The sequence below is a fragment of the Eutrigla gurnardus genome (assembly GCF_963514095.1).
Source record: "Eutrigla gurnardus genome assembly, chromosome: 15".
Taxonomy (NCBI): domain Eukaryota; kingdom Metazoa; phylum Chordata; class Actinopteri; order Perciformes; family Triglidae; genus Eutrigla; species Eutrigla gurnardus.
The window spans coordinates 14,195,191-14,455,492 of record NC_139938.1 but is presented as its reverse complement, the minus strand read 5'-3'; the positions used below and the strand labels follow the sequence as shown (position 1 = coordinate 14,455,492).

General features: G+C 42.4%; 10 protein-coding genes across 16 annotated transcripts; 3 read left to right on the top strand and 7 right to left on the bottom strand.

The window, feature by feature from the left end:
* Positions 1 to 26,482: 26,482 nt before the first annotated feature.
* On the bottom strand, positions 26,483 to 50,795 carry mtnr1bb (melatonin receptor 1Bb). Its single transcript, XM_084029762.1, has 4 exons — positions 50,535 to 50,795; positions 27,910 to 28,028; positions 27,471 to 27,815; positions 26,483 to 26,968 (listed from the first exon to the last, which is right to left on the bottom strand). Exons 1-4 carry the CDS (start codon positions 50,740 to 50,742, stop codon positions 26,546 to 26,548), a joined length of 1,095 nt encoding a protein of 364 aa, XP_083885888.1. The 5' UTR covers positions 50,743 to 50,795; the 3' UTR covers positions 26,483 to 26,545.
* An 8,553-nt stretch (positions 50,796 to 59,348) lies between these two features.
* fat3b (FAT atypical cadherin 3b) lies at positions 59,349 to 114,865 on the bottom strand. The gene is made up of 51 exons (XM_084028595.1): positions 111,827 to 114,865; positions 111,590 to 111,724; positions 111,052 to 111,253; positions 106,104 to 106,222; positions 104,378 to 104,576; positions 99,438 to 99,499; positions 98,147 to 98,461; positions 96,653 to 96,863; positions 95,559 to 95,630; positions 94,109 to 94,245; positions 93,174 to 93,449; positions 92,788 to 92,998; positions 92,456 to 92,670; positions 91,841 to 91,999; positions 91,597 to 91,718; positions 91,274 to 91,456; positions 91,041 to 91,155; positions 90,670 to 90,951; positions 89,725 to 90,075; positions 89,464 to 89,637; positions 88,848 to 89,378; positions 87,561 to 87,925; positions 87,104 to 87,257; positions 86,410 to 86,517; positions 86,138 to 86,321; positions 85,698 to 85,918; positions 84,567 to 85,019; positions 84,012 to 84,146; positions 83,528 to 83,921; positions 82,482 to 82,678; positions 80,427 to 80,580; positions 80,105 to 80,338; positions 79,753 to 79,931; positions 77,954 to 78,167; positions 77,654 to 77,868; positions 77,419 to 77,556; positions 77,059 to 77,202; positions 76,783 to 76,980; positions 76,101 to 76,378; positions 75,421 to 75,983; positions 75,085 to 75,216; positions 74,843 to 75,000; positions 74,174 to 74,705; positions 73,313 to 73,466; positions 71,780 to 71,936; positions 70,448 to 70,864; positions 69,434 to 69,689; positions 65,211 to 65,300; positions 64,216 to 64,275; positions 63,909 to 63,947; positions 59,349 to 60,687 (listed from the first exon to the last, which is right to left on the bottom strand). Exons 1-51 carry the CDS (start codon positions 114,791 to 114,793, stop codon positions 59,927 to 59,929), a joined length of 14,322 nt encoding a protein of 4,773 aa, XP_083884721.1. The 5' UTR covers positions 114,794 to 114,865; the 3' UTR covers positions 59,349 to 59,926.
* A 1,595-nt stretch (positions 114,866 to 116,460) lies between these two features.
* On the top strand, positions 116,461 to 124,720 carry chordc1b (cysteine and histidine-rich domain (CHORD) containing 1b). The gene is made up of 11 exons (XM_084029457.1): positions 116,461 to 116,625; positions 118,597 to 118,646; positions 118,720 to 118,776; positions 118,938 to 119,077; positions 119,644 to 119,744; positions 120,035 to 120,093; positions 120,831 to 120,901; positions 121,097 to 121,202; positions 121,366 to 121,485; positions 121,585 to 121,647; positions 123,091 to 124,720. The coding sequence occupies exons 1-11, from the start codon at positions 116,562 to 116,564 to the stop codon at positions 123,259 to 123,261; spliced, it is 1,002 nt and encodes a 333-aa protein (XP_083885583.1). The 5' UTR covers positions 116,461 to 116,561; the 3' UTR covers positions 123,262 to 124,720.
* An 828-nt stretch (positions 124,721 to 125,548) lies between these two features.
* LOC311025848 (tyrosinase-like) lies at positions 125,549 to 128,642 on the bottom strand (the record flags this gene model as incomplete). Its single annotated transcript, XM_084028984.1, has 5 exons — positions 125,549 to 125,874; positions 126,109 to 126,290; positions 126,378 to 126,525; positions 127,187 to 127,403; positions 127,821 to 128,642. 5 exons carry the CDS (start codon positions 128,640 to 128,642, stop codon positions 125,609 to 125,611), a joined length of 1,635 nt encoding a protein of 544 aa, XP_083885110.1. The 3' UTR covers positions 125,549 to 125,608.
* Positions 128,643 to 131,150: 2,508 nt separating this feature from the next.
* Positions 131,151 to 150,849, top strand: grm5a (glutamate receptor, metabotropic 5a). The gene is made up of 19 exons (XM_084028584.1): positions 131,151 to 131,266; positions 131,567 to 131,857; positions 131,947 to 132,080; positions 133,243 to 133,504; positions 133,958 to 134,072; positions 136,166 to 136,415; positions 140,211 to 140,446; positions 140,545 to 140,666; positions 140,740 to 140,864; positions 140,972 to 141,140; positions 142,168 to 142,294; positions 142,756 to 142,873; positions 144,133 to 144,319; positions 144,894 to 145,052; positions 145,167 to 145,292; positions 145,390 to 145,572; positions 145,659 to 145,828; positions 146,711 to 150,627; positions 150,815 to 150,849. The coding sequence occupies exons 2-18, from the start codon at positions 131,651 to 131,653 to the stop codon at positions 147,591 to 147,593; spliced, it is 3,573 nt and encodes a 1,190-aa protein (XP_083884710.1). The 5' UTR covers positions 131,151 to 131,266; positions 131,567 to 131,650; the 3' UTR covers positions 147,594 to 150,627; positions 150,815 to 150,849.
* A 1,858-nt stretch (positions 150,850 to 152,707) lies between these two features.
* On the top strand, positions 152,708 to 160,824 carry rab38b (RAB38b, member of RAS oncogene family). The gene is made up of 3 exons (XM_084028591.1): positions 152,708 to 153,103; positions 154,886 to 155,163; positions 157,189 to 160,824. The coding sequence occupies exons 1-3, from the start codon at positions 152,875 to 152,877 to the stop codon at positions 157,336 to 157,338; spliced, it is 657 nt and encodes a 218-aa protein (XP_083884717.1). The 5' UTR covers positions 152,708 to 152,874; the 3' UTR covers positions 157,339 to 160,824.
* Positions 160,825 to 161,238: 414 nt separating this feature from the next.
* On the bottom strand, positions 161,239 to 167,539 carry bach1b (BTB and CNC homology 1, basic leucine zipper transcription factor 1 b). Its single transcript, XM_084028590.1, has 5 exons — positions 167,347 to 167,539; positions 166,977 to 167,225; positions 164,965 to 166,287; positions 163,632 to 163,838; positions 161,239 to 163,529 (listed from the first exon to the last, which is right to left on the bottom strand). The coding sequence occupies exons 2-5, from the start codon at positions 167,223 to 167,225 to the stop codon at positions 163,188 to 163,190; spliced, it is 2,121 nt and encodes a 706-aa protein (XP_083884716.1). The 5' UTR covers positions 167,347 to 167,539; the 3' UTR covers positions 161,239 to 163,187.
* Positions 167,540 to 168,364: 825 nt separating this feature from the next.
* Positions 168,365 to 178,308, bottom strand: map3k7cl (map3k7 C-terminal like). 3 transcript variants are annotated; one of them, XM_084028593.1, is made up of 5 exons: positions 178,278 to 178,308; positions 175,789 to 175,870; positions 173,875 to 173,936; positions 172,424 to 172,539; positions 168,365 to 169,280 (listed from the first exon to the last, which is right to left on the bottom strand). In XM_084028593.1, exons 2-5 carry the CDS (start codon positions 175,862 to 175,864, stop codon positions 169,100 to 169,102), a joined length of 435 nt encoding a protein of 144 aa, XP_083884719.1. In that variant the 5' UTR covers positions 175,865 to 175,870; positions 178,278 to 178,308; the 3' UTR covers positions 168,365 to 169,099. The 3 variants fall into 3 exon arrangements, with proteins under 3 accessions (XP_083884719.1, XP_083884720.1, XP_083884718.1); XM_084028594.1 differs by lacking the exon at positions 178,278 to 178,308 and adding an exon at positions 176,744 to 177,191 and having other exon boundaries at positions 173,875 to 173,933; XM_084028592.1 differs by lacking the exon at positions 178,278 to 178,308 and adding an exon at positions 176,744 to 177,190.
* A 3,164-nt stretch (positions 178,309 to 181,472) lies between these two features.
* grik1a (glutamate receptor, ionotropic, kainate 1a) lies at positions 181,473 to 207,327 on the bottom strand. Of its 5 annotated transcripts, none has more exons than XR_014598405.1 (18): positions 206,976 to 207,327; positions 200,264 to 200,431; positions 199,499 to 199,756; positions 198,430 to 198,611; positions 198,065 to 198,118; positions 197,625 to 197,795; positions 197,247 to 197,390; positions 196,056 to 196,163; positions 195,720 to 195,764; positions 192,889 to 193,005; positions 192,158 to 192,361; positions 190,580 to 190,803; positions 190,293 to 190,411; positions 189,061 to 189,278; positions 187,851 to 188,076; positions 185,403 to 185,657; positions 184,653 to 184,821; positions 182,619 to 182,757 (listed from the first exon to the last, which is right to left on the bottom strand). XR_014598405.1 is itself a non-coding variant. In XM_084028586.1 (18 exons), the coding sequence occupies exons 1-17, from the start codon at positions 207,055 to 207,057 to the stop codon at positions 184,696 to 184,698; spliced, it is 2,697 nt and encodes an 898-aa protein (XP_083884712.1). In that variant the 5' UTR covers positions 207,058 to 207,327; the 3' UTR covers positions 182,619 to 182,757; positions 184,653 to 184,695. The 5 variants fall into 5 exon arrangements, 4 of the variants coding, with proteins under 4 accessions (XP_083884711.1, XP_083884713.1, XP_083884712.1 ...); XM_084028586.1 differs by having other exon boundaries at positions 185,407 to 185,657; XM_084028585.1 differs by lacking the exon at positions 184,653 to 184,821 and having other exon boundaries at positions 181,473 to 182,757; positions 185,407 to 185,657.
* A 1,976-nt stretch (positions 207,328 to 209,303) lies between these two features.
* On the bottom strand, positions 209,304 to 257,837 carry tiam1a (TIAM Rac1 associated GEF 1a). Its single transcript, XM_084028583.1, has 29 exons — positions 257,632 to 257,837; positions 244,223 to 244,319; positions 242,359 to 242,999; positions 241,404 to 241,690; positions 240,215 to 240,487; positions 239,894 to 240,125; positions 238,983 to 239,155; positions 238,086 to 238,310; positions 236,493 to 236,678; positions 232,260 to 232,406; positions 232,090 to 232,164; positions 229,408 to 229,578; positions 228,188 to 228,292; positions 227,155 to 227,236; positions 226,800 to 226,886; positions 224,359 to 224,571; positions 223,558 to 223,676; positions 216,435 to 216,659; positions 216,142 to 216,210; positions 215,913 to 216,038; positions 215,509 to 215,617; positions 215,069 to 215,248; positions 214,797 to 214,915; positions 214,585 to 214,693; positions 213,541 to 213,599; positions 213,068 to 213,164; positions 212,035 to 212,122; positions 211,773 to 211,945; positions 209,304 to 211,669 (listed from the first exon to the last, which is right to left on the bottom strand). The coding sequence occupies exons 3-29, from the start codon at positions 242,990 to 242,992 to the stop codon at positions 211,035 to 211,037; spliced, it is 4,998 nt and encodes a 1,665-aa protein (XP_083884709.1). The 5' UTR covers positions 242,993 to 242,999; positions 244,223 to 244,319; positions 257,632 to 257,837; the 3' UTR covers positions 209,304 to 211,034.
* Between the last annotated feature and the right edge of the window lie 2,465 nt (positions 257,838 to 260,302).

Here is a 260,302-nt window from a genome sequence, read left to right as displayed (position 1 = left end):
CTGACACAATTGACTATGTAGCCTCATGTGGACCCGCAAAGAAGCTACCAACTTCCAACCTCTGCTGAGACTACTGTTAGGTTGTGTTTTTTATTTTGTCTCCTTGAAGCATCATGTGACAAGTCTTATTGTGACAGGGGCTTGCTGTTGTGCTGGAGTCCCAAATGCACTCAGTGCTGCTATTCCACAAGGGCATACTCTAGCTGTCCCTCTCAATGAATTACTGGGCTAACCGCGTGCAACAGAATAAGTCCTAATGAACTGTGTTGCTGGGATGATTGTTGTCTTCTCCCAGCTCTGTTTCTCCTACGACGGTTAGTGTTGCTGCTCAAGTCAGTTCTCGAACAGAAATCCCTTTCCAGCTCAGCGTACTTCACTTCTCGTGTCCTCATGATTTGATTATACCCTTACCTTGCCTCTCTTTTCCTGTCACTTTTTATTTACGTGAAAACACACACGCTTTAATACTTTAATTTGTGTTCACGGCCTTCTTCTGAGCATAAATACTGGAAGACACAAACTCTGCTCGACACTTGAGGAGGTCGTGTCTCCAAGTTAGACACATCCGATTCATTAAGTGATCCATGCCGTATCGTCCTAAAAATCTAGCAGCTGCCAACTGCAGATGCAGAGCACTACCTTGCAACGATGCTAGCCCCTTTCTCCCAGGCATCCCTGACATCTGCAAACCTTTCACTATTAATTTATGGACATTACAGGGATTGCAAAAGACACATAATGGCTCACCACTCATGGCAAGCTGTGATAGAGGCTGATAGGGAGACCAAACTGTGGTCAGCTGTATTTCCCACGTCTGAAAAGCTGCTCCCCTTACAACATCTGGTCTATTGACTAGGTGTGAAAGAAATATTAGTAACTGTTTCATACCTTGGACATAGAATACACTTTGTGATACAGATTCTTCATGCAAAGATGTAATCCTGAGCTGTAAATGATAGTTCCCTCACCGACTGCACAGTTTTAAACTATTTTGCTAGAAACAGAATGATCAACAGTCTTCCCTGAATTTGACAACCAGTCCAGTATCAACCTTGTTTATGTTGTTGTAAATCCACTCGGAGCCTTGGCACATTAGCAGATGTTAGGTGATGTTCAGTGTCACAGTGAGTGATGGCAACCTTAGATCAGTAGGGTGAGCTTTAATGCTTTGCTTTTTCTGTCAGTTCTAGCTGGAAATATGATCCTCATAAACGAACTGCTTTCACATGTAGAATCTGTTGTTAACAGGACAAGATTCTTGCATTGGAAGCATTATGGTTTCCATTTGAAAGCAGAAGAGGCAAAACACATTGACCAAAATGCAATCTCCTGGCTATCGACTGATGTGGATTTGTATTTTGATAGATTTCAAATTAGTCTGTAAACGAGCTACTTGTGAAACAATCTGGTCGTACACATCATCTCTCAACTCAATGAGCAGTGCACTGAAAAGGAAGTCTTAGCCCCAATATCGGCGGGACACAGCACCTTTCCTCCAGAGGCTTAACCGTTGTCAGACCGATGTGTTGCACCATTGAATCACTCTCACACTCACATGTCTTTGCCTCTCTCTTTTTTTGTATTTTTCAGGTGAAAGATTGTTTTCATCCCAATCCATTTCTCCTTCGTAAATTGCTTACTTAAATGTACCTGTCTATTCAGCTGAGAGGTTGTGAAATAGTTTTTCATCAACAAACTTTTAATGGAGCCATTTGTTAAGATTTTTCCTGAAGAAAGAAGATGTTTGCTGTCAGGTATAATTTTATTTTTAGACTGAATTGCATATGTGTCTGCGTGATTGAGGTGCGTTTACAGTGAAAGACTATTATACCAAAGTTTAGTGAGTGAAATACAAGGGAGCCAGACAGAGACGTAAACCAAGGGCTTTGATATGGTCCAACACACGCATCTTCTACTTGTTCAGAGACCCTTCTCTCTCTCCTTCACTTCATCCGCCCAATCTCCTCATCCTCTATTCCCATTATTGCCAATGCAGCATGACATGCAGTTGAACTTGAACCACAAGTCATTCATTCTAATTAGATTCCACAGTTAAACTGGCTAATGTTTCAGATGCTGTGTGTGTGGTATTTAGGAGGTGGCTAGAATTTAATCAGGGTTCTTAATTACAGACTTTTGTTTAACATAGACACAGACTGACATTTTCAAGTCTTGTCACTTTTAATTAAGTTACATGTGTTCTACCCTTTTATGTGACTGCCTTTCTGTAGCCCTCTTATCTTTTCTCTCTGAGAAATCCATCTTCCTTTTAGTCACTCCGATCACATCACAGTGATCAGCTAAGATACACTTGAATGAAAATCAGAAATGCTCACAGTGCTGTAGGATCCTCATTTATCACGTTATCAGACCTTGGCTGGATGGAGAGTTTCTACGTTATGCATTTTTTTGTTAATCATTGAAACCTTAAATTATTACTTAGACACCTTCAATTTGCGATGAAACGGCTACATGCATTCATTCGACTGTTATTATCGTAGTAGAGCAGAGAACCTAATGCACAGAATGAACAATAGAATAAAGAATGAGGTGGCCCGTGGTGAAGAAAAAAATGTCTACTTTTATTCGAGTGCTACACCTAATTATTTGTAATTTCAGGGAATACAATACTATTTTATGAAGAAAAAATATGGCTGATAACTGTTGTATGTCTGTTAATATCATCCACTTTTTTTGGCTCAATCTAGCAGTAGAGGAAGGCTCATTGGGGTCGTCAAATTCATTAGGATTGGGATTTTAATGATTATATTTTCATTTGAATACAGAGTCTATAAAGAAAATAATCCAGATGGGAGTCATGAGTGATCAAAAGCATTAGTCTTCATCTTCTGGTGACTATGAATGGCCATAATCAAATTTGGCCTATTGATGGTTTTGTTTCTGAACTAAAGCTTGAATGGACAACAAGACCATGTGTTTTTTTTAAATGTTATTTAGGTCAGCAATAATGGGGATGAAGTAATACTAGTAGTAATCTGATTTTGAATTAGTGTTGCTAGAGTTTACACAAATCGGCAATGTTAAAGAAGAAAGTAGTGTTCCAAGAGGATATTTTGCCTTTTTGAACAGAAGTAAAATATATTATTTCTTTGAAGATTATATAGTCAAGACTGAATTCGACCAGATTGACAGTGACACCATTACAATATGCGTACGTGTGACCCGGTTTGTCTCTTTGTGTGTTTATGTAAGCGGTATTATGTCATGCATTCACACATGTGTGAATTTCCCCCTGAGGCTGTCATGGACAGCTCCACAACTAATTCTGACTATAAAAGGCCTTATTTATGTTATTCACGTTACATTTAGGACATAATTCAATTCCCAGCAAAATAATATAATCAGTTATACTGCTTATGAAACCAATAATGGACAATACATTCAATTCCTAACTGAAGATTATTATCAGTTATACTGCTTATGAAACCAATAATGGACAATACATTCAATTCCTAACTGAAGATTATTATCAGTTATACTGCTTATGAAACCAATAATGGACATTTACAAAAGTGTCTTTTTGTGTTCTTCTCTTGGTGAAAGAAGAAAAAAAACACATGTTTAGAAAAGCAGTAATCACATGCTGATTACTGAGGGACCTATATAGTTTCACCAAGGTGAGTAGCAGATCTATCAAACTCCAGACAAACAAATCCTGTTTACCTGATATTCTGACCGCAAATCTGAGGATGGTCACTCAGTTCATCATCAACGCTACAAGTTTTTTCTTAGTAATATTAGTGGGGAAACGGTCAATTAAAAAACTGCGTAATATATATTTTTAAAAGTTGACCTTTAGTTCACTTAGTAGACTATCTTTTCAAACTGTGTGTAATTCCTGTATGATATTCCTATAGTGTAATATCTATGTCAGGACCATTTTTGCAGCCTAATTATAAAATGAAGCTTTTTAATACCACTCTGTCTTAATCATGAATGTATATTGCCCATTTGATACTGCAGTGATGGTTTTAATAAGGTAAAACATACCTATAAAATGAAAGTTATTATAAATGAAAGAACACTGTGATTATATGGACACTTTATGGGGAAAGGGGGGTCTTGGATGGCCACCAGTTATTCTCAGAAGATGATTCAGCAAAATATTGGTGAACCCCTGATGTTTGATTTACTGCTTGGACTAAATTAAAACGTACCAACTTTGGTCCGCGTTCTCCAAATAGTCAGATTTTGAATGCAATTAACTTTGTTTAGTCATGATTTTAAGCAACCTCCCAAAACATAAACAACACACAGAAAAAAATCTGCTAATTATCCAGAGCCCGAGGAAGTATTGCATTTCCATTTTCAGCTGCAGGTTGTCTCAAATACGAGACTGAAAGTTCAGTCAGATGCTCCATCATCAGAAAAATGAAGGGAAGAATAATTAGACACGATTGATTGTTTGAACATTGATGGCCGTGTGAGTTAAAAGAGTACAGATATGCCTCATAAATTTGGAAGACAATGTAGCAGAACAATAATTTTATCCAATGCAATGTTGGAAGCTGGGATCTCACATCCTGGCGTTCTAAAAGCAAACAGCAGAGTATTACTGTCGGAATCAGCCTCAAACAATGCTCAAGTTATGTTGGTTTTTTTGGGAAAATAAAAGGTAATTATGTCTCTCACATTCCACACTATTCTGTTTTTGCTCTGTAAAAAAGAAAGTATTCATTCCCACGTTTGTTTCAAGAATAAAACCCAGACAAAATGAAATGTAAATGAAAAAAAAATTTGAGAAAATGAGAGTGAGACATGGAGCTGATGGATAATGATGTAGAATTAATGAGTTTGATTATTTTCTGATGCAATCATTTCACAGGACATATTGTGTAGTTGGGGAGCTGAAAGTCAGTTTAATACTGATGGATATACCGAATGATTTACACACGCTAAGATTAATCACTGAGAAACCTTGCTTCAAAGCCTAATCTGGGATTAAGGTATGATGCCTGCTGCCAGTACCTGACAGCTACGAGTTTCTGAGGCAATTTGAGGTTCTAAGACATTTTCTAATCGCTGCAAGGAGAAATACTGCTCCCAAGAAGCTTATATTCAAGACTTTTTGGGTCTATTACAATAGCATAAATAAAGTATCAATGTATCCTCAAAAGGAAATTAAGAGTATATCGTTTGCCAGCGGCTCACAGTTGTCCAACAGTGCAAACAATAGAATAGAGCTGAAAGAAATAAGTGTTTATCTGGTCTCCTGTGATTGCCCACATTAAAATTATGTTTTAAAGGTCCCATATTATAATCCTGATTAACAAGTAAACATGATCTCAGATGTCTCCAAACAGTGTCTATCAAGTATTTTTGCAAAAAACATATCAGATCATGAATTCTAGCTTGTCTTGATACCCCTTAGTGTCAGCCTTGTTACAAACGTGCTGAATCTGGGTCTGTAGCTTTAAATGAAAATGAGCTGCTGCTAGCCACGCCCCTCAGCACTACTAGTTGTGGCCCTCCATCCCAGGCCATCGGCCTATAGCTCCTTGTCACTGTGGTTACAGTGTTTATCCCCAGGAAAAAACCATTTCTGAATGGTTATTTAACAATTTTGCGTAACTTTTTTTGATGTTAACTCACTCGATGTGTGTTTCGGCAAGGTGGCTTATGGTCGCTAGTTTGGTAATGGTACTTTCTCTGCTCTGTAAGTAAGAAATCTGTGAGCTATTTTGGGCAACAAGCAAGTAGTCAAGTATTGTATATAACCATAACAGTGGTAGGCCTACGTTATGTGTTTACGAATTAACCGCGTAACATGCTAAAGCTAACTTTACAAAGCAATTCGGCATGAAACCGTCAAGTGGTTTGTAGTGATCCATGTTGACAAAAATTTGTGAAAATGATTTGCACACAAGGGCTGCACGGTGGTGTAGTGGGTAGCACTGTCGCCTCACAGCAAGAGGGTCCCGGGTTCGATCCCCGGGTCGGCCCCGGGTTCCTTCTGTGTGGAGTTTGCATGTTCTCCCCGTGTAAGCGTGGGTTCTCTCCGGGTTCTCCGGCTTCCTCCCACAGTCCAAAGACATGCAGGATGGGGATAGGTAAATTGGTGACTCTAAATTGCCCGTAGGTGTGAATGTGAGCGTGAATGGTTGTTTGTCTCTACATGTTGGCCCTGTGATAGACTGGCGACCTGTCCAGGGTGAACCCTGCCTTCGCCCAATGACAGGTGGGATCGGCTCCAGCCCCCCCCCCCCCCCCCCCCCGTGACCCTGAATACAGGATAAGCGGTAGAAAATGGATGGATGGATGGATGGATTTGCACACACATACACACATTTTCCAATGTATTTTGGCACATTTCCATCAAAAATGGACATCCTCCAACAATGAAAGTATATGAAGGCTTTTGAAATAAAAGCAAGTAACATGTTTGGCTTTCACAATGGCAAACACCAAGGTTGATGAGGCTGTTCCGTGGGCAGGATCACTTAACTGGAGGGGGTTCTAGTGTTCCACACAGAAACCCATATATCACATAGAGCTCCACATGAATTCTTACTCAAGTTTCCTTTTCTGGTACTTTGGGGGTCTAGACACAGATTTATGTCTGAAAGTAAAAAAAAATAGATTTATTTGGGTTTATTAGACTTCTTCTAGGATTTACGGTGAATACAGACTATACTTCATTGATAACTTCCTTACACCCCTGTTTGTTTAGTTGTAGAGAAAGTCAGAGTTTTTAATGTTTTCATGCAGTTTGGTGACTGCCTAGTGTCGACCTGAGTAGAAGTCTAATCACCCAGAATAATGGAGAGAAAACACCAGAGTTGGATGACTTTTACATTTACATTCACCTGCATGTGTTCTCAACATTGTTGTACTCATGTCCATAGACAGAAAGTGCTATAAATTAATCTCTTCTAATAGAAAACCAATTACTTTCTCTATTTTTAAGAATACGTGCTTAGTGGTGCATTATTATAGGATAAAATCACAAAGGGAGGACATTTTCATAGATCAAAGCTGTTTTTACAGCTGAATGAAATCAATTTGCAAACATAAACTGGCTACCACGCTGAAAGCACCTGAGAAATTGCTGTTTGTCCTTAAGGGCAAGAAGTGAGGCTTCAGTGAATTACAAAGCAAAAACACACTGTGAATCTCCACAGGGGATATTAGAAGACACTTAGAACTCCTATTAATCTTACCAGCTCAGGAATGAGTTTTGCAATGTAAAGCAGCCAGGCCCCAGGAGATGCACACCTAAATGAATAACACTGTCCTTTCTATTTATCCTTCTCCTCTAATTTCTGGGTGGAATAAATCTCCATAAACAACCTGTTGATGGTTTTACTTTGCTCGAATAATGGAAGAAAACTTGTTTCCAAAATCAACATAAGATGATTTATGACAATGGAAAGCCCAAAAATGAACAATAAAATGCTATGAATATGTGGCATGTGGGACTTTAAGCCTGAAGTCTTCCTAATTTCCTTCTGCTTATTTGTTTATAGATTTTAAACCACTGATGATATTACATTCTGCCTCACTTTTGATTTCATATAAAAGGATTTACTGTAGGCCATGTCATCTTCCAGGAAAAAATAAACGAGCCATGCCGATGGCACAAATCCATGCCTCAGTGTTGTGAAAGGTTGTAAGGGTAGTGTCATACATTTTACATTTTCTGTGTTTATGTGTGAGCAGATCCATTCTTTTTTAGGGGGGACTGCGATTTGGGCAAAATACTATCTATTTATCTATCCATTTTCTATACCTGCTCATCATTTTCAGGGTCGCAGCATATTGCAGCATGCATTCGCCTCAGGGTGGATTATATAGTAAACAGGTTGCCAGGTTGTCTTTCTCAGTGCTAAAAATATGTACATGGTTTAAATAATGGAAACATATCATAATAGCCAAGAGGATGTCATGTTGCTTTGTTTACATTCGTTGAATGTGTGCTATTATTTGCAATGATATTACTCGGAAAGCATTTTCCTTGTTTACCACAAGCACAAATAAATGTCAAATAGTGTGTTTTGGTTGACTTTAGGTTTTAAAATGACACATGGACAGTGTGTCTCATAAATCAACCGAGTTCATTCTAATCTGAACCATATTACTCACTGCTTTAAATGATTGATTTGACAGATGAAACAGAGCAGTATTGTTAGGCTCGAGTCTGCATTGAGTGAATTATAACATTGAAAAGGCAATTTTGGGAATAAATTGTGTTTGTGACAGGCCTTTTTTATGCCACCGTTGTAAATTCTCCTCTACATATATATGTTTTTTTTAATTAAATGATACAATACTTACATCGCCAGGTTTTCATTTGGGTGTTATGTACATTGCATAAGAAAGGTTTTTGTCAATAGCTCCAGAGATAAACGTGTGTGTGTGTGTGTGTGTGTGTGTGTGTGTGTGTGTGTGTGTGTGTGTGTGTGTGTGTGGTCTTTATTGAGAATTGAACTTAGTTGGCCTGAAGGAAATTTGACTTCGTCAAATCTCACATGGGCCACATGTTAATGTTAGCTCGAGGTGGTAGAGCTGTTGATAAAGTATGACCTGGGGAAGTTCTGGTGCTTATGGGATTTGAATAACTTCATAAATAAAATAAAAAAACCTCAGTAAGCCCCAAGAGCACCCTCTGTGCTTGCACGCACATTCAGCCACTGATAGACACTTCCCAGCAGTCTTAACTGACACAAAACACACACACACACAGGCGTTTTTTTTAGATTTTTATTAAATTTGAATTCAGATTTAAAGTAAGTATGTTAGTCAGAGATGAGAGCATGAGTTACCTATTAAAAGTCAAGACTTTAATTTAAAACATGTCAAGCAGAGCATGACGATGACACAGCTCTGTACTACCAAGGAACTATAACTGATACATACTAGGTGTGACGAAATATTATTCCAAACCAGCAACTGTGCTGAATATCATTATGATTACATTTCCTCAAAGATGTAGGGTTGTAAAATGTACTTTCCAATCCTGACATGTGATTTACTAACACATGCATTTGTGCATATGTTAGTAATTCGGTGCATTTCCCAAATTGTCTTCACAGCATTTTTGACTTGAAGCCGGAATGGCATTGAAGTTCACGGTCAGCACCTTAGCCTCAAGGACACCAGGGTTGCCTCAGTTTCACTAGACTCTATCTTTGTTATTTCCATTATTTATTGACAATTACTGTAACTTGAATTCATTATTCAATATTAGATTAAATTAATATTTAATGATACATTATATTTGTTACCAACTTTGTTTCAATGCATACCGTATGTAAGAGAACTCTGTGTTTTTGTAGCTGTTTGGTTTGTGAGGACGTTTTCAGTGAGAGAAGGAGAATGAATAAAAGGGAGGGAGAGGGAGGAAGAAATAATTAAACCGAGTAAGTAAAAAAACATCAAAGCGTCACAAATGAAAATTGAAATGTGGTAACTGAAGAAGAATTTTCCTCTTTGGAAATGATGGAAATGTGAGAGAGCCATCGTACAACTGTGGGGGGGAAATGGGGGACAGCTGTGGGTGTCAAGTGAATTATCAGGTGGTCGCTGAGGGGGGAAGTACGACAGCGTATTAGGGCCAATGTCGGGGAAAAAAACACCCAACAGAGTCGACAGAAGTGGGCAATATTCTGAGAATCTCGCAGATTTGCTACTTTATTACAGTGCTAACAACAGGCATTTATGCTAGTTAAATCCCATGAATGCCACATTTATTTTCTAATTAATACATCACATTAATACATCACGACGGTGACAACGTCTTGTTAAGGTCCTTAGGGTGATGGCTGTTGATGGTTATTGTCGGTTAATTTTTTTATGGGCCAAATTGTCATTTTATTGTTTATTGATCAGGCAGTTGGGGTAAATGCTAGCGGTAGCTTTCACTTAGTGTCATAGCAACGGCAAACATCCGGATCAAAGCAACTTGTTTAGATCGGCTATAGGTACACGTGAATATATGCCAAAAGAAAACGGAGGCAGGAGAGGGGAGTGCTACTTTATAAAGTCGCAAACTTGCTAGTTTTAAAGTCGATCTGATGACAATTTGGTCTATATAAGATTAACCAACAATAACCATCAACAGCCATCACCCTAACGACCTTAGCAAGGCTTTGTCACACGTTGTGATGTTTTCATTTGAAAAATAAATGCGTCATTCATGGGATTTTAGCTAGCATAAATGCCGGTTATTAGCATTGTAATAGAGTAGCAAATTTGCAACTTTCTCTGAATATTACCCCCCTCTCTCAGCTCCATTTTCCCCCCTACAGTGCCCCTTCTACGACGTCGTAGGAAAGCTCTATTACCGACAGGTACCGACAAGTGTGCTTCTTGTATCGTTTTGCAACATATGTCGGTTTTTGGTTGTGCTTTCACTTAATGTTTTTCCTAAATTACCTTCAGTATTGAGTTAAAAAAATGTTTAGGCTTCAGTGTTATTTTAAGCCGTTTATTATGCCCAATTAAATGTGGGCTAATGACTCTAAGTGTATTATTCACACTTCACATGCATTTGCACAGCTGCAAGGCATAACTTGAACTGTGTGTGATTCCCCCACTTATACAAAATTCCCACACAATAGAAGCATTTTCTAGGCCGTTGTGTGAGACTTGTGTCGTGAAGTGTTTTAATGTGTGGGTACAGTGTGCATAATGTTCTTTATTATGAAACCTATCTTAAAATTGTAATCATCCTTATGATCTTCATTATAATCTAATTAAGTCTATTTTTTCTGCAAATGCAACCTTTTTGTTGTATCCCCATTACTTTTACCGCTTCATGTAATTGTGCACCACACAATTTGTGTCTAGTGCCAATATTAAGTGCCACTGCAGGACAGAGCATGCACTATATGTAGTAAGATGGAAAATGAAGGGGGAGGATGTTAGGGAGGTGGGTGAAATTTGGAGAAGCTGAAAGTGGACTTTTGGGTAGCCTCCTTCTGAACTATTCAAATGAAAAGGTGGAACATCCCTCTTGTTCTATGTAGGACTTGGGAAGCAAATTGTTGTTGAACAAGAAGAAAAAATATGTTAAGGAAAAAACCCTGGGCGAGTTGTTTTTCAGTCTGACTGGAATATAAGCATCATCAGTTATGTCTATTAGGTTTTACATCATAGTCAAGACCTCTATTAAGTCTGTCCACTGTCTTAGTCCAACCAGTACATTCTGTAAAATAAATTATAGAACAGTCTGACCTAATGTCCCTGCTAACAAATTTGGTCAATATCAAAGGTGTGATGAATTGATATTCATATTTTATGAAGTTGCCCTTATTTTCCTGCTTAGCATTGAAAGTTTAGAAGCAGAGAAGCAATCATAACTGTGAATATTTCCCATTTTCTGTTTATACTGCTGCTGGAGAAAGATCAAACTACTCACTTTTCATTCCTTGATGATGACTGTTCTGAAATGTAACTTCTGTTTGTTTGAACAAGAGGGCACTGGCATCAATTATATTCAAAAAAAAAATCTCTTTTCATATAGTTTTTCTATGCCCCCTGGTGCAAGTACTGTTCTTGAAGCTTTTAATGTCTATTTGACATGCTCTTCTCCAACTCCACACTGACTCTACTCCTTATGGACCCCCTGCTATCACCTGCTAGAGGCATTTTTCTATGATATTGCATTCATCACTTTTGAATGTCTGATGGAACTGCTGCTGTTTCTATATGTAGTCCTTAAATGTCCAGAGAGTCGCCATCACTGCTATGACAGAAGTCGATGTCCACCCTAAAATCAACTGGCCTATACTGCCAAAGTAAGATTTTAACTATTTACTTAATCTAATTTATATAGATTAAGTAAACCTTAATCTATATAACGTTATTGTTGTAAATGTAATTCTCAAAGGAAGTAGATATGTTTAAACGGTATGGCAATTTCCTTGATTCCAAGTGGCAATAAGTGTCATAGACATTAGCCTTAACCTAAGATCTAGACAGCTGAAACAACAAGACACAGCCAGGCAACAAAAAAAGACTAAATAAATTATCAAATGCCTTTAGCTGTCTATAGCCGATAGCATGCTTATAGCAAGTCTCACGTCTGATGTCTGTTGATGCATCTTTAATGTCTGAGAAGGTAGCAGGATACATAGAGTATAATTCTTTGTTACACACCTACACACAACCAGGCTAACGCACTAGCACACACACAAACAACACAATCAAAGGTGGTATAATTCTCCAGACATAAACAGTGGGTATAACAAAACTTGCTAACGAGAATTAGGCCTGCTGAAAGAACCCATAGCTTTTGACTTATTAAAAATGTTTGTTCACTCTGGACCATCTTCAGGCTTGGCCCCCAAGAGGTCCAGGCTGAGGAGGGCTGGACTGTCTGTACAGCTTGTGCAGACCATCCAGGCAGCAAGAGTGGGTTCCCCATTTCCCTGTTATATGGCAAAGTAGTCAGGATTTAATGTTGGTGCAGTTTCTGACCTCACACAGTGTTTTGTGGATAGAGGGCTGGCTCCAAAAACTGCCCAGAACATTATCATCTCGCCATCATCAATGAAATTGTGAAAAGATATGCCTGCGGAGAGCCCAAAGTATATTAAGATATAACACCCACCCCAGCGCAGTATGTTAACCTTGCTGCCGTCTGGCAAGAGATACAGAAGTATCAGCTGCTGTACCACCAGACCTCAGAGCAACTTCTTTCCTCAGGCTATGAGACTCTTAAATTCATCCTCCACCCATAATACACTTTTGTTTGTTAGGGATTGTTTTCTTGTGTAGCAAAAAATGGTATCACGTACTGCTTTTAATTGTCAAACCCTGTTGTATAACACCTGTTGCATTCTTCCCCTCTGAGCGTGATTGATTAATTTAATTAATTAATTCATATAGCGCTTTTCTGAACCCAAATTATACATCTGCATGTTTCAATGTTCCTTGATGATTGGGGGAATGGGCTCTCCAGGGTCCTGCTTGTCTGTAGACGCCTGCCTGGTTAGGCCGTGGCTCTAGCCATTTCAGTTGCATGCTGTCTGGGTTGGCTGGGAATCCCTACTTCGGCGCTATGGCGGCCTAAGTATAAAGAAGTAGGTGGGCTGTGCTCGTAGAATTAAGGTTACAATATTGTAACCTTGGTTACATCTGACAGTGATGAGCTACTAAACTCTAGTTTCGCACCAATTTGTAACCATATTTTTGTATACAATTTGGAAAAATATTCTTCAAATCCGCGACCTTGAATACAGGATAAGCGGTAGACAATGGATGGATGGATTTTTAAAATCAATCAAAAATGCCATTTTCAAGACGAGTTCAGTTAAATATGATATATTTATGTCCCCCGGCAACTACAGAAGAATAACTGTTTCCTAGTTTAGACCATAAGGATAGACAATATTATGAAGACCTAAATAATGAAACATAAATTGTTAAAGCTGCAGAAACTTGAGTGGTTACAATTAAGTTTAATTGAAACTGGTTCATGGTGGGAATAATAACACGTTTTTACAGCAATGGTTTAACACTGTATTAAGTATGAAATTGGCGAATCAACCACAGATTAATTACAAATCATTTATCTGTTTCGGCAACCGCTGCATCAAGTTACCTATAATGTTTAGGCTGAGAAGAGTGACTACATTGTACATTCTGTTTCAAATCAAAAGCACCATATAGTTTGTAATTATTCTTGTCATTTTATTTGTTATTTGTGATTTATTTTGAAAACAACTGGAAGTGTGTCCATTTCTTACCATGGTTAGCTTAAAAATACCTCTGACCCTCCCCGGTGGGGATCTGAGGCAGTGTAGAGGGGTGACTCTATTCAGCAAAACCCCAGACAAACCAAAACACAGACTGTTTGCTGGGTAAACACGGCCATATAATGAAAAGCCAACTGAGGACACAATGCCGGTGGTGCTTCCAGACATACCAGTTATATAAGGACACTCATGAACACAGATTCCTAGGACACTAATAAAAAGGCAACATCCGTGTATCTAGTAAATTTGTGCGCAGCTTTGTAAAGAGAAATATTCACAAAAGCATGCACATCCAGATAGTAAATACTAGGTGCTGGATATTAAAGCCTGTTAAAGGGGAAAGAAATAGACTCTGCACACTAAATTATGCTCCCATGAACATTTAATTGATTACCACCCGTGAAGCTTGTCTCATTTAATCAATTACATGTTGACTGGAGCATTATCTAGTGTGCAGACTATTTTTTTTCTGTCTTTCACAGCTTTGTGAAACCCTTCATGAGGGAAAACTGAACAATTGGGATTTTCATTATATTTATTTCAATTAATTTGGTAATTGGACTGCAGATCAGATCAGATTGTTCTCTGTTCTGCGGTTTTGTGGTGTATGGGTGCCAGGTCCAGACTCTGCTCAGGCAGTACTTGGGTGTAAAATGGCTGTAATCAGACAGCTGGCCGGTCCTCCTTTCTGAATCCGTTAAACGGTGAGATGAGTCTCTTCTCCAGCTAACCCTCCTCCTCATCCTCCTCCTCCTCCTCCTCTTTGAGCCAGTCAACCAAACGTGATGCCCAAACACGTTTCTGATAAAGTTGATGAAGGAATGGAGCACACATCGTTTTTTCTGTTGGAGCAAACCAGTAAGAAAAAAACTGAGTCAATGTGATTACTGAGCTGGAACTTTATCACATGCCCACCAGCTACTCTGAGAAATTACAGTCAACCATATGGCATATCAGAAAGCTCAGATTATTCCAGAAGCATATATTATATATATATGTATATATATTGCAGATCAAAACTCAGCAATCAACCCTATATGTGAAAGAGAGCATTTTCCACACAATCAACATAGATTCAACATCACACCCATTTTACAGTGTTTGGCTTTTCAGCCTGCACAACAACATGCTCACTCCAAACATTTCCTCTGTGCTCATCAACCATCAGAACATGCTGCGAAAATGCATATGAACCAGTTGACTCGACAAAGGTCAACCATTAGAGAAGTCAGTAAACTAATCCGGATCCTGATCCGTCACTCATTTTTGTTTGGATTCAGGAAAGACAAATGGAGAACACCTAACATTATTAATGTGCGCATGAAATTTGCATTACTCTTTTGATGATTTATGTTTTCTAAAGCCACACACCCAAGGACAACTTAAATCAATTGGCGAGAGGAGGCAGAAGATTGAGAGGAGCTGGAGCAAGAATGAAAAGACAAGGTGACAAATGTAATTTAGTGCTGGTGCTGCTGTTAAATGCATTGCATCCCAGACCCATGTGCACACACCACTACAATGATCTGACCAAGTTGGTGTCATTTATCTGCAGTGTAACATTCATTTTTCATGATTGATATCTACACATATGTACGATATTAAGTAAATGAATGACTTTAATTCATGCTTATAAAAACAAGGTCATACGTTATATAAAGAGACTAAACTTTTGATAAACACTCAGGCATTATAATGTGCTGAAGTGGAGGAAAGATGAGGTAACAGCAAATAAATCCTCTGCGAGGAATTAACCGCTTTTGTCATTACTGGGAATGGCTTTTTTTTTTACACTTTATGCACTAAAAACTAGTAATAAATTGTTTTGATGGGTAAGTTATATTATTATAAACTGTTAAGAGCTTTGTGTAATCAATAATTTAGCCACACTGTGTGAGTAAATATGATTGTTACTAAAGTTGTTTATGACTCTGTTTATTGCCAACTAAACTCTTTTAAGTAAATCAATGCAACTCAATGATTCTCATTGTGTCCGTGCCATTTAACTACCTCAATGGTCTTCAGACACTCTCCCCCTCTGTTCAGCTTGCATAACTCACATCCATATTTCCATTTTATCAGAGGAGCTGTAATGAACAGATCTCAGATTACTGTTTGATGCTGACTTTAATCCTTCCAGTCAGGCAACTGAGACACCTTCTGGACCGTCTCTGCTGAGCAGATTTGGATCAGGGGAGCTGGGACTGCCTGCCAATCAGCGCAGTGAATGCATTCAGGAAATAGCCGATTAACCAAACTACATTTATCTGTAAAGCACCATGAAATGCAGTTTTGTTACACTGAGACTGCATTGCCATTTGCAAACAGTCACATGAGACAGGGACACTGCAGGAACTTCAGAAATGTTTGAAAAGGAAAAACGTTTTGAAATGGATCAAGAGCCATTCATCTGTGATACAAACGGAATTGCGAAAACCCATTATCCTTTTTTTTTTCAGATGCTGGCCATGCAAATGTTAAGATTGTCTTATAGTGTAGATCTGCATACATCAAACTGGCACTCTGCATGCATACAGTACATGCAAATACAAAAACTAAAGAGTTTTCATTATTCTCTTTTTTCATACTTACTGGGATAAATAGTAAAGAGAAGCAGCAATCATTTAGATAATGTAATCTTTTACCCTATTCATTAATTTCACGTATAAAAACACACAAATGAAATGGTTATTTAACAGTTGCATTAGCTTTAGTTAACTATTACCCGTGGTGTACTACTATCAAAAATGTATGAAGGTTGTGATTAACATTAATGAGCTGTTGCGTGCTATAGAATAAGGGATTGACTGAAACATAACACATTTAAATTGAGTAGCCCGAATCAAATGTGATACATGCTAATATAGTTTTAACAGAAATTCAGAAGTATAAGCAAAACACTATATTTGTGCACATTATTAATGTCTTTGTATTTAAGGTATACAGTTTATGTGACGTTTAATATGATGAATATTTATTTTACTGCTTGTGTAAACTTAGTAGCAGAGTTCTGCCAGTTGATTTATTGGCCACTGCTGCAGGACAAATGCACTTACTAGCTAATTTATTCCACACTGCTCTGCTACAGTTCTCGTTCAGAAATGAGTCTTCTCTTTATGTCATTTTGAGGGAAGATACTGTTACAATGACAGGGTGGGTGGAGAGTGAGTGACTGGGGGGACACACACATCACATTCAAGGTCATTTCAGGCATCTCAGAAACAAAAATCTCCTAAACTGTAATATGACTCTTTATTGACATTTTGACAAAATGATGAATGAAAAAAAAAAAAAAAAAAACCTCAGACAAACTTGTGAACTTGAATGAGAATAGCTCTGTTGTACAACCCTTAGCTATATTTAGCAACTCACTCTAAACAGCCTTGTGGAAATCCTAAATGCCCTTCAGACTTACTACTTAAAAACTCGACGTTCAATCTGAAAGGGGCACATAGGACAAAAGGACGGGGTCTAATTTAAAGCCTGCTCAACCAATCAGGCGTAAACTGTCTATTTCTATTCAAGATAAAGTTCATATAAGCTTCAAATACCCAAACTCTCCTAATTGAGTTCACTATTACAAAACATCTACTTCATTCTAATCAAACTCAAAAATACATGATATGTATTGAACGTATCGGCACATTATCATTCACATGATAATGTGCCGATACACCACACTTACACCACAAAACCACAGAACAGAGTACAAACTATTTGTAGTTTGCTAATATAGGCGGTGGATGTGGATTTTATATTTTACCTTTTAGGGTAATAGAATTACTTTTCGCCACTAAAAGTCAATGCAACAAAGAATAGTTGAGTGGGAGCAGCCAGTCCAAATATTAGTAACCCACAATCACTACTTTCAGCTACACATTGAGTCAGTCTTGGCTTTTCCCCTGTAAAATGAATTCACATGCAAATGCAATACTAAAATTTGCTTGCATAAGTGCCAAGGTGCTAGATGACGATCGATGCAACGCAATATTCCCGTGACCTTGGAATGAATCATGTACAGTAAATGTTCAAATAGGGGATAAACACAGAAGAGTGATGTCTTCACTTTAGAAAAAGTAACTATTAGAAGTAGAAGTGCAGAATTTTAGTGAGTGGAGAGGTGGAGAGGGGTGTGAAGTGATTCTTGAAGAGACACGTTTTTCATCTTGCTGCGGTTCCAAAAGTGTAACGCCGAAGCTCCGACGCTGGAAATCCTCGAAAACAAAACTGCATGTGGGCAGAGAGGAAATTAATTTTGGGAACATTTTGTGGAGTGAGTCACTTAGTTGAATTGTTTTAACACTGATTACGTGATGCACTGGTGAAATTTGAATAACGATTTTACTCTTAACTCTTAAGTATTGTGCGAGAGGAACAAGAGCACATGTATGGTTGTGACGTGAATTTAAAAGCGTTTCCATGCACGACACCATGTTCAGGGCCACAGAGGTGAGATGGGGTCACCCACCTCTCCACCCATCGTGTTTGTCCGTGACGGACTGGGAAACCGTGCACACATTCACGCTCACGATCACACCTACGATTCCGAGCTCCCATTTCACCTGACCTGCATGTCAGTGGACAGAGGGAGGACGGGGAATGATGCACCTGCTTCACGGACAAGTGGGGACAACGTTCAGTCAGACACCAATGGTACGCATCCCTTTGCCACCATATCTATAACATAAGAAGTGATCAAGTGAGTGTTTCAGAAGTGTATTAAATGGATATTATTATGGGAACAATACTAAAAAGCAGCAGTTCAATAAGATCTACTGCCTTCTCTGTGAATGGCTCAGTGTCATTGGAAAAGGATATTTCAGTGACCTATGTTGTCAGCAGTGAGATCGTATTAAGAATGGTTCTGGATAGCAGCTGAAACCACTGACTTTGAGATTTATTGTTTGCGGCGCTGAAACAGACTGACAGACAGACTGCAAATAGGAATACCTAATCTTCATCGCTGAGCGCTCAGCCAGATGCAGAGGAACATGGCAGTTTGGCTGTTTTACAGTTTTTTTTTTTTTTTCGGAGAAGGGCTGGTGTCTGTGGCACCTGTTGCCATGACAACCACGGGGCAACACTAGAGAACTCAGCAGCTATCGTCTGTCTTCGGGGGCTCCTTTTGGTTGTAGTCAAAGAGCAGACAGTTGACTCCCGTAGCAGCCAGAGAGGGTGCTTCTACCAGCCCTACAGTAATTGAAAGTGTTTGAAGTGCAGCGGGGATGCCACCGTGATTGCTGTTCTTCAGCAGCAAGAGAGGGGCTTGTTGGCAGTGGAACAAAAGCTGCAGTCTGGATAAGGCAGTTCAGAGACAATAGTTTTGGACTTGTTTTTTTTCTGCTGCCAGTGCTCGCGAACCGAGTCTGACTCTTTGTAAGTCTCAACAGCCGGTGTTGAAATATTTTCCAAAGTCAACAGGCAAGAAGTGTCTGAAAGCCATGCTTTCACAAAGAACAAGTCAATTATCTCTCGAAAAAGGTTTTTACAGTAATTATAGTCATCTTTTGCCGGTTAAAAGAAAAGTTCATGCCTCTTGAACTGTATTTGAACTTTGCAGTCCACTTTTCATTGTTAATGCTCAGACCCATGTAACAGCAAACTCAAAATCCCGACTCACAGGCAGACACAAGTTTACTTCAACAGGGAAACAGCCAAGGATCAAAAGCGGTCAGAACAGGCAAAGTTATCCCAAAACATTGTTAGAGGCCTCTAAACTTTAATCCTAAACGCTAGTCGAGATCCCCAAAGGTTTCAACCGTATCAGACAAATTAGGGGAAAATTGATGGAATGAAGCCGCCACGGAAAACACGGAGGCTTGGGTTTAAATATGTCACTCCTTGTTTTCTCAACTCAAAGTAATAAAAGGGGAAATTGGATATTAAACATTAACAATTCTGATTTATTTATTCATCTCGATATTGTAAAAGATTTGCAAACATTTTGTTTGTAAATCATAATAGACAATACCGTTTTTAGACAAACTGCATCAGTTTACAAGATCACAAGATTCTCCTGTTTTCCATTTTACAATAATTATGTGAGTCAAAACAACAGTCTAAATTATTATTAGTAGTACTAGAAAAAACAAACATGTTCAGCTTCAGCCTGTTTAAATGTGCACCACTTCAGATGCTCTGTAAGACAACACCAGCACAAACTATTCAGTAGTTTTTTTCCCCCCAAATTATTATAAATAACAAAAGAGTCCCTTGAGCCATGCTGAGTCCAGCGCAACAGTCTCTGTCGTGTCTTAAATGTGAAAGGTGTCCACTTGTCAAAGGGACACAGGTTCAGGGCACATGCTTTCTAAATTTAAGAATCAGGGCATTTCTTTTTTTAGCTCACTGTGTGTACTGGCGTCTCTGACACAAATGAATTCCAATGAAAGCGTCTTTCATTAAAGTCATTCAAACTTTCTAAATAAGCCAGTACGATTTTTACTTCATAATATCTGTGACACATTAAGTTAATCCATGTAATTTTTATAAAAGTGTCCTCTAATCTCTGCTATAGAGAAATGAAATTGTATAATATTGTTTCTGGGTGAAATTAATACATGGATTAACAAAGTTAATCTAATGCATGGATTATTTTTGCTAATCCATGCATTAGGTGCAATTAAAGTCGCCTTTTACACATTAAATGTGAATCAGAATTATTACAGGCGCATGCACAACCAGTCGGTTAATCCCTGATATGAAAATTGCTTTGCTGCTGGGAGACAGACACATCAGCTCCAATTATGAGCGTAAACCATTTGTTGATCTTGTTGAACTTGAAATGTTTCCTTCCATGCACTGGGAACAGATAATGCAGCTGGAGTAGGCATCGTTTTTAGCTGGGGTGTAATTATAGTTTTGTCTCCAAGCAAAGAATGAGGTAGGCTATACTGGAAGAGAATGATTACCGGTAAACTCGAAAAAACTCCCTTTGATATCAGATGATCTCATCTGTGGCGGAATGTTTGCGTTTGGAGAAGCTGTCTTTCAATGAAAAGGCCATAATGGCTTAAGTGCAATGTACACATGCAAAAGGCTGTATTATATGATTTGTTGTCAACTTCCTACTAATTTGTTTTCTTGATGTGAGTGATTTCCTCTAACGTCTCATTACAGGGCTGATGTGTATTGAGTCTGATTATGGGGATGAGTCAAGACCACCATCTGGATCTCACCTCCTGCAATTATTTATCATGAGCAAGCAGTAATTCCTCCGAACCACACCCCCTTTTCTTAATCATAATCCTTGCCTCCGGTGCTGGAACACCACCAGCCACGTGTCCGTGTCCTTCTACAATCAAATCTGCATTTACTTTTGCGTAAATGAAGTTTTTTGGGATAAACACGAGTACAAAATTCATAATTAGTGATGTACAGTATCTTTCCACAAGTGTAGCAAGCATGTCTAATATGACCTTAATGTAAACTCTGCTTTTCCCATTCACATTGGCACATTTTCACCAAAGGGCAGCGATTTGCTCATCTATCCATCTCTCCTACACATAGAAGAAAAGAGACTGCAGTCTAAGGCAGCAGGGCCGGGTGGCATAAGGGAGTTCAAAGTATGCACCACTTGCTGGCGAATGCTTTCTTGCTCCAATTCAATCTAATGCTGAGCCTTAAGAGGGTACCTCAACGAGAAAACTTTCAGTTGAGACACCCTTTTAAAAGACCGGCATCCCGGTCTACAATGTGAAATGTGTTGGTTTTAGTCAAATGTGGGCTTTTAAAGAAACCTTTTAACCACCTACGAAGGGATGAAATATGAAGCGTTGGAAAGGAGAGGAACAGAGAAGTTGGAGCGAAAGCATTAATTAGCAAATATCAGTATGATATATTAGTTTTATTTTCCATAACATCTGGTTTCAGTAGAACTGTACACATAACATAATGCATATTTATTTTTTATTTTACACACAGTTCATTTTGACTTTGACTTTTTTTTTTGAGTGTTGAAATGTCAAATTCCATTACATTCCACAGATTTTCCTTTGGTTACCCAGACCATTGTCTGGGTTCACAGCCTGCACCTGTTAGTGAATTCTTACCGAGGAGCATCACCATCATAAATAACAACGGACAAGCATGCACATTCACACAGCCTCCGGGACAGAAGACACGAATAGTCGATTGGCTAAATGCCGTAAAGGTCACTCGCCAATTTCCAAACTCGCTCATGTTGTAAAAAAGGCATTTTTTAAATTGTCTTGTGCCTCTTTACACCAAAAAAAGAAAAAAAACAACAACAAAAAACATTAGAGCTTAAACAGGAGTTCTTGTGTAACATGCCTCAAAGAATTAAGGCTGCAGGCAAACAGAGATGCTACCTACCTGCTGCAGCCAAAGAAGTTGGCACTAAGTGTGAATATTTATCAGGGGGAAAGGATTTGTGCTGTTTTGTTCGTGTTTTCACACAGTTTTAAATACGTCGATTGGCTTCCTGTCTGCTAACCTTATAATGTATGCATTTCCAAGGTTTGTCATCACATTTCTTGTGACTCTATACTGTACTGTTTAATCATGTTCCAACGGCTTGTCATCTTATTTTTTTCATCCGGGTGAAGGTGCCTGGCGCATAATTTGATCAGTGTTGCATCCTTTTCTGCCTTTAGCTGTGAGCTGATGTTGTCATGCTGTTACATAACCCATTAAAGACACAATACGACGTGGCAAAATGGAGTATGTCCAGATGAAAATAAAGAGAACAGTGAGGCTTAAGGATACTTCTCATCTGAATTGTGCCATGCAGACATTTAGCTCCGAAGGGGGGGGGGGGGGGTCTACCAGAGGAGAATATTTAGATTATTTCTTAAACCTGCTTATAAGGTTGCTGGGGTTTCTGCATAGCAGACAGTAACTCTGATCAAAAAATGATGTTGTATTTCAAATCATCAAAGCTCGATGTGATCAAGTTTCTATGATTTGAGAATCTCTTCTGATCTATGGCCTGTAATTGCAAACTGGAACGCTAAAAATGATTCAAAGTAAGTGACTGTGTTTATAGCAGTACTGAATACAAGGCTTTTCAAATGCAAAGTGACGTGTTCACAAATGCTACTTCCTCTCCAAGAGATCAGAAAAGGCGAAATGTCGAACATATCTTGGAAAACGGCAACCCTGCATGTGCATGGGTGTTGGGGAGGGTGCAAGAGGGCCTCCGACAGTATAATGCAGGAATTCGAGAGTGTGTCGCCTCATTGAGTGCTCCACTCAAAAGGATTAGTAGCACACAGAAACCTTAGCTTTCATCTTCCAGAGAAAAACATGGCGATGACCTTCACACCTTCCTTTTTTTGTATTTTAATTTTGAAAACAGAATTTTATTTACACCATTAAAATACTCTATGCTGTTTCTTCACTCTGCTGCAGCGTTTTACCTGTTTTTTTATTTCAGTTAATAAAACTAAGTAAAAAAAAAGTTTTTGACCCTGTTTTTCAGAAAAGCTCTTCACACCGTGCCAGCTTTCTAATTTTGAAAATGAGATTCATCGTAGGATTTGGAAGACTAAATAATAATCTTATTATTCTCTGTTAATGCCCGGTGAAAAACTGCAGCAGAGTAGACAATTTAAAACCTAGCTGTGAGGTTGTCCTGCATGGTGACTCTATCCTTTAAGCCGGCGAGCGAGGTGTGATATTTGGTTGCATGGAGAACAAGGCCCCAAGTAAGGGGACCGACATCGAGCATAGGGAACGTGAATGAACATAGTAACACCATCTTGCTGTAGGGTATTATAGAAAGAAAACACAAAGGAGAAAAGGATAATATTAGTTCTTCTGTTTCGGCAATTGAGACTTCTGCCTGAGGCCTGCGTGTGAACTTCTGCACGATGCTGAAGACAGAACTTTCTATGGACTACTGTCCTGAATACGTTAAAAAGAAGCAGTATGGACGCGAACCAGGTTTGCTGAATGGGATCATCATTAGTAGAAAATATGGCACTTGCCATAATATTTCAAATTTGACACTATTGTATGAACTGTAAGGCAAAACTTTTTAATGGAGAAAAAAAAAACCTTAAGGACCCTCAGTGTTTGAAAGATTTCTGCCAGTGAAAGTATATAAGTGTATGTGCGCCTAACGCCCTCCAGCTATGCCCATTTCTTTGGTTTAAAGTGTTTACCTCCAAGTGCATCTAAAACACTCTCCAGGTGTTTGTGTACATTAGTTTTCTCTCCACCAACATAAACCTCTTTTTGTATAGATTTAGTTGCTGTTTAGTGCCTGCTTCCCTGCATCGACCAACACCTTCTCTCCTTTCTTTGTCAGGAAAGCATAGTTTATCTAAATCCCCAACCTTTAACACTTTTTACACCCTTGTTACCCTCAAATATCATTGTTTTGCTTCCTCCCTTGCTTGCAAAGCTCTCACATCTATCGTGGCCCATGAATATTTACCGTATGACTTTGCATCCGTTACCATTCTTGATCTATGGCTTTGCACATTTTTACCCTGTATAAGAACACGCAAATGTGCAATGAATTTAAATGAGTCAAAAGTTTTGCCACTCTATTTGATTTATGCAATTAGACGTTTCCATCTATCCATACTGTAAAAAAACAACTAATGTATTTGTAGTGTGCAATGTACATGCCACTTAAGCTCGAGGTTGTTTTAGATGCACTTTGCAATTGTAGTAGAGTTAATGGAAGGAGAGGTTAAACATGATCCGGTAATACACTGTTAAATGTGTTAATATATAAATATATATAAAACACATTTGAATACATCTCCAATAACAATATACCACTATGACAATACTTTACAAAAAATATCCCTTTGAAATGTCTTCAGACTCCAGCTGATGCACTGCGAATGTTTGGGACGAACTGCGTAGCATGACAGGAATGTTCAGTAGGCACCATGAGAAGGGGAATACAGATACGAGCTGTACTTTGTCAACAATCCACATCGTTCGACACACAACTCAATTTAGAGGCGATGAATGTCACTCTCCTGTCAGACAACCAAGTGACAGTTCCAACTCGGGAACATTAAATGTAACGCCCTAGTTAGCCTTTTTTGTTTTGTTCTTCCACAGTGAACACATCGAAATATGTCTCTGCTGAGTTAAGTTGCTTTTTTTTTTAATAAAAAAATAAATGAACACAAAAAAGATACATTACCTGTGAAATGAAAAGCACACATTTTGCATAAGTATTTCAGAATGAAGAACAAGAATCGTAAGACTACCACGTTTTGCATACGATGTGGGAGGCAGAGGACCCTTTGCACATTGCTGCACATTCAGTAAATGTATTTATCCGCTTCCTTTTTCCCAGCGGCTGGAGGCTTTCTAGCATAGAAGGCAGGAGAACATCCCCAACTTGCTGTGCATCCTGGTCCTTTTGTCGGCCTGCTGTGTTGGCCCGGGGAGCACCAGCGTTTTACAGTGAATCGGTAAGATATATGGACTAAGGTGAAGGACTATCTCAGCTAATTGGATATTATTTTTTTATGAGCTGGACTGATATTGGATCGTGATGACCAGTTTCCGATTGCATAGCAAAGTGTGAGAATGCATAAAGAGTCATTCACGCTGTTGCACTTTGCTATACTTATTGCATTTGGATTTTTTGTTAAAATATTGTGCTCTTGCTGTAACTGTCGTGCTGGGCTGCACTGTAGGTGTTCTCAGCAGTACAACAGTATCAGCATCAACATCCTCAAAATTGTACTTACTATTTACTGAGTTTTATATTTTTTGGTTACAAATGGTCTGTACTATTTCTCTATATAGTTTCTGCAATATGTATAAAACTCATGTGGCTCTCCGATAGCATAAAATTAGGAAAAACTAAGAGTGAACATGGAGAATTATTTAATGTTTTTGTTGGAGGGAAAAAACGTTTTGAGAATAACTTCTCTGGTGTAAAATCAAATTCACATTTGTTTTTAATTTATTTCCCTGAAATAGGCTGGTTATTTTTCCCCACAGTTTTTTTTTGCTCGTTGTCAAGAAAACATTTTTTTTATTAAAAAAATTATATCAAGGAATACTTAACATACAGCCTACAGTGAACTATAAATCGATATGGGGTCACATAATGGTCGAAGCGCAGCCGTGGGGAAGTATTACTAGTAGAGGATATGCAGAACGATGGATGCGGCAGCAATAGTAGATACAGGAGGTGTCCTCCACCTACAACATCACATGCAACTTTAGTTTGGGAAGCCATGTTAAACGCCTCATCTTACAAGCTGTGGTGCTAGTGACTTTATTTCCTGAATTCATATATTATGTTCATTACTAAGTTATTGTTTGTCGCTCTTTACAGTGCAAGAGGTTCACACCATTACTGTCACCATGGCAACCCCTATCAGACCGATCTCATACATTATAGACATTATCTCCTCTGTTACCAATGTCGTGTTCGGGTGAGGCGAGTTGAACTATTTGAGGCTTTTGAAGTTACTACAGAGAGGTGTTTACCAGCGGCTACACCATTGTGTGAAATATGCAGCGTCTACAGCAGCAGACATTAAAGGATATTACATCTTTTATGATATATTGATGTACCATTCAGATTGTTTTTTTTTTTTTTTTAAGAGTACAAGCAAAATGAAACTGCAATGCATGGCTCCATTCTCCCAGCACATAACAACGTCCATGTTAAATTATATTAATGATATCACTCTTTTTACAACGTTTAAATGTTTTAAGAAACGTATCCACAGAAGTAAACCTCTTCTGATCAATGCCGGCGAACAGAAAACCAAGCCATGTATTCCAGTTTCATCCGTTCTCGCACTCTTTAGCTGCACAACCGACTGGATGTCACACAAACAAGAATTACCATTAAACAAGGACTTTAGATGTCATTCATTGTTTGGACGATCTCTGACCGACTCGTTGTTGTTGAGCGGCGGAGGCGGCGATTGCTTGCTCCTCAGGCTCCTGCCTTCCGTGGCCGCTCGCGAAGTCTCTGTCACAAAAAGCCGAGTCACCCAGACGGAGGTGACAATGCGTTTGTACTCGTTCCTGAAATTCCTGTTGAGTAAGCCATAGATGATGGCATTCAGACAACTATTGAAGTAGGCCATGAAGTAGCTGACCACGAAAAGCCACTCGGGAATGCGGGGAGCCACGCGGGACGGATCAATGGCCACCGCCAAGCCGATCAGGTTTAGCGGCGCCCAGCAGATGGCAAACAGCACAAAGACCACGAACATGGTGATGAAATTCCGCAGGTCACTCGGTCTGAGGCGAGGGCTCTCCTCTGTCTTCACTTTGCGACGCACCTGGATGAAAACACAGAAGATGGGAATCATCGACTGTTAATGATGCCAAGGCTGCTTCTCCTCTGTGCCTCTCTATGTTACACACATCGAAACAAAACAAGACACCCACGCAGACATACAACACACTCCGAGGACCTCGTCCATCTATCTGCCTGTCAAACACGATATCCCAGCAGAAATCATGGCCATTAGCTTCTTGAAATCTTTGCTGTGTTTGTTTTAAATCTACTTAAAGATCAGATCAAAAATGCTAAGCTCAAATATAACATGGGGGAACTGATTTGAATGATGATATATGATGTATTTTGTCAGAATATTCTGGCGGATTAAAGGTCAAGATTTCTTTGAGTGACCATGTTTTCTACATTACAGGTCAAATTTGGATGAATCCTGGAATGCGGATGGATCGTATTATTGTTTTGCCCGAGGGGGACATGATGGCATGTTTACAGGTTAGCTGTAAATGCATTTAAAAAAACCAGTGGAGATGCAAGAGACTGACCTGAATCACAAGTATCCAGATGCGTAGATAACAGAAGGTCACCACTGCGATGGGAACCAGGAAGTGAACCACGACCACCGCCACGGTGTAAGAGCTGCTGACGTTCTGGGCGAAGGTGCAGGAGTAGACCCGCGGGTCGTAGCGCAGGGAGCCGACAAAGAAATTGGGGATGATGGCCACTACCGTGAGGACCCAGATTAAGGCAACAAACATCAGAGTGTTGCGATAGCTGTAGAGTCGACTGTAGGAGAACGAGTGGCAGATGTAGCAGTATCTGTTCACTGCGATCCCAGTGATGTTGAAAATGGAGCCGATGACACTCAGCCCCATAAGGAAACCGCTGACCTGAATGGAGGGGAAGAAAGAGTAAGGAAGTGTTTAGTGGTGTTCTCCAGCATTGGGAGTGAGCTGACACATGTAGTAACTGATGCGGTCTTACCATGCATTGTGTGTTTCCCAGTGCCCATCCGTCATGGAAAAGAGCATAGAGAACCAAGGGGTAGGGGTAGAAGGCTACCACAAGATCAGCAAAGGCCAAACTCACCACAAAAACATTACCTAGAGAGGAAGACACAGAGAGACACGATAGCAACTTGATATGGAGATGAGTCTTTATTATGCAGACGCCATAATTATGCCGTCCTGACACCGGATTCACCCTCTAATGCGACTCTGATGGTTTTCATCCGTCATCTTCTCATCTCAATGCAATGCCTGCTTTAACCCAGACAGTCAGAATAAATACATTCCATAGAAGGTGTAAAGCGTCTACCTTTGATGCTGTTACATTAAAAGTGCACACGTTTTGAATAAAAGAACTGCATGCATATTGTTATTGTCATGCTTTTTTAAGGCTGACATTATGTTAACTGTCAGAATTCCCCTCCGGTTTTTAACCTTATTACTTGTTTCAAGCTGGCAGGTAAAATTGCAACACATTCAATTATTCTGTCTCTGACAATAACCTGATGTGTCTAGTTTGGAAAGATTGTTGGCAGAGAGTGCATATCAAAGGTTAACCAATGCCACAGCCGGTTGCCTCGCCCTAGACCAAGTTTTATCAGGAATGGCAGAGTTGCTGTGTTTTTGACGGAGTAGAAAATCAAGCTGGTGGACACAGCACTTGAGCTTCAGGGACACTGGCAGGTCCTTTCTAATCTAGCTGATCCCTCCGCCTAATCCAAACAGCAGTCACACAAATGAAGCATTGCTTGAGTTCAGACAGAGCAAAGTAGTTGCGTTTGTTAATCGGCGACCAGCTGCTTCACCTAGGCTTCCATCCGACTAATAGCATCCAATCGGATTCCTATACAAGACAGCAACGCTAACCTTCTCGAGCTCGTAATTCGCTCACAGTAGTGCCATAACTCCCTCCACCAATGGAACCACCACCTTTTATGGTTTAAGCTGTTCGTATTTTAACTGACATGCATGTCATAACTAGTTATTAGAGCCAAACCAGGCCAATAGGTGCAGTACTTGTGGGATTCTGCCATATTCCAGACCTCCAGGTTTGTTAGAAACAATACAAGTGTTTTTTTTAAAGGTAGTTCCAGTGGGGCAGAGCATTGACATGTTTTACTATAAAACATTTATGGCTCAAACCTGTGGCTCGCCCAGTATTATTATTATTATTTTGTGGTGGTGTGGTTGAGGAGGGAGTAGGCTATTCCTGCATGTCATGTTCTCAAACATCTCTCAGCAGGATTGAGGATCGTTGTTGTGTCCTGGGTAACCCATCTGCTCGATCCATGTCAAAAGTGCACATGGCAAAGAGCACCACAGCCCTATTTATAGCTGCCATGCAGCTGCTACACTGCTACAGTTTGTGCACAAGCAGTTCTGGTTGGTTTGATTGTCACTGGCAACCTAAAACTGTAACCGTGCACCAATGAGCAATATTTCTAGATATTGTCTGTGCATATTTAAGGCGTATTTGATTGGAGATTGATTTTGCACCCTGTATAAAACTGAAGCTGCACTCCTATAGCTGAAATCAATCATTATTGAATTGGGAATGATTCCATATTTTGGAGGAGGGAAAATAAGTTAATATGAAATTAACATTCATGGTGCGTTCACATGAAGCAACTCTTGTGTGTGGTGCTATACAAAGTCATATTCACATGGTCAATGAGTGTTAGATACTGAGGAGCACTGACAAAACCGCAGTATTTGGCACGTTGGGAGTGAGAACGGCTGTACATTTTTACTTTCTTTAAGATAACCCTGGAGCGTGGCACTTCAATTAACTGTACTGATTCACATTAAAAAAAACTAGACCATATCAATACAGTTTACACCCCCGAGTTATGGGATATGTTCATCATTTACTATTTATAAGTTGGCTTCAAATAAAAAAAATTAAATTAAAACATGTACAAATGTCTAACATACATATTTATGTTGATCAGTGATTAAATACATTTCTCTTTGATCTAAAATCTGCAGCATGAGCAGCTTGACCTTCAGATTTGACTAAATTGTGTATATTCACTTATTTGTCTTATGAATACTAATTGAAAACAGGATTTAGAGTCTACATTCATGCTAGCTCTGCCAGGCTGTATTGAACCAGAGTGGTGGTTTGAACTAAATGCTGACATTAGCATGTTAACATGCTCACATTGACAATGCTAACATGCTGATGCTAAGTAGGTATAATATTGACCAGTTCACATTTATAGTTTCAAGTGTTAGCATGCTAGTCAAAGAAGCACTAAACACTCCGTACAGCAGAGGCTGGAGGAATGTTGTAAAGTTAGTAAAGTAATCGGTCATAAAGCACAAATATTGGACAAATTGAGACCTTTGATAATGGCTCTAGATAAGTGGTTACCAAAGTGTTTTTTATTATTACTATTCAACATGTGGGGGGCATGAATGTGTGGACTAAATTGCACAGCAATCCAATAGTTGATGAGACATTTAAAACAAAATGAATTTCATGGTGGCGTGAGCTGAGAAGTCAGGGGATCATCAAAGTCAGAGGGATTTGTCATTTAGGGACCACAATGATTGTGCCAAATTTCATGGCAATCCATCCACTACTATCCTGTCTGGATCAAAGTGGTGGAGCGACCAACTGGTTGACAGGGCAGCATTACCATTTCAAAAACACAAAAAATAAATCTGCTTCAAAGACAAAAGTCTCAATATATACAATTGCTTATGTGTGGGGTTTATGGCTAATGCACCATAGCATCTCCAGTTAGCCTGTTAAGACTTCACAATCCAATGCTTTTCATTCTTTGCAGTGTATTTGAATATAAATTGGACATGTGCATCGGGGAGAAAGAATAGCAATAAAAGGGGGTTGATGTTCTGTATCTGGAAGTGAAGCCAAAAAACCACACTGCCTTTGCTTTAACTTCACGTCACCTCGCCTAAACTTCAGCAGTCTTCACATGAAGAGTGTTGAATGTGATTCATTGCATGTGGAGTTTCAATCTGTACCTTCCATATGCAACAAAGCACTATTCTGCTGGTTATTTGAAAAGGCTCGACTTTATATTCTCCTTTCTTTCTTTTTTTTTTACTTGCTTTCATGCATTTTTTCCTCATAAAAATATCAATTTGAGCAAGTGCACGGATAATAGACATCGTTAAGGATAACCACTCAGATTTTGCATCATTAACCATAAACAGTTTATTGAGGACTTCATTTATGCTCCAACAAACCCTTTCATAATTGAGGCCTGCCAGGATAATTAGATCATTTTAATCGCATTGTTATGGCAATATAAGTTGAAATTAACTACATTTTTCAGGTGTTTGAGTCTCCAGAAAAAAAAAAAAGATTTTTCTATTTACATGTTTGACTGAGTCGCCTCCAACATAGCAAAGAGTGCACCGTATTTGGAACTGTGATAGTTCAGCTATGTGTACTCGAGCTGTAAAATATTCATACGATTATCACACAGCTGTCAGAGCCATGTTTTCTTCATCAAAGGCAATCATCGCCACTTCTAAACTGTGAAACGTCTGACCTAAATGACCTGCCGTTCCACTGCACTGCCACGGCGTCATGCTACATGAGGAATGACAAGTGGTACATGCATAGACTCCTGTGGAGCTGCACAGCTTGAAGGTTTAATGTTGTTTAGTTTGGGGTTGGCGAGGCAATGAGTGGAGAGACGTTAACATGACGTTAGATTTGTTGAGTCAACATCCTGAGACACGATGGTACCGCGGATTAAGAGGGAGGTGAAGGAGTGAACTCTTGTTTGTATTCACTCATACACAACAGATGGACACGTATCAGCTAGAAAAACAAGGCAGATGGTTGCAATTATCAACAAAAAAAAGAAAAAAGAAATCCTTTCTGCAATTGCTGTTTGTGACTTCTCTGACCACACAACGCTGTTAATGCATCAGGACTGGATAAGCAGCCAGTGCCACACTCTGCACTGCTCTGGCATGGACCACACGGTGTGTGTGTGTGTGTGTGTGTGTGTGTGTGATAGAGAGATAGAGAGAGAGAGAGAGCAGTTGCTGGCCGCTTCCTCCACCAACAGCCGATAAAGAGCAGCATGGATTTAATGAAGCAGAGTGTTTCACGTGTGGGGAGCTCACATAGACGCACACCTGTGAGGATTTATTTATTTTTTAACCATCTAAGACGGTTCAAAACTAAGATTCTGATGCCGATCACATTTCATGATTATTCACAGATGGGAGTCTAATCTTAAATGTGGCAATCTTGTTTCAGGGTTTGGAACAATGTCATCTATTTAGATTAGACTACGACTTAATTCACCCCACAGTCCCTGGGAACGGGATGCAATTTCGACAAGAAACTGCACAGAGACCTTGACTTATTTTTATTTTTTTTAATTTCCAGATGAAAGCATGTACACACTCTGAAGCGCTGAGTTCAATTTGCAGTAGAAACCTACTTTACTGCACCAATCAAAAAGGGAATGAACAAACATGCATAGTAAACAGCATAGTTTGTACTGCTGCTTGTTTTTTTATGCCTAATAGGTGGATTGGATTATTGAAGCTGGTACAGCTCTTTACAAGGTTATTCACGTGTACATAATTGCATATGGAAATGCTGACTGAAACTTAATCTCCTTCGTCAAAGGGCATGCATGAATGATTATTTTAATAAACAATATTAGAAGCAAAACATAATTTTGTTCATATTCCCCCCATGTCTGTACGCAATTCCCCAAGGGAAGAGATTGCAAAGATTTTCCTCTCATTTGCCAGGAATTCCATTCCTGTGGGAGGACATGCGAGGCAGATTTGCCTTGTTAGCATTTACATTTGTTTCCAGTGACGGAGCAGGGCCAAAAAAAAATAAAAGATGGTAAGGGAATGATGACAGGAATGGGGACTGAATCCAGAAAGAAATGATGTGGAGGGAAAAGTGTCCGGGCATGACAAAAGCTGCACTTTCATGTGGAAAAGGCTGTGTTAAACGTGGAGAGCCAATCTCATTTAAAGAGGGTAAATAATAGAATCTCCACGAGACATGATCTGGACAATTAACAGCCTTGTTATTTTATAATGAGTCTGTCACCTCCGGTCATTTCTGCAATCCGTTAAATGGAAGAACATGACACAAAGACAATAGGGAGGCAATGTCTGACTCAATCTGCAGGGGTGACTGAACAAGGCTGTCAACAGGAAATGGAAAATTAGGAAGATTGTGCAAAAATAAAGGAGGGGGTCAAAGGTCGACAGAGGATGGGATTGTCAGCAGCAACAGTGGAGGAAGAGACGGGAGGATAAGCTGATGACGGAAGACAAGATAAAAGAGTAATGCGTTTTCTCATAGTTTTGCAGGCGAGCCAATAAGCGATCTTGTCATCACCACTATACATCAGAGCCCGTTCCTCAGCATGCCAGCAGCTTCCTGACTCCACTGCCCCGCCGACTGCCTGGTCGTACACAGCTGACCCCACAAAGGAAGGAAAGACTAACCTTTCCATAGCACTTTCACCACGGTCTCTTCTTTATTTTCTCTACTCACTTCAGCTGCTCCTTAAATTTCACAACCAGCTAGTTTTATAAGATACGATCCGATAATCCTCGTTCCTCACTCCATCCTGCTTTTTCTTTTCTTTTAAAAAAAAAACACACACACTGATGCTGCAAATTGGACGATCATCCCACGTTAGCAGTCTGAAATGGATTGGGAGCATGTCCGACTGCTACGAAGGGGAGACATTGACCTTAAAAGTTGTGTTGTAGAACAAAGGTCAAATGGACGATATGCTGTACCTGACAAGTTGTTATTGGGAGTTAAACTTTACACTCTCCCTGTCTTTCTTACGCTTTTTGCAGGAGCGTGTTGAACTGTCTTTTGCTAACAAGCTGCAGGATCAGAGGTGGAAGGCCACAGATCACGTTTTTTAAAAAGTGTAACTTGAAGAGTCAGAAATCTCGTTACACACATCAGCAAACACACTGGCATCACTGCCATATTGATCTGTGACTTTTTAGGTTTACAATTTTAAGGGTCCCACTAATTGCCATCCACATAATACAAAGGTCTGAGAATTAAATTAAATTGTTTTCTTGAATTCTGGTTGAAGTAATCCCTCCCTGCCATCTGCCACCTAAACTAACACATTCACACACCGACGGGAGCAATTTGGGGTTCAGTATCTAACTGCTGATCTTCTGCCTCAAAGCCACAGCTGTCCCAAGTGTCTGCCCAGCCTTGTGGAAGACTCCGGTCAAGCACAAACAGCCCACTGGCAAAGTGCAAGCAGGTAGACAGGCAGGTAGACAGGCAGGCAGACAGGCAGGTAGGTCTTCCAATCTCATGGGGGCTGAATAAAAGGATTGGACAGCCACATATATCAGATTTTTGATTTAATGACTGCAAATGAGATCTAAACAGAATTTCCCAAAAACAACTGCCTACCCTTGCTTAAAGTTACTTTTTTTAACATGAGCTCCAGAGTCATAAAAACTCATTGGAGGGAAGTGTGTAGGAAGTGGTTGCTGAATATTTCAGTAAATATGATTCAGCCGCTGGTTGGCTGCTGCTTTGAAAGCAGCTTTGCAAAGCTGCTCTTCCTTTAGCTGCCTCCCTCAGGTCTCCTTCCCTGCCTCAGTCGCCTCTCTTCAGAGGGCACTGTCACAGATTGTTTACACTGTAAACAATATGCATCACCCGGTATGACACTTTATTTATGAATTGCATTAACCTGCCAATGATTTCAAGTGTGAGTGTTAAGCCACCATCTTCATGATAGCTAATGCAACACAATGAAATCGGTAATAAACAGTCGGAGAAAAACAAAATAGTCAAATATTGTTGCAAACAGGAAAATGAAGTATATTTGCTTATATTGTTGCAGTTGCTGTCGGGAAGCAATTCATGGGGAGAAAGAAAACACATTCAGTATAGTGGCACACCACTTTGCTGTTATGCTTGCAAAGGTTTAAGGCAAATTCAACACACTGAGTGCAAGAAACAAACACAGCCCTCATGCTCAACTGAGAACCGATTGAGCAGCCCCCATGCAGTTTCAGGCAATCGTGCAAATGGACCGTAACCATAACGATAAGGAACAACTTAAATCATGGTCAGTCAGGCACAAAGAAGGTGTAGAGGGAAAAATGCAGAGTTCCTCCTCGACTAAGGCGCAGGATCAAATTAATGGCAACAATAAAGATGTGCATTATCGCTCATTAACCTCAAGCTTTCTCAAGAATAACGGCAGCAGCAGCGGACTTGTTTTAATTCAGTCCAAGAGGATCTGTATTTTACAAAACAGATGCAAATATGTGTGTTTGGCCCTCTGCGCACACACGATTAACATATTAAACTACAATCATTTCTATTCATGGAGAAAAGGGTCACATTTCTGTGCTTGTGTGAATGGCTGCATGGTTATCAAAGACATTCATCTTGTGGTTTGTGTGTGCATCCCTATGTGCTGCTTGTGTTAATATTTATCTTCCTGATCCCACATTTATCTGAATTACCAGTTTTTGCTAAACATGCTGTCCCAGTGTGTTGCGTATCGGTGTGCGTTTGTGCAGCTGGCCTAAATTGCTTGTACGTATGTAAATTATGCCTCAAAGTGTAACTGCTCATACATTTAATGATTCAACTTGTTATCTGTTCTGTGTGGGATGGGGGAGGAAGCGACAGTCGTGGACTGGCATAGACAGTCATTTGTTTTGTACCACGGTCCTCTGAGATATCTCTCCAAATATGTCTGCATAAAATTGAGATTTACCATGCAGGAAGTCCGGAACAAATGGAAATGGCGGATGACCAAAGAATTTTTTTAAACCACAAATCTTGAGCTCAATTGTTGTGTCATTTACATAATTGCCAGTATACTTCTTAGCAAACAGACCTGACAGAACAACTTCAGAAGAATGTTCTGGGGTGAACATTAAACTAGGTAGCGCGTTGAGCAGACAGATGGTTCAGTATCACGTGATGAGGGGATAACGTGACTCCATTACCATATACATGAGGGCATGGCAGGCAGAGTTGGACTTACATCAAAGAAATGGTCTGAAAGTAAAATCTTCCAGTTTTTGGGGTCTGGACTGGGTTACATATATTAAAATCGAAATATGTCTTTTTGTGACTGCAGTTGGGAGAAAATGCTCCCTGGATTGAAGGCTACTTAGTTTCAAACACACAATGAGAAGAGCGTCTGGTGTGCATAATTAGCGCTGCCTGTACATATGGCTGTGTTGTGCTCAAGCACGTGCTATGGGGGGTTGTCTTGGTTCTGGCCAACTAGGCCTCTCGCTGCAAGAGAAAGTCAGCACATGGACAAAGCTGTTGGAATTGCAATACAGTTGTGATGTGATAAAAAGCCTGACAGGTGTAGGGATGAGTGAAGGATTTACTGCTGGTGGTTTTATAGCACAAACAGACACGTCCAAACCCTCAGGATCCAGTTGCTGTTCAAGGTTTTTTTTTTTTTCTTTCTCCCCTGTGTGTCACGGCCATGCTGCGTGATACTGAATGGGTTTGGAGCAAACAAACGATTAAACTTAGCCTTGTTGTTTTGATTATTTTCTGTTTATTTATGTGTTTCTGTAATATTTTGAGGGTCACCCAACTCTGCATACAATAGTTTCAAGCAAACTATATAACAGTTCATATATTAAACATACAGAGAATGTCTTACTTACACCTCGGCTTACTGCAACCTGTTTTCATTGAGTATGAATAGTGCTAGCATGTCCTCCAGGTTATCCAGTACCAAGGACACTGTTTGTGATAGAGAAGTCGGTGTTTCATCTAAAAAATTGGATTTTTCAAAAGTCTTTTCACTTTTGAGGTGGTATCATACCATGAAGGGAAACTGAGAAAATGTGTATCTTGGATCTGACTCGACTAATACACTATGATATACTGTAGAATCCTGATGTGGGATGGGAACTGTATAGTCCATCTTTTTATAGCGAGGGGGAGAAAGAGAGTGAGTGAGCACGGGAGCTCTGGGGATAATCAGAAAACATCTGTGAAATCCAGCAGTTAAGAGGCGGCAAGTTGCAGTGTGGTATCGATCAGGGCAATCGCCAAAAGACACATCAGAAGTTTCAAGGACTCGGCGTTTGAAGGTTAAAGTTGGTGCAACACACAGGCCAAACAGGAAGCTCAAGTTTATCTCCAGCCCTCTCCAACATGTGGGCACCGCTCATACCTCAGACACGGAGGACGGGGCTGTGATTATATCAAAGAGCTGGAGATTAAAGCAGGTCTCTGGGGCTCGCCGGGCAGGTGAAATGAGCAGATGGTGATACAAGGACGGCATTGTATTTAGCGGCGATTGAAAAAGTAATCCCATCTGCATATGACGAGTCCGTCAAAAGTCAATGCCGATCGTGTTCCGCGTCTTATCTTAGCATGTTGGGATGCTAAGTCGCTGATGATGAACACGAAGGTCCCGTCTTTGTTACAGAGTTCATCTTAAAGTTTCAAACTTTCTGTCGTCACGCGCGTCGGCACATTCCTCTGCGTGCCGGCGTCAGCAACATAGTCCAGTGAGAAATAGCAGGCCGTGGTGAAACCCACAGCGGCAGAGTCATTAACTGTACATTAAGCTGGCAAACGGTGGGCAACTGCTGTGCAAATACTGCCAGTCAGCTCTGCCTGTTGGTTCTCAGCAGTTCGATCCTCATCAATTTGGCTAAAGGTGATGACGTTGCTGCTGGAAAGGGAGGCAGCGCACCAGCCAGGCTAGCTGCTATCCGAATGTGGGCTACGGCACCATCAGCTGCACCCTTCTTCTTCTTCTTCTTCTTCTTCTTCTTCTTCTCTCGGCTCTCTGGCTCACAGAAAGCCTCTTTGACTCTGCAACATCAAATTTGAAGTACTCGCCAGGAAGAGGGGAGCAGACAGAACCCTGCCTGATGTTCTGCTGCCTTTCATTGGTGCCATAATACTTTGCAAGTGCAATATGCTAGACGCACGGAATAATAATAACTACATTTAATCATAAGAAGGAAAAATGTACCTGGTTAAAATATGTTTCCTCCTAATAAGTAAATGCAGGTGTTTAAATGTTAGAAATGCTTCTTTGGCTAAACTTTGCCTATTAAGCTATACATCAAAGCAGTTATAAGCATTTATTAAAAGCTGTTTTTAAACCACATTAAGAAGAGGAATTATATTTCTAAGAGGAGCAACTAGAGATTGTTAAAAGTCTAAGAAAAAAACAGAAGGCAGAATTGCATGGAAACTGAATATATTTTTGGAAGAAGTGGCTGGCAAGTAGTTAGGACAATATAAAATAATTGCTTTTTTCTTTCTTCTTCCCCTTTTCATGCTCCGCGTGGACGCCTTTGTTGCCATGGCGTCATAAGCGGCCGCTAAGTTCAGTTATGCCTCAGGCCGGCTGCGACTGTGACATTCTAAACACGTCACCCGTCGGACGAATACGGGAAGAAGGTGGAAAAGATTAAAGGTTTGTGTTTTGCTTAAATACATCCTGAATCACAATGATGGAATAACAACTCCGATGAATGCTTGATGGCCTGAAATGTGTAATGTTTTCCACCAAGTGTAATTGAAAGTATGATCACTGAATAATCACTCGCCCCTCCTCCTCGCTGCTCCAACTTCTTCAAGCATCAACATTTCAACAGGCACAATCATTTTCCGTGTCGTTTTTTTCCGGTCCATTGTCCGTGTGTCTCTTTAATGCATGCCACATTAGCGATGCGCTTGTTTTCTTGCCTGACCTCGGGTGCGCGGGAATCATCACGCCACGTAATGCTCAGGTCTGTGGGTACCTATTAGTGCCAGATTTCTGGGTACAGTGTTGTTTTTCCATCAGGCATAATTACACTCTCCGTCTCCACAACATGCAGCAGCGCCACATATAGTATGTGTGTGTGCCTGGCAGCAGCTGACTTCTAGTTGTCCTAATTGAAGTGTTTTCAAACAGAACAGCAGCCTTGTTGGCTGCGGCTCACTCTGGGTGGCGAGGCGAGGAGGATATTTGTAGGATGGATCACGACTTCCTAAACGGAGATAGGGAGGGCGAACCTGCTATAACTTACGACAAATTACACTTTGAATGGGCCAACTTGGACTGCCCATTGGCTCCATGGGAGAAGTTAACGCGATGGAAGTTACGTTAATGAAACAAAGTTACATTAAGTTAATGTTGTTATGGCTATTTCCTTTTGCCCGGAAACAGCCCGTCTCCGAGAAGCTTCCTCTACTGGACGAACAGTCCTAGAGCCCTTGCATCCACTGATGTCTGAAAGCCTGCGGGAAAGTAATGTTATTCAAAAGATGAAAAAAGTAAGAAGGCTGTTAGTTTCCCACGGAGAGTTGAGCAGGACAAGAAAATGTCTGCTCATTTGCTAAATAAGTGAGGCAAGTCGTTGACTTTAGAGGCGACGAGGAAAATAGAGATATTGCTGTCAACGGGTGAGCTTTCAGTCGGGCTTTTGATCCAGCTGAAGCTGCCTCTCCAACCAAATGAAATATTAGTGAATGTCATGTACGGAGAATAACATAAGTTCCAGCATTTGTGTGACAAATGACGCATGCGTTTGATGAAGTTCTCATCTAGCGGTAAGCTTTTGTTTGCAGCGGGATGAACTCAGGTCAGGGCAATTCACATTCAAAATGCACTCTTTGGACACTTTGCCTCAGGCAAGACAACCCCCCCCCCCCCCCCCCCCACACACACACACACACACCTCCCCACCTCCATGCACAACACCGACCCTTGTCCGTTTTCCCGTCTATTCCTTCACATTAAAATGCCATCCTGTTTGCCTGGCGGCGCATGCTGCCTGTGAGGTTTGAAGCAGATACACGTCTATCCATAAACTTCTGCAATAGCTCAAATTTCTAGTTGGGAAATCTAAGACAGGAGCTGATGCAAAATACTACAAATTCCTGTGCGGAAAAAGAGCAAGAGGGGTTACCATTCTGCACAAAAGATTTGCAGCAATGTGTTCTGCTATATCTGTGATTTCATATGATCCTGTGATGCTTTGGCTTCACTGGCTTTCCTACTGAGTGCAGCAGGCAGGCATTAAGTCTGGTTAGTCCTCGGAGATTGACCTTTGAAGTGCACACTGAACTGTAAAGCAAAGCAGATGATTAAATCACAAAGCTGTCTTAGCTCATCATTATAACAGTGAACATCGGCAAAACAAAAGTCTAGATTAAAGCCGCACTGCACTGAGGGAGAAACCACTTCCAACCCCAAAAATGTACCTTTTAGGCAAATAAATGTCTTCTACGTGAAAAATGTTTGGCTTTTCACACGATATCTGACGGAATGACACCCATCCGACTGACTGCAACCTTTTGAAGAGTTGGAATTTTTCCGGGAATTCTGTGTTGATCAGAAAACTTGGCATTTTGTTTGCACGGCATTTGAGTGTTCAAACTGTCTGCCCCGGCTGCCAAGTTACACCAGCGCTGCAAACACGCTCTTATCGGGAGTTGTGAAAGAGGCAAACAGAAACAAAAGGACATGTAGCCCCCAGGAGAGAGAAGCGACTTTGTTTGATTTGTGTTTTTTTTTTGTCTTTGTCTAGTCACAAAAACCCCATCCTGATGATTTAAAAGTAGGCTACTGTATGTAACAATACAGGCACATTTGGAAACGCAAGCAACAGGAGTAACATATAACTTAACGGCCTCATTAATAACAAGGGTTTTAATAAATAAGTCCTGAGAGTAGTGAGACTTTCCAAATACATTTTTACAATAGTTTTAATGCTATAATGGAGAAGTACCGTTGTCTAATTCAATGAACACATCCAATCTGTAAAATATTCAAATGTTTTTTAAAAAGAGGAAACCTTTCAATTAATGAAGGGGAAAAAAATGAATTTATGTAGCAAAAATATCCATTTTGACTCCGGAGCATTGAGCATCTCCAACTTGAATTTGAAAGACTTGACTCATGAGTGGAAATCAATAGGATGTGATTAAGTATTCAATGCAGGTTCATTTCAAATCAAAAAAACTGATGGTCCCTCGACACACAAACCTCTTTTTAATCCACGGTTTCTTTAGACTGATTATATGCCCGTCTCCGAAAATATTTATAGAAAAACGCTACACTGTATTTAACATGAGCTCAGTGTTTAGTCAATAGAAAACTAAACACTTTCCATCTTTTCATTTTCTTTGAACCGAAGCACTCTGTGTCATGAATACCACTGGATCGGCACATTTGAATTCTAACGGGGCGTAACACATCAAAGTGTAGCTCTCAATCTCAGATTCAGTCGGCTGCAGATTAGAACTTTTTGCGATATATTTGGCTTAATGATATGTGTGATAATTATATATATATGCTGATAGCATTATCAGTTCAACATCACCCCAACGCAGTTAAATGTTAAGTTGCAATTCAAACATCAATCCCTTTATAAATCCAATCATCCCAGGTGCATTTTCATACTGTTGACCTTTAAACCTTTATGTATATAGTTTAACCAACATCCCTGGAGGCTTCCATCCAAAAGTAGATAAGGCAGGAGCTTCCATCATGCTTCACTGTCTCTAGCTGCATCTGCCTGATACAAACATGCTGTCTCTCGTGTGTGCAGAGTCGTATAAAGTTCTGCACATCCCTGCGATACCTCCACCCCTCCCATGTCCTATTCTCATGTTCTCACCCTAGATTGCCCCTTAATTTCACACATCTTCTCCATTTCACCTTCCTACTTCCACATTCTCTCTTTCTCCTCCGTCTCATGCAGTAAAATCCCTCCTTCCACCTCTTCACCCACTGCTGCCTGAGGGTTTTTTTTAGAGAAAACGGTTACATAATGCACTTCAAATTATCACGACGCATATATTATGCATATGGGGAATGTACAGCAAGCATTACAGGATCGGATAAAAGAATGAAAGAATGAAATCGGCGAGCGGTTTGCTTTTGCACATGAAATGGGTCAACCTATCGCGTCCACGGTTATTAAGATTAAAGGAAACTGTTCTGTCAGTAGCTGCGTGTGCACTCATATGCGCAAACTTGTGCTATTGAGTCATTCCCCATCTCAGCGCCGACGTACTGATAACAACAGGGTGATCATGATGACACATGACAGGAGTTCCCGTACTGTCTTTTCTGTGCCTCTTCCTTTTTATAAAACACCATCGCTCTCCTACTTTTCATAGCGAAGGGATTTCAGTCCTTTTCCTCTCTTATCGAAATGTCGGACTGTCTCTTTCTATTTTACAGCCTGTGTCCTTGTAATTTTTCTGTTTCAGAGCTGTTTCCAAACGTTCCTTTTATCTCTCTCTCTCTCTCTCTCTCTCTCTCTCTCTCTCTCTCTCTCTCTCTCTCTCTCTCTCTCTCGCCTTGCTCATCTCCATCTAGCTGGTCTCAGCTCCTCCTGCTTCCTTTATCCAGCTGTCTGTGTTCAAGGGAATTACAGAAGTCATGCTTCACCAAAAGATACAGGACAGTGTCTGGGCACAGCTCAGGCTGAAGTAGACACTCGGAGCACTTAAAGCTGCTGAAAACATCCCCAGCAGTCATGCCCAACCATCACTTCTGCCTAAATACTCACCGAGTGAGACAAAAAAAAACAGTAAAACAAAATGATGAAAGAATTATATGGCAAAGCCTCAACACATACAGAAAATCCCCCAAAGCTCTGCAGACACTCTCCTCCCATGCATTATAGATCAGTGGCGGCTCGGCTCCCCTATGGATTCCACATGTAACTACATGATGAAACTAGACTGAGTGGCTAATATTTGTCACAATGGGATGTATAATGGGATGTCAAATGCAATTTTCATGCGCGATTCCAAATGATTCAATATCGAGTAAATGGATTAATTCAAATCAAACCAGCAACAGAGCCCCTGTGTCTAATCTCTTCCCCCTTTCTTCTTGAGCTACAGCTTAACACTCCTCTATTTCCATTTGCCTGCTCTGTGATCTCTGTCTCTCTGCATCCGTTTTCTCCATCTCCTCTGTTACGCACATAAAAAGGTTTCAAGAGGGTCGTTGGGTGGATGGTATGAGTCTGCCTTCGGCTGTCTGTTTTGGAGAATTTCTTCTTCTTTTTTTTCGTAACTGCAACAGAAAGCTGAGAGAGCTCCTCGGTACTATATAAAATCTCATCGATCTGACAACCTGTTCAGCTGTCTGATCTTCTGTTTTGATTCTAATGAATTAAAATCAAACACCCCTGTAGCAAAAAAACAAGAAAAAAAAAAAGCTTGGTTGGGAGCATGAATGATCGTAGAAACCTAAAAGAGCGAAGGATCTGACGGTTCTGACTGGGTCATCGTGGAAACGAGGAGCATGTTGTTAGAGTGATGAGCGGAATATTAAACAAAACACTGAAGGAATAACAAGATACGAGTATAGCAAGTAAGTAATTCAGCACCTTTTGAAACATTGAAACCAGGGTTACAAAGTGTTTCATATCAAAAAGAGCAACAAATATATAAAAGGAAGTTCCTACTACATACTTTATACACCCTGTGTCTCACAACTTGTTTTATCTCTCGTGATTTTTTCTCCTCCAGTATATTTCCTGTGGTTTTTCTGGTTTGTTGCTTGCATGACTCATAAAATAGCAAACGGATTATTGCTTAAGGAGCAGGAAATAAACATTAAACAGCAGCATTAAATAGATCGCTTATGATTCCTATATCTGCTTGCTCAACTTGTTTGTCAATTTCTCAATAAATATCATAAAATGGTACCATAAAGTCTCCAACCTACAGGCTGCAATCACAACTTAAGTGGGAAAAAAAATCCCACTTTTAATCATACATGCCACTTTGATATATATTTCCAACGTGAAAGTAATGTTATTCCTGCACCATAAAGCCAAGCAAGATGAAACTGCTGTAAGAAGACCATGATTTATGCACAAATGTATAGGAAGAAAGATAATTACCATTATCCATTATCTGTGACCCCCTCATCCTATTCAGGTCACCCACATACACACCTACGAGCAAATTAGAGTCATCAATGAACCCAACCTGCACGTCTATGTACTGTGGGAGGAAGAACACATATAACAGAGCAACCTTTTTTATCCACACACAAAGAACAGATCTTAATTCTTGCATGTCACGGCCATTATTAGCCCATTGCTTATCTGCAATTAATGAATGAACATCCCCTTACAATTGTCAGTATAGACAGGGAAGTAGGATTGTGTAAGCGTTCAGACTCCTGAGAGATCCCTCGCAATAGTCTGCAAGCAGCCGTGTGTCTTGTCAAGATGTCTCTGAGGCAGACACAGAAATCCCCCATACTTATTCATTGGGAGACACTCTGGATTAATGCTTCAGCAGAATGACTCAAACGCAAAGATGGGAAATGGAGACTTAGGGACCGTCCAATAAACTAACAACGCAAATTATCTCTCGGTGTCACCTTTCCCACATTTGCAACTTTCGAGGAAAACGCATCAACTTGCACTCATTCCTAGGCGCTAACACCTACAGTACATCATGCAACACACCTTCACAAACACCATTTGTAACCAACTCATCTGAATCAGGACAAAAAGCAGCCTTTTCAGCTGTCAGGACCAGCTGTCACTAACCACATGAGCATCAGGAGTACCTGGTGCTCTGGTGATTATGCTGCCCTTCAACACAACGGTGTAACTCTTCTGTGACAAAATAGCTCAAGTTAAAGCTTTGATAACAGTGTTTTGTGGAGCCATCATTGAATTTTAAGATGCAGAAGCTATCGTCACTCTTACGTTTATTAAGTGATGTGTTCTTTTTCTGTATATATATAGGGTCGCCCATGAAGTTGTAACAATTTACAAATGTCTTGTCTTTCAGACTGATCTCATGAATCAGCGTATGTATGACACGCCAACTCGTATTCCATTATGGCCTTTTTGCGTGTTTATTAATGCCGAACCCTAACCCTAACCCTAACCTTAAAGGGCGTTTACATACACGCGGATGTGATGGGTCTTTTCGCTAGAGGGCGCTGACAAACACACGGATGTGATGGGTCTTTTCGCTAGAGGGCGCTGACAAACACACGGATGTGATGGGTCTTTTCGCTAGAGGGTGCTGACAAACACACGGATGTGATGGGTCGTTTCGCTAGAGGGCGCTGACAAACACGTGGATGTGATGGGTCGTTTCGCTAGAGGGCGCTGACAAACACACGGATGTGATGGGTCGTTTCGCTAGAGGGCGCTGACAAACACACGGATGTGATGGGTCATTTCGCTAGAGGGCGCTGACAAACACACGGATGTGATGGGTCGTTTCGCTAGAGGGTGCTGACAAACACACGGATGTGATGGGTCTTTTCGCTAGAGGGCGCTGACAAACACACAGATGTGATGGGTCGTTTCGCTAGAGGGCGCTGACAAACACGCGGATGTGATGGGTCGTTTTGCTAGAGGGCGCTGACAAACACGCGGATGTGATGGGTCGTTTCGCTAGAGGGCGCTGACAAACACACGGATGTGATAGGTTGTTTCCCTCAGAACATACACTTACACGCGGACAGCTTGAATTGTGTACAGATAACATGCGACAGGCAGTGGCGTGTATATTTACAAAAAGTCATGATGCCACGTTGTGTCTTTTATAGCACCAAACAAATGTTATGCATGGGTAAATTTAATCACCTGGTTAATTGGGACACATAATGTAATCATTGCATCTGGTCAAAAGTGACCTAATGCTACTAATGCATTTAAATATGAATAAACAGAGGGTTGTGTCTCAAAAATGAAAACATTGCAACTTTATGGGCACCAGTGTGTGTGTGTGTATACAACCTAAACACAAAAGGCATTGTGCAATATTTCAGTGCAACACAAACTAAATTGGCATCAACATCAAAGTTGATATCATACATTCAGAAACCCCACAGAGACAGAGCTTCTCGAGATAAAACCGTTCTCACCTTGGATGACCGTGGACTTTAGCTGGTCGGCCACCTCGGGAGCTGGCTAGCTGCCTAGACGAGCGGACGGTCGCACCTGGTTGACGGGTCCTCAAATCTCCGAAAAAACACTGGAGCCAAAAATCTACAGCTCCTCCGTTAATTTGGATTGTACTTTGTAGGATGCAGGCTTTGAATAGGAACAGGAATCAGGCTGTGATGATGATGACCATGATGATGATGATGAAGTGCAGACCAGAAAGTCAATTGAGAGAGGTTTGACTGTTTCAGCACCATGGAGACAGACAGACGAAGAGACTAGTTTTCATTGTTGCAGCACCATGGATAAAGGCAGACTGAGCGACTGGATGTGAAAGGCTGCACTGGATAAAGAGTGTTTTTTTTTTTCTACTCAAACCTCAGTCTTAACTCAGGAATATGTTATGCATTATTTTTTTTTGTCGAGGCAGAAAGCTTTAGAGAAGAAGGAATGAGAAGGAGGTGGGGAACTACGATGTAAATAGTCTCTGTGAAGAGAGTCTCTGTAATGTGTGATCCTGTCTAACTGTCTTTGAAGGTTTGCAACACCTACGCTCCTTCAAAGACAAATCTCAGGGGACAAAAACCTCTGCCCCACACAACTGTACAAGACACCTTTCACATACACACACACACACACACACACACACACAATGCATCATAATAGGATGTGTACACTTACTGTGCTGCATTTTACTGAATATGCTTCATGTGTTTTTTGCATGCAAGTATCTTGGAGTCATTGTGTTTGAGTCAGCTTTTCTTTTTCAAGAGATTTCAAGACTTTTCAGATTTCAGGGGATGAATGGCTCGTGTGTGTGTGTGTGTGTGTGTGTGTCCATGGTGAGCTTGCTGATATAGAATAGCACATGATGAGTGAAAGTCACTTAAACATTGAGGTCAGTGAAAAACAAAAGAGAGGGCACAAACGTAACGTGGAATCCTTAATTGATTGGTTACATGACCAACATGCATCAGAGCTGTGACTCGCGTGAATAACATGGTTTGACGTCAATACTGTGTTGGAATAATAATACTTTTTTTTTTTTTGTGATTGGTGAAAGCTTAACTCAAAACCTGAACTTTTGTAACCCCGCCTAAACAAAGGCACCAAAAGTACAAACACATTTGCAATTCTGCAACCCAGCGCTTGCACTAACAAACCCACTGCTTCTTACATTTGACACAGGTGTTCAAGAATCAAATCTCCAGCAATTATCGGGGAAAACACTTCTATTCCAAACGTGGAACATACCTTAAATCGGCAACACCCACGCGCACGGATTGAACTCCAAATCAGTCCGTGCCTTAGCACTAGAAATAAACCTCATGTGAGCTTGCCTCAGGTAGAGGAGTAGAGGTGGACCACGAGGATGAGGACTAGAAGGGGACATGGGGAGACATTCATTGTGATGTGGATGAGGTGATGTTTGTTTTTGTTGTTGTTGTAAAAACTGCAATGGCAAAAAAAAGAAGTTGTATATTTTTTTCGGAAGAATTCTATTTTTTTCTGTGTGCCTGATATGTAGTACAACGGATTTTATTTGTTGGCGCCGCCACAGTGGAAACTCGTGCGAAGCCACAAGCACTGTTTGTGTGTAATGACAGGCTACCCTCTGCTCCCACTGTGGCTGTGTACATGCCGCTGTTAAGTCAGGTGTTTTCCCATCCAAACCGTCGAGTGGGTTGTTTCAATCTACAGGAGGCGTCCTTCAAGTTCATGACTGTGGGTTCAGCGTGGTTGTTTTCCAACTGCTGAGTGGGATGTTGGAGTCGAGAGCGATCAGCTTTAAGGCAGAAAATGCACCATAAAAGTGGCCAAACCCCCCCCTACAAATGTATTTTATAATAGCACTCTTTCTCACGAGGTAGGCTGTAGGAAAGCTAGAAATAGACAAAGAAAAGATAGCCCACAACATCCAATAATATCTCCAATAGAAACAGGTAATTTTAAATTAAGCTATGAACTGAAGATAGGTCGATGTCCTCCGTGCCGGGAATTGTGCTTGAAATTGCGAATGACATTGAGAGGTATAATATGTGTCCTGCAGCGCAATTTACTGATTTGCTCCTCGGTAGTGTTATGTTCCTAATTGAGCGAAAAATCAAAATAATCACCCCCTTTTCTCTAATATCCACCCAAAAAAAAAGTACAAGTGGCACTTGAATCAGACTCTGTGGACAGATAAGCGTGTTTCGCCAAAGGCTAAGTGTGATAACAGCGTAGAACATGATCTTATCCAATATGAGGGTTTTTATAGAATACCGTTGTGTGTGCTGTGTGAGATTTGCGTGGGACAAATACTCCCACAGTTGTTGTGTAAATCTGACTGTTTTTTGGGTGTTTTTTTTTTAATAAAAGGTACTCCCATGTCTCCCATGTCTTATAATTAAAATGTGTTATATCAACATAATGCAGCAGATGCATTTTTTTTTTTAAAGCAGCAGACATCTACAAACATCTTAACATCATCAACAACATCTGTTTAATAAGACATCGCTGTCTTATTCACTCAAGAGGTGGGAGGACTTTTATTTGATTACATTAAATCAGGAGCACCCGTGGGTGTTACAGGTACTGTGATTCAGAGTTGTTCAACTAATTAGTAATGTATGAAATTCTTTTGTAACTTTGTCTCGTTATACGACGTGTCGGCTGGCATTAGTCACTGAACATAAATTAAATATCCCCGTTGTTGTGGTAGTTAATGTGTTAGTTAATAAGTGGCGTTAGTTTATGGATATTTGATATCGCCTTATATGTGATATTTTCTAACCAACTGTTTTTCATCTTTGAATCTGATGAATGATGATGAATAAAGGATCTTGGGGTGACAAGATCGATGCAACAATTAACATTTTAAAGTCAATATTATTTGAACTTGCTGGTAAAGATAATACATGGTATTCATTTTTTAATTCTATGACGTTTAATACGAAGTTTAATCAGATAATGATTAAACCAACTTTGTGGGTTACACACAAATGGAATCGCACTTGACACGTTCCTCCTGATGTACAAATCTCGAGTTCCACTTCTAAAAAGACCTTCAAGCTATGAATACGCTTTCCTAAACCTTAGTTTAAAGAGAGAAATGCTCGAGTGCAGAACGTGGGAGTATTCCTCTGAAGACAGGGGTTGCATTCAAACACTCCTGTGACTTTAAAAAAATATCAGACTCTTTTTCACAATGGAACAGTAAACAAATCGTGCTATCACAATGGCAATCACTCAGACAGAGAGTGAAGGTTTACAGAATAGATGGATATTTGACAAGGACGGAAAAGAAAAACAAGTACGAGACGTACAAGACAAAGTGCTCAGCTGATAGTAATCAACCAGAAAACACACCGAGAGGAAAAGACGACAAAGCCTTTCTTGCTCTTTGCTTCAGTGGAAGAGACCGGTGTGTATTTTATGTCCCAAACGGACGCTCTGACCCCAACAAATTAAGCAGACACTTAGAAACATTACACCCCAGTCACGTTGGAGCAGTCCCTCATTGTTCGCTGTCATTTCCCTTTTTCCCCCAATTGTTTTCAGCTGAATGTCACATTTCCCCTCCGTTGATTGGAGGGTTGTTCAGATCACCTGTTGTGCAGGGAGTCGGGACCGGCTCCTAATTAAGAACTGAGAGCAGCTTGGTGCGTTTTCCCCTCCTGGCCAATCAGGGTGTAGCGATGCCCTTTCTTTGGGGCTTAAGAGAGGTGGGGAATTGCACGCCCAGGGCATTCTGATCCTTCCTTGACTTAATGCATACCTCATTTTAGCAGATTCAGCCAGAACAACGCTGCTCTTTGGGGCCTTTTGGGACTTCTTCGCCGTCTTGACTTTTGTGATTGAGGGCGATTTTGTGCATTCTGAACTCGAGCTCAGTGAATATTAAAGAACACGTTTCCACCAGGTTACCTCAGCCTAATGCCCTAATGCCTGCAGGCTTTATTTTTGTTTATTGGTTCATTTTCCTTGAAACCTTTTTTAAATGCATTTCCTTTTTCAAAGAGGCATTTGTTTATTATTCTGATCCGTTTCTTCCTCCGCATGGGGGAATGAGAGGAAAAGTTTGAGAGCCAGTGCATTAGGGTGAGTTTCATGATTCAGTAAAATTCTTAAAAGGGGTTCATCATCAACAGAAAGGAGTTGAATTACAACCTTGAGTGTGTGTTTTTTTTTTTTTTTTTTTTAATGCCCCCCCCACACCTGGCATGAGGGTTCAGTGAAAGCATACTTCCATACTTTGTGATTTAGCATTGTTCTTTGCTGTACAGTTGCATGAGACCTGGTAGTTTCACACACTCATCAGTATTGGTTTATCAACAGTATAGTCAGCTTTTTTAAAAGGAATTACCTGGGCTTATTAACCACCTCTCAAACAGTGAGACTACCTTGAACTGTACTGCTAAAGAGCAGATGGAGGGAAATCTATAGTTTAAAAAAAAAACATTTTTTTTTTTATTTACTTTTGGAATAGTTCACTGGTCTGTTGGTCGGGAAAAGAAGTGCATTGCATTTTCACTTAAAATCCGAGGCCTACAGACTGTCACACATAACCCACGTTATTAATCAAATGCATGCTGCCACAGTAATGAAAGTTTATGACAGGAGTGCGCGACGACTTCCCTTAATGTGTTGGTGGCTGATGACTTGGTCACCAACCTACATTTCTATGAAATCACTGCGAGAAACGAAATCTCTTACCCGAGTTCCTCAGTTTGCGGTTCCTGAACACCGAGATGATGACCAGCAGATTCCCCAGCACGTCCACCACCGTGGTGAAGATCAGCACGCTGGCCAGGATTGCTATGACCCAGGCGGGGCGTGCGCTCCCCTCCGTGGCCAGTGTGCGCTCCAGCTGCCCCAGCCGTGGCTCTGTCCGGTTCCTTATGAGCGCGAATGTGTCCGGCATCCCTGGCCCACAGCCCAACGCTGCTCTCAAGTCCCGGCTGTGCCTTAAGTCCCGCAGGTACCGCGGGTACCGGTGTGTCCTAAACCAAACATGGAGCGCACCTGGATGCCTTCCCCGCGTCAAGTGGAACGTCAAGTCCGTCTACTTCAAAGGCGACGTGAGTGACTTGATATCATGTGCTACTCACGTGTCACTTATATAAAGTTACATGGGAATCTTCGTTCTCTTTATCTTCGCACAAAAGTACATCCATCCACGTGCCACCGAGTCCACGCAGCGGCGCCACGCCTCCTCCCTGGTGGGGAAATGTAAATGATGCGCCGTTGGAATAAGATTTCACAAAAGAAGGTCCAGTCCAGTCATAATTCAAGTCTTCATCCCCTTCGAGTGCCGCGGGCTCGCCGCTTGGCATCTCTGACTGTCATCCGTATGCGTGCGCCCACGTTGAAGATGGGGGGGGGGGAGAAGAGAAGAAGGCTATTCCTTTTCTAAAATGTCAAAGCATTGTGGCGCCTCGGGAATCGTTGTGATTTAATTCGCTATTCTCTGAGCAAACGGAGGAGCAAATTGTCTTCCCTAACCATTTCGGTTGCCCTTGCCACGCGCCGAGCTGCGACGCAACCGGCGCTGTGCGTGGCGAGGAGGCACTGTGGCAAATCTGACGGAGGAGCCCCCCTCAGTCAGGGCGCACAGCGGGATGTGGAGACATCCAGAGTGAGGACCGACGGAGAGACACTGTTTCACAAACAGTTTTTTTTTTCTTTCCAGGCAACCGTTTTGTTTGCTTCCACCTTTCTTTCTCTCCTCTCACTGTCTTTGACTTTCTCGCTCCATCTCTACAAAACCGAGGTGTGCGTGCAAACAATGATTCGCCTCATTTCCCTCTGCCGATTCCCAGCATGACTTCCCAGAATCTGCCTTTGATCTCGGCACAATGCTCTGAGTCGCTCTAAGTGTACACGCAGCGGTGGGTCTGCACGCGGGAAGTCCAATCAGCCTGTGACTTACGTGGAGCATTTGTCACAGATGAGCGCGAGACAAATCTTTTTTTTTTTTCTTTGCTGTTGGTTTTAAGCTTTAGTTATATATGTAGGCTTCTTTTACACTTTGTACATTTTCAACACACAAGAAGAAACGAATCTTTAAAACAGCTGGAGCCATATGACAGTCTTTTTATTTCTAAACACAATGCAATATTGATTGAATTCATATCATTTAAGAGATGCATGCATGCACCAGGGTGCCATTTTTTTTTTTTTTTTGCACTCTGGACTGTGATGTCAGTTTGTGCACAGTGCAGCAGAGCGAGTGAAGGTGGCAGGCTAATCCCATCCATCGTAACTGGTGGTAACAGTGCAGTCAAACTCTTCATCTGATCCACCAGAGTCATATGTCATTGATATTGTCAGCGCCGGTGGTGACACATTGAGGCCAGCGCCATTGACTTGTTTAACTCCTCGCTACTGGGCGAATGGCTGCAGCGGATGCCCTCAAGCGCAGCAGCAGCAGGCACAGATTAGAGCGGCCCAGTGTCATCCTCAAAGCGTGGTGATGTGACGACCAGGCGGCAGACAGCTCTGGCTGTGAGGTCAGCCAGATTGGCGCGCACACACGTATGCACTTTGAATAGGCAAAGGCAATAGCACACACACCAAGAAACCAATGGCATGACGCACAAAGGATGTTTGCACATGTGTTGTATGTAGGTTGTGTCTGTCCATGTATGTACCATTTGTGTCTGTCGGGATTTTGTCCAAGACAAATCTCCCTTGGGGCAAATAAACAAATCTTGAAAACATAAAATGATAATGCTGTACTATGGTGGACATTTTTCAAAGACTAAACTGTGACTAGACTGTGTTCGCCTGCTTTTAAAGATCCTTCAGTAATCGTCAAACACACCAATGAAGTATATTGTTGAGGGTATACAAACAGGAACAGGGAATTGGATGAAGCATGATCAGACAAACTGGCCACAACAGGGCATCAACACTGTCTTCTACAAGAGCTACCTGCCTAATATGGCCACTTTCTACAGGGCAACATGATTTTATTAATATCGATGATCCTTTGTTGGCCAATTCTCAGAGCAATGGTTCGCCCAAAGAGTTTTGTGAAAATGACAAGATGGTGCCTCTAAAACAAATGTCTTCATATTAAGGCGGACCGGGGAAAACTAGCCTGCAGGTACACATTTCACTGTTGCCAGTATCTTTAGAAATGACGGAACAACTGTAACCATATCTGTATTTCAGTCATGCATAAAAAAGAAATTTGCAACACCACTTACTGAGATGACGACAGTTTGGAGGACAAAGATGTTGCAGCGTAGCATTCAGTATGGATGCTGTAAGAGTTTATTAGAATGAAACTCAAATGATTAAAACGGTGTAATAAATGTTTGTGGATGTGAGAGGAAAGTCTGATCACCATCTCGGTCAATCTTTGATATAAATTCCCTCGATGAGATACAGAAGATGATGTATGCTGCACTAAGGAGTGAGCTTGTTCTCTCTAACAAGGTTGCCCAATACTTTTGCCCAGGGTCAGACTCAGATATCTCATTAGCTATTGGATATCTTGTAATGGAATTTTCTAGAGACATTCGTGGCCCTCAGAGGATGAATCCTACTACAATTAATGGGTTGATTGCCATGACAGCTTTTCCTCTAGCGCCACTGACTGGTCACATTCAAACTGAAATTGACATCAACGTGATGGGTGGGCACACATTTTGTAAAGTCATTCATGGTCATCAGAGGATGAACCTTAATAACCGATGTTAGCTTTTTTGCCTAAAGCTCCGATGCGCCAAAGTACATCTTGTGGAGCGCCTCTGGCTGTGGATTACTGGAAGCTATTAGAATTAGCACTGAGGTAAAAGCAATGTTGGTGTCACCTTCTGATTAACTTTTCTAAATATGTATTATTTGAACAAATTGGGTGTTAATATTAATGAATATATAACTACAGGTCTGTTTTAACTGTTATTTTTCTCAGATTTTATATTTGCAGATGATATCACCCTTTCTGGATGATGATCTCTCAATATTTGCAGAAATGGGGTTTTGTTTGAAATATAAACCCTTTATACAGATTGATTTTAAGAATGTATATAAAAAGTGGTATTTGGTAAAGTGGTCCGTCACCTCTGCCTACTGCCAACAATCTCCACTAGTGTATGGAATGTGGTGCAAAATGGGTCCTAAACCAAGACATACGGTATTTAAAGAGATTATGGACACATTTTGATTTTTCTCACATCAGCTTATCATTTCATACCAACAACAAGGAAAGTGACAGTTTTAGAGTGCAGAGGTAGAAGCTTGTATTCCAGTAGTATCTCTGCAGTGACCAGGAATCATTTAAATTTGAAATGTTAGTGTCTTCAGATCTAAAGGCAACAATTCTTTAGGGTGGAGGTTTGTGGTCCCCAGATGGCCTTTTTTAAGTGTGTGTTTTGTTACGCAATTCCGTGCTTTTATGGTTGTTCTTACGTACAGGTCATCAGATGGACTGTAAAGGTTACTACCACAGGCAATTCATGATTGCACAGTTCGACAAAACCTTATAAAATAAACCTTACAGTCGTTGCAACTTCAGCAAATCTAGACACTTATTCTGCTGGCGAGCATGAAAAAAACCTGTGATGATCAAAGCACAATATAGAGCAGACCGCCTTCTTACCAAAATCAGATCTCAGCAATCTTGAGGGTGACGGCGTACCAATTCCTCAGAGCTAAAGCAGATAACAAGCTGAGCTCTGAGGCCCATGATGCAGCCAAATATCTCAGCATCATTTTTGATCCATCATCCTGCTCTACCTCCTGTTTAGGGCAACATTTCCTTGCAAGATCAGAACAAACTGGGAGTGTTGTGATAAAGGCCAACATCGAAGCCCCTAGTCGAATCAGCATATCAGAGCTCAAGTCGAGATATATGGAATGTAAAATAAACATATCCCTGATGATGGAATTCATTTTTTATTTTTTTTTCTCCTTGTGTTGTTTGTGAAGTTTGCAGAATGTGGACACGATGGAAAAACATCAATTGCTCTTAATTTCGTGTCAATGTGATAATATTCAACAGCTGTTGAGTTGTGTAAATAAAATAAAGCAAATGCTACACGCAGCCGAGCAGTTCACTTTCCTGTCATAGTCGTTTTGCAGGAATAGACACCGCCATGTTTTTTTTGGAGGGGAAACAAACAAACAAACAAACAACCATGGGGGGAGGGGGGGTGATGGAATAATGCTGGTACACAGCTTCCTCTACTCAGGCACACACGGCTGAGGGCAGCTTTCTCATGTGAATTCATATCATGACCCCTTTCCCATTCAATGTTCCCATCGCCCCCTCCCCCTTCCCCTTGTTTTAGCAGTGTAGGCATGTTGTGTCTGATTATACTCATAAGATTAGAGTATCCGTGAATAATACATGTGATGAAATTGCTTCAGACACAGACTGCATTTGTGACCATTACGGTCATGTGTGTTATGTGTGTGTGTGTGTGTGTGAGCCAGTGTCATCAGAAGCAGATGTTAGCCACATAGATTAGGTCCGGCTGTGTGTGTAATCCTGGTGTTACCGAGAACAGCATGGATTTATAATCACCCACACCCGCAGAAACTGGGGAATGGTAATCATACCCTTCTACCATTTCTATGCACGTCTCACGCCTTTTCTTACATGATCTATGCTGCATTCCCCTCCTCCTCCTTTATGTAACATCCATTCATCCTTCTGTCCATCCCTCGCCATCCCCGCTGTGTCCAGCCAGTTCTGGAGGAACGTCATTGTGAAAAAATAAGCACAGAAGAAGGAGGGGAAAAAAAAAAAAAGTGGGGTGTGGGGGTAGAAAGAGGTTTAAGTGGCTTAGCTGTGGTGTAAATGCCAGATGGGCCAATGAAAAGCCAGCAGAGCTAAAGGGACTGGCAGGTCCTCATCAGTTTCCTCTGATGCATGATGAATAAACACAACAGTCACTTTGTTTATTGCTTTCTCTCTCTCTCTCTCTCCCTCACACATCCTCGTATTTGCCTTTGGTTTGACCCTGTGGCTGTCACTGGGCGAGCCAGCCCGCTTGGAATACGTTTAAACAGGCGCGATGGTCTTCGAGAGTGTGCCAGAGAGTATGTAAATTATTGGCACGTGTTGCATAATCATTGTCAGAATAATTCAAAGCTGCGAAACGGGATGAATAAATTGCTCGTAGGTTTTTTCATCTCTCTGACCAGACAGCACGGCTATTTTCTACCTGTGGTGTGGTGTTTACAGCGTTGTTGTTGATTCTGTGTGAACCACATGGATGGCTGGAGGCAGAAGTAACGTTATGTAAGGTTTCTGCCCATAAGGATGGATGTGTTGTGGTTAACACACTTTTTTTTTCTCCCTCTAAAGAGTCGAAAATGAAGGCAGGATTACCACACACAGACACACACAAAAAAAAAAAAAAACATGAATTCTGAGAAAGTTGAAATGCCACCTGCAACTGTTATCATCCTAGACATCTTTAGCATTATGCTAATTGAGAATAATACAATTTTCTGTGTTATGTTGTTGTGACAGGCAGGAGTAGAAGATGAAATATAGAGTCTGGTGTTGTGATCACACTGGAGAGCACAGCAGGCTAATATTTTTAGGCTATAATGTGCATTTTGCAAAAAAAAAATGCATGGTTTCTGGTCCCGGGCTGAGGATTCATCTCCCTCAGGTTCTTCCTCGCACCTGCCTTGTTTGAGTCTTTTTGCAGGGAGAGGGAACAGAACTGGAACAAGCCAGCCAACATTTGACTATGAGCTATTTCCATCTATTGCACTGACACAAACTGGCATGCTCTAAAAGATATATGAAGTGTTTCACTCAAAAATGATATGCCCCGTTCAAAAAAAAAATGTAACTCTTACTCTAACAAAATGATTGCTGCCATGCTGGCTTTCCTTATAATGTCAGAATGCAAAAGGGTCATTTTAAAGGACGGAACGACAGATTCTGCAAATGTTTATGAATCATTTTAAGGTTATTTCTTTATTCTCAAACCTATACCGTGCATACCACTGAATCCTGACTTCTCTCAGTGCACGCACTCACAATACCGACACATATAACATCTTTAGGAGCAGGCGAGGGCTTATTCTTGTGTCAAACACCCTGCTCTCTCTCTCTCCCCATGTTGCACTGCATCAAAGGAACAGTATTGCAGAGACAAACATCTGTACTACGCATGAACACATGCACACACACACACACACACATACACCTCCTCGCCCTTTAATTGGCCAAAAAATAGTGTATGTCTGTCTGTGTGTGTGTGTGTGTTTGTGTGAGTGTATGACAGGGGAAATAAAACACAAACATGAACAGGGGAATGTCTGCTTGCCATTGGAATGTTTTCTGGCAGACAGTCAGTGTTAATAGGAGGAGGGTTGGCTGATAACAAGGACAAAGTTTGTGTGTCAACTCCACAGGGGCGGAACAATAAAAAAAAACAGAAAGGGGGGCCTCAGTGCGTTTCCTTAACTAGTTGCTTTAATTTGAATTATGTGCAGAAATGCACATAAATGCATACCAAGGCTGTGGAATGTGATTTGCATTTCCCATGCCAGGCTGATGGCTGATTTACAAAACTCAACAAATTTCTGCACATACAGCAAAAGTATTATATTCAGAGACAGGTGCTCTTTAGAGATGCACGGTCTGCATAATTTGACCACCGGGGGTCAATATGGAAATAAACTCACAGGAACAAAGAGTGCCACACATTAGACGAGATACATTTACTCAAGTCAGCAAAGAAATCAGTTCCCGAGGTGAGAAGATTACGCTGAAATCGACTCAACTCTTGACAGACAAAATCTATGATCAAGACACGCTTTTCAGATGATCTGAAATGATTTCAAAATAAAATTTATTGTACAGTTTATGAATTTGACATTCTCCTGCATTCACGTCTTCTCGGGACATCAACGACTTTAGGCTCTGCTAAATCTGCCAGATCCCGGTCGGGAAGGAAGGGAAACATATAAGAGGTGTGACAAGACGGAATTGATAGGATTAAATATTTTATGGGGATTATTTATCTCATGTAGTCTGAGTTGAGATGTAGCTCACCTGCTACGGCACACCAGGTGCATATCACCCTTAAGACGGATGTCATTTTCATTCCAGTTAAGTTCTGAATCTCTTTTGATTGGAGCATATTCTTCAAATCCCCTCAAATCCAATCAAACATCCACGCTGGCGCATAAACACTGTGCTTCGGCATATCAGCCACCTGCAACAACTGAACATCCAGCCAGCTAAAAAGGTCATTTTGCGAGATGATTCAGCTGCAACGGATGGCAATAAATGAGTAAAACATGATAGCGAAGGTTTCTCACTTTAGCAGTCGTGATTCACAGCATTGAGGTGGTAGGTTTTGCTTGCTCTGTGTCGAGTTTGCACATTCTCACAGTATTCCTGTGGGTTTCCTTCCGGTGCTCAGGCTTTTCTCCACAGTCCAGACATGCAGGCCAGGTGAACTGGAAACTGTAAAGTGCCCACAGGTGTGAATGTTTTTCTTTTTTTTCCCCCCTTCTTTTTTTTTTTTTTTAGTCTGACCTGTCCAGGATGTTTTTGTTTGTTGCCCGATGCAGGCTGAGACACGCTTCAGCAACCCACTTAGAGAGTAGACCTGAATAGGAATCGGGTAAAGAGCATGGAGGGATGCATGGACACCATACTGGCCATCCTCTTGATGGTATTTCTGTTCTTTTGAAACCTCTGACAGTGCGCCCCTTGAATGTTTAAGTGCTATCCATCTTCACAGTGTTACATCTCCATAAAGATACATACTGTCTGTATTTACACCCGCTTATATCTAATCTGTTCTTCAAGGGTCAAAAACAGTTTATGTATATTGTCAGCAGGTTTACATCATTGAGGTAAGACTGTTTTCACACGCAGAGCATTTTTATCTGAGGACGGACATCGAGTCCGGCTCATTCACAATCCACATCTGTCCTGAACTGCCATTATGAATATGTTAATCCTTAAATAGTCCTATTTACCCGTTCGTTCTGTCTGCATTGCTACGTTGTTTAACACAGAGTTTTTAATTCCACTCACATTCCCTGTGTGTGTGTGTGTGTGTGTGTGTGTGTGTGTGTGTGTGTGTGTGTGTGAACTGAGAACACAGCAGCATTTCCACTGTTATCAGTGAGGCGACCGTGTGTACATGTCTTGGGTGAGTGATTCTGTACTTCACGGATGCATTTCCACACACCACTCTGAGCCTTTCAGCACATAAAGACTGAAAATTCATCGCATGTTAATACAAGGTGGAAAGCGGGATTAATGCTATCTTCTGCAAAAGCTGAGCTTTGGTAATATATACAAGTTAAATAATGTATATCAGAATCAGTGCAGCCGCGTATTGCCACTCGCCGGCTTTTCATAACTAGCAGCTATTGTCTTGCAAAATATGTAGCATCAGCCAGAGTGCTGTATATGAGCATCCTTGATGCTTGTGTTCGTATGGAGGCTCACAAGCAACCAAACACAAACAGTGTATTTATTAAATAAATAATTATATCGTAATGAAATGATTAAATAAAGATATCCTGGTATCAGCGCCTGGTAATCTTAATAGCATCTCCGAGGCCATGTCTGGGATGTGGGCGAATAGTTCTCTTCAAAACAACCCCCGAGCATGTGCCAATAAAATAAGAGATCTGTTGCATGGTTGAGCTAACAAAATGTGTTTGTGTGTGATTCAAATACATAATAAAATATGTACATAGGTTGGTATCATCTTAAAACAGAGACAGACCGGGTTATTTCATAGTTTGATGTTGATAAATGCTGTGCCCCAGTGGTTCTATAAATAATAAATGCAATAGCATTGATTCACAGCCAATCTCGGCTAACTCTCATGCAGCACAGGTGAAGGCGTCGAGAGAACGCATATATTTCCTCTTATTCCTGCAGCTTATAACTGAGCCAGGAGATTGGTGGTGGATTAGCGTTTGTTTACAGCAGGTTAATATATATATATATGGTAATTTTCACCCTTTTTTAATTATTTTAAGGTGGAGGACCAACAGTGTAATAATATAAATGTCAAGTATAATCAGAGAGGGTCATTGCCTCTCTTTCAGCTATAAAGGAATTTTTAAATAGTTTTATTTGAAACCGTCTTGTGTGCTCATTTAAAGCCATCCCAGTCTGTCGTGGGCTCAGATTGGGTAGAGGCTCTGTGTATTCGTGTGGCTCGTCTGGCCCTGAGGGACACCAGGTTCAGAAGCCTCTCAAGCTCATCCCCAGAACCTGCCAGACTGCCGGAGCCGAGCCTGCCGCGATTCTCCTGCGATCCCCTCCACTCCCCTGTCTGTAAGTCCCATGCCCTGAGGGGGGGCAAAAGTTGAGCTGGATGCAGGTTGATGTCCGGGGGGCTTAGCGGGTAACCTTCGTAGGCTCGTCGGGTCGGGGGTAGAGTGTCATAAAGGCTCTCCGTGTCCTCGCTTTGCTCTGGGTCATGACTGGACTCCCGGTATTCCTCGTACACGGGCGAGGAGTTGTCTTCACAGCTGTCATGGTAACGCAGCTGCTGCTGGTCCCTGTGGTCCTGGCACGCCCTCGCGTCTCTGCTCAAGCTGCCCGTGTCCTTTCCTTCCCCGTCGTTCCTTCTCTTCTCTTCTCCGTCCTGGATGCGTTTCCTCTCCCACTCACCCGACTGATTCCTCTCCCACTGGAAGGCGCGCCTCTCCGCCTCCCGTCCCTGCTCTCGCCCGCCGTCACCGCCGGAGCCCGCCGCTTTGTAGTCCAGCTGGAGAGACCGCGTGCTGCCCCCTCGTCTGATGTTCTGCTGGGGGTCGCTGAGGTTGTAATGGGACCCCGCCTCTGGTGGACGCAGTCGTGAGGGTGACAACCAGCTTGACGTCTGACTGGAAGACTCCCAGCGGTAGGCTGGAAAAAAAAAAAGGGACAAAATACAGAAAGCTGAAATCGTTTTTGAATAGATTGAACAGTTTCAGTGAGGAATGATATGTTTTTAATGGAACAACGAGAAGAGAGATGACCTACTTAAGAGAGTTGAGAAAATAATTTGAGTTAACATACTGTTAGGAGCCGAAGGCTTTATTCCCTGGACAAACTACTGCTGCCAAATCACTGAAAGTATGCAGTTCTCTCTGTCTGTGTGTTACGTTTCAAACAGCCGTTCTGCAATGCAAGGAATGAGGGTATCTAATAGGATCAGTTGGTAAATGGTAAATGGTCTCATTTATATAGCGCTTTTGTCCAAAGCGCTTTACAACAATGACTGACATTCATTCACACATTCACACACTGACAGCGCAAGTCAACCACGCAGGGGCGACAACCACCTCGTCAGGAGCAATTAAGGGTGAGTTGTCTTGCTCAGGGACACCAGGCACTCAGCTAGGAGAAGCAGGGGATCGAACCGGCAATCTTGCGGTTGCCAGCCAACCCGCTCTACCTCCTGAGCTAAACCCCCCTTAGTTGGTGAAAGGTGCCACATCATAAATCCATCACAACTTCTAAAACAACAGTTTACTTTAATGACTGATCTGAAGATCACAACAACAATATCAGTTTTCTATGGCCAAATAAGAAATATGTCGATAACTTGCCCTCTACCTGTATCGTCCTATTTAGCTGTGTTTGGAAAGTTTCTGGACATACACAGCGACCAGGTGCTAAACAGTAAGCATGCATCCAAGAGGAAGCTGCAAAAATGGACACAGGGCTGGAAAAAATGCAAATATAGCATGACGACGTGCCAAGAGTACAACGCTCGTTCCAAAACTAGAGTAAATCTGGGGTTGGCTTCTCCCGCTGGCGAGCACCATAACCCTAACTGCAGTCTTAGCTGGACGGGGGGGGGGGGGGGGACAACAACAGACAAATCCTACTCATTCAGCTTTTAAAAGAAAAGAAAAATGTGAGCCAATGTTCACGTTTCAATGTGCATATTATCTGGCTTGTTCCGTTTCTCCTCATTTACTTGTCTTCTGCTCATTATCTACCATCTGATCTCTTTATGTTCAGAGAAATGTGTTGCTTGTTAGTTCTGTGTGTGTGTGTGTGTGTGTGATCATCTGAGAGAGCGCTGCACATTCTGAGCGGATGTACGTGCCTGTTTGTTTGTGTCTCTGATGAAACAGGAGGTGGGTGAATCTCTTTGCTTCTTGCCGTGTCACTAAGAAGTTTACTACGTGCTCTGTGGGCTTGCATGTTGTGTAATTGCTCCGCTTCTCATTCAGAACGCATTTATGTGCAAATAAAATCAGCCAACGATATCCATTTATTTTTAAGTTCATGCTGTTAAATGGACTGACACAGATCTGCTCACAAATCCACTACTTCCTACAAACTATAGCATGCAGGCTGCATAATTCATGGTTACGTTAATGAGCTGTGAGTGAGAAAAATGTCATATTGATGAAGAGAGAGGGAGAGAGGCCAGGGAGGTCATTCTCTGTGTGGGATGGAGAGTACACTTCATAAGCAGTGCCAGCTGCTGGTATATAATGCATGACATGTGTGGACGGAGATATCTAATAGGCCGCCATGCCAACACACCGCAAACCACGTGGGAGTTGGTCGAAATATGTTCAAATGATAAAAAAAAAAGGTAAAATAAAATGATCGTGAATATAAAATTAATTAGAATCCAAAATGTGCCGTTTGATGAACTCCTCGCAAAAAAAAATCTCATCGTTGCTCTGCAGGTGGCAACTTGCTGTCAGTGAAGCGGAAAACAAAACACACATCTCATGGGACGGGAAAGCCTTTGATGATGAAATGCTCCTCTCATAGAAACAACCCAATGCAGGAAGACACGGCGAATTATGACACGGGAGAAGAGACAACTGGATAATGGCAGAGAGGAGGCTGGCAGAGAGCCATTTAGCACAACGCAGATACATGTACACACACACACACACACACACACACACCAACAAAAGTCATGTCACACAAGATGCATGCATGCTGTAATTGTACACGCAAACATGTTATCTCATGGGATGAAATGAGATGACGTACATAAATAGATGTTTTTCCCTCTATTGGTATTTCTGTCTTTTTCATGTAATTGTTCTTGCACGCCGTTTGCCACGTACAGTATGATCACTGTCACTTTTCTTCACAAACCCATGTGAAACCCCACGTGAAATAAGAAACATGTGTTCCATTCACGAAAAACACCCTGAACCTAATGGGTTATTTGTCGTCACTGACTGGACGACAGTTCCATTCATCATTACAGTCTCTCCGTCTGAAATGAATGCTTCTTGTGCTCCAGTCAGCTGGCAGCAACAGAGAGCATGAGCGCAGCCTCGCTCTGGGTTGGTAACGCAATGCTTTGTGGACCCAGTTAATTCCATGCAAGCGAGAACAAACAGACTTGGTAACTATGAACCAGTTAACACTGGTTGTAAGACTGTAGCACAAGCATCTGACATCATTTAGGTGCGATGGGTTATGTTATTTCATTTGATCATAAAAAGCTGTTTTTTTTAAGAATGAAATGTGTTTCAGAATGTGAATCCAGTATCAAATACACTTACTAAATCCAAATCCTTTCAAATCCCTTATTAAACCCACAAGACATAAATAACTAAAGCTCTGAGATTCAACTGAGATCTTTAGCAGCTTTTGTTGGCAAGGAAAGCAGAAACACTCCAGTTTTTAGTGGACGCCTAATTAGTAAGCTAGCTGTAGCTACAAACTGGAGCTGACATGAGCAGCAAAGAACAACATGAAGCTTCTTAATACAAAATAGTGTGTTAAGGAGGTCCTGATTCTGAACAATTATGGTGACAATATTGATATATTATTTGGATGTTTAAATCTGCTAGTATTTTTACCGTGAAATCAAAACAGAGAGGGACATCCTCTATGAGGATCCTCTGATATTGAGTTATTTAACCAACCCTAGTGGGACGACAGTGGAACCTACATTTACATTCACAGTCTGGGAAGCAGAAGATGTGCATAAACAGAAATGGTAATCTGCGCTGCACAGGGTATGATAAAAGTATTCAGAGTAAATAATGTAAGGAACACAAAAGGCTGGGTTTGGGGATCAGCGCTTGAGAAAATAAGGCCAAGGGGATGGAAAGTTAATAAGATGTTTTTCAGTTGCTTCGCATCTCACTCACCAGGGCTGCTCCGCCGCTGTTCTTTGTCCATGTTTGACACTACAAAGGGGGAGAGAGAGCCAGAGAGTCAGAAAGACAAACAACACCAAAACCAAAAGGGGGGGGGACATTGGAAACACGGAGAGATCCAGTGTCAGAAACTGACAAAAAAACATAATTTATTCTGAATGAGGGGAGATTGAACAATAGCGACTAGGTTTCATTCAGCACACTGCATCATAGAGAGACACTACTGAACAGACACTTTGACATGACACAAAAGAGAGAGGAGCTAACAGCACACATATATATATATATATTTTCATACCTTCACTTTCAATATTATCAACCGCGTCATTGACTAGACGTATGACTGTCACTATGGAGGCTGGGCAGAAAACAGGAACAGAAGAAACATTGTCAGTGCACATGTGAATCGGGTCAAGTTTCATGTGCAGGTGAGATGTGGTGTGTGTGTGTGTGTGTGTGTGTGTGTGTGTGCACGTATTGAGAACAGAGGAGACATGTGTGTTGGATGCAGTGTGTGTGTGTGTGTGTGTGTCTAATAAGTGAGTGGGAGAGACATGAGGTCTTTGCAGTTACAGTAATTAGACAGAAAACAAAGCATCACCTTCCTTGTCTGAAAAACACCCACCCACACACATGATCATTAGGGTGTTCGGCTCCCCAACTTTAAAACCAAGGGACGATCGATGCTATTGAATTATCTGGGAACAAGACACATTTTCCTTTAACTAAAGACCTGTGCGTTTGATACATTGGTGCATATGGATGTGGTTGCATTCGCATTTCCCCCAGTTCTATTTCCAGCTTCTAGATAGATAGATAGATAGATAGATAGATAGATAGATAGATAGATATACTTTATTGATCCCAAGCTGGGAGATTAGAGTGTAGCAGCAGCATTACACACAGTGACAACACAGTAACTAAAGATAAATAACACAAAATGTAAAAAAAATCGCAATAGATTAAAGTGCAAATAAATAGTGAAATTTAAAAAAAAAAGAATTAAAATCAGGTGCAGTAAACAGATAAACAGGGGCTTGAGGGATGTGTTATTATTATGCACAGAGTTTTAGCTGTTATTTCAATATGTTAATACAGCTAATGCACTAGACTAGAAGTGCAAAGTGGAACATTTTTACATCACAATCACAGCAGTGTTTTTTTTTTGCATATGCATCCTACTTGAAGACTGATTTTCCCTTCTTTTGAATACATTTAGGAGGCCCCACAGTATGTGGTAAAGTATTAAAAAGTGCAAATGTGTCGGGGGTTGTTTCAGCCGTAGAGTCTTACCGTTGTCATCAAAGGACTCCGAAGTGTAGGAACTGAGCGAGTGTTCCTCGGAGGTGGAGTCTGAGAGACACGCCAGCTCGTCCACCAGCTCTGAATGGTTGAACGTAACACACACAAGAAACACACATTCATTTCCAAACCTCTTTATCTTAATAACCAACATGTCCCACTCCAAATTAAAAGAATGATTCCTAAACTGATTGGAATTCAACATTTGAAATCCACCTTAATACACAACTGATCTGCACATGAGTAATGTTTCTTCTGTCCATCATAGCCGTGGAGAGATCCCGTCCTGACTCCACTATGATGATTGAGTTAACCAAATGAAGTGCGTAGGCAATTGATTAGGAAAGCATTTTTTACAAGTGAGAACTGTGGATTTCTCCATCCCTTACACTGCAGAGATGTATTTATGGCCAGGATAAACAGGAGACATGATTACATTAACAAAAACCTATTTCAACATACATATTGGCCTTTTTTTTTTTTTCATCAGGGCGCCTCGGCTGAGGAACAACCTGCCTGACGAGATAAGGCTCGCAAAATCAATAATTTTCTTTTAAAGTTCTTCTTAAAACCCACTTTACAGACCGCCTTTTATGCCACGTCATCTCTTTTACTGCTTTTATTTTTTTATGTTATTGCATTTTCTTTTTTGTTTGTTTGCATTGCATTGATTTGTTTTTATTGTTTCATCTATTGTTATATCGCCTTACACCTTGCTTTGCTTTGTCTGTCAAAGCCCTTTAAGTTTTAAAGACGCTATATAAATAAAGTTGTTGTTGTTAGCGTTATGTGAGTCATTTTCACATAACGCTAATCCTACAGACTTCACACACAAACAAACAGTTCACAGCTGAAGTTGCAGTGCGGTCTGTTCTCAAAGGCCGCCTAAGTACAAGGCTTTCAACCAGCTGCTGTGCCATTGAGCGTAAGGACAACAGTGTTATTTGCTCTATCGTAGTACACCGCAGCAGATGTGAAACACGAACTCCTCCAAACAGCAGGGAAATTGGAAAGATGCGGCCCGGAGTACAAGCAATCGCATAAAAAAAAAAAAAAAAAAAGTTGGTCAGACCAGCCTGACATGTTGTCTGTGCGAACAAGGCAGATTCAATTTCATTTGGAGAGAGCTGCCAGCCCGTGGGTCTCCAGTTAGACTTAACCTGGATGACTTTAGAGGCAACATTTCACATAAATACAACTCAGCATGATTCCTGACAGTTTTCCTTTGCGGGGCTGTTATTTCGGGATCAGAATTGCCTCTGAGTGATTGTTTTTCAACCTGCCAGAGGGGCAGGGCAGGTACTTCAGTGTCACAATGGCTTCAGACAAAAGCATGTTAGTGGGAAGACTGTCTGTTCAGCCAAGTGATGCTTCGTGGTTCTACCAGGTGCTCTAATTCAGCAATGAATCGCCTGGTTTCACATTAGTGTTGGAATTGAGGGAAAGTGATACAGAAGACCAACGGAGTGGAAACCACTGGGCTTTAAAAACAAATCTATTTGGAATATAAAACTGCTTGGAAATGAGAGCTGACAGCTTTTCTGAAGTGATTAAAAGTAACTTTCGGTGCAAAAACTGAAAGTTTTTGCCCGAAAGTTCCACGATTCGACGAGGCGGGAATGACGAGGAGCAGGGGAGACAAGGGGATTGGATGGAGGGTACGAGCCAATGGGAGCCTTCCGGAGCAATGGCTCCCATTGGTCAATTTCTATGCAGGCCTACGGCTGATAGACTGAATGGATTTTTTTTTATTCCAATCACCATAGCTTTAAGAGGCTTTATGTTGGTAGGTGAAACAAATAGGAAAGAGCAGAAAGAGGTATTTCGCTGCTTCCTCTGCTGAAACTCTACACACTTAAAGGTACAGACCATGATTAATTAGTTATTTTCGATTATGTTCTTATATTAAGATAAATAGTGATGCATTGAGGCACATTTTATTAAATGGAAAAAAGAGACAAAAAGTCCAGTTCTTTAAACTAAGGTACTGAAAAAAATCGACCTCCTGTTATCAGTCATCACCGAATACTAAGATATCCCATTTAAAAAAGGATGTCCTGTGAAGATACGTGCGGGGCGATCTTGAACTGCCAGCTGGAGGTTTCGTGATTGGGTGCCTGCTTCTCATAACGCAGCATGTCTTTGTTGCTCCTGTCGGCAACATCTTCTTAAAAAAATAAAATAAATCCTTGTCTGTTTGGAAATCGTGCTCTATGGACAGTCGGATAGCGAGCAGTCAGGTCTTGGCCCGTCTTATAACCACAACTCTGCCCATGAGGGCCAGAATGTCTGGACATCAACTTTAGCTTTCTGAGGCCAAGCTCGGCGGTCACGGTCCGGCGCGTGTGGTACAAGTCAAGCGCTCCTGTGGGGATGTGAGCAGTAAAGCAGCACCATCAATCAAACCAAATAAGGAAGGCAGCGCCACGACTACTGCTTTAATGCAGGTGAGGGGACACAATATAATGACGATTTTCTTTGAAGTTTCTTTCTTTCCGTTTTTCGAAACATTTCCTCGCAGACACTCATTCATTATTGCACCAGTGTCTCCCCCCGCTATATGCCAACGTTGGCAGCCTGAGGTTACGGACCCGACCCCTGCTCTAATCCTCCCCGCTAGACTCAGCCAAACCATGTTCTCAAACTTTTCAAATCCCCTTCTGACATCGGGCTCACCTTTCTTCCATTACATTTTTCAAAATTGCCAGACCAGTTTACATTATGTTTAATTGGCAGTATTTATAATATGAATATAAAGCCAATTATAACAAACTCTGTCCAGCAACCAAAACAGCTTCACAAATCGCTTGTAATTTGTCCAGTAATTTGTAAAGTCTTCACAAAGGCCGTTTCCTCGATCTGCAATATTATAAGAACTGTTGTCATCGTGTTTCTGTGAGGCCAATCATGAATCTTTGTTTGTTTGTTTTTTTAAACTTAATTTCATAGTCAAATAAGATCAATATGATTATTTCGACACATACTTCAGAGTACAATTACCAAAAACTGAGCAATACCTGACCAGAAGTATTTTCCAGTTATTTCATTATTCATCACATGTTATTTATTCATGAGCAGCAGGTAGTGAACGACCAATATGTTTCCTCAGGTATTGACCTGTGCCCATCTATTGAAATATTAATTATTATTATTATTATACTTCTTTGTCATTGCTATGCTTATAAATATAAAATAAACAACCAAACTGTTTCCCATTGATTGCATGAACTGTTTCCGATTGATTACATAAACTGGAGTCATTAGCCTGATAATGAAAATATTAGTTTGCTCTATCACATTTTAATTACCAGACTGTGATGTAACTGTGACCCCGAGGGGCGCATGCTTTTCCCCTTCAATGTGCATACACTCAACGGGGGAGCAGAAAAAAATAAAATAACCTATTTCCCATTCCCACAGGAAGAAATCAATAATTAACAGGCAGGAAGTTTCCGCCTCGGGCTGTATTATTCAAACAACAGGTTGGACAGAGAATCGAAAATGTGTGATGTCTACCTTCGCCAAGCGATGCGATGGTTTACTTCACTGGAGAACAAACTGTCGTCTGTGCCCTTGCTGTTGACAGCGTTGGCAGCGAACTATCAGGCTGAAATTATCTGACATCTACTTCTGTGTACCACCTTGAGTTTGTCGTCCTCTCCGATGACAATGGTATACTTACATGAAAGACAACAGTCGAAAGAACTTGGCAGAAAAGTTTCTTTGACTGGCGGCGTTCCAACTACTTTGATTTTTGGCTCAACTTTTTTTTTTTGAGCAGAAGTAGGACAAGAACATAGGACATCAGTTCTGGCTGATTACCCTGACCATTCAAACAGAAGTGCACAGGAGATGTAAGGGAGTTATCCTGATACAAGAAGACACGACTGCCAATTTTCAGCCGCAGCATAACGGAAAAGTAATATTAGCACTTACGGCTCCCAGGGAGTAAATAGGAAAAAAACTAAAATGAAACTATGGCAAAATAAGGAAAATATTGCTTCTCAACCACTCTTGCTTACTCTGGGCTATTTCCTTTTGATGTGTGTGTGATCAAAAAGCATAGATCACTGTGAAATAAGCTCTCTCAGAGGAGATGATGGTATGGATGTTACACAATGAGCTCATGGTCTGTGTACTTTGCGATCAGAGGTCCAAAACTGGGGGTGCATGTGTGTGTGTGTGTGTGTGTGTGCACGTGGTCGCAGTCTTACCCTGTGGACTGTTATCTCTCTGCGTTCTCTCCAACTCAAAAGCTCTCTGGCCCCATTCCTCCTCTCTCTCATCTCTCACTCTCTCCAGCCCTTCCTCCCTCATTTCCTCCCCCTCCCACGACACTTTGTGGGCCGGGCTGTGCTCTGAGCGGCAGGCCGCTGCGGGAGGGAGGTTGGGGGCGACGCTGCAGACGGCGATGCCCCTCCTGTTGGCCACACTTCGGACGGTAGACATGTCTGAGAGGAAGCTGCTCATCTGGAGAGTATGATAAAAACATGTTGTAATGTTAACTAACACAGTGCAGGCTCAGTCCTACGTACATCGCTCTGTTCCCAGAAATTTGCTCCAGTACATAAATAGTCCCTCACAAATGCACTATTTATTCCTGTTTGAGTAATGTTTGCTAAAAACTACAGTGCCCATCTGTTTTAAGAAATTATTTAGCCTGTTTTATGAAAGTTGTAAGACATTTTTAAAGATTTAGTTCCTCCGTTGGAATGGATTAGTTCTTAAGATAGGGCTGGGACCCGATGACAGAGCCAGGAAGGCAGAGACTAATGTTTGTTGGTTTTGGTCTTTTTATGGGACTCGTTGAAAATAAAAAAATACAGAATATCAAGAGTTTTTATTCTCAAAAACATCTTATTTGTTGAAGAATGAGACAGAAGCTGTGAATAATGCCTTCATGGTTCCTCGTCTACCTGACCAGACATTTTTAAAAATCCTTGGCAGGTGATTGGATGAACCATCTGTCAATCAGATGCTTGCCGAAGAGTGAATACGTTTTTATTCCATCGGGAAAAGCCTTCAGTGTCGTTTTTTCCTCTTGTTTCAATGAAGAAATATTCCCCATTTCTGATTTAACTGATGCTCTTGCAGCATCCGCTAACCTCTTCAGGAGTCAACATTTTTGTTTAGAACAAAGAACAAAGTCTCCCGAGTCCTGTACCGTCATATTACAATACATAAGACGAGGCAATCAAGTCTAATAATTAACGCACTCGTCTTCATACCTGACTGCCCTCACTGGAAGTGGTCTTGTCACCATCTCCGCTCCTCATGGCCTGACTGCTGAGTCCTCCAGGTAAAGGGGAGTAGGTAGTTGGACGCACCATGACCTGAGGAGGGCCCCCAGTGCTGCCTCCCACCTCGCCATAGGTGCTCGTTGCCCCCGGCGATCCCGACACGCGCACAGCTTTGAACTCGATCCCCTCCGCCCCCATGCCAGTCTTGTGCAGCATGTAGCTGGTTTCTGTGGAAATAGCTGACACACCCATCACAGCCTGAGTCCCCGGTCCCGGGTCTGAGTCTTTCCGAAATTTGATTTTCTTCCTGAAGGCGATGAAGAGTATGAGGAGGAGAATGATGACAAAGATGAGGACCCCGATGCCAATTATCTCTCCAGGTCCGACGTACGACAGGGGCTCGGCCTGGGTGATGCAAAGAGAAATATGATAAAAAACATGGATGGAACTGTGACCTATCACTGTCTGGTGAAATCAAAGCAACCACAATTTATAGGAATTTCATGTTTAGAATGAATTTAGAACCCCACATATTTCCAGCTTGCTAAGAAAACCTGTTGCCATGCCAAAACATTTCCTAAAGATGTAAGTTATCTCCAACCCTCAGTCTGTGAAGTTGGTGCCAATTCTTTTAAAATTATCCAGGCAGCCATATGACAACTGTAATTGCACCCCCATATATTCTTAGGGAAGGAGACTAATGTACATGAACACATCACACACAAAAACACCACCAGCGTTACAAAAGTTTTATAAAACCCCAAACTTTTCTGAATTTTTTTTTTTTTTTTTTGGTGACATTAAGATTTTGTATTTTGCGATAGTGGATATAATTAAGTTTAGTTTAGTTTTTTTTATCTACACACTACTTCAAAGTACAAGCGTCACATTTTCACAGAATTGTGTTTTTAATAGGATACGTGATGAGTAAGCTCCAGGAAAGAAAAGGCTTTATTTCCAGCAGTGGGCCCTTTTTTAAATAAAAAACAAAACACACAAAAAAACTCCAAAGCGAACGTATCAATTGGTTTTTAAAGCAGTTTAATAGGTTTTGTCGACTGTGGTTACGTCTCTGCTAATTACGCTCTTTGACAGAATAATGAAAGCACCTCTATGTCTAACACTAATTGGGCTAACAGTCTCATTATGAAGGTATAAAGTCAAGAATGTGACAACTTCAAATGGAAACTGTGATTTCCCCATTACCACTCATTCATCCATCCACCGCTGCACACTCAAATCCTCAACCTGCTTCACAGTCTAATAAGAAGCAACCTGAATGTGCTGCACTTTTTAGATCATAGAGTATCCATACTATACCTGTGTGTCATCTTCCGGATCAACAGGTGTCTGACCATCGCAAAGCTGACCCTCGTAACCCTCTGAACAGTTACAGTAGAACGACCCGAACGTGTTCACACACTCCCCCGTGTCTCCGCACTCGTCCTGGTCGCACTCATTGACATCCTCGTCACATCTGGACAGGCAGATAGACACATGAATAACTATGCATGGGGGGTGGCTAAGATGTGGTGTACTAAAGTGAAAGACAAGAATCAAAGATGAAAGCATGACAGCGAATAAATACTTTGGCGAGCAACTGTTTAGCGGGCGTCCTCTTTTGCTAAATCAAGGGGATTTTCTTCACAGATTCCCTATTATCCTCATATATATGGTGGTGCCCACCCGCTACACACACACACACACACACACACACTCATACTCTTGGATAAAAGGCGTGAATTACAACCCAACGTCACAGATGTAATTTCAGTCCACACGCATAGATGCTCATCTTGTCATTTCAAACACGGCATCCTGCTGTGACGGAGATAGAAAAACACTGATTTTTCTTTTCAATTACGTTTTCTTGATGAGATTTTCAAAACGCTGTAAAGAGAGCACGCAAGAAGAAAAAGCATTGCTGAGTATTGCGGCAAACATCCTTGTACAACTATCCAAACTTGCTTCAAATGATACAAATTAAGGGAGTCATTAAGCATAATAGTTTGCTTAATGAGGTCTGGTTATCCACACATGAATACTGGATACTAAATCTATAACGTACAATACAATTCACCTTTTTTAAGGGTGTTTTCCAATTGAATACACTTTATTTTATTGTTATTCAAATGCAGATATTTCAGTTTGCAATTATTCATTATCAATCTCCCGGGAAAAAAACCCTATTTTGTAGCCAATTACACTCAGCAGATGTTTGCTTGTGGCACAAATGTGAATTTGCTTGGTTGTTTCAATCTGTGTTTATCATTAACTGATAATAATTTGAACAATCTGCTGCCTGAAGGAAACATCTGCATTTGTTTTAATCGTATTAATCAAGTAAATTTAATTTAATTCAACTTCATCAAAAACATTTACATCTTTGTCAAAATCATAATATGCCAGAATCATTTTCTCCATTAAGGGAAAACTGCTCTCTGGTGGTGGATCTGCTGAATAACCACGTGAGCGGGAGGTTATTTCAAAGGCAATTACTGCGCTGTAATTAAGAAGGCAGCTAGAGAATGATTAAAGGCTTTTCAACCAAAATTATACTGAATTAAATTAGAAACACTCATTTATCTCACACAATAACAACTCAAACAACACAGGGTGTGCTGGGGTGTTAATGTGCACTAATGCGTGTGTGTGTTTACTGAATAGCACGCATTATTTCGTGTTTTAAATGTATAGGAGAGGAGAGATACAGCTGTTTTTGTGTCCTAATCAACACTAACCTTGCTTTCATTGAGCACACACTGTGTAAACAGGGCATAACATTCATCAACAGTGTTTTTATAAATCAGTAATTGAAGTGTGTGAGTGTGATTGCAGACTATTTGATCTTACATAAGTCCTCCGAGTCCTCTAGGACAGCCACAGAGGAATGCACTGCCTACAGGCTTACAGTCTCCCCCATTCTGGCATGGGTTTGGCATACAGGATGTCAATTCAATTTCACAGCGCCCCCCAGTGAAGCCGGCGCTGCAACTGCACATGAAGCCTGTTGGAGAGAGATTCAAAATGTGTCAAATAATATATATATATATATAATCAGAAATATGAACACAGACAAAAACATTGTTTTTTTCATGAACTGGTGAATTTTGAGAGCTATGTTTTGTTTTCATAACAAAACACACAAATCACACATTAATGTGTTTTTTAACTACATGTTGTCTATTTGAGAATTCGAGAAAAGTTATCATTACGTAATGCCTCATTTAAACAAATATTGTAAAAATGAGTCTCATAATGATATCTTTTCATTGTTTTTAACTTATTCACCTGCAGTGTCTTGCAATATAATGCAATTTTACAATACGCATCTTTTAAAGTTTTTTTTTTGTGTCTTTTCTGGAAATATATGCAAATTTGCCCATATTTGATAAGATACTGCCTCATTTGCATATTCTAAAAGGTTAAAAGTTTTCAGAAACATTTTAATACAAAAAAAAAAAAGTCTCAATGTAAGAAATCAAGTGGAAAAGTTTCAGGCGATATTATAAGTATTTTGCCCTTCACCTGGAGTGTCTTCCCTCCTTTAATTTTTATGAGTAACTGACTTTTTAAATTTTTAAATACAATACAAGCTGATGATGAATACTGGAAAAACATGCCATCAAAAGAAAGTGAGGCAGAAATGCTGAAACTGACACTGTTTCGTAGACAACAAGACAACTAACACCCACACTCATCCTCTACACAGACCTCCAGAGGGCAGGCTGCTGCAGATGGCTCCGTTGAGGCACGGCTGGCTGACGCACGGATCTGGATAAAGCACGCAGCCCAACTTCACCTCGCTCAGCCCGGCTATCTCAGCGTAGCGGCTCCTCTTGTTCTGGAGTGGCAGCTCATTACCGTTCAGCATCAGCGAGCCCAGGCATCCCTGGAAGCCATCCTGGGCTCTTGGCGGGGCCCTTCCACCGCGGTCCCCGAGTTCTGGCCCTCCCTGGCTTCTACCTGGCCCCGAGCTTGGCCTCTCGCCCTGCCCTGTCGTTGGCCTCACTTGGGCCCCAAAGAAAAAGGATGAATCAAGGGCCAGGGGCCAAAGGTGAACAGAGGCTCGGGCTGCTCGCCGCCGCTCCACATAGCTGTCGTCCAAAGACAGCAGGGTGTAGTTCCTAGTCAGCTCCAGGACAACGGCGTGCCAGAGGCCGTCGTTTATTGGTCTGCCAGAGATACCCATAATGCCAAGGGTGTTGTCGCAGTCCAACTGGAACCAGAGTCGACCCCCTTCGATCTGTGGAAGGAGAAGGAGCATAGTTTTTTTTTTTTTTTACAAAATCATGCAGCCACTGAAATACAACACAACCTTTGCTGAGCACATCTGGCCCTCCGAAACAATAAAGTGTCGCATTAGGATAATAAAGTGTTCACCTTGAGCATGGTGCAGGGGTTAACGCGCGTGAACATAATGACTCCTCTCCTCTGAAGCGTCCTTATCCTCAGGCCGAGCCTCATCTCCCCACTCAGGCCGCTCTCTGTCACTCTGTACTTGATGTAACTGTTTCCAGAGAAACTCAGAGAGGTTTGGCCTAAACATTCACAAAACAGAAATAAATGTGACTGCAATGTGGCAATCTGCACATTCAAATATACATGGAAGGACCAAATCATACCTGCGCACTCGTCTAGTCTCTCAGGCTGACACTGGCAGACAGATGGCGCTGTAGGACCAGTACGGACACACTGCATGTCTGCTGGACAGGACTGACCTTCACAAAGCTCCACAGGAGTGGGGCATGCTCCTCCTGTTTGGAGCAGAAATATTGGATATTACCTTGCAGGATATATATATATAAATATTCCTTCAGGATGTCAAAATCTTCTTTGATATGACAGAAATCCTGTATGCATCTTTGTATGCACAACATCTGTCTCAGTGAGTGACAGATATACAGGACTCGATCAATAAGAGATGAGATTGCATGGACACACGTGAGTGCAGTGCTTACCAGGGCAGGTGCAGGTCTCTTTAGGGCTGAACCTCGGTGACACCAAGCTGACCCTCTCTGTGCTGTAAGTGATCGGCGATTCATGCTCAATCACCAGTCTCTGTTCACAAACCCGATCCCCGCACTCCAGCTCCCCAGAACAAGCGCTGCTCACCGCCACCGCCCCAGCAAAGACCCCCCGAATCTGGCCCCGCGCCGCCGCTTCCTCCAGCTTCGCGGACAACTCCTGCTGGGAGTAGATCCCGCCCATGCGTCTGCTGCCCGACGTCTCTGGCGTCTCCATGGCCAGGTGTAAGTCCACGTCGGACGTCCCCGTCACCGGCTGCACGCCGAGTATGTGGAGTGGGTCCTGTTGCCCCGGTGACCACTTCCAGCCGGCAAGTCCCCGCAACATTAGTTTGATCTGGCTCAGATAGCGACCAAGCAAGTCCTCTGGGGAGAGGGAACTGAACCGTAAGGTCAGGGCGTTACGCAGCAGCTCATCTGTCACCTGTTCGACCTGGACCGAGACATCAGCTATCACAGCGAAACGTCCGTCACTCACCGTGGCATTCATCTGGTATCTGAAAGAGGAAAAGGAAACGTGTTGTTCTGACAAAAAAAAATATAAATCAACCACTATTTAGCCTGTGTGTGTGTGTGTGTTGTGTGTGTGTGTGTGTGTGTGTGTGTGTGTGTACCTGCCAGGTTCCAGGCCCGGCAGAGCCACAACGCTGCCATCCTGTCTGTTTATCCTAAACATGCTCTTGGGCAGAGGCTTCTGGGTAAATGACAGCACGTCGTTGGGGTCGCGGTCAGTTGCATAGATCTGCCCAATCGGGCCTCCCTGGAAAGTATCGGTGACCATGACGATGAAGATTTCCAGGGGGGAGACGGCGGGTTTGTACTGACTGTTCCCGATGACTCTCATGAATATCCAGGAGGAGGAGGTGAGACTCGGTTTACCAGAATCCTTTGCCTAAGAAACCAAAACACTGTTCCAGTCAGATATTCAATAATTCACATCAAAAGAAACTGATGAAATATTGTAAACTAAATGTGCTGGTTGTATTTGAGGATAACTTATTCCTGGGGACGATGTGGAAAGATGGTTATGAGAATATCTTTTACACTTAGACAAAATGTGGTAGCCATGTAGCGAGAACATAAAAAATACATCGTCAATATTAAAGCACAGATCCCCCCCTTCAATGTCACCATATAAGTGGCATTAATAGCTTCTCCATTACGGAAATTAGTTCCACTTTAAAACCCAAGACCTTCATAGCCTGACTGATGAGAGACTGTGAGAGTACTGGGCAGCTTCTAATTCTGACCATGCAGACACTGTGCATTCATAGTAGTTAAATACAAAAAAAACACCTGGATTTCAAGAGTGAACTCTCTGGGGGCCTCAGGGCCAAACACACGGTTGGACCTCAAAGTCCCCGTCTGGTCCAAGGTGAAGAAATTCCTCTCGTTCCCCGACACGATGCGACACTCAAAGGGAGGGCCGTTTCTAGGGGAGTCTTTATCGCTGATTGACAGCGTCAGCAGGGTGGTGCCGGCAGCCTGGTTTAACTGGAAGCATGGAGAGAGAGAGAGGAGTGGGATGAACCCTGCACATAAACACGTGCGTATGAGCGTAAAGACTGTTACCTGAATGGCGGCGGTGGAGTTGGGAGGGGTGAAGGCGGGGGGGTTGTCGTTCACGTCGGATACGTCGACGTTGAGGGCGACGGTGGAGGACATGGCGGGGGAGCCGCTGTCGAACGCCTGCACCGACAAAGAGTATCTGGAGACCTAGATGCAGCCGGAGCGGGGGGGGGGGGGGGGGGGGGGGCAGAGCCGAACACACATTCGTATGCATCAGGCAATATGACACGCACTGTTATTCTTGCATAATACGAGACTTCATCGGGTGTTGTCCTTGAGCGGACTTGGTATTTTCTGTGCTCATGAACCAGAAAATGACTATTGATTGCTTATGAGATCTTGTACTTAAAGATGCATCCTTACGAGTTCTCTGTCGAGCCGCTTATTGACTTTGAGCAGTCCGGTCACGGGGTCGATCCAGAAGTGGTTGCTACGGTCACCTTTCAAGATGGAGTAGGTGATTCGCCCATTCACCTGGCTGTCCAAGTCTTCCGCCAATACCTAGAATACACACACACACACACACACACACACACGCACACACGGTGTAAAACAAGAGCTAAAGAAAAGAAAATACTTCCTGATTCGATGATTTTACCCTTGTGATTGTCTGGCCAACGGACGCATCCTCGCTGACCAGAACATTGTAGATGTCCTGGTTGAAGGCTGGCGCGTTGTCGTTGACATCCATGAGTTCAATGGTTACCATGGTAGCCGTGTTTAGAGGAGGATTCCCGCTGTCCCAGGCTTCAACGGTGAGGTAGTAGTCCTTACACACCTCAAAGTCCAAATCATCAGCCACAGAAATGGAGCCTAAAACACGCACGTATAATGCATAACATTCAGTTGAAGGCGTTTTTTCTGCTGTGAACGAGCACATTCAACGACCTCTGCTCACCCAGGTTTCGGTCCATGGTGAACTTTCTTAACTCGTTGCCCGACCGGATGTTGTAGGTGATCTCGGCGTTCGGACCGATGTCGACGCTCGTCGCCAACACTCGCAGCACCTCGGTTCCCACGGCTACGTCCTCAGGGACGGTAACGGCGTAGTCCCTCCTCTGGAAGACTGGAGCGTTGTCGTTCACGTCCAGCACCAAAATGGTCAAATCAACCTGAGAGAGAGACACCGATTGGTCTGTGCTGCTTCCAGCCCTCAGAGTTCAGTTTCAGAACCACAGACATTGAAATCAATGGGAGGAAAGATACTCAAAGCGACAAGATGGGGGGCTGAGACAAAAAAAAAGTCCACCAAAGCCCCAAAGAGAATTGATCGGCCGTAAGGTAAATGTTTGTAGCCTTACTGAGTGAGATAAAGGCTGTTTTTAGCTCGCTCCAGTAAACAGCTCACCTTCTCTGGGACATTTTTGTTTTTGCCTTTTTTGAAGGGAGGTTAAAAAACGTGAGGTTAAAGACACGAAGCTGTATTACCTTATTATTATGTCTATCAATACATTTAGAATGCTTCTAAATCATTTTATTTTGGGAGGATATATGGCAAACTACAAAATATCTCTATTCTGTGTGGGAAGAATTTGTGCCAAGTAAGTATTCAAAGAGGTCGTTAAATTTCTACATAAAATTGCTTTTATTTGTAAATGAGAATGTAAACTTTCTTCTTCTTCTTCTTATTTTATTAATCAAACATGTTGTTTGCACTGTTGATATATGTGATAGTTTTTGATGTGAGTCTGTATTGTTTTGATTGAGCAAAATTTTCTTGTTTAGTGTCATTTCAGTTTCTTTGTTGTCTTTTCATTTATGCGTGTATGTTGTCATCATTTTTACAGGCATTAGGTTAGAAATAGCTATAAGGTGCACGGTTAAATGGTTTTATATTAGTAAAGTTTAATAATTCAAGGTTAGAAATATAATATAGCTGCTATAAGGAAATGTGTATATGTAAATGTGCACAGATGGATATGAGGATTAGCATCGTTCTATCTCCATCAGTCTCTTCATCAGACCTTCATCAGATTTGTCCCACTAGTCTTTCCTGGCAAACACATGCAGCGTATGGTGGAGTCATGGAGGACACACAGCTGATCCCAGTTACAATCAATGCAAGTGGGATGCCACAGTATTACTGCTGTTCGATTAATGGGCCTAATACAAATACTGCTGCAACTCCTGGAATTACTACTCTTACCATCACTGCTATTACAGCTACTACTACTACTTGTATTAGCATATCAATGAGATGCATCTGTAACTGTCACCTTCCCCGTCGTTAGCGTCCCACCCACTCCACAACAGTGGGTGGCTGTTGTTATTGATTGACTTTTCTCACTCATGTGTATGGGAAAAAAGATAATGCAGAGATGGATAACTCCATGGCTGACTAATGCACCTATTATTGCATTTAATGTCAGTCATTAATTACAAAATCTAATTGTGTTTTTAGGAATAACTGGTGTACATTACTCAGCGGCTGTGATAATTAATCCTGCATATGATTTCATTACTCAGAAAACCATGATTGTTTCATCTAAAATATAAATGTTGTGAAAACTGTTGCAAATTTGAGTAATGTTCTAGAAAGTTTTTTCCCCAGCGAGCAATTCTTTCAGAGTCGGTGCCAGTTTTTTATTTTTTATTATTATTTTAGGATTGGGAATATCTTTTGTGATAATCCTCCCCACAGTCCCCCCACACACTCCCTACAACTGAGATTGAATGTGTGTCACTGGCACCACAAACCTGTGAGGATAGCGCCCCCTGCTGCCCAACTTGGTCAGTGGCCTGGACACGAACACGATAGGAGTCTCGGCTCTCTCTGTCCAGAGACTTCTCCAGAATGACCATCCCGGATACCGGGTCGATGGAAAATAATCCGTTGACTGAATTCACCAGAGAATAGACTACCGTACGGTTAAGACCTTGAGAGAACAGAAGACAAAGTCACTATTTGTATTCATGAAAAATGTTGTTTTTTTACTAGAGAGGAGGCATAATGTGTCCCTTTTCCTCATGGAAACATCTTTGTTTAGAATAAATAAATATGTTCTGATTATCTTCCACACATCCAGCCTATAATATCATCTTAGCTTACCTTCATCGGGGTCGCTGGCTTGCAGCCGGGTAAGCAAAGCCTTGGGGGCGGCGTTCTCATACACGCTAGCCCGGTAATGAGTAGAGGAGAAAGACGGGGCATTGTCATTCACATCCAACACTTTGAGAAAAATCTCCGAGCGGCAGAACAGCCCTCCTCCGTCAGTCGCCTGGGCAATGAGTTTGTAGGTGGGCGTCATTTCGCGGTCCATGAGCGTGGCCGTACGCAGCTCACCTTTGGACACAAATGGGGTATGAAAGTGTAGAAAGGACATTTTCCATCAAGCAAAAAACCCCTAAATTAAAGGAATAACTGAATGTACCTGTGTTTGCATCCATATAGAAATCTTCGACCCCGATGCCAAACAGTGAATATTGGATCTCAGCGCTGGAGCCTGAGTCGGCGTCTGTTGCACCCACTGTCAGGATGCCCTTGTTAGTGGGAATGTCCTCAGGAAAAGAGGCACTGTACACCGCCTGCAGCAACATACACAGATAGACAAGCACAAGGTGTAACTGTCTGAAAACAAAAAACAACAAAAGTTCTGTACAACACATTAAAAAAACAGAACAAAAAAAAACAAGAACTGCAGGGCACCGCATCCATTATCCCTGCTGGTAGCACAAGCACAGAGGGAAGTGACCTTTTCTGACCCTGCCTTCACATTTATCTTTGTGACCTTTCACCAAACACAGACCAACACCATGGGAAAACTGCTGCTGTAAACAACACCCTGCTTCAGATGTATCCTGTGAATGGTTTAATCATAGTTAGAGCTGAAATGATGATGAGTCAATTAAGTATTCTTGTTTTATTTATTTATTTTTTTATTTTTAATGCTTGTTTTAATAGGGTTTTTTTTAATGTAAAAATGTTTGAATTGCCCTGTTGTTGGAAGTTGCTATAGAAATAAAATTGCCTTGCCTTAACTGATTAGTCAATAGACTGTTACTGTAACTATGATTGATAATCATTCATACCGGAGAAAGTAAAAAAAAAAATGGATTAATTTATGATGAAAATAAATCACTAAGCTTAAGTTATCACTGCAACTGCTGATAATGCTGCTTGATATACTATACTTTATATGGCTAGAACTATTCAAACTACTATGGCTACTACCTATACTACTCCTATTACCAGTATAATATCTAATATTGGCAGTAGTGGCAGTACTACATGTACTTTTACTACCATTCCTGCTACAACGAGCACTGCTTCAAGCAGAAATGCTACTGCTTCTCTTGTTTCTACTAAAAAAGCTTAATAGTCCAATAAACATAGTAACGGTGTTAAAGTATAGCACAGTACAGTCTGTGAGTCTTTTGATACATCGGATGCTGCTGCTTGCCACAGTAACCTCTTTGTAGTTACGCAGGCCTAACTTGTCTATGAACAGAGAGCATATAAAAGGAGAACAGGGAGACCGGGACTGGTTCTCAAAGAGAACTAGTAAAAGTTTAGAGGGAGATGGAAATTTCTGTTTTTCAACTAAATATGTAAAACACTACTAAATGAAAAGCGATTCTCCCAGAAGAGTGCACAGGCCAATTAGCTTCCCTTTTTATGGTGATTTTCCAAGTCGCTGATCAGCTTTTGTCACAGCATAACTTATTTCAGGAAGAAGTCTTGAAGCTGAGGCAGTAATTAGCTTAACACTGAGCGGGAGTTTTATTTTTGTTTCGTTTTTTTTGGTTATCACTGATTCGTATCACTTGTACGCATCATTTGTGTGTCTCATCAGCTTCGACGGTGGTTAATTTAAAGTTAAGTTGAAGTAATTAAAAGCCAGTTTACACTTACATTACATTTCATTACATGTAATAAAAGACAATTTGTTTGAATTCATATCAATATTTTAACAGAACAAATCCTGTTCTGCTACAGCTCCATATTTTTGGTGTTTTACAAAGTCATACTTTTGGAGATTATGTAAATTTTAACACTATTTAACGGGTTTAAAAAAAATCTGCAGTTACTGCATGTTGCCCTCAGCCTTTGCATGAGATGATTAAACACAAAATAATGTCATTTATTTTAAATATAATTATCCTCAAACTCTTTCTCGTTGATAAATTATTTACTTTTTAACCAGAAACAAGAAGGAAGTTGTCTGCAGCCTCAATAACTTCTATCTACTATCTACACATTTACTGTATTATCATATGGTTTATTCAAAAGGAAGGTTTTCTTTCTATTTTTAGACAAAACACAAATTGGAATGTGATAAGCCTGGACACAAACAGTGGAAATGGGCAATTAGTCGACCATGAAAAATAAAAAAAAGCAAAATAATAGTTCACCGTCCTACATTGCTCTGTTTGTTGCATTTGCATATTTTTAATTTCAAACATCTCAATTTGTCTGTGTGCCTGACCTGGTTGCAGATGGGACTGTTGTCGTTGGAATCGATGACGGTGACTTCCACTGCGGTGCGAGCCACATAAAGGCCGTCGCTGGCCGTGATGTTGAGCAGATACCAGTCCTGCTGCTCGCGGTCCAGCAGACCGCTCACGTAAACCTTCCAGTCTCCCTGCACAAGAGCCAGACCGAACACGCCCCGCGGGTTCCCTCCTGGAGATTACACAGAAGAGGATTTAAAACCCAGACACTTCCCGGCAAAGAAAGAGGGTGAAGGTGCGTTGTAAAAATGCATGGAACAAACTGGAACTCCCATTCATTCATAGGTCGAATCAGCATCAACTCCTCACCAAAATCAATAAATCTCTAAAATATCCGTCATCGTAGCATAAACCAGACTGGTGGTGTAGAAGCAATGGCCTTTGAAAGTTCAAAAACGGAGAGACCTTTTTATTATAGCACTTCCATTAGGCCAATCAGTATTTAGAAATGCCAGAACACAAGGCCAAACTACATCATCCTCCGCTATCAGACAGTGGTGCCATGGTGGTAAACATCAAGCTCCGTGTCAAGGTGACAGTTTAGCTGGAGAGTCCTCACAAATTGTTTTTATTACGCCCATAAAAAAGGAATGATCACACAAAGTCATGTGTGAGTGTGTGTGAAAGACGACTTCCTATTTCTGAAATCCCACTGATGTACTAGATAGATAGATAGATAGATAGATAGATAGATAGATAGATAGATAGATAGATAGATAGATAGATAGATAGATAGATAGATAATGTGAATATTCAGGGTTTCTATGCCTTTGAAATGTGTTGTTGTATCAGGCATACCTTGTAATATTCAAAGGGAATAAGAAAAAAAACTAAAAGGTTAGTTGTGCTTGACATTTGAGTTGAAATTAATTTACAATTTGACCTTTTAATAATAGCAACCACATTAGGCCAATGAATATTTCTTTTATGCAACACCACCTCATCTCCCTGTATGAGGTACAACCACTGCAGCAGAATGTGTTGAACTGCATGATGATAGTGTTCTCCTTTATTTCCTCACCGGTTATGTAAAAGTTGACGAGGCGGTTTTGATCCGTGCCATCGCGATCTTTGGTTTTCAGAGCGGCCACCACCTCGCCGAGGGGGTCGCTCTCCTTCACCGCGCCCCGGTACAGCTCCCTCTCGAACCGCGGCGGGTTGTCGTTGACGTCCGACACGGTGATGGTCACCACCGTGGTGGAGGACAGGGACCGTGACTCCCCCAGATCGGAGGCGACTACTTCAAAGCTGTAGCTGGAGCAGGCCTCGTGGTCCATCTGACTCACGGTGGTGATCCAGCCTGTTTTACTGTCAATGGCGAAGACGGAGCCCGTAGTGACGGGGCCACTGGTGGAGCGAGCGTCTCTCATCATGTCCGAGTTGTAGGAGAGCACAGATCCGAGGCTGTATGTTACCTGCAAATTTAAAAAAAAAGGTACGTGCATATATAATTTTTAACTGAACTGAAAAGCCCCAAAAGAAAGTTGAACTTCTCCATCACACACCTGTCCGTTAGAGCCCCAGTCTGGATCAAGCGCTCGCACTTGGACCACTCGTGTCCCTACAGGCATCCCCTCCATCACTGTGGCTACGTAGGTGTTAGTCTCAAACACTGGCTTGTTGTCGTTCACGTCGAGGACCTGCAACATGACACATCGCTCTCTAATATGTACTGAAGAAATAAAGCAACAGTGGATTCAACTTCACTCTGAAATGTTCCAATTCATTCAGCATTTGAATTGCAGTAAACTGCATTTTAAACTAATTTTCAAATTAAACTTCACATTTTAAATTATCTAAATGTTTTCTAAAATTGTAAATTGTTTGTGGCTGCCTTCATGTTTTGGAAATGTGCATTGCTCTAATTGGTGTTAAAACATCCTTGATCATATATTCAGCCATGGGCGGTTATTTTCTGTTTCTGTTTCGACAGATTTTTTAAAATCTTGGGTACACGTAGTTTAATTAAATTCAATTTTACTGCATTCTAAGAAAATAAATGACACATGAATAATAGGAAACAACATTCTAACAGGCGCTATGTTTAAATGCTCACCAACCTTAACCTCCAGGTCTACAGTCGAGACGGACTCGATCAGGTCTCTTCTTGTTGTCGCGGCAACCTTAAAGCGGAAGATGCTGATGAGTTCGTAGTCTAGCGGCTTGATCAGGCGGATCAGACCTGATTCCCTCTCCACCAGGAAGGTCCCACCCTGGTTGCTGTCCAGCGTCTCTCCTCCAACTACAGTGAAGAACCCCGTTTGTCCAGGCGCCATGTACACAGACCCCAGAGCCGTCCCTACGGCCGTGTCCTCGGGGATGGTGAAAGAATACTGAGGCTGACTGAAGGAGGGAACAAACGCATCCGGTGGGACGACGTGGATGAAGGCGGACACCAGGGAGTGTTTCGCTGGAGAACCACAGTCAGTGGCTTTGACGAAGAAGGACAACACGGTCCCCTGGAGGTGGTCCACGGTGCTTTTGGTCATCATCCAGCCGCTGTCTGGCTCCACCTGGGCACCAGCAAAAACCACAGGGCCATTTAAATCAACTTTAGAGCCCGAATAGAGCTTTCTTTGACTCTCAGCCTGAACTCGGCTGTGTTCGAGCCAACAGGTTCTTATTGCTTTATCCTCTTATTTTATCGTCTTTAACTGGGTAGGATTTATTTTAATCATTTATATCCGCAAATCAGAGCATGGTAATTCATTTTTTTGAACTTCCACTTGGTATCAATTATGTATGCTACTAAACCTCCTTATATTAATTCATATCATATTAACCTTTTAGACTACAGATATAGATTTCTGTTTAATTCACACTCATGGTTGTTTATTGAATCGTGGGTTTCTCCTTTAGAGCAGCCAACACCGACCAAGCCATCAATCTTAGTCGAACATAATTTTGATTTATGTATAATTACAGAAACAGACGGCTGTTAAGCAAATGAAATGGGGAGCGTGTGTCAGAGATCACCTCTTGGTTGTAGCATAAATATGAGTTTAATTAGATTTACTCTCATTAAATACGTTTATAATTTTTTTTTATATCTGGTTAGACTTTGTGTGTTTTCCTTCAGTGAAGTGGAGAAGATGTGTGCAGCTCTATTAAAACTAAGCATACAGCTACGTAGTGCAAACATGTTTTTTATGAATCATAAAGTATAAAGTTAAAGAGTGAAACATACTGACCTCCAGCACGTCGACCAGTGAAAGGCGTGCCTCGCTGTAAAGGGAGTAGGTGATCCTCCCATTGGACCCAGCGTCGGCGTCGGTGGCCTGGATCTGTGTGACCAGGGAACCTTTGGCCACATTTGCTTTAATACTCATACGGTACTCCACAGCTCTGAACCGAGGGGCGTTATCGTTCTCATCGGCAAGGACCACTCGAACTGTGCAAAACGAAGCCCGGCCTGGGAAAAATAACATAACATATCACATGTATGTCATTTAAAAACAAGAGATCATTTACCTCAGTATACCGTTTCATTCACTGTCAGTATTTCTGGATGCAAATATTCACACATATTCACACGCTATCGGCCTGCAAGAGTAGAATTTCTGGAGCTGATCTGAGAGTAACTATTCTCAGGGAATCAGTTTTACAGCAAGGTCAGTGTTTAAAGTAATACCTCCACCATCAAGGGCCATAATGGTCAGCACCATATCCTTGTTTAGAGGATTTTCTCTGTCTAACTTCTGAACGGTGGTAATGACTCCATCTGCATCAATAGTGAACTGAGTTTTCCCGAGGTCATTGATGAAGGAGTAGGTGATCTGGCCAAAGAGCCCGGAATCCTCATCGGTGGCACGAACCTGGAGGGCCACACAGAGCGTTAGAGAGTAATGTCCTACAAGCTCCTACAACAGCATCCATTATTAAAACCCCCTGGGATGGACTTACTTGGATGACCTTTGACCCTGGAGGGGCATTTTCTTGGACTTCCGCCAGGTAGAACCTCTGGCTGAACACCGGGCTGTACAGGTTGGCCCCAAGGACGCGTACAATCACCTGTGGATGCCCATCATCATTAAAATGCTCATCCAATCATCATCCTCGCGTCTGCTGACATTGTGTTGACGCCACCGATCACCGTTGGTGGATTTGTCAAATGTGGGTCACATCATCATGGCATGCACAACAGCACGATCATCAGTCAGAGACCAAATGGTGCTAAATAAAGACTTCCTGTGGAGGTGTGCTGCGTTCATATCATGTCAAAAAAAGCAAAACAATGGGGGTGACGAGTTATTGCTACAACATATGATGCAGACTAGCAGAGTGGTGGAATATCACCTCACTCGTAATTACCACTACAAGACAGATGTGAAAGTTTTTTTTTTTCCAGTTGGCAGCTCAGCCTCACAGTAAATCTGTTATGACATGAACACACATTAACCTCCGACTGCAGAGCCGCTCAGCAGCCAGCAGTAAATGGCGGTGCCGGACAGCTGGGAGTGTTTGTGATAAATTTGAAGCGAGGGGTTGCTGTGAACGGTCACTCGGCTTGCTGCGTATAAACACTATGAAGGTTTAAAAAAAAGAAAAGAAAGAAAGAGCAAATCAGTTGGTAGAACTAAATTGTAAGTTGTCTCACCTGAGCGGTGTTGGTGAAGACTCCATCTGACACAGACACATTGAGTTGATACGAGAGTTTCATGCCTTGTCTCCTCTTGTTAGATAGACTTAGCACCCCTGTATCTGGCTCCATCATAAAAGTCATTTTCTCATTCCCAGAGAGAATACTGTATCTGAAAGCAAATTGGAAAAAAAAAAAAAAAGTGCAATGGTGTTGTTTACTATTATTGTTGCTCAGAAGCTGCAAGAAACAAAACAAAAAAAAATCCAATTTTGTGCTTGAGAAAAACACAAACAAGATGGAGTGAAACACAAAAACAAGATTGCCTATGGAAATGGAAAGGAAATGTGCTTTTCTTAACATAATGAACTGAAAAGTTTACACACAGATCCAAGTGGGTTCACAATGGGGGGAAAATGTACAAACGTTCTCATCATCACAAACCCACAACTTTGTAAATAAAAATGTCTTGTACCTCAGCCTATGGGCGTCACAGATGTCAGCATCCGACGCCTGCACACACGTCACAAAGTGCCCTTGGGGAGCCAGCTCGCTGACGAAGGCCTCGTACAGCGCTTGGCTGAAATTAGGCGGGTTGTCGTTTGTGTCGGAAACAGTCACAGTGACGCTCACGTCGCTGCTCAGGGCAGGGTCTCCGCTGTCCGTTGCTCTGACAATGAAGTTGTAGCGCTGGATGAGCTCATAGTCAAGCAGGCGCGCCGTGAATACCAATCCGCTGCTACTGTCAATGTGGAAGTAGTCGGTGCTGTTGTAGATGTCAGCGAGGATCTGATAACTCACCATGGCGTTCTTCTCCGAATCTTGGTCCTGGGCAAACACCTGCAGGGGGGAGTACCGTTACACTCTGCCTAGTGCATTATTCAGATTGGACTTATTTCTTCACACTGACACGGTCTACAGCCACCCACACGCCTAGCTTTTAGCTCAACCAAAGCCAGGTTATGAATTAGAACAGATCTTCAACATGGGGTCTGTGGCCCCTAGGGGGTCCTCAGAGTTACTGCAGGGGGTCCCCGAAATTATTTCATCCCAAACTTTATACTTTAAAAATGTAAATGTCCAAAATTACACATTAACATGAATGCAACCTATAATCACTTCCTATTTATTCAATGTTATGAGGAATATATATATATATATATATATATATATATATATATATTTATATAAATGCCAATAGAGAATTGGAATATGGCAAGGGGTCCTCTGAATTAGAAGATTAGACATGATGATGAATTAGATATTCATGTTGAGGTAGACGATGCAAGTTGATTTGATCAATTGTTTTAAATAACAATAACAAAATCAAAAGCTTTTTAATAAATAGTTTTTCTTTGTACGAGCAGTATTTGAATGATTCAATATTCTGAGATCGCCCTCCTGACCCTTTATAAATGCAACAATACCATCAAATAGGGCCATTAATCTATTTTGATGACTCAGAGTCTCAACAAAGTGTTCAGAAACCAAGGAATTCAATTATTTGGTATCTTGGGCAAACATGTTGCTCAGTGCAGCAACAATAGCAATGCTGGTCTATTATTTGCTAAAGGTCAAGTGCTTCCACTGGGAAATTTCGAGGGAAATATCACACTATCTTCTCATAAATAAATGATTCGGCATCTAATATTCATCTGCTGCTACTGGAGTGAGTCTTAAGTGTAAACAATTATTCAGTAAGAGTAAACACTGGACTCACTCAATAAGTAGAAGACACACACACACACACAAACACACACACCTGTAAGACGGTTGTTCCGATCATGGAGTTCTCAGTGAGCACGGAGGAGTAGGAGGTGTTCTGGAACAGCGGCGGGTTATCGTTCACATCCAGCACCACGATGTCCACGTCGACCTCGGACTTTGCCCCGGTCAGTGTGTCTGTGGCCTTCACCGTTAACCTGTAGTACTGCGTGGTCTCGTAGTCCAGCAGGTAAAGCACACTGATGATCCCCGTGTCGAAGCCGATGTCAAACTGGAGGGAGGGGTCTCCATCGGCGATGGTGAAGATGACGCTCTGGCCTTCGGGACTGGTGGCGTTGATGCACAGGACGGAGGTAGAGATGACCACATCCTCTCTGACCGTGACGCCGTAGAAGGGCTTGTCGAACACCGGCATGGCTTTGTTGACTACCGTGACCGGCAGCTCCACCTCGCTGGACAGAGGCGGGAAGCCGCCGTCCGTGGCCACAAGGACCACCTTGTACTCTGTGTTGGATAAGTCGGCCTCAAAGGCCCTCTTTAAGGTCAGCTCGCCTGTCACACGGTTCACCTGCATGGGATTTATAGAAATATATGTGTGTAACCATTAGATAGTACCCCCATATGAATGTGAATGCAGGACGTTATGAAATCACCTGAAAGTTTCTGTGATGCTCCTTAAGTCTGTAAGTCAATTCCCCATTCACACCATAGTCCTGGTCAATGGCGGAGACGCTGAAAATAGCTGATCCTGGCTCTGCTTCCACCTGCACTGCAGCGTAGTAGGGGAGGTTCACAAACTCTGGAGCATTGTCGTTCACATCCTCCACCTAGAGAAAGAATGGTTATTATATAAAATCCAATGGCGTCAGTGAAAAGGAAGTTTAAAAAGAAAAAAAAAAAACAGAGCCACCCACCTGAATTTGAACAGTCACCCTAGCAACCCTCATTATCTCCTCTTCTCTGCTGACCTCCACCACTAACTCGTAACTCTCCTTCTCCTCTCGGTCAAAAGGCACGCCGGTGGTGAGCACCACCCCGCAGGTGGGCCGGATGGTGAAGCGTCCGCCGGGGTTCAGCAGAGTGTACTTGAGTGGTTCGTTGCGGCGGTGGCCGACTGTGTTGACGACGGTCACCAAAGTGACATTTGGTATGTTCTCCGGGATAGAGGCGGAGTAGACCGGTAGAGTGAAGAGAAGACCGCTTTCTATAGCTTCTCGGACGAGCACGGTGACCGACGCCCTGCTGGAGAAACGCCCGTCCCACACCTTCAAACAAAAAGGGTAAAAGAGGGTCTTGTTGGGTCCCGGCACTTTATACAACAGCTGACTTGCAATAGCCAATGCAATCTGACTGCCCTGTGGAAAGCCAGAGATCTTTAACAGGTGGTCCGGGACCCCTAGGTGGTCTGCAGAGTAACTGCAGGGGGTACCCGAAATTATTTGATCCCAAACTTTTTTCTTCCAAAAATGTATTATGTCCAAAAATACACCTTAACATGAATACAACCTGTAATAAGCAAATATAAATCTTCCTGTCTGTTTAATATTATTTTGAGAAATTGTAAGAAAATAGAATTAAAATATGAATCTGTCAACAATTATTTATTTTAATGGCTTAGCATTGTACACATACACCATTACAAAGTACTGTTATACATGGCACTATAGGCTGAACGATACATAATTGGCCCGATATGTAATGGGGGCCCTCCACAGTGTCTCTATAAGCCTTGAGGGTTGAAGACTTCTGATGTAAGCCAATCAAAGCCAATTACATGTACTTTATCTCAGCTTGACAGGACGTGTAAATGGATTATGGATGTGTTCATGTCCACTGAACGTGTGCAGCCAATCACTTACCTTCACGTTAAAGCGGTAGCGGTCTTTGCTCAGGTTCTGGTTGATGACAGTCACGACTCCGGTGTAGCGCTCCACGGAGAAGTGCTCCACATTGCTGTTCACGAGAGAGTAAACCAGCTGAGGGGTGATGGACTTGTCAGGGTTCAGGGTCAGGTCAGGTGTCATGTCTGGGTCAAAAGCCTCAACCCTGAGGACCTCCACTCCCACGTAGGTTGGCAGGAGGAGCACTGCCTCGTAAGTGTCCTGTGACAACTTCGGAGGTGAGTCGTTGATGTTGATCACCTGAGACAGCGTATTCAGAGTGAAAATAACATCCACAGATGATATACAAGGAGTGAAGTGAGTCAAGGATGTTTTATTCATGTCATTACCTTTATAAGCACTTCTGCGGGGCCGTCAGCACTCTGAGGAGGCTGACCACTGTCTTTAACGTGAACCCGGAAGAGGAACTCGGAGAAGGTCTCGTAGTCCAGACTGGCAATTGTTCTTAGATTAGGAAACATTTAAATAAGAAGACGATTAGAAAATATGAGATATATGCATTTAAGCAGGTCAATCAGACCCAACAGTGGTGCAGTTGGTCTGGTTTCTAAATGTCACCTACCGAATTGATCCAGTCCCAGAGTCCACGCTGAAAAAGGTGCGAGCGGTCTCTTCCACGATGTGGAACACTAGCAGTGCGTTGTGATTGCGGTCCTTATCGGTCGCCTGGATGACCAGCGGGTTGCCATCGTCACCCACGACCACGCTGTTGACTGGAGCCGCCTCGCTGATTGTGCCCACATACCTTTTAAGTCAAAAAAGAGGAAACTGCTGTTAAAAAAAGGGAAAGCTATACTTAAATCATTCCAGAGAATGATGTGATGTCAGGACTCAACGCAGCTCGGCAAACAGCAGAGGAGCTCTTCTCTTTTGAGCACCAGATACCTGATTTGCTGGAAGACGGGTGGGCTATCGTTGACGTCGCCCACCTGGACGATGACGGTGGTGCTGGCCTCGACTCCGGCCATGCTCAGGGCGTGCACCACCAGGAGGTAGGACGTCGTTTGCTGCCGAAACAAAGATATGGCGTGAGAAAGAAAAAAAAAAGGCCGTCTTAAAATTCCACGTGCACCTCTTCTGTCAAGACTGAAATGAGGCAAATGGTATACATTTATTCGCGTTAACGAACCTCAAAGTCAAGTAGTCTGCGTGTGCTGATTACACCAGTATGTTGATTGATGAAGAAGCAGTGTTCCTCGTTGCCCCTGGTGATATCATATATAAGTGCTGAGCGGCTGAGGGCGCTAACGGTGATCACATGGGTTCCAACAGTGCTGTTCTCCATTATCTGAAGCACAGAGACATCAGTTTAAGAACTAAAGCCGTCTATATCCGTGTAGTTATTTACCATCCATCCCTACATATATATATATTTATATCTATCTATATATATATAGATATATATATAGTTATTTACCATCCATCCCTATATATATATATCTATATATATATATAGGTATAGTTATTTATCATCCATCCCTACATATATATATAGCTATATATATATAGATATATATATATAGTTATTTACCATCCATCCCTACATATATATATCTATATATATATAGATGTATATATAGTTATTTACAATCCATCCCTACATATATATATCTATATATATATAGATGTATATATAGTTATTTACCATCCATCCCTTCCAGCCTTTCTATAGTTCATATATCTCTCCCTTCCCACACCTCTCCCCCATTCATCCATCCTTTCAGTCAGCCGACTCCCTCTTTACCTCAGCCTGATACTCATTCTGAGAGAATTTGGGTTGGGAGAAGTCGGAGAGTATCAAGGAGATGCGGGCTGACGCCGTGGCCATTAACGGAGGAAACCCACTGTCTGTGACACGCACGGTGAGGGTGTAAAAGCCCACAGAGGTGAGGTCCAGGTCTCTGGCAATGAAGATAAGGCCCGTGGCATTATCAATTCCAAACACACCACCTGTGTTCCCTGAAAAGTAGCAGAAAGGTTACAGACATCATTATGAGTAAATAAGACAAAAAAAATGAACCTGGATCCCAATTTTTTTTTGCCTCTGAAAAAGCATTTAAAGTGCAAAATCCACACCTGCTTCCATTGTGTAAGTGAGTTGTCCGTTAATCCCGTTGTCTTTGTCTAAGGCTGTCACTTGTAGAACAGACGTTCCCACGGCGGATGACTCATAGGCTACGGCGTCGTAAACGGTGCTGGTGAAGTAGGGGATGTTATCGTTGGCGTCCTCCACCGCCACCAGGATGCGAGCCAGGTCGCGGTTAAATGGAAACTCCTGATCCTTGACCTGGAGAGAAATGAATGATGAATATGGATAACGTTGTAGGGGGAGATAAATGAAATGAATCAGCCAAAATCAAGTAAGGGCCTGCATGGTTGCCAAGAGGGGAATCATTAAGAGGGCAGTGCACGTATGCATATACAGTAACTCATGGGCACACACACATTTCCTCCCGTCTCACCATGATAGTGAGGATGTGCTGCGTCCTCGCCTCGTAGTCCAACATGTCTGCGGTGTAGACCACTCCCGTACCAGGATTGACCCTGAACAGTCTCATGCTGACGGGGTCCACGCTGCCGTAGATGGAGAAGCTCAGACGGGCACGCTCGTCCACGTCCGACGCCCTGACCCGCAGGAGCTCCATGTCGAGCGGCGCGTCCTCCGAGACGCTGACGTCGTAGGCCGGCTGCGAGAAGACCGGAGGGTTGTCGTTGCTGTCTTGTATTCGGATGAACACCTGAGGGACAACGAGGCAGAAGGAGGGGCAGGTACAGGGTAGATGTATATATGAATCTGTCAACAATTATTATTTAATGAAATTGTTTACATACATCATTATAAAGTACTGTTATACATGGCACTCCATTATATTTGGCCCAGTTTCATAAGCAACACAATTTGATACGATATGTAATAGAAGGTCACACCACCGGGTCACTATCAGCCAAGGGGTCCTTGGCCTGAACACGCTGAAGACCTCTGCTCTACAGTCGCTTGTCATGTTATTTTTTTACTAGATGGACACGGCGTTTTCTAAGAGGGACGTAACTGTGCTATTTTTTTTTTCTGCACACAAACACTTGACCTTTATTTGCACAGGCTAATCCCATTAGTCCACTGATATCAAGGATTCCCCTTACAAGGCTGCCCTAGTAGGCCAGCCAAGACAGCAGGAGCACGGGAAATGTCAGAGACGGAGCAAGCAAAAGCACATTTCATAGTCAGCAAGAGATCATTTCAGGGTGGGGGGGGGTAAAAAGGGCGGTACGAGCGTAGGAAGGGCGACGCTGAGAGTAAACAGCTCCCCCAGGAAGAGGAAACAATAATTGAATTCGATGTGGGTGCGGGGTGTGTAAGAGGCGGTGCCAGTGCGTGACCAATCGCAAGTGAGCGAACCTGTGCTGTGGCAAAGTTGGTCCCATCCGTCACCTGGATGGTCATGTTGTACACGGATTGCACCTCTGCATCCAGGGGCTTGGCCACAACCAGAGTTCCCACCCCCACTTGAAGGTCAAACTGCATGTCAAAGCTCCCTGGAAACACACACACACACACACACACACGCGCACGCACACACACAGTGTGTGAGTTTCAGTCGTTCAGTATTCACACCGTGTGCTAAACTCAGGTGCTCTAAGTTATTACTGTGTAATTGTTTTGGCCATGTGCCTGTGTCTGGAGCTGCAGGGTCTGTGAAATAAAATGAACCGAAATGCAATGCAATGTAGCGCCAAACCCACTTGGCAACCAGAGAGCTGTTAACAGCCACACAAACATCTGTCTTATCACTCCAAAACACAACCCATCTCGGGGATCAAAAAAAAAAACCTGCAGCCGGGTCTCTTCCACGGGCGGTGAGTGTACAGTTTAGAGGCTTAATGTTTGATTAGAGAGAGGGAGCGGATTGATACGCGTTAGGTATTCAGTACCATCCTTCGTCTCATTCGAGCTTCTCTCCCGAGATATCTGGGAGCTTGAGCTCTCCTCAGCATATGAATACTGATTGGGCATTTTTCACAGAAGCACTGATGCGTGTTGAGTCGTAGCGAACCACAGGGACCAGCTCTTTTTTTTGTGTTTTGTTCGGGGTGTGAGGTTGGTCAATATTACACTATGATCTAACAGCGTTACCAAAAAACAGAAATCACAGTCGGTAGTCTTTAAAGAAAGAGAAGGGTACTGTTTCTATCCTGTGTCTTAGATGTGCCTCTAGAGGGTCTGCAGAGTTAGTTTTTGGTATTTTTGGGAGCTTCTTTTAGATAGAAAATCGGAAGTTGTACAGCATGTCTGCAGAAGAAATTGTGTATTCGTAATCAATAAATGACGACTTAATTGGACATGATTGTCTGACACATTTTTTGAATTACTCTTCTGGTTTTTTAACTTATTTTAAGTTAATAGATGAACAAGCATTTTTTTTTTTTTTTTTTTTTTGGGGGTCCCTGTATTGTTATCACATATTCTAGTAAATGCACACAATACATACAGCACATACTGAAAGTGTTGTCTGGGAGAAGTGAGAGAACTATGCAATAATATCAGTAAGTACTATACTATTCCCTTATTATAACCAAATATGTAACCGGGCAGGCAGTCAAATCACCAGGCAGACTCATACATAAGCAAATATCATCACAATATACTCTGGTATGATTTTAATATTTGCACTCGGAGAAGTCTCTCTCTGAGGTCACACTCCTTCACATTTTCTTTTTTAGTTACTAAACAAACTAGTGCTGTTTGTGTGGGTTGTTTTTCCAAAACACATGAATACCGTCTTTTGGATAAACAAGATCCCGGTGTAGTTTGCTGAATTTTCAGGTGGCAAAATGAACTTTGACCAGACCTGTGTCAAGTGAGCAGTTCCTTCCACAAGCATTCTGAGGAATGTAGAACATTTCCCTGGCGAGCCGTCCGCCTTAATGGTGATAGGAATGGAGAGAGAAAGGGAGGAGAAAAAAAAGAGATTATGAATATTTAGCGAGTCAAAAATATTCTTGTGATCAAAGGTCTGCATCATCTACAGTATATAGAGCACTCTGCAACGTTGACCTGGGAGATGTGATTCATTCAGGGATGACATTGGAGTCCAGTTCTTGAAGTTTGAGAAGTTTGAGGAAAGACAATCACCATACTTTCACTTTTTCTGAAAACCATAAATGAGCCTTTCCTGCACAATTCCTCGACAGATATCAACACTAACACTAAGTTCTTTCTAAACCTGAAAGAACTATCAACTAACAATCAATTAATTGTGATATTAAAGGGAGCAATCAATAACAAGCAATCTGTTCACTGATTATCGAAACAGTACGCCCAAGAGATGACTCACTGTTTTCAAAGCAATTCTTTTATTGCCTTTTATTCCCCAGTGTACGTTTGGCAAATATAAACTATAAAGAAGTTAAATGGTTTACGGGATGGTCTACAGAATGTGGGACAATACAACTTTCAAAATATTGTCAGCAGCAGCTCTCCAGCAGTGACAGCTAATAGAGATCAACTGAAATATGTCAGGGGTTACTGCGGAGCTGTTGGGGAGGTCTGTGAGGACGCCTGCGGTTTGAATCAAGAAGTGTAACATTTACACTGCGTGGTGTGAAATGCATCGCTTCCAGTGTGTTGGTTCTCGCTCATCCAGGACAGGTCTGACCCAAAAAAAGCCAAATAACATCCCTCCGAAGCGTTATCGTGATCCTCCACTGTGCAGATACATCAAATCAATTCAAAATACTTTATTCATCCCTGGAGGAGCAATTTGAGGTAAACTGACCATCTCTTGCAGTCTTCACAGATCTGATGGCTTCCTTTTTTTAATACTTCAATATGAATATAAAAAAAATGACAAGAATAATTGACTTAATGTTTGATAGTGAGCTCCAGCTGAATATGGATTATGCTCTGGTCTGTTAGTTTGATATCACATATTAATTTTCTTACCAACGATACTGAACCAGACCGGTGTGCTGGACTGGCTGACAGCAACGACTCCCACCGGCTGAGCCACAGCAGCTGTCTCCGAGATAGAGAAGTTATAGGACCTCTGGGTGAATTGCAGGGATACTGGCGAGGGAACGGGTTTGCGGATCCACTCAACGTGGAGTTTCACAGTGGACCATAATGGGGGATCGCCGCCGTCCTCGGCTTTTATCTGAGAGAAGAGAACAACACAGAGAAACCAGACATTCAGATTACGTTAGTATGTATTCGGGGCAAGCTAATATCGAGAATTCATTAGAATTCTGTCCGCAGATTGTCAAAACCATGCAAATGAGCGTCTCATCTTCAGTCACGACACCAGCATTTACTTACACCTACACCTCAGCGGCAACCTCCCACCCATAAATAATATTTTTTCCCTTACCTCAAAATTGATTCCAGCAATTACAGTTTAATGGGCTGGCTGTCCCCGCCTGACTTCAAATAGCTCGCTCTGCCATTCTCACATTAGATAGGAAAGGCATTAACCACAATATATCCACTACTTCTTCTTCGGAGGAACCTACATGAGGAGTAATTGTTAAATATGCTGTTTTAAGTGGTGCTCATTTAAGACCAGAGCCTGTGAGCCAAATACATTTTTTTTTTTTAAACGATTTGCTTAAAGAAAAGTTATTCCGGGAAAAAAGAAACCCATAGAAAATGTGTGTGTTGTCTTTGTCACTCTCATGTCACAGCTTCCACTGAAGCTGAGCACATGCTCAAAGGGCACATGGGCATGACTGACCAGATGACTGAACCAGATACAGAAAAATCTGGTGCCTGCAGCACATAAAAGGGGATTGAGTCGGATGAAAACGTTGTTAGCATGAATAATTTGGTACACAAATAAAGTGACACTAATTGCTTTGTGTGCTTGTGTTTGAGGGGTAGCGGAGTATCATAAACGCTCTCCGCCACCTGATGTGCATAAACACCACTTCAGCTGTGCAACCCCACACACTTTGAGCTTTTTTCTTTTTTTGGGGGTATTTCCATGGCCAATGAACTGAAAAGTGCCAAATACAAGGGCTTGTGCCTGATGAATGTGACTGCAGGTGCGTCTGCCAACTTTGCAACTACATGAGGTGTAAAGAGAGGAGTATTGCGCCCGAAATAGGTCACAGTCATGTCCCTAGTAAGACAATCTGCAGTCTGTAATTCAAACTACAGATTTATTTTCTGCCATGGCTGTATTTTAGTTGAAATCTGTCCCTGGCCTTTTTTTTTTAAAGCATACATCCATCCATCCATCCATTACAGCTTATCCTGTTCAGGGCCATGGCAGGGTGAACCCTAGACAGGTCTGAGGGCAAGTTAGGGTCATCAATTCACCTGCTTGTGTTTGGAAAGAGGGAGGAAGTCGGAGTAGCCGGAAAGAACCTGCGCTGACACAGGGAGAACATGCCAACTCCACACAGAAGCCTGCCTGACCATAAATACAGACTAACTCACAGTGAGGATGTCGTAGCTTCCCGCCGTCACCATCTTCTTTGACGACACCATGGCAGTCCTGGGGTCGATGCTGAACTTCTCGTCCTCGTTACCGTCGACGATGCTGTAGGTGATGTTGCCGTTGGCTCCGAGGTCGCGGTCGTAGGCGAAGACGCGGTACACCTGCTCGCCGCGCTTGTTGCGGTCTCGCTCGATCAGGCTGATGCGGTAGGTGACCTCCGGGAAGGTGGGCGGGTTGTCGTTCTCGTCCTCGATGTGAACTATGACCCACACGGTGGACTGGCGGATGGTCACGGGACCGTCTATGACCGTTACCTGAGGAAGTGTACCAGAAATTGATATTTTGTTTGTATCCTTTTTCTAAAATCATAAAACCTTGCCTGTGTGGCTAAGCTCATGGGAAATCTCTTTGTGTTATTGATCCCCTGGAGGCAGAGGCAGAGGTCTGATCACTGATCAAATGGATCAGATCAGGGTGAACACCGTTGCTGCCAGCCTATCTGCTCACTAGACTATTAATCAGAAACCGGCAGCACAGACGGGCATTCCTATTGTGATCTCATGACAGGGCAGAACAGGACGATGCAACAACAAAGACTTCTCTGCCCCCAATTTCAAACTTGCATTAGGTGTGAATGTTCAAGTGTATGATGCTGTTGGATGCATGCGGCCTTATCCTAATTCTGCTGTTTTTCATTTTGCACGGAGCTTTCTTATTACATAGCGGGGCTAAACAAAGCGGCACAAAGCCTTATTGAGTCTAGACGAGTCAATCGGCAATACAGAAAGAAAATACCGGGCTCCAACAGCGAGGGTCAACTGTGGGTTATTTCATTCCATTTTGCAGAAGGGCAAAGTGCTCGCAGATTCAACAGCATTTACTAAGTTGTAAGAGAAGTCTGGGGAAGGAGAAGTTTGCTCGCGTCTCTGAAGACGAGAATCTCTGATTATCAGCTTCATCCGCATGCAGAGCAGCAGAAGCAACAGAAATGGTAATCACGGAGCTATCTGTATGCCCAGTGTCTGAGCTTATCAAATGCCAGGCAGACCAACTCTTCTCCCTATTCCCGTCCTGAGTAGAGAAGATAACCAATGATGAATGATTACATTTAGAAATTCCTAAACCTGGGGCCCAAAACTACAACCATTCATCACAGTTTATGGAGCCTTGAGGACCTGCCAGGGATGCCCTCCACCCAGTCACTGTTAATAGTGGTCTGGTGGCAGGTGGCAGGGCCAGATAAATAACAATAATATGAACACAGTGTACACCGGTCAGGTTATTCCGTACCTCTAAGAAGTGCTCTGCCTGTTGTTCTCTGTCCAGTTTCCTCGCCGTCGTCGCGATCAGCCCTAAAGAAAACCATCAAAGAGCAACTTTAGATTAAAACAAACACAGATGGTTGATGAAGATAAAGTACGAGGGTTACAGATGGCATCTCTTCATCATTTAGAGTGAATGCAAGTTTCATAAAAGATTCATCATCTCTCTAAGTTTACAAACACTATTCTAATTAGAAAGTCCAAAGTGTGTGTGTAGATACACACACATGAAAACTATAGCCTGCAGCCCTGGCAGGGACGACGGCATTTGGCACGTGTTCATATGGCGCCGTATAGCTGAGGGTCATTCAGCTGGCCGGCGTGCCACCAGGACAAAGGGAAAGGAACGAGGCTATTGATAAAAGCTTTGATCGAACCGTATTATTCCGGTGATGGCGAGGTTGTTTGACAAACGCTAGCAGGCTGCATTGCAGATCACAGACGACAACCGCTCCAGTTTCCCTCTGACGTCTTTTGTTCTATTGTTTTTTATTTTCCGTGATTTCTTCTTTAGTCATTACGATGACAGTAAACACACGCAGACACACACATTAAAAATGCAGGCATTAATCCATAAGCAGATTCAGGCGCATTTTCTGTGACAGTTTTATAATACCGTGAACCGACCTTTGTTTTGTTCAGAGTGTCTACATGCACATGCAAATCACCACATCCAGACGCACACGGGTGCAAATATTAAATGCATACTAATATATTCAGAAATTATTTGGTGGATTATATGGGGGGGGGGGGTGATTACACTGTTTCCATTCAAGCACATTCCGAGTGTTTATTTCAGGGCAATGAGGCGTTGCAGTCAAGTGGGATTATTTTGGTCGCTAAAAATACCCGAGCCGTCGATGGGTAGACTGGAACCATGGTACACACACACACACACACACACACACACACACTTGCTAGCACATGTCACAGTGTCACCTTGAGCTTGCTATGCAGGGTAACTTCAATTAAGCAAATTAGGAGTAAATCTAGAGCAGCGGTCACAAGCTGTAGGAGTGAGACTGGGGGGGGGGGAGGGGGGGCTTGTTCAGCAGAACAGAGAGCGAGTAACAACTCCAATAAAAATCAATGATCTACAGCGTGCAGCACATCTGCAGTTGGACAACCCTCTACCCTTTAATTGGATATGAGTAAAAAAAATATGAAAAAAAATCCCCACCCACACCTTCACACCGGCACGCACACACAAAATGTATGCAACAGTCCAGTGGCCTGTTTCAAATCGTTAGACTCCTCCTTCCAATAAAATACTGTCAGATGAGAATTTGTTCACATGAAATACTGTCAGTAAAATCAATTTATGGCCTCCTTCTTCGCCGCGTGAGACGAATAGCTGCATGGCCAACATTTTTAAATTGGAGCATCAGCAAAAATTTGAACTTGAACTTTCAAAATTCCTACTTTTATTTTATCTCTCGACATGTCCTGCTCATTTGTTCATATCCTGGTTCAACAAAAACCAATCCAAATCCGATAGCGGATTTGCAAAAAGGTCACTCTGAGACCATGACAGCTCCCTGCAAACACGCACGCTTTCAAAAGAAGCACACCCTGTGTCAACACTTATCTGTTCTGTTTTCAACCCCCCCCCCCCAGAGGAGGTAAGGCTTCACTCACACACCCGGAGACAAACAGACAGCGCTGGGAAGCCGTCACGGCACATTTACACACTTCGCACTCATTCAAAAGTTCGGCTTCAATTCATTTCGGGAATTGTTGCGGTACCTCAAACCCATCAATTTGACACTTCCAGAGTGTACTTGAAAAATGTATTACACTGAACCAACCCGCAGCTAGATTTGAAAAACAATTTCAAACTTGAAGGGTTTTTTTTTTGTGTTTTTGTTTGCAAGCAGCTCAGGTCATAGTGTGGTTGACAGCCTCTTCATGAAAGCAAATCAATCAGATGGGTTGTTGTTTATTCATCTATCCAATGAAATCGCTCCGGTACATGGAAAGTTTTTGACTGGGTAAACAGCGCGGAGTGATTCATATTGAATTAAGCTCTCACTCATGCATGTTTAATTACCAAACTAATAGACGGAAACCGTCGCGCACAGTATTGTGAAAATTATGGTAATGATGTGTTGAAATGAATGGCTGCTCCGTAAAAACTGCAGAATAGTAGATCCACACAAAAGGAAGAAGCCACTCAGAATTCCAATAGGTTATTTATCGGGCTGCTATAAGCTGGGGGACGCCAACCAGAAGTGTGGCCACTGTGTGAAACATTAAAAACCGATTGCTCAGTATTGCAGCGATAGTTCATCCATCACAGAGTGAACAAGAGAGTCATCGACAACCCTTGGTTGAAATTAATGAGGAACAGACACAAAGCTGTGTGGGTATTTGACAGAGACAGACAGCAGGGCTCAGATGGCTAAGGACTCTCCCCCTGTGGGACACACACAACGAAAACACGCACTCTTATATGCAGAAATCCTCTTTACACAGCTGTTTTTGGTGTGTGTGTGTGTGTGTGTGTGTGTGTGTGTGTGTGTGTGTGTGTGTGTGCTTCCCGCAGAGACACGGACACGTGTGAACGCGAGTTTCATACTGTATGAGGTGGCATCATCTTCATCGACTCATTACAAAGCTGCCCTCTCTAGCACACTGCCGTAACCAATTAATCAGTTGATTCGCCACACACACACACACACACACACACAGCAGTTGAATGTGTGAATCTGATGCGCAATCTGCTGAAAAATAAATCAACTCGGTGTGATTTTGCGACCTTATTAACGACGGCCACATCTGATGGACACGTCACGACACGCGCGACAATAACTCGTTAAGCTCGGAGTTTTATGACCTGAATTTTACTCTCAAAGAGTTTAAAGGCTCAAGAGGAAGTGTGTCTGTGTGTTTGGCTACAGTTGGTATATATCGATGAGTGTGTGAGGAACACATTGTCTCTATTGGGATCAATATTGGCCTTTTCACCCTGGTTCAGTCCAGTCCACCTCCCTACATATGGTCAATATCACATATTCATGATGCGGTAATGAATAACTGTTCATAGAGAAAGAGAAATGGAATTACCCGCTTTGATTTGCAAACGAGCAACAGCATAGCTTCTTGATAACGGAGTTTATATGATCAGTTTTTCATCATTTGATCAGGGTTTTCTATGAATCACAATGCAGGTCCCTGCAACAACTCAAATGTGCCTTTTTGTTGTTTACTGAAACGCTTAATCTAGGTCAAAGACTTCACCGTTTTTGCTTTTTTCTCAAGATTTGAATAAAACATTTTACCTTTTCAATAATTCTTTAATGGAGGCTTCAAGCAAAGCCTGTACTGAGAATGCAGTGCTGGGACCTCCCTAGACTTTACACTTGGCAGTCAAAACCGAAACACTTTGAAACACAATGCTTGTATTCTGTGCAGATATAATGTTAATAAATCAGAATGACTTGGAAAAATAAACCAAGGGTTCTAAATCTTTCATGATATTGCAAAAAGCCTGTGAAAAGTATGGGATCAATAAAGGTCCTGACAGGGTTCCTGTCTTTTAGGTCTGACAGATTGGGAGGTTTGAAATGATAAGGCGTAATGTTGTGAGATTCAGTTCACAAGCTGCAGTTGTACATCATCTTTTGTAAGCCTGTCAAAGGGCTTGAGGTACTCAAGTACGTAAATGTGAGTACAATATATCAGTGAGATTTCACAAACTGTTATGAATATATGAGTATTGATTAAAGGCAAGAAACTGTACATAAAAATAGAACTCAAAGTCCAAATGTTTTGTCTGAAATTTAAAGGATAACCATAAATTCTATGCATGGAATTCTGCTTATATGTCCTGGGAAGTACGACAGCATATGGAAAAAACATTTTTCAAACTGTCCATCTTGAGTCTGACAACGTTATGGCAGTGCAATGCAAAATAAAATTGGTGGAGTACTTAAAAATACACTCAGAATTGCTTGTCCCATCTTTAGTGCACGATCCGACTGGATAAAAATAGAACTACCTGCCTATTATGTAATTCAAAAGTCAGGTTCTACCATCCAATGTGGCTTTAGTTACAGAAACGGATGAGTATTTTTGCATGTGCACATTAAAGTTAAATTAGTCAGGACAGGAACACGGTAAAAAATTTAGCTTTCTGCACAAACAGGGTTTTTTTTACACACTAACATGCAGTATTTACCCACAGGTTAAACCACAACGGCAGGCAGTCTGCGCAGCCTTTTGTGTCTTGATCCAATGGCAGACTGCTTATGGTGAACCCACACGGCGGAATATTTTTAAATAAAAATCTAATTCCAAATCCAAGATAATACTCCTGAAACCTTTTTATAACTTTGAAAAAAAAAGGCATGTTTTATTCATGTTACTATACATCATATAATGCATGGAAATATACTACGTGGTCCTCCTTCAGTGAACAAAAGTAATTGGAAAGAAAATTGCTTTGACTAATGTAAACCCCTTTATGATTAGAAGATATTCATCCACACACTGGATTAATAAACGACTAACTCCACTAATTTGCTCAAGTGCATTGCAAATGCGTTCACCCCTTTGGAAGACTGGAAGCAATATTCAGTTAAAAGCGTAGTAAAGATTGTCTGGGCGGGCGGCTCATCAGTGTCCTAGATGTTTGACTGTGTGGGCACAAAAGTCTTTCTAATTTGTTGTGTGGGAACCAAAGCCTTTTATCGGATGAACGCGGGGTAGGAGGTGCATGATGAAAGAAGATTCCATTCATTTCAGAGGCATGTAAACAAATAAAAACAAAAGACGTGGTGTAATTATTTGTTCTTCATAGGAGATATTTCTAATTATGTCATTAGTCTTCCACGATATGCTGTCAGTTACCAAGATATTCTCATTGTTTAAATTGTTTATAATGATGTTTCTGTTTGGCAGTCCCACCTGTTTTGGGATTGATGGAGAAGAAATTCTGGGGGTTGCCAGCGGTGATGCGATAACTCAGACGACTGGGGATGGCGGTGAGGTCGGGGTCCTGCGCCTGGATACGGATGACCGACACGTCCTTTGGAGAGTTCTCCATGACGACTGGATGGTAGATAGGATCCGAGGTGAGAGGAGCATTATCGTTGACGTCTTCTACCTGAGAGAGGAATAGAGAGACAAAGTGGAGAGGGGGAGATAAGGAAGGGATTGGGTGAGGTATTTGTCTGTACTCTAACTGTCTCCTTTATCCGAGTTGCATCTGAATTGGCCATGGATGTGTTGATAATACATAACCTTCTAAAATCAGCATGCGTTCGCTATCTTTGTTAATCAACAACTCATGAAAAGCAGCATGGGCTCGGCCCCGGCTCGATCCGTTATCAATCACAAAATGGAAATGAATTTACCAGAAAATGTCATGAATGTCACACCTCAAATGCACTGCAAATGAATTTCCCCTTCTGACAGCATAGATCTGGAATATTTACGGCAAACAGAGAGTTGATTGAGTGTTTGCTGCCAGGCACAGAGAGCCAAGATGGTTCAGCCGGTGAATGAGGAGCACCCGTGCCTGATTAATCTCCCTATTTTTGTCCGCGATGAAGAGGCAAGGAGTAAAGAGCCCCGATCACACCACCACACCTGAATATCCCAAAGCCAGAAAAATGCCATTTTTTTTCTTCTTCATGTACTGCTGAACTCCTCCCTGAAGGCTGAGCAGCGTTGGAGCAGTGATGTGTGTATCTGAGTGTTTAGACAGTGGATTACTTGGTGCCAAATAAAACAGAAGCTGAGCGAGACTTCCCTGGGGGAGTGTATCTCTTGCTCACAGACTGAGCATTGCCATAGTTATACACTGTGCTGAGCACCATTAGCATTTTCGAGAGGGGCACGCTGATTGTTGTTTAGCTTCATACTGTTACTTCGGAGACGACGATCCACAGTAACGCGCGGTAAAAGCTGTGAAAGCAGACTGCGGCTGCATGCCTGCCAGCTGTACGACTTTTCCAATGACAGACACGGAGAAAAGAAGCTAATCTGTTAAATGCACCCCTTCATGCAACGTTATAATTTTGTCAGCGGGTTATAGGTTTGAAAATTGCAAAAACATCAGGATTGCTGGATGCGTAACCGAATATGGTGTATATGATACATATAGAGTAAAAGCTGAGAGGACATAACTGAATATTTTGGGTTGGCGGGATATGGCAGCCGACCTAATATATATTCAAATTCCAGACAGTTCACCAAACAGTTGTGACTCAGTAATGAACTAAATCCAGATCAGCTGGTTTTAGCTTTGGACGGATCCCCTGCCTTGCAGTTGCATTTGCAAATGTGTCGTCCTTTAAAATACCAAACAAATGTTATGCATGAATTAATATCACCTGTTATTGCGACACATGTTATCATCGCCTGCTCAAATATGATAAGTGATGCATTGAAATAGGAATAAACAGAGGATTGTGTCTGAAAACAACTTTATTTGACAGTGTATAAAGCATGATGATGTATTTCTGTGATCAATAAAGGATCCGCTGATGTTTTATTTTTTTTAAACGGCGCAGGAGTGAAGTTAAACTTCATGTTTATGCTGATCTCTCAGTGAAAGGTCACTCGCTCTGTATACAGCCTCTTATGCATGCACGGTACACTGTGAATATTGGCAGCAGAATCTGAGTACCTGAATGAAGACTTGGATAGATGCTGACAGGGGTGTAACCCCTTTGTCTGTGGCATAGACTGTAAGCCAGTAGGAGTCTTTGCTCTCACAGTCCAGGATACCAGCGGTGTAAATCACCCCTGTTGAAGCACAGAGAAAGATGAATGGAGTTATTTGGGCTTGAGAATAACATATATATCAGGTGTGTGTATACACGTGGGTGTCATCCGCAGAATACATCATTGAAAGATCTAATGGGAAAAGTCTTTGAGTGCTAACTTTTACGGCGGCTGAGACACAAATTTTGTGAAAAACTTTGTGTCGTGGCTTCAGTGACATTCACAGGCATTAGCGGTGCCGCTGTAGTCACCTTCAATGTTTCAGCTTCTCTACAGCTAATCACAGCTGACCAAACTGCTCCCAGTTGCAATTTGCTTAGTGCTAAACGTACTCTGGACTGCCCTACACCAATACACACACACACACACACACACACACACACACACACACACACACACACACGCACACTGACTGGCGTGTGTTTAGTGGCCTTAAGGAAAACAAGTAGCTGACAGCTTTGGTGACCTCTTGAGGGACAAAGGGAACACTCACAATGGATGACACATGGGTGCCTCTTTTTTCTTCTTGAAATCAGTCATGCAGGACTGTCCATGTAAACACTCCAAATAACAAAAATGACACACATAGTCACTCTGGGTTTGAGGGTTCACTCGTGTCATTTGTATACATTGCCAAGAGCACTGAAGCAGCGTGATGCAAGGTCACAAGTGTCACATGTGGTGTATTTACACGAGGAAACCTAAAGTTTCAACACATTTATCTAGTTGCATCATTTCTGATGCTGGAAAATAACACAAGTCAGCTGAGAATAAATAGTCATCGGGAAAAAAAGGGAGCAGTCGATGCATTTCTGCTCAGTGCACAGAAACTTTTTGGAGGCAGCGTGAGTCAAGTCGTGCAGCATGCGTTCGTCAGCGCTCGCCGAGTCTGTGCAAGCATCTGTGCTTCGGTTCACAAGCAATTGGCCCCCACAAGATGCTAGGACGAATTGGGACCAGACATGTGAGAGAGTCTATTTACTTTGGCTCTCGCACCTAAACCTCCTGCTATTTCACTTCTTATCATTAAAGACGCATTGATGTTGGTGAGTTTAATGCTATTACAATAAGTATTCAAAGTGGAAGTATATGTATTTAATGTTGGTACCCTGTTGCACTTGACACATCATGATAGATAGATGGAGAACTCTAGCCATGTAAGAAGATGAAATCGTGGATTCCTTTAATATGACTAATATAAATGATGTGTGACTCCAGCCCAGACTCCAAACCCCTGGGATAAAAATGCTCAGTGGCACTGCTTAATTCAGTGCCTCACCTCGGTCACCCAGTTAAAAACATATCAACTAAACGAGCATAAAAATACGTTTTTCAGAGTAAAATCCTCTAATTTGAGCCCAAATATCATGTCGAGGAATATTCCTGAATAGATTATTAAAATATGACATAATTATTCTTCAATTGTCATAAAGTAGATGTCCGCTCTTCAGCCTTCCATTAATCCACAAATGCCCAGGTTACAGTCATTCAAGCATAGAAAATCAGGAACTAGAGTGTGATTGTGTGCCCTCGTTTGTGTCTTCTTGCAGCCTCCTCGGGCGCATGTCGAAGGTGTTATCTTATTACTAGAAAGTATATGTATATGTCAGATTAAGACTAAGTAGCTGCCCCGCAGCATGCATCATGCATACGCAAGTCCTCGCAGATCGGCGTCCTTGCTCTGTCGTCCTTGACCGTGTCCTTTTCAAGCCACATCTCGTGTCTGTCAGATAACTCGACAGAGAGAGGCGAGGAAAACAGAGCTGGCTCTTTCCAAACCTCTTTGAACTTTAAGACCGACAGGCACTATTCAGTGAATTCAATATAAATCTGACTTGACAGCATCCATTTTTACCATAAGTAACACACTTCAAAGAGTCGGGGGTAAAATATGAAGGGTCATGGCACATTTTCAAATGTAGAAGTTCACAGTACACTCGGGTTTACATCCATCAGTTATGTCTGTTCAACGTCTTGAAAAACTGGTTTTGGGGCCTAATTAATGTCACCATATCAAATAATCAATTCCAAGATTGATGTGAAAAATACGCTGTATTTTTCTGTATCTGGAGGCACAACTGTGAAGAGCTCTAAGAGTGGCAAAAAAAAAAGAAGACATCAAAAGTACAGCCTGTTAATTTTTTTTCACAAATGTTGGATAGATTGCTTTTTAAAAGTGTGTTTGCCTCTAACTGAAATACTGCTTTGTCCTGACTGTGACAAATCCTGGCGCTTGCAAACCCACTAATAGAGGAGCAGTGGCTTCTGACAGCTGCCCAATGAGAAATTGCAGGGCTTGCTTTCCCCCTAACCAATGACAAGAATACCAATTTTTGTTCAAAGTACAGGAATTAAGCCAGAGAAGATCCCATTCTTTTCTGATAGATAGCCCCTGTGGGCTACTTTCCAGCCGTTAGAGGAGTGAGTAACCTTAAGCATCTAAATACCAAACGTGGGAAAAGGGTATAAAAGGTAAATAACATAATAAGAATTAAATGGTATGACAGACATTGGGAGTGTCATTTCTACAGAAGATGCATTAAAGAGCCACAAACTACAAGAAGGGGGGGAATGCACAAGTTAAGACATGCTTAACAAAAATTGATTTATCACACAATATCTAATGCTCTCTGTCGCTTTTACTCTCACTCTCACTGTCTGTCTCGCTCTATCTTCACTTAGCTTTGGCACTAAGAGCCACAGATTGACAGGCAGTCAGAGCTGAGCCTCTCAACATGGCAGCTTAATGCATGGTGGGAGGACAGAGCAGTGCTTCTCTGTCCACGCCTGACAACGCTGACTTCTAGACGCTATGAGATGAAATGAAAGACTTGCAAAACCTCTGATTCTCATCTGATATGAAAAAAATGTTTTTACACTCGCCTATGATATAAGGAGAATAACAAATGCCACAACTTAAAAACAAAAGTTCCAGAAAGCAAAAAAAATGAAAGGCTTGGAAGGAGGGAAGCAGTATTTTTTTTTTCTGACACTTTTTATGTACACTAGACTCCCCAGCATCCTCTTCCTTCCTCTCTCCGCTTCACTTCCACTCCCCTTCCCCTCCACTTTCTGCTCTAACAAGCACTCTGATTTCCCCTGGAAAATCTGCACTCAATAAACTTTCTCACTGGCTGTGATGCGACTTACTGAGGTTTTTAATACTAAAGTAAATAACAGCACCACGTACGATGACAGGAGACTCTAGGGATCCGTCTGTGCACTGCTGTGAGTACACTATAACATACGCAAATACATGCATGTATACACACACAGAAATAAAGCGAGGGCGAGAGACATTCTCTCCATGTGTCAATCTGTTTCTCTCTCGCTTTCCCTCTCAATTACAGTCAATACTAATTACCCTTGTTGAAGGTCAATAAAGGCCTCCGGTGCAAGTACAGTGGGGACCAGTGTGACAAGAGGTGAAGAAAGAGGCCAGGGGACAAATGATGTCATTTGCTCCTTAAAAATAAGAGCCGAAACAAATTGGACTGGGTATAATTAACCACTGCTACTTATTATTTCAGCCGGCCAACATGTCACCACAGTGCCAGTTACTAGTGGCAACTGATTTAAGAAGCTGCTGTACGATGTGATATTGTTCTAATATATTCCTACTAATGACACATTTTAGTTTTGATATATAACATAGTTTTTCATGATCAGTCACAAGGTGGACTCAATTCCACACCAATTAGTTAGAATGCAGTGGTTAATAAAAACAAAATGTATTTTATATAATGACTAGCAAAGTTGATAATTAAATTAGTGAGTGCAGAGTGGGAACAATGTAAATAACCTATTAAGTATTATGAACGGTGCTGATTAAATGATGCATATTACACTGCTATGAGACTGCTTTCTTTTGAAACAGTAAAACAAAGGCTAATATGCAACCCAGGACCCGTCTGTGGTAAGACTTGGCTTCAGGGGTAATTATGAAGCACTACGGAGCGTCCTGAGAACGAGTGAATGAGGGACTGATTTCAAAGCTGGAAGTGTGAATGTTTCAGCACCACGGAGAGAGACACAGAGAGATTACCGGTAGGTTTAAAAGCTTCAGCGCTACGGAGACAGAGACTGCAACAATAAGCCTCGATGGCAAAGCAAGAGTTCTCACTTACACATTTTTCCCATGGAAATATCAAATACAATATATATAAAATAATTTGAGAGAGAGCGAGAGAGCGAGAGAGAGAGAGAGAGAGAGAGAGAGAGAGAGAGAAATATGGGCTAATATGAACTGTCCTATTTTCATACTGGATATTTGATTCATTTTATCTCTGGGTGAGTGAGTCGCGGCCTCTTCTTCGGATCAACGTGATTTCAGCTACGGTTTGAAACGTCAGGAAAGTTGAAGACAACTGCGTGCTTTTCTTTTTTTTTTTTTTTGGGTCAGGCCTCCTTTAATAAGTCGCAGTGATTTCGCTACTTGGAAAGGATGGTGCCGCTGCACAGGACAGCCTTGATCAATGTTATCCACGCAGCACTGGATCAGTTGTACTGAGCAGCCCGAGGCCCAGCCTGTGTAGCTGCCATGCTGCCCTCATTACAGTAATGATCTCCCGGTCCACAGCTCCCACGTGAAGCACCATCAACATACCGATCCTGACTGTACCTCACACTCTTTTCACCTCTCTCCCTCAAAGACACACATATTTCACTTGCACCGCAAACCACAATGTGACAGAAAATAAAACCGTTGAGCAACAACAACACAGGTGAAAGTCGTTTCCTATAACACACATTAGCAACACATTTAGGTGTTGATATTCCACTCATGGCCCTGTAAGTTAATGGATTTCCACTTTACATAAATTGGCTTGAAAATTGATCTTGTGTCGCACCTGTGTCTTCGTCAATGGTGAAAGTGCCCAGTCCGCTGCCTCCTCTGACAGAGTACCTCAACGCGCCGTCTCGCCCCTTGTCGTCATCTTTAGCGCTGACTGTCAGGACGCTTGTGCCTGCGCGAGAGTTCTCCTTCACTGAGCCTCTCACGGCAAAGTCAGGGAAGTAGGGTGCATACAAATTCTCATTGACATCCACCACCTGAAAAAAAGTGTAACGGTAACACTTTGATTTTTTTAATGATGATGTGAAAAATTGAGGTATGCTTTAATGACATTATGGCTAGCAGCTATTAATGATTTCCTGACAAGTAATCATTTTGGTAAATAAAATATTTATGTTGCTAGCGTATCCTAAATTGTCCCCGTAATAAAATGGAAAGGAATATCATTGAATTGTGGAGTTTCCTGCACCTGCTCGTTAAACATTCAATCAATTTCATTGTTGTGGATTGGTCTTAAACTGATGAAGCAGGTTTTGATTTTAGAATTCGCTCTGAGACATATTTGTGTGTTTGTGTGTGTGTGTGTCACACACCTCCACCTCCACAAACGTCTGACTGATTAAGCTGGGTACTCCTCTGTCCTCAGCAAGTAATGTCAGGTTGAAAAACTGTTGTTTCTCAAAGTCCAGCTCCTTCCTAATTCTCAACACTCCCGTCACAGCATCGATCTGTACAAAGCATAACAATCCCATACATCATAAATTGTCAATAAAAGAGAAAGAGAATCAGCATGCAACAGTGCAGACAACACAAAAAGTGGCATCACGTACCTCAAAAGTGCCATTGAAGTCGTTCATCAAGGAGTATCGGACCTGTCCACTGGGGCCCGTGTCCGGGTCCTGAGCCTGCACCCAGGTGATCACGGCCCCTGGTGGGAGGTCCTCCAGTACTCGAGCACTATAGCTGCTGGGGATGAAAGCTGGAGCACAATCGTTGACATCCTCCACTATGATAGTGAGTGTCGTCACTGACGACCTTCGAGTGACTCTTTCCGCTTTGTCTCTCACTTCAATCTTCAACATGAACATTGGGATGGTTTCTCTGTCCAAGTGGCTGGACACGAACACACTTCCACTTTCGCTGTCGATGCCAAACTGAGGGACGCCGGTCAGCATCACGTAGGACAGCTGTCCGTTCTGACCCATGTCCCTGTCAAACGCAGTCAGGGTAATAACTTCGACACCAATGGCGGTGTTTTCCGCAACGAGAGCAGAGAAGCTGTCCTGATCGAACTGGGGGTCGTTGTCATTCACGTCCTCGACGATCACAGTCAGAAGTCTCCAGTTGGACATCTGAGGAACGCCCTGATCGTAGATGGTGATATTGAGGAAGTAACGATCCAACTGCTCGCGGTCAAGTGGTTGCAACACAGTTATCAACCCATTCTCCATGTTGATATTGAAGCAGTTTTCTTTGTTACCGTCTGATATGGAAAAGAGGACACGGCCGTTGAAACCCGTGTCGCCGTCCCGTGCTCTCACCTGAAATACACTGGCACCAGCAGCAAGGTCTTCTCTCACTAGAATACTAGTAGGTAAGGCCTCGAACTGGGGAGCGTGTTGGTTGGTAGAGAACAGATCTGTATATCTCTCGTCTGATCTTGGTCTGGCCATAGCAGACGCTTTTGAGACCATTTTTTCTGCCAACAGCTGGGCTACCCTCGTCTCCTTGCAGTTGAAGCCCACGGGCGGCATCCTACCCCTCACCACAGATACGTTCACAAATGTCGGATCGGAGAACATCTCGCCATCCGTTGCCACTACTTTCAGGTTGAACATCCCGCTTTTTAAATTTGCCCCTCCTAATGATCTTTTCAGTGACAAAGCCCCAGAGTCCGGATTCAAGTTAAAATAGTCTAACTCGTTCCCAGTCAGTATCTTGTACATCACCATTCCTAGCTCATCCATGTCCACGGCCGACAAGGTGACGATTGTCTGGGTGACGGGGAAATCACGGCTTATCATCCCCCTGCAGGAAACCCTCTCAAAGAGAGGCTGGTTGTCATTTATATTTATCAGACGGATGGTGACATTAACTTCACTCTCCCTTCTGTAGGGGGAACCCCAATCAGAGGCCCGCACTGCAAAAGTATAGATGTCATCTGAGGACTCAAAGTCTAGGTCTCTTGTGATCCGCACCTCCCCTGTGTCCTGGTCTATTGCAAACGGAAGATACTGTTCGCCACTTATAGTGTGGGTTACGTAACCATTCTCTCCTTTATCAGCATCCACAGCGGACACTACGAGAGCAACGGTACCCACAGGTAAGCTCTCGTTGACTGCGATATCATAGAACGGCCTATTGAACAAGGGCGAGTTGTCATTAGCATCCTCTATCGTGATTTGGACCCTTGCTTTCAGCTGACTGATAACATCGCCTACCTCCATTTCCATGAAATCCTGTGATATCCTTGTCAGCTGCCTTGTGGTCATGATAGCTCCAGTCAAAGGGTTTATATCAAAGTACATTAGATCTGAGGGGCTGCTGAAGCTGTAATTGACACTCAGAGGAGCTGGGGAGATTCTCACCACCTCTACAATAGTGCCTGGGGGAGCTATTTCACTCAGCTTGACAACATAAACATCTTTTTCAAATTTCGCCAAGACTAGGTCTGGCTTTGTAACCAACAACTGAACAACTTGAGTATTAGAAAACTTAGGAGGCATGCCCCTATCTTTAGCTTGGAAGGTCAAGTTGCAGCCATAGGGGAATGTGTCCCATTCGAACAATTCGGATGTTTTAACCCGATACTCATTCCCTACCGGCGATCGATCAATCACAAATTGTTCAAGGGGGTCACCCTCAATGATGGACACCCACTCTATATCCCCAGATACCCCCTCGTCTTTGTCCTCCACAGTCATTATGGCATAGACTGGGTCCTTGTCGGCCCACGATGGGACGACAGCGATTGCATTGAGAACAGGGGAAAATTCATTAACGCGCTCTACAGTTAGGACCAGCCTTGCAGTGCTGCTGATACCATTGTTACCGTAGAGTTTCATCCCTCTGTCGACCACCTGCACCTCCAGCTCAAATCGGTCTCGTTTGTCCATTCTGGGCCGACCTGTCAGGGTGATGACCCCGCTGGTCGGATGAACGGCAAAGAGTTCAACTCTGTTCTTGAAGAAGTAGTAGAACTCACCGTTGGAGCCCACGTCGGCGTCTGTGGCTGTCACGCGTCCTACGCTGGCGCCCAGAGGGGCACTCTCAGAAACAATGAATGAATAAGAGGTAGGGGAGAAGAGAGGTCGGAGGTCATTTGTATCCAAGACCTTGATAAAAACAGTGGCTAAAGCCTCGAGGTCTCCGTGGGCAGACGCCTTAATCGTCAGCGTGTAATTGTCCTGTACTTCCCGATTCAATGTGGCTCCACTGCCTCCGTTAGTGCGAACGCGGAGGAAACAAAAATCTCCCAACACAAACTCCTCAGCCTGGAAGATTCCCTCACTGTCTCCAGACGCAATGGAATATTTTATTTCTAAAGAGCGAGGTGGTCCAAGAACGATGCCCATTTTGACCTCACTTCTGGTATAGGTTCTTGCTGCAGAGTTCTCAAAGATGGAAGCATTATAGGCAGGCTGGGTAAAGAGCAGCAGGCCTTGTCCTGCCCTAGGTTCTGTCAGGAACTGGGCGTGGGTTGATGGGAGACAGGGGAGCAAGAAGAAGCAAATAAAACGGAAAAGAAGAGAAAAGCTGGGTAGAGGAAGCATATTTCCCCACCGACTAGACTTCATCACTATTCCATCACCCAGTCACCCTATATTTGGAAAGGATAACAAAGAAAGAATAGATCTAATTCAGTTTGGCGTGTTGGTAAAGACATGCACTATGCATGCTAAGAATCTGACAACTGTGAGACAAAAGTTAAAAAGACATTTCAGGGATACTGCTTATTACTACAGGGATATGATAGCATATTCAATGCTCCAACAGTTTGCATTCAACCACGGAATACTGCACCCCCAAAAGACTCAGAAGCAAAGACTGACATATCTTTAAAAAAAACACACACACACATCAAAGTGCAGTGCACTTACACAGTCTCAGTGAAACACATCATGTCACCAAATAAAATAACAGGGATCAGAAACAATCACTCACTAAAAGACACAAGGGCTTGTTATTCCTAACAATCAAAGTTGTGGTGTTTTTGCAAGAGGAAATGTAAAGGAAAAAGGAGAGCCACAAATTCTAAAAAGTTATTATCCAGGGTGGATGTAACTAAGTTAATTTACCATTTAATGAAGTACTGTAATTAAGTAAAATGAACTAATATATGTTTATCCTACTTTATATTTCTAGTTTATACTTTGAGTCCACTACATTTGGAGGCAAATATTGTACTTTTTACACCCTAACCCAAAAGAGTTACTTTGCAGATTCTGATCATTAAAAGAAAATGTATACCCACTGATCAATTATGATGCATTATTATGGATTAAGGTACCCAGCAGTAAATAAACAAATGAAATTAGGCCCACCTAATGCTGCAATCACTCATCATTGTATCAATAATTATAATCCAGAGGGGCTTTTTCACCGTGCTTGTATTTTTTACTTTTAATATAATAAACAGCATATTTATTCTAATGCTAATACCGTACTTGTGTAGCCAACTTTGACCTATAGTACACCGTATAGATTGATATCGGCACCAAATCGGCTGTTAGAATCCCACGAGTCAAATTAATATTCCCCGGAGGGAGACTGTCCCGGGAGATATTGGGGAGCATTTACCGTCTCCCATGTTGATGCAGACGCAAATGAGCTCGCCACCGTGCAAAATCCACGAGTTTATCAAGATACGGTGTGTAGCTACAACATCTATCTTAATTAACTATATTTTACACAGAGTTCACTCACACATCAGAGCTTGTCCTACCTTCACACGAAACGGATGTAATCAGTGAAAGTAAATCCTTTTCTATCCTCTCTCCGGCAGTCATTTAAAAAAAAAAGAAAGAAAGAAAGAAAGAAAGAAAAGCACAATCCTGCAGAAGTCGGCGGGGAAATGGAAAATGCATGTGCTCGTATCCCGACGGGCAGTTGTCTACTCGGCTGCAGCCATCCTCGTAAAACTAAAGAGCTACTGCTCCAGTTGCGTGCACCTGACTAATATAACCCCGCATGCAGGGGGCTACTTCGACTTTAATCTGCGTTAATAGTTGACACAAAACTGACGTTTAAACCCGTCGTTTTCTGGCGGCGGTCGAGGGGAAATGTGGGACGAAAGAACGAGTCGCTTTAAGTTGGGAAGCGGTCAGCATCAGTTGTCGCTTGAGTGGGACCACTGTGTGCGCTCGCACAGGATGGAGGTGGCGGGCTGGGAAATATCCGATCTTTGCCGAGCGTAGCCGACAACACCCGGAAGTGGAACGTGCAGCAGTCTACACAGCTTCGGGCCGGCTCTGTACCTCACACACACACACACACACACACACACGCGAGCTTCTAGTGGTTAGTTTACGTTACAGGTCAGTTAAACTTGTCTCAGGCGCCATCATGTCCATTTTGTGTTATAATAAGGGGTGTGGAGAGCGGTTTGATCCAGAAAATAACCCAGCCGGTGAGTAGTATCTTAGTTAGCTAACTATTGCCGCGCCAGTCTGTTAGCAAGCTAACGTTAACCTCTGCTGATCATCTGGAAATTTCTATAGCGAGCAGGCCCACTGGGCCCGTGTAGCTAACCTGATATTACTGCAGCTGACTGGACCCAACAGCACAGTATTCATTTAATTCAATAACACAACGGTAGCCGATAACCCGGGAAGCTAACAACACGTCTGCTGTGACTTATCACGATGTTGTTAGCATGTTTAAGCTCCAGTGTTTTGCAGGTAACGCTGGAGGTAACTTTGTAGAGCTATTGTCCCGGACAGGACACACACTACGTTGGTTTCAGAAACACGTTTTTGTTACTACAAGTAGACGTTTTTACAACATGTTTCTCAATGCAGACCTATCATAAGCATGTCAATAAATGTCAACAACTAGAAAGATATCGAGGACCAGTTAAACCGAGTAACTGGTCAGTGAGGTTCAGCTTTTTATTTAGGGAAGTGATGTCCTTGTTCACGATTAAACTATACTCGTTTTCTACATTTATTTAGAGCTGTCTGCCACTTTCACGTGGGTTGTCAAGCAATTACACGTGAAAAAACACCAAAGAGACATACATACTGTAGAACCATGACACTAAACTGAAGAGAAAACCGGGATAATTGAGATAGGTTGGCAACGAACAGGATATAGATGTTAGAATAATCACCACAGCCTTACAATATATGTTCACAGTGCTTATTCTCATTGAAAACGAAATTCTTTACATCTCATTGTGTCATGTTTGAAGCCTGGGCTGAGTTTGGGACATTTTGTGGTGTATAATAATATTATAATATAATAATAATGTTTTATGTGAAGAAATAGGAAATTAGTGATTCTTAATTCTTTACACATTTTGCTGATAACGTATACAACTTTTTCTACCTGGTTAAATAAAGGATATATATATAAAACTATGAACAGGAGTGCAGTACCCCAACAAAACCAGCAGGATATTTACCTACAAGGTTGTGTGAGGATAAAATCACTGTAATGAAAATTAATTTCTTGGTTTTGAGTGTCCTTACTTAAGATATGAGCTCATGAGCTCGTTGTTTATATGAAGCCACTGATCTAAATGTAATTGAACGTTCAAGGTCTTGTCTTCAGCTCATATGACAAAACCCCAGTGAGCTCTTTATTGCCTTTCCTTAAAAGTGTCCTCCTCTATCTTCAAGTAATACAACATTGATTATATGGCAATACCCAAGGAGTACGTTTCCAAATGGGGTGCCTATTTTCAGAGCAATAGAGTATATTGTCATTAGCATTTAGGGCATGTAAGAGGTGTGTCTAAGGCAAAAGCATGGAAAGGGCAAAGCTCAGGCTGGTCTATAAGGAAAATGCGTGATTTATGACATCACCCAGCCAACTTTTTTTTTTTTTTTATTCATTCAGCAATAATTTATCTTGTAGGGCAGTTCCAAAAAGATGACATTTTAAAACGCATGCTGTACTTTTCATACGAGGCACATCTCGAATGATGATTCGTCAAACTGATATCTCAAATGTGTCATAAATCCAATCCATTAGTTTAAGATTGTATTCAAGTGGGCTAATATTTTCATAAGTGGAGGTCTTGTTTCTGATAGTGTTTTGTCTTGTTGTATGTCCTGCATATTTAAATTAGGCTTCAGTTTAAAAAACATATTTGTACATGCCTATGTTAATAGTTTATCTAGGTTACAAAATGCAACTTTTATGTGGAGAAAATTGTAGTTTATTTTTTGATGAAACTGAACTTAAATACGGAGTATCAAAAGCACAGCCTTATCTACTAAATCATACATTATCTTTTATCCCTTGTGCCTTTAGTTTCTGAAGTCGGTCTGTTTTATCCAGAAATGATTCTGTCACTTGTGGACTGGTGATCTTGTGAGGATTATCTTCGTAAATATTGCCTGTAATTAATCAAAGTTGTGTTTCATTATTGCAGATGGCTGCATCCATCATCCTGGAGTCCCAGTATTTCACGATGCTTTGAAGGTAAAATGGCTGAAAATGCACGGCCACTGTCTTTTTATCTGGCCATAGTTAATGTCTGCCTGGCTTCCTGCAGGGATGGTCCTGCTGCAAGAGAAGAACTACCGACTTCTCAGACTTCCTCAGCATTGTTGTAAGTTTGAGCTTGTGTTTCAATCCATACTTTTAATCCCCCGTGGCCGTGTTTCCATTGTCTATTGTTTTCATAGGCATTGACTGCCACCGTTGCTGTGGCCTTATTGGCCGTAGCGCTTATTGTTTGTGAGTCTAACACATGGACTTTCCCCTCCACAGGGCTGTACAAGAGGTCCCCATAACAAGGAGAAGCCGCCTGAGCCGGTGAAACTAGATGTGATTGCGTCTGACGCAGATGACCAAAAAAACCAGTACATCATCTCAGCACCAATGCCTCAGGAGGCGATACGCAGACCAAGGTTACAGTTTGTCCGATACTTGTTTTTATGTATTCAATACCATAACAACACCATAGTCTCCTATTATTTGTACAATGAACCCCTATTTAAGTAAAGCAAACATGTTTTTGGGTGATGCAAATCACATTCCAAGGGAATAAACAAGTTCAGTACATCAACAGTGCTTCCCTTTTAAAACTATACATCCTTATTATCCCATGTACGGCATTCTGTTCTGAGTAATTCTGGTTTAGTATCAAATGCATAAAAGGATAGGTACAGTATCAGAGCTATTAAAGCAGCCTCTTACCCTGGATTCTTCCCAGCGGAGTTCAAAAGAACACAGACAAGCAACTGATGAAGCGATTACTACTAATACTACTACTTTAAGTAGTGTATTGATCTGAGGCTGGCTTCTAGACCTCATTTTGAACTGGTATTGTCGATAATGTTTTCCTTACTTAAAGTCAAAACCACAATTCCAAGTAGTTTAAAATCCAAGAAATTGGGTTTTGAAAAAAACGAAACATGTTGTCCCCTTGTTTGTCAATGTTTTGAAACCTAATATATATTTTTTACCATTACAGTCCTGATGAGCCGATGGTGAGATTGCAGCATAAAGTCTCTACTTCTCTGAAGCAGGCTCTGGAGAGACTTAAGCTCACTGAAAATGCTGAAGAACAGAAAGGTGAGAGCAGAACTTAATCTTCACCTTCTTTCTCCACTTGTCTCTTCCATGTTCCTGTTTTTTTTTTGTCCTCTTTATCATGCTACCATCCATTACCGTGCTTTTCTTGTTACAGTAGACAGGAAGGTCATGTTGACAGGGGGAGTTAATGGATGGCCTCTGGGAATTCATAGTGTTTCCGTTAAAGCTGGCACGGACGGGACAACGCTTCATGATACATTTTTTTAGATGCTCTTAAAAGAATCTACGTCAGTATTTTGACTCTATTTCTCTGTCTTTTTTTTTTCCAGATGAAGATAATGACGAGATCAAGATTGGAACGCCCTGTAAAAATGGAGGATGTACTAAAGTAGGTGAATGTTGCTACTGTATTATATGGAAAAACATTCTGGAATAAACCATTGTGGTGTTGAATTGAGTAAAATGCCATTGCTATCCCTGCTTTTGTAGTGCTTTGGCAACAGCAGCTTAAATGTTTTAATTTATTTAGCTTTAAATTCATGCTGAAATTCTGCCAAATAAATTTCCACTTCCTCTGGCAAGCCAAGTTCAGTACACATACTTGGAAAAGAAATCTGTGACAGATGTCATTAATTTAAAACATAAACAAATCAGGATATTGCCCCAAATGTGCTCTCCGCTCTGAGTAAGGCAAGATGCAGCTAATTTTCTTCCTCCTTCATGTTTGCTCTGAGACGGATGCAAAGCTAAAAGAAATTTAGCTCAAGCTAATCTGGCTTGTCAGAGCAGAAAACTCCAAGATTAGAACATAAATTGTAAGGAAGATTTGCAGTGACGGGCTTTGTAGGAGCTTGGAGTGGCACTTAAATGTTTTAAAACAATTATGTAAATCACTTTAACTGATGTGATTGAAAGCCATGAGATATTCTCTCAAGAACTGCCTGCTTTTTAGTTGATTAATCAGTTGAGGTCTTGGTAGAGCATCTAAATTGGTACGTTTTAAACTTTAGCAAAGTCAAAGAGAAGGGGGAATCGTTACTCTATCTCATGCATGTGTGCCATACAGTTGAGCCCTATGTGTGTGTGTGTCTGATGCAATCTTTTGAACCACCTTTTTTCCTTCAGAGTTTTGATGGACCTACAAGCGATTTGGACGTGTGCTCATACCACTCTGGATTTCCCATCTTCCATGAAGGGTTAGTATCACTGGGAAAAAATCACTGCTTTTCTCTGTATTGACATGAAACTGTAGGTATTCTCTGGAAACTGGAAAAGGAAGTGTGATGAGCGACACTCATGTTTTCCTGTTAGTCTTGTTCACTGGTTCTCCTGAGTGAGAAGATATTGACTGCTAAAAATCCAGCGGGTGTGTGTCTGTCCTGCATCTGCAGGATGAAATACTGGAGCTGCTGTAAGAGGAAAACCTCTGACTTTAACACCTTCCTGTCTCAAGAGGGCTGTACCAAGGGGACGCACCTATGGAGGAAAAAAGATGAGGCAAGTTTGACATTTATGTGTGCAAGTCCATGTAAGAGTGCCTCGGCTGTGACTGCATCTAGTGGCGTCTGGAAAGGAGGAGACAGTGGTTTGTGGTAGAGCCTGAATAGATGTAATTTGAATTTGTGTATCAAATAATGAAACGTGTGAAATCTCCACGCAGGGTAAGAAAGTGGTTCCCTGTCGGTTTGACTGGCACCAGACGGGGGCACAGGTCATCATCTCTATCTATGCCAAAAACGCAGTCCCAGAGCTTTGCTACGTGGACGCAAACAGCACCACGGTGAGGATTACTGTCGGAGGGTTTTCGTCCATATCGAAACTGCTTAGTTTTTGATTGCGTTGTTCTCAGCCTCATGTTTGTTTCTCTCTTCTCCTCCAGGTTGACATCCATGTTATCTTTGAGGGAGAGAAGGAATTTGCGCAGAAAATCAGCTTGTGGGGAGTAAGTACAGCATCACTATCATTGATGTAAAGTCATGTGATCTTTGCTAAATGCATTCTATTTCTAGCAATTCTAGCTAATTAATCTGAACAATAGGGGTTTCCCCGACTGAGAATTAGAATTACATAGTCAGGTCTTCTTTTTTTCTTGCTTATTGATCCCCCTCGCACATAATAGTAATAACAACTACATTATTGGCTGAGATACAAGATACTACCACTTAGCTGTTGTTTCAGAATAATGGACATTGCTGTTTGGGGTGTGTGTCTGTGTGTGTTGTTGCTCTGTCCATATGTTGACACAGAGTGTAGATCAATAGACAGGGACATGGTTTCAACCTGCTTGCTTTTCGTGGTTGTTAATAGAACTTTCGGTTCTATATTTCCATTTTTTTCACACTGTAGCAATCAATACAGAAGGGAAACGTTGGGGAAGCAAAGGGACAAAAAAAAACCTTTTATAGTTCCACAAACTCTCCCAGCTGATTTTAGAGAGTCGCTCCTATACAAAATATATGTCTAGCGCTCTGATAGCGTTACTTTCTGATGTGAGTGACAAACAAATGTAGGTTTATTCTTTGAAATAAACATATTTATGCATGATGTATGAGCCTTTATTTCCTGACCACATTTTCCCATCGCTGCAACAATTCGACAGATTGGCAGTCCAATCCGGCTCCTTAGGTAAAATTGTGCAATAGTCGACTAATCAGGGTCACCTCTACTTTAAACTGAGGTGTTGTCATTTTGTCAGTTGAACAAATAAAAATAAATGAATACAACAAAATTAATAAATAGCAAATAGTAAATAAATGGATTAAAATGTTAAATTCAAGAATATATTATCAAATAACAATCTTATCATTGACAGATTGATAATATCCCATTCACTGGAGAGTCAGTGTTATTTTGAAATGCAGTTCTCGCATGCTGTTACTGCAATGCCGAGTATACACAACGCAAAACAACGTGGGCTGTCTTCTTCCAAGTACAGACTGGCATTTTCCATTACCGTCTCAGACCTCACGTCTCTCACTCTGTCCAGACTCGTTCCCTTTTCCCTGCTTTCCTCAAGATATGAAAACACACACCCACCCATGCTCATCCGCCGCACACAGGAGAGTGTCTTTGAGAGGGAAGGAGCCACAGTAGAATCAAAATGGCAAAGCCAGTGTGTTGCCAGTGGCTTAAAAGAATGATTTGACAATTCATATTTGCACTCGAGTTTCGCAACATAGTCTATTTACTCCATAGAATGAAACTCAATACATGGAGTGAATTCCAATTATCGCCCACCCCTAACCTGGATGTACACCCCTAGTTAACACATCTTTGCTTGAAAGTGCTCATAACTCAATCTTGTTTGCCAGACCAGCTTATCTGTGATCACCTAATACCAAAAGGATGACATCCATATTTGTCGCACTCCCTCCTTTCATTGTAGGTAATAGATGTGAGTAAAAGCATAGTGAACATGATGGCCGCCAAGATCGAGGTGGCCATGAAGAAGTCGGAGCCCATGTCGTGGGCTCGTCTGGACCTTCCTCCCCCGCCACCGCCCAAGGAGGAGGAGAAGGAAAAGGAGGAGACTGATAGCGAGGATGAAGATGAATGATAAGGATTTAAAATACAAACATTACATCTATTTTTAGCTGAAACCACACAGTACATTCCTTACCTCTTTCGAGAGTCACCTCTTTTGCTGTCTCGGAACTTTGGCCTCTACTCTCTACATTGTTTTCATATTTAGTTGTCCATTTTTCTGATTTTGCCTGGATTTTGGTCTTTTTATTGGTCATTGTACATGTCTGAATGCTCAAGATTCTTCAAGTACAATTTTTCACTGAAGTACTGAATGGTTAGACGGGGGAATATTGACAATTAGCCCATTTTCAATCAGATCAAACGACAACCCGCTTGTTGAATGCACTGAAATCCTTTGGAAACTAACGCCACACAGATATATTTCTGCAATGTTTGGTAAAGGATTCATTCCATCCTATAGTTTCATAAATTGTTTAAATTATTGTGTTGTTTTGTTCACCACTATCACGTCAGACTGAATGTTGCATTCATATATATATATTCCCATGTTTGTGGAACTCTAAGATGTCCACACTTTTATAATATGGAGTTTATTCTGAATACATTGTGTTATAAGTACAATAGTTCATTTGGGCTCAGAAAAAACAGCAGAAACAGAAAGTAGCACTAGATCCAGAATTTGACAAATCTAGACAAAAATTATAGTTATGAGCGTAAAATGAATGTAAACAAACAAACAAACGTGGCTGTGGTTAGTACTCACAGCAAACCTGCAGAAGTTTGTGCAAACTTGTTTCTCTTGGGATGGAATAATAATTTCCACAAATATAACAAATGTTTTTGAAGACACACACACACACATTGGTTAAAATGGATTCTTTTTTTAACATGATTACACCTGATGTATATTTTGTATAAGTTCTGTTTCTCATTGGTCAATGCTGTATTTATCTCCTCATTTCTTGTCAAAGCAACCGAGTGCAGTTTTAAGAACGAGAACGTACTGTAATATTTGAGAATGCCTATTGAATACAGAGTATGAGGACGTGTCATGTGTTGTAAAAAGGCTACGCTAGATCAGTGGTTCTGAACCTTTCAAGTCCCGTCCCTCACAGAATAATCAGGTTGATGTTCGCCACCCTGAGGTCCAACGTGCTCTGAGGGTTTTTGATGCCCTCCGTGATTTTTTGAATGCCTCACCAGAAACTCAGGCACACTTTGACTCTCACAAACGCTCAATATAATCTCTTGAAAGGATCACTGATACAGGCAATGTATTGTAGAAACCATTACCCAGTTGTTATTTTACTATACTTGTATTTCTCCACAACCATCTACTCCCAGGATTTATCTTGGACCTCCTTGGGGGTCCCGCCCCCCCAGGTTGAGAACCACTGTGCTAGACAGCATGTCTCAAGGCATGGAATGTATAAATGAAATGTGGATGAATGACATTATGACGTAAGCGCAAATGATTAGGGAACCAACGTATCTTACCAAAAATAAACTTTTGTGTTGAACTTTTAAAACGTCCGTGATGTGTGTGATAGTTTATATCCTACTGTGAATATTTCTAACTGTACAGTATGTGCAGACAGTTAAAACCAGACGGCCACGGTCCTGAGCTCGTGAAACAAAACACTTCTCGTGAATCGAAGTAGACGTGGCCTTTCAAGTGAAGATTGTGATCCACGCGCAGCTTCGGGAATCGCGGTGACTTTTACAAATGTCATAAAGATTTTAAAACCGTGACGTAACTTTTTAAGGTTAGAATATTGAAGCATGTCCAAAATGCAGCAGAGACGTCTAAGACCTCGACAGCTTTGCAGACATGATCACCTTTTTTCCTCAAAAAGCATGTCCCACTCCACAAACATGAATCAATTTAAATGTTAATTAAAATGTGGTTCAGTTAACTCCTACACACAGATAATAAAACAGAGTCCCCCAAGGCTTTGGCAAATTTATTTGAAGAGATTTTGTTTCTCACTCTGAATTGTAATGAATATGCGTCCAGATGCTATTCAGAGTAAGAGAAGGATGTAATTTCTCTATAATAAATGCCTGCATACATCACTGATGCAATATACTGCGGAACCCCTTTTTTTTTAAGGTTATCGGCTAAAACCATTTTAACCATACAGAATAAATGTGAGAAATTGTGTAACATTTCCATGACAGAAACCTGCATGTTAAAATGTACAAACAGTGATGCATAATTTTAGTTGAACATGCATTTGAAACCATTTCAAAATGTCCTGCATACATTTTGTAATATTTTATTACAGTTTAAATATATTGCAAATACCAAAGATGATAGTCATTATAATTATTCAATATAATGTATAATTCATGATGCTTTGATGTTAAAATGCATAGATGCACACGCCACTATATACGCAGCGCCGGCTGTGCCTTCAGATAGTTGTTTGGTAGTTACGCTCTTTGGTTTCCTCTGTGTCGCTGCCCCAGATAAGTGGCTGTCTTTCTGGCAGAGTAAATAAGTTTTTCATCATGCTCAGGTGAAGCCAAGGTGACCCTCCGTATCGCCGTTTTGCAGTTAGGACGGCAGCGGCTATGGTTACTGCTGCGATTCCTCCACACAGCACGGCGAGTAGCAGCCAGGGCCACACGTCCTGCAATCCCTCCAAGTAAGGACGCATGGATTCTGCAAGCCTCTGGTCTGAAAAAAAACAGACAGAATAAGTCACATGAACTAAGCAAACGCTATCCTTGTTTTACTCAAGTCAAACATAGTGTGAAACCTAAATGAGCATTCCTACACAATAAGGATTTTTTGAAAATGCAGAGGGAAAGTGAAAACGCATTAACGGAGATAATGGAAAGCAGTTTATTTATTTCCTCAAATTCCAATTAATGTTGAAAACAGAAAAGATCCATTTAGATTCAAACTTACTAGCGTCCAGCAGATATGAATATTCATATCCCAGGTCCTTGCTGGAGATGAAGAAGTCTCTGTTTCTGTGGAGGGGCAGGAAAGGCACCATGTGGTAATCAGCGTTGTGCCCTATAGGAGCGTCGGAGTCTGGATACTGTGATGGGGATGGTCTATGCCTCCTCAGCCACTGCTCATAAATGCTTTCAGAGAGAATGAAAACGATGTTAAGTGTACTCGAATGTATTAAAATGCGGCTGTGTGCATGCATGCATGTGATTGTCTCTCACCTGTCCACAAAAGCATGGTGGAGAAGGAATATGGGGTCATTTGCTGAGCCCTGCACTGAGGACATGGATCCGTTCATGAACACGTGAAGAGCCGCATGCATGCCCATACGAGAACTGTTTCCTATCCCAGTCTGTGGATCCCCGAATCCTGGAAGATAAGAGGCATTTCATTCGCACTGACAAAGGTGGCAGCAGCATCTAGTGGATATACTACATTATTGGAATGTAACCTGTCAAACAAACGAGCATTGTATCCATAAACAGGATGTGCTAATGGCAATCTCCCAAAAAGCTCTCCAACAATGGACTATCTTTCTTTTCCAGGAAGCACGAGACATGTGAGAATGTTCAGATCTGACATAGGTATCCTTAGAAACCCCCAAAGCGCTTAATTCGAGTAGTTCTTTGTTGGTATTTTACCACAATATTACTGTGAATATCAAGATTGGACAATCCAGTCACCTGGATATCCATTTTAATGGTGTCAATGCATTATAACAGCTATATCATAATGCATTGTTAAAGCCAATCCAGGTTGTCAGATTGTGAGTCTTATTGAAAGTGGTGAGTATCCCTTTAATTGTTATTTATAAACAGTGCAAATAAACTTAATGTCATTTAAAATGTCATAGTATAGTATTTCACAAAAAATGTCCTAAAAAATCTGTATCGTATGTCGTAAAAAAAAGTAATGGCAAAGAATGTTATGAATACTAATACATGTCATAAAAATGTCACAAGAAGTTATTTTATGTCGTAAAATAAAATAACAATTTAAAAGGCGTAAAAGTTATGTGGCTGAGCAGGACCTTCCAGTGTGTTTCTGAAGCTCATGTTGGCCCCGCGGTCCATGGCTCCGGTGTCATAGTCGGCCAGACTGAGAGTGAAGTCCACCTCTGCTGAAGTTGGTAGTCGTTCGACCATGTTACGGTTATGGTTTCCAGGGTTACGACGCAGTGGGCCTTCTTCCCCGGCATCACACAGCACACCTCTGGCACTGTAGTCGCCCGCAAGGGAGCACAGTACCTGTTGGTGGAGGGAACAGATTTCAATACAGCCCACGAAGGCATCAGCTATAACACACTGAAACAGAGCCACTCGGTGGTAGCAAATTATTTCTTGTTGCTTTAAATTGATTGGAATGAGTTGGAAAATTGCCCTGCTATTAGTCAGGGTTACTGTGTTAAGGTAATTCATTACAGCCCTCTTGATCAAAACAGATGTTTGTACTCAGACTCCAGGTGCAGAAGTCCATGATTTTTAACCATTCATTCATTTAAGATTAGGCTTCCGTAAGAGAGCATTAATATTAATTAACCCCCCATTTTCATGTTATTTTAAGTAAAATATGAGTAAATATGATAGGTAACACTTACTCTTATTATGCCTATTAGGTAATTAAAAGAGCAAAGTGAAGTGCTGAACAATTTTACTTGGGTTTACCTTCCAAGAAGAGAAGACCGAGCCTGGGCTGAGAAGACTGGGGTCCTGGGGGCTCCGGGCCCCCATCAGCTCGTCCGTGCACACGTCGCACCCCTGGGCGTCCCTCCAGTCCCAGTACGGGATGCTGAAGCTCCAGTCTCCGGTCAGCTTCCTGATCTCGTGCTCCCAGTGCAGCAGGTACGCGCGGTGCCACGGGAGAAACGCGGGCGCCCAGTGCGCAAAGTCCACGTCGGTCCACACGTTGCCCGGGCCCCCCAGGAGCGCGCTCCGGGACACGTAGTAATGCATCCACACAAAGACGTCATACGAGGACACGTCGGCGAACATCGGGTTGGAGCCGTTCTCCATCTCCTCGTAGGTGCCGGTGATCACCACGTAGTCCCTGCTCATGGTGTGCTTGGCCAGGTTCAGGTAGGACACGAGCCGGATCCTCTCGGACCTGGTCAGGTGGAACACGTTCCGCCTGAGAGACTCTCTCCTCTCGTTGCAGTTCACCCCGAAGTAGCCAAACGTACAGTCGGCGCAGTTGAAACCCATGAAGTTCCCCACACACTGGCACGTCCGGTTGTAGAAGACCAAGGGCCACTTCTCCCTGTCGTCCAAGCCGGAGAAGGGGTACTGCGGTCCGTCCGGCTGGTCCGTCACCTCCACGTCCCGGCAGAAGCCCCGACCCGAGCTGGCGCCACAGGGCGAAGCGTCCCCTTCCCAGGGCGGGCAGCACTCCTTCGTACGCAAGGCCTCTCCGGTGGCACACAGGCGGGGGACTTGTTGATAGGTGGGTACGTAACACAACATTAAACTAATGACTGTAAGGGACCACATCACAGCACTGTTGTACTCCGGAGACTGCGGTCAACAAGGCCCCTTCACATTCTTAAACTCATTCTTTGGAGTGTTTTCCCCCCCAGCACCACCTCCCTTCTGTTGAGCAGTCACATGCAGCTTAACCCTCAGGGTGAAGTCTACTTCATGAGGGGGGAATATTAGTACAAATCATCTCCAGTCTGTAGCCAGACTCAGTCCAGGGAGAGTGAAAAGGAATTACTCTAAGGAAAATTCACTGAAGCATTTCTATAATGGGATTTGTAGAAGCTATTTGGGAGCCTATAATGAAAGTTAACGTCCACTTACCACTTATATAATTCTAAAAGATATCCCCCAAAACAAAAGTCCCTTACACTCATGAGGGCCACACCAGAAAGCCCATGTTTTGTAGTTACAATGATTTTCCAGTGATTTGCTGGCTGGTCTGCTATCTAGCCGTGTCATGAGCGTGAAACAGGCTTTACTGATGTCGCCACACACAAATTGCCTCAAATAAAGTAAGCCGTTATCCCCGGCATTAAATCACAATGACAATACTGCGGGACCACAGAGTGAGAATGATGGAGGATGAGGAGATAAATATTACACAGTTGGATTTATAGGGGTTTTTATTATTATTTCTTGTAATAAGAAAATTGAGGGCAAATCAGCATCCATCCATAAATTATACATTTCAAACTTCTAACAGCCAACATTTTTACTGAATACAATTTATAGAGAAAAAGAGGTTGTATTAATTTCACAGGATAGATTCCTTTATTTGCCTGTGTGGTCATATGTCCCCACATTGCCCCGAGTCATTACGTACATTGCAAACTAATGCAGGGGCTTAAAACAAAAGGCCCATTGAGGAACATCTGATGAGCAGAGTATGATAAAGCAACACTATAACGCTTTCTTGGAATGAACCTCGGATGACTCTCTCACATGGTTGTTTACACCTTGGAGCATGACATTATCTCAACCTGACCCTGATACCTTTAGCCCATGATTAGGGAACACTATAGTGTCGATATTTAAGGACGTCCACGACAGCAAGCAAGCCCCCACCAGAGGGCGCCATGTGACTACTTCCAATACCCATCTCTCTCTAGCAGTTCAGTTTAAACGGGAGATGTCAACATACAGTGTTTTCACTCACTGCTGTCACCTGAACGCTGACATGTCAAATATGCGCTTGGAGTCACAAAACAACATGATATAATATGATTACATAATAGTTTGAATGACACCTATTTATGATTAACCTCTTTATGAAAACACTTTTCTCCCCTGTGTATTAAAGACCTTCTTGTTTGGTGACACTGAGGTTTCAATTACTTTGATCAAAAGTTGGGCCTCGTGACATTCTGGAAGAGAAATAGGCTACATTGGAGTGGGTGTCAAATCCATGTTGTATTATACGAGACAGACCTTTAATTATGTTTGGAGTCATTCTGACCTAAGGCAGGAGAAGGAGCTGCAGTGGAAGTACATTAAATGATCTTTTCTGTAATTTCCCAGCCGGCTCAGAAGAACCTCAACTGTCTCTTTGAACACACTGTAATGAAAAGCCATGATTACATCTCTGGAGTGTGACTGTGCACACCTGTAAGAAAATGATTGTCACAATGACATACTAAACTTTTTTTTTTTGTATTTCATCCATTATTATATTAGGTTTGGTAGCACATTACAAAATACGCTACACCATAATTATTTATAAGGGATGTGTCTGTTTACCCTCTTAAGTACCCAGTACTCCTAAAATACTTACAGTAGAAACGTCTCCCTTCAACCTGTATACCCAGTATATTTTATTTATGTATGCAGGCGGACCTTATGAGTTATGATCACCTTATTTCAGATTGATTGTTTTCCACTAAAACAGATGTGCACGGAAGGCAAAGTGATTACAGTATGTTTAAGAGCCATTTAATAGTTTTAAGTAGCCTACATTTTGATAATTATGTGATAATATCGTTAATCGCGATATTTTGGGCAGGATGATGGTGGTATCAAATTTCATATCGTCCCACTTACTGCTGTAAAACATAGTAACAGTAATATTTACTAAAGTACTAAAATACTTACAGTGTAACGTATTTCTTCTTTCCTCTAAAAGTCCCAACATACCAGTTAGAACCCTGTAAGTACAGATTGATACAACAAACAAACAAAAACATTCAACCCATATGCATCGGATTATGATAAAAACATCACTGTTACAGTCATTACAGAGAGGAGAGGGGAAAACAGAGCAACATGATGTTAAATGGAACTGCAGTTAAAGGGAATCCTGTCGTGTTTCGATGCCTGATTAATGATGAACTCATCACTAGCGCAGCTCTCTACAGTTCTACTCGTTTTAGTCACCGTTGAAGCTCCATGCTCTCCACTGTTTTGGAGTAGGAGGTGGAGAAGGAGGAGGAGGAGGAGAGGGGGGGGGGCGCCATGTGCGTCAGTAAGTCAAACATGTTCCAATAACGGGCTATATTATTTGCTGCTATTTGCAGTTTGCTGTAACCAGGCGCCAGACTGAGCGCGAGCAGGAGCCTCGCGACGCTTTTCTCGTCGTCTTCTGCGGCGATAACGCGCTCACGAGGAGGGATGGCATCTGCGAGGCTGCTGGCGCTGAACAGGTAGGCTGAAGTTGCCCGTGTAACGCTGCGCGCACACCTAGGGTGTTCATTCTGCAGTGGACCCCCCAGCTGGATGATTGTGTTTTTTTTCTAAAGTTGCATGATGCTATAGCAACACGATTTCAGCACAACGGACAGCAGCTTGATGTTATTGTAAGAAGAGAAAGTTTTAAATAATCTGTGACATTCTAACTACGTTTTAAATGCATGTGCTCTCTCTCTCTCTCGACTGATTAAGTCTGCATTTAATCACACGACATGAGCTCACTACACTGAGCTCATTTGCTTCATTTTCTTCAGGAATCTAACCCTCACCCCAGGCACCACCAACGCCATGCCAACGACGGCACATTCATCAGAACGTCAGCTCTAAGAGGACAGAGGATGGCAGGAGGTGTGAGGAGCAGCGGAGGGATGGGACATAGGTTGGGGTTATATGTGAAGCTGGTGGCAGTGAGCGTCATCCTGGGCCTGGAAGACCAGGTCGGGGTCAACGCCCAGAACACTGAGAGAAGGGTGTTGACACACATCCCTGGTGACATCATCATTGGAGCTCTGTTCTCGGTCCACCACCAACCACCAGCAGACAAGGTAAGACACCCTGTGTGTGTGTTGATGTGCATGCGCTCATTTTCTCCATTTTTGCATGTGATAAATAATAATAATAATACTCCGCTCAGGTCCATGAGCGAAAGTGCGGGGCGGTGCGTGAGCAGTACGGGATCCAGAGAGTGGAGGCCATGATGCACACTCTAGATCGAATCAACGCAGACCCCGCCATCCTCCCCAATATCACCCTGGGCTGTGAGATCAGGTCAGAAACTTCTGTCAGTGACCTTTACCGTTGAATTATGAGACCATGTGTTGACACGACGAAGAGGTTAGATACAAAAGAAATCAGTTTGTTTGTTGAGTACATTTTTATACAGAATGAGTAAGATAGCGATCTTCTTGAAGTTGCAAATTTAAACATACATTATAGCACAGTGTGGGATAAAACCCAGAGGTTTGGCATGAAACTGTTGTCCCTTTAATACCTACACCATATTGGCAGGGATCCAATCGGATAGCAGACTCACAAACAACCAGAATAACTCTGCTTTTTACACCATGTTATGTTAAGAACAATACACCCAGGCAAAAGCTGAGGCTGATATTAATAACTAAATTTGATTAAATTTCCAATTATTCAAGGAAGACGAAGGGTTTTACTGGTCTCTAGAAAGTTTTTTTTTAATAACAGATGTGATTGCAACATTCCATCTTTGTCTAAGACAAGAACTGTTCATGTAGAATACTATAAAGGGATTGTGGTGAAGGAGCAGGGAAGCTCCCAGGGAGACTGTAGGTAACTGAAGAGGGCTGGGTTGACACACGGGGGTAGATGGATGAGTTAGGTCATGAGAGGAAATTGAGGGGTAACATAAGAGTGGGGGCAGTGAGATACACTAGGCAGGCAATCTGACCTGCTAACAAAATGCCATATGTATGTTGAAGGAGTTGGTTGCCACGATCGTTCCTACTCTCCATAAAGATTCTAAAGTGATCCCTTCCGAGTGCAACTACTCTCTTAAAAAATGAAGCAGCAAAAAAATCCCTTCAAGCTTCATCTGAAGCCAATATGAGGCTGATGTTTACTTGCTATTGACTGCTGGGAGGTATCTGTCCACTGCAGGTCATCGAGGCGACACTGTCCAACGGAACAAAAAAGGGCCAATCAATACTTAAAAAAGACTTTCAGATATTGATTTACTGACTCAGACTGCTGAAAGCTCATGTCAGATTTGGCTGAACTTTGGATTTTCAGTTTTCTCACTGCTCCAAAAAATTGTGTTAGTCAAGTGTTTTGGATGCTGAACATAGTCGGTGCCTATGCATGTTCTTAAAAAGCATCCAACTGGCTCCTCCGAACGATCTTCTCATTCCCTCATCCTGCTTGCCTAAACAACATTGTGGATTCACTCCTTCTGCACCAGGGACTCGTGCTGGCACTCGGCAGTGGCGCTGGAGCAGAGCATCGAGTTCATCCGGGACACGCTGGTGTCCAACGAGGAGGAGGAGAACCAGGGCAGGTGTGCTGCCGAGGCAGGGAGCATGTTGCTGCAGGCGAAGAAGCCCATCGTGGGACTGATCGGGCCCGGATCCAGCTCTGTGGCCATCCAGGTGCAAAATCTCCTCCAGCTCTTCAACATCCCACAGATAGCGTACTCAGCCACCAGCATGGATCTCAGTGACAAGGTAACACCAATTAACAAAAACAAAAACATTGTTGTGGTTTTATTCTTTCTGTGCAGTTACTGATCTGAGGTTTTAATGAAAATCAGCTTGAAGAGAGAGTTCAGTGTAGACTTCACAAGTTAACGGAGCCTGCAACTATATTATCCTCTGACGATATGCAACAATGACAACAAGGAAAGCTCTCAAGGTTGATTTACATATCATAATAACCGGAAAGCTGGTGATTAAATAGAACATATTAAAGCATCTAAAATAAGACAGCATGAGTATATGCGATCTTTATGCCATAAACATCCGCATTGTCCTTTGTTCAAAAAGATCATCTGAAAGTCAATGTGGGCTGACATGGATAGGTTATATAAGATAAGATAAGAGTTATTGCATGTGTGTCTGCTCGGCACGCTGTCATGTTTACTGCCAAAACGTGTGAACATGTAAATTCCTTTCCAATAGAGCCTGTTTAAATATTTCATGAGGGTGGTGCCGTCAGATATGCAACAGGCCAAAGCCATGGTGGACATTGTCAAGAAATACAACTGGAGCTACGTGTCTGCGATCCACACCGAGGGTAAGCATGCGCGTGTATGCATGCGCGTCCTTCTCACATTTTGTCATCCGGGGTCAGTGAATGCATCTGCATTATTGTGGGCAGTGCCTGACTCAATTCCTCGTTTCAGTTCTTAGGATCAGTAGTCTTTTTCGGTTTTCAGTCTGAAGGAGCAGGTGAGAAGCAGTATATGAAGGATCTCAACCGAATCTCATATATCATTATGATATATCATATATGATAGCCTCCTGCAACAAGCACTCTGTTTTTACAGGGATACACATTCACACACAACACACACATACCATGCTATGTGTTTTCCACATTATGAATTCGTATGAAATAGGGAACATCGGTCAGGGGTTTTGAACTCTCTGGGTATCATATCTGCCCTGTCCACCTATTTCAGGGAAGCTTTAGCCACTGATCTAATTCTCACAGCAGTTGTACGTTAACCTGTGATTCAGTGACCATTATGTGCTCTAAGTGTGATGGATGGCTTCAATACAAAAGAACATTTACTGTTTTTGTCACCACAAGTGAATCTATGATATTTTGTATGGTGGATCACCAATTTTTACCCCAAAACAACCTCCATCCCATGGTGTAGACATTTAAGCTAGATCAACACTCAAACTTCAAAAGATCCAGCCCCTGAATCACTAATCCCACCAATTCAGAAACAAAATACATCATGATGATACCGTGGTTAAAACCAAACACCAAAATATTCCATACTGTTCCCTCAATGTACTGCTTCTTCTCTGTTTTAACCTCTTAGTGGCTCAAGGCCATATGTCTATGAAATAAATCCCTCCTGATAGGAATAAGTGCCAAATCCTGACTGGATCGTTCCAGTTTATCCCATATGAATACCAAAAAAAGGTATTTGCATGCCAAATGTTCTCTTCCAGGATAAAACCTCATGTCATGGGTAGCTCTTATTGTAAGGAAAGCCATGGTTTTAACATTTATGTTGCAGAGAGCATCTGAGTCCAGCAGGCAGTGGGGTGCTTTCAAAATGAATGCATTTATAAATGTATACATGTAATTATACCCACACATTTGATTTATTTATTCATTTTTAATCCATCTTGCATTAACAAGGCAACCTTGTACATGTTTGCTAAGTTATAAGACAACCAATTTCATGGAATTAACATTTTACAACAGGCTCCATTTTTGAGTTTCTAATCTCCGAGTAGAAATACATTACACATCATTGTTATTCCAACACCACAGTTATAAAGCCCTCGCTGTCAAATGCAGATGAACCTCACTTGTTACTCTGCATGACATTTGCATAAACGAATGCCAAGGTTTATGACCCAGTCGACGATACCAGCGTTTCCCACATTAACACCCACAAATACACAAAAGTTGCACCGACTAAAGTACAAAAATTCCCATTACAGAGCTGCAAAGCTTCCATATTTATGGTAGCCCCCGGGGTTATGGTCATGGATCTCAAACACTACACTGTAGCCTGCTTTGCATTACATTTTGCTGATACCTTTGGACAGCAAACTACTTACTGGCCACGTAGAAGGTTATCAGAATTTACAGCATTATCAGCCACGGTAACAGAGAGTTGAATAATGATGTTGTCTCTCAAGGAGGGGAGCCACATGTAAAACACATTGCATTAATCAAAAGGATCCCTCATATAGTGTCATGCACAGAGTGAAAGGACATTTGCTCAAAAAAAAAAAAAAAAAAACAGGGAAATGTAACCGACAGTTGCCATAATGGGGACAGAGCTACTGGACTCCCATGTGTTAGCTGGCATCACACCAGTGTATTTGATTGTGTGCTCTGTGTTTGCATCACAAGGTCACAAGAGAGTGTTTGTGCTGGAGCGAAAGTGTGGGGAGCGCAAAACAAAAAGTAAATGCATAAATGTTTCTAGAATGCATTTACATAAATCAAAAGAAGTATACTGGAATATCAGGTGATTTATTTTAAATAATGCAACAACAACAGAAACGTAACGGCCAAATATGGAATCTATTTCCTTAATCCTGGCTTTAATTAAAGGTGACACACCCCAGGTTTCTTGTGAGCAGTATTGTGTGTATTTGAATACCAGTGCTTTTGTGTATATTCCCCTCTAGGTAATTACGGTGAGAGTGGTATGGAAGCATTTAAAGACATGGCAGCACAGGAGGGCATCTGCATCGCCCACTCTGATAAGATATACAGCAATGCGGGCGAGCAGGGCTTCGATAAGCTCCTGCAGAAGCTACGAGCCCACCTGCCCAAAGCCAGGGTCGTGGCCTGCTTCTGCGAGGGCATGACGGTCCGAGGCATATTGATGGCCATGAGACGACAGGGTCTGGTGGGAGAGTTCCTGCTGGTTGGAAGGTGAGCGGAGCATTGCGGTATGTCAAATTGATGAATGCATTTCTGACCCGTGGACTTTTCTTCTGCTTTTCTTAGAGGCTAAAAGCATTGACTGATTGTTATTTTTTGCTTCAGTTTTTTTTTTTTTTAGCATTCATTTCCAATCCAGACTCTCTCCATGTCCAACATCACCAGACAACATGTGTTTGTTGTCATTGGAGCCATCTTTGTCCTCTCATCATCATCTTAATTATCATCTTCATCGCATCCATCCACTCTGTGGCGGTCAAGGAACGTTAAGGTATTTCATTTAATGAGCGGGTGATCACACGACAGCGACATAAACCTGTATGACATTAGAAATATGCACATTGTTGTTTCTGCACTTCATACTATTTTAGCATTCAGTCTGAGTCAATGCACTTGTTGCTCTCATTAAGAAAGGCTCACCCAGCCTGCTTTGTCTTTATTCATGGGTATGTTTTATTGGAGCAGCAGGCTGATGTTTGTAAGCTTGTCAGCTAGAAAACCTGCAAAAATGTGCTTGAAAAGAACACCCAACCCTTCAATAAAAGCATTAAATTCATTATAAATCAATATTTATAATATATATTTTTGTTATTGCTATTATCACAGCAGAACAGCAAAAAAGAGGTATAGCCGGCTGTCATATAAAGTCAGCATATGAGGGATTTCCTATTAAAAGAGGCCACGGAAATAGACACGTGAATAGATTAGGCAATGATCCAGTATGATTAAATATGCATTTTTAAAACGTCTTTTTTTTGGGATCTAGTTATACTTCAATATTGCTATGTAATAGAACATTGCTATAAAGTACGTGGCTCATTGTAGGTTCATATAGGCAGAGAACATGTCAAAGGCTGGGGATAGGATGCAGGAGAGACGGAGAGCAATTAAAAACACGAGGGGAAAAGAAAATAGAGGGAAAGAAGGGGTTGATTTAGCAGGAGGTTTCAGTCTCTCCAAGAATAACGTGTTTTATTTTAAGGTTTAGCTCTCTGGCTCACTCTTGTCCCTCGTGTTCTATAAATGCCTTTCCTCATTAGGAGCCACATATGTAGGCTGTCGCTCAAACCTGTCAGCAGGAAACATAAAGTAACCTTGAACTACATATTGAAAAGCACCAAGCACTCTAATCCATATCACCAGCCAGGGCTTCCAGACACCATCTTCTCATTAGTCATTCTAACTCATTTGGGGGTTGATTGGATTTTAAATGGAGTGTTAGGATGGTGAATTTGTGTCTCTTTTGATGCCATCATGTGTGAGCACTGTTATGATAATGGTTCCATCCTACATCAGCATCATTTTTTCAGCTTCCTATTTAAGTTACCTACTCACACACCATCCTTTTGAGGCCAGCCTGGATGATTTGTCATCAGGGATTTAATGTGTGCGTTTGCAGTACGTTCATATGTACGTTCCATTTATAGAAAGACTGGAGGAGCAAAGAATACTTTTTGCTGATTTATGTGTTTTGACTATTGTATCGAATCCACTGTCTAATTTCAGTGGCTTTCAATGGAGAAATTCTGGTATATATATATCACAAGAACATTATGAAGTTAAGGCTAACTCCTCAAAATGTGGGACAAAAGTCAAACAACTACGGCCCCTCTCTGTTTTTAGTTAATGACTTAATGGATTGTACTTTTCCTCCTGCCACCATGAGGTTGAGATTGCCGTTACATTTGACACACACATTTTACTTTTCTTCTAACCTTTGCATCAGGTAAAAATGACTTGTACACTTAACTGGTACAGCACAGTACTTACTAAACTGTATATACTTATAATATATACTTGGAGGTGCAAGTCAAAATCACTTGCTGATTCAAATCATGGTTCATTTCAGTTAAGAGATGTGTACTTACTGACGGTTAAGTATGGGCAGCTCAGCTAAAATATTGATTTTAATTCCAGATACTTGAAAATCTAATCATATTCCCATCACCTAGTACTTGTTATGCTATAGTTTAATATATCATTGATCACGTGCACATTTAAAGAGGTTATTTCCTCAAACAAAAGACACAAAGGAGGATGGAAGAGTAAAACAGGCGTACATGTGACGACATGAAACTAGTGGATCCACACCATGTCTTCAGTTTAATTAGAGTTTTTAAAACTATCCAACCTTTCGTACCAGAGCAAAGTATCCACTCACAGTAAAGTTGATCAGTATTGAATTTTATGATGTGAAATAAGTGCACGAAATGCGTCCAAGTGTGTGAGCGCACGCTTTCTTGTGTGTCTTCAAGCCTGTAGGTGTTGTAGCACCGCTCTGCACACAGCACACTGCCCTGCAAGGTCGCTGTGTGGGTTTCAGAGCTCTCGTTCAAGAGTGATTCAAACTATCCAGAGTCAAAGCCATCCGTGCTTTTCATATCCATTCCTGTCTGTTTTATACCAGTGTACTATTTCTGTGCTCGCTTCTCTAAGGATGTGTTATGAAATGATCTCCTGCCTCACCCAGAGAATCAAGCATGATAGAAAAAAAAGAAAAAAAGAAAAAAAAGAAACACCCACAGAACTGTTGTGTAACTCGAGCTCGGTTAGCAAAGTTTTCAAAAAATTGACTTCCTTTGCTTTTTTTTTTGGTTGTCAGTTAGAAGGGGAAGGGTACATCTCTTTGTGTCAGTGAGGTCTGTGTGTTTACATGCATGTGGAGGTGGAATCATCAGCCTCCTGCCTTTGTATATCGTAGACACGTGTCCGGCGGGATGGGTAATAATAGATGGATTACAAACCATTTCAAACAGTTCACTGACAAGATAGCTTATTGAGTCCAAGCCCACAGAGGTTTTGAATAAACAGCGGATCAGATGCGTCTGCAGACGCTGCAGCCTGATGGTAATTCCCTGCTGTTTAAAGATCACTGAGCACCAGGTGTCTTTCGCAACTATAGTCAGAATTCATTCTGTAGAATGAAATTCATAATGAATCCTTCATGCAAAATGTTCACGTTACAAATCAGGAGGTCTGCATTAAAAATACATTCAAAGATTGGTTCACAGGAACAGCATGTTTCTGCGATGCGGGGCCGTATCTGCACTGAGATATCTGCTCATTAAGTTGTTAAGAAAATAAAATCAGTTTGGTCTCAATGGACTTAGAGACACAGATAATAAGCCCGAGATCTTATTTATCAGCAGGCATGTTAGAAAGAAAATATCGCCTCTCCATCCCAGCTAGCCAAGTCCTGCTAGCACCATCAACCTTTGATCCCTGGATATTTATTCCAAGTTATTCTAGCACATTTAATTTTTTTTTTCAGTCACTTCACAATTCTTGGATATGTGAGCAAATACTTTATTTATTTGTATCGCCCAGGGAGTCTTGTGTTGGTACATCTGAGTCATAAAATAAATTGTTAATTTTTCTGTAAGTCTCTGCAGAGTAGTTATTAGGTTGATTTTGCGAGGCACCACCTGTCTCTTTCAATCTGCGTGACGGTGGTACAAATAGAGTCATACGCACTAACTAAAGCTTTTGACAGCAGGTAACATTAAAAATCCACTGCCATCATGGACTGGTGTTATTCCTCCTAATAACACCATTCCAAACTACATACGGTAACCTTTTTCTACCCTAATCCTCTATTAATTAAGAGTTTAAAATCCTGATTATTGAGATATTTTCCCCTCAAAGTGAACAATTAGAAGATGTCAGTCACTTTACCTGAATCAACATTAAATATAGAATAATAAAGCAATAATAAAAAGAGTAGAAAACACGTAAAATATAAAGTAAAGGACGAATGTCTGTTTCCTCCTCCCTCCTCCTCTCCAGCGACGGCTGGGCAGACAGGTCCGATGTGACCGATGGCTACCAGAGGGAGGCGGCTGGCGGAATCACCATAAAACTCAAGTCGGCGTACGTGACCTGGTTCGATGATTATTACCTGAACCTGAAGCCCGACGCCAACCTGAGAAACCCCTGGTTCCCTGAGTTCTGGCAGCATCGCTTCCAGTGCAGGCTGAGGGGACATCCTCAGGAGAGCAGCATGTACAACCGCACGTGCACCTGTTAGTACAACATTCCACACACCTCCCTCCTAGTATTCACATCCTCAAACCATCAGATGAGGGCTTTTTCCTTATGAGCAGGTCTCTGTTCTCCACAGGGAGAGAGTCTCTGCGCCATCAGTACGCCCAAGACACCAAGATGGGCTTTGTCATAAATGCCATCTATTCCATGGCTTACGGCCTGCACGCCATGCAGCAATCCCTCTGTCCAGGATATAAGGTACAGTATGGATAGTGTATGCTTTCTCATTGGCCGTGACAGCATTGTGACCTGCTCCTCTCCTGGTTTCCAGGGTTTGTGTGAGATCATGCGGCCCATCGATGGTCGCACGCTGCTGGATTTCCTGATGAGAACCAACTTCACTGGTGTGTCTGGGGAAACCATCCACTTTGACCAGAATGGAGATTCACCCGGCAGGTGAGGATTAGGGTGGGGAAGGAGGGAAGGAAATGAAGAAGCAGAATGAAAAATGTTAAATGTATGTTTATGCCGTTCCATGCAAACGGTTAATACATGTGCTTCAGGTATGAAATCATGAACTTCAAGCGCACAGGCGAGGACGAGTACGCTTACATCCACGTGGGAAGCTGGGATCAAGGTGGCCTGCAGATGAACGATGAGGAAATCTGGAGTAACAACAGTGACATCATCCAGTCAGTCTGCTCTGAACCCTGCCAGAAGGCACAGATCAAGGTATGCACCACTCCAGCACACACTTTACATCGTCGGGGAAAATGTGTTTTTAAAATTCGTAACATTTCTTAAAATTTCTCCTTTTTTTTATCATTATTATTAACTGCACTACCCCTTTATTTGCATGCATGCAGTATGGTATTTATCCACCTCTTCAGGCTATAAACAATTCACATTATTGGTCGCTGTTTCCGGTATGATCATCTCTAAACAACAGTCATGGTTTCATATCTTCATGCTTCCATATAGACCATCACTGAAAACTGTCAAGCAAAACCCACTCAGTAGAGCTCACAAGTGTGCAAAAATCAGTCCAATCACATCCTCGTGTAACCCACCAGGGACTCAGCAAAGCTCTTTATTCAAGCTTTAATCACGTCCCATCTGGGCTGCTGTAACTCCCTGTAGCGACTCCAAATCACGGAGAACGCCACAGACTGCCTCCTCTCAATCAATCCCAAAAGTCTCCAACGTTAAACCCTTCCTACACACTCAACACGGACTCCCAGTGATGTGGCAGCTTGTTGGGAATTCAAAACTCCAGGCTCATTCTCAGTCACAGTTCCTGTTTCTGCTCACTGCTCTATTCCTTTTTATCCATCCATGCAGCCTGTCCCAGGTTACCGTCACATGTAAGATGTTCATCATTAAGAGCAGTTTCCAGATCTCCTGACCTTCTGGCTGTGAGAGGACACTGTAGCACCCCCAGGGAACGCATCTTCACACAGAGATTTGAACTCAGAGCTTTCTGCAAGTGACAGCATGAACCATTGACCCACCACACGTTCACTCTCCTAAGCTTATTTTTCACACTGATGGGCTTCTAGGACCAAGATAACCTGTATTTGAAATGATTTCTTGGTCCCCTGATGAAGAACTCCTCATTTCCCTGTCCTGCAGGGCAGTCAGAGTGTAAGATTACCTACATAAAAGTGCCATTGGAGCTTTGAGACCCTTCCGCCCTTTTCATATGTGCGTGTGTGTGTGTGTGTGTGTGTGTGTGTGTGTGTGTGCGTGTGCGTCTCAGGTGATCCGTAAAGGAGAGGTGAGCTGCTGTTGGACCTGCACTCCTTGCAAGGAGAACGAGTTTGTGTTTGATGAGTACACATGTCGAGCCTGCGTCCTCGGCTTCTGGCCCACAGACGACCTCACTGGTAAACACACTTTGTTTGTGTGTCTGTTACTTTTCCAAATAGGCCAGAGGAGCCTTGAATCTGGGTCACACGCTCATGGTGCAGCCAAAATCTCCTCACATCTTACACACCACACACACCTCAAACTGGCAAACGTTCTCACACCGCACACTTTACACGTTAGATCCTTGCCAGGATGAAGGATTTGCCTGAAGCTAGATCTCTCGACTCCAAACTGTAAAAAAACAGTTTTAAACCTTTGTCCCTAAACACTTATTGTGTAGAAATATCTCTAGTTTGAAAAAACATAAATGTAGGGCAGTGTGCTTATTTTGTCATCCTAATCAATCCTTAATTTCTCCCACAATCCCCTTAAACATTTCCCACTGTATCATAGGCTGCATGTTTTACACAAGAGAACTAAACTCACTCTTGCAGACAATTCAGATTTGTCCTCCGTGTGATTTCTCTGTATCCCGCAGGTTGTGAGCCCATCCCGGTGCAGTATGTGCGTTGGGGGGATCCCGAGCCCATAGCCGCAGTGGTCTTCTCCTGCCTCGGCCTCATGGCTACACTTTTCGTTACTTCCGTCTTCATCAAGTAAATACAGCCACAGTAAAAACAAAAATAATAAGTGGGTCAAAATTGGTCCAACTTGGGTCAATAGCAATAACATCCACCAACACAGTAATGGGTTAACTGTCCCCGGTACTTATTGGTATGCTGTTTTAACCTTGTGTTAGTGTTATTTTCCCAAATTACTCTTCTTAATGTTGCTATTTGTTACTGAATGGTACTAATATTTACATAATTAGCAGTTTTGAATATCATTATTTACAACTAACAATGTGTTTGTGACAGTTCCCTGTAAGACCCAGATATAGAAAAACCTAAAAAATATATATATTTTACCTTTCAGATGTTGTTGTAGGAGGCCTTTGATGCAGAAATTATAGAGTTAAAAAAAAAAAATGTTTATGTATGATTTTAGAGAATAATAATAATAATATTGCAAAATTGGGCTTAGATGGGAGCAGAATTCCTGTATTTGTGCTCACGTTGTCTGAACAACAATTCAGAACAACTAAGGGCTCATTTGCAAGGTTGATTCCTTACTACACTAAAAGATATTTTACTTACTTGAATCTGATGAATCCAGTCCAATGAATGTTCGAAGGAAACCTTGAGAGGTTGTGTGAGTTCATGGCCATAAAGCGGGACTTATAAACAAATGTACGATCCAATAGCCTTGTGAGACTGAACAATAGAACCCAATGACTATGTATATGTGGTAAAAAACAAAATAAAATATACCAGATTGTTTTTTAGGATGGCTAAAGGTAACGTTGTAATTTTACAACAAGGGGTGTTACAGGGTTAAGGTAAAACCTGAGCTTGTTGTGATTGACAATCAAAATGACAATATTGGTTTGTTGAATACGCCAAGAAAGAAACTCTGGGTCAATTAACCTATTGATAGTAGATAATATGCTTTATTGACCCAAACTTGCTGAATTTTTAATACAGTGATATTTAGTGTGTACATGAGTTGCAAAAAATGGTCACATCGGCAACAACGTACATATATTAATATATGATATCTAGTTAAGATACAGAAACTAAATTGGTATCTCAGGTTATCTTGTGTGCTGCAGATGTCTAATTAACAGTAGAGATAAAATGTAAATATGATTCAATATAGGAATATAGAAATGCAGTATGATTATACAAAGTCAAATAGCATTACTCTTAGCTTTTAAAACCAGTGTGCTTGTGCCTGTTGAATATCAATGGGTCAAAAGCAATACCGCTTCAACCGTATATTTTGTGACCCTAGACATAATTTGATCCGTCTGCAGATTTTGGGACACTCCTGTGGTGAAGTCATCCAGCCGTGAGCTCTGCTACATCATCCTGGTTGGAATATGTCTGGGCTACCTGTGCACCTTCAGCCTTATTGCAAAGCCCCACATAATCTACTGCTACCTCCAGCGGCTAGGAATCGGCCTGTCTCCCGCCATGAGCTACTCTGCGCTGGTCACCAAGGTCATTTTCTTTTCTGTTTTATTGCCAGGAGGTAGAGGAACAAAGTTCACACGGTACAAGTTATGTTTCACTTCCTGTCAAACTTTCTCACAAACTCTACAACATAACATGAAGAGTCATCTCCACACGCCCACATTCAAGATCTAAAGGTGTTTTTTTTTTTTTAAATTATGCCAAAGGATGTCACAAAGCTTCAGTGTGTGACGAGTTGGAATGAGAATATGTTCAAGGACATAAAGTATGCAGTTTAACCATAAATGTCTAAGGCTTTAGCGGAGGAGAGAGCTGCAGATGAGTTTGCAAACTGACACATTCGATCAGACTATTTGTCTACTTTTTGTATTTTAGCATAAATAGAAGGGCGTCTAAGGATAAAAGAACTACCTCCAGAGGTTGGACGATGGCCAGTTGTAAGGGAGGTACGGTAGAAGTGAAGGACCTATGTGTGGGCTGAGGTTGATGTATAATGTCTGGAAACAGAAAAGGGGATTATTGTTATGAATCAGCACGAGCGGTGTTATCCACCGTCGATGTAACCGAATCCTGCATAACCATTGATCTATTTTTGATCCAGACCAACCGTATCGCACGGATCCTGGCAGGCAGCAAGAAGAAGATCTGCACCAAGAAACCGCGCTTCATGTCCGCCTGCGCACAATTGGTCATCGCCTTCCTACTCATAATGCTGCAGCTTGGGATTATTGTGGCACTTCTCATCATTGAGCCACCACAGGTGTGTGTGTCTGTATTTGTGTTGTCTGTGTGTGTTTGTGTTTTAAAGTGCGGGGGATGTTCATTTGCATGCATTAATACAACTTTATTGACCTCTCCCTTTTTCTCCTCGTAGGTGATCTATGACTACCCAAGTATCCGTGAGGTGCACTTGATCTGCAATCTGACCACTGTGGGGGTGGTGGCGCCGCTGGGCTACAATGGCCTGCTTATCCTGAGCTGCACCTTCTACGCCTTCAAGGTAGTTCAGCAGAACTGTCGTTAATAACAGAGCGTACTTTCTCTATCAAGGCTCATATTTTTTTTCTTTATTCTCTACTCTTACTTTTCTCCTGCAGACTCGAAATGTTCCGGCTAATTTCAATGAGGCCAAGTACATTGCCTTCACCATGTACACCACATGTATTATCTGGCTGGCCTTTGTTCCCATTTACTTCGGCTCCAACTACAAGATCATAACCATGTGCTTCAGTGTCAGCCTCAGCGCCACAGTGGCTCTCTGCTGCATGTTTGTCCCGAAGGTAACAAAAAAAAATGGAAACATATACTTTTGGGTATTGTATCCCAACATCCTGATAGTAATTTAGATGTTATTTTTCATGTCCAGGTGTACATCATGCTTGCCAAGCCCGAGAAGAATGTCCGGAGTGCTTTCACAACGTCCACAGTGGTGCGCATGCATGTAGGCGATGCCAAGAAAGCCGCCAAGACCGGCAAACCCTCCAGCAGCATGGCCAACTTGTTCCGACGCCGTGGCTCTGTGCAGGATAACATCAGGTATATGTGATTCAACCTGAGGGAACACCTCTGCCCTATGTCTAGGAAAAGAATGATGTATGATATATACTGTATTTTGAAACTTTTAAATGATGTCTTCTCCTACATGTCCCCCCGCATTTAAAATGAGCTTCTGTGTTTGCCGGCGATGGCGATAAAAAATGTGGAAGAACACAGTCAGATTTTCAATGAGACCTAAAATCCCACGAAGACTTTATTTTATTAGTTTTAGCCCCAGGCACACCGTGAAATTGGATGGTCTATTAATGTTGTCCATTAATCACACTATAAAAATACAAGCGCGATCATGGTTTGCATTGTAATCACTCAGCATTTCACCTCATTTAAGGACTTTTTTTTAGAAATGGTCTACGGTAGAAACGGAGGGGGTTAAGAGGGACATGTTGGGGAAACTGCCTGCTTAGATTATCATCAGGCAATCTAAAATACTCTCCTTACAGCCTCATACTTTTTCTGTCCATGTATACAGAAGAAATCTCTGCTGAGATACTATTCCCGTCTTTGGGAACATCACAACAGGATGGATATACCAAGGAAAAACTGCACCCTGAGCAGAGAAAAGGCTAACTCATTAGGGTTAAGTACTCCCAGAGGAGATCCGCCGCCTTTAAGGATTTCTCTTTCTAGGGAAGATCAAAAGAAAATGGAGGGATATGTAAAATGACGCAGACAGCAAAAGATAGAACGGGGGATGTTAGAAATACTGACAAGGAGAAGTAGAACATGTAATGAGTTAACCTGCTATGATTGTACTCACATTTAAACATGTCATTATTGAAGATGAGCAGTATTTAACAGTGGATCGGTCATATTTATAATCCCTTTCTAATCTTAAGTCTCTGTCTCTCATATGTGTCGTAGCTCCAATGGAAAATCGGTGACATGGGCACAGAACGAGCACAGCTACAGACCGAACATATGGAAGAGGATGTCCTTCCACGTCAAGAAAAAGGAGGCCGCCGAGGTGAACCAGACCGCCATCATCAAGCCTTTCTCTAAAGGAGGCGATGCACCTGCGGATGCTGGCGTCAAAGAGCAGTGTGACGAGCAACAGGCCTCTCCGCCCTTCACCTGCTCCCCCCCTCAGTCGCCGAGGGGTTTCCAGGGGAGAGAGGACGAAGAGGAAGGACAAGCCTTACCCACCTTCATACCCGAGCACCCGGCGGGCATCAGAAGAAGAGGCGGGGACAACGGCCAGGGTGTCGGTTTGCCGGACGGTGGGGACATTAGCGTCATAAGCGTGGGGGACATCGGCATTGGGGTGATTGGCGGCCAAGCTCAGGGCACCACTATCATGGACCAGATCAGCTGTGTGGTTAACAGCTTCACTGCCAACATCAGCGAGCTGAACACCATGATGCTGCCGGGTGGGGTCGTAGTCAACGCCGCGCCCGCCGCCGCCCCGCCTGCGCCCGCAGATCCCGCCCCCTGTCCACCTCAGTACCTCCCACCCAGGAGCAGACAGGCCCCCTCCACCATCACCACTTATGCCGAGGTCACGGTCGTCTCCAATTTCTGCGAGAACCGACCGTCGGGTAAGATTTATGAGCAGCTCGCGGGGACTTGCGTGAGCGGCAGACGAGCCAAGGATATGGAGGAGCTGTTGGCCCTGACGCCTCCCTCCCCGTTTCGAGACTCATCTCTGAGCTCCAGCGGCAGCTCGTCTCCCCCGCTGTCCCCAGCCTCGGAGGCTGACTATGACCAGCTGCTGAGACACTACAGCCAGAGCTCCTCCTCTCTATAAACCTGCTCTCTTCACATCTTTTTCCCCCTCCATGCGTATCCTCTATTTGCAGTATTTAAAAAAGAGAAGAAAAGGAAAATGCTTCAAACCGGACCAGACTTTTGGATGCCTTTCTACATACCGATATTCTACAAGTTTAAAAGAAAAAAAATGTCATTTTAATTATCAGTGTGGATTGAATGCACTTGCACATAAGTGAAAAGCTGAAATTAACGTCAGTTCTTCATCGTTTGAATATAAAACTTGACATACTGAAACACACATGGATATTTTACAGACTTTTAAATGCTATGCCTGACACGGGTTCTATCGTTTTAAATTCCAAAGAAAATACTGATAAGTTGAGAAAACACTTAAAATTCCCTACCTTTTTATTTCATTATAAAGTGGTTATGAATTATTAGTGGGGGAAATGTACCCAATATTTATGTTTAGTGTTTCTTTGTATTGTACTGACATGGCATTTGATTTGTTTAGGACTTGCAGGTATTATAAACACTCAATATAGTTGTATTTCAGTTGTGTATTTACCATGAATACAAACTTGTTTTTATTGCTTACCGTATATTATTGCTGTTGATTAATCTTTAATATTGCGGGTGGATGCAGATTGTATCAGCATGAAGGCATCTGTCCAAAAGAAAAAAGCTCAAATAACTGCCTTTTTGCATTTTTCCTGCCTTCTAATTTTTCTGTCCTGGAAGACATTTGGCAGAAATGATTTTATCCTGATATCAAAGGAGAAGATGTACAGATGCTACATTACTGTATGCTGATCAGGAAGCAGGTTTTTCTGTGTTTTTTCTATGAACTTCCCTTTTGTTGGAAAGAAAACATTTACTGAGAATGAAACCCCCCCTTCGTCATCATGTTACTGACCCACAAAGCTCGCGGACAACTTGGATGTCTTTATTCTCGGGTTGTGTCTTTGCTAAATGCACAATAAGTTGACATTTGAAGTGATCTTCTGCTACAGGATGTTATACTTTCTGACTCCTACTTGCTGAACCACCGCCACCATCTGCATGATGTCAAAACTTGGTCACACTATTTAAGTCATATATTTATGAAGAATGACTTTTTGATATTGTACATGTGAAACCACTAAGATAGATACAATTTATTATGACAGTATGTGCATATTAATGCATTTTACTGTTCATTTTAGGAGGAGAGATGCAATCTGAAAGTGTGCCAGTTTTTTGTAGTCTGGCTTACATATGTGTCTCCTTGCAGTCAATTTTATATATTATTATTTCTTTTATAATATTTGATGACATTTTGCCTATATTATTATGCTTGTTCAATGAATATTCTTTTTTGTATCTGCATTTTGGGCTCTCTGAAGATGATGATGTTCATGTCAGAGCTGCTTGTTTATCAATCCTTCAGTCCATATTTTTTCCTGTATGTTTAAAAAGGCAAAAATGTGCTCATGTTTGTTTGTTTTTAAATATGCAGTATTTTCTACTGACTTTCAATTTAAAAGATCACCATAGAAAATGGCTATTTTTGCATGTAGGTTTGTGCCAATTTTGCTGGTGTACATTATGCTTTATGCCAATAAGCTACAGAAGACGTTACTCTTGGTCTTATCTCTTCATCTGCCTTTCAGATAACCTTACAATTGTTTTTAATTCACTGTAAATGCTTTTTTTTACATTTACATATTCATCAAGCAGAATTATACTTTATCTCAATATTTAAAAAAAAAAACTAAATGGAAATAACTGTTGCAAAGTGTCTTTATAATGACACTTAGAAATCACATTTTCTATGCTATCATGTTTTAAGGAGTCACATTTCTTCTCAATGCTAGAAAGTGGATCATGTGCAGTGGTGGTTATTTTTACACTATGTTACTTATGAACCTCCTCTAAATAAGAAGATAATTGTGTCAAATCAAGGGGCGATAATTAATAAACCCAGCGGGAAATAGGGTTTCTGGGGCACTCTTCATTAAATAAAGCAAAATAATTTCCTATGCCGTATATTGTAGACCAAAACTAGTCAGTGAAATTAACATTCAAGAGATTGCAAAGTGTATAGCTAGAGCGTAATAGCTTTGATGACCTCAGGGAGCGTTCAAGGCCTCAATGGACCAACTCTTTGTAATAATTCAACTCACAGCCTCAAAATAACAATAACGATGTTATATATTATATATTCTCTCACTCCCTCTCACAGACCATGTTAGAATTCACACAATAAAAAATTAAAAGCATGGACATTGGGTTTGCGGGAACATTTTTAATCACAGCCTTACTTACAAAAGGGGAGGACAAAAACACTAAAATTCTCATTCACAGTAGATGTGATGTCCTGTATAGTCAGGCTATGAGAGCAACCCTTCAAGACATTTTAATCCTTGTGTTGATTCACCCAGAGTGCAAATACAGTTCACTACTGGCCAAACAGAATCAAAACCTAAATCAAACAAGGTTACAAACCTGGCTGAGTGGCATTGCGTGAAGAGACTCCTCTCCTCTTTGCAGCTGTCTGTCTGTGAATGCACTGACACTCTGTATTCCACTTGGGGGATGTGGCCGATACTATCAAGTCTAAGGTCTGTTGAAGCAAGAATGGTGCAGGTGCTTTGTTTCTATGACTTTGTTGAGTAACACTTGGTTCTGATTTATTGTTTATGATTGTTTTGGACAATAAACGGGCGGCGACCCAAAAGCTATCACCTGAGCCTTCCTCTGTGCCATGAATCTGCTACAATCACCCTTAATTATAAAGAATGCTGCTTAAAGCAATAACATGGATAAAATTCAAATTGGCTCATGATCTTGATATTATTTCAATAAGGTTAAAAAGTCAACAGAGGTTCAAGAGAGGTTATTGTTCAACAATTTCCCCTGAGGGATGATATAAAAATCGAAATGGCCCTTGACAGGAAAAAGGTTCCCCACCCCGGGCATAGTATGCTTAAAGTCATAGTATAGTATGTCGAAAAAAGTCCTGAAAAAAGTCAGTGTAGTATGTTAATAAAAAGTCCTGAAAAAATTCATAATATAGTATGTCGAAAAAAGTCATGAAAAAAATTCATAGTATAGTATTTTGAAAAAAGTCACGAAAAAAATCACAGTATAGTATGTCAAAAAAGTTATGAAAAAAGTAATTGTATAGTATGTAAAAAAAAAAGTCCTGAAAAAATTCGTAATATAGCATGTCAAAAATTAAGTAATAAGTCAGTAGGCTATAGTATGTCAAAAAAGTCATGAAAAAATGAATTGTATAGTATGTAAAAAAAAAGTCATGAAAAAAATTGTAGTATAGTATGTCAAAAAAAGTTATGAAAAATTCATAGTATGTTAAAAAAGTCATGAAAAAAATAATGTAAAAAAGTGATGAAAAAAATCAGACTATAGTTTCTAAACAAAAAAATGATGAAAAAAAATCATAATATAGTATGTCAAAAAAGTAATGAAAAAATTCATAATATAGTACATCAAAAAAAGTAATGAAAAAATCATAGCGTAGTATTTTGAAAAAAGTCCTGAAAAAAATCCTAGTATAGTATGTCAAAAAAGTAATGAAAAAATTCATTATATAGTACATCAAAAAAAGTAATGAAAAAATCATAGCGTAGTATTTTGAAAAAAGTCATGAAAAAAATCCTAGTATAGTATGTCAAAAAAAGTTATGAAAAAGGTCAGTATAGTACGTCAAAAAAGTCCTGAAAAAAGTCAGTGTAGTATGTTAAAAAAAAGTCCTGAAAAAATTCATAATATAGCATGTTGAAAAAGTCCTGAAAAAAATCAGAATATAGTATGTCAAAAAAAGTCCTGAAAAAAATCATAGCATAGTATGTCGAAAAAATTCATGAAAAAAATCATAGTATAGTATGTCAATAAAAGTTATGAAAAAAAAATCATAGCATACAATGTCAAAAAAAAGTCCTGAAAAAAATTCATAGTATAGTATTTTGAAAAAAGGAATGAAAAAAAATCATAGTATAGTATGTCAAAAAAAGTTATGAACAAAGTCAGTATAGTATTTCAAAAAAGTCATGAAAAAAATATGTCAAAAAGTGATGAAAAAATTCAGATTATAGTTTGTTGAAAAAAGTGATGAAAATTAATCATAATATTGTATGTCAAAACAAAAGTAATGAAAAAATTAATAGTATGTCAAAAAAGCAATGAAAAAATTCATAATATAGTACGTCAAAAAAAAGTAATCAAAATCATAGCATAGTATTTTGAAAAAAGTCATGAAAAAAATCCTAGTATTAGTATGTCAAAAAAGTAATGAAAAAAATCATAGTATGTCGAAAAAAGACCTGAAAAACCCTCTTGTGCTCTTCTTCCTGTTCTCAGGTGTTCCAGGTCGGTGATTAGTGGGTGGCCCCGCCCCCAATATTTAGGCTGGATGAGAAGGAGCTCTCTTCAAGCTGTTACCTGCTAAGATTTTCGTTTTTTTATTTACTTGGAGGTCTACTGGCAGTCTACTTTTCATGGCCCAGACTTCCCCCAGCTTTTTGTTCCTTTTAGCTAGCTTCTAGACTTGTTAGTTGTGGTTAATTCTGTTAAAATGTAAAATGTATGGCATTATGTATTTAAAAAAAATGACTGCCTTGGTAAATGAACGCTCGGGTGTGGCACCCTTTGTGTGAGCCATAACACATGACAGGTGTTTCCAAAGAAACGCACACCACAAATGACAACCTGCCATTGTTGTGTTAGACAGTTGGATACATTGATAAATGTGGCTTTGACCTGGAATGGCGTTAACAATGGAATGGAAAAAAAGGTGCACAGATGGTTTCTCCATTACAAGAATCAGTGGAGTTTCACGTGGACACGAACTGACTCATTTTCTAACCTGCGCGTATTCATACATCCAGAAGCTTATTCCCTTTTTGGCCAGATGATGGAGGCAACCTGTCAGGATGTTACTTTTACCATTTGAAAGGGACAATGTTAACAGCAGTACCTGTCAGCCTTTCCTGCACCGTGTCCCTAAGGTTATATGTTTTGGATAACTTAAGCAATGACGCGACTACTTCGCAGCACAGAAAGGGTTAAACTCGCCAAAAGTCCCATAAAGTGTCAGTTTATCACACGACAGAACAGGAACTACTGTGCAGCGCATTCGGAGATCCGTGCGCACTTCTCCGAGGTCACAAGTTCCCAAGCACAGCCCCTGAGCAGATCACACGTATCTCACACCCGCAGGACGGAGACGCACGGGACCAGGGGGGACGAAGCCTCCACTCGCACCGAGTCCAAGCCGCTGGAAAGCCGCTGCGCCCATCAGATCCGCCACGTGAAATATGACCAATCACTCGTCGCACTCCAACGGCATGCAGAGCCTCCGGAAGGAGTACCTGTACAAGGTGCTGGTGATCGGAGACCTGGGGGTCGGGAAGACGTCCATCATCAGGCGCTACGTCCACCAGACCTACTCCACCAACTACCGGGCCACCATCGGCGTGGACTTCGCCCTGAAGGTGTTGAACTGGGACTCTGAGACGGTCCGGCTCCAACTGTGGGACATTGCAGGTGGGACAGTGAAGGAGTTGATGGATAAATATATACATTCAAGTTTATTTTCATGTTTTATATGTCAAAGTTTATTTACTTAATGGGGAAAAAAAGTCTAAATGTTGTTTAGAGAGGCTGATAGTTCCTTAAAAGTTGATGGCTTGGGAAGATAACACTTATCTTCACATTGACATGTCTGTTGTAAAATTATGAAATATTGACAGCTTGAAAAGGCACTGTCACTGTAGAGTGCTGGTATCTGTTCATCATCACACACACACACACACACACACACACACACACACACACACACACACACACACACACACACACACACGGCTCCTATTTCACCACATAGTCAACTCTCTGGCCAGATCTTTACGGAGTGACACGCTTTTGAACACTGTAGTAATACCAACTTGAATTAAACCCCTCATAAAAAAAAAAACACGGCACCTCCCAAGGCCACAGGGAAAGGTGGCAGGTAACAAAGTCTAACTAAGTTAACCCCATGGAACTAAACACAGTCTTAACTGTGAGATCAGGATCAGATGGAATTATTCAGATTAAAATAAGATGAGATGATGTCTGTCTGTATATTTGAAATGTTAATTTCCTACCAAACCCAAGGATTAATTTAAACTTAAATGACGATCTTCTCTCTAATTAAAGTCATTTCTACTTTGAGAGGGAAGACCTGACCTGTGGGCACTAAATGTGTGACAAGATGAAGAGCATTCAGGGGATTTGAGCCACGAGTTAAGCATGCTCACAAGGACAATGACACTTAGGCAAGATCAGCACACTGTCATTCAGTCATTTATTCAAGGTATGATGCTGCATCATGTGGTCGGGCCCATGTGAGGGAGATTTAAAGGCCAGTCACAGGAGTGTCATTGTGGCGTAAATGGAAAACATTAATCGCTCGCATGCAAACGCACACATGTAAGACATAAGTCCCAGCCAATTGAGTCTCACCTGCTTGAAATTCATCCACGTGAGGAAGAGTTAGGGACTAAGCAGGGGCTGAGGAATTATTTCTCACATGTTGCACTTTGAGATCACGTCTGCAGATTGCACCAGCGGTTTATTGAATGAGAGTCAAGTGACAGGCGTGGTGTCTGCTGATTGAAGCCGTTGATACAGTCCCTCACGCAAAAAGGAGGAAGCTGTCGCTTTGCATCCTGCCCTGTTTTCCGTTTCCTCTTACTCACAAGGCAACGTTTTTGTCCTCGGCACAGCAAAAGCCAAAACTGACTCTCATGCCTTCGTATTTATTCAGCATGTAAATCTTCCTGCCGAGAGGGCATGGTGGGATGCACACACACCTACACAGCACATGCTCAGCTGTGGACCAACCAGCTCACATTAGACAGAACAGCCCCAGGGTGAATGTCATGCTGACAGCTGTTCCAACCTGCTCCTCCAGCACCTGGTGTCCATCTCCTGCACAAAACACAGCCATGGAGGGACAAACACACATGCATCCCCGACCCCGACATCACAGATATAAATGTTGTTATAGTCTGGGTCAAAGTTTATTTTCAGTAGGTTGGGCAAAACTGCAGGTTCAATTTAAGTAGTCCTATTATGGTGGAACAAGCAGCATCATTGACCACGTTGCTGAGTGCAACGTGACAGTAAGACCACAGGAATGTGCTATTTCATGCGAATGCAAGTTCTGCTGGACCTGAATGCCAGCCGCATTAGCTCTTTTGCTGCAAAAAAATGCAGGAAAACAATGAGAATGTCTTGTGGAGTGTTGCCGGATTAATGAGCTCGCTGCGTTGTTCATCTCAGGTCAGGAGCGCTTCGGAAACATGACGCGAGTGTACTACCGCGAAGCCATGGGAGCCTTCATAGTCTGTGACGTGACGCGGTCTACCACCTTCGAGGCCGTCATCAAGTGGAAAGAGGACCTGGACTCCAAACTAATGCTGAATAATGGACAGAGCATCGCCACCGTGCTGCTGGCCAACAAGTGCGACCAGGGCAGGGAGTTGACCAACAACGGCATCAAAATGGACCAGTTCTGCAAGGACCATGGCTTTGTCGGGTGGTTTGAGACCTCGGCCAAGGTGAGATCAGAGTATGGTGTTCTTGTTGACCATGAAGTCGAATTCATTTCTGACTGTCCCAAGGCCTTTTGTATTGAAGGAATAGGTTTTCCGTTTTGGGGAATTACTCTTATTTAGTTTCTCGCTGGGAGTTAGCTGAGACGATCGAACCCAATCTCATACCTGTCAAGTCAATGTGAACCGGGAGTCTGGAGACCCTTAGTTTAGTATAATGACTGGAGAGAACGGCAAAAGGTCGCCCTGATGACTGCTAACAAACTCCGCCTACAACCAGCAGTCTCCACCAGGCCTAAGCATCGGGCAAAAGCCATAATATAGTTTGTTATTAAAACGTCAGTAAAGCATATGAAAAAAACTCAGTATAGTATGTCATATGAAAGTAATACAAACTATATATAACATCATAGAAAAGATCATTAAAAAAAGTCAAATGTATATGTAAAAAATATAAAAATTGTGTAGTATGTTGTAAAAAATAATATTAAAAAGTCAAAGTTTAGTATTTATCAGAAAAGAGCTAAGCAGTATAGTATGTCATCATAGTGGATCCAAAAAAAAGTCATAGTATGTCTTTAGTTACTTCTCTGGTGCAAATCCTCAAGCACCTGTAATTCTCACAAAACAATATTATATATATATATGTACAAAAAATGTTTTAAAAGGACAATTTGAGGTTTTAAGAGCCAGGCTAGCCTTTTCCACCTGTTCCCACTCTGTAGCTTCATATTTAATGAGAGATGATCTTCTTATATAACTCAAGAATGCAAATGAGTGTATTTCCCTAAATGCTGAAGTAGGACTAATCATAGACATGATAATGAAGGGGTCAGACTGTAGGCCTTTGCCGTGAGTGGCTGACACGCTCAGCGGAGATCATCGTCTGTTCAGTCGGTGAAAAAACACCCCCACCAAGTCTGGAATTTCATATCCTCATGGAGAGTGGCTCTGTGAAGTGAATTTACAAAGCAGGGTCACACCAAGTCATACTAGAGAAAAGTTAAAAGTGTTGGAGGATTGTTGAGTGATTTTTTTTACCCGATGTTCACAGAAGGAGTTCTGCTTCCAAGTAAGGAAAAGTAAATGTATCTGTATTTAGGTATTTTGTTCATATTAGATATTCACCTATATATGATGGTGCTGCCGTACTATCTAAACAAATATATGGTTTCTGTGCCGCTTAATAATTTGAATTCACCTCCTTCCGCATACTAATCCAAAACTCCGCAGTGCTAACACACGGCTATACTTTTCCACAAAAGCCGTCGACCATTCACACGTCCTCTGTTGACACTAATGTGTCGGAGGCTGCGGCAGCATAAGTGTGCTGCCATTCTTGTGGCATCAAGACTCAACATTCTGAAAGGTCAAAGGTCATAAGGTGTAGGTTCAGCCAGAAATGTACACTTTCTTCTTTGGTGGCAGTTGGAAAGAAAAATGTTTACAGCGTTCATTTGAAGTTCACACACGGTGTTCGCATGAAGGTGATAGCATGCTAGTTAGCCACATTTTGAACATGCTAATTTAGCTACACGGTAGCTGAAGCTGGAACATAACGACCTCTACATTATTAGTTGAGAGCATTGGATTAGTAGCCATCCCAAACACAATCCATTACAAGTTTTATCTGTGGGTTTATTTTGAATAATTTGTTCATTTACTTGAGACAACTTTTGTCATTGATGTGACTTTTTTCTTCTGTCATTATCCTCATGCAATAATCCAAACAATTCAAACATTACACAGAATATAATAGAAACTGTACAGATTATTTTTATAAAAAAACAAGTAATGTGACCCTGACTCTGCATAGCATGACTCACTTCCACCCCTCCAAAAAAAGGACTCAGATGAGGACCTAACACTTGTTTCTACTCTTTCGCTCTAACTTTATCGGCAATGATATGTTGTGGTTTCTTTGTTCCGACAAATGCACTTATTGTAAGTCGCTTTGGACAAAAGCGTCTGCAAAATGCCCCAAATGTAAATGCAAATTATTGTCATTTCTAATAATTTTCTGTCTCTTAGGATAATCTCAACATCTGTGAAGCTGCAAACTTCCTGGTCAAGCACATCATGGCCACGGAGAATGACATCCTGAAAAGCGTGATACCAGACACCATCTCGCCTCAGATTGACTCCGACAGGCAGCTGAGCTGCTCTGGCTGCTTCAAATAAGGAGCGGAGACAGCAGAATGGAGACACAGTAGGACAGAGAGGGACAGGCGCATCAAGCCATCTCCCAAGACATCTAAGTACCTACAGCACGGATCGGCGTCTTCGCTCCGACACCGGAGCTGAAGATTTTAACCTTGTGTGTGATCTCAGTGCCCGAATACAAGAGAACAAGAGCTTGGACACCAAAATCACACGGACTAAGAAGTTGCACATTTATTAACAGAGTTTTGGTAACTCGTCACACGCTCTATGCTGTTTGGCTTGATTATTTAAAGTATCAAAACAGTCAACCTTTGCCTATTTGGAGCCGTTCTTTCAGCTGGTTCAAGATAACTTTCTCTTCTAACATCACTCGGAACTGACTGGACCGACCTGATCAAATGGACCATGCATGAGGCAACACAGCCAAAGATGTGCAGTAATTACAAAATGAACTTGTGATTGTGTTGCTGTTCTCCATCTAGTTACCTTCACCTCAACCTAAATTTGAAAGAAATAATGTGGGTGACATACAGGCTTCCTTTAACGTTACTCTACCAGAGCCAACAAAAGCAAAATTGACTGTTTCGTTGTGTGAATTTTTGCACATACATGTTAATTTTATTAAGTTATTTACAGTATGCTTTTATAATTGTAATGCCGATTAATGCTATAATGTTATTCTGCTTTAAATCTTTCTGACGCCTGACAAAATCGCAACACATTCCTATTTACGGCAACAACTTTGTCAGCTTTAAAGAAAGGATGAGTTAAACAATTAGACGCACAAATATCCTGGAGTTCTGTCGATGTTTGTCTGTGGAAGACCATCATACCATAATAATATTTGTAGCTGCCATATTTGACCAAAGTGGTTTTTTATTTTCAGAATTTGTTCATTTCTGCATGTGTGTTAATTCACTTCACTTCGTCTCGACTGGCTGGATGTATACTGGACTTTCTCATGAGTTCACTTGCCCTCTGTAGCCATGGTAACTAGATATTTTTTATGGGTACCCTCAAACAGTGTTGCCAAGCTATTTCCATACAAGTACGCACACACACACACACGCACACTTTCCCTGTCTGTGTATCTTTTTTTACCTTTTCTCCTCTCCCATACCAATCGATCCTCTGATTCTCTGCTTTCCGTGTCTTTCTTTTATATGTCCCCTGCCCCTCTTTTCCATTCGTTTCTCTGATCCTCAGATTCACATGGCCTACAATATTTGCAGCATGTTATATAAACCGACACCGACTCAACTACACACCCAGAGACGCAGAACTTTTATTGATCTTCCAACAAGTTTACTCTGTAAAGTTGTTTTTCCTCACCTCTGTACTATTTGAAAGTATTTCTGTAACAGCAAAGGTAGTGGAACTCACTATCCTCAGTGTTGTCTTTTGTTAGTCTGTCTTAGTGTAATTTAAGACCTTGACCAAGACTTTGACCTTAAATAAACTAAAGTTGTATATACCCGAGTCCCTCAGTGTAAAATGTGCCAGACCTGGAAAAAGAAATGCATTACGTGGACTATTGCCATTTAGACAATGGTGCAGTCAGTGTTGAATGACGAATGCTACATTGTTTCCTCCATCTGCAGTCGGTCAGCTGTGCTTGCACAGGATTTCTAAGCCTGATCACAACAGTGTCATGTGTGAGTTCTTGGTAGTGGTTTACAGCGTGTGCGTTGGGGCCCCGACGAGCTCAAACAACGCCATCTGCACAGGACTACAATTTCACAGTGTTGGCTTGGCTCGTCATGAGGACGTGTGACATCACGAGATGTCAGCATGCGTACGTCTGTGGAGCTCAATAAGCAAGCGCTTTGTCTCACATAAACTGAGACAAACAGCTGATTACGCATTTTTGCATTGTTCTCGTTATTTATTGTAAAGTAATAAAAAAAAAAAACTTCACATAACATTACATTTCACGTGTCCCTGTTTGTGTTACACAACAACGACGTGACCTCAAATTGCGCTCTTGACATTGAAACTATAAACTGAAACGACCCATGTCACGGCCCCGTGATCACTGTAGTACTTAAGTAAAGCTTTCATTGTAAGAAAAAGGGAATAATCTTCCAAGTGTTATTAGTTTATACTGAGAAATGTGCTGTGTGTGTGTGTGTGTGTGTGTGTGTGTCTTCAGGCTGATCAAGGACCCTCAGGTTCTCATTAGGAAGCCACATGACTGCGTGGATTAATCTCTGCCTGAGGGATTAGATTTGGTTGTCTGCTCTTGGCTCATGTTAAAGACATCACCACCAACATCCCCGTCAACTGATCCAAAAACGCTACCTAACCATTCTGGAACAAGGTTGTATTCTGAATGAAGTGGTTTTAAGAAACAAGCTCACTTCAATACTGTGGGAGTGGGTGTCATTGTTTTAGAATTTAAATGACATTTCAAAATATGTAATTAAAAAGAGGGAAAAAAATTGAAACAATTCAACTTTTGTTTCAATTTGGAACAATATTGTCCAAGTTTTTGGTCCCGTTATCTCTCCCTATGACAACAGCTGGCACAGATCTCACTATTCATTACTGAGATTACGAGCCCAACATATTGTGTTCTCTTTACTGCTCAGGCTCTGCCAGAGAACCACCTACAGAAAACACCCACATATTCTCTCAGAGAGAGAGGGGGAGGGAGGAGGGAGAGAGAGAGAGAGAGAGAGAGAGAGAGCGACAGAGAGAGAGAGGAGAAGAAGAAGAAAATGAGATGGGGGAAAAAAAGAAGCAATACTTCAATCTTGCAGCAACATCTCATCAAAAGTGTATTGCAGGTAAACAGAAGCAAACGGTCAAATTCGACGGCGTCTGAAATATTTTCCAGACAGAATTCACACAAATCATAAATGATAACTCCCCCATTAGATCAGCCAGCTTAAATCACATGGAGGCCATGTGGCAATTTATGTAATTCAGCAACAAGAAGATGATGGAAGAGACATGATCCGATCCAGCGACATTCTGGCTCTCCCCGTCAGTAATTGCTCTTGTGGTGCCATCTGTTGATGCTTTAGTAACACCGCAGGCAATGCAGTTTATTCACCCCCAGGGACAGTTACGGTGGTGGAAACTATTTATGGATGCTGATTGATTGGAAAGCATCCAACCTCTTCCACTTCCATTGCTTTTCATTTGCTAATGTCTAATTGTATTGCCTAATAAGGTGACATGATGTGTCTCGTTTCTCTCACACACATAGAGAGGCTGTTGGATTTAGCGGTATAGGACACATACTAAAGCATTAAGTGCAACCAGTTGAGAATGACTGGATTTTAAAGTTAATTACAGTGTGTGAACACATGCTTCATTAGGGTGACTTTCTCATCTTTAAGCCCTGGGACCTCAGCAACGCTTGGTTCCCACTGCTCTTAGGCCAAGATAACCAGCTTGACCTTTGCCCCCCCCCCTTTATGATGCGTTTCTGAAACGCTCGTGAGAATGAGCAACAAATACTGTGATCTTAGTATAGTTTGATAAATATCTGGGGAGCTATTATGTTATGTTTGCTCACATAAAAGAAAATTAACAGATGAAATAGCAGTCTCTGTACAATTAAAACAGCCTCTAGGGAGAGACAGCGGGAGAGTAACGAAAAAGTGAAAATAAAGAGAAAGTTAAAAGTAATGGAGCTGAGACTAAGTGGGAGAGAGTGACTGAGATTCAGGAGGGAGAAACATGAAAGACTAAGTGCAGTATTAACTGTCCGGGCTGAAAGATGAGTCCTCAGTGATCCATCACTCACACTGAACACTGGCAGATTCTCAATAACCTTACTGATGTTTGTGTTTCACTTGTTTTCTTTTTTAAAACAACTCTGCATTGCAGCAGCATCCTCACAACTGGGGGATGAATAACAAACATCTTTTACCATTTTTTTTTTTTTTTACTGTTTTAATGTTCCATTCTGTTTCACTTTTGCTTAAAAAAAATGCAGGAATCCTTTTGGACATTATCAGAAAGTATACAATCATTTTTGTGCATTAAAAATAAAGCATGTATGTAGTAGATTGCCGGTATAGACGTCACATCACCACTAGAGGGCGATAAGCACCAGCATTATCATGCAGTTATACTTTGAGTGAATGTGCAGTGGCAGTGGTTGGTGAAAAAAACAACAACATTCTTGGGTCGTTAACCATCACTAACACCATCAAAACCCAACGTCCTCATACATGCAAAGTGGTTATTTAGCATATAGGTATAACTGATTTTCTACTGTATTATTTCATATTATTATAAGTAATTGTTAGACCATTTGCAGTCTAATTATTATCAAAACTGAAAAGAAAATCTATAAATATATGCACATATAATACAGGGAAAATTGGTCACAGGGAAGCTGGTGATTTTCTGTGAAGAGTGCTGAGGATCACATCTAAAAATGAATTGGACACCCCAATAAAAATACCTAAATTATTCAAAATTGAACAAATGTATTTTCAGACTTCACATTTTAGATTGACATCTAAAAAGAAATGATTGAAAAGGTGGGTTGGAGGGCGGAAAAAGATAAGAACCCGAGACCCTTAAAATTATGATTTACTAATATAACAGTTAAGTAAGTAGTGATACGTGCTGATGGCTGTTTAGGACAATAAATGATTCCCTGTGCAGTACTTTTTGAATGATACAGCGAGCCTCGACGAAGATGTGATTAATGGTGACATAGTATGAGTTGCATACAGGCAAAAAAAAAAAAATAATAATCACTTTTGTGACCCCCCAATTCGATCTACATCCCGACTATTAGCATGGAGAAAATAAGTGAAAGGTCATTGGTGGCAGTCAATGGGAAAGCTACAGAAAACATGAATGAATTTAAATTATTGTGAGACACAAAATATACACAGAAATACGCATGTACTGCATGCATCAATGAGATAAATCGACACTGTTCTCCTGACCCTTGACAGAAACTTAGATAAAGGTGCTGAAGATAATCAGGTTATGATGGATAACATACAAGTTTCCAATATCCAATCACACAATGTGGGGCAAATGATGGGAATTATTTTACCTACAAAGAACGAGGCAGCTTTTCTCCTAAAAGAACTTCATGTTCATATTCTGTATGGAAGCTTCCCATAAACAGTGCATTAGACATATATAGGCAAATGTATGAGGTCTGTTTCAGTGAAAGTCAAAGGCAAGCTCTGAGAACTGTGTGCACCCGAGAAGAGCTGTGTCACCGTGGTCAGACGACCACAATTACGACCTGAAACGTGATAGCCAGACATATGACCACAAGGTAAACACGGCGCACTATGTCAAGTCTATTTGTTGAGTTGTCTGGTTTCGGTAGAAAATGCTGTTTTTTTTTGTTGCACTCTGGAGGTGAGCAGAACCAACACTGTCTGCAAGAGGTATAGTCTGCTGAATTGTCCTAATAACACCTGAGACCCTGTGTAAAAAAACAAGTACACATATATAAAAGAAAATTCTTATCCTGAGGTAATCAAGCAGTGAAGCACATTATGAATATAGAGGCCATTGTTCCCGTTGATTTCTGATTAAAGTGATGATTGTCTCATTGTTCAAATTTTCAACATGCACTCTGGCTGCGTTGATTTGTAAGTGCGTACATTTCATCGTCAACCAGAAGACAAAGCCCTTTTGCAAAGCGTGAAACATTCGCTACAGAAGGTCACCAGACATAATAAGCCAAATGACTGCCCTCTTCATTTAAGTCTAATGTTTTAAATGAGAACAAGGTAGCGGGAGTCAATTCAATTTGTGCTGATCACTTATATACATTATAAATATATCACGTTCACTTCCCAGTCTGCCGTAATGTCTCCAGATACTGTCTGATACAGGGTGGGATCTGTTTAACGACTGGTCTGAATGTGTGTCTAGAGTGAATGTGGATCATCCTCTGTGACTGTGTCCGCCCTGGAGCTGGACGAGGCCTCCTCGGACGCCATGTGCTTGTCGCGGCCGTCAAAACGGGCCGAGAGCAAAGCCCGAGGCTGGAGTAGCAACCCGGGCTGCGAAAGGAGTGCGTCTATGTGAGGGAAGAAAGAAGACAGAGGGCAGTCTGCGGAGGTGTATTTGGCGAACACCTGGAGCTGCTCTGGCAGCAGGTGGGCTTCGTTGCAGACCTTCTGGCACAACGCAGAGACACTGTGACGTGCTTTGGACTCCAGCTGGCTCAAATGGCTCTTCTCCACCATCAGTTTCTCCCTCTCGGTCTTCTGTGACATACACATGCAAGCACACACAATCTGGTTAACACGTCTGTGAACAAGAAGCTTCATAAAAAGGTTAAAAAAACGAATTAAAACACAAGTTTTTACCAGTTTGTTGATTTCACACTGCAGATTATGTATGCAGTCGAGCTTCCTCTTGCGGCAGCGCTGAGCTGCGAGGCGGTTTTTGCTGCGCCGTCTCATATCGTGTACAAACTCCAGCTGTTCACGCGTAAAGACCTGTTGCTTTAGCAGCTGTTGGAAGTCATTTCTGCTCAGATCCACGATCAAGTCCACAGGGAATGGCAACTCTATCTGAGGACACCCAAACAGGGGAAATACAAGGTTACATGAGACATCTGCATCATTAACACCAGGCGGAGCCCAAATCCATTCTTTTTTTATGAATAATGATCATACACAATTGAATTGCTGCTCTTAAAATCACAAGAAACATGTATTTCAATAAAGAAAATTAAAGAAATCAATGAATTCAAATGGAAATATAAACTTTTTTTTTGCTTTGACTTACTTATTATGAATGATTGCATCATTTAATGGTTTTAGAATAATGACAACGTCAGCATTTAGATTGGTTCCCTATAAGCCTTGTTTTCACTGTGCAATTCTGTGAAAAGTAAGGTTTGATTCACGGCATATAGGAAGAGCGGCGACTATTGTGAAGCCAAAACAGGAACAGATAGTGCTTTTGTTTTCTCAGTAGGTGACCAAAGAGTATCAATCTTAGTCATGTGCTTGAACTCAATATTGAAAACGACAGACAGTGGAACAACCAAAGTAACTCAACTCTGTTTCCACTCAAACTATGTTTTAAAAATAAATCAAGCTTCCTGTATCTGAACGAGAAGCAGTCAAGTGAGGCAAACGTTAAAATGGATATGGCATTCAGACACCGAGTTATATTTTGACCAAGCCGTTAATAATTAACAGTTGCCTTTTAAAAGCAGAGCCTGGGAGCTTGGTTATTGCTGCTGCTAATGTGTGACAGGAAATGTACACTCACTGGTTTATTGGTGCCGTATCAATCATGTAGTGTTTTATCTCGGGGTAAATAAAAGAACCGCTTCTCCTCTGGAATGACCTTAGCTTCGGCTGTACACTCACACCGAGCTGTTCACACCAGAGTTTCTTCAAAACCTGTGGTTTTTTTCCAGGCTGAGCTGTCAGTTTTTTCACATGAATTGGACTCTGGACTAATGAGTAAAACACGCAGACGTGCCCACATCATCCTCTCTGATTGGTGAATAATTAACTAAGGCGATTCCGCTTTCTATTAGATCCATGCAAACGCTCATGTGCGATTTAATCTAAAACAAACGGGGAAATAATCTACTGGAAGGGTGGGCGTGCTGATGCACAGTCATTTCACAGTGATGTAGCAGAGCCTTAGCAGACTTGACTCAGGGTTTTATCCGCTCACCTGTCTTGCCCTCTCTCGTGTGTAGGACTCACTGTCGCCTTCCGTCTCCGTCTCCGAGTCTCCATCCTCCCCTGAGTTGAGGGACGACACCCCCGACTGAGACGCCCCCTCGCACTCAGACAGCTCCGCTCCCTTCCAGAAACATTTGCTCTGGTCCAGATCCTGGAAGAAGGGGCAGCCGGTGCTCGTGGAGCCGAGGTTGTGGGATTTCATCCACTCTAAAGACGCTCTCTGCACCCGTCCACTCCCTGTATCGGAGGAACTTCCTGCATCAGGGTCCTGGAAGTTCAGCTGAGACGAGCCCGCGTCGGAGCCCACCTCCCTTTCCATGGTGCTCCTTTCTCTGGTATTATTTAGCAACCGGGCGGCCCTCTCCATGCTGCATCCAGAATCTATCTCATCATATGCACTTTTCTGCTCAGCTTCGATCGGTTCCTCTGCCTTTTGATGAATGGCTCTTGTTTTCTTGCCCTCTGTAACGTCCATGAGAAACCTACTGGGTCCCAGTGACCGAGTGCCTGCAGGGCCCTCACTAAAAGTCTTCAGGGGGAAACGGTGAAATATTAACCCCGGTGACCTCTCAGCCACCACTTTGCCCAGCCCTGAGGAGACAGCCATGCCGTCGTATACATCGACCTCCTCCCCGCCCCCACCATCCTCTGTTTTCTTGTCAAATATCTCAGTTTTCCATGGCTCATCAGCCCATCCTTTGCTCTGTCTGGTGGAATTGGAGGTTGAGTTCCCGGGGAATCCGGCATCGCTTTCATTCCTGCTGCTCGCACTGCTGGAGCGGGGCGAACGGGAGAGGTCACAGTCATCCCTGATTACCGTCCCTGGATTGTTCAGACTTTTCTCTGTGACACATTCTTCCTTCTCACAAGCCAGCTGAAACTTGCGATACTTCGTATACACTTCGTTTTTGCTTTCAGCTGCAGGTATAACCGGGCCTGAACTGTTCTGACTTCCCATTTTGCCATTCACTGATTTGTTGCCGTGCCGGGCCACTTCCTGCTGAGGCGGTGAGTCAGCGACTGCTTTGACTTCTTTTTCATATATCGATGTATCGTCAGAGTCGATGGCATGTTGTTCCTTTGACAAGCGTCTCTTGCATTTCTTCTTACAACACGTCTTTCTGGGAACAGGGGCAGAGCCCTTGCTGCTGGAGAAGAATTTGGGGAGGAGGAAATCAAAGCACGCCTCATCTAGGTCTCTGAAACCAAGAAAGGAAGCCGAGTTTCGTATTTCTAAGACATCGTCCTTCTCCAAGAGAAGTTTGGATGTGTAGGCAAACTTCAGCAAGGGTTCAAAGCCAGCAACGGTCACCTGGGAAGGAGGACAAGTGACATAGATGAGCACTTCATATGCTCTAATTCATTCTCAAAGATTACAGTGGGTAATTCTATCATATTTTCTGCAGTTAATCAAACATACAATACTTTTTTACTGACACATCAACCAAAGTAAACAAAGATCTATTTTCTGTGGCTTCTGCCGTTCCCAAGTAGCTGAAAACCAGTGGAACATCAGCTTAAAGTGTCATGTCAATGCAAATAAGTAATAGAAAACCAAAAATCAAAAAGGATTTGTTAATTAAAATAGCCTTATTAGTATGACTAAGCAAACAGTTTCCCCTCGAACACCACCTATTGACCTTTATTCTGACTTTTTCTTTAACTTCTACTATTCCTAAAGCCCCACTGGGAATTTATTTTGTTAGACTAGGAGGCCTCTGGTACACAAAGAACCATCATTTAACCATCATTTTGATGTTGATAAAAGGTTGATTCAAAAGGTCAGAAATGGTCTTTTTCAAGGTGACAGGTCATGGTGTCTGGTCTTAGTCAAGATAAAAGACTAAACAGCATTAATAAGTAAAAAATAACAATAAATAAATCTACGACAGCCTATACACCATCAAGACTTGTTGAGGAAATCAAAACTTTCAGTTAATCCTCTCACTTCACTTTTAACTCAGGGTCTACTTTGAGTCACACTGTGAGGCGGCGTCTCACCTCCGGTGGCAGAGTGATGACCGCTCCGTGCTGCGCCAGCGACGAGGTCCTGTGTGTGAAGTACTCGCTGCAGGAAGCGAGCACCGAGCCGTGAGCTCTGAAGCTCTGACCCTCCACCACCACGGTAACATCACACAGCGTGTCCCGGCGACGCTGCTCGTCCAGGCGGCGCAGCACATGGAAGGAATGCACTGTTGACTCAAACGTAAACACTGATGACCGGGGGCCAGACGTCGCCATCAGGGACATCTACGGTATTCAGACACACAAACACACACTTTTAGAGTTAGTAGAGTCATTTCCCTCTGTATCAGGAGGAAGACTGAAAAAGTTGTACAAAATAATTAAAAAAACAACAACACATGCCTACCTTACAAGGCTGACTATCTATCCAAGTGTCTTAGAGTGTTAAAGAAAGTCCCGGCCGCTGAGCAGACATGGTTATTTCTAAATGGAATGCTGTCCGACGAGCTACGTTTCCCAGAAAGCCTTATCTCAACTACAAACTAAAAACTGAGCTTGACTCAGTCATACGGCGTGTGTGAGAGAGAGAGAGAGGGAGAGAGAGAGAGTGTGTGTGTGTTGCAACAACTCTGGGTGTAACAGAGCGCTGACTCATACACTCTTGCTGATATAGGATGAGCAAGCAGTTTTCCTGTCCATACCAATCCCTCTCTAGAATCCGTCTGGTAAACGAACAGGCTTTTCCCAGAAAATCCCTTTATAGATTTACACGATTCAGAGAGTTTAAGACGAGTGTTGGGAACGGAAAACTGCTGTTTGAGCAGGTTCTCTATCGTCTCTATCGACTGGTTGCTTGTTGAGACCAAGTTGTGCAAAAACAGAGAGTAAATACACTTAGAAATAAAAGCTAACATTTCTCAGTGGGTCTCATAAAGTGTCGGTTTTCCAGGTAGCAGCGATTCATTCTTATCAATTAATATCTTCAACTTTAGAATGTATTTTGTCAGGCTTTTGAGGTGTCAGCAACTGTTATGGCCATGTAAATATTTATATATCTGTGATAATGATGTCTATAAAGAAACAGGAACCCTTCCAGATGAATCGTGTAACGAAAAACTTTGCAAGGGATTCTGTGATAAAGGAAAAGCAAAGTTCAAAGCCGGGGTAGCAGGCTGTAAAGTACAAGAGAACGGACTAATCATCACCACAAAGCACTGTTGTCAGTGTCACATGATTTAAAGGAGGAAAAGGGAAGGCTGCCAGAGTCAGACCGGCCAATGGGGTGGCCGTTTCATAATTCCAGAATGAGCTAATCTCCTCATGCAAAGTTCCTTTTTCTATGTTAGCACCACAATATGGTTATAAAGTCCACACCGAACACAACTGCAACCCAGCTTGGAGAAATGAAACTAGGGAACTGATGCTGGCGTTTAAATAAAATGCATTTTATTAATAGACGAGGAAGATAAGCGGCGGTTTATCTTGCATACGCTACGTCAGAAAAAAAAAAAATGTACAACTCATACATTGTTGTGTCGCAGCGGATGCTTATTGTGAAATTAATAATCACCCCTTCTTCTTTTGCTGTTCCTCACAAATGGCTACAATTTCCCGATCCCTGACACTCAGACACTGTTAAACACTTGTCTCATTTCCTTTTTTAACCATAACAGGAACTTGATGCAAGCGTCGGGGTGGGAGAGATGGAGAGGGAGGGGCAAACACTCCTCAAAATACAACATTTGGACCACATCGTGCCACCTTTGGCTCCCTCCACAGACCTCAGGTAAAAGGTCTGAGTCTACCTGAGACAGATATCAGAGTATCCGGTCACGTACACAGCAGCTGACATTGTAGAAATGTGCACTGTGGCGACCAGAAGAAAGGTTCTGCAAGATCACATAATAGCGAAACCCAGAAAAGTGGCCTTGTGTCATAGCTTGGTAGAATCACTCCAGCAGGTTCACACTGATGATGACAGTACGTCCGTGGTTCAAACAAATGACTCAGACATGAATAAACACGACGCCTTTCTGTAGCTGATTCACTGACTGTTGTTGTGTAGAGTAAGCGCTAGCTGAGCCTTAATTTCTACGTGGTATCCTGGCCTGGACGTCAGCTAGATGTTTGGAGGCCTCAGGTGTGGCAGAGGTCAGAGGTCACGAGGAGTCCTGCCTCGTCTGATTGGTCAAGCAGAGGCTCTCCAGCTGCTGAGCGCGCTCGTCGTGGACGGTCATCAAGGTGCGGTTCTCCTCCGTTAGACGCCGAAACTCCTCCTCGAGACGGGCTATCTCCATGGCAACCTTCTCATCCTCCCCCAGCTCTGCCAGCAACTTGCGCCTAAATAGAGGAGTGAGATATATATGTTTTTAGCAACAGGTATGACTTTAAGTATTTCTCAAAATTCAAGTTGAGTCAGGTGATTTTATCTCATGCTGCTGAATCTTTTTCAGTCGTGAAAAGCTGGACATTGTCCCGACAAACACTTGGCTGGAGGGAAGGAAACGCCCATAACAGGTTCCCGGTTCAGAGGAACACAGATCTGCGTTGCAGACGATGATTCACAGTCATACATACCTACAGGCAATTAAGATTCTTCTGCTGTGAGAGGATACCAGAGGAACCAAAATAAACACGGAAACAATGCAAACTTACAGGAAGAACTCGGGTAATAAAAAAATAAATTAAAAAAACATTGATTCTTCTTGCTGTTTGGCCACAAAGCTACGCTCATGATAAGTAAATAAGGCATTTGGTTGGCCATGGCCAAATGAGGTAAAATATGTATTTGCAGGCTGTATGTGAATTGCAAAATAAATGGCATAAAACAATATTTTTTTACCCCACATCTACTATCTTTCACAATGAAGCCGATCGACCTGAAGGACTCCGGTTTAGACGGGGTGACCTGACTTCGGCTGGCGTCCGGTGACTTCACACTGGGAAGAGATATGCCTTTGGACTTTGAAAGGCACCGTAAGCACACATGCACATCGACGTATGCGTACGAGTGTGTCAGGGCCTCACGCCTGAGAGCGTGTAAATGTCAGTGTTGTATTACAGCTGGTAGAGTGTCAAGTCCCATAACGGCAGCATCAACAAGGAAGAAAAGGAGTCATATGTCTGTGGAACTATGACAGAAGATGACTACGCTGCTGTTTTCTATTAACTGGAAGTTGCGACGTTGCACGATTTAAAGGTCTGGAACTAAATTCACAAGCGTGCGCACACACACAGATTAGATAGCTTTGTGGTGAGAACTTTATTATTTAGTTTTAGCTTTTCTTTGCAGTTAAACAAAAAAAAAAAAGAATAAAAAAATAGATCAATAAAAGTATTTTCATTTTTCTGTCAATTTTTCTTCGTTTGAATTCGCTTCTTTAGTAAGAATCACAATTACCTTATAATTAATATGATATGCAAAATGTATGAGAAAACCGAGACACTGATGTTCTATTCGGTTTAAAACACCATCAAAACAGAAGCATAGTTTTGAATGACGCAGAACGCAATTCAGATGAATTCCTTTTATGCGTATGAGTTTTTTCCTTTCTTTCTCAGAAATAAGTTGAAACGCTAATGGGCATGCATGTTTGTGTGACAGGGAGCCTGAAAAAGAGGAAGAGATCTCTTTCAGTCCAAAAGAATCAATCCGGAAAACCAGAGAAGCCAGATGAAATCTGATACATTACAGAAAACTTTTTCTTATTAAATAAAAAAAAAGCAATATGCTCTGACATTTGTTCATTTTGTTTTTCTGAGAGCCACATTTTTTTTGGGGGAAAAAAAAGAATATAAAGAAAAAGTGTTATACACAATCATTTCAAAACTTGTAATAAGGACGTTTTTCTAGCTCTTTCACAACTGGCTATTTCTTGTGTAATCTAAGTTTATCTACGTGCGGCGTACTATCAATGACTGTGCCAATGTTTCTATCAATACTTTGACAAAACAAACGTATGATTCTGTTCACAGGAATCACAAACTTGATCAGAAAACTAGCTGAGTTAAACATACAGTACTACAGTGTAAATGTACTGGTTTGCTACTGAACTAAAGCAGGCTGAGTGAATTGTGGAAAATCCCTCTGTGGTGTGTTAAAGTGTTGTTCCTGTTGTCAGCCTAGCAACAATCCACGGTAAGTCTGAAAATGGCCTCTCCTTCTGTGTGTAATCAAATGGGAAGTAACACAACTTTCATTGTGTCGTGTTAATGGCTGATGAACAATAGAGGCAAATATGAACATATTCATTCTTCCATGAATATGTGTTCAATGCTCTAATTATCAATACCTCACATTGTATTTCCAGTTTCATACATCACTTAGGATTACATTTCACTCACGTCACGCCGCGTCTCACGTTACTTTGAGCGTGAATCAGCTTTTGTGTGTGTGTGTGTGTGTGTGTACGTGACGGTGGATGTTGGCATGGGCAACGGCATGAAAAGAGAGAACCAAAAGTTTCTACCGGCCTGACTCATCACGTTCTTATCTCAACTCAAGGCTATAGTCATCCCATCAGAGTCTGCCTGCTGTTCTCTATTTAGGAGCTGCCAAGTGGCGCAGGTTGTGTGTGTGTGTGTGTGTGTGTGTGTGTGTGTGTGTCTTTGTGTGTGTGTGTGTGTGTGTGTGTGTGTGTGTAGGTGTGTGTGTGTGTGTGTGTGTGTGTGTAGGTGTGGTGGTGGGGTAACAGCAAGGGCCTTGAAAATCCCACTGCTAAGACTACCCACAGCTGCTGAGGGCACAGGGGACAGTGTGCTGTGTGTGTGTGTGTGTGTGTGTGTGTGTGTGTGTGTGTGTGTGTGTGAGTGTGTGAGAGAGAGTTATACACTCCTGTTTATGTGCATTTATGTACACACACAGTAGATCAGCATGTGCATTAAAGCGTACAGCGGGTCTCACTCAATTAAGGGGATGCTGTGAAATATTCACCACAGCAAAAAGGTGCTACTTCTCAAAATACGACCCAGGTTCCAGCAAATTAACCCAGTGTATTGTCTAACCATCACACTCACACTCATCTCTGTATAAATCACACATGTTTGATGGTGTTTCCGATTTGAAATTATTTAGAATAATAAAGAATTACATCTGCAATCAAAGTCCGACATTACCTGCAGTTCAAATATCACCTTAAGGAAACTGCTCTCAGCAGATCAGGTCATCAATGTTATGTGAAAGCTATAACATGCGCCACCTGGTGGACATTTTGATCCAAAAGTGCATTTTAAAGTGGGATTGTGGGTTGTAAGTTTATCCTAAACTGCACTTATATTACAATAAATACGTATTATGATTATTTCCACACATTTTTATTTGCTCTGCTTGACTCATTGTTGCTTAATGGTGTAGCAGTAAGTTGATATGTCGAGAAACTACAGGCAAAGCCACCAGAACGTTTACTTCCGGTCCAAGCAGTGATCCGATCACACAAGCCTCCTCATGAGACGTGCTACCGTCGTTGGTTTTCACAGGGACTCACTTGCGGTCCTCAAGCACGGCGATCTCATGTTTGACTTGGTGGAACTCTCTCGCCATCCTGCAGTGTTCCTTGTACACCTGAACGCTCTCTCTCAGAGACACGCTGGGGGGCACTGGCTGCAAGAGGTCAGAGAGTGCATGAGTGTTAGCACCAAGCAAAAAACAACAAAGATTATAATGTATACAAACCCGGACCTGTTATTTGGAACAGGAGTGAAAAATGCTCCAGATATCACTACTGAAAGGACGAGAGGTCGCTGTGCGTGAGGACAACACCTGAGGGCTAAACCGACTCGACAGACCCCGTGGCACAATGGTAGCACGTCTATATCAGAATATTGCAAGTTCAAATCACATTAAAGGTTGAGTAGGTGATTCTATACGTTCTGCTATATTACTTGAAATCCTCATAACATGCTGATAATAATGAATACATTGAATGCTCTGACACAACTTTTTTTTTTTAAATGTCATCTGTGGCCGTGGCAGGACCGTAAAAACCCCATCCAATAAAAAAAGTTGGCCCAGAGACAATGATTGGTTTGATTACTTCCTGATTGCACTCTGATTGTTCTGAGGGAGCGCCTTTGAAACGAAAGTTCAAACTCAAAAGTTTCTGTGTTTTTTCCAAATGACCTATTCTACCTTTAAGGTCAATAGAAAAATGACAGTATAACTCGAATAGGACTATTGAAAATATAGTAATTGTATGCACGTAAGGGCAACAGCTTCAAAAACGAGTGTGGCTGGGAATGAAACAGTCCACGGTGTATGAAAGCCATCATTCATTGGCCTGCTACTACTGTTCTCACTTGATACTCTGAACCAACATGTACTCTGTGTGACCCTGGCAGTGGCACTCGTTGAAGGATAATTCAATGACAACACTAATAGCGGATTGGCCGCACACAGTGAAGACATTTATTTACAGGGTTGAGGTTAAACCCGAGCTTCTCCCGACGTACAGACTCTTGTTTCCAACTTAAACGGAATAGAGCTTCAGAGAACTTTTGACAAGGTTATATGCAATTTATTCCATAATGAGGTAGATTTGTATCGACCTTTCCTCTCCACCTATGACCCCAACTCATTTTTTAGTTAGTAATTTCCAGAATGATTCATCTAGTTTGGCCTTCAGGTGTAAATGAGTTGTACAGTAAATGGAAGGGGGAAATAACCATCTTTCAAAGATCAAATTAATTTAGCATTGCATTGTTTGACTATCCATATACAGAATTAAGCCACAAAACAGACATGAAACACAAAATGCTGATGGCGAACTGGGTGGGAATTGGATTTTTCCTATAAAAAAAGGTAGAAACTGCTTCTCTTTACCAGCACAGATGTTAAATCATTGCCATCTCTACTATATTTCCTCTACTCTCTTGTGCTACTCTGCCAATGTGTGGTCAAATCAATGGGTCAGTATGTACTAGTATAGTAGGACTGTACCTGTAGTCGCTGTTCAAGATCCGGGAAAGTCTTAGGGAGCTCCTCCACATCTTTTACATCTACTGAAATAGAACACATTATTCAGATAAACCGTCAATATCATGATTGATTTATATAGCTTTGAGTATTCTAATCTAACACAATGCATCAAATGATTATTATTGTTTTGTTTAAAATTGTAGTATAAATGCAGTAAAGCTATAAAATAATGTAGCAAACAAAAGTAAAAGTACCTCAAAACTGGACTTAAAAAAAGAGAAAATGTACTAGTTTTCGGATTCTTTTCTTCCACCTAGTACTCTATGATTATCAGCCTGCAGAGATTTAAAACTTGAAATCATGTGCTGATCCTACAGGCAGTTGCTTTAATGCCTTTCTTCGTCTCATTAAATTGACCTAAATGAAACACTATATGGGGCTTTTTATATGATACCACGGCAACGCATATCTATACTTATAAATAAGCCGGGTCCTTTGACTGTACAGCATGTACTGAGCTGTCACACCAAAAGACCTGCAGAGAAAAAGAAAACAAACAGTGGGCAGAAAGAACAGGCCAGATGTACGGACAGACAGTGGACTGAGACAGACAAGCAGCCTGCCAGACAGACAGCCTGCCAGACAGACAGCCAGCCAGACAGACAGAAACAGACAGGTTGTCTGCACCAGCCTCTGCCTCGCCAGTAATGTCTCCCTGGAGTTGTGGAACACATGTGGAGAATCCTGGGATGATGCAACCTTCTAAAAGCAGCGGTACCAGCGGGCCGCTCTGCAGCCATGGGGCCAATTATGATGTGGAATAAATACAGTTCTCATGCTTTGGATTGACACAGTGTGGGGTTATAACTATGCCTGGCATGAAGTCATGAAAGCCCTAGAGGATGATCCCTAGATGGAGCAGAGGTCTTAGTCCCCCCCTGCTGAGAAACACAAGTTCAAAGAGGCAACAACATGATCGCCCAGGGAATATCCAGCATTTTATTTTGAAGGGTAGGGTCAAATTGTGCCAGAAAAACTCTGAAAAAGGTGCAACTAAAACTAAAACGAGGCATGTAAGCATGCTGCCAACTTAACCCGACACTTTAGATCCTTAAGACTGAGGGGAAAAAGTGGATGATTAAGAAACGGGAAAGGTAATTCAGTCAGAGGACGTGTGGGAATGACAAGCGGAATGTCACGGGGTTCAATGAATCACTGCTCAGAGTGGGATTTGAGTGTCGTTCCTGCTACAGCCCCTTCATCTCACTTCCTGAGAGAAAGACAAGGGGGATCAGAGATGGGCAGAGTAGGCCTGGAAGTGTTAACTGCTTATAAATATAGGCCAGTGTTCTAAAAGCTGAACAGTGAATCAGGCAGCAGGACACAGTAAGTATTAGAGGGGAAACCTGACTCTGCCATTGCATAGCAGCAGCTGCTGTCCCGGTGCCGGGGCCCCACGGCAGTAAAACATCCTGACGGACACCTTAAAGTGTAGGTAGGGCGGACCTCGGAGTTATAATTGAGGATTAAATGTTCAAATAATACCGGGGGCCCAATAAAAGGTGGTGCAAATGATCGCGCGGTCGCATTAAGAGTGCACAGCTGTGCACATGCATGTGTGGTTGCCTTTTCATAATGCTGCGGTCCAACAAAAATAGAGGGAGCACCTGTCTCAGCTATACGACTTAGAAGAATGAACACAGTTGAAGTGATAGGGTGTGAGGTGGGCGAGGAGGGTGGAGGGGGGTCTGCCTGGTCTGTTTTGGTGGGAGGAATGTGTTCCACGCATACTGGAAATGCAGTGAGAGTAGAGCTCCCAGCAATGCCGGCTGTTAAATGATCAATTTAGTAATAGAGGCAACAAAACTCAAAATAAGTTGTTACTGTCATTTTTGAGATGCCGGAGCACAGGTGTGTGTGTGTGTGTGTGTTTACCTGATGTGTCGTCGAGGCTGAAGGCGATTCTAACTTCAGATTTATCAGGAGACACTCTTCTAGTTGAGGTGATCATTTATCCCTTCAGAGGCACAGAACAGAGATGTTAGGAAAGGCAGAAGGCGTAATAATAAAACGATTAGTTGATCAACTGAAAACCGACAGGTAGAATGATAATTTAATAGATTTATTTCCAGCACGACTTCCTGCATTTTGGGTTTTTTGGGACTGTAAATCGACTCGCTGTGTTTTAAACTGTTGAACAAGCAATTTGGAGATGCCGCCATAGCTTCTGGGAAATTGTGAAGGGCATTTTTTTTTTCCAGTATTTTATTTATAGACCAAAAATGTATCAGCAGATTAAACACTCGTTATAGCATCAGCCCTAAATCGATGCGTATGTGGTGTGAAATCTGACATGGAATGCTAAGTAAAGCATTTTTTTAACCTACATTATTGTCATTTTAACCACACTTAACTAAATACTTAACCCAGCAGGTGTTGTGTTCAGTTGGAATGAAAGCCTGCTAATAAATCACGTCATGAATCCACACCTAGGAAAGAATGGGCCTTTATAAACACACGCTCACACCGCCACCAGTTTCATCATGCATTTAGAGTTGCAGTGGGATTAAATAATTAGGGGGGCTTTGATAGACCGGCTCTGAGGTCTGCATGCTCCTCTGCATTGTAGGCTTTTTATATCAGGCCATATGCCTGTTTTTAACCCTCTCTCTCACACAACATACCTCAATGACCTTCTACACCAGCAAATAACCCCTTTTTAAAATGTTGACTTATATCTATCAAAAACAAAACATAACCTACACTGTTAAAATATGATAGTATTAGTGGGTGAAATAGTAAAATAGTGCACATTTTGTAGTCATAAAATCTACATTATGATGGAGACTAGACTACTTGTTGCCAGCTTGCACAAACAGGTCACTGTTACCTGAAGCAACACGAGCCCGACAGAGGAAAGTCCGTGTAATACTGTGTTAAATCAAGGAGCAGGTTACGTCCTCAGTAGGGGTTCTAGACCGAGTCCCAGTCTGATCACCGTTGATGGGCTCTTCACAAGAAAAAAAGTCGTCTCTCAGCCGTTGCATGGCACAAAGCACACACCTCTCCAAAAAAGTTGACCTCCACTCCCCTCTTTAAAAGACTCCCCGAGGATCAGATCTTTGGGATTGAACAGGTTTTTCCCACCATAACCAGCGCGTCAGTCGGAGGCAGCCCGGGACATGTTCCCCGCGGAGTGCGGCAGCGGCCACGCGGCGCACAGCGACACAACGGGGCGCGGGCGGCGCAGGAATGCCGTCCGCTGTTCCCCCTGTGACGACCCGATCCCAATTAAATGTCTCGGATGACATGACTTTAGCCCGCAAAAATGCCCGTTCGCTGCAGCGCCGCTTTGAGTGACACGGTCATGCCGCTGGGACGCTCTTTGGTTCTGCAATAGCTGTGCAATGAGACAGTTGCTCAGAATGAACAGCTCTCAAACAGAGTATGTCGGTTTACTTTTCATCTTTGTGTTGTTGTTGTTGTTGTTGTTGTTGTTGTTGTTTTAAGTTCACCTTAACGCAGGTGATGTTGTCAACAATATGAAGCTATTAAGAGCAAGGACGTTTCATAAGTCGGGCATTTACCGAACAGGAAGGGTCACCCAAATGTGTGGTCACACTTGGTGGTCAAACGGATTTATTTGTGTCCATATAACTAATCCTTTTTATTATAGCGTTTAACTATCGACTATGAATAGAGATGGACAATGTGACAGCTCCACAACAGTGCCAAAACATCTCGATCGCCCCCTATTGGATGGTTGCAATATAGGTCATAAACCCATCACTAGTGCGCAGACTCTCCAGATGACGTCATGGCATGCGATAATGTGATATATTTTACTTTTATTTGTATGACAATGTAGGCTATACTATGACCTTTTATCCTACTTTACTATGACATTTTTAGCTGATTTTTATGACATAACATTTTTGTAATCGTTCGTGGCATATGATATTTTTAGTAGGATTTTGATGACAGACTGTACTATGAATAGTACACTTCATACATCATTTTGACATTTATATGACATACTCGTCTATCTTTGCCATGGTATAATATGTGGCATATTATTCTGACATTTATTATGACTTTTATGACATACTATAACATTTTTATGGCATATCATACTATAACACTTATTTGACTTTGTGACAAACTAAGCCATAATGTGCCATTTTTATTACATGAATAATAATTATCGATAAAGACGAACGATACTATTGTTTTGCTTTGGTTTTTTGTCATGGGCACATTTCCTCTGAACACTATGACTGACTGTATGTATGAAACTTTGTCTAATGAAACATTTTTCTCCTTGAATAAATGAATGTTCTGGTGACTGAAACGTGATACGTTTCGACTGTCAGCTGTGTGTTGGACATCATTTTTAGACAGAAAAAAAATGATGTTTTACTCACTTGCAGGTACTTGTGGAAGTCTTCAACCACCGCCTGTTCATGATGATGTCAGCGAGGGTCCGACCCATTGACCATCTTGGTGGAGCTGCTTGAATACCCTGATGTGGCATCGCCCCGATCCTCCGAGGACCCAGCTATACTAGTTCACCACATGGTGGAGGAGTCAAACTCACAGTGTCCTGAAAAAAACCCATGAGCGGTGAGATCTGTGTGCAGGCATCCATGCACACTCCCTCCATCAGGAGTTGGGACGTGGTGTGAGCAGCTGCACACGCTTCATACAGGACGGTGTCGCAATTATATCCGCATGCCACCCCCGAGTGATGTTGGGAAGCTCAGTGCTACAATGTCTGGAGTCTCAGCTTCTGGTGGCTCTGTGCCGTCTGGGATGTCATCTGTTTCATGAACACCAATGAAAAAAAAACATGATACAATCTCCTGTCGGTGCATAAAAGGAAGCACATCATAATACATTTATAGTTTCTGTAAAAAACTGATGCTTCCAGTCATTTACAAAATGCAAAAAAAAAAACACTTGGTGGGCACATCGTATCAACACCATTCCATTATTTCCTATTTAATCAACATAAATGCCTCAGTGCCTTACCTTCCCAAATAAGACTGAATTGATTGGATTAACGAACTGAATATGTATCAGTAAGTGTGTTATGTAAATGCACAGTTAGTTGGAATATTGTTTACAGTACTCACCGGTCTGCTGAACTTGAACAGATGACTTTGGAATCAACTGGCCCTTCTTCCGCATGCTGGGCATGTAGATTGGGTGACTTGCTCATCCCTAACCCATCATCATCAATACATACATTAGTGATTAGTAGCATTAGCTATAACGGACGAAGGGAAAGAACATGAGGCAGCTCTGCTATCATAGTTTAGCATAATTCATGTGCTGTCTACATTTTCAACTAATAATAGTATTTTATAGCCTGTGGTGGTCTTACTTGTTCATATATGGTGATGCAAAAAAAAGCAACCTTTATCGTTTACAGACGGTGACAATTTGCATGTGATCCCCAAGTGTCCAAAGTTATTGAAAACATATCTAATATCTGCCCTCCATCTGGTCTTTTTATAGACTGAAAGTGCATAAGAATAATTTGCAGAAATAACGCCATAATAATAATAAACTGACCATAAGCCTTTGAGGATGGTAAAAGAAAAAAATAAATAATATGCCCTGCCAGTCTCTGAAAGAATTAGTGTTGTTCTGATTTAGTGCCATATTCCGATGAGGCCAGTTCACCTGCACACCAGCAGATGAGAGCATTGCCCTTGAATTATTTACAGTCAGGCTTTCAGATGGTAGGAGGAGGAAAGTCACAGAGAGAGAGACAAACAGAGAAGAGAGATAAATGATCCTCTGCACCTCCAAGAGCCTCCCTCCCCCTCGTTTGTCTTCATTGACAGGCTGTTGACACAGACCTGCCTTATCAGCCCCAGACACTGTTCATCTCATTGTGATGGATGGGACACGCTCAAACATCTGCCACTCTTCCACGCTGGAGTCACAGTTTAGACTTGAGTTTGATGTACTCTTCTGTACGTACAGTTTGGAGCCTGATGCTGAGATACGAGAACCAGACTCCGCAGGTTTGAAGGATTGATGCGTGAGATTCAAGATGTGCTTTCTGATGTAAAAATGTATTTCTATAATGCAGCTGGTTTTATACAACAAATGTAAAGTGTCTCAATTTAGCTCGATAGAGATTCTGTATCTGACCTTTCCTTAAGTTAACACAATAAAAAGGTAATATACTGCCCATTTCTGCTTTTTTGAGCCAGTTTGCATCTCAATTTCTTTCTGATTTTTCTCTCAATTTATTCTCTTCATCCACATAAAATGTATAGAGGTATGGATTATAATCTCTGACCTTCTCTCTTTCACCTCACCCACCAACGTGCCAAATAATAGTCTCCATGGGTAAAATAAACAGAGACATGAACACAGGTAAAGACACAAACATTGTCCATCATGAACATTCTACAGGTGAAGTGATCTTCGGTTAGTACGGAGGAGGAGAATCCTGCTCAGCCGTGTATAATGCCAAGGCCAGAGTTGTAATCCACGGCCTCGTTCAGGACGGATTAGATAATGATAAAAAAAAAAAAAAAAAAAATGCTGCCTTTGGTTTTGATTAAGAATTATAGGGTTGGGAGATTAGAGGCAACCAAATGCTATTACGTTGGACGGAGCCCAATCCCAGAATTAATCTCAAAACCAAAAAAGAGAAAACTCATTACATGAGGAGATTAAGAAAAGCTCGGTCCAATTCTCTCAGGATGCAGACAAACCAGTGCACACCATCCACCGAGAGAAATGTCACAACAAAACCTCTGACTCCCCTCATTTACAAAGTATTTATAGCCATTTATTGCTCTTTCCTGTTTGAAATGTCACTGCATTAGCTGTTAAATGCTAAACCAGTGAAAGTTCTGACATTATTGATAATGGGTTGTTTTATGTTTTAATGCCGCATTAATATTTCCCACTACAGACATTCTCCATATAACCGTTCTGTATGATTGTATTCTTCACCTGATTTGGATATTACTGAAGGCAGTATTTTAAAAAAAATGACAGGAATACTGAATTGCTGGCTTCAATAGAGTGGCGATGTCCCGCCTTTCTATGTCCGGTACATGGGACCTCAACATGAATTTCTGATGCATGTATTCCTATGGCTAGATCAAAATTATTTTCTGGTCCCGTTTGAATTGTACAAATGAATTTCACATATGTTTTTTGTGGTTTTTAAAGATAATTTTTCATGCAAAAAAATCTATGATTTATGGCGAAGAAGTTTGATAATAGTAGGTCTTGTGTGAGGCCGCTTTGTGAACTACAGCTCTTGGCTGCTCTCGACGCGACTGGGACCAGCAAATAATTATATTATCTGCATTTTTTACTATCTCAGAGGTCCCATGGGAGTCTAGCGGAAGGGGCGGGACTTCGCCACTCTATGGGTGATTCCAAAGGGACACGTAGCACACGTCAAATCCACTGACAAGACTACAAGGCAGGTGCCCAGTACGACTAAAGGGGACTGAAAGGATCGACTAGAGGTAGGAGGGCGACAAAGAGCCTGAGTGAACTACATTCCTCTTTTCCTATTCCTAACTTTTGCTCTGATACGGAGAAGCTAATGCAGCGTTAAACTCAGGAAGACAGTACAGGACTTCTCAATTAAAATATAAAAAAACGTCAATGAAAACATTAATCTTTGCTCTCTGTATTCACGCTGCATTGAGTTAATTGTGCTACAACTGCTGAGAAACTGCTCATCCATCATACATGTTTGATTTGTAAGTACTGTAAAGGCAAATGACACTTGCTAATTAATTAATGAATACCATGTTCTTTCTTTTTCCCGTGGGGAATGTTTTATGAGGAACTTGAAACTGCACACATCCACTGAGATCCACTGTCAACATTGGGAGACAAGATCTCCCTTCAGCCTGTCAAATGTGACTGCAAATACAACAAAGACTATTCCTCCCAGGGCAACAAGGAAATTGTCTTTGACCTCTTGAGAATTTATTGCTTTGAAAAAAAAAAAAAATGTGCTTCTCATTTTCTCCATCTCCTGATAAGATTTGGGGGGGAGAAGGATCACATCCTTTCTCTGATTTCTGTACTGAGAAATAGTTCATGGTTACAAGCATTTCTGAAGCCGTGTGTGTGTGTGTGTGTTGGCGTAAGGCAGTTGGCTGGCTGTGATTTGGGTGCTTAAAGAGTATAAAACAGCAGGTGTGTTCCCCATTTTTCCTTAGAGGTCCTTATCTCCTTCCAATAGCCGGGGTTGGCACAGCAATCTGAGCTACTTCGAGCCTGCCAGTAGGCAAAAAAACAAACGAGCACATAATATCACCGCCAAGCACAAACAACAACAGCAAATCGGTAAACGGTTTAAAAATGCAAAATATCTTTTTACTCTCGAAATCAGTGAAGTCGTCATACATTTACGCAACGGGAGCATCGATAGAGTGTGCAGAATCAACTCTGCAACCTGCTCAGAGCAGTGAACTACAGCCACGAGGGAACAGCAACGGTTTACACTAAGAGAGAACGCTCTTCTTCTAATCCTCGTCACCTATATTCACATCATTAATGTTGATACGAGGCCAAGACTTTGGGAAACGACAGTACGTCTACGGTTTAACGCTATTATCCAGACACAAACGGACAGGGGTGATGAGGAAGCAGCTTCATCGGCAACAATCGAGTCTGCGGAGTGGAGGGCGATCAGGTGGCAGTCTCTGATCAAGTTCCATCAGTATCTAGATCCGAGGCTCACATGCTGGTGTCCCGACTCGCTTCTTCTCTCAGCGCGGTGCGCGCTGGTTGACAGAGGACGCAAGCCGGCCTCGAGCCGCTGCGGGGTCGCGACCTCCTCCGGACGCCTTTGTAACACTGCAGGGAGATACCCAACTCCTCCATCAGGGTGCTAAAAGACACGCTCTGCCAAGGAGAAGGGACGAGGCCTTGGTTAAGACACAAATGAGTTACAAAAGCAAACAAACACCGTGTGAATGTGCTCAAACAAAATTACTGCTGCTGCTTAATTGGATCAACTTGGCAATTATTGGATGCAGCGTTTACTGAAAGCGATGCTAATTTAAGTTTAAATCGAAGACAGTGACATTTGATTAATCCCTGCACAGGCTTGCCTGCAGAGGAATGTGAGCAGCTCTGAAGTGTGACCATGGGGACACAAGAAATGACAAAACACACATCAAATGTAAATTGATCTAAGAATTGTAAGTCGGTTGTTTCATCATAAAAGCAAGGACGCAGTCAAAGGATGAAGGGCGATGTCTACTGTGCAACATCCTAAAGCAGGGAGCTATGTATTCAAAATATGGTAATCATTTTTAAATTATCATAGAGAGGGCCGTCTGAAATGAGGAGCCCCGGGCTGATTTGATGCTGCAGAATACATTGCATTGAACTCACTAATCTTCCATAATGTTTATTTGCCTTTCAACTCCTTCCTTCGGAGGAGGTGATGCCTGTAAACTTATCTCGCAAATTATCATTCCCTGCACAAAAGTCGTCCCGTTTTTGCGCGTCGGTCTTTGCATCCAGAGTCCATAGAAGGTCTTCCTCTTTCATCCTCAGGCTTTGCCTAAGGCTTTTCAAACGGATGTGGCTTCCTGCAGGGTTTCCCACGATTACTATTAACACTCTATATCCGAGGAGAAAACTTCCCCAGCACCAACCTCAGACCATAAAAGGCTGAGAAAAAGGGGCAAAAACCGCAGATTGAAAATTCATGTATTTTGTAGAATTAAAATAAATAAACAAGTAATTTCACATTTAAAAAAAGAAACCTTGTTGATTCTGGTCTTTTAAAAGGTAACTTATCTATTTATCAAGTAGTTCATATAATTATCTTACGTAGCCTGATTTTAAACCCTTTAATAGCATAAATGATTCGTCTTTGAAATGATTCATATCTTCTACAACCTACTCAATATTTTCTTGTTTTTTTTTAATCCAGGGGGTCAGGAAAGCCCTTGGAAGTTAGTAACTCTCTGTGATCTCATCCGTCGTTAATTCAGTTAAAATGTTTAAGTGTCAGGGGACGTCTTAACTCGACACGTCGTTCCATCACTGTTATCTGAATTTCAGCCAACCAAACCAGTCTACCAATGAGCTTAATGAGGGGGGGGGGGGGGAATATTCAAATCGTTTTTCCTATCTTTTGATTTCCCCAAAGGCATTCCAAGCCTCTAAAGGCCTGCCTCTGAAGTATACACAAATTCAGACTTCACTGAATGGTGCAAGCCTTGTAGAAAGGCGACTTCACAAGTGCAACTGAGAAAACAGCTGGACAGAACTGCAGAGCTCTGCACGTCTATGAACCTCAACTTAAATGCCACGATGTTCAAACTACCCTGAACTTAATAAATGTGTGCTCAGAAGGACACGAACAAAAGACTTTGTTTTTCTTAATTAAACACCGTATTTTCAGGCTTTCATTAGTAAAGAGCTCCTTACAATCTGTATAACAAAAGCATGCTAATCATGCCTGCATGAATATGAGATGGATTCTCGTCATAAAACAAGTTCCTAAGAAAGTAAAATATTTGACTGCTCAAACATACCCAGTTAAACCAAATAAAACCACACAGCAATCTTATTAAACATTGTCATAATTCAATATTGGCCTGGGGGCGAAAGGAATACGTTTGAGAACAAAATTTGAGTTCATACCAGTTCAAATGATTAGAAGAAGGCTCATAATAGTGGGAGCGTGAGGGGAGCTTGGATTGGCTGATTTGGGTGCAGATAAACTGGGGTATTTTCAGCAGGGGGGGGGGGGGCAGAGAGAAGGACAGCTAGTTACAAACCTATCGTCTCGAGTGTGTATGTGTTGTAAATGTGCTGCCGTGGCTACTCTGTGTCGTCCCCCAGTAGCCTGCCGCTCTCCAGATCAGTGGATAAGGAGGTGCCGGAGGAGGAGGTGGAGCCACGCCGCTGGAACTGACGGGACTGCACCCCATAAAAGAAACAGAAGGCCTGACGCAAGCATGCACAGAAGAAAAGAATGGAGGAGGGGGAAAAAAACATGTAAAAACAAAAGAAAATGTGACAAAGAAATGTAAAACACAGCAAATAAGACAGAAAAGCAAGGCAAAGACTTGAAAATAATAATGTGGATGGTTAGCGTTCATGCTTCATGACTAATAATTAGCCATTTTATTTTACATTACTTAACAGATGGAGAAGATGTAAATAAAAGAAAGCAAGTGTTTGTGTGACGTGACATAATTCAGGCTTATGAAAAATAATTTATTTGCACAAATAAAAGGAAGTGAATGTTTTAGTCGTCCATCATTTTGAGCTGCTTCTTCACTATATTTAACCCTTGTTCTTTCTTGTTGTTACCACCGGCAACTGCAAATATGATTTTGGGCAAATTAATTTTCATCAAGCGAATAACATCTAACAAGCACTTCCATAGTCAGAAAATATTAATTAGTAAGGGACAAAAACAAAAAAATGCACTGAATATTACTCAGTCCCTGAAAATATTCAAATTGACTTCCATTCTATGATCCAACCGACCAATTCATTGAACAGCAGGCCTTCAGCCTCACTCACCTCCTCTATGTCGGCGTTCCTGCGAGCCTTGTAGATGAACTCTCCGATGGCCACGAACACAGAGAGGACCAGGCCGGCCGCCAGGACGATGAAGATGCCGCCAATGTTTTCTACGCCCAGAGCATTGGCTTCCTTGTTGTCCTCCTCCGGACATCCATTGCCCCTCCACCACTTCTCCTTCATCATGTGCAGCTTCCCTTCCTCCTGCAGCTGAAGGATGGCAATGGTCACTTTATCCCTGTATGGAGACCCTGCAGACAGAGGAAGACATTATGTACTGACAGAGCATTTACAAATACCTCTAAATGCCACATTATTACAGTAAGGTATGGCAGCCCTAGTGAACAGTAAGTATTGTCTACTGTGAAATTAAAGCCAAGAACACTCTATGTGACAGGAAACATGAATCCACACGTATCTTGAGGATATAAAAGTCCTATTTGCATTTGTAATGTTTATCATTATGCATTTGGAGTTACATCCAGAGCTACGAGCAGGCCAAGGATCAGGTGTTGTAGGAATTAAATCACTTTTAATAGGTTTGAGAAAGAGGCTTCTGCCCCGAAACCCATCTTGGTGCATTGCCCTCCACTATCCAATGACACTCCGGGGGCCTAAAACATATGGGACACTAAAGCCTGTTGATCAGATAAGAAAAGAGCTGAATAGCCTCAGTTGTCGGCTCAGCCCAGTCACAGCGCTGCATCTGCCCCGAGGGCATCAGCTGATCTTGAGGTTTAACCTAAACCTGTACGGGAGTCCCTCTGCTGTGGCAAACATCCTGCCAAACACATCACACGACAACAACAAAGTCATGGGGTAATTGGAGGGGAAAGTAAAGCCATCGCCGCCTTGCACTTTGACTACCAACTCCATTTGTGTAAATGGCACAGACTTGTTTTTATATACCACCTTTCTAGTCCTGCCACCACTCAAACACTTTACTCTACATGTCAAAATCCACATAAGTGATGACAGCTCAGGCTGCAAACCCACCACTCAGGATCTAATCTAAATGCACACACACACACCACAGCCTTCAACATCTTGCTCAAGAACACATCATAGATTAAGACTTATTCTAGAGGTCGGCCAGGCTGTCTCTCTCCTTGTTCACCCTTCACAGGTCTTGTACCAGCAGGGGGTCGAGGCTGAATACAGACAAATTATGTGGGCTGAGCTACCTGCAGCTCAACATCAAACTGGACTGGGAAGAGCAACTCCACTGTCCTCTACAAGAGAGCAAACAGTTCTACACCGCAGATATTCTCCTACTATGTGGTGGCCGTCATTATATCCTATATGCAGAGAACAACCCTCAAATTAACAAGCTCATCAGGAAGGTTGGCTTCTGGTGTGAGTCTCTGGTGGAGGTGTGTCAAACCACAGAGGACATTGACATCTTAAGTCTACTTGAATCCTACAGGGAGTCTGGTTCAGTGGCCATCAAACTACTGTACAACTCCTCCCCCTGCTGCTAAGAAGAGAGCCTTGCAACCTTTGAACTCTGGCTTTTATGTATAATTTCATTTATGACCGCACTTTTTTTGTATAACGTATGATTAATCCTTTATGCAAGTATTTTCTTAAAATAAATGTCCATACCTCCTCTAAGAATAGAGGTTATAATTGCTATGTCATCATAGAGAGTATATCATTATCTTAGGTACTGACAGCCAGCCAACATCTCATGGTAATTACAGAAATGAAGTGGACGGGGGGGCTCCACCCTCATTATTTCCAATCTTGTGCCCATACATGTAAATGTGTGTCCTGCACTTGCCAACTCAACTTATGTTGTGGAGTATGCTCTTGGCAAAGAACGGCAGTTTGAAAAGAAATATTTTAACTCCATTTAAAAAAAAAAAAAGAAGAAAAAAAAAACATCTAGGAGGAAAAGAGAAAAACACCAGAGAGACACGACATGTTAAGCACCACTTAAGTAAACATCCAAGAGCCCCAACTGCAGAAACGGTCCAGCAGGTTGACTTGCTTCCAGTTTAAGTTCTCAATCCAACAAAACTGGCCTGAAACCTTAGATGAACATTTGCAGGGAAACAGCTGGCAGAGCTCTCGGATGGAAGTGCATTTGCATGTTGTGGATACGAGATAGCGGCTCAGCACTCCAGCAAAATGGAAATTCCAAATAAACTGTTGCGTGCTTCTACAGTGGAGAGCCGTCATTTACAGATTTACAGACACTTATATTCTCAAAAGTGTATGCATGGATGTGATTAGTGTGGTAAAATGTGTTCAGTCGACCACAGAGGACAAGCAATAAATACCAGAAAGCTTGCAAAACCGTGAAGGAGGACTTTCTTTTAAAGCACAATATAAATTACTGTTTTATGCCACTAACTGGCAACGATGCTGGTGAGAAGTAGACCTACAATTTACCTTCCCCCCCCGTGTTTCACAATCACATACGTCCTCATTCTTCTTACCAATAGGTGTTCCCACGCCGTAGCCCTTGGAGTCTATGAGACCTCCGATCTGTGTGAGGTTGCAGTTTCTCTGGCTGATGTACTCGATGCTGGTGGACTCCATCAGCATGGCGTAGTCCGTCGTCAGGACCCGGGTGATGCCTTCTCGGTTGTTCTTCACCAACGCGGTGTTCTTCCTGCTGCTCATGAACGCCCACATCTTCTCATAGGTGGAGATCTTCGATTTCTGCCAAACGAGGAAAACGATGCATTTGTACCAAGTACGTCGGTGGATACACTACATGTACTTAACTGTATTTCAAATACTATTATATACGTGTATATTACAGTATTTGAAGTAAAGTTCATGTGTACATATAGGTTTAATAGTAGGATGTGTGGGACTTTATTTTTGAATGTGTCTTGCCTGTATTTCTGTGTGTGTGTGTGTGTGTGTGTGTGTGTGTGTGTGTGTGTGTGTGTGTGTCTCCTTGCTCAGTCAGAGAAAATGGGACAGCTGTGTTCTAAATCTCCTCCAGCTGATTCAATTTGTTCGAGCCATCAACACAGCCTGCTTCTTCCCATCCAGGCAGCCGTAATCACTGGCTGCAATCTGGGAGGATAAAGCCCTGCATGGATCACCCCCGCCGCGCTACCAGGATGCAAGGGGAGGATGTGGCTGCGGGGGGAAGGAAGTGACAGCCCTGCCTGAGGACATCAGCGCAGCGATATGTAATGCAAACTAAGTCAAACGTATGTTTAACTTCAAGAAAAGACACCCCGTCTCCTCCATTTCCCGTCATGAACTCATCTCTTGACACGTCTACGTTGTCTCTAGTTAAAGTAAATGCTCGTCTTTTTTTCCCCCTGCCTCCGTCCTTACATTTTTTCATTTCCAAAAGATGTTTGGCAAAGATACAGGATGACGGAGGGAGAAGCAGCGTCATGACTGATTTAATGGAAGCGAGGCTACTCGTTTTACTGAATAATGGAATATCCGAATGAAAAATGTTATGCATTTCATTTGAGCAAAGTAAAGCATACACGGATGAGTGCTATCTCAGGATTTGATGCTATCTTAAGTGAAATATATTTTTGACAGGCTCTACAACTCGACATGAACGTCGTAAAAAGCAAACGGGCCCTTCTGCATAGCCGTTTCAACTACATCTTTTCATGCTGCCTCTTTTGATCGAGTTAAAAGCTAATTGAGAGTCCACACCAGTCGTACCTTGAAGAAGGTCATGGTGGATCCATCCCTCACTGCCCCGTATTCAATCCTGGTCTGCTTCGCCAGGTCGTCTGCCGAGTCGATGGGCGCATCCATTCGTTCCACGGTGAGGAAGGCAGCCAAGTTGGCCGTGTAGGAGGAGATGATGATTAAGGTGAAGAACCACCAGATGCCCCCGACTATACGAGTGGACAGAGCCTTGGGCATCAGCTCCGAGCCTGGAAGCACATTGATGGGGGACAAAAAGGTTAAAACGTTGTGCTGTTTGTGTAGATGCTAAAAACGATGTATTCCAAACACACAATAATGCTAAAACATCTTTATTCCTGTAAAGCAAAGTCATGAACTGTAGTCCGAATGGGGTTATCTGAACAGCTGGAGTCACACTAGAGCTCTAATTGTATTTTCACCTCCCTCTAAATGATAAATTGTGCACCTCTTCATACACTACGGCTATTTTCTCCCTAGTTCATGGTCTAAAAAGATAAAATAAATGATTGTCAAAAAGAAAGACAATAGAACGAAAAGTGCGATTACGAAGAAAATGAGGTAACACATGCTTAAAAGCTAATAAAAAGTGAAATGGAAAAGCTATAATTAACTTCAGAAAAAAAAAGAAGCAACATCATTTACCTATAGCTTCACTTGCTTGTCTCTTCCTCTATGAATATCTTTGCATCTCTGAAGAACTGATTTGACAAAATACAGCGTGCAGTCTGCAAAATTGCGACATTTAATCAGCAGCGCCATTATAAATAGGCTTGTTGGCCGTCCAATCAGGCACGTTGGACTTATCCTGCGCCGATCTCCCGCCTCGAGGGAGATCAAATCCCCATGAAGTGCAACGTGACTGTTATTACAGGGTGTGGTGGCAATTAATGGCCACTGGAGCAAAGTGGAAAGGACATTCACAGAATATAGGGGGCAAATATTGACGTTTGGAATAAAGCAGCTTAGAGCAGAGTTAACAGTGTCAGTACAGTCTTTACTGCTGTACAGAGAGTTCATCAGCTCTGCAGTATGGCATGTGCAGCATTTATTAGTAGCCTTTAAACTACCTCATATGAGTTGTTTTTCTTTAGTCCAATATTAAATCTCCTATAACGGGAAATAAATGTTTTTGTAGCTGCTAAATACTTGATTTGGAGAACTTGGAGCAACCCCTTTCCACATACAAAATATATAAAACTATAAAATATTGATTATGATAGCTGTAACTGTGACCTAAATACCTTGACGCATGAGAGCTCCAACGCCAAACCAGAAACTGTTGAGTAGAGTGAAGTTGTTCTGTATCAGAGTGGAGGAGGGGTTGCAGGGATGTGGGTTGTACCACTCGTACGGAGTAAACCTGCAAGGCAACCACAGCGACGGACAGGAAAAACAGATCATTTTCCAACATCAGGAGAAAGATGCAATACCTAATCAAGCAAAACCCTACAATTTACTCTCAGTAAGCCTTCTATTCTTCCATCCCAACATACATCTCGTCATCACAAGCATCAATCAATCCTCTTACCTGGCAATCACAAAGAGCACACAGCTGACCCCTGTGCAGGCCAGCAGCACGTACATCCAGATGTCCGGAGACAGCGGATTAAGGAAGGAGAACACGCCGGGATTGGTGCCGTTGGGTTTGCGGTACAGGATGCTGATGCCTAAGGTCATGAAGGGCTTGGAGAAGTCGATGCTTTTCTCTCTAACGTATGTGATGGTCAAGGGGGCCACGGCCAGGTCTGCAACCTGGAAAACACACAAGAGGAACTAAGATGCAGATAAATGGGTACTTTTTACTGCTCAAGGTTACATTGGGCATCTTCCGGTATTTGTTTCTGTCAATCGAACGTATATCAGTAACCCAACGATATATGAAGCTTTTTATAACCAAACAGCCTCTAGAAAATCTAGAAAAAGTATGTAAAACCTATATTTCATATTTCATATATGAAATATAGGTTTTACTTATTTCATAGACTTCATCAAAGATGTTCCCTTTCTGCTGAAGGCAACCCGGAACCACATTATCTCAACAAATGTATGTATATGGGGTTATATTATATTCAAAAACATGTGTTATTTGATTGTCCCGTCCTGTTTGCCTTGTTTTGTTTTTGTTTTCTAAAATATTAAAAAAAGAGGTTTTGTATTCAACTGGAGAAAAAAAAACTGTTATATTAAAATAAATGAGTAATATGGAACAATATAACAGCAAAAAAGCTGCAAGAGATTAATGAAGGCAAAATAACAGATATTTTCCCTGAGACTGGTGATGGAATATGACCGCACCAGGCTTCATTAATCAACCCTGTAAAAGAAATGCAGGCATAATTATATTTAAGATGAAAATTCATTCATAATTCATAACTATGGGCATGCAATTATTTGTTTAAAAGTCCTGTTTATATAGCCAGAGGCTACGAACATTGATACAAATGATACCTTATATTGATATTACAGCATCGTGACTCTATAAACACATCAGGGTGCGAACAGGCGTCGCTGAAAACTTCATTATAGACTCGTTTGTTGATTCACTACGAATGCAGATGATTCATAAAAAGGTGACCCTTTATCTAATTTTCTCAGATTTCACCTGATCTGGAGCAGATGAGTCTTTAAGAAGGAAGTAGGTTTGGGGGTACTTGTACTTTATTTTAATATTTCCATTTGAAGCATGTTGGGAACAACTGGACATAACTATAAAACCTCGGCCAATTACAGCAGTAAAATTGCCTGCAATATATAAGAATATATAGCTACGGGCTAACTAATAGAGAGCTGCAGGAATGAATCCTAAAATCGGGAAATGAGTCGGCATTTTTGCCCTTCCAGTTTTGTGATTAGATGCCTTAAATAAGGTCTGTGGTTAAAATGAGCGTAAGACCTTGGAGCGTCTTTTTCTACGATATAATGTCAGTAAAAACCCCTCTTGTGAACGTTTACGTGTCTTAAAGCAGGAGTTTTACGTGTCCCTCTTCCTGGATGTGTTTCAATGTACTAATGTGTCTCCTAGATTCCTTCCTTAGCCTCCTCTCCTCGTGTCTCGCTCTTACTTCGGCCTTCGTTTTCTCTGTAAATTGACTACCGTTTAACTCACGTGGTCAATCAGCTCCCGCACCATCCCGTTCCACTCTCCCTTGTCATTCTGGGCGCCGTATTTCCCATCAGCCACCAGTCTGACTTCATATGTGAAACCCAAGATGTTGGAGAGCTCTTTCAAAAGGTCCAGACAGTAACCCTCGAAGCGATCATTCCCAATCAGCTCCTTCTCAGACTTCCTCTGCATCACATATGGATTTTCCTGGACAGCAAAAGAAAACACTGTATTTTAATGTTGTTTAAGTTAGTTTGTTAAGTGTTAAATTAAAGTGATTTGTGGGTTTCCCTTCCACTTAAACTTAAACCTTATTTATTTATGTAGCGCCTTTCATACAGAATTGCAATACAAGGTGCTTAACAATGCAATTAAAATACAACAATACAGGAAAATACAGCCAAATAAATTAAATTAAATTAAAAAAATAAATAAAAATAACAATAATAATAATAAAAAATAAAAAATAAATAAATAATAATACAAATAAAACAAATAAAAATGATGATGAATGATGAATGACTGATGAAGCTCCTTAAATATATATTTCTTGTATCCTATATTTTCTAGCGTCTGTGCATAATTAGACAGCATTTTAAAAACACAAATTCAAACTCGTCCTTCCCGTCATTTCCCTTCTCACTGTATTTTTGCCAAACTCTACACATCCCACACTCCCCTCCTCCTCCCTAGTCCATATGTGATCCTCCGTTTACCCTCCTCCTCCTCCTCACCAGTATGGTGGTGACAATAAGAGTCCGGTTAGCCAGAGAGTCGGTCACGTTGTTATTCTTGTCTCGGCTGGACTTCTCCGTCAGGTTCATCCCCCTGAACGAGTTCCACACAGCAATCTGGAAGGGCAAACAGGGCTTTAGACACATTTCCTGCTTTGACCAGAAGAGGTACTCAACCAAACTGAAGCGTATAGATATTTACTCCTGTTAAAGCTTTGAATTAGGCTTCTTTATTTTATTTGGATCACTGACACCCGTTGCTGTCAAAGGAAAGAAGCTGATTATTTTCTTATCTCTGACACAAAATATCCAGAGCCTGATTTAGTCTCCAAGTCTTCGGAGGAAACTAAACTGCTCCGATAAACTGCACAATATATTGTGATTCATCGAACAGAAAAATGAGCGTCGAGGTTAAACGACCAGGCTCATTTTCAACGTGATGAAAATGAAAATGAAGAAGTTGTTGTCTTAAAGTTTTTTATCAAGTTATTTTCCCTAAATTTTACCGACCAAACGACGTATAAAACATGAAAACAAAATAAAGGTTGTTGCAGCGTTACTTGAACGTGGTGGTGAGGAATTGGAAATGACACCAGCAGGGACCGTATGATGGAGGGAGGATCAGACAGGGTCAGAGGGGACAGAAAATGACATGTTCTTTTCCCCGCCTATCCGTCACAGTAGCTGTGAATGAGAGTGTCCGGTTCATCCGACCAGGCGGCATAATCCCGACAGTTATCAGATTAGAACAGGCATCTGGCAACTGGATTTTGACCCTTTGAAATCCCATGACTGGTTAAGAGCCGAGCAAAGGACGCGGGGGCTCATGACATTGATGCAATAAAGTTAAGTGCATTAAATGGTCAAGCTTCATTGTTGCTCAAGCTTCAAGGAAAGAAAGAAACAACAGCATTTACTGCATAAGAAGACGAGTAGTAGTGAACGCATGAGTAGCTCTTATTAAACTGAGCACTATGGAAGGTACAGTCTTATTTCTCACAATTTATTTTGCACAAAAGGGCTTTGTGGAATTACCTTTTTGGAAAAGATAACAAGCTTTTCACCCCCATTACGTTCACTCTTATTCTGTTCTCCCAGTAAGACAGACAGAAAATGTGCTCTGGTATAACCTTGCTAAAAGTACACTTTTGCAAGGGGCAACTCTGTGCGGTACAGTCCATAAATCTGTCTTATCTCTGCACACGAGGAACTGTGAATGGAGTTGGATTTAATTCATTATATTGTCCTCAATCTTAAAGATAAATGGACCGAACAAGGACAATATTTTGTTAGTGTGGAGGGCATTTTGGGCTCAGATTGTGCTGGTTCACACAACCTAGCTTGTGTTGAATGTTGTAGAAATGTGTTATTTTGGGAAAACACCATCCTCAGTGAAACGATTAGTCAGTTTGAAGTTTAAGTAATAAAGTTATCTCACCAAACCAGTGAAATCAATGCAAGAATATAGCCTAGAACGACTGCACGGCATACAGTCGTCATCTTTTAAAGCCCTAAGTCAAGGATTTACTGTGTATAGCCTTGCAAATTTATCAAGCGTGCCAGTGCAGCTTCCAACAACAAAGTGTGCTCTTAAAACTGACAGGAATTCTCTCTCATATGCTGGGAGTAAACGGTTATCAACGGATCCTAAAGCTCATCTCCATCCGACCAAATCTGACTGGAAAACCGTTACCACGGAGAGGGAGGCGTACTAAGCCAAGCAAAGAAAGCTGAGAGGGGGAAGAAAGAAAAGAAAAAAAAGTTGTTGACTTTTTTTCCCCCCAGAAAGTCAACAACTTTAAGAGAAAATACTTTTTATTTCCTTGGAGACTTTCACTTTGTTTAGTCCTCCCATCATCCTCTTCAGAGTGAATTTTACACCCCAGTGCCCAAGAACTAACACTACTGCAGCGGAGTGATAATTCATTTTTCATGACCATAAAGTCAAGCGTTTTATGTGATGTGCTTACCATGTTGTGGTATTTCCTCTGAGGGGAGGCTTTTTTGAGGGCTAAAAAGTACTGAATGGAATTAAAATTACAGTATAAATCACCGCTTCTGCGCCTTTGACAGCTGCTGCCTGCCTGCAAACCCCTCTGACAACCGAGACACACTGAGAGGAAGAACTTCCCCAAGTTCTAACAGTAAACTACGGCTTTGAGGGGGATGAATTCATTCATCATCTCTTCTTTTAATTCATCAAATATTTGGTTTCAAGGCGACAAGCAGACGTGCTGAAGAATGTTTAATTCGCAATTAGTAGACTGAATTAAGGAGCTAAGAACAAAGCTAATGATAGATTTAATTTAGAATTAAAATAGATCATTTGAGACAAGGTTGATGCATTAGAGTGAGCATTTAAATTGTGCACAAGCTGAGGAATATGTTCCTCTTGTAGCAAGTCTCGATGCCCGCCGTGAGCCATTGTTGAATGGATTTCCATGGAAACATGAAGGCAGTCTAATAGTGAAGTATAAGGGTGTAGTATAAGTAGTGGACTAACAAGTCTCTGCAAAGGTGAAGGAATGGTAAATTCCCTAATCTATTTCTTGTTGCATTGAGTGAAACTGCAGGACTTCCTGCCTCTAACAGCGGCTACATTGTTATGTCCACCTAAGCAAAGAGATATAATAATACAGTTTTGACAGGCGTCAGGCAATGCCTGGACCCAAACACGGGGAAAACTGAAATGTCAAATACATGGCACTGCTGTATACAAAATCAGTGAGGAGAAACAAGGTTGACAAGGCAAGGAGCAGCGAGGTGCGTGGCATACAGAGTGAGAAAAGAGGAGCGAAGGTGGGGGAGGGAGGGGGGAGGCTGGCACAAACCTTGATCCACCTTTTGGTGAGGCGACTTCCGCCCTCCACAATACCCTTTTGTGAAGAGAAACGTGAAGAGGGCAACATGAAGCGCAGACAATGTGGGGCGGGAAAAAAAATCAGTTGCTGCAGCATTATTAATATTCATAACTGGAGAAATCTAAAGCAACTCATAAATGTGTGGATGGATTATGAGAAATAAAATCTCTACAGCACACACACACACACACACACACACACACACACACACACACACACACACACACACACAGCGTTAATGGAATGAATCAGCCAGGAAGCAGCATGAGAGTGGTGTAATTGGTTGTTTCAGGCCCCTGTGCTCACCCTGGCAGTGCCGTCCTCTTTGAGGCTGATGATGTCCAAATCAAAGTCTCTCCTCAGGCCATCTGTCTTATTAAGAACAATGTGGCCTGTCAGTCCGTCCCACTGTGCCTACGGAGAAGACAGAGCGGGAGAGAGTGGTGGGAGATGAGTCTGAGTGCAGAGCCTCATTGAAGCCGCGGAGCCGACTCCCAGGAGGAGAGAGTGGAAGCGAATCGAGGCGGAGAGAGGAAGTCGGCGCCGACAGATGGCTGGGAGACATCGGCTGGAGATTGAACGGTGTCTACAGGTTGTTTCGGTGGTTTCATTTCAATATGAAAACAAGTTTATGTTCACGGTGCGATGCGCATGTTCATATTCAAAAAAAGAAATATCCATTTCTACAAAAAGTCCCTGTTAAAAATCCAGTTATTAAACGTCTAACAAAAGCGTATTCATACATTTCAAATAGAATCCAGTTAATACTGTCCGCACACCGACTATTGTGCACCACAATAGCTAGAGGAGGGTGAAAACATGCAGCTTATAGCGCCCAAGATTTAATTCCAGCCATTGAAATGAAAAATGTGCCCTCTTATTCGTCAGAAAATGTTTTTTAATTGAGTGCTGTGGGAGACCCATTACCGGTTCTTGCAATCAAAAACGCCCTTACGTCGTAATGAATAGCACAGGAGGACGGGCACCTCAAAGGAAGGGCAGTGGCAAACAAAACGGAAAGCTGGTTGAGGAAGGAGAGAGAAAGATGAAGGCTGAAGAAGAGGAGGACTGGGTGAGAATGGTGGGCAATGGCCCTCCGCTGGATTTAAGATTTATCTTAAGAGAGATGAAAACACTCATGCATCAAAGGCCTCATTTCTGTCTGTAGGCATCCAGTCTGACAGTCGGGCCAAACCGCATGCTTTCAACTTTTAAGTACATAAATACCGTATATTTTCTTGTTGTGTACATTTAGGAGCAAAAGCATGGGCTGTCAGAAGGGACCTATGAAGTAACGTATCATGCAAAAATGATCCAGTTTCGGCTGGTTTCACGCTTCACATCTCAAATTTGAAGGATTTGAGGGCTCATGAAGCCCTTTTCAGAACATATCATTAAAAATGCATGGTGGTCAAGTTAAGAGCAACGTGGATATCTTATGTAACAGTTGATTTTTTTATTTTATTTTGTTTTTATTATTTCTTATCTAACACCCACCTCTTTGAAGAGGTTCATGAAGCGAGGCCCGAAGCGCCACGGTTTGTGGCGGTGACACTGCAGGGAGCTGACGGTCATCTGAGTGGCCCGCTGCGACGCCACGGCAACCATGAACACTGCATCGTACATCAGGGCTGCGTCCGTCTGCGGAGGAGGCAGTCAGAGGGAGATGATTTGCTTTTTTCCCCTCACACTGCACTCAAAAGCCTAAATGCATGCAGTACACAACTAAACATCAGATTGAAACACTTTGCAGGAAGAGATGATGATTTCATCCAGGCAAATTGTGCCATTAGAGAAGTAAATGCATGAGCAGAGCAGGTGTTTTTTTTTTTGTTTAGCGCCCCCTGTAACGTAGAATAACAGCACAGGGCTTACCGTCATTATTCCATCCATCAAGCCACTCTCTTGTTTTGGACCCTGCAGTCTTTCCATGGCCCACTTGTCAATTGTGGAGGTTACCCACGGGTCGTCAACGTTCAGCAGTCTGAAGCCTGTCATGTTGACCCCGCTGTAGCGGTACGGCTCCAAATCCAAGGCAAACAAATCCTGCAAAAAAAAAAGGAAGTGTGTGTTGGTTTGTGTTTCTGTGTGCGTGACGGAGCGAGAAAGTGTAGGAGACAGATTTAAGCTTGAGTTCAAGGTGTCCCTTTCTCAGCCTTTTACTGGGGAATCGACGGGCTTCTATGAAACTTTTACGCTGTCGTCTTGGTCAGGACTACCATGGAAAAGTGTTCAAAATCTCAACTTCAGCTGGGTTCAACCTTCTCTTGGTATCTCCCATTAAACGACTGTATTCCTACAAATTGATAACTCACCAAAGTTGTGAAGAAGAAATGGTAATACTCGGTCATCATACCCATAGATGAGAGCTGCAAGATGAGAAGAAGAAATAAAGTAAGATAAGAAAATGTCATGTTGCTCTTTTCAATTGCTTATTTACTTGACGTGTTTCCCACCGTTACAGGTAAAGCGTCACATCGTCAATAAAAAAGTCATTTCGCTGATCTCTCCTTTTTTGCACGCTGCGTTAAAAAATGTTTTTTTGAGACTCAAAACAGGATAATGGTTATGTCCTTTGAAGTTAATGTCATTTTTAGTAAAAAATATAATAAAAGGACACAAACATGTGTTTTAATATCTGTAGAACAAACGAATGTAAAGGCATTTGAATCCATCCAACCTGCTTCAGGAGCTCTGAAGCCATGCGGTAGGAGCAGTCGAAGAGTATGAAAAACTCTTTGTCTTTCTTCAGCTCCTTCAGCAGCGGCCGGGCGTCTTGGTTGCCCGGGGTCAGCTGGCGGATCTTGATCTTCAGGTTGTACTTTGCCGGAGCTTTGATCAACTCCTGCATCCGCATCAGACCTGCGAGGAACAGTTACACATTTAACCAATTGTTTTTGCCCCGCTGTGCTGCAGAAAGATCACAGGACCCTTGAGCAAGGGGGACATGCCTGTTGTCATGGTAACTCCCTACCCTAATTGAAGGATGTGATCCGTATTCACTGCATCACCCTGTTGCACAACAACTTGCATCTTCTTCTCAGTTTCTTCTTTGTGTGTAGGTGTGTCAGCGTGACATTTCAAAAAAATACATTTCTGATATAAATCTATAAACTATGACATTTTAAAGGTGGAATTTCATATTCTCTGGCTCTGGTCGGGACTCGCTGATTTGAGGCCATGAATCCGCAGCGTTTGAAATGAGGCATCCATGCCCTGCCACAGATTAGGTTCACTAGCCAGCACGAGGAAGGCAACCACGGCAAAACAGTGGAAGTACATTCTGTGAGTAATTATAATCTTGACATATGAATATATTGTAAGGTCCAGAAAAAGCAAGGCAGCACTTTTGACCTTTCGACCCCCTCCATTCTTCACTTCAAGTTGGAAATTAAATCATTAGCAAAATGCCGTCTTGAGTCTGTATTGTATTCAGAAAACTAATGTTTTTTCGTTCCAGGTATTGAGCTAGGTGATATATCATTATGATATTGCTAGTAAAATTGATGTAGTAAGACAGATTTAGGGACAGATTTCTCCAGAATCTTTTTTTACATATTTTTTTTATTACCCAATTCCATTCTGCTGATACTACTTTGCTTCCAAAATTCACTTTTATTTCCACACAAGGCTGACTAAATCAACCTTCCGTTAGGCCTCTTCCCATGCATGGAAGAATCTAATGATTTCTTGGAGTATATCTGTGAATCAAAGGTGGCAATCGGACGGATAAAAACAGCGGGCCTCACCCGTGCTGTCCTCATAGACCACCGTCAACTTCCGCCACTTGAAGAAAGTGACCACGTCCAGGATGGCCCTGGCGATGGCGGTGTACTCGGGATACAGGTTGATGAAGAAGGTGTCTTTGTTGTCCACGGACGGGTGTTTCCAGCGGGTCTGAATGTGAGGAACCTCCAGGGCGTTGCAGATGGACTGAACGGCGCTGACCGAGGAGCTGTGAGAGGGGCCGAACACTGCGACCACCCCGAGAGCCAGCTGGTCACACACTGGTGGTGCAAGACAACACACAGTCAGCTTGTTTCTCAACCAAAAGTCTATGTAAACTATGGAAATAGCATGGTTTTAATGTAATCAGCAGGCTCCCTCAGTGATAGAAAAATATGCCTTCTCCAGAGGGTAGGATTTCATGATTTGTTCACTGAATTAGAAAAGTAGCAAATGCACAAATACATCCATGTTTGGGGAACTTAAACTGGGGATCTCCCTACCGTTGAGAGATGCCATTAGCCCCCTATATCCAGCAATTAAGATATGCTAATGTTATTGATTCCACTTACCTACAAACTGCATACAGAGGCATTACAATGGCATAAATCCATTTGTCTCACTTTAAATAAGAAAAAACATAAAACACCCATTAAACCAAAGTTTCCCTTTAAGACAAATTTGTGAGAGCACGTTCTAGAGCAACATGAATGATTTATGAGATGATGTTGTCTTCACTTACAGTGTGACAAGTGAAGTCTAACGCTGCCTCTATAATCATGTCCTACCTCGCCTGGAAGCTTCAAAGCCATCAAAAAGGTTGATCCTCTGGATGTCGTAGGTGAGCGTCGTGTTGGGCATCAGGGTCTTGTTGCGGTTTATGTTATTCACAGCAAACTTGAACGCCAGCTCATCCATGCTCACTAACTCGCTCTCCCGGGTCTCAAAAATACCACCTGCACGTAGAGACGGAGCACAAAGACAAAGACACCCGTCACTGCAGCAAATAACAGATTCAACTGTTGCTTCTGTGCTCCTGTGTGGGTTGAGAAATTCTGCCAGATTGGTTAAATTAAAGCCTTTCAAAGCCCATCAAACATAAAAAAAAAAAGCAAGACAGGGCTTCCGAAGCATCTTGTAGTATTATGTTTTATCTGAAGTTTACACTAACAAGCAGTTGAGACTGGTTTTGTTGAGGTTCTAACATCTAAAAGACGTACAAAAATGCAAAAGAATACATATATAACTTTTCTTAAGAATATAAGATGAAGAAGTTCATTTCAATAAATTCAAATTATGTGTTAAATCTAAAAAAAATTGATTCAAAATCAAATAGTTGTTCATTAAATACAGGAAATTACCAAAAGAGGAGCATCAATGAACTTTTGAAGGGTTCATTTCTTTGATAACCCCCTTTCTAATAAAGCACCTTTCTAATAAAGGGTTTATAAGTAGTAAATAACTCATTTATTAATGTTATTAAGTTATGATGTATAGACCTGTTAACGCCATGAACAATTTATTTCTTTTATCAGATTGTAAATCAATTAAACCATTTATTGTTGTAGTATAATCCTTTCTATGTCACAGTAGATATTCGTCATCAAGAGTCATGGTTTTCTCCATTTACTAAAACACCGTAAAAAGACAAGTGAATTTAAAATTGTGAGCACAGTCATTCGAAAAAAAGGCTTTTTATCACGAAGTCTGCAGCTGTAAATGTTGATGAGATGATAACAAAAGGCTTTTTAGTTCAGATCGCCATGCCAGAAGACCAGCGGTCAAACACTCCAACTTATCAGCCAAAGCTGGCAACCCAACAGTAATTAGAGAAAGTGTTAAATGTTAATAAAGAAACACTTATATCTTATGAACCCTTCATCGCGGATGCCTTATTAGGAAGAAGTAGTACAAAAATATAGTTTTCATCCCATTTGGCCAAGCCAGACAGGGAAAGAATGCATTAAAAAGGTATAAGTGTATAAACCTCCATCAGTTGTGCAACATCCATATCCATATTTCTGCAGCCTGATTTTACTATGCATCATTTCAAATAGAAACAGAAACAAACTCTGAAATACAATATGTCCACAATAAACTGTAGTTTCAGTGCCTCCAGCTTCAATAATCTACAAGCAGAGAATTAATAAGGATTTCCCACAGAAGCATCCAAATAAAGATGAATATTAAGTGCTTAAAGATGAGCAATCCTCATTCTTCTCCAAGGCATGAAGCAAATTCTTAGCACTTTGTTTCTTCAAAGTGGGGAGGAGCCGCTCTTCCACTGTTCCGACTTAAAGCTACACGGGGACCCGAAGGCCACACACACACACACACACACACTGACACACACACACACGACTCGCTGCATGGACCAGCTGTCAGCAGGCATTGAAAAAACAATGTGGCTCACACAGACTTCTGAAATTGCTGAAACTCCTCCTCAACATCCTGTCATCCGAGGGCAGGGAATGTGAAGTGTGGACTCCAAAGGCGAGATGAAATGGAAGTAGCGTAATTGCTACCGCCGTGTGAAAGGGCAGGAAATAAAAAGGCTTTAAGAGCTTCTCTCTGGAGGTACAAAACAGGGCTTGTGAAAGATGAGTCAAGTCTCGTCAGTCAGTTGTCGGTCGTGAAGTTACATTCTTCACTTTTCCCAGCATGAAACTGCATTTCACTCCCTTGCTGAATCTGCAGATTTTTTCCTTCCTCAGACTGCATACGATCGTAAACAGCTTGGACAGTTTGTTGTACCGTTTGTTCAGTTCTAATCAAAGGATTGCCGTCCTTCCTCTGCTGATGATGAGTCTGCAGAAGTGTACAAAAACAATACCTTACTGTGAAAAACTGCACAACATTTTGTTCATTGGATAAATGAAGAATAAGTTAAAAGATATAGATGAAGAATGTTGTTAAACCACACCAGTTTTTGCTTTGAGATCCACAGAGGATAGAGGTTTGATACTCAGAACAAAAGGGTCTTCAAATCTACTGTAAAGACTGCAAACGTTATTAATTGAACCGGCACTATTTTATGTTCCTACCGAGCCCTTGCAAGGACACCGTAAAGTGCTTCTCACAGGCGGTGATGGCGGTCCAGGAGAGTCGTTGGAGGCAATCAGTTACAACAGGTGGACGATACATCCATCCATCCTGTATTCAGGGTCGCGGGGGAGCTGGAGCCCATCCCTGGACAGGTAACCAGTCTATCACAGGGCTGACATGTAGAGACACCATTCACTCTCACATTCGCACCTACGGGCAGTTTAGAGACATCAAGGAACCCATCACTCCCTGCATGTCTTTGGACTGGGGGAGGAAGCCGGAGAACCCGGAGAGAACCCACGCTAACACGGGGAGAACAGCAAACAGTGACTGGCACGAGTGAATCTGTGGTACAGTGAACGGATGGATGAGAGATTTATCTGCCTGCTGCGGTGGGAGGAAAATCTAAAATATAAAACTAAGAAGGCTGAAGAACAACCTGTCACGCAGCCCCAGGAGATAAAGATGTTTGTGTGTGAATGTGTGCATGATAAATCTCCCCCAATCCATCACTCTGCTATTTAATTACAAATAATTATGTTTTACATTAGTCATGTGTCACGCGGAGCAGCTTGAAACCTAGTGCAGGTTTTGACTGCTGCAGTCCTAAAAATGGCATTTTTTTTTTCCTTCTTTCAAGCATGCAGTTTTTTTTTTTTTTGCTTCCATACAAATGAATTAATGTACCTCGGAGCACTAAAAGCATTCATTAAGCTTCCATAATAATGAGGAATAATTTGCCCCATGGAACACACATCCATCTGGCTTATCAGACAGCATTGAAAGGGCGCTAAAAGTTTCAGAGGACCCACAGGACTCGGCAGTGCCTTTTAACATGTGTTTGGGGTCCATAATGTAATGCAGGTAGGTTTTATCTGCATAAAATACAGACGCACTCGAGATGCACCGATGCTGCTTAAAACACAACACTGCTCATTACGGTCAAAACTGAAGTGTGTAATAAAAATCTAATCAAAAAGGGCTTTTTTTTTTCTCCATTTGCCTCAGTGCCCATTAATATTTTCGTAAGATGTGTCTTATTTAACAGTGTTTTATGGTATTTCCATTTCATGAGCAGGTTTATGGGACTCAGGGAAGCTGAAAGGAGAACAATGCCATGTTGACAGTCACAAGACGAACGCAGGATGTCACAGTTTTTATGTTTTGCCGAAGCGAACCCAGAAAAAATGTCATTTTTAATGACTGCTTTTTGACTCGCATATAACTTGCGCTAACCTGCTATTTGCATAGAAAGTACTGAGACATTTTAAAACCCCGACACAATCTGGATACAGGACGTCGTTGTCGTCATCGCCTTTTTCACCATTAAAACCATCAAACTGCCAAGATGCGAGGAAATGCTAGATTCTCACATTAATGGTTGAAATTTGCAAGATTAGTGGATAATTAACTGTGATTACGGTGCATTAGCGGGCTTTATTCCCTTCATCCGTGTAATACCATCATGTTCACACTTTCAAACCAAGTGTTATAGAACAGGAAAACAATCGTTCCTTCTTTATCCGATTGACCTCCAGATGGTGATCGCCACAAAGCATGAGTCATCTTCTATGTACAACATCTCAGCGGGAGGACGGTTACACATCAAATGGACTGAGATGGAAGACACGTGGGACTTTCCAACAGCTCGGGACTAGAGACAGTTTTACAGAAAAAGTTTGTCTCGCTGAAAAGACTATTTGTAGAATAAAAAGGGGTCTCGGGGGTCAAACTGAATGACAGACATTTCGCTGCAGCCTTGCTGAGAAAACCACAGGGGAAACGGTTTGTTCCTCGCCAACAAATCAAGGAGCCGCACAAATGGGCAAAAAAAAGGGCAAAAATGCAATCAGGGATGTCAGAGGTGAAAGAAGTGAAAAAGAGAGGGAGAGAAAGACATTGCAGATGACCGTCAATATGTCCACTATTGGTGAACACTTGAACAAGTGAGTGATGTACAAGAAGACTTATTTCAGACAAAAATCTAGAACATCTAGAGATCAACGGCAATGTGTATTCACAAAACAATTTGCTACTAACTTCGACACTTCACGACAACAAAACAGTACATTATTAGCGGCTTGTACCACGAAAGCTTCAGATGTTGCAGGTGCACTCGTGCCGGGGCAAAAAGAAACGGCTTCCTTTCAGGTCGAGTCTCTTTCAGGTGCCGAAAATCAGCCGCTTCTCAATCCGCACATCAGAGGAAAAAGCCTCGGGATCGATATGTAAATGTCTGGTGTCGTCAATGCAATCCCGTGACAAAACTGCGGCTCCTTTCTCCTGTCTGGTTTCTGCCAGCGTAATGAACCATCACGCTACTGGAGGCGGCCGACTGCACAGTATATCTCTGGATATATCGTCGACAGAAGTAAAGCCAACTTTCCACAACCTCTGGCATTTGGCTGAGGTGAGATTCATTCGTTCCCCTAATGGCCGGTTGCTGGAGAGAAAGGAACTAATGAATAAAATTAAGCGGGCACCCTTAACAAGCTTAACTTCGATTTAACAGAGGGCGACACCTGCAGCCAAAACTTTCTCCAACCTTCTTTAAACACTCGTACGCGCATGCATGCATGCACGCAGACACCGACGGTCTTTTTGGAGCTGCAGTGCATTTCAGGCCTTGTGCCATCAAAGCTCTTATTGGTCTTGAATGGTCCTGAATATTAATGTGTGACCCGGGGCTAAACTCCAGATCAGAAAGCCTCCGCATGTGCAAGCGTGGACCAGATAAAACTGACAAAATGCTACTAAGAAGAGATCGACAGGCGACATCAAGATCAGCCGATGATAGAATTCTAATACTCAACATATGGACTTTTAATTAAAACTCAGCAATAAAGGAAACATGCATGAGCTCATGTTAAATAAGAAATCTGATGATGAATATGGTTGAGAGCCATTCGGCTGGTGTATGTGCTCTGTAGTTCAATGTGACCGTCCTTTAACAAACTCTTTTAAAGTGCTGCTCCACTGACAAACCTGTTTTAGTTATTGTTGCTTCACTTAAGTTTGGGCTTTTATTGCAGAATGATGTAGAGTTTGACACCAGACGACTGTTTTTCACATCCATCCTCGGCGAGGGGAACGTTCCTCGCTGCTCTTTTATAAATCGTGTGCGTGCAAACGGGATTTATGACGTTACAACTCGTTTGGGATTCGATCACGGTGTGATATGTGGATACTTGAATCCTCCGGGGCAAAAACACAGAGGCATCCAAGGGGAGGAGGGAACATTCTGTGGCTAGCTGTTACGCTCCAGAAACATTATATATTTCTATTTTCCAGTGAGGGTGAATGAATAGCTTTTAACTTGTTTCATCAATCCAAAAGGAATATTTTAAAAAAGGGACTTCAAACATGTTTCAAGTGGATATTTGAATATGATCAGAAAGCATAAACATTTTGATCCTCCAAGCTAAAAGGGGATCTTTCCAGATAAATATAGGCTCATAACCCAGAACCTCAAATTCTTTATCAAAATGATTTAATTCCATTGTTGATATGCATCATAATCGGACACCTTGAGGGATTATAACATAAAAAGGTATGCATTATGCTGTATGATATCCAATCCAAGACCAGTACTGCATGTGAACCTCCTCACACACACAGTGACACCATTACAATTGATTCGGTCTACATATTACAGTTGGACTCCGGTGTGATTGAAGCCTGAAAAAAAGAGCCGCTGGGATAATGAACGCAGCCCAGAGAGCTCAGCAGCCTCCTCCAGTCTCATCAAGCCCAGATGAAGTTCTCTCACTCGTCTTTACTCCGCTACATATATGACAGCAGGACTAGTGATTACATCGCCTTTGCTGGCTGCGTGACATCCATCTCAGGGACGGACAGCTTTCTGCTGTTAGTGAACATCGGCTGCTGCATTCTTTTGAATAGAATGCTGGGAGGAGTGGAAAAGTGAGGAATCAATAATCTATTACTTTCAGCCTTTCTTCTTCATTTAAATCTGATTGGAATTTAAATGATTGAAAAGATACTTTAAAAAGATGTTTCATGAGGTTCAACCAAACCCTCCGAAGGCAAAGTATATGCTCAAAGTTCAGTCCGAATTCTAGTCATCATGAAGAAAATCAATTATGAGCTAAAAAAAAAAAGGAGTGGTTTTAATTTCTCACAAGCTTTGTGGGATTTGAAATGAATATCTGAAGAAATAATCCCATAATCACTCATACAAAAAGGCATAAGGCACAACATACCACTGAATTGATACTAAATGGGATGAGAGGGGATGAAAGAGGGGAAAACATTAAAAAAAAAAAACTTTAAAAGGCAGAAAAACTGTATTTGACACATGCTTAGAATGGGATGCAGTGATAGATGCTCTCCTATCCGTGGTAGACAACGGGAAAACTCATATACTCTGCACTCACGGTTGAACTCGCGGGGGAAACGCCAGCAACACCGTGCGTAAACAGCTGTTGCGCTTACCGATTCTGAGGACTTGCGTGGAGCTCAGGTAGAGCTGCGCCGCGAAGAGAAGAGAGAAGAAAAGTCCCTTCCTTTCCTCCATGGTGCTCCGGGGGAACTCACCGCGGGTAGCGACACCATGACAGGAAGAAACGGCGTCTATCCGCGCGCTGAAACACCTGACGCGCCGTGCCAGCGCGCGACACAAGTTGTATTCCCATGTCGACCCTTTCCACGGCGCATCGCTCCCGTAATGCACGGTAAATGGTGACCGGCGGTCACAGCGCAATCCAACTTTCCGGCACAGAAATCAATCCCGAGTCACGTCGTCCGAAACAGCGAGGCAGAGTCCAGCACGTCCAGCGTCACTCAGCATCAGTGCGCCTCCGAGACGGCAGGAGCTGGGAGAGCGAGAGCGCGCGGGTCAGCGTTAAGCCCCAGGAAGCCTAATTGGTTTCCGGTGTGACTTTTCAAAATAATAAATAGCAGGTGGGAATAGAGTTGGTGCTCACAATTTTTACTTTCATATCCTCCATGGATAATTATTTTTTCAATGTTTACACCAGTATTGCGGACTATAAACAGGCAAATATCTAAGTTGTCTGAATTAACTCTGGTTTCACAGACAGGATATGAACAAGAACCACACCACAAAATAAAACTCTCCAGAACCTGAACCTGAAGCTCATTCTGTTCAAAAGATACTCTCTGTCAAATATGTATTGTGCACGTTTAACAACAATTCCTATCTAGGATTTTTGTTTGTTTTTTTGCTAGCCACTAAGCTAACCACATGTTGTAACCTAGCTAAGAAAAAACAGATCTAAACTCTCCCTTCATACTTTGTAATGGTAGGTAGGTAGGTAGGTTTTATTATGAATCCTCTGTGTAGGCTAAAAGCCAAGAAGAGAAACACAAAAGAGCTGGACATTTATATTTAGGCATGAAAAACACTCAAAGGGACTCTCACCTGTATCTTACTGCTTAAATGACCCTGTAGGTGACCTCTGACCCCAATTGTAAACATTTCAGTACTTTTTAACAGCGCCCTCTAGAGCTGTAATCAATGTGACAACCAAACCTGTTCTCTATTAATAGCATACACCTTGTTGTTGATGTATTGTTGGCGTCAAATCAAGTGTTTTCGTTATTCTACTGTACATAGAAGTGCTGCCTGTGAACGGTATATGCTCATAAGGTAGACGGGTAATGGTTTCACCCGTTTTGACTTTATTACAAACAGTCAAAACAGTAAAACAAAGATTGTCATAGTAGGAATAATGGTGGCCATGTATTTTGAAATCTATTGAATCAACTAATGTTTTTTTTAATCATAAATTCAAATAAAAAAGAATGGGTATGTGTTTTTTCCAACTTGATAGATGAGCTTTTTACGCTGAATGAACCCCATGGTCTAATTCTGGTCATCTCTGGATAGTTTGGCACCATTCGGTTTGGATTAAGGAGCAGATGGATTGGCAGCGGCTCTCTCCACCGGTCCTGATGAGAGGAGAATAATCTTCAGGTTACAGGGCAGATGCCAGATTATCTCTCACTGCAGACAAGCAAGGTCTTTATCTGACTGGGTCACTGGATGCCTTCCCATCCTCAAATAACAGCAACAGGACATGGGAATTCATTTTAAAATAAGCGAGTCACCTGGTGTCCAATAACATCCACCGTCGGACATAAACCTATTTTTACATCCTTATAAAGACCTGACTTACTGTGTTTTCATTACCTTTCGTGTTTTTTATTGGCACATAAAGCATTTATTCATGGGACTTGGTGACATCTATTCACTGCTGGATTTCTGTGGTTTGGTAACTCTGGACTGTCGTGCAATATTGTGACATTTAATTCCAGATGCCAGCCCTTTTACTGCATTACGTCAGAACTGACATTTTGTTTATCACATCCCAAAAACTGGGAGCCAACGTGATCTGAAAAAACTGCCAATATCGCTGGAGTTCTGAAAAACAGCCTATAGACAAACATAATTAACTCAGACCATCCGGCCTCTGAAAAAGGAGTCCTTGGGCAACAGCCTTAACACCTAACATGCCTGATATGAATACAGAGCACAAGTCTCCCCACTTTGCTTCGTTGTTGGCCCAATTTGGTTCACTGAATTGAATTTCAGACACTTACTGTGTAAATTTGGTCTCATTTACAATTTAAACGTGATTTATTTTACTACTAGTTTGAACAGCCCTATATTTTCAAAATATTTTGTTCAGTTATCGGTTCAAAAAAATGTTTTTTTTTCATTTGTTTCGATACCTTGTTGTAGAATGGAAAGCAGCCCATTGACTTATGTAAAAAAAAATGAGTACGTCCACACAAAACTAAATTTAGAAAATTTATTTGAAGATATGTACGGACACAGTTTTAAAAGTACAAAGGGAGGAGTCAAAAGGGGTTCTCACAGGATTCGCCTCCAAGGTCAGGTGATTGTACCTCACAGTCTGAACATCCCTGGGCATCATCGCCCAGAAAGCTAAAATCTAAGAAACCAGCATCATAATAAAAAGACAATAATAAGAACATCCAAAATGTGTTATTTCCCTCCACTATACTCACACTCCCCCACCCTCATAGCTGTGTATTAAGTGCATCTTCAATACATCCATCAAGGTGTGCATGACTGTGCGACATGAGCGTGTTGCTGTGTGAAGACGTATAGTGAAACAGCACAGCCTGGTGGACAAGGGAAGAAATGCAGAGGAGGTCAAGTGTAAATAGCATAGTAGGGACTGATGACAAATGTCATGGATGTGACGTCTTCGCCAGCTTCTCTGTGGTCGTGATAATGCTTCACATGACAAAGGTCAAAGGTGATGATGATGTCAGAATGGGAGGATGACAGTTCAACTGCATGTTTGCTCTCCTCTGGGTTGTAGTACAGTCACTATCATGGCTCTGTGTAATAAACTCCTTTCAAAACAAGAAAACTCAAGTAAAACAGGATTGTTTCTGTAATTATTATGCCATTCGTCGAGGATGCGGAGCGTGAGGAGGGCATGGTCTCTGGGGCGTGAAATGATCCAGTATATCAATGACCTTAATGAAATCCAACAGTTACCAAAAATAACAATGGCATTTTTTATTTGGGACTGGACATTCATGTGAAGGGCATAAGCCTGTTTCTGGCACCAAACACACAAAAGGTGGTTCCGTAACCAGCCGAGTGTGGTGTAAACGTTAAAAATGACAGTAAAAAGGCAACAATTAAATAAAGAATAGGTAGACTATCTTCTTAAAAAGGATATGCTAGGAGACAAAAGTGAGCATCAAAACATTTTTTTTTTATACAAGAGGTTAACGGCACTCTATTGTTCTCCTGGCTATACACCGATTGAGCAGCCGATATTAAGTTAGAACATTGAAAAAGCACGATAAAGCTAGTTAGATCATCTCGCCATCTTCTACACAGCAGTCGTTAAGCCAAAAGCCCCTGAATAGAAGTTCAGTAACACACAGCCCTTGAGTGTTAAAATACAAACACAGCTTCCGAGTCAGAAAAATAGAACACCCACAATTCCTGCGTTGAAAAAAATAGACTTTTTTCTTTTTTGGCCAGAAGATCACAGTTCAGTGATGCCGTCTCTCCAGTACAGTGCGTGCATGGGCACAGTAGCTGCCTGCAGAGTCTCCGTGCCTGTGCTCCTGCGTACTTTATGCACTTACAGTGTACATACAAATAAAACACTTGCTGGTTCACTTGCGTGCACATGCGGTGCTGTCGCGTTCCTATTTAATCACATACAGTCCACAGGTGTGTGTCCAAAACGGTGACGACCGTGAATTTCTCTCGGGGTTTTTTTTAAACAGTTCGGGTCTCCGAGTGAGCACGTTTTACTTTTAGTACTTTAGGATTGTCAGAACAAGGGAAATGCAGGTGAGGTGGGAAGAAGAGGGTTGTGTAGTGACACGGGGAGGAGTGGTTGAGGTGTGAAACCTCCAAAGTCTACATATTTAAAGCTTGTATCCAATCTCTCCCCCCATTTTCATGCACTCCTACTTTATATAAAAAGTGTCCTTGGTTTCCATTCTTCTTCTCATTTTCCTATCATTCAATCAGAAGACGTCACTGTTGCACCCGTTGGCAAATTCGTCCCGCCGCACCCAGATGACATCACAGTCCTTGTTCTTGGCGAGCTTTAGGGTCGGGGTTGCACAGCGAGACAGCGAGACGCCGCAGGAGGTGAAAGAGTCTACCGAGCCCGATTCATCACCGCGCTTTATTCGATCGACCTCCTCCTCTTGCGTGACGCTCAGCATGATTTCGCTTCCCGACTCCCGTCGCCCGTTCAGGTTACGGCTCCTCCCCTCTCCGCCTGTGAGGTCGAGTCCCTCCATCCTCTCCTCCAGCTCCGCCGGTTCCGTCGACGCGGCTCGGACGGACTTGCAGTACTCGTCGTCGTCGCTCAAAATGTCCGTCTCCTTCACCTTGGCCATGTCGATGGGGCCCTCGCCCTGGTCGTCGTAGCAACCCAGGTCAAACTGCTCCTCCACCCAGCGGTCCGTGTCCTCTCCCTGACGTTTGTGGGACGGGGGGAGAGCATGCCGGGACAGCGGCGGGTGGGAAGACTGGGGCGAGGTGTCCGAGTCATTGGTGTTGTTGTTGTTGCCGTGGAAAACCAGGTCGGTGTCGATGGTGAAGCGGTTCCTCACCAGCTTCCTGCGGGACAGCGTTCGTGATGGAGCTGTAGCTAAGCAGACGGAAAAGAAGATAAAAGACACCATATTGTAAATGTCATGGACAGACCCTGTAGGCCCCTTGTCCTACAAACTAGAAGCTATGAGCCTCGTCACCTGCTCGGTTCATGGCGGGCCGCGCCCCTTTGAGGGCACACAGGCGTTTGCCCCCAAATGGGACGTACTGCTGGTTGGGTGGCAGCGACTCCGTCTTCAGAAGCTGGCGCCGCTGTTTTTCCCTAAGAATGGAGTGGACTGCTTTCAGGAAGTCCTTCTTACTATCTGGAGAACTGCAGATTGGACAAAAACAAGAGGATCAGTTCACATGATTTGGATACGTGTGTACAGTTTAAAAAAAAAAAAAAATTAATAATAATACCTGCAACACAGCTGGAAGGTCCTCTCTGGTCTCCCTTCAGATTCGGATCTCGTGTGGACTATTTCACACACCGCTGTACCCTCAGAGTCTGATGGGAGGAAGGGAAATGAGAGATGTGATCTACATTCATAGAATCAGTCAGTTCATTTCCGTTAGATATTTATGTCTGTTTAAACAAGAGGCCATTAGGCAGACTAGCGATAACACACTGCCAGTGTGTGATTTAAGGAGCATCTTGGAAAGAGATGTGATGGAGATTGCATGCAGACCAACTAATAAGTATCAATCTAATTTGTTTACAAAGGATATCATTTATTTTATGGGAAAGAAAAGCAGCAACTCTAAGTGAGTTCAGAGGCTTTGAAGCCACTGTCGAAAAAACAGAGACAAACTCTGTGGTTTGTATGAATACAGAATACATACAAGTACATGTCCAGAATAACATGCTTAAGTAACAAATCTACTGGAGAAAGAGGGAACCACTAGTTCAGGTACTAACTAAATAGTTGTAAATTGTAAACCTGCCTCGTGAGGATATATTAACTTTAATTAAAACCAGACTTTTGGTGCAGATTCAGCAAATATTGTTATGGAATAATGTGCACGCCCATCTGTAATCATATGCACAAATCCAAAAATGCTTCATAAGTTTCCAAACTGAACAGACTTTCATGATGGAGAAATCTGTCCGACTGACGACGTCATATTATCAGATCTTAACTCTTCTGGCAAGACAAGTTGAAGTCTCCACATGGTGCTTCAAAGAGTCTTTTCAGACTTAAGACTGGATAATAAAAAAAAATGCTCATGGAATTTGATCATACGGGTCACCTTCTCCAATTATGCTGCAGCTTTGTAGAAAAACAAGTACAAATTGTATCACTAAGTTGGCACCTACATTTAACTATTTTACTTACTTATACTAGGGAAAGTGAGATAATCACCTGACTTTGGTGTGAGATTGATTATCTCTGAGTGATGCAAAGTTAAAAAATGACATTTTCTGCATGTGACGGTATTTAAATAGACCTACTTGCAATAGGACGGAGTTGGAGAGAGTCCGTCGCGATCATGTGACGGAAACGGAAAGGATCTTTTTCATCAATCACGGACGCACGGTGAGATCCACCCTGGAAAAGACAGACTGGTTGGGTATCTAACAGATAACCACTGCAATACATCAACACGACAGCAGGGGGCATAAGAGTGCAATGACAGAAGGATGGTTTCTACACACATAGATCCACTGTACTCTGTACTATACTGTAGTAAACAACAGATGTTGTTGAGGTCTCTTCAAGTCGATTCAATGAATACCTCCAACCTACCGTCATTCAATCCAATCCATTGTCATGTAATGAAAGACATTAACCTTAATTTCTTTGTAGTCTCAATATGCCACCCAAAGCTTTAAAAAAGCAATTTTTAAAAAAGCACTCGGAGCCCCAATCCGACAACAAAATGTTTCTCGGTTCATCAACAGGAAATGAGAAAAACACCACTTACGATTTTTTTCCTGTGCTTGGAGCTGTCTTTGTACACAAATACAACTGCTGTTTTGAACACTAAATGAGGGCAGAGGAGAGATGGAAACCATTAGGTTTGCATTCATTCATCGCACATATTGAAACATTTCATTACCCGATTAACTACAGTGACTTGCTGGCTTGATGCAGCTCGTCAATGGATGCTTTTTGTCACGTCATTTGAGGGGAAAATAGCCTCACAATGGCAATGGACCAAAGTCACGACATTGCATGCACAAAACAACCACTTCCACTCACTGTCGCCTCGCCGGGAAAAGCCCTTATACCATGAAGATGTAATATTTATAGTACAATTTTCAGACGCAGGGCACTTCTGGGTGTCTGAGATCTTCATGAGATCCCAGTAATGTCAGGATAACGTGCTGCACTTCATGTAAAAAAGTACAAAAAATAGATCCCTCTTGTGAGATGCCCGACTGGGTTTTCCATTTACGGAGTCTATTTCCTCACTATCTGAAATAGCACCAAGGCCTCACACCACGCATGGATGGCAGCAGCATTATGTGGGATACAGTTAAGTGCCATGTGACTTAAAGTGTAAAAGATACAGGACGCAGTGTTCCTCCAGAAAGAGAACAGTAGACATAGTAGCTTTGCAAGCGTCAATAGATATCTACTGTATATAGAAAATATTTATTTACTCATCACACTCAAAATGGCACGTCATCATTTGCAAATATTAATATTGAAGAATTTGACTTGACCTTTTTAACTCCTCATAACTCATAACACAAAGTGGACAGTTTATCTTTTATAAAATTAATATTATGTCTTCAGTTTATTTTTTTGATATATTATGATTTACTCCATAACTGATCAATTTGGTTGCATTTGTTATAGTTAGGTGGATCTAAACAACTTTGAATGCATGAAGAATACTTCTAGTCGAACAGTAATTATGTAAAAGATCTCTATGTCTGTTTAGATAACTAAATTAAAAATAAACATAAGAAAATCCTATATAAAGAAGGCAAATAGTAGATAAATCCACATGTAGCCTCACCAAACGCCGCCAATTCAGGGTCCTTCTTGCTCTTCACCAAGGAGCCTGGAGGGTTGATCCACACCACAGTAGAATGGAGCAAAAGATCCCCCATTGACAGGTCAGCCACCTGAGATAAATGGAAGTCATTAAGCAGATTGTGAAATATTAACTCAAGTAAACGGATAATCCATTGGAGCCACGACAAATAAAATGGCCATTATCATGTTTACCTCTTTCTTATCGGTGGTCTGTTCGTTGATGAGCTGGTCGAAGACAGCTCCGTACTCCTCGTGAAGCTTCTGCATCTCATTGATGTGGCTCGCAACTTTATTCATGGCCTTCATTGCAACTGAATGGGACAAAAAAATCTCCAAATAATTTCATGCAGCCTCCGTAATTGTATTTCCATGGTTCTGGAGCCGATAATATACAGTTCATAAGCAGCTAAGTGTTGCATCAAAAAAAGGTTTTCTGTGACTAATAAATGAAGACACTGGCTTACCGTCCAGATGGTAGTGTTCCTCGCTGTCGGGGTCTGTGAGAGAGTAGAGCTCCCTCAGCAGCAGAGGGTACTTTAGGACTCTCTGGATGGGTTTGATCAAGTAAGACTCCAGCGTGGATGAGTGTTGCTGTCTGGGGTTTCTCTCGGCCAGGAAGGCCTTGAAATCTTTGTCTGTCTTTGCTGCAGGAGCAGAAATAAGAGCATTCCTTCATTCTGTACAGGGGCAAGGAAACACTGGAACAGATCCACACAGCTGCAGCCAAACGATTAGGCCTCAATAGCTGCAGAGATCGAGCCTAACCCTTTATGCCTCATCATGTGTCGGTACTAGTCGCAGCAGGTATGGCATGTGACTTAAGCAACATGCTTCCTGTTCTTAGCCCTTCAGCTATGACATCAGCTATGAGAGCAATAATTGATGCACTTATGCGTGTTTTTACCTTTAGCCAGGACCTTTGGCACCTTGGTGTGGCTGGCACAGAAGGCGCTGTAGATCTTGAAGCGATCGGCATAATACAGGAACGAGCCCCCCAAAGAGAACAGCACTTTCTGTGGAAACGAGCAAACATGCCGTGCGATCAAAGAATAGAAATATATTTGCGGTAAATGGAAATTACTTCTTTTTTTTTATATATATACTTTAAAGCAAATGTTTGAAGCCTTTATTATCAAAGTGAATGGCTCTTGTTTGGGAGGAGGATGAAAGGAAGTCTGAGTCAGGGCGAACATGTACGTAACATTTAATACACACAGTATATCCTGAATTATCCAAGCAAGAGTTAGTTAAAAACAGCAGTAACTGTAAATGCAACACAATGAGTTAAGGGCCTCAACATTCCCTCACCTTAAACTGCTCCACCCTTTCCAGTCTGTCCAGATCTGGCACCAGTCTGATCCCATCCTCCAGAGTCTGGAGGAACTCCACCTGGAACTCCACCATCTCCCCGAGGTTACCGAACAAAACGTCCAGCTGCAACACACGCGGATCGTAATTCTGACACTGCTACTGTGGATGCATAGGGTTATGTACGTCTATGACATTTCATATACAGCTTTTTTTTAAGAGAAATTACCTCATCCTGTGTGAGGAAGCTCTCTTTCTGTAACGGTGTCAAGTAGCACTCTATTAGGCAACTCAGGTCCTGAACAAGACAAGGAATAAGAACAAGATGGACCTGTGAGCAGATGTTGAAGGAAGACTGGGCAATAATGTGGAATCATCACTGAGGATTTCAAAACAAGAAGAATATGACACACAAAGCATCCTGCATGCCTATTACAATGATTATGACACTCCTAACAATAAGTAATGCAGTTTTACCAGAACAGGTATACATGTGTGTGGTAAGTAGTAGCCTGTACTGACTTTGACGTAAGTCTTCTCCGTCTCCACCAGCTCGTTGATGACCTTGCGGAGCTTGTCTGCGTGGGAGAGCTGTCTCTGGGTGGCGGTGCCCGCCGTGGGTGGTAACGCCGACACAGGGCTCGGGGAGAGGGACGACGAGGACGAGGACGAGGAGGACGACATGGGGCACTCCAGGGGATTCATGTCGTGGAGGCTGCGGCAGAAAGCAGTGACCTGCTCCGTGCTCTGTAGAGAAACACACAAAGAACGGGTCTCATTCTTCACACTTTTTCTACGTGGGATTGCACAGAGGGTCATCATATGTCAGAGAAGGCTGCTATTAGTGCATCTTAGCTGTTGAGAGGAATTGAAAGCAGAGGGAGGAAGAGAACAGACGTGAAAACAGAAGAAATCATGGATGGGATACTTGTATAGACGTACACCAACATTCATACACTGATATATACAACAAACCGGAAAATATGCACTGCCACCAAAACATACAGTACGCATTCTTTCAAAACCTGCCATAACACCACACCTGGTCTCGAAAATACCAAGCATGAGCAGACCTGTTGGGCCAAACTGGTATTAGAAGGCTAATAATGAAAAAGCAGAAAGGACTCTTCCCCTCCGCCTCTCTCTGGCGTTGCAGAACGTATAGATGTTGCTGCTACTCTAAAAACCAAAAAGTCACATATTAATTTTTCAGCCACAGGCTTTGCAAAGTGAAGGTCGAAAAAATAAGCAGATGCATCATCTTCATCAATCTGGAGCCTACGCAACAATATAAACAGAGAGTTTCAAGAGGTTGCGTCCACATTTTACAGTTTCTTATACAGTCTCAAGGCTGTGAAGGTGAATGGGCGTCGGAGACAGGAGCATCTGAGGCAAATCTGACATGTTAACATAAAGATATACAGCAATACTCATTCATATACCAAAATAAAAACAATGATTGATCTTTCCAATGCTTGCAAATACATCCTAATAATTATATCTCTGGATTTATATCCATATATTTGCATATATCATTTGGGAATCTGCGGTTTTCATGTGAGCGTTTGCTGGGTCAAGTCCAGACAGGTCTTTCCACTGTCTCCACTCAGCAAGGACTAATGCAGTAAAAAGACAATTAGAGCGAGTCATCTCTTTGAAATGTGCGGGAATGAATGACTCAGCCCACACACTGAACACTTAATTGTGAGGGATTCACACGCTGTGTCTCATTTTACGTGACTCCTCTTAAACCAACACCACACACCCCATTTTTTCGCCTTTACAAAACTCCCTCCCTAATTGTTCGGTGAAAGTTTTTCATGAAATAAGCCTTCAAAGAAATGGTTACTGATGGTTCTGGTTATTGATGGTTCTAATTCAACCCAGCAGACAGTGTCAGAAACTTTGCGATTTGCAAATATGTCGCACATACATCCGGCTTCTGTGTGGAGTCGGTGTTTTATGAGTTCTACTCTGTGACATCACACCGTGCCTGCTGTTCTACGGACTGCTGGTCAGCTGGGGAACGGGGCTTGTCTCCGTCGATTCCACGGCTTGTCTCCTGTCGGGCTGCAGCCGTGACGAACCCGATTTTCCATTGTGGTATTCAAACCAGTTTTGCAACACTCCTGCGTCCGCAGGCATGCTGACACTGAAATTCCTCCCATCAAAGAGTCGAAACGAGCTCCTTCGTTTCCACGAAGGAAACCGCACGATCGACCAAAAGTATAACGCAAGGAAAATAACACATCGTATGATGTCAAATATGTTTAATGGACTTAAAATGCTGTTGATATATTATATATTTTGGAAACATGATGGAGTGTGCAAACAGAAACAGTGTGATCGATGCCTACAGTATGAATGTCCATACACTCATGAGTAAAGCCATTGACAGTCTTGCTACTTGTAGTGTGTTGACGGCCAGAGGAATCTCTGACAGCCAAGTGACAGATGGAGCAGCGACAGAGACAGATGACGGCGGGAGACGGAGGCAGAGCGTGCATAATTCTTTAACACCGTCACTAATTAAGAGGTGAATAACAGAGCGTCCATGCAAAACATCCATAAACACTTTTTGATTTAAAAAAGGATGAAAGAGACAATTACTCATGGCACTGTACGTTTCTAAACAGCTGAGGCCAACTGCTTCACTCCACTGAAATGTAAACAGGATGATATGATATGAAGCGCTGAACAACACTGCAGTTCATGTCATCACAATCCACCATCAATAAATACTCCATTAATTGTTAGAATGGGTTGCTCCGCTGGGAACCGAACCTCTAACCTCGGCACTGCTGGCACCATCAGTGACATCTGCAGGATCATGTCCACAACACAAAGGGATCACACACACACACACACACACTAACACACACTCGTGTATCCGCACGGCTTACCAGCTGAAACATATCATAGATGGATTCGGCCGAGCGTCGGAAGTTCCTGCTCCTCCTAAAGGCTGACATGCCGGCTGGTAAAGACAGAGGTCAACCTAAAGTCAGGTGTCCGTTCCCTGTCTGGCTTTTCCAGTCCAGGCAGCTTCCATTCCTCCCTCGGTGCCACGAGGGTTTGTTTTTAAAGTGTCTTCTTCCAAAACGTATGAGCGATGTGTGCAGAACGTATGGATGAGTCCGTTTGAAAGCGTGAAAGTCAACACCTGCTACTCAGCACTCACACTAGGCTGCAAATCTCCACTGCTGGTAAAAAAAAAACACACACATGCCCATCGCAGCTGAACAAATGGGTCAAAACACAGATTGCACAGAACAGATTGCAATAAGCGACGGCGCTCTCATGACTGTCTCCATCTCCCGAATGCGTCTGCACGTTCTCCGGTGGTTCTGTATCGGTTCTACCTATTTCCTCTCTCTTCTTGTCTCTCTCTATCTCTCTCTCTCTGCCCTTGTTGCCTATCTCACTTCTTTCCAGGTGTTTGAGAGCAGCAGCAGCAGCAAGAATACAACATTAAGTAATAAGATCAAACATCACATCTTCACCAGATATTGAAGAAAAGAGTGGAGGGGAGGGGAGGGAAGAGAAGGGGAGGGGAGGGGAGGAAGCAGTGGGTGGTGAGAGCCAAAAGTGGGAATACAGGAACGGCGCATAAAGACGAGACAACAGGCATCCCTCCCTCTTTCATTCCAACTCAAGAAACGTATGTCACAACACCTGAGGAAAGACGGTAACCGTACAAAAAAAGGAGGGGGTAATTATGTAAGAGCTCCCTCTCATCTTTTAAAATTAGTCTCTCAAATTCCCCCAGTATCGACTCAAGAAAGCAAGATTACACAACATTTTTTAAATAACACATACCCAGCAGAATAAGGAATGCCCCGATGGACTAAACATCGCCTTCCGGTACTCAAAGCAGCTTAAATGCTATTCGTTCCAGGTCTAAGTACAACTTCAAGTCCTCATTGCAACAATTGCTCCAATCTAAAGCCTGACGTTCTCTTTCCAGCACCTCACTTGTTAAAATTATGGCTCATCTTACCACACCTGCTGCACACTGGAGAAACAAGAGTTGCATAACACTCGCAGGAATAAGACAGTTTGTTACCCGAAAAAGAAACGCCTTATGAATATGAGAATTCTGGGATTTTCTTCCCCAAAGCAGGATCACAGGTAGGAAGAAGATCTTTTAAAGATGACGATTCACATTCAGATCTACTTTGTCAAACGTTAGGCTTGTTGTACATGAAGTCTGACAAAAAATGACCTTCAAATCAGTCATCAGCAAATGGGCATACTACACACACACACACACACACACACACACACACACACACACACACACACACACACACACACACACGCAACACACAGCACTCAGAGGCATGAAAAAGACAGTTTAGCAGAGAATATCTAAATAAATCAACCAGAGGCAGGCAGCAGCAAGCACATCAAACAGAAAAAACCCAGCAGCAGTACCTTTTCTCTAGTGGGTCCCAAATGCATTTCCTAAACATGCATTTTCCAACAGAGAAGAATCCTAACCCGTTTAGAAAATGTAGTAAATCCCAGACTCGCCCTTTGAAACAGAGAGACAGAGGTAAAGCGTGAGGGAGGAGCGTGGAGGCAAGCACGGACCTGCACTCACGCCGTCAGCTGAAAGCATGCACCGTGAGCGCCAGGGTAAATACCGATTACACATGTCCACATAACCTGGCACACAGGAACACGTGGCACACACTTGCTGCATATAGATGTGCAATACATTTCGATGGCATGTACTCAAGAGGAGGCAGTGAGCACAGAGAGGGGAGAGGGAGTTTTGAAGTTTTATCTGAAATCAGGGAAACATGCAAATCCATAAATCCCTACGAGGAATGATGGGATATACGCCATGACAGGCAGATAGAGGGAGAGAGAGAGCGAGGGAGACTTTAATCATTTAATCTGAAGTGAAAGGATGATTATGTTCTGACATAACCTAGAGTCTTTATAAATCTATGCATGAACATTTAGCTCATTTGCAGACTGCAAGCTTCTTCCCACAACTCAGAGAAGCTCTGAGGATGAAGCAAGTGTGAGGCATCTTCTTTATTTTCTTAACACCGTAGTAACTATCTGGCATTCATAACATAACAAAGGTAAATTCATTGATTTTGAAAATCATGAGTTTGTTCCAGTCCTGCTCTATGGACATGACACTGTAAATAACATTTATAAAATAAGTTATAAGTTATAAATAAATTGCACATACAAGGAATACAATCTACATATGGCTGAGTACTGAATTATTCCAGTCATAATTGGCAATCATGATTCATTTTTAACCAAGTTTGTTCTATGTTGCATGCACAGTATCTGTCTTCATAAATCGGCACCGTGCTCCCTCTAGTGGGGGACTGTGAGATGACAGCAACAACAGGAACAAAGCTGAAAGGTCTGAGCGAGAAGAGGCAAGTGAAAGGACAATTTAAAAAAGAGATTATTTTAAGGCTAAATATACCGAATTTAAAGATAAACTGAATTTCTGTATCCGGGGACGTAATCAGTAACTACATTCAAGTATTGCGCTGCATGCAACGACCCATTTAACCTGAATTATACCAACAGGAGTGAATCAAAACAACTCTTGATGAAACTCCCTCCCCCCCCCTTCTCACACTGAATAATGCATTTTCCATTTTCAAATACCCCGAAGACAAACTGATGGAAGGACGTAAATCATAACCAGCACTCGTCAGTGGGGCTGACTACACCTTGGAGAACACTTGCAATCACCGTCATCTCTATTATCGCAAGCAATCACTGTTTTATACCGCAGTTGGTTTTTATCATATTGAGGAGGAAGCACTGTGCTTTGTCTAAAATAATGAACCTCCCCGTTTCCTCCGGCTAGCCAGACACTCATTTATCTCCACTAAATGATGTGAAACACTGTGGAGAATGAAGTAATTAGGATGTGGGGGTAATTAGAATTGTCCCATTTTGCCTCCTTTCCTCCAGACTTGCTACCATGTGCCTGCAGGCGGGGGGCGAAATGAGGTAAGACGCACTCTTTAATGCTTTGGAGGCTTTCCAAAGAGGTGAGCGGGGAAACAAAACGGTGTACAACATGAGTTAGAAAAAGGGCCAACCCAAATTTTAAAAGATAAATAACATGTGGAAAGTTTTATTTGTTGAAACGATTTGGCACCCAAGGGTGGCTAAGAGAGCATTTGAGAGCTGAGAACAGCCTTTATTTTCTCCAAAGAGACTACATTTATCCACATGAGAGATCTAGTAATATAACAGGCATCAACTAATGTATTCATAAGCTGTGCAGAGGTTCAAAAAGTGTGACACATTTTGAATTGCTGGGTGTTTTCCCCACATCGAGTTGCACCAAATGAGACCCAACGCCTCTCAGCGATCCTGGCAAAGGCATCCGTCGGTATTTCTCTCATCTTCATACTTGGCTTCCAACGAATAATGGCACATTGGAGTCACAGAACCACCGCTGTCCAAAAGGACGGGGGCCGGGTCTGACCTCCCCCATTAGTTCAGCCTCGAGACTGAAGCTCACTGACACACATCCGAGAGAGAACACAGCGCTGTCCCTTCCCTTCCCTCATCTCTTTTGTTCACGCCTGGACTATCGACAGAGAGGTAAAAAAAAAAAAAAAAAATGTTTCCGGTGGTTACTGGTTATCAGACATTGCCATGGTAATGGAAGTGGCAACCGTATCCAAGGGAGATCGACTGGCACACGGCGCTTCCCAGCAATCACTGGGCCGACCCTGATCAGACCAGACACAATTTTAATTAGACGCTGATGCCTTTAACTCACTCTTCCACTCACCTGTCTGTCTCCATCTATATGCTCCAGAGCACAAGCATCTGTTAGTGTACCGACACACTAGCTATTCAAAGTACTTGTGCCAAAACGTCACCAGCGCCGTATAAAAACAAACCTGTTATTTATGCAAGGATGTGATAAGGATTACAGTATGTTATAGGTAATTACAAATATGCATGAATTAATCATCACGTAGGACTTGAATTTACTCCAAAACAACTTCAAAGCACTTATGAGTGTGTGTGTGTGTGTGTGTGTGTGTGTGTGTGTGTGTAATATGGTGTAATGGCTGTGATTGTGTGTCAGACCACCTACACCCTTGTTTCCTATCTCAGATCTTTCAGTCCCAGAACAGCCTTTGTGCAAAGGGCGCAAGTATCACATGAGGGGGAAAAAAAGCCTCTGAACATCTTCCAGCTTTCTGGCTACATGCTACACGCACACAAGAACCAAACATCTGACACGGGTGAAGAAATATTCAGGATAAGGACCTGCCAGAGGGTTTTCGTATAATCGTAAACACATGGGCTCTTAGCATTTGTCCAGACGTACATCCACAATGTGTTGGATTGGCGGTCGGTGATATCAGCGCTTTCTTTTTCTGTCTGACAGATCTGAGAACAGAAATGAACCACACCGAGGCAGGAAGAAAAAAAACAACTTAGCAAGCTGAAGGATAGCAGCACAATCACGCAGCTAATCAGCCGCTTCAAACACCAGCATTGATCCACGGGTCATGAGATACCAGAACCGCTGCTCTCTGTCTGCAACACATGACACTGACAGGTTGTGTACGATACTGCATCCCGACTACACCAGTGATCTGTCGTGTCTTTGCATGCCATATTCTACCTTTTGTCCAGTCCCCATGCAGGCTTCCTGGTGATCTCCAGGACTCAGCTGAGGTCCTTCCTCCAAACTCTCATCAGGGCTCTCCACTGTCAGTCCCGATACTTCATCCAGGATGTCCTCTACAGAAAGAGATGAAGGACAAAGGTGAATATATATGCTGTGTGTATCCAGACATCAGCAATCCACCTGTTCTTATGTGCTTTTGGTGCACTTGTGTTTAAAGTCCCTTAGTTACGGCAATAATTGAATAAGCAATGTTTCTTGTTATGATAAGACTGTATCGTCTAATATGCCATCCGCGTTTGTGAGAAATTTCAATTTATTCGCTCTGTGCTGAAGGCCCCTTGTGTACGCCCCGTCTCCTCTTAAGCATGATATCATCGATAACCTCCATCTGGCTGCTGAAGTGTTTTTTACTCTCCGCCTGACCCTATGCGTATGGCGCATCCAACACAATGACAGCTCCGTACTGCTGAAGGATTCCTATTAATATTCATAGCGCTCCGAGACCCTGTATAAACAATGCCGGCGTGTCAGCCTGTGCACCGCGTGCCCCAGTTTATACAAAGAATACAAATGGCGCCCTTGCGCAGATGAGAAAGAGCAGGTCAGAGGAAAGCTGTGGGCTACCTGCAGGTTGGTTAACAGACAGCATCGATGCATAATTAGCAGATCCCCCTATTCACCCTCTGCTAGAAAACCATCTGCATTCTCCCTTTTTTTTGCTACACAAACTTGGGGGTTTGGAGGATGTATGACAACCCAAGAAAGGTGAACGATTCAGCTGGAAGGAAGCCTTACCTTGGCTTTGGGAAAAGATGTCAGTGGCGGGGCCCTGCTCTCCGTCGGAGCGCCGCGGCGGATGGGCGCACAGCACCTGAGGGTCCAGCTTGGGCAGGGTGCTGATGCTCAAGGTCAACATTTGGTGTACAAACGCAGCCTTCATGTCATCCATTTGGAGGGCGGACGCCGGTTTACCGTTCAGCAGCAGGATCTCGTCGCCCGCTTTCAAACCTGGTGGAGAAAGAAAGGACAGCGCTGAGTGAGACAAATCTGCTTTAATGCAATATACATATACATGCAGCATAAAAGGCCGACAAAGCAACACAGAGTAAGTGAAAGAACAACAAAACAACCTCTAACATTATTTTCCATGTGGGCCATCAACACCAGAGTCCTAATGCAGACGAATGTTCTACAAAAATTAAACTTTAGTGCGATACTGCTCAACAGCAGCTCTGCGTCTTAACAGACATGTTTCCACTCTAATGTCTTCCAATACATGAAAAATGCATCCCTCTACGCATATTTTCTCGAGGCAAATGCTGATCTAACAAGCTCGGACGGCTTTAAGAAGAAAGACGCCATGCCTATTCCTGTCCTGTCATCACGTATATCATCTATAGTATAGATTCTATACTATACATGAAAAAAGGACGCACAGGCTTCGCTCTGTTTGAGGCTCTAGCTCCTCCCCTCGGCCACCTGTGCCCGGCTCGACTAATTGGGAATTAGCGCCAAATCAACTGGCCAATTAGCAGACAACAACCCCCAATAAGCCTGATTGGATGTGAAAGCAGTGTGAAAGCTGAGCTCTGACAGCAAGCTCACCTGCCCTCGCGGCAGAATTAAGACAAAAGGTTTTCGGGTCCCGTTTGCTCTCCTTTCTCCGGCCTCATTTTTACAAATCGTGTACTGTAATAGAAACAGCAGGCTTTCGTAATGCACTGAATGCTACAGACACACACACACACACTTCCATATATAGACACACGAGGCACACATGTAGCCCGAAGTTGTGACCTAGTTGTCTGCGATGTGAAATGTCAGCTGCAGCGGAGTCTTTATTGGATGGAGAGAGATAACCCCTGTGGCCATATACTGCTGAGTGTGTGTGTGTGTTGGATATTTGTGTGTCTGTGTGCTACTGCAGGGGGGAGGGGGAGCGGGAATTACAGTGAGAGAGAGAGAGAGAGAGAGAGAGAGAGAGAGAGAAAAGGCCCTTTGGGGCTCCTTGTCCAGTGATGGCCTGGTTTCTGCATATACCCTGCGGAAACTGAAGCGAGATTTCCTTCCCTCCCCATTCATTCTCTTTCACTCATAGTAAAAAAATGTATGCACGCCAACACGCGGGCTCATCACGGCACACACACGGACCTACTAATGTTGTGGCTGACATACTTTATTCTGTGATTCAGCACAATACGGTGTAATCTTACACAAAATAAAAGGATGCGTTGTTGTCTGGATGCCACAAGCTTTTTCTGTCTCCACTCGCCTGGAGTCAGTACAGCTGTGTCCTCTGGCTGCTAAGCTAGCAGCTTTTTAGATTGCAAATACACCGGAGGACACAATCTCACACTTGAGTAACCTTGGTCTGACCCTGGGGCACAGTAGCGGGGCATGTTATTTTCCATATATTAGAGCTGTATCTACGGAGCGACCCCGTGTTTCTCAAACCCATTAGGTCTTCCTGACTCTTTAAAAAGATAGGGACTAACGAATGGGGGGGGGGGGGGGGTGTTGATCCCGAGACAACAAATAGCAGTCAGATGCAGACAAAGGAATGTTGACCTTTCTCTCTCTCAGGAAGGAGAATAAAACCACAGCTTTGTAGCTTCCATGCAATAGTTTTTGGCGATCAACATTTTCAGGATGAAAGCCAGTACTCGTCCGACTTAAAAAAATATTTGTATAGGATTCAAGTCTTTAGGGATACATTAATGCAAGCAACCAGGTGGTTTTTCTTATTCTGTAGTTGCTGGTTCATATCATGTGCGCATACTGATGTTAGAAGCCTTTTCTTGGCTGGGAATGACCTCTCTATGGACTCCATTTCTAAGATGATGTGCCAAAACGTTGACCCATATTATTTAAAATAAAAAAAGACTGCATCAGAGTAACGAGTGGGCAGCTTCCCCCTCGTTCCTTTGACATGCTCCAACATCTTTCTAGACAAGGTCTTCTCTGTCGTTAACCACCAGGCTTCTCTCTCAAACAGAAGAGATTCAGCTGTGTTTGTTCAGTAGATGATGCGATGCGGTCACACGAAGCTGCACTGATAAGATCGCATGTGGGATCAGGTGTTTCTCAGGTCAGGTGTTCGGGTGTTTAGAGTGCAATGACAGCTCAAGAGAGAAATATGTTTTTACCATTCATGTAATGCATTTGTTTGGGCTTCTATACCCGAATGTGTGCGTGTGTGTGTGTGTGTGTGTGTGTGTGTGTGTGTGTGTGTGTACCTTTGGCTGAGGCCAGTCCCTCTGCTTTCACATCAGTAATATGGAGCTGCTGCATCCCATCCTCATCTATAACCGCCACAGAAAAACCTATAGACATAAATAAGAGAGGTTCAGCCATTCATTATTTTAGTACTATTTGAAAAAAAAAAAGTCAATTTAACAGTGTGCACTGCTGCCTCATAACGATTGGATCCACTTAAGACAAAATGTGCTAACACTTGGTCATCCCCTTTAGCCGCTAACAGAGGATGACTCAATGAAGTCTATTACAAAATCAATTAGATACAGAGTTTAAGAGTGTGGCAGGAAAAGGTTAAAAAGGGGGGGGGGGGGGCGTTGTCAGACACGAGCATACCGTATCCGACGGTGCAGGACTCGGCTTTGTCAAACCGGATCACCCTGGTCGCTTTGGAGCGAACCTCAATCTCTTTGTAGAGCTGCAGACAAAAGAAAATTATATTTAATCCTCAATGGATGCATGGCAGTGTTGTTGGATGTAGATGGTCAAGGTCATGCTTGTGGCTGTTGATAAAGAAGGGCTGGATTCATGTTTTATTCAGGGTCCTTAACGGAGCAGTCGTATGTGAAGGTTGTGGGGTCAAAATCCAGGTCAAGTCGGAGGAGTGAGTCGGCGCTCAGACAAGGGCTTGACCTCACAGCAGGCGAGAGCATAGACACAGCTGTGTGTATGAAGCAACAGACGGGGACAGAAGGCCGCCATGTGTAATGTGTCTCACCGTGGAGAAATAATAGCGTAATATCATAGACTGAGGATGAAAGAGGGTGAATGAGTCACTGATCAAAGCGGGGGGAGATAGGAGACCTCTTGAGGAAAAAGAGGGAGTTATAAAACGACTTTGCTTTGAGGCGGAGAGTTCAGTGTGTCACCTACAAAGCACCGTCGCCCAGAGGATTCATTTTTAGGGCTGAACAATGCAGAGATGAGGCCTTTTTTCCAATGAGGGGCTATTGTTTGTATGAATAATACCGCACATAATACACTCGCAATACTATTTTGCATAATTTATAGCACATGCTATGGCGCTTCTTTTGCTTCCCGGGGATTCTGTTTGCAGTGCGAGTCAAATCTGTCAACCAGGTCATAAAACATGCACAAGCATCCAGAAATGAAATGGTGGAATGAGAGAAGATATATTAATTAGTAATAAGGTGATGACCGCCAAATCCAAATAGGACATTTTATCTCTGTATTGTATCTATTTTTTTGGTAACTTTAAACTAACATACAGTGAAATACCTTTTTAATTTTTTGGTGGTTCATTATGTGACTTTCCAGACTCCAAAACTGGGATGTTCCCTCTATGACATCACAGTTTCATCCCAGTGTTTCAGTGTGTGTGTGTGTGTGTGTGTGTGTGTTTACTCACCAGATCAGAGATGTCCTCTTCAAGTTTAGGAACATAAAAGAGCATTTGGCTGTCGATCCACATCTTCAAACGCAGGTAGTGGCCGGAGGGGTCTATCTTATGGGTCTGGAGGCAACAACACAGGAGGGCAATGTTTTAAAAGGACCCCAACATCAAAAACGCATTATTTCCTCTTACCAGCAATTATTAATCTAGATTATATTGGTGTGAGTTGCCTAGTCTCAAATGGGGACTTCATGGCACAGAAATGTCTCTTCTCAGAAATCACGACACGGTAACTCAAGACAATCCACCTTGTTGTGATAGTTCCTACATGAAAACCAATGTATTCATTATTTTTAATCACTCTTATTACGGTTGTGGTTTATTTCCCCTGTAATTTGAAGCCAAGCCCATGTTCACAACAATAATATTTTCATCACACCCAAAATGCTATAGGTCATGACATCCCTTTGACAAAAGGAAATAGACATATGTGTATCCAATCGTGACTATAATTCCGCATTTTACTGCATGCATGTGACACACAGGGGTTACGAATTAGATGCTCCACTTCCTGTTGACATGTTTAACGCACACAAACGCACGTCAATCAGCTTTGAGCGTGTGTTTCAACAGACCCGTGAGTGGAGCGCACAACTATCATTAGGCACGGTTGTTCCGGTGTGAAGAAAGGAGGGGCGAGGAGAAAACTGACAAGACTGTGTGAGAAATATGCGCCGTATATTAATATTACAAATATGTGACACTGTCTGTCTGAGTGCATGTGTTACATCTACAGCGCTCACATTTCTGCCTTCCCACAGGCACCAGTCTCACATCGGAGCTGTTCTCAGATTCATATTCAGAATTTAATTCAAGTAGAAAACAGGATTTTTATATTTTTTTTAATTTAACATTTACATGTTTTCCTTTCTTTAGCCGTCAACAGACTGTAAAATGTTCACTTATGGTATGTCATCAACAGAGTTGTGTGCAATTTTATGAGACTCATTCCTCAAGATTGCATGTGTTTGACAAACCTGTTAAAAGGAATCATTTGCATGCAAGCCAAACTAGGGACCCATCGGCTATCGATCTGACGATGGATAAGCCTTAAAAAATAGGCCAATACTTCTTTTTCTGTGTGCTGAACAAGTGCAACAAGTTCTACAAGTGCATGTTTGGTCAGTAGTTATCAGTAGTTGCATTGCATGGCATGCACATGTTTGGCGGCTCACCTTGCAGACAGTGCTCAGGACTTCCAGCGCCGTCTCGCCGGGCTGTATGATTGCCAGGACGGGCTGATTGTTCGGCAGACACACCCAGGAGGGAGTCAGGTAATCAGGGACCCAAATGTCGCTGTCTACGTTTTGCTGAGGAAGATCTTTCACGGAGCCCTCTCTCTCCTTCTGAAAAATGCAAAACACACATACACGGGGTTGATGCATCTTTGAGGAACCTTTGTGCTACACGAAAACAGAAGGCACCCCATAATAAATGTAATGCTATCATGAAAACCTTTTAAGATATAATTGAGATTCTGCTGAGAGAAAAATTCTATTAACCACGATCACAATTGCTAAAATCATGTAGTAATCCCCCTAATTCATTACTATTCTGCTTCTCGTTCACACAAAAAAACACAGATTTACTCAGATTGATTAGGCTAATATGTTGGATACTGGCGGTGGCCTGAAAGCAGCTGGAGATCTGATAACAGAATCAGATTTATTTGTGTTGGTGAGAGCCTCTTGATACATTGTCTCCCTGTGTTACATATGTGTGTGCATTCTGTTCAAAGCATACGCTGCGACCTTTAAGCCCATCGGTCTGACCTCTGACAATCTGGCAGCCATGTCAGCCTCCCTCCCCTGCTCGTCTCTTCTATTCAACCCTCACACTGTCTGTCACTGATACCTTATCTCCTCCTATCAAGTAACAGTATCCACAAACTCGTTTATTCTTTCATTCCTCTGTTGCACCCCCCCACGCCCCCCCAAACTAATCATTGCCTCTCCTTCTGGTGCCCCTTACCCTCTATCTGCACATCACTCCATCACATCCCTCCCCCCACTATCTTTCATTCCCGCCACACAATCTGCTGACTGTTAAAAAAAAATATGGCCCGGTGGTCCCTGTTTTAATGTAGTTGTGTGTGTGAATCTATGTGTTGGTCCGAGCGAATGTGTGGAACAGAAGGAGCATGCTATTATGCAAAAGCACATTTTTTTTTTGGAGGCACAAACAAACACACAAAACACAGACACACACAGTCATCAAGAGAAATACACATATTTTCTCACAGACAACAGACTCGGGGCCCAAACTAGTACCTCCCCCCATCTCCCTGAACTCCCCAGCCCTGCTCGCCACCATCTGGCTCCCCTCCTGGCCCGTGTAGGATGCCACTGCTGGGGGGGGGTTCCTTTCCTTGCCATCAGTGGGATTCCCCAGAATAAAGAGAGAATTAAAGCTGGGACACGCCCATCAGATGGGGAGATTTGCAGCAGTCTTGACGGAGATGCTCATTTCTACTGAAGCAGCATTTCCAGCACTATCTCACCACCAACTGAAGCGCGCTACGTCCTGTGCATTTCTTCACTGTCATCCCATACCCTGCCAGCTGAAGCTGGGGCGTGGGTGGAGGGAAATCAATCTCTCATGGTGCCACTGGGGGCCTCCACGGTCAGAGTGGGTGAGTGCTGCAGAGTTTTCTTCCATCTACTGAGTTCAGACAGAGGCCCTCCTGTCTCCCCCTCCCTTTCTCTGATGCCTTTTACCAGTTCTCATAAAATATGGAGCTTGCATGCTAGTCCTTGCAAACCCCATGGGGAATTGGACATTTTTCCCTCCAGTTCATCTGAATGCATCATCATTAACCACCCTGTGATATTACTACCTAAAACCTACTATGGTAGACTCAGATAATCTATATTTCTACATGGTTATTATTCATTACTTGTCTGTAAATCGTGGTCAGTATGACGGATACACAAGAGCCAGATGGTGTGACCCTGCCAGGTCCTTTGATAGCAGATGACTGCTTAATTTGTTGAAACAACAGAGAGCTAATGATCTGAATATATCAGATCAAATCTGTCTCGGAGGGATTAGCAGACAGAAATATCACGGCCAATGATGCTGATAGAAATGGAACTGCCCGGAGCATATGGGACAGAGTGGTCAGTAGCAAGCAAAAGCAGAAAGCAGTTATGAACCCAAGTTAGTCCTGCAAAGTGAAGCAAATCATGTGTTGAGTGCTGCAGGAGGAGAAGCAGCTGCAGAAGATGAAAAAAAAAGTGTTGTTTATCTACCACAAATAAACCCCAAAAAACGTCTGTTAACATTGAGGACGATTCTGGAGATGTTAAAGTTTTATGGTCTGCAAATTTCTCCTTTCACTCTCGGGCTAGGAGCGAAATGGATGTCTGAAAACATTAAAGTGGGAGCTTGAGAATGACCTCAAAGAAAAGCTCATTGATGCAGACGGGTGCCGGGATTTTTGTGCTTCCCCCAGATAACCGACCAAATGAAGAGCCAGAGCCCCAAAAGGACCTCCGTTATGTGAATGGAGGTGGAAAATCCCGTGATGTTGCTGGCCTCGGGCTCTTTAAGGAGCCCGTAAACCATTATACGAGTACAAAGATTCCTCAGATGCCCCAGTGATTTTTATGTTGGCTTATGTGACAATGACAAAGAATTAGCCTTCAGCTACATAAGACCTGGTTTTCTGCAGTGAATGCCAAATTCAGAAAAGGGACGAGGAACTTAGTGTTTAGCCTAAGGAAGATTTTTTTCTGTATATACATAAAATATCTACAAATCTCAAGGAGGACACAATTCTGTTATGGACCTTAATAAAAAGGGACATTTGTGTTGTGTTGGCTCTTTTTGTTTAGTAAAGATGACGGAGGTCTTACAGATTTCTCGCTGACAGAGTCTTCGAACATACGCTCCAATGGCTTTCTCACTGGCTCCATCCCGTCCACGAATACCTGCAGCCAAATGGAGAACAGGACATTCAGGACGTCTTCAAACTACTTTTGAAGTCAATTAAAAAACTCAAGAGTGTTGGTGTGTGACTGGTAACCTGGTTGATTGAAGGATGCCCCTTGGTCTTCCTCTTCGAGGCGGTGTCCAGGCCCCAGAGGGAGGAGAAACGGCTGCGGCGCTTACTGAAGGTACGAGGCACGGCCTGGTTCCGCCTCCTGATGCTGCTCTCTGTGCGGGCCGACACCTGGGAAAGTGATAAGACAACGTGAATCTAACGGAAAGGGTGTTTGAACCTGAGAGAGTTGTAAATACCAGTTTGGTATTTTACATAAAAAAACACAAAGATTTTTGACCAAACTTTCATGTATTTACCTTTTCAAATTTTAAGAGTTGTAATAATCAACTATCAATTTCTGTTACTAGCTTTACTTTTAAATTAGTCCAGCATTTCCTCAACTGCTTGTCAAATCCAGTATCTATTATACGACGGAGTATTAGGGCCAGACTAAGACAAAAAAAATATATATTTTTTTTTTAAATTACAAGAATAAAGTCATAATATTAGGTCTACGAGAATAAAGTTGTAACATTACGAGAAAAAAGTCGTAATATTCCCAGAATAAAGTCAAAGTCGTTATCAAGTATAATAATCAGCATAATTTGATGCTGATGTGCCAGAAGATTAAGTATTTCCTTATTACGACTTAATCTCGTAATATTATGACTTTTATTCTCGTAATGTTACAACTTTATTCTTGTAATATTATGACTTTTACTCTCGTAATATTACGACTTTATTCTCGTAATATTATGACTTTTATTCTCGTAATGTTACAACTTTATTCTTGTAATATTACGATTTTATTCTTGTAATATTATGACTTTTATTCTCGTAATATTATGACTTTATTCTTGTAATATTATGACTTTTATTCTCGTAATGTTACAACTTTATTCTTGTAATATTACGACTTTATTCTCGTAATATTATGACTTTTATTCTCGTAATATTACGACTTTATTCTCATAATATTATGACTTTTTTCTCGTAATATTATGACTTTCTCGTAATGTTACGACTTTATTCTCGTAATTTAAAAAAATATATATATATTTTTTTTCTCTTAGTCTGGCCGTAATACTCCGTCGTACTATTATATATATTTCTCAAGTACGTTTTTTTTTTATTATTCTGGAAAGCATTTAAACTTAACTAATCAATTGCACTTAACATGATAATGATATTAATCTTACTGTTATGTTTTGTTTTTATTAAATTGGGGAGCTGCTCACTGTTCACTGACAGCAGGAGCTGTCTGTGTGAGTCCCTAGCTTGCATTCATACATACACACCAACACATTAAAACACATTTTCAGCTGCACAGTATACACTGATGGCACATACTGAATTCCCTTCACCTCTCTCAGCCTTTAGTGGCCCACTACACATCCCAAGAGAAACCTGGATTTCTGGGTTAATTCACATTTAACTTACTAAGAGCAGCTCAGATTCACTACGTATGTACTGTACACTGTACTCGTGTAGGCGTGTGCTTATCGGTCTCCTCACCACTCACTGCTCATGAGACACATACTTCAAACGTAATAGGTCAAACTGTCTTCTAGACTCTTCTTATATAAGCTGCTTACAAGACGCCTTTTTACAGCCTTTTTTTATGACGATGTCCCCGTTGGCTACGGATAATAACAAGCCTGATGAGTGGAAGGAATTACTGAAGAACGTTAAAAAACAAAATACTCCTTTTGTGACTGAGGAGAAACAGCCAAGAGTTAAGAGGGAGGTTAGTTATCTCTTCCTAAATGCATTACGACTTGATTTATTTTAATGGGTATTTTGTATTTCATTAGTTAGTTTTATTCTTTAGTCTGTTTCATTTCCATTTACTTCATGATTATAGTGGAATATATAGTGCTCATTTATAGCAGCATTTGACTGTTATAATAATAATGAAATGTAAAAAGTGGGAGGAAAAGGGAATCGACAATGAACTTAGAGCGGAAAGAAGATGGAGAACAACAGAGATGGTGTGAGACAAAGAGGGGAAAGGGTGAGAAAAATAAGGCTGATATGAAGAAGGAGAAACTAAAGAGAGAGAGAGAGAGAGAGAGACAAAGGAAGTGAGGGTATAGACAGTAACTGGAAGGGGGGCGGGTCAACAGAGCAGAGTGTTAAGCCTGTTTGTGGGAAAGTGCCTCAGGGATGGCAGCTTACTAACAGAGTTCATATTGATTCACCCGTCACAAAAAAACCACCATCAACCTCTGATGTTGTTAATGTGTGTGTCTAGCTTTGGTATAACCGATAGCCTGCCTGTATGAAACTAGTACTACACTATAGAGAGATCAGGTCCACTTATTTTTCTCCACTCCTTTGTTTCCTGGACCATATTTGGCTGCATATAGATCATTCCATCCATGGCACCGTTTGATTCTGTACATTCTTGGAGCGCTCGAGGTGACAGCGAGAGCTCAGTTCACAGCGAATGACTTCGGCTGCACGTTAAAGCAGTAAACATCACAGGTTGAGAAGAGAATGATCTGAATGCGTGTGGCGAGGACAGCGTGTACGTGGAGATGAAAGCGGCAAATATCCTCCAAAGAATGAAAACAGAGTTCAATTCTCTAAAGTGAAGAAAGTACTGCTTGGTTCTCATTTCCTTCAAAGGCTAGTTTAGATTCAGGTTAGTTTAGAGGATTTTTATTTCAAACATGTCAAAATTAATACAGAAAATGTCCTACAGAAAACATGTCCAAAAAGGAGTTTGATTCATATCCTCAGTCATACGTATATTTGATTATGATTCTTTTTAACATTACTTTATTAAAATATCTTATAACATACAATGTTTTTCTCATGTGTTCTTGTTTTGAGTTGAAATGAGGCCTAAGTGTTAAATGGCCATATGGGGCCCTAGTTTCGTAGACCAGCGCAGGGCGGCGCAGGGTGGCGCAGCCGGCGCAGTGCAAGTTTCGACCCGCGCAGCCTTGCAGTTTGGCAGTTTGGTAGATCGCCTGCGCCAAGATGGGTGTGGCGGCGCAGCAGGGGGAGGCGTCACAGATTCAGCTTGGCGTAGCGGAAGTTTCGTGGCAAAAAGCCTCGCCGAGACTGCGCTGAAAGCTCGCCAGCTCCGACCTGGTCTACTTTCGGCGCAAGGCGCAAGGCGTAAATAAAGTCCATTCATTCAATGCGAATCACAGCTGGCGGATCGGAAGTTTGGCGGACCGGCGCGCAGTGCGCACACGTCATCAAGACCTCACAGGCAGGTTTCCACAGTTCCAGGCACATTTAAATGCAATAAATAATCACAACAAACACTATTTAATGCAACTGATTGAATCAACACGTGGATTTATATCTATATAGATTGTCCCGTCACATCTGACGTCAGATCAAAGGCGGATGGCACGCGTAACGGAAACTCAGCCTCTCGGACCAAAACATCTCCCTCTCTCTCTCCTGTTTTTTATAATATGGGCATTGTTATTATTATGATACGCGCGCACAGCGGCGGCGCTGCTTCTGTCATCAGGTTGTCAAGTGACGGATCTTACACTGAACCTCCCCTAACGCATTAAAGGAGAGGAGAGGAGCTCATTTGATTGGTGAAGATCTGAATCGGCTGTATTAATCCCAGTCCACGCCTCGTCTCCTCCTCGTCTCCCACTCACGCCTTCTTCTCCTCCCTCTTTCCCACTTGCGCCGGTGGGCGAGACGGGAGGTGTGCCTGCGCGAGCCTGCGCGGTGCACGAAACTTGCAAAGTCCAGGCGGACACACCCCGTCGGCGCGGCTCAGGTGCGCTGAAAGCTGACTGCGCCTGGTCTACGAAACTAGGGCCCATGATCTTCAACTTTATTTCCTCACACAACACAACAGTGAGGGTCAAACCAGAAGTGAGGCAGATATAAACAAAAACATACAGATATACAGATGATTATTCATCATTTAGCCTCCCCTTCTCTCTTGCTCCTGATTAACCATAATTTAATTTACTTTTCAGATGTCAGGCAAGAAGAAATTCTTCCAGTGGGCGTTTGTGTGACGAGATGCTAACTCTAACAGCCAGATAAACACACCCACTCTACCAGCTGGGCTGGTATTGAGGGTCAGCAGTTGGGAACCTCTCACGCAAAGCTGATGGAACCTGTAGAGGCATGTGGCATAATTTGAGTTCTGCATAAAGGAGCTCCCATTAGGTTTAAGAGTCAAATTACAGCAAGCGAGACGGTTGAAGATGACACACACACACACACGAGGACTAAAGAGAGTGTGCGCGTAAATATGAGTTGTTGCACGGGCATCTTTCTTACCAGTGCATGGAAGGAAGAGACCGAGAAGATGCCCAGTCGTCCCATGGCCAGCTTGGTGGGACGTGAAGCGAAGCCCAGCAGGCGTTTGGGGTTAGGGGGCTCGCCGCCCTGAAGACTGGCCAGGTAGCACCGGCAGCGAAACAGATCCATGTGAAACCGCTCCAAGTTCTGCTCCCACAAGAAGATCTATCAGAGGAGGACGGATGAATCAAACAGTGGCATGGGTTGTGGTTATGCAAGATAAGCAAACTTTGTTGATTAAATCCATTTTTTTTCCATATCCGACCACTGATTAAATGTTCAAATAATAAAAGCTGTTGTCGATGGGGTTTTTTTTTTTTTCCGGTCATTGCAGGAGGAGTGAGATGTGGGAGTGCAGGAGCCCTGTGGAGAGGTATTACTCACCAACACAACCCCCACCAGTTGCAGACCTGCTGCGCTATGTGCAATGCATCACAGGATGGGCCGTGGGAGGTGGAACACACACACACACACACACACACTGGTAATGAAACACAATCTAGACTTAATTTCCACCGGTTCCTGCCTTCACCTATTTACTGCCTTAACCGGGACTTAATACAACTGCCCTTTCTTTGAGTAGTTAATTTAACGCAGAGCCCGGGCCTGTCTAATCATGTCAACTTATTTTGGGTTCCAGACACTGATCTTGAACGAAGTCAGACGATGATATAATCAGCCAATCGTGTTACGGCTTTTTTTTTTCTCCTTCGCTCCTTTGATCCAACAATTTTTAGTTAATGTGCCTTTATAGTAGGCAATCAAAACCCTGGTGTATTCTCAAGAATGTGACATGTTCTGCACAGTTGAGATGAACCACTCCCCCCCGGCGCTGTTATTAATGTAATATTCTTTTCTTTTATTGACTATCAACCAAATGCCACACACACACACAAAGACACGGAGGCCTGCTCCCACAAGGAGTCCCATTGTTTCCCAGGGCACATTCTTAGGCTCTCTAGTAATGTTTACATGCAACGCTGCTTTAGCGACTCCAGACATGCATGGAGTAAGAATAAAGATGTTAGGGAAAAAGTGGAGGAAATCTGATCCTAAAAGAGCTTTGAAATTCCAGCTGCGACTCGTTTCCAAAACAGCAATTAAATATGGAAGGACTAGTGAGAGATGTCGGTGCTCACCTGTCGCAACGCATGCGTTTGGACACGTGTCGTGAATATTCTGCATTCTGCCGCGCTTGTTAAACGAGTGCCGGTCGGGAACATTTGAACACATCTGGGTTGCGAGTACTCCTTGAGAACGTCTTGTCTGGATGACGCCATGCAGTAAAGGTGATTTAGTGCTGTGAGAGCGTCGGGGTGCAGTCGGAAGGTACGAGGAGAGGAATCTGTAAAGCCCCTTAGGTGCGTTCACTCAACTCAACTGGAGGTTAAAGGCACTCGGTTGGGTGCTCGACGCATGAGATCACAAACCTGGTTCTTATCAGCATCATGGACGTAAAGGAGGACTCATTTACAGTGTGGTAACATAAAACACACTCCTGTTTTTGACCTTTCCTGCTATTACAGCAGCTTTGATGTGTTTTGAGTACTTTCAGAGCTCCTGTTCCCGTACCTGCTCCAGAATGGTCTTCCTCTTCTTGGCGTCGGTGACGGTGGACAGCTGCATGTCTCCCATCTTCTTCATCTTCTCGTCCATGTCGATCTTCTGCTCCAGCTTGCGCACCTCGGTCCGCAGCAGGCGCACCGTGTCCTCCCTGTGGTGCTGCCGGGCCAGAGCGGCGGCGCACGCCGAGTGGATCGCCGTGATCCAGTTCTCCAGTTCTGTCTGGCCGGACGTCTGACAGGAGAGGAAGAAAAAGGGGATAAATATATATATATATATTTAATCTCTGGACGTCTCCGAAGAAGAAATTGAAGGGAAAATAATTTGACAGCGAAGAGAATTGAAGCACGAGTCCCGTTATTGGCGTCTGGGAGAGGGTGGTCACTACAATCTCATTATCATCATATTACTTATCTTCCCCTTCGTTGATTGAATGTCACTGCAGGCAGCTGCCGTGCATATGAATAGGCACATTTTAATATTACACAATGGCCACCGTGGTGGATCACTGTCACAGTATGACAGCGTGGCCTTTAAACATGTCAGACATAAAACAAACACATGGACACTGTACTGGCTTATCTCCCACGCACGGCTAAATGTCATATACCTGTACACACACACACACACACACACACACACACACACACACACTCACACACACACACACAAACACACACACCCCTGGAGAAATTTGCACTCTTCTCGTCCCCATCCATCTCTGTCTCTCTTAGTGATGGCTTGACTTCATATTGTCCCAGAAAACAATGAAATAATTGAAAATCTCATTTCGTCTTTTGACTTTGAAATACAGCTGTTGTTTTAGCCTAACTGTATGTTGGAGGAAAATTCCTCCCCCCGTACCCCTTTGTTTTTGTAAGAAGGCGCTCTGTTATGTGACATCACCTGGAAGAGGAAAGCGTCTCCCACCGAGTTGCTGAGGCAGAAGACGAAATCTTTCTTGGGGTGTTCAGGAACGGCCTGGACAATGCTGTTCTCCGCCCACAACGCATGTTTGGGAACGCTGTTGTGGTCGATCCCGGAACGACTGTCCGACTCGTACAGGAAGAGAGTACAGCCTTTAAGAGCGCAGGAAGAGAGAAGGCAGACACGTTAGAATATGTTTTTACTGATGTGCCAATAATTCCAATTACTAATGTCCCAATAAGCAATAAGCACTGTATTTACAATTGTTTTAATTTTATTTTATTAAAAACACAACGGAGCATTCCTTGACATTGGACCTGAGAAAAATAAATAAATAACCAAATAAACAAATAAAAAAAATAAAATAAAATAAAAAAGATTAATGGAGATTAACAAAAACTACATTTCAATGATATAATAATCTAAAGAGAGTGAACAAAAAACATCATAAACTAAAAAAAACTATAAAAAATTTTTTTATCACGTTTGCTCATATAACAGGTGGTCAGGCGTAATACTATGAGAAAGTGTGTATTTTTAGCGGGGTGGACATGAGGACAGGAGGCAGGCAGACATGCAGCTGCAGACGCTGTATCTTATGCGTTTCACAAGGACGAGATTGGATTCGACACGGACGCCACCATCAAATGAAATTGTGATGAGACCGAGGAGGAGAGTGAGAGAGGACGGTGGAGGTGACAGCCAAGGGCACGGACTGCGTTAAGACTGATGTGATAACAGTCTAATAGGAGGGAGAGAGTGGGAAATTAAACAGGCCGGGGTCACGTTAAGATGTTTATCTGAATGAAACATTAGGGCTGAACAAATTAAAATCAAATACAGGTAAAACCCTAAAAGTATGAGGGGTCCACGCCCTAATCTATGCTCACCTTTCAAACAAACCCAGTAGTGTTTCCACTTGCGCCTCGTTGCAGGCTCCACCTTCTTGTTTTTCTTGTGAACCAGGAAGTTCTTCACAGCCAGAGCCCCTGCTTTCCTCACTATGCCTTGAGCGCAGCCGAGCAGAGCGTCCGGCGGATACGCACTGCTGAGCGTGCCGCTGCTCCGCTCGTCACTCACGGCAGAGCCGGCCTCCTCTGTGCAGTCCCGACCCTGCAGGGTCTGACGAGAGAGTGAAGGAAAACATGTTGTAACAACAAAAAAGTTCTATCGTTAATACTTGTATTTAAAGAAAAAGATGTACAACTGACCCAGGCTTGATTGTCCAGCTCCTTCCGGAAGTTCTCGTACACTCCTCCCCTGCCTCCCTCGCCGCCTCGCCCGTCTCCTCCTCCTGCACTGCTGCTGCCGCTGTCACTCCCGTTGAAGACGCTGCTCTCAGTAGCGGAGTACACGGAGAAAGAGGCTGACATGGCCTTACAGCGCCGCGACACCAGCTCTCCGTCCCCGTCGATCTCTGCGGTGACGCCGTCGATGCCGCTGTCGCCATACTCACTTCCCTCGCCCAACACCCCCGAGATGTCCTACCAGACAAAATGAGAGGTTGGAAACAATACAGACATACTTGTGTTGTACTTTGACGTGTATACTTGTATGTGTGTGTGTGTGTCTCAGGATGTTTGTTTATGTACAAATTCTGAAAGAAAGCCTTTCACTTTGAGAGAGGTTCTCTTTGCTACACACTTTTTTTTCCACCAAACTGAGTCTCCCTCTGTTCCTTTTTTTTTCTTTGTTTTGCTGTGTTGTCGGTCTATTTATATCTGGTCTAACAACCCCCTAAGCCTGGTTAGATGAATTTATAATAGGGCTCCGCTATCCAAGGGTGCTTGGGGGTTCTGGGAATGAGTTGAAAGAAAAGCCTGGTTCACTATTTTAGTACTTCCTTCTTATTTGGCAATTTTTATGTGGTCCATTGAATCTCTTATTAATTGGCTTATTGGTGATACAATAAGCTCCGTCTTTTATCCTCTGGGTGAATCTGCTTTTGTAACATTGTAGGATCTATTATGTTCAAAATGTCTTTGTGTCCATATTTATGTTAGATCCGTGTGTGTGTGGTTAGTGAATGGGTCATGAATGTGATTATGCTTTAATGCTTTGGTTCCTGGAGGGGGAATGGAGAAACCAGGCCAGTGTTGGACAAGTAGCCCCACAGCGACTCTCTATCTGACTCCTTGTAATCCCCTTCCTCAACTATACACACACACACACTTGGATTCACATACATAAAAGGTTCCCGCCCACAACTGCGCAGCGTGAGCACACACAGGAAACGTCTCTGGTTGTCAACAAAATGTTAATTGCTGTCCTCTGTGAACCCCCTGAACTTCCTGGATCCTACTGGAAAACAACGTCTTCTATCCTTCTATGTTTAGGGGGCTGGAAAGAAGACTTAACCTGATTATCTTTGTATATTTACTCATAAACATGTGATCTAACCTGAGTGGTTTGTGCGCGGCGTCCCTGGAAAGCAGGGCACGGTGCAACAGCCATGCCGAGCCCCGCCAAGCCCTCCGACAAGCAGTGGGAGCGCCGGCAGGGGAGCGTGAACGCTCCGTACCCGCCACCATCCTCCTCGGATGGGGACATCAACCCCTCCCCCGCTTCTCCATCGGCATCGCGCTGGGCTTCCCTCCGGTTTTTGGCGTAGCGGCTTCTCTGCCCCCTGAGGCCGGGACTCTGCTGGCTGCACAGATGGTCCAGGGACGATGCCCTTTCAGCTGAGCCTGGAACGTACACAAGTGGTTATTGCGGGGCAGTGTGTGAATGTGCGTGTGTGTGTGTGTGTGAGCAAGGTGAGGTTAATGTATTCTGATTACTGTCACTTACTTTCAGATTTCTTGCCACATTTGACATGTAAATTAACCTTCTCCATGTGTGCCTGTGTCCTGTGAATCTGTATGATTTTTGTGAGCGAGCGTGTGTGAGTGTGTGTGTGCGTGTGTGTGCAGCAAGCCCATCCATTATTCCGAGCCAGTTCATCACCTGGGGCTTCACTCAGACCGTCAGCTGTTACCAGCTACCGCCTGCTGTCGCACCGATCTCCAGCAGTTCCTGCACAGCGCCGGTTAAGCTAACAACTGAGCTGCTGCATCTGATGGATGGCAGCTAACCCTCAATCAGTGCGATTGTCTCAAATAATCTCCCCCTATACTCTGTGAGCGTCTCAGTGGAATTGTTTCCCACCTTTCTCCCCCTCATCATCTGTACAGCGGATCAAATCAAGCTAACACCCCTGCACACAGACAGATATATTTCCCAACCATCAGTCACCATTCCATCAAGAAACCTTTGCAACCATGAAACATATGCCTGTCAGTGACTGCATGACAACATTATATGTATTCTGTGGGATGATGGACTGCGTCCGTGTGAGTGTGTTTACCATCCTCACCTGCATTGCCCCTGGGATGTGTGAACCGCTCCTCCTCCTCTTCCTCTCCTCCATCGATCATCTCCTCAGTGCTGGTCAGATGCTCCTGACTCAGGTCCGACAGAGAGAACTCCAGGCTGTCCTCTCTCCACATGTCCGCCGACTTGGACCTCTTCTTTTTGAAGCTCCCTCCCTCCCGCGGACCCTCATTCATGCGCTGGAGGTACCTCTCCTCACCAAGTACCTCCCCCTCCCCCATGGAGTCCTCTTCCCCGTCCTGAGCGACGGTGTCCGCCTCCGACGTTTCCGGAGTCGGCGTGGCCAAGGTGTCGTCGTCGTGCTGGTAGGACTCCGGGCGCATTGTCATGGCGACGCGTTGTGTCCAGTGAGGGTTGAGGCCAAACTCTCCGAACGCATCCGTCGCGTTGAACGGCTCCAGTCCATTCTCCGCTAAGGATTGTGGGATGCTCGGCGTGCTGGAGGAGCGAGTCGAGGCGTCGGAGTTCCTGTGCTCCTGTTTGACTGAAGACGAGAGGCGTGAACGGCGGGCGACGGGTTGCTTGTTGGAGAGGCGGAGCGAGCGGGACGTGTGCTTGCGGGAGAGATGATCGCCGTAGAAACCATTGTCCCCATTCTGACTCTCCACGTTTCCCATGATTCAACTGTAGATAAAGGATGAAACAGATATATCTTAGAAATCTTCCCAATATGCTTTAATTTAGGTTCTAACTTATTCTTAGTTAAGAAAGTAGTGATTCATGTGTTTTATAACCACTTTGTGCCATATTGTTGATTAATATCTAACACCTGTATTCATTAACCCTTTAACCTGCACCCTGATCACCTGAACTCCTAGACAAGTCACTGACGTATCACATTTACTAGCAACGCGGCAGGTATGCATTCTGCTTTTTAAATCATTACCAAATTGTAGGCCTTGTCCTCTAAAGGCATTTGCACGTATACTGTGCCACACTTACAGCTGAGAAACCAGGTCAATCTCTGCGCTGGGTGAGTGAGTAACATCTGATGGCCCATTAACTAATGGTGATACGTCAGAGGTATCTGGCTTGTTGGGTTGAGCTCTCAGGGAGACGACATCAAGGATCAGGTGGAAGCTCCCTTGTCAGTTTTTCGATGTTAACTACTTTTGATGTTTGGTAATTTGCCTAAGACAACACACTCCAACGGGGTAGCACAGGGACAGCGGAGTTAATTAAAAATTGATTCAGAGCGTAGACGACTCTAGCATATCACAGTTTTCTTGTCCCATTGAAGTATTCAGAATGCACCATTGAATTTTTCAGCGACTACACAGACGTCTAACATTTTGAAATGCCTAAAATCTTTTTCTCGTTCTTATAAAAGTTAGATTTCAATTGAAGTGAAGCCGCAGCATACATCTATTGGCTTGGTTGATAACAGGGTGGATCGGCTAATCCGTTCTGCAGCGTTTCTCCCACCCGCCGTTAAAATGATTCATTAGCCATATTCCCATTCCAGTTCAAAACAAATCCGTTTTTAACTACGTTCTGCTGATCATAAAGTTATCCGAGCATCCTGCATCGCCTCACGCTCTCTGTTACACAAGCACGTGAAGCTGCTGAGTCAAGTGCCTGTCAGATCAGTTGGTCCTCTGTGAGTCACACATCATCAAACCCACACCATCAGGTTCTCAGCGTGGGCTCAAGCTGCTGCGAGCGGTCGATAAAAAATCTCCTCTAACGAGTCGAAAATCAAACTCAAACAAACGCTGCATTCTTGTATTGAAATTGTGATTTCTTTTCTGTTAGACAAAATAAAGACGCAAAGTCAAAGTATGAAGGAAATCAAATGACTGCCTTTCTGCAGTAATTAGAGACCCTGGTGTATAAACTGTGGTTACCTGTGGTTCAGAAGCTGCATCATCAAATTCTCCACATCAGCGCGGCGTCATCTCTCACCGTCATCCACGCACCCTCAAACGGCAGTGTCAGCTCGCCCTGAGAGGAGAAAGAGGAGAGAGAGGGGTGTTTCAGTGGAGCTCTCACAACTTCAAAGTGACCCGACGTGTCAGACACACACACAGGAGGGGAAGGTGGTTGTTAAAACGACTGCAGACGATCTGCCAGGTAGGTCACACCAAGCGGAGGCGAAGTAAAGTTGAAAGGAGAGCTGTGAACACACTGGAGAGAGGAAGTCTACTGGACAAGAGACGGCGTGCCGGATGAAAGAGAATAAAGGACACTGGGGTCAGTGAGCCTGGTGAAAAGATAATGCAGCGAGGCAAAGCACACATTTCAATACACATACTAGGAGCACGGAGATCGTCAGAGACGAGGCGCAGGGGTATCGTCTGAGCCTGAGGGGCGAGAAAACAACTCACAAACAACAGCACCCTGAAACCCACTGCCAACCAGACACCATGCAGACATGTACAGGCGTGTGCACAAATCCTAACACCCCTTGTTTCCCTGCAGACAAAGAGATGTGCACGCACACACACACACACACACATGCACATACTGATGGTAAAATGACATGAAAGCCGCTATGGAGAATGATTTTCTGCTTAAGACTCAATTAAATGATCCTCGCCAACACGACCTAATTTTCCCTAATAGCCGCGAGCTGCTTAGAGTAGACCGCGATTTCCATGCTACGCTGCGTAAAGTGTGAAGGTATGCAACCGCAGGCATTGTGTGTAGTTCATCACAAGTTTTCTGTTCACAAAAATACATATATTTTTTTTTTTTTAAATGTAGCTTGTGCCTAGAACGAGTCAGATATATGTGATGGTACAAGCAGCCGAGCCAGGAGACCGATTGCTGCAAAAATTATTGTCAGATTTGTTTTTTTACTGATAAGCCTGAAAATAATGGAAGAGAATATATTTGTCTTGTGAAAAAAAAAGAGCCTATCAATTGCAAAGCAGATGTCAATCACAAGGCCTTTATCGATCTGTCACATCTGGTGAGTGGTTTCAGATTGAAACAAAGCATTGCCTAAAGCTGCTGCTTTTTATAATTGGTAAGAATTTGATAATGAAATGTCTATTTGTTAATTCTCTAGTGTACAACAAATCAACCATACAGTTCTGGGAGGTGAGAGTCTGGGAAAAGGAGAAGTAGAAAAAGAGGATAGGTGACTAGGAGGCCATTGCTGAGCGTTGCATGGAAACCACACACAGTGTTTTTGTTCCACTGGTCAATTTGCACCACGCCAGCATCTGTGTCCATGTATTTAAACTTCAGTCAATGCAGCACATTTCTCCCCAGGCGGTGGGAAGCAGTTACATAAGCTTAAACTTGACCCCTGATACTTGTCCTCTCCTCTGCGCCTCCCTCCACCTTTTATTTCTCATCCCTCCTCCATCTCCTCCACCCCGGCCTGATGAGACTCATCCACAACCCACAATGCTCGGCGGGGGCTGGATATTTCTCTTTTAAATTTGGCATCAATGTCATTTGTTGACAGTTAAGCGCAAACACAGGACTCACATGTTTTAGAGATAGATAACGCTTTTAAACAAGCAGCATATTATTTTTTATTGCAAACTCTCATTTACATTGCTGTTGCCAAGCCATGTAGTTCAACTAGACGTCAATCTGCCTGTGAAAAAACGCACGCAGCCAAACAAACACAACAATCCTGTCTGACACAACACGGGGGAAATCAAACCGCTGCCTTTCCTCTGGCGGTGTACAGTTGAAAATGTTTAGTCTCTTCGTTTTTCCTCTCCCTGTGCCCTGCAGCGACGCATGGAAGAGGGAGAAGGGGGAAACACGGAGAGGAGGGGGGGTCTCTCTGCTTTAACCCACGTAGAGCCGAGAGGTGAGGCGAGGCTGGAGGCGAAATGCATGAGGAGGGATGAAGCTGAGGTTGGTGCAGACGCAGATACCAAAAGAGAAATAAAAATAAAAATCGGTGGTGCCGTTCTATGAATAGTTTGATAAGGGAAAAGTGTGAAAACAGGGGGAAGACCGGAGCACAAGAGAGAGGGAGGAAAGAGATAGAGACCAATTGTGGGGTCCTATTGTTGCCGAGCTTTAAGTGGATAAGTAGACATGTGCTCTGGCTGCCTCTCTTCAGGCTTAATTGAGGGAGCCGAGACAAAAGGGGAAACATAATTATTCGCTCTCTTTCTCTCGCAGTCTCGCAGCCCTCGCAGTATATTAACACACTGAGAGAGTGTATTAACACAATGGGCCGCGCGACACCAGCCAAAACATTACCACGCAGACATGCCTACTCGCATGACGACCACATGCACAGACGCCGAGAGGGGCACAAAGAACACTGTCGACGACAATAAATGTTAAATGTCCTATTAAAAACACACAAAAAACAGAGTCCCCCCCATGGCTTCATTATAAACTGTATATTTGATTTTTTTTTTAGTCACTGAATTTATCGCTGCATGTTTGGAATCGCAGATCTGCTGGGAAAGTCTTCTGGCTGCTTTAATGGACTCAGACGGGGGCTCATACGATGCTGCGAGATACAACTCTCTCCCGGAGGTGTCGGACTCATATATATGCTCGACACCTATATGCTCTCACGTCCATCACCTATGAGCACACACACACGCAGGCAGGTTGTTTCTGCAACATGCAATAGAGTACAATAGTACAAAGGCAGACATGCTTCCAGTCGCACACACCTGCACGATCCCTAGAGAAATGTGAGCAGGTTTTCCAACTCACACACACACACACACACACACACACACACACACACACACACACACACACACACACACACACACACACACACACACACACACACACACACACTCTTTGGAAACATACCAAAGGCCTGTCAGAACAGGCACGGAGCAGGCACACCCTTCTTCCCCCCGCCAATCTTTTCATCTCTGCACCTGTCTCACAGCTCCACCCTGCATGACACACAGACTCCAAACCACACATGGATGTGCACTACTGTACGGCGTTTGGAGTCAAACAAAACACGTCCCGTTGCTTTTATATGACCCGTCACGGTCCAGACCTCATGCTGGAGAGGGCGGCTCAAATCAGAACTTCAGTTATGAAATCGTCGAGCACATTTTATCGCATCCACAAAAGCACCATGGGAAATGTAGTTGCTTTTACAATACGCTTCTGATGTAAATTGTTGTGTCTACAGGTCCCATCCATAAAAAATGCTTCATGGGTGACACGGTTTCATCTATTAGTTATTCTATTGAAAGGATTTGGAGTTATTCTTAAATAGGAGCTTGCATTACACATCAAGAGCAAAGACTGGTCACTTATAAAAAATCAAATGAATTCTTGTTGAGACACTAGTTAAAGACTGGATAAATATAGTTTGTGATTGGAAATTAACTGTGAACTGTTGATGTGGAACTAGACATTAACTTCAGACCTCAACATGTTGGGGGATTTAATAAAATATGGTTTAATAACACCATAGTAATATAGATGACCCAGAAAAAGATCCAAAGACAATAGTCCAAGAACGGAATCCGAACACTACTGTAACCAGAGAAGCTAGACTATCTCCCTGACCTTTCTATGCCCCCTCTGTACCCCCCCCCCCAAATCAAGCAGTAAAACACATGATGCGGTCACTCGACTCACCCTTCCCTTAGGCCTTTTTCCCCACACATTTCACATTCCTCAAGTGGCTACCGGACCCCCGACTCCAGGCCACTGAGGTTAACGCTCTCTCTGGGGGGGCCGACGCAGGAATTCCCCCATATGGTGCAAACTTCATTCCAAGCAAGTCAGAATAGAATACCATGGGAATCTGGATGCCATTTTTAATCCGAGCGTCTCCATGCTCCCTCATTTTGCATACAGAAATACACACCTGCATGCGTGCATGTACAGCCGGCTTCCTTGTTGTTGTTTACGCCGCGCAAACCTGCTTTGAGAGATAACCAACGCACCACAGATGACATGTGAATCAGGACTGGGTGCAGGCTTAATGGTCCAAACAAATAAGGATCTGGGTTAGTGATTGGGCGAGTGCGTCTGAACGTGCACACCGACAATGTGTACATTTGAAAGAGGAACAACAGTCAGATATGCTCTGGACACGTCCCATAGTAGCACACTCCACTGCACTCCCACAGTCCCTCTGAGACAGGACTGTCTCAGACATCACTGGTAGAATTCCCTAGAAGAGGGAGATTAGCGTCTTATTCATCCTTTCGGGATCTGACAAGACACGCACCACATCCCCCTTGTCTCAGCTTAAACACACACATGCATAAACAGCGGGGCCGGGCGAGCGCCGAGTCTCGGCTGCTGCTGCTTAAATCAAACATTCATTTTTTTTTCTTCTTTTAACTGGTGAGAGACGGATTATAAGTCCTTCCTGAGGAGCGCTTTCATTTTGGAGGCCACGGAGCGGGAGTGGAAGGAAATTAGAAGATTGCTATTTACTATGGTCCCCCTCTATTTGGCATCTCCTCACAGAAAGGTGGAGATGAAAAAGATTACGGTGATAGTGATTGCAAAGCAAATTAAATACCAATTTGTGTTAGAAAAACGTTCACAGAGAGTGAAGAAACCAAGTTATAGATAGAAAAACGACATAAATAACGTGGATAACAGCATATCATCTGATGATACGTCAAATAGATTGGAGATTTTGGGTCAGTGTGCGGTCTGTGAGGATCAAGTGGAAAAGATAAAGGGGCATTGGAATTCAGAGTCAGCCAATTCACTCCACTTTACTCCTCAAGTGTCACTAACTTCATTAAATACGCTCCTCCGTCTTTCTCGGAGCTTACACTGTACGCTCCTTAACTCAGATTCCAGCTGACTGTCTCTGCAGCACGGCGCAGTCAGGGATTACCATATTTTAAAGAAAATCCTTGCATTGAGTGAGAGGCTCGGGGAGAGTCTCTGAGTGTGCGTATAGCTTTTTGCGAAGCCCCGCTCTGTAGCTGCTGGGAGCAAACTCAGCGATCAGCGGCTCTCTGAATTCAAAGACAGGAAACCCCATTAATTTAAACCTCCCCTTATGATCCAGATGTATATTTTTTATGCTAGGCCTTTCAGCACTGGAGGATCAGAGCACTCTATTCTCCCGCTTGTTCCGAGATGAAAGAGATCAAGGCGTGTAAACTCATATTAAATCCTGGACTTCTGTTGGAGGTGACCGTGCCACTTGAAATCCTCATGTTTGTCGAGTGTGTTCATCAGCAAGCAGCAGGTTGCACGACAAAAGGCGACTATCGTTTTGCTTTTTGTCAAATCTTGATAACTCGTCGTCTTTTTTATTTTTATTTTTTTTGCCATTCCTCAATCAACGCTCGTTCTTCCTGATGAAACAGTGATTACGCAGACAATCGCCACTCAGTCATCAAAACCAAATCAACTGAATATTCATGCGGTGATTTGCTGCTCCAAATATGTGAGCGGCGGTACAAGAAGTGCTGCTTAATTATCCAGGAGGAGCGGGACGAGACATTGACTGAGCTCCGGATTCAGCTGGTAACCGTAGAAACCCTGCGGGGCAAAGACGCAGCCTGGGGGAGGAGCGGCTGGGAGTGGGGGGGTAAGATAGAGCAAAGGAAGAAGAGCACTGTGGAGACGTGGCGGCGCATTTGAATTTTTGGAAATGCAAATTTGGGCAATGACATGCTACAACAAGCATGGTGGGCACATTTTTAGACCCTTGTATTTGTTAGACTTCAGGGTTTGGGTAAACAGCAGATAGCAGCCAGTGAGTGTCAATCAATTCCTTATTCAAAGAGCGTCAACATATTGCAGAAATTCTCTTTATATATTATCAGTGCAAAACTGCAAAAAGGAAGCTAACTTATCATTAACTGTGAATCAACACTTTTCTGACTCATTTCTCTATCTGTTACCTTTCTTCAATATTTTGTTTTATCACTCTTGCACTTTAGCACACACTGGAATCCTGGACTACTCGATTTTACTTGCTGCGATTATGAAGCGTGCGACTTATCCTCCTTTTCGGTTTTATCTGAGTCACACTGAGACAATTTCCTCTCAACTTGGTTGACAAGGCAATAAAATAACGAAGCAGGATAAGACACACTTCTGCAAAGAGCTTAGTTCAGCCTGAAATAACTGAGTAGTGTTAAGGCGGGTTGTACCATCTTGAAAAGGGGACTCCTTCCCATTATTTCCCCTTTTTTCCTTAACCTGATGGAAGTTTTTTCTCTCCCCACATCAAGGGTCTAATAATTTAAGCATAATTGATTTAATCTTTTAGTGTGTGTTTCCATTTCCCCCTGAGAAAAAGTATTTATTTGGAGCAATATTTTATTAAATTAATTGAATCTAAACATACTGGCACCAAATATTGACAGACAAGTGACTATAGACACACACGGGTGTAAATGGAGCCAAATTGGCAAGTTATTACCGTCCCATCCCGCTGTGTGTGGGCTGTAGGGACCCGGGAATAACAGGGTCGGTGAGTGAACGAGAGAGAGGGATGAGAGGGTTTTTAAGCAAAGGTGCTTTCTATTTGAGGTGGGAGGTTGAGACGGGGATGAGAGGTAAGAGGGTCTGAAAAAAAAAATGATGGTGTCGAAAGAGGGATCAGAGGCTGTTGGAGCCGGTGGGTAACTGGTGTAATCGAGTGTTGGGCCACAGGTAGAAAGATGAATGATGTGCTGAGGTGGAAGGAGACATGAGAGGTAAAGAGGTGGAGTGGTGCTGATAGGTCCTGAGGGGCTGATAGAGATAGATGTTGTGTCAGTTCAAAGTAGGGCAGATGTGAACAGGCCCGATTTGTTGTCAGTAACGATGTGGCTGGGGTACGACTATCCGGTATTGGAGAGGTTATATTATTCCCGTGTGTATTCGTTTGACCATGATTGCCCCTGAGGAAGACAGAGATTAAGGTTTAAAAACAGCAACAATGCAATATGCAAGTATTAGTTTTAATGAAAATTGTTCGAGTGATGCAAAGACATTGTTATCACTTCATTAAGGGGGATTTCTGCTGAGGCGCTTCAAATCCTATGTGGGGAGAACCCATGACAGTCTAAACCTGGGGAAGGTGAATAAGCAGGTAGTGTAAAGAAAAAGTCAGCGGCGGAGGAAAGGGGGGGGGCAGCAGGAGGTGGAAGAGGAAGTTGTCTTAGTACATCCCTGCACCTGGGTCAACAGCAGCGCTCGCAAACAAAGCAGCCCCTTGAAAAAAAGAGACAGGAGACAATGCACCGCAGTGAAGGATGGGGGGGAAGAAATATTCCGCAAGAATGTGACAGACAAACAGGAGCTGACTTTGTTGTGTCTCTGCCTCTCAGGCTGAACAGAAGCCACAGAATACCAAAATAATACGGTGCGGTGACACTGCTGGGGGGGTTAGGATGAGGCAAGATTCCTTTCAAATGCTAGAACGGATTCTACATCCATACAAGTACAGTAAATATGCAGGCGGTGCCGAATGCCATGCAAGCAGAATTGACAGATGTGCACTTATCGCATGGTCACATCTTGTACCTACTTCTTCAATTGTGCAACACACACACACACACACACACACACACACACACATACATCTTTACACATTTTAAGTCATGGCAGATGCAAAGTGGACCAACGCCCAGATTGTTGCATCAATGTTCTGCAAATTTCAATGACCACAAACTGCTTTAGTAAATTTAGCTCACAATAAGGTTTCTCTCACAGAGACTGAGCTTAGGTTTGGACTAAAATAAAACTTGTTATGGCTGAAGTTTACAATTTTTCATAATTGATCAATCATGTAGTCAACAAGATGTCCAAATATCGCAATTTACCATCTCAGTTCAGCAGAGACATCAATATACATCCTTTAGATTTCATGTTACAACCTTTTCAGCATATATATTATATGTATCAACAGACACAATATTAAAGTGCTCTAATATTAAGCACCACTGTCGTGACAAAGAGTAGAAAGAAGACTTTCCATGCCATGGCGTTGCATCGAATCAACATAAGCCATTCTGTTCGTGATCAACATAAGGTCATTTCTAGAAAGAAAACCTTAATTTCAGATATTTAAGACGTATTTTCCTGAAAACTAGCATTTTCTACTTATCATCAGGATAGGAATTCTTCGTTTTGCATCATAAAATGTAAGCCGATGTTTAAACGATGATGTCAAAAGCAAATGACCGAGACGAGGATGTCAACAGCAAGTCAGCAATGCGGCGTCTCTTCGGGGGGACGCGGTTGGATCTAGGTCAACGGGTCCATTTCCTGGGAGTTGAGCTCTTGTGCGGACTCGAGCCGGGGTTATTGTTCGGGCTCTGAGTGGCTACGGTGAATAGAGCCTCCCCTCCCGGTGCATTAGTGACCTGTATAAGCTCCACACGACTCATTGACATCTGAGTGCAGGCCTGAGGGGAGAGGACAAAGGCAATTCGACCACACACACACACACACACACACACACACGCGCACACACACACGTGTCTAAAACGCACCAAGAGACAATAACAACAACACGCAGTCTGATAGAAACCTTATACAGCACTCACCACAGGCGTTTTATCCTCAAAGAAACTAAATCCAGAGAACAAAACAAAAAAAATCCATGCAGCTCTGTGCCTTCATCCTTGCTTTTATCAACTCCCCCTCACATACAGGCATATTCACATACATATTTGCACACGCACACACTTACAAATGCACGTACAGGCTTTCGAGACCGCCTTGTACGATTCCACCGCATCGCTTCCAGGTCAACAAGCAGGAACGTGAAGTGTGACTATGTGATGAGCTCCGAGTCGCTGGTCAGCACTCTCTTTATGTAACTAATGTAATGTGGGGGGTTGAAGGGGAGCGGGAAGAGAGGAGAGGAGAGGCAATGGCCAAGTGGCCTGTTTCCTCTGCTTTAATACACAGTCACACACACACAAAAAAAAGTGGGTGTGAAGATTTCCAAGCAGATATATTAAAAAAAGAGGAAATCCCAGGGAGGCCAAATCTCCCGAGTGCAAACGAAGCATAAAGACGATCTTTGAAGACACTCCCACAGTAATTCCTCCCTTAAATCCCGACTCAGCACCTCACACACAAATGCATTTGCACTCTAACACTTTGAAGTCTTCAGCTTCCTGCAGGTTCACATCGTCTCAATGCACGCACTTCAAATTGTACTTCTTTGGCACGGCGCGTATCAACTGCACAAATCCTTTGTTTGCTCATCGCTCAGTCAACGAAATGACACATCCACCTTTCTGTTGTTGTTTTTTTTTTTTTGTTGCTGTTCATCTGAGAAAATATGACGATCTAACCTTCTGTACATCAAATAAGACGTAGATGAGCATGCACGTCTTTACACAGACATCATTTCCACATCGTCGGTTGGCAGCCGGAGCCGACGTGTGGGCTGGAACGCAACACTGATCAGGGATAATGGGCAGACATGACAGGGATGGCAATGCTGTCAAACCAAGAGAGGAAGGAAGGAAGGAGGGATGATGGAGCAAAAGACAAAGAAAATAGAACAAGAAAGAAAGAGATAAAAAAGGGAGGGAGCAAAGGAAGGAAGGAAGGAAGAAACTCCCAATTCATCAGCAGACCCAGAACAGACAAAAGATAGGAAAGGAGTGAACATGCCAGCTCATGTCAGCTCGGAGGAACCCCTCCCCCCCTCCCACAAATCAGAGGCATCCCCTTCTGCTTCTCCCACTCCTTCTTCTCGTCAGGGGGTTGATGTTGAGGAGTCTCATGGAAAAACAAATCCTCACCTGACGTATCGCTCTCCCCCCGCTATCAACGCTTATAGTCCTGCTCAACCAGACGAGTGACATGACTAACGGATGCACATAGGCAAACACGTCAGCGTGACATAATGCTCACACTCCCTCGTCTTGCACAATTTTCTCATATATTCCAAAAGGCCATGCAAAAAAATGTCAAGACTAGGGGATGAAGACGCAGAAACACATCCCAGACTTGAGCCATAAAATGAAACAATGTCTCCTCATAACCCATCATCACCAATAGCATGGCTTATGACACCAAAGAGCTTTTTCCCCTGCTTTCCTGTTCTGTAAACCATCTCTCAGGAGTTATCTCGTCACTCCTCATGAATCATCGCCGTAAACCATCAACGACACTGCAAAGGGATTCCCCCCCCCTCGCTATCGAACGCAGCCGTGACAGAACCTGCACCTTCATTAGACGCGTCCCAGTGACACCAGAGGAGTGGGAAAACATTGCAGCGACTCTCCACCCTCAGCTGTCAGTTTTGTCTTGGGTTTCCCCCCAAAAACAGACTTTTTTAACGATATCTGTCTGCTACCGGGCCGCGGAGTGGCAGCGGCGGGGGAATTGGGAGAGTTAGACACACACGAGAGCGATCCCATAGGCAAACAGTCAAGCACAAACATTTAAACAGCTTGATTGCATGTGGGGAGATGGGCACTGAGGGGGCTGCGTAAGCCCGATATTTGCTTAACGGCAGAAATAAGAGGACCACTGAGGAAGGGAAGGATTTTCTTAGAAGACGAGGGAGGAGGACGGACAAAGATGAGAGAGAGATCATCCCTTTCATGTTAATTGCATCATCCTTTTATCATGCCCGCCACACACTCCAAACTGCATCTTACGCAGGCCTACTGTATCTGTACTCGTAAAGAGGGGGCTTCCATCTGCTCTGCCACAAGGTCAGGAGAGTCATATTCACTCTGGAGGATAAAGATGTGAGTATTTGCAACAAGCTTGAGTTCTGCGTCATCAATGATGATGAGGATGATGATGAGCGTTACATGAGCAGATCAAAGGATGAGCATCACTTAAATAATTGTATTTATAGTATAGTATTTCACAGGCTGCAGTATATCTGTGTGTGTTGACAGTGTAGACTCTCAGTTGGGCTGTTTATACAAGACTGGATGTGTGTTAAAGAGGATACGCTCACCTATATCTACAGGTGAGCTGACTTAGCCTGGGAGCAGTGTATCAATCTGGGTCAGTAAGTTCACACACACACACACACACACACACACACACACACACACACACACACACACACACACACACACACACACACACACACACACACACACACACACACACACACACACACAATACAAACACACCCCCACACCCACAGGCTCACTAAGCGGAGCCCCATCCCCCCTTCTCACGCTCACGCACTATATTAGCTTACAGTTCACAGACGGAGGATGCACACATATTTGTCATGAACACACACACACACACACACACACACACACACACACACACACAACAAACCAGGATGAGGGGGTGTGTAACTGTGTATGAGATAATGGCTTTCCCTCCTTTTCACATCCCCAGGCTTTCGCAAGGTCTTTGTCAATTTTGAAAAAAAAAAAAAAGGGAATGCTCGTACACGCACACACGCGGCAGTTTTTATCTGCCACTATAAATCCTTTCACGGATCACTTCCTCAAAACACCCTGACAATATTCAACTTCCTCACAGCGGCAACTGAAGCAGTGACTTGTAGCAAAAAGAAGATAACATGAAGAAAAGATAACAGAGGGGGGGAGAGACAGAGAGAGAGGGGGGGAGGGACAGAGAGAGAGAGGGGGAGAGAGAGAGAGGGGAGGGGGATATGACAAGGTGGAACGTGTATTCTTCTCAAATAAAACAAACTGTAGCAAAATCTGCGTGTAAATATTGTTAAAGAAATCCACTATTCAGTTGAAGCTGAAATAGGTTAATGAATTACTACTCCTTACTTACTGAGACACTGAATCCTGAAGAGTTGCATATTACCAGAGTGAACAAGAAGCAACTTGTAAAGCCCTTTGGATAAAAGCAAACATTTATCAAATTGCAGATATTTTGGCTTCTTGTTATGTCTTATCAGCTTTTTTAAAAAACCTGGACTTCAGGCATTCCACAGAAATATTAAACCATAACTGTAAAGACTTTGTTAATATCTTGACTTGTTGATCAAACGGTGAACAAATTAACACCTGGAAAACTTCATTTATCAGAATAAATCTTATTTTTTACTATATTTCATCTGATCTGTACAGAATTCTCTTAATCTTCTACACTTCTTTTTCTCCAGAGAAGCATTAAAGTGACAGAGGAGAAAGGAGAGCAGAGACTCTATGCCCTTTGACCCCTCAAGTCTGGATGCCTAAAGATGAGCGTCTGCACAGCTGATACCTCACATCTCTAGCAAGCCACTCACGTTTGAGTGACAGATGGTGGACACGTCCGGAGGTAAAAGTACACATTAACAGTCTCTTCCTTTGTTTTTGTTTAACTTGCAACTTATCGCCTCTCTCTTACTCTTGTTGGCTACCGTCACTCTGCCGAGTCTTTCACTGCTGTTTCCTCCAGACTTCAGTAGCTTCTTTGTCTGTCTAGTCCTTCTCTATTCTGCTCTCCTATCCTCCATATTCCACACACACACACACACACACACACACACACACACACACACACACACACACACACACACACACACACACACACACACACACACACACACACACACACACACACACACAAAGTAGGCTACTGTCTTTAGATCCAGCTCACTTCGTGTATGATCCCGCCGTCATCATTTTGCATTGTGAACCTTTCGTGGTTTTAACCAGACACTGACGGACCTGTTCTACGAGCTCTTGATAAGTCATGCTTACAGTAAGTGCCGCTCGAGTTTTTTTTTATCTCAAGTCATTTCATCTCTCCTGCACTTCTTACGTAAAAGGCACGCTCACAAATATGCACATGCATACTTTGTTTGCCCTTTGGTCCGAGCCGTTTGTTCAATGGCGGGGAAACGTCAGGTGGTGCCAGTCCAGAGGGCTCTTAACGTATCTCGTTATCACTAAATCACCTCAGGTAGGAAACCAGGAATGTCCCAGTGGGAAGATTAATTATTAATTAAGTCATTTCAACGCAAACACTGGCCCGTGCAGGATGGCTTTTTGAATAAAATGTGTTTCTTGCAGGGTATTTATTCAAATAAACACGCAATATGGGTGCATGCAAATATGTGTGTGAGAGAGAGGGGGAGATCCTATCAAGAGAAAAGAGCCACCACAACAATAGTACAGTATTAAGTTTCTCACACACACAGACAGACACACAGTGTTATAAAGTACACAGCATATGCTGGTATACAGACATTAACACACATATATGGACCACCAAAAAGTCAGATGCACATGTTTGGACTGGAACTTCACCCCCTTTTGTCTTTCTCACATAAACATTAACACTCATACTAGTTAACAAATCATCTAAACAAACACAACACGGAGCCGGTTATCTTAAACAACCCAAGCAACTCTATCTGACTCACAAAGCCCCTAAACACACCCGTAAAACCTGAAAGCCATCTCTTTACCTTAACTTGAGCTCCCAGTGTTTCCTGTGGGAAGAAGGCGTTAATTCCCTTCGCTGGTTAAAACCCACTCAGCGGGCGTCCTCTCCGAGAGCAAACAGGGGGAATCCTTGCATCAGTGAGACGTCTCCCGGACTCCGGCGCAGCGTTACACTCTACGCACACACACACGCATTACAGCACATACTCACACATGCTGCCTCTTACACGCCTAGACCAGACTGAAGGCTGAGGAGAGGGTGTGTTTGTGCGCTGACTGAGGCTGAGCCCGCCCTCTTCTCTCTCCCACATGCACTCACCCTGCCCTCCTCCTCCTCCTCCTCTCTCTCACACATCTCCTCTCTCTCTCTCTCCAATTTCACCTCCCCCGGCTTGCCAATTGACTGCCAGCATGTGTGCTGGGTCTGTGCCTCTAAGCCCTTAGATGTCCCAGTCCTCTTTTTAATTGCTGGCTCTCTGGCCTCAAGTTCTACACAAAAAACAAAGACACAAATATAGTGGTCAAGCACAGGCTACATTAACAAGTTAGGATACAGACATAGAAACATTCGCCTACAACTAAAATATGTGGATTGATACAGTAAATGAGGATCTTAAAATAAGTAACTTCCATGGATCCCAATAGAGATGTCATTTGAGTAGAAAGTCGAGGTAGGGTGCATAGTGAGATGTACAAGAAGAATCCATTTCTTTCCTTGGAAACCGTCCACGAGCTCCAGTTATGCTGCTGCTTCATTCTTGGATTTTCTTCCACCCATCGCTCCTTTACTCTCTTATAACCCACCAGGACGCTTCAAATAAAAAGACAGAACCCTCCAGTCGTTTTCGCTATTTTTACTATTTTCTTCCTTCGAGTGTCGAGATATCATCACCTGTAGGTTTTAAACATGTAGGCTGCTCTTTCTTTTGGATTCATCACACTTACAATGGATTCCAACACAGTTTTATGGCAAAAGAATATCAAGACGTTGAAATAAAACTACTCAAACTCTAGTCCACAGTCCCTTCCTATGCTCAGTATGTCATACTCATGTCTTTGCCAAGATGGGACAACATTTGGGTACATTCAAAGCTTTGTATCGTCACTTCTGCAATTATTTGCAAACCTATAAATACAAACAGTGCAAGGGTTATCAGAAGGGTCTTTGTACCAAGACTAGGGCAATCATATTATGGTGAAATGTATTAAACACTACATTAAACAGTTGTGGTTATGGGAATTGTGCATTTTGCTACCCAGGATTTCACTTCTGACACTGATCATGTTTTGGTGACTGAAACCAGTATTTTCTTCTTTTGTTACTGCTGAAAAGTCACTGATGTCATTTACAACAGCCCTGTTTACCATGTGACCCTGAATGTCTACAAAAAGGACAGGAAGTGGGTCAGCAAGTTTATATTTGTAAATCCCAAAAATGTGAACTACTAGAATAGAAGAAAGAAATACTTCAATAATAAATGGCTTGTTATGTCACGTATCCGCCATTCCCAGGATCATCAAATCATTAACCATTATGTTTGGCTGGAGGACAGAGGATTTCACGGGAAAAACCGGGACGATTACATAACGTGATGATGATCCACATTGTCTCCGTCTGCTGCACTGTGCAGCTCTTATAATAACTGCTGTTTGGGAGTATTTGACATTTCTAGAGGAAAACATGTCAAGACAAAGGGCCGGGAAGGTAACAGATCTACCCAACAGAAAAAAAGGACCTGACACCGCCCTCAACGGGGGAGAAAGTCACTCACGTAACTCGTATCACTAACGTTAGTGCAGACTGGTGCACCGACACCACACATTCACAGCTTTTTAGCCCCGGGCACATGATGACATTTTCTCCCCTAATGAAGACAATGCTGCTGCATTACAATTCTTTTGTGTACGCAGCATGTGAGCAACGTATGTTGTATTGTCTGACTGTCAACTCATCAGACCTCATTCTCTCCCCCAAGTCCATCCATCCACTTCCATTCAGTCGCCCCCCCCCCCCCCCCACCCCCGTTTGTTGCTCTCTCTGTTATCTAACAATATTAGCTGGAGAAGGCCGTATCCTGCTAAGGAGCTGGCCGAAACAAGAAATAACCAGTGCAATCCAGGATGGATGAACAAGAGACTTCAGACAACCCGTTCCCACACTCCTACTCAAACAAAGTGTTATTGGGCTGTAATGCAATTATCCAAGGAGCGGGGAGGAATTGGTTAGTAGTCTAAGGACAAGCCGAGAGCAATGGCGTGATGGCATGTTAGCACAAGCAAGAGTACAGAGGAGGTAAGAGCAACAACAGCAGGTGGAGGAAGTTATGTAAGGGCTGGAGAAACATCAGGGTTTCTCTCTTTTGTTTGCTTGTTTTGCTCCGCCTGCACTCATCGTTTGGCATTCGGGGTTTTGTAATGCTCATTATTTGTTCTCAGCATGGTGAAGCCCATTCACCAGCCGCGTTTTCTGTTAAAAAAAACATACCACTGAGTAGCGGTGCAGTAAGAGTAGCCGGTTTCCTGTCTGAGCTGGCCTTTCAGCACAAAAGACTCCACCTTTCAATCCTTATCAGACGTTGTTAGTGTGTTTTACGTGTGGGTAGCAATATCAGGTAAGGGCTAAGGGGATGAGACACAGATTGGTTTCCCATTTCATGCTTCCTGCCATGTCTGTTGCTAAACATATCAGATCGA

Bases quoted from the DNA above. Each gene is read 5' to 3' on its own strand.
- bach1b (XM_084028590.1), bottom strand. From the start codon at position 167,225: ATGTCCCTGATGGCGACGTCTGGCCCCCGGTCATCAGTGTTTACGTTT. The intron at 166,288-166,976 runs GTGAGACGCCGC...CCTCCTTCCCAG, and splicing joins TCATCACTCTGCCACCGGAG to GTGACCGTTGCTGGCTTTGA. The intron at 163,530-163,631 runs GTAAAAACTTGT...TGTATGTCACAG, and splicing joins AGTGTGAAATCAACAAACTG to AAGACCGAGAGGGAGAAACT.
- fat3b (XM_084028595.1), bottom strand. From the start codon at position 114,793: ATGAAGTCTAGTCGGTGGGGAAATATGCTTCCTCTACCCAGCTTTTCT. The intron at 75,984-76,100 runs GTACACACACAC...TTCCTCTTTCAG, and splicing joins CCGGGCCTGGAACCTGGCAG to ATACCAGATGAATGCCACGG. The intron at 75,001-75,084 runs GTATGATTTGGT...GTGAATGTTTAG, and splicing joins GAGACTAGACGAGTGCGCAG to GCCAAACCTCTCTGAGTTTC.
- rab38b (XM_084028591.1), top strand. From the start codon at position 152,875: ATGACCAATCACTCGTCGCACTCCAACGGCATGCAGAGCCTCCGGAAG. The intron at 153,104-154,885 runs GTGGGACAGTGA...TGTTCATCTCAG, and splicing joins CCAACTGTGGGACATTGCAG to GTCAGGAGCGCTTCGGAAAC. The intron at 155,164-157,188 runs GTGAGATCAGAG...TCTGTCTCTTAG, and splicing joins GGTTTGAGACCTCGGCCAAG to GATAATCTCAACATCTGTGA.
- chordc1b (XM_084029457.1), top strand. From the start codon at position 116,562: ATGTCCATTTTGTGTTATAATAAGGGGTGTGGAGAGCGGTTTGATCCA. The intron at 118,777-118,937 runs GTAAGTTTGAGC...TCCCCTCCACAG, and splicing joins CAGACTTCCTCAGCATTGTT to GGCTGTACAAGAGGTCCCCA. The intron at 121,203-121,365 runs GCAAGTTTGACA...ATCTCCACGCAG, and splicing joins TATGGAGGAAAAAAGATGAG to GGTAAGAAAGTGGTTCCCTG.
- grm5a (XM_084028584.1), top strand. From the start codon at position 131,651: ATGGCAGGAGGTGTGAGGAGCAGCGGAGGGATGGGACATAGGTTGGGG. The intron at 131,858-131,946 runs GTAAGACACCCT...TACTCCGCTCAG, and splicing joins ACCAACCACCAGCAGACAAG to GTCCATGAGCGAAAGTGCGG. The intron at 141,141-142,167 runs GTATGCACCACT...TGTGCGTCTCAG, and splicing joins GCCAGAAGGCACAGATCAAG to GTGATCCGTAAAGGAGAGGT.
- tiam1a (XM_084028583.1), bottom strand. From the start codon at position 242,992: ATGGGAAACGTGGAGAGTCAGAATGGGGACAATGGTTTCTACGGCGAT. The intron at 241,691-242,358 runs GTGAGGATGGTA...TGTACGTTCCAG, and splicing joins ACATCCCAGGGGCAATGCAG to GCTCAGCTGAAAGGGCATCG. The intron at 216,211-216,434 runs GTCAGTACAGGC...TGTCTTGTTCAG, and splicing joins CGGAGAAGACTTACGTCAAA to GACCTGAGTTGCCTAATAGA.
- mtnr1bb (XM_084029762.1), bottom strand. From the start codon at position 50,742: ATGCCGGACACATTCGCGCTCATAAGGAACCGGACAGAGCCACGGCTG. The intron at 28,029-50,534 runs GTAAGAGATTTC...CTTCCTCTCTAG, and splicing joins CCGCAAACTGAGGAACTCGG to GTAATGTTTTTGTGGTGAGT. The intron at 26,969-27,470 runs GTCAGTCTCTTG...GTTTTCATCCAG, and splicing joins TCTGGATACTTGTGATTCAG to GTGCGTCGCAAAGTGAAGAC.
- map3k7cl (XM_084028593.1), bottom strand. From the start codon at position 175,864: ATGATCACCTCAACTAGAAGAGTGTCTCCTGATAAATCTGAAGTTAGA. The intron at 173,937-175,788 runs GTAAACACACAC...GTTCTATTTCAG, and splicing joins CAGCCTCGACGACACATCAG to TAGATGTAAAAGATGTGGAG. The intron at 172,540-173,874 runs GTACAGTCCTAC...GACCTCTTGCAG, and splicing joins ATCTTGAACAGCGACTACAG to CCAGTGCCCCCCAGCGTGTC.
- grik1a (XM_084028585.1), bottom strand. From the start codon at position 207,057: ATGGAGGAAAGGAAGGGACTTTTCTTCTCTCTTCTCTTCGCGGCGCAG. The intron at 197,796-198,064 runs GTGAGTTATCAA...TTTTTTTTGCAG, and splicing joins ATTTCTTCTTCACAACTTTG to GATTTGTTTGCCTTGGATTT. The intron at 192,362-192,888 runs GTGAGGAGGAGG...TTTGCTGTCCAG, and splicing joins TTATTGTCACCACCATACTG to GAAAATCCATATGTGATGCA.